Source organism: Pseudochaenichthys georgianus, chromosome 7 (genome assembly GCF_902827115.2).
Source record: "Pseudochaenichthys georgianus chromosome 7, fPseGeo1.2, whole genome shotgun sequence".
NCBI classification, from domain to species: domain Eukaryota; kingdom Metazoa; phylum Chordata; class Actinopteri; order Perciformes; family Channichthyidae; genus Pseudochaenichthys; species Pseudochaenichthys georgianus.
Window position 1 is genome coordinate 8818127 of NC_047509.1, and position 256356 is coordinate 9074482.

At 42.2% G+C, this 256356-nt stretch overlaps 3 protein-coding genes, 1 long non-coding RNA gene and 1 other non-coding gene across 6 annotated transcripts; 1 reads left to right on the forward strand and 4 right to left on the reverse strand.

The window, feature by feature from the left end:
• Window positions 1-22857: 22857 nt before the first annotated feature.
• On the reverse strand, window positions 22858-46444 carry ptk6b (PTK6 protein tyrosine kinase 6b). Its single transcript, XM_034087095.2, has 9 exons — window positions 46134-46444; window positions 45842-46102; window positions 44202-44323; window positions 41069-41232; window positions 39949-40114; window positions 35261-35422; window positions 34512-34693; window positions 34280-34433; window positions 22858-23791 (listed from the first exon to the last, which is right to left on the reverse strand). The coding sequence occupies exons 1-9, from the start codon at window positions 46271-46273 to the stop codon at window positions 23610-23612; spliced, it is 1533 nt and encodes a 510-aa protein (XP_033942986.1). The 5' UTR covers window positions 46274-46444; the 3' UTR covers window positions 22858-23609.
• A 1815-nt stretch (window positions 46445-48259) lies between these two features.
• On the reverse strand, window positions 48260-73199 carry srms (src-related kinase lacking C-terminal regulatory tyrosine and N-terminal myristylation sites). Its single transcript, XM_034087094.1, has 8 exons — window positions 72225-73199; window positions 68054-68175; window positions 63726-63892; window positions 58071-58218; window positions 56356-56514; window positions 54171-54352; window positions 52466-52622; window positions 48260-50095 (listed from the first exon to the last, which is right to left on the reverse strand). Exons 1-8 carry the CDS (start codon window positions 72605-72607, stop codon window positions 49896-49898), a joined length of 1518 nt encoding a protein of 505 aa, XP_033942985.1. The 5' UTR covers window positions 72608-73199; the 3' UTR covers window positions 48260-49895.
• Window positions 57773-63192, forward strand: LOC117449420 (uncharacterized). Its single transcript, XR_004552483.1, has 3 exons — window positions 57773-57844; window positions 58110-58236; window positions 61067-63192. It is a non-coding gene; the product is annotated as an uncharacterized lncRNA (long non-coding RNA).
• A 1328-nt stretch (window positions 73200-74527) lies between the features above and the next one.
• LOC117449620 (nucleolar protein 4-like) lies at window positions 74528-223351 on the reverse strand. 2 transcript variants are annotated; one of them, XM_034087400.2, is made up of 11 exons: window positions 222252-223351; window positions 192995-193147; window positions 190501-190612; window positions 182834-182940; window positions 141650-141803; window positions 88612-89078; window positions 87731-87913; window positions 86221-86409; window positions 84948-85061; window positions 83718-83949; window positions 74528-81547 (listed from the first exon to the last, which is right to left on the reverse strand). In XM_034087400.2, exons 1-11 carry the CDS (start codon window positions 222681-222683, stop codon window positions 81303-81305), a joined length of 2388 nt encoding a protein of 795 aa, XP_033943291.1. In that variant the 5' UTR covers window positions 222684-223351; the 3' UTR covers window positions 74528-81302. The 2 variants fall into 2 exon arrangements, with proteins under 2 accessions (XP_033943291.1, XP_071059832.1); XM_071203731.1 differs by lacking the exons at window positions 182834-182940; window positions 190501-190612; window positions 192995-193147; window positions 222252-223351 and adding an exon at window positions 169605-169765.
• A 9894-nt stretch (window positions 223352-233245) lies between these two features.
• trnaf-gaa (transfer RNA phenylalanine (anticodon GAA)) lies at window positions 233246-233318 on the reverse strand. The gene has a single exon. It is a non-coding gene; the product is annotated as a tRNA-Phe (tRNA).
• Window positions 233319-256356: the final 23038 nt, after the last annotated feature.

Consider the following 256356-nt stretch of genomic DNA (forward strand, 5'->3'; position numbering starts at 1 on the left):
AAAGACATTAAGCATTAAAAAAGAAAAGTTAATAAAATAAACATTAAAAGACAAAATACATGGATAAAAGTTACAGTGCAGTTTAAGATATGAATAGTTTAATTAAAAGCAGCGACAAAAAGAAAAGTCTTCAGCCTGGATTTAAAAGTAGTCAGAGTTGCAGCGGACCTGCAGGTTTCTGGGAGTTTGTTCCAGATATTTGGAGCATAATAACTGAACGCTGCTTTACCATTTTTAGTTCTGACTCTGGGGACAGAAAGCTGACCAGTCCCTGAAGACCTGAGAGATCTGGATGGTTCATAATTTAGCAGGAGGTCAGAAATGTATTTTGGGCCTAAACCATTCAGTGCTTTATAAACCAGCTGCAGTATTTTGAAATATATTCTTTGACACACAGGAAGCCAGTGTAAAGACTTCAGAACAGGAGTGATGTGATCCACTTTCTTAGTGTTAGTGAGGACTCGAGCAGCGGCGTTCTGAATCAGCTGCAGCTTTCTAATAGATTTTTTAGTGAGACCTGTGAAGACACCATTGCAGTAGTCGAGTCTACTGAAGATAAAGGCATGGACAAAGTAAATCAGTGTAGTCTTTTTTAATGGATTCTAATCTGAACAATGAACATACACACATCACACGACTATTGTCAGAAACAGTGGGACCTATTGTCCAAATATCATGAGTACCCATTGTGTATAAACATCAATACATCTACTCAGAAATATAAAGACATGTATGTTTTTGCTACTTTTGACGTTAGTTCTTATGAATGTAATGTTTACCCTTTTTCTTCATAGTGACTTTTTGCAGTGAGGGTGCTTATTCTCAGAATCAGTTTGTAGTAAAAAGTTTGGACAGTATTACAACTGATGCTATCTGCTTTAATGTACTGTACATTTAGTGTGTGTGTGTGTGTGTGTGTGTGTGTGTGTGTGTGTGTGACTGTGTGTGACTGTGTGTGTGTGTGTGTGTGTGTGTGTGTGTGTGTGTGTGTGTGTGTGTGTGTGTGTGTGTGTGTGTGTGTGTTTTGTTTGAATGGCATTCTGCTGTGGGGCCTGCCAGGCGCTCAGGGTGAGCAGGTTCAAGGCAGCTGTCTGATGAGGGGAAACACTACTGGAGGAACTGGATGATAATAAAAAAAAGAAAAAAAGGAATCTTGGCAGTTTGCCCATTCGGGGCGGGACACTTATGATCACAAAGCTGAATGGGGATCAAACTTTTTGTGTGTATGGGATCTGATCCTGAGAAATATTCTGTATTCTGAAACCAACATTTTAAAAACAGAAGCAAGAAAAACTGTGATGAAAGTTTTATATCTTGAGAAAGTACTGTTTTTCTGTGCTTCATTACACTTTACAATCATAGACACTTATGCCCCGGCCACACGAGGACGACAACGGTCGTTTACATTACTGTTTAGTGCATGTCATATAGACCAGTGCTTCTCAAAGTGTGGCCCACCTAGTGGTCCGCGAGTATATTGGTAACATTTGAAATAAATAAATAAATTTAAGTTTTCCACACTCTCGCGGGAATATCTCCGCAATGAAGTGAGCTAAAGTTTCACTTTTGATGTCATGATATGGACCAGTACAACACCTTCGTCACACATGTTGCCACGTGTTTGTACCATTTTCAGGCCATTTGTAATCTGTTCTAGAAAAACGATGTGATTTTGGATATTTGTGGAGTTAGGTGGTATGCGAGTGTGTTTTTATTGGTTAAGTGGTCCTTGGTATGAAAAAGTTTGAGAAACACTGATATAGACCATTCGGCCACACGAGGACGACCGAATACGGCACTAAACGACTGCGGAAACGATAACGGGTCCCAAGGTGGATAGAACGGCATACGCAACGCTCTGGGGGGTTCAACGGCTCCGTGTGTACGCCCGTGTAAGAGAGGCTCCGTGTATTTTATTATTATATTATATAGAGTCGTTATTCATTTGTTTAAAAGCTCAATAAATAACAAAGAATACCTTTGACCGACACTTTTATAATTTTGTCCGGAAGATTTAAACTTTAATACACGTTGACTGGCGAAAAACTCTGCCCGGTTCCCTCGACCCCCACCGCGGAGAATAAACAGAAGGGCAACCATGACAACCATGCTTTTGTGGAGGAAGTTACAGTGCCACGTACAGGCATATGTACATATGTACTGCAGCTTCTCCAGCGGTTGGAGCTAAACGGAGCTGTCTCGTGTGGACATACTATCCGGATGACTATTGCGTGTGGACGGAAGCTTTTTTGCGATTGCGTTTGCGTTAATCCTATGCGTTTAGCCGTTTTTGTCCTCGTGTGGCCGGGGCATTAAATACATTAATTGACTGTAGCTGTTTGTTTAGTCAGCTTTGTTGCTTGAAAGTTTGAGCTCCTGAAATGCCCCCAAAAAGCTTTTTTTAGAGGTTAATTTATTGCAATGCATTATGATTATGATTTCCTCATTAAGGCTTTGACGATTTGTGTTTAGTGTTGAGGTCACTCGGTTCACCTAAGATGAATCTGAGGCTCTGATCCTATTTCAGAACGTACTCCATTCATAGAGACCTCAGTTAACCTGACACACACACACACACACACACACACACACACACACACACACACACACACACACACACACACACACACACACACACACACACACACACACACACACACACACACACACACACACACACACACACACACACACACACACACACACACACACACACACACACACACACACACACACACACATTGATAAGACTGTATTATATGGCTGGGGGATCACTTTCCTTAAGAGAAGAAACTGGTGAACATTGGAGAGAGGCTTTTATAAAGGGTATTTATAAAAAAATATCAATATTGCCATCTTTTTAGAAATAATATGTCCTATAAATCAGACTATGAATGATGTATGCATCACCCTCTCTGAATAACCTCCTGGATATAAATATGAAGGAAACTGGAAGGAGTATGTACGTGCTGCTGAAGTGGAGACTTCTGGCTCAGAGTTTGAGAAGAAAACTTCCATCGTGTTGTGCAACACACTACAGGGGAATAGGGTAAAGAGGATATAACAATTTAGTTTCACAATATTTCGTACATTATCTTAACAGTTCCCTGAAATGTTATGTTTAAAATGTCAATAAGTCTTGTCTTATACTAACTTTTGGTCAATTTAGGATACATCTACAGACTCAATTTGGCAAAGTTAGTTAAAGGTCATCTATTATGCAAAATCCACTTTTTCATGTATTTTATACATAAACATGTGTGCCCGCTGTGTAAAGAGATTCTGAACGTTTCAGGAACGAAGACCCCCTCTCTTTTGTCCTGATCCATTTATATAAAAACCTGTCTGAAAATGAGCTGATCAGATTTTGGCCACTTTATGATGCCATAACGATTTTTTGGCTTGTGTGACCATTAGCCAATGACTAACCAAGGTAACCCCCCCCCCCCACCTTATCACCTGAATCTCCTCCAAGAGCACCATTGAGTTCTTTTTAACCAAATATCTCTCAGAGGGGCGTGGGGAGGGGCTCCTTATTTTCATCTAAAGGCCCTGACACACCAAGCAGTCACCAGAGAACTCGCTGACGCCGACTGTTGCGTCGCCGTGTTCTCCTGCGTCTTGGCCATGTGTCGCACTGGAACACACCGCAAAGACTTCTGCCGAGTACGTACGAACTGCGCATGCGTGAGCGGCAATAACTCTCCTTACCAGCAGGCGGCGGTAGTGTGTATTCGTCATTCAAAAGAGGCAACAACCGGAAGACAGAGAAGAAGAACAGACCGCGTGATATAAACAAACAACAAATAGCGTGTGCGTTCCATTTTCACTCTCGTCCAGGGGCGGACTGGGAGGAAAAAGTGGCCCGGGGATTAATTGACAGACAGGCCCACTTAATGTGCGGCATGTATTGGCCGGCCGGCGACGAAAGTATGTTACTTAACAAAAAAACCTATGCATTTAAAGTTATTTTGGACCATTATTCATATAGTAATCACATTACCTGAGCCCTTGAGTTGCCTAGAGCAAAAATAGTTACAGCATATACACTGAACAAAAATATAAATGCAACACTTTTATTTTTGCTCCCATTTTTCATGATGAACTCAAAGATCTAAAACATTTTCTATATACACAAAATAACCATTTCTCTCAAATATTGTTCACAAATCTGAAAAAATCTGTGATAGTGAGCACTTCTCCTTTGCCGAGATAATCCATCCCACCTCACAGGTGTGGCATATCAAGATGCTGATTAGACAGCATGATTATTGCACAGGTGTGCCTTAGGCTGGCCACAATAAAAGGCCACTCTGAAACGTGCAGTTTTGCTTTATTGGGGGGGTCTGGGGGGGTCCGAAAACCAGTCAGTATCTGGTGTGCCCACCATTTGCCTCACGCAGTGCAACACATCTCCTTCGCATAGAGTTGATCAGGTTGTTGACTGTGGCCTGTGGAATGTGGGTCCACTCCTCTTCAATGGCTGTGCCAAGTTGCTGGATATTGGCAGGAACTGGAACACGCTGTCGTATACGCCGATCCAGAGCATCCCAAACATGCTCAATGGGTGACATGTCCGGTGAGTATGCTGGCCATGCAAGAACTGGGATGTTTTCAGCCTCCAGGAATTGTGTACAGATCCTTGCAACATGGGGCCGTGCATTATCATGCTGCAACATGAGGTGATGGTCGTGGATGCATGGCACAACAATGGGCCTCAGGATCTCGTCACGGTATCTCTGTGCATTCACAATGCCATCAATAAAATGCACCTGTGTTCGTCGTCCCTAACATACGCCTGCCCATACCATAACCCCACCACCACGGGCCACTCGATTCACAATATTGACATCAGAAAACCGCTCACCCACACGACGCCTCACACGCTGTCTGCCATCTGCCCTGAACAGTGAAAACTGTATACTGTATACACAAACTATACAAAAACGCCTTTACGCTTTGGAGCTTATTTATCCATCTGTAAGCAACTGCCAGGTCTCTCATACCTCATTCACACCAACGGTGTTTCAGGGCCGGTTCGGAGCTGGAGCTTGAAAAGCACCAGATTTTCCTGTTCACACCGCAGCGGAGCAGCCTCTTAGCTCCGGAATCCGGTTTGTTTCAAGCACCAAAAAATTGTCCGGCTAGAGCAAAAGCACAGCATACGTCACGCTTACGTCAACATAGATGATAAAACACTCTGACAATTTAAAAGAACTGGTTACAAAATGGGACAATAAATCAAAAATATGTTCAAATATAGTTGATAAAGTAGTTTATTATTGGTAGTTGTTTTTACCTGGAGATCAGGAACCCTATAAGCCTTCCTAAGATTAAGGAAGAAGAAATCATCATCATCGGCGGTCACTCGTAGTCGAGTATGACTGTCCTCCTTCTTGGTCCTCGTGGGTCTTCAGGTGGGCATAGAGGCCGATTCTGGACCCGATTATTCTTGTGCAATGTGGACATGGGAATGCATTGGTGGAGGGTTTGGGTTGGACCTGTTTGGGGGTTGATCTCTCCTTCCTGAGTCTGCGCTTGTCTTGTGCAGCATGGCAGATCATCATTGTATAGTGCGGCACCCTCACGGACAAGGTTTCTCCAGGTCGCCCCGTCTGTTGCCATGTCTTCCCAAGCTTTTAGGTCTATGGCACTTCTTTAGGTTTGTGTTTATGTTATCTTTGTACCTCTTCTTTTGGCCTCCAGGGGCCCGTTTCCCTTTAGCAAGTTGGGAATAAAGGACTTGTTTTGGGAGGCGAGAGTCAGGCATGCGGATAACATGGCCAGTCCATCTGAGCTGGTTTTGGGCAATGGTGGCAGTGATGCTGGGAATGTCAGCCTCCTCCAGGACGCTGGTGTTAGTGCGCCGATCCTCCCAGCTAATCCTAAGGATTTTTCGGAGGGATCTCTGCTGGTATGCCTCAAGTGCCTTTAAGTGCCTGCTGTATGTGGTCCAGGCTTCTGATCCATACAGAAGAGTGGGGAGCACCACAGCTTTATAGATCAAGATGTTGGTCTTTGCTTGGAGGTCACGGTTCTCAAAGACTCTCTTCCAAGCCTTGAGAAAGTCCCACTGGCACAGCTGTATTTCATCATCAATTAAAACTGCGGTCACAGACGTGCACGCAGTTGTGGGCGGGCCTTCGTGTCCGAGCGCCTGTAGGGGAGGGTCGCTGGTCGTCCCGGCGTCAAGCAGATGCGCGAGTGTCCTCCGAAATGAGCCGTTCGTAATTTCTCAAACGTTCGTGTCCCGGACTGCATCTTCCCCATAATACTCGGGCATGCATGTGAGTGGTGGAGGAGGGGGTGGTGGAGATGCAGGGCCTTCAGCAGGGCTGTTACGTTCCCTTGTAGAGCTAGGGGTACCAAGGGAAGTAGCGACACACCAGATAGCCGGACGAGAGAAAAAGGAGAGGAAACGGAAGGCTGAAGGAGTTTAAGTGAGGTTTTAATCCGTCAATACGTAAGGCGGCTCACCAGCCAAATTACAACACAAACGTACAATAAACAACACAACTAGGCTGGGTTGTACACAGAGACAGGCTGCACACATGCAGCCAGACGAGAAGGAGAGAAAGAAGGGGGGCCCTCACTGCCGTCCTCCTCTGGTCCTATATGGAATCCTTGATTGTAAAGTAGGAGCACCTGGGAAGAGGCTGCACCTGGGAAGAGGCTGCACCTGGGGACAATCAGAGGGAGAGAGAGGAAAACACACACACACAGCCACACACACTACGGCACGTAACACTTCCCCCCATAAAACCAAACCAGTGTTTGGCCACAGTTACCAACAACACTCCAACGGTTGGACAGATCGTGAAGTCTCACCCGCGGGACAGTACATCGGCCACAACATTATCTGCTCCTTTCTTGTAGTTGATGACGATGTTGAAGTCTTGTGCCAACAGGGCCCAGCGCATCAACCGCTGGTTGTGGTTGAACATCTGGGACAAAAATACGAGTGGGTTGTGGTCGGTGTACACCACCACTGGCGTTGAACTGGACCCAACATACACTTGAAAATGCTGCAGGGCAAGGAGCATGGCCAGAGTTTCCTTCTCAATGGTGGAATAATTCAGCTGATGTCGCTTGAACTTGGTCGAGAAGTAGCATACAGGATGGCTCACACCCCCATCACCCTCCTGCAGCAGAACAGCACCAGCCCCAGAACCACTAGCATCCACCTCTGATTCCCGAAACACAGGGACCAAATTAATATGCCTGCTCACATCAAATGAGGCAGCAGGACCAGAAGGTGTAACTGCAGAATCACCCACCACAGCTGCTTGGAGCTCTAGCTGACGCATCCGGACAGCAGTGTCTGCCTCCAGCTTCCTGATCTCCAGCTCATGCTTCCTGATCTCCAGCTTCCTGCTCTCCAGCTCCCTCCTGAGCTGAAACTCTCGCTCACGCTCCTCCCTCTCACACTGGAGACGAGCCATACGTACTTTTACCCTGGCATCTACTTTAGACCCCGTAGGTGAGGATCCTGCCGAAGACGAGTCAAACTGAGGTGTGGTGAAAATGTTTGCCTGTTTCGTAGCACTCTGAACCACCGTGCCAGGAGATTCCACTAAAACAGGCCGCCTCAAAACCCCCTGTTCAACTAGTCCAGTTATCAAAGTAGCCTTGAGTTCACTTTTTACCAGAGCCGAGGAGACAGAAACATGATAATGGTCAGCAACTAACCGCAAATCAACCTTCCTGCACCCGTCTAGCTGACCCACAGTAGGACTGGCCACAAACTGCTCCAACACAAAAGCCATCTTTAGCAACGGCTACTTACAAATATTATTATTTATTTATTTACAAACTTCCCGAGATCCTGCCTACCAAACTTTACCTAACTATCTTCTGGAGCGTGCCGGGCTCGAGGCGACTTTAAAGGCAAACATCAGCGGCCGAAACCCTGAATCGCCTGCCCCCAACAGGGAATAAATCCCCACCCAGGATTACCCCGAAAATAAAAAAGGCAAAATAAAAAATGAGTACCCGAAGGAAGGACTGATTCAGTCCAGCTAGACACTCCCCTGTCTAAACTGAGAAAGCTGTTCAACAGTAAATAATATCACAGCCAATTCTACACCTATATACACTACTGCTCACCACCAAACCCAATAACACTAACCAACAACCACATACTCACTCTTTGTCTCAAAGATCCCGGACGAGCCCCCATGTTACATTCCCTTGTAGAGCTAGGGGTACCAAGGGAAGTAGCGACACACCAGATAGCCAGACGAGAGAAAAAGGAGAGGAAACGGAAGGCTGAAGGAGTTTAAGTGAGGTTTTAATCCGTCAATACGTAAGGCGGCTCACCAGCCAAATTACAACACAAACGTACAATAAACAACACAACTAGGCTGGGTTGTACACAGAGACAGGCTGCACACATGCAGCCAGCCGAGAAGGAGAGAAAGAAGGGGGGCCCTCACTGCCGTCCTCCTCTGGTCCTATATGGAATCCTTGATTGTAAAGTAGGAGCACCTGGGAAGAGGCTGCACCTGGGAAGAGGCTGCACCTGGGGACAATCAGAGGGAGAGAGAGGAAAACATACACACACCCACACACACTACGGCACGTAACAACTTCAGCAAACTCCAACAATTCTGCAGCAAGCTGCTCCCTGACAGTCTTCTGGGTGTGTGGCTTTGTCCTGCTGCATCTAACAAATGTGGAAAAACAAAGAGATTAGATTAATTCACTGGTTTATACTTATAGGATAATATTGGATTATAAATGAATAATATTACACCAAATAAATAAGTAAACACATGTATATTCATTCACTGGCCATTCATTTAGAAAATGTAACTCCAAAAAGACAAGTAACACTATTTAGCATTTTGGCTAATCATTCCTGTTCTGGATAGGGGTTGGACTCTCTTCTTCCGGAGTTGCTCAAGGTGTGAGGCGCCGGGCGGGTGTGGGGATACTCACAAGTCCCCGGTTAGGTGCTTCGTTGTTGGAGTTTACCCCAGTGGACGAGAGGGTCGCCTCCCTACGCCTGCGGGTTATGGGGGGGAAAACTCTGACTGTTGTGTGTGCTTATGCACCCAACAGCAGTTCAGAGTATTCGGCCTTCTTGGAGACCCTGGAAAGAGTCCTGTATGGGGCTCCTGAAGGGGACTCCTTAGTCTTGCTGGGAGACTTCAACGCACATGTGGGCAATGATGGAGACACTTGGAGGGGCGTGATTGGGAGGAACGGCCCCCCTGATCTGAACCGGAGTGGTGGTTTGTTACTGGACTTCTGTGCTAGTCATGGATTGGCCATAACAAACACCATGTTCGAACATAAGGATGCTCATAAGTGTACGTGGTACCAGAGCACCCTAGGCAGAAGGTCCATGATCGATTTCGTTATCGTATCATCGGACCTGAGGCCGTATGTTTTGGACACTCGGGTAAAGAGAGGGGCGGAGTTGTCAACTGATCACCATCTGGTGGTGAGTTGGGTCGAGTGGCGGGGGAAGCCTCTGGATAGACCTGGTAAGCCCAAACGTGTAGTTCGGGTGAACTGGGAACGTCTGGAGGAGGCCCAAGTTCAGGAGGCCTTCAACTCACACCTCCGGCGGAGCTTTTCGGGCATTCCTGTGGAGGTTGGGGACATTGAACCAGAGTGGTCGGTGTTCAAAGCCTCTATTGCCGAAGCCGCGGTGGGGAGCTGTGGTCTCAAGGTCCTAGGTGCCTCAAGGGGCGGTAACCCTCGAACCTCCTGGTGGACACCGGTGGTCAGGGAAGCCGTCCGACTGAAGAAGGAGGCCTTCAGGGATTTGTTATCCGGGGGACTCCCGAGGCAGTTGCAAGGTACCGACAGGCCCGAAGGGCAGCAGCCTCATCCGTGGCCGAGGCAAAGCAGCGGGTGTGGGAGAAGTTTGGAGAAGACATGGAGAAGGACTTTCGGGCGGCACCAAAGTTGTTCTGGAAAACTGTCCGACACCTCAGGAGGGGGAAGCAGGGAACCATCCAAGCTGTGTACAGTAAGGATGGGACGTTGTTGACCTCAACTGATGGAGTGTTGGGGCATTGGAAGGAACACTTTGAGGAACTCCTGAACCCGACAACTCCGCCCTCTATGTTAGAGGCAGAGCTGGAGTATGACGGGGGATCAACACCAATCTCCCGGGGGGAGGTCACTGAGGTCGTCAAACAACTCCACAGTGGCAAAGCCCCGGGGGTGGATGAGATCACCCCGGAAATGCTGAAGGCTCTGGGTGTTGAGGGACTGTCATGGTTGACACGTCTCATCAACGTTGCGTGGAAGTCGGAAACAGTACCGAAGGAGTGGCAGACCGGGGTGGTGGTCCCCCTTTTCAAAAAGGGGGATCAGAGGGTGTGTGCCAATTACAGAGGCATCACACTACTCAGCCTCCCCGGGAAAGTTTACTCCAAGGTACTCGAAAGGAGGGTCAGGCCGATTGTCGAACCTCAGATTGAGGAGGAACAATGCGGATTCCGTCCTGGTCGTGGAACGACGGATCAGCTTTTTACTCTCGCAAGGATCCTGGAGGGGGCCTGGGAGTACGCTTATCCGGTCTACATGTGTTTTGTAGACTTGGAGAAGGCGTATGACCGAGTTCCCAGGGAGTTACTGTGGGAGGTGCTGCGGGAGTATGGGGTGAGGGGGTCTCTACTCAGGGCCATCCAATCTCTGTACTCCCAAAGCGAGAGCTGTGTCCGGGTCCTCGGCAGTAAGTCGGACCCTTTTCCGGTGAGGGTTGGCCTCCGCCAGGGCTGCGCTTTGTCACCAATCCTGTTTGTAATATACATGGATCGGATTTCGAGGCGTAGTCGTGGGGGGGGGGGGGGGGGGGGGTCTGCAGTTCGGTGGACTAAGGATTGCACCACTGCTTTTTGCAGATGATGTGGTTCTGATGGCTTCATCGGTCTGCGACCTTCAGCACTCACTGGATCGGTTGGCAACCGAGTGTGAAGCGGCTGGGATGAGGATCAGCACCTCCAAATCTGAGGCCATGGTTCTCAGCAGGAAACCGATGGACTGTCCACTCCAAGTAGGGAATGAGTCCTTACCCCAAGTGAAGGAGTTCAAGTATCTCGGGGTCTTGTTCTCGAGTGAGGGAACAATGGAGCGTGAGATGGGCCGGAGAATCGGAGCAGCGGGAGCGGTATTGCAGTCGCTTTACCGCACCGTTGTGACGAAAAGGGAGCTGAGCCAGAAGGCAAAGCTCTCTGTCTACCGGGCCATCTTCGTTCCTACCCTCACCTATGGTCATGAAGGATGGGTCATGACCGAAAGAACGAGATCGCGGATACAAGCGGCCGAGATGAGTTTCCTCCGCCGGGTGGCTGGTGTCTCCCTTAGAGATAAGGTGAGAAGTTCGGTCATCAGGGAGGGACTCGGAGTTGAGCCGCTCCTCCTTCGCGTCGAAAGAAGCCAGTTGAGGTGGTTCGGGCACCTAGTTAGGATGCCACCTGGGCGCCTCCCTAGGGAGGTGTTCCAGGCACGTCCAGCTGGGAAGAGACCAAGGGGTAGACCTAGGACCAGGTGGAGGGATTATATCTCTTCGCTGGCCTGGGAGCGCCTTGGGATCCCCCAGTCAGAGCTGGTTGATGTCGCCAGGGAAAAGAAAGTTTGGGGCTCTCTGCTGGAACTGCTACCCCCGCGACCCGACCACGGATAAGCGGGAGAAGATGGATGGATTCCTGTTGGCTAAGCTAACACTGTGATGCAGTTCCACCAAACACAAAAGTAATATATAAAAATGATAATATTGGACTATAAATAAATAATATTACACCAAATAAATAAGTAAACACATGTATATATTCATTCACTGGCCATTCATTTAGAAAATGTAACTCCAAAAAGACAAGTAAAACTATTTAGCATTTTGCCTAATCATTCCTGTAGCTTCTTGGCTAAGCTAGCACTGTGACGCAGTTCCACCAAACACATAAGTAATATATAAAAACAGAGAGATTACATACCTTTCCCGTGGTGGAAGTTCAACATCCGAGTCACTACTGCCCGGATCCAGGTCTGGCTGGAGGAGATCTTCATCATCCGACGAAGAGTCATCTGGTATGATCATAGCCCCGCTATCGTCAGCTAGCATCTCTAGCACCTGCTCGCCTCGGTGGTGAAGCTCTCCCTTCTGGCTGCGTAATGCGTAATGGAGCCGGAGCGTGCGTAGTTTATACTACGCAGGATCATATCTTTGGAACCCATTGGTCGATTTGGGTGAATGACACTTTTTCTGAACCGTTAGAGCCAATAGAATCGAGTGACAGTTAGTAAGTCCCGCTAAACACTTGTCTCACGTAAACAGCACGTGAGACAGCATTAGCTCGGGACTGCAAAACTTTATACCTACTCTGCTGCCATGAATGTAATGATAGATTATCAGGAACAATTCTAAAGTGACTAAGCGACATTGGATTAACCTTAAGCAGCGTTTTTATTCCCTTGAACAAGAGCTTTGATCACAAAACAGCAACGGTAAGACATACTTATTGTTTGGTTTTTCTTCTCTGTTCTGGCTGATAGCTCAGTGAGTTTGTGTCCTACAGTGATGATACTTATAACAAAAATAATCTGTGGAGTATCAGCTTTCAGATGATATGTAGTTTGTGCAGAAAACATTAAGTTTTAAAGGTCGTGTTTGCTAGTTAGCACCGGAAGTAGCATCTGCCCGTTTTAGCTAAGGGCTAATGCTAACGCTTCTTGTGAGACTTTTGTTTTGTTTCGGTAAAAATAGTTCTTATCGTCAGTTAGCTGAGATTCTTCTCGTTAATCTGGTATAACACATTGATAGGTTTTTAAATATTAAGATGCTCTGAGACACAGTGTCGTGGAAAAAAAAAACAGGGTCCCCGCCGGCTTAACAGGTTAACCGTGGCGTGCGGTGCAGTGGGTTGTGCAGACGTTCTGCCCTTGACTGTTTGTTTACTCAATAAACGCATCTCCTCTTGATATTAGGCCATGTATGTTCCATACCAGTGGAGTTTGCTTTTTGTTGTTGTGTTTATTGATCAAAAAGCAAACCTTAAATACAGCTGTTATGTGGTCAAGGTAAGTAAAGTAATAATTGAAGCTGTGTATTGGTTAATATTAGCGTATGACTTAAAATGAAAACACAACAGCATTTCACAAAATGCTACAGCATTTCATAAAACGCCGCAGCATTTCAGAAAACACCACAGCATTTCACATTGGACGGAAAGGGTATTCCTTAGGGAGAACACTTCTTCTTTATGATTGGACAGAGCCAGCCAGACAGCACTGCTGTGATTGGTTGTTTTTGCTGCCAGTGAAGAAATGACGCTTCGTGATTGGTCAACGTCCGACAGCGCAATATGTCCCAACCGGTCCCTCCCAACACATCAGCCGTTAGCACACACTCAGAGCTCACAGCTCCTCATATCTGTTCAGAAACTGGACAAAAGTTAAATATGTACAAACCACAGACTGTCTATGTCATGGCGAATACAGTCGCTGCTTTATTTATGTCTGTATGACGTTGTTGTGTGTGTGGACGGAGCAGCTACAGGTTAGCTTAGCCTGATGGATCCGATTCCATTCTGAAAACACGCATTTTAAAAGCTTTTCGCCTGCCGTCTTGTCTGCAGACTTGTCAAAGCATTAATTCATGGTTTTTACTCACCGTTATCAGTATTAGTTACTTCGGCATCACTTTGAAACGTGTATTACAATTAAATCACTGTCAAATATGTTCATTTTGTTGTAGTTGGTATCTCCTATAGGATTTACATGGAGATACTTCCCGCCCCCTCTCCAGCGCGTCTTTTAGGAATCGGATCGATCAGGCTAAACTAACCTGTAGCTGCTCCGTCCACACTCACAACAACATCATACAGACATAAATAAAGCAGCGATTGTATTCGCCATGACATAGACAGTCTGTGTTTTGCATATCTTTAACTTTTGTCCAGTTTCTGAACAGATATGAGGAGCTGTGAGCTCTGAGTGTGTGCTAACAGCTAACGGCTGATGTGTTGGTCCAATCACGAAGTCATTTCTTGATTGGCAGGAAAAACAACCAATCACAGCAGTGCTTCTCTGGCTGGCTCTGTCCACAAACAGTAGGCTTGTTTGAGACACATTGCGGCTCGCCTCGAAAGTAGACGAGAGTAGCCGATCGCAGCCGGGGGAGGTGTCAAAAAGCTCGTCTTAAGTCGGACAGCTCGGACTCGGAGTCGGCTTGACTGGCTGGGTTTGCAATGGCGGAAATTGCGTTGGCGTTTTTCGTTGCAGATGAAGTGGATGCAATAGAAATGCTCCTCCCTCTTAATGTTTGCAAAACTGATAGGTGGACAGGCTACAAATGATCAGTCCCTTCAGATCCGCACACATGAAGCTTCATGAGCATGAATGGAACAGACCTGCTGCTGTGTTAATTCTTTAGCTGCCACTTTAAGCTTTATGATGTGTACAAAATTGATGTAATTTGATTTAATCTTGCCATTTTAAATGATGTATTCAATAAATAAGGTTAAACCAAATCATTACATTACAATAGATTTTATTTTAATGATTTGGTTTAACTTAAAGAGAAACTTTATTGTTATTGCACATATTACAGACACTGAGACAACTAAATGCAGTTTAGCTTCTAACCAGGTGCAACACGCAGTGAAGTGGAAAGTAATGTACACAATCTACAGAATAAAATATAGAATGAATTGAATGATGAATAAACAGTGGGGTATGAATACACTAGATATCAGCCTGTGAGCAGTATGAACAGTGTATGAATATGCTAAGATATATAAAGTATGAAAACAGTAAGCAGTATAGTATAACATATATAGATATTAATTTCATGATGATAAACATTGTGGAACAATGATGAAAAATGGGAATGGATGTGGCGACGTAAAACTGACACAAAACAACAACAAACTTTTGCCGAGCCAATGGGAGAGCTTCATCAGCAGCACGTGGTAAAAACCACCAATGAGCGCTCAGCTCGAGATACCAGCGAGCCGTTTCCCATCAAGCATTTCGCTTCCGCAGCTCGTGGAGAGCAACTGCGCCAACTCACCTCGCCTCGCTCTCAAGGCTGCGGGCGTCTTTATCCCGCGAGATTTCAAAGTCTCATGTGGGCGAGCCTCCAGAGCAAGTCGGACAAAATGACTAACCATCATGCAACGCACTAGCAAGACGTTGATCGCAACTGCGCAGGTCTGGGCAGGTCTTGCTTGTCTCAAACAAGCCTAGTATCACAAACAATAAGTGTTCTCCCTAAGGAATACCCTTTCCGTCCAATGTGAAATGCTGCAGTGTTTTGTGAAATGCTGCGGTGTTTTGTGAAATGCTGTGGCGTTTTGTGAAATGCTGTGGTGTTTTGTGAAATGCTGCGGCGTTTTGTGAAATGCTGTTGTGTTTTCTGAAATGCTGTGGCGATTTGTGAAATGCTGTGGCGTTTTGTGAAATGCTGTTGTGTTTTGTGAAATTCTGTTGTGTTTTGTGAAATGCTGTGGTTTCTTGCACTTCAGGGCCACCGTACGATAGAGATGTTTTTATTTTAAAGTAAATTCAGATGGAACATAGTAAAAACATGTAAATTCTAATGTCCGCCTAAAAAAAAAACATTACTTATAGTGAAAACCACCCTTGAATGATGAGTTTAGTAGACTAAAAGCTTTAGGAATCCAAACTATAACATATAATAAGTACCCTGTATCAAGATCAACCTGATCTCACCAGAATGCGTGACTCCACCACGACTCCTTAACACCACAATGCGTGGTGGAGTCACGAACTTTGTTACATTTGCGTGTCGGCACCACGCAAACAACCCCAATGTAAAGTGAATGAGGCTCCTTTGTCGTGGTGCACACACGCATTTCTACAACGTGCATTGTGTGTAATGCAACTGTTATTTTTATTAAATTAGTTAGTTTTTAAGGAAGGCCAGAGCTTCAGCTGTGTCAAATAGATTGTTCCCTTCAGTTAACGTTATTTAAAAGATAATGATCATGTCCCCTGTATTGTATTACGAGCGTCCATTCCCATTGGATAACGGAGAATTTTACACCCGGAAGTAAGTAGCCTATTCTCCTTACTGTCGATTGATTTTACAGTGATATCTGCACTACTCATCGACTAAAAAACACCAGATTATCCTTGTTAATTACACAACATTGATAGGTTTGAATTGTGTACAATGCTTTTGTATTTTCCCCCTTCGATTCGGAGAAACAAATATATTTTCGGAGTTTTTGGACGGCAGAAGACACTACACTACCCAGAATCCTCAGCTATCGTTTGGGACTACACCATGTGCTTAGCTTGACAAACCCCGTGATCAGTCCTCAACCTCTGTGATTGGATGCGCGACGTTTACACAGAGCGTCCAAAAGGACTTTGAAATGGAATGAAACCCATCTACGGCACACTATTCAAAACAGGAATCGAACGTGTCCTACCCCCTCCCCCCCCTTAGGTCACAGGCTCCTCCAACAGTGCTACGCAATAAAACAGATGCACAGAAAAAATAGTGAAATAGTGCAATAAGAGTCTATATACAAGTGATTGGAATATGATATATTAGATAAATAATTTCTAAGTAGCAGCCAGATGAATGTTATTTCTAAGTTCAGGTGTTTAATAATCCTATAGCCTGTGGGATGAAGCTGTCTCTGTGTCTGGTGGTTTTAGTCCGAATGCTGTGGTACCGCCTGCCAGACTGCAGCAGACAGAACCGTTTGTGGCTGGGGTGATGGTGGTCTTTTATAATCCTGAGGGCTTTCTTTAAGGTTAACCTGGTATTTTTAATCCACTACATTTATTTTAGTTACTTTACAGATTTGGATTAATGATGTGAAATATAAACAACCCTTAAATCAGACTTTAGTTACACCTGAATGAAATTCAGTGAAGGTGATTGTCAAGTGCCAACAATCAGGCGAGATATTTGATAGTTGGTTGCTTGAGAAGACTAAATATTTATCTGCAGATCCGTTTAAAGCATATTCATTACTCGTTATTCTCTAATAGTTCATTAAAGACTGTATATAATTGCTATTTTGCACATCCCTTTCAAGATTTCAAGATTTTCTAAGGTTTATTCACATATCATATACACAACAGTGTAGTTATGCAATGAATGAACAACTTGGGTCACAGGTTCATCAACAGTGCATTACAAGACATCTATCAATGTGTGTATACTTCCACCATTACACTGTCGTATTCTGCACATTTCTTTAAATAAAGCCTTATTAGTTAGCACATCCTCCTATCAGGCACTAAACTGTTTTACTCTAGATATCATTTGAGTATCTTCTTGATATTTTCTATTCTATATTTATATAATTGACCTTCTACTTTCCCACTATTTTGTATGTACTCTTAATATTTGAATGTTTTCATAAAATATAACACATTCAAAAGTGCGTTACAAAAATGAAAGACATTAAGAAAAAGGCATTTTAAACAGTCATTAAAAAGCAACACAATCTTCCTGCATTGCAATTACTCTAAACGTGCAATAACGTGCTTTAACCAGTAGGTGGTTTGGGTTAAAAGGCTGTCAAGTTTACAGTGTTAACAAAATAAAATATACTGCTGTTTCCGGTTTAGTTTACGACGAATATTATTTTGTTATTGTTTTGATATTTGTAACACAAAAGCGATGGAAAAAAACCATAGCAACCAAAAAAAGATGGTCTTAACATGACCCAGTCGTCTAGTAGTTAATAAAAAACAATAATATCAAAACAAAATATTACTACTAACTTTATTGTGAAATTAAAACAGAACGGTAAAAGAATAGTTTCCGGTGTATTCTGATGCCCGATCTCTGTAGATAAATAAAGAACTAAGACAGATGTGTAATATTTAATGCAGCCAAACCATTTATTACAATGCATTCATGTGATGACTATCAAAGAGTAAAGCAAGCACTGCTGAATAAAGTATGATTTTCTCTTTTACGAAACGTTTTTTTTCATATGGAATGCAGTTGGAGGTCAACCAATCAAAGAACTTGAGGACTGATCACGGGGTTCATGGTGTAGTCCCAAACGATAGCTGAGGATTCTGGGTAGTGTAGTGTCTTCTGCCGTCCAAAAACTCCGAAAAAATATTTGTTTCTCCGAATCGAAGGGGGAAAATACAAAAGCATTGCACACAATTCAAACCAATCAATGTTGTGTAATTAACAAGGACAATTTGGCGTTTTTTAGTCGATGAGTAGTGCAGATATCACTGTAAAATCAATCGACAGTAAGGAGAATAGGCTACTTACTTCCGGGTGTAAAATTCTCCGTTATCCAATGGGAATGGACGCTCGTAATACAAGACATGATCATTATCTTTTAAATAACGTTAACTAAAGGGAACAATCTATTTGACACAGCTGAAGCTCTGGCCTTCCTTAAAAACAAACTAATTTAATAAAATTAACAGTTGCATTACACACAATGCACGTTGTAGAAATGCGTGTGTGCACCACGACAAAGGAGCCTCATTCACTTTACATTGGGGTTGTTTGCGTGGTGCCGACACGCAAATGTAACAAAGTTCGTGACTCCACCATGCATTGTGGTGTTAAGGAGTCGTGGTGGAGTCACGCATTCTGGTGAGATCAAGTTGATCAAGATTGATGCAAAACAAGTGAAATTTGACCTTTTTAAGAGAAGTTTAGAAAAATAAAGTCCACCTCACCTCTGGGTAATTTGGGAACCATCAGTTCCATTTGAACGTTTTCACTGTAAAAATCATTTTATTACTTTGTATTATCACTATAGGTATTCATTCCATCCAAATACAACTGTTGTGAAAAAATAAATAAAATAAAAATAAAACATACTCTGTTATCGTCTTAGGCCCCACGGACCCGAAATCGCGTCATTTTCAGGAAACAACGTCTAAGGAAGCATAATATTTAATAAACTATGAATATTTTATATCCATAGAACGGGAAAAAAACTAATTTAACTGATCTTTTTCATTTATTTTTTCACAAAAAACACACAATGCTAACAGTGAGCCTCTGAATTAGCCCCGAGCAAAAAATGCTAACCTATTACTGCACCGAAAATCACTCCTAGCTCCCTTATTACTTATCCAAGCTCCACATCAAACACATTGTTTATGACCGCAAGGAGACACAGAATCTAACGGTGCCCACCTCAACACTAAAAGATACAAACTAGCGAGGTTACCAACAAAAACGTACATCAAAACAAGTGGCGCTAGGTATTAGCATTAGCACTGCACCGCGTGTTCCAATGAAAAGCATACATATATATAAATAAAGTATAAAGTATAGGTCAACACATTTCAGTATAACACACCAATTGCGATATTACTCACGTTTGACACCGTGGAGCAGGGTTTCTATGTACCGAGAAGTGGGTAGTTTAATGAGTCTGTTGACGACAAAACCTCCGCGCACACAGACAGCCAAGGCAAGCTACCTGAATTAAGTCTCTCCCTAAACCGGCAATACCGGAAATGTGACATCCGGTTTGTCCTTCACAATAAAGTTTTTCAAAATAAAGGTACATTTAATATTGACGTATCAAATTGATTCAAATGTCTTACACAACACATGTATCGAGACAATAAATGAACTGTTTATATAGTCGATCAACACTGTGTATGTTACTCATTACAGGATAATCACATGGCACTAAATCAGACCGGCTGTTCTCCTCTGTTTACATCCTGCTGGTTTAAATTATGTGTTCTATAGGCTCTGTGCACAAGATTGAGTTGAGTAGTGAGCCATTCGTTTTTTTTTCGTGGTGAGATGTCTGCTGAGAGGTCCTTGTATACCTCGCTGACTTTGAGGACATCTGGGTCTGGCAGCTCCCCCCGCACGGCCTTGTAACGTGTACTCCTTTGAACACAGCTACATACAATTACTTAGGACAATATATATTACCTTACACCGTCAGCAACTGTAAACTGCTTTGGCATAGTGGAAATTAACACCATGTCACTCACTCTGCCTGGTTTCACACACTATTAATTACACAAAAGAATTGTCAATTTAATTGAAAAGGTCGTTGATGCAATATACTAAATCAGCTCTTGGCACAAAGGAAATACTCATTAAATCATGGATTGGCTGTGAACACATACTGTTCTATTGTATTGCATAGAAAGATGTGTTACTGTTCTGCTTGTAGTGGAAATACTGTTTGTAGTCGTAGATAGAAAAACAAAGATGGAAAACATTTCACCATACATTGTTTAGGAGTTTTATATGTATTGGGTGTTTATGGTTAATGTGGGAAATTAATAAGCAGAGCTGTTGCTGGTAAATTTGTGTGCCATCATAATAGTAATGTGTATACAGCGTTTCGTGAATATCTGGACAAATATGCGAGTAGTTTGGAGTCATTTGAGACTGGTACAGAAATGGTACATTCTCTGTTAGCCTACGTTCGCCCCGATTGAGCTAGCAACTATTTTATTCGCAATTTAACATCATATTGGATATGGGCTTAACTTGTCCTGGACTGGAATTTTTCCGATCTTTTCCCGAGGAGGTGTTTGCGAAAAAGCGCTTAAAATGCATGAATAACACCGATATTTCAAAATGGCCGACTTTCTGGGGGGCGGGGCTAATGGAAGCTATTTTGAAATATGTCCGAAATTCCATCAGTAATGTCTGTGGCAAAATTGGGGTAGTTTGGAGAAACTATATGTGACTATCGCACAATAGGGGGCGCTACTGAGCTGGTGTACAAAAATGTACATTTTTTTTGTACAGTCTGGAAAAAGACGTGGGTTGTGACGTGTGTTCCAAGTTTTGCGTCCAAAAGTCATTTTAGCGATTTTGTGGCATTTAAATCCTCAAAATTGGTACATGTTCCGTTAGCTTACGAGCTCCCCGTTTGAGCAGTCAACTATTCATTCGCAATTTAGCATCACATTGGATATGGGCTGATCTTGTCCTGGTTTGAAATTTTTCCGATCATTTTCCTAGGAGAAGTATGCGAAAATGCGCTTTAAATGGACATATTTCAAAATGGCCGACTTCATGGGGGGCGGAGATAATGGAAGCCATTTTGAAATATGTCCGCATTTCCATGAGGAATCTCTGTGCCAAGTTTTGGGTAGTTCGAAGAAACTATATTTGACTACCGCACAATAGGGGGCGCTACTGAGCCATATTTGCTAAAACGTCCGATTTTTTTCTACAGTCTGGAGAAGGTTGTGGGCTGTGACATGCGTTCCAAATTTAAAGGCCGTAACTCCTTTTTTCCCCTACTTATGGCTCGGTACATTTTTTAACCCTTCGATTTCGAGAAAAAACTGAATAGGACACGCCCACATTTTTCATTGGTTGCGACCCTTTAAATCTCAGTTTATACTCACCCTGCCAGTATGTCTATGACAATATATATTTTTTTAGTCCATCGGTTCTTGAGATATAAATTAGTTGTGTTTTTGGCGCCCCCTATTGTCCGAAATGAACTTTGTTTGTTGTGCCTATTCCCCAAGACACACTGAACCTATCCACCGAAATCTGTGATATTTGGATATATTTTGGATGAATTGTGAGCATTTATGTGTTGGCCACACCCTTTTGCTAATACGTTTTGATTGATATCGGCCACATTTGTCCACACCTCGTGCTCATTTTGTACGGTAATGTGTCTGCCCCTCCATTGATGCTGTGCACTAAGTTTGGTTTGGAAAATCAAGAAATTGGAATTTAAGTTAATATTTCAATGTTTTTCACATTATGCTAATTAAAAAAAAATCAAAGTAGGCGGAGCTTCGGGATATGAGAGGATAATATGTAGAGCTGCTCCACCCGGATAAGTGTGCAAAATGTCAGGTCCGTCAGACTTACGCTGCGACTTTGTAAATTTTTCGAAACACTGAATTTACACAGGTGGCGCTAGAGAGCAAGTTGAAAAATGTTCACCCATCGAATCCAGAATGTTAACATTTTCACCGGTCCTGGCGGCGTTGCCAAATGTCGCTACATGAATAGTGTCGTAACCCCCTCAAAAACAGGTCGAAAGTGCAGAACCGGTAAAAGAAGAATAATACTGACGATTTCAATAGGTCTTTGCACTACGTGCTCAGGCCCTAATAACAGCTTTTGATGATAGGAGGCTGCCAAGGTATGGGAAGTGGTCCACATTTTCCAGTCTGATGTTGTCAATGGAGATGTTTGGGGGTAGGACAGGCGTACTGCTGTTTGGTGGTGGTTGGTGGAGGATTTGGGTCTTTTTTATGTTGATGGCTAGACCAAGCTGTTTGTATGCTTTTGCAAAGGCTGATAGGATACCCTGTAGGTCCTCTTCCGAGAGGGCTACAAGAGCGTTGTCGTCCGCATACTGCAGCTCCATGATCGATATGGTGGTGGTTTGACCTTTAGCCCTGAAACGGTTGATGTTGAGGAGTTGACCGTCAGTTCTGTACAAGATGTTGACTCCCTGGGGCAGATGCTTGCTTGTGAGATGTGGGATAGCAGCAACAAAGATGGAGAATAGTGTTGGAGCGATGACACATCCCTGTTTTACTCCTGTGTCGACCCGGCAGGGTTCAGTTTCGTCTCCACTGCCACTGACTACTGTGGCTGACATATTGTCATGCAGCAGTCTCAGTACCCGGACGTATTTTTCTGGGCAGCCAATCTTTGCCAGTACCAGCCAGAGGGCCTGACGGCTCACTGAGTCGAAGGCTTTGGTGCGGTCTATGAAGGCCATGTATAATGGTTGATTTTGTTCTCAGCATTTTTCTTGCAGTTGGCGAGTAGTGAAAATCATGTCTGTAGTGCCTCTGTTTGGGTGTTGCAGTGCGTTTCATCAGCAACATAGATGATAAAACACTGACAAGAGAACTGGTTACAAAATGGGACAATACATCAAAAATATGTTCAAATATAGTTGATAAAGTAGTTTATTATTGGTAGTTGTTTTTACCTGGAGATCAGGAACCCTATAAGCCTTCCTAAGATTAAGGAAGAAGAAATACAATCATATAACACAACTTTAAGCAACTTTTTTGAATAAAATCATGACTCGTTGGTCTCATTGCTTGTTTCAAGGAGTGCTGATTTGTTACTGATGCAAGAAGTGACTTTAAGACGGCAAAGGTAGATTAATGTGACTTCTTATCCAATTCCAGTTTATAGCAGCATAGATTTGGTTATTTTTTAGTGAAATTGTTGAAATACTGGATGGGTTTGTTCTGTAGGAAAGCAATTGTGAGTCATTTGTGCATCACTTATTAGAAAAGAATGCAAGACAATCTTCAGATGTGACTGCGCTGCCCCTTGCTGGCCAAAGGTTTATATTGCAGACAGCTACAGAGTGAGACATTTGATCTTGCAAAATTATTTTTCTGAAGGCTGCTGCTTTTGAGGTTGTCATGACTCAAAATATTAGTTGAAGACATTTTTTCTACTTTCATTTCCTCCGGCACCAATTAATGGAAACTGTTGGCAACACAGTCTGAGTTTAGAGTTCCTTTAGAGCCCAAATGAACACATTGAATGTATTTTTTATCCTACAAGTAGACCATAACCTAAAGATATTCCAATATATTGTTACATACAACTAGATAAAACTTCAAATGCTCACACTGTACAAGCTGAAGAGATTTACAATCTCAATCAATGTCCTTTCATGCAAAAGCCTGAAGAATCACTCCAGCTCGTAGAAGCTGCTGTCCAGTTTGGTTTTGACGGTCTTGAAGTCCGGCCGGTCATCAGGCTCGAAGCTCCAACATTGCAGCATGATTTGATAGAGCAAGTTGGGGCAGTTGGACGGCTCCGACATCCTGTAGCCGTTTGACACCTGCTCGTAAACTTCCTGGTTGTTAAAGGCTGAGGGAGAGGAGAAATGGTGATGAGAGGTCATTTATATTCATTTAAAAGACCAGATTCACCTGGAGGCTTCCTAAATGTACTCTTCTGCAAGCTTTAGTTGGTAGTGGAACTTTCCAAACCAAGTACTGCAGACGTATCTCCATCATTCGTGTGAATGATGGAGATACGTCTGCAGTACTTGCTTACAATAAATGAGGTTAAAATGTTAACATAGGTTCAGGAGCATGGCCACGCCTAAAACTCCGCCTCGAACCACAACCACCCCTATTTATATCCGGCAAAACTTCCGGCCACTGCTCGTCTCCATCCTTTCAAGGACTGACAGCCAGACCGTGATTCACGCCGCGCTTCATCACGGTTCAAACAAGCTACACTCTACCACCAGAACATTCAACTTACCATGGATCCCGAACTGCTGATCAACTCACCAGAGTCAGACGAAGATCTCTTCGACATCGGCTACCCGCCATCCACGTTTCAGCAGTTGGATCTAAGCCAAGCATCCGAACGGAGCCGTGTGCGCTCGGCAATCAGTGTTCCACACACCAGCCGCCACAGCTCCCACTCAAGCTCCCCCAACGAGACACCTCCAACTCCAGACAGGTCCCAGGCTTCGTCTACTCCGCCAGCGAGGGCAAACAACCGGGGCCACAACAGGCACAGCCAGCTCCAATCTCCCCACCACCGGCAGCCTGCCTCATTAGCAGCCACTCGCGGCGGCGCACGCGACACGCCTCTCGGACGGAGCCGCGCTCCGAAACGGAGCCTGAACTACGGAGGTGGACATTCACTCAACTCCAACGTTTCCTGAGAGAAAACGGCATCCACTTTCGCCGAAACGACAACAAGGCTAGACTGTTCAATCTCTACAAAGCCTACAGCAGCACAACGGCAAGAGCAACGACACACACAGCTCTTCCTGCTCCAGAGCCAACCACCGTGCGGCGCGCGCACCACGGGTCGTGACGTCACAGGCCGCCGTCCTCCTCCACGGACACAGCCCGACTCACCAGCACCCCCTGGTGGGGGCCAGGTCGTATTGCCCTCTGTACCTGCTCACAGGCTTCACAAAAATCCCCTTGCACATACATCCCTTCATCCCTCCATCCCTTCTTCTTTCCTACCTTCAGCAATCCACAGCAACCCAGCTTCCGCTTACCTTCCTCCTCTAGCAGCTAACCCCGTAGCAACAGCGCCTCACCCAGTGAGCAGACGCTCCGGTCTCCCTCTCTCTGACCCTCGCAGTGAGCAGACGCTCCGGTCTCTCTCTCTCGACCCTCGCAGTGAGCAAACGCTCCGGTCTCTCTCTCTCGACCCTCACAGAGAGCAGACGCTCCGCTCTCTCTCTCTCTCGACCCTCGCAGTGAGTAGACGTTCCGGTCTCTCTCTCTCTCGACCCTCGCAGTGAGTAGACGTTCCGGTCTCTCTCTCTCTCGACCCTCGCAGTGAGTAGACGTTCCGGTCTCTCTCTCTCTCGACCCCCGCAGTGAGCAGAGGCTCCTGTCTCTCTCTCTCGACCCTCGCAGTGAGTAGACGTTCCGGTCTCTCTCTCTCTCGACCCTCGCAGTGAGCAGCGGCTCCGGTCTCTCTCTCGACCCCCGCAGTGAGCAGAGGCTCCGGTCTCTCTCTCTCGACCCCCGCAGTGAGCAGACGCTCCGGTCTCTCTCTCTCTCTCGACCCTCGCAGTGAGTAGAGGCTCCGGTCTCTCTCTCTCGACCCTCGCAGTGAGTAGAGGCTCCGGTCTCTCTCACTCGACCCTCGCAGTGAGCCAACGCTCCGGTCTCTCTCTCGACCCTCGCAGTGAGCAGAGGCTCCGGTCTCTCTCTCTCGACCCTCGCAGTGAGCAGAGGCTCCGGTCTCTCTCTCTCGACCCTCGCAGTGAGCAGAGGCTCCGGTCTCTCTCTCTCGACCCTCGCAGTGAGCAGAGGCTCCGGTCTCTCTCTCTGACCCTCGCAGTGAGCAGAGGCTCCGGTCTCTCTCTCTCTCGACCCTCGCAGTGAGCAGAGGCTCCGGTCTCTCTCTCTCTCGACCCTCGCAGTGAGCAGACGTTCCGGTCTCTCTCTCTCGACCCTCGCAGTGAGCAGAGGCTCCGGTCTCTCTCTCTCTCGACCCTCGCAGTGAGCAGAGGCTCCGGTCTCTCTCTCTCGATCCTCGCAGTGAGCAGAGGCTCCGGTCTCTCTCTCTCTCGACCCTCGCAGTGAGCAGACGTTCCGGTCTCTCTCTCTCGACCCTCGCAGTGAGCAGAGGCTCCGGTCTCTCTCTCTCTCGACCCCCGCAGTGAGCAGAGGCTCCGGTCTCTCTCTCTGACCCTCGCAGTGAGCAGAGGCTCCGGTCTCTCTCTCTCTCGACCCTCGCAGTGAGCAGACGCTCCGGTCTCTCTCTCGACCCTCGCAGTGAGCAGAGGCTCCGGTCTCTCTCTCTGACCCTCGCAGTGAGCAGACGCTCCGGTCTCTCTCTCTCGACCCTCGCAGTGAGCAGAAGCTCCGGTCTCTCTCTCTGACCCTCGCAGTGAGCAGATGCTCCGGTCTCTCTCTCTGACCCTCTCAGTGAGCAGAGGCGCCGGTCTCTCTCTCTCTCGACCCTCGCAGTGAGTAGACGTTCCGGTCTCTCTCTCTCGACCCTCGCAGTGAGTAGACGTTCCGGTCTCTCTCTCTCTCGACCCTCGCAGTGAGTAGACGTTCCGGTCTCTCTCTCTCTCGACCCCCGCAGTGAGCAGAGGCTCCTGTCTCTCTCTCTCGACCCTCGCAGTGAGTAGACGTTCCGGTCTCTCTCTCTCTCGACCCTCGCAGTGAGCAGAGGCTCCGGTCTCTCTCTCGACCCCCGCAGTGAGCAGAGGCTCCGGTCTCTCTCTCTCGACCCCCGCAGTGAGCAGACGCTCCGGTCTCTCTCTCTCTCTCTCGACCCTCGCAGTGAGTAGAGGCTCCGGTCTCTCTCTCTCGACCCTCGCAGTGAGTAGAGGCTCCGGTCTCTCTCACTCGACCCTCGCAGTGAGCCAACGCTCCGGTCTCTCTCTCGACCCTCGCAGTGAGCAGAGGCTCCGGTCTCTCTCTCTCGACCCTCGCAGTGAGCAGAGGCTCCGGTCTCTCTCTCTCGACCCTCGCAGTGAGCAGAGGCTCCGGTCTCTCTCTCTCGACCCTCGCAGTGAGCAGAGGCTCCGGTCTCTCTCTCTGACCCTCGCAGTGAGCAGAGGCTCCGGTCTCTCTCTCTCTCGACCCTCGCAGTGAGCAGAGGCTCCGGTCTCTCTCTCTCTCGACCCTCGCAGTGAGCAGACGTTCCGGTCTCTCTCTCTCGACCCTCGCAGTGAGCAGAGGCTCCGGTCTCTCTCTCTCTCGACCCTCGCAGTGAGCAGAGGCTCCGGTCTCTCTCTCTCGATCCTCGCAGTGAGCAGAGGCTCCGGTCTCTCTCTCTCTCTCGACCCTCGCAGTGAGCAGACGTTCCGGTCTCTCTCTCTCGACCCTCGCAGTGAGCAGAGGCTCCGGTCTCTCTCTCTCGACCCCCGCAGTGAGCAGAGGCTCCGGTCTCTCTCTCTGACCCTCGCAGTGAGCAGAGGCTCCGGTCTCTCTCTCTCTCGACCCTCGCAGTGAGCAGACGCTCCGGTCTCTCTCTCGACCCTCGCAGTGAGCAGAGGCTCCGGTTTCTCTCTCTGACCCTCGCAGTGAGCAGACGCTCCGGTCTCTCTCTCTCGACCCTCGCAGTGAGCAGAAGCTCCGGTCTCTCTCTCTGACCCTCGCAGTGAGCAAACGCTCCGGTCTCTCTCTCTCGACCCTCACAGAGAGCAGACGCTCCGCTCTCTCTCTCTCTCGACCCTCGCAGTGAGTAGACGTTCCGGTCTCTCTCTCTCTCGACCCTCGCAGTGAGTAGACGTTCCGGTCTCTCTCTCTCTCGCCCCTCGCAGTGAGTAGACGTTCCGGTCTCTCTCTCTCTCGACCCCCGCAGTGAGCAGAGGCTCCTGTCTCTCTCTCTCGACCCTCGCAGTGAGTAGACGTTCCGGTCTCTCTCTCTCTCGACCCTCGCAGTGAGCAGCGGCTCCGGTCTCTCCCTCGACCCCCGCAGTGAGCAGAGGCTCCGGTCTCTCTCTCTCGACCCCCGCAGTGAGCAGACGCTCCGGTCTCTCTCTCTCTCTCGACCCTCGCAGTGAGCAGAGGCTCCGGTCTCTCTCTCTCGACCCTCGCAGTGAGTAGAGGCTCCGGTCTCTCTCACTCGACCCTCGCAGTGAGCCAACGCTCCGGTCTCTCTCTCGACCCTCGCAGTGAGCAGAGGCTCCGGTCTCTCTCTCTCGACCCTCGCAGTGAGCAGAGGCTCCGGTCTCTCTCTCTCGACCCTCGCAGTGAGCAGAGGCTCCGGTCTCTCTGTCTCGACCCTCGCAGTGAGCAGAGGCTCCGGTCTCTCTCTCTGACCCTCGCAGTGAGCAGAGGCTCCGGTCTCTCTCTCTCTCGACCCTCGCAGTGAGCAGAGGCTCCGGTCTCTCTCTCTCTCGACCCTCGCAGTGAGCAGACGTTCCGGTCTCTCTCTCTCGACCCTCGCAGTGAGCAGAGGCTCCGGTCTCTCTCTCTCTCGACCCGCGCAGTGAGCAGAGGCTCCGGTCTCTCTCTCTCGATCCTCGCAGTGAGCAGAGGCTCCGGTCTCTCTCTCTCTCGACCCTCGCAGTGAGCAGACGTTCCGGTCTCTCTCTCTCGACCCTCGCAGTGAGCAGAGGCTCCGGTCTCTCTCTCTCGACCCCCGCAGTGAGCAGAGGCTCCGGTCTCTCTCTCTGACCCTCGCAGTGAGCAGAGGCTCCGGTCTCTCTCTCTCTCGACCCTCGCAGTGAGCAGACGCTCCGGTCTCTCTCTCGACCCTCGCAGTGAGCAGAGGCTCCGGTCTCTCTCTCTGACCCTCGCAGTGAGCAGACGCTCCGGTCTCTCTCTCTCGACCCTCGCAGTGAGCAGAAGCTCCGGTCTCTCTCTCTGACCCTCGCAGTGAGCAGATGCTCCGGTCTCTCTCTCTGACCCTCTCAGTGAGCAGAGGCGCCGGTCTCTCTCTCTCTCGACCCTCGCAGTGAGTAGACGTTCCGGTCTCTCTCTCTCGACCCTCGCAGTGAGTAGACGTTCCGGTCTCTCTCTCTCTCGACCCTCGCAGTGAGTAGACGTTCCGGTCTCTCTCTCTCTCGACCCCCGCAGTGAGCAGAGGCTCCTGTCTCTCTCTCTCGACCCTCGCAGTGAGTAGACGTTCCGGTCTCTCTCTCTCTCGACCCTCGCAGTGAGCAGAGGCTCCGGTCTCTCTCTCGACCCCCGCAGTGAGCAGAGGCTCCGGTCTCTCTCTCTCGACCCCCGCAGTGAGCAGACGCTCCGGTCTCTCTCTCTCTCTCTCGACCCTCGCAGTGAGTAGAGGCTCCGGTCTCTCTCTCTCGCCCCTCGCAGTGAGTAGAGGCTCCGGTCTCTCTCACTCGACCCTCGCAGTGAGCCAACGCTCCGGTCTCTCTCTCGACCCTCGCAGTGAGCAGAGGCTCCGGTCTCTCTCTCTCGACCCTCGCAGTGAGCAGAGGCTCCGGTCTCTCTCTCTCGACCCTCGCAGTGAGCAGAGGCTCCGGTCTCTCTCTCTCGACCCTCGCAGTGAGCAGAGGCTCCGGTCTCTCTCTCTGACCCTCGCAGTGAGCAGAGGCTCCGGTCTCTCTCTCTCTCGACCCTCGCAGTGAGCAGAGGCTCCGGTCTCTCTCTCTCTCTACCCTCGCAGTGAGCAGACGTTCCGGTCTCTCTCTCTCGACCCTCGCAGTGAGCAGAGGCTCCGGTCTCTCTCTCTCTCGACCCTCGCAGTGAGCAGAGGCTCCGGTCTCTCTCTCTCGCTCCTCGCAGTGAGCAGAGGCTCCGGTCTCTCTCTCTCTCTCGACCCTCGCAGTGAGCAGACGTTCCGGTCTCTCTCTCTCGACCCTCGCAGTGAGCAGAGGCTCCGGTCTCTCTCTCTCGACCCCCGCAGTGAGCAGAGGCTCCGGTCTCTCTCTCTGACCCTCGCAGTGAGCAGAGGCTCCGGTCTCTCTCTCTCTCGACCCTCGCAGTGAGCAGACGCTCCGGTCTCTCTCTCGACCCTCGCAGTGAGCAGAGGCTCCGGTTTCTCTCTCTGACCCTCGCAGTGAGCAGACGCTCCGGTCTCTCTCTCTCGACCCTCGCAGTGAGCAGAAGCTCCGGTCTCTCTCTCTGACCCTCGCAGTGAGCAGATGCTCCGGTCTCTCTCTCTGACCCTCGCAGTGAGTAGACGTTCCGGTCTCTCTCTCTCGACCCTCGCAGTGAGTAGACGTTCCGGTCTCTCTCTCTCAACCCTCGCAGTGAGCAGAGGCTCCGGTCTCTCTCTCTCGACCCTCGCAGTGAGCAGAGGCTCCGGTCTCTCTCTCGACCCTCGCAGTGAGCAGAGGCTCCGGTCTCTCTCTCTGACCCTCGCAGTGAGCAGAGGCGCCGGTCTCTCTCTCTCTCGACCCTCGCAGTGAGTAGACGTTCCGGTCTCTCTCTCTCGACCCTCGCAGTGAGCAGAGGCTCCGGTCTCTCTCTCGACCCTCGCAGTGAGCAGATGTTCCGGTCTCTCTCTCTCTCGACCCTCGCAGTGAGCAGAGGCTCCGGTCTCTCTCTCTCTCGACCCTCGCAGTGAGCAGACGCTCCGGTCTCTCTCTCGACCCTCGCAGTGAGCAGAGGCTCCGGTCTCTCTTTCTCTCTGACCCTCGCAGTGAGCAGACGCTCCGGTCTCTCTCTCGACCCTCGCAGTGAGCAGAGGCTCCGGTCTCTCTCTCTCTCTGACCCTCGCAGTGAGCAGACGCTCCTGTCTCTCTCTCTCGACCCTCGCAGTGAGCAGACGCTCCGGTCTCTCTCTCGACCCTCGCAGTGAGCAGACGCTCCGGTCTCTCTCTCTCGACCCTCGCAGTGAGCAGACGCTCCGGTCTCTCTCTCTCGACCCTCGCAGCGAGCAGAGGCTCCGGTCTCTCGACCCTCGCAGTGAGCAGACGCTCCGGTCTCTCTCTCTCGACCCTCGCAGCGAGCAGACACTCCGGTCTCTCTCGCTTTGACCCTCGCAGTGAGTAGACGTTCCTGTCTCTCTCTCTCTGACCCTCGCAGTGAGCAGAAGCTCCGGTCTCTCTCTCTGACCCTCGCAGTGAACAGACGCTCCGGTCTCTCTCTCTGACCCTCGCAGTGAGCAGATGCTCCGGTCTCTCTCTGACCCTCGCAGTGAGCAGATGCTCCGGTCTCGCTCTGACCCTCGCAGTGAGCAGAGGCTCCGGTCTCTCTCTCTCTCGACCCTCGCAGCGAGCAGACGTTCCGGTCTCTCTCTCTCGACCCTCGCAGTGAGCAGAGGCTCCGGTCTCTCTCTCGACCCCCGCAGTGAGCAGAGGCTCCGGTCTCTCTCTCTCGACCCTCGCAGTGAGCAGACGTTCCGGTCTCTCTCGACCCTCGCAGTGAGCAGAGGCTCCGGTCTCTCTCTCTCTCGACCCTCGCAGTGAGCAGACGCTCCGGTCTCTCTCTCGACCCTCGCAGTGAGCAGAGGCTCCAGTCTCTCTCTGACCCTCGCAGTGAGCAGACGCTCCTGTCTCTCTCTCTCGACCCTCGCAGTGAGCAGACGCTCCTGTCTCTCTCTCTCGACCCTCGCAGTGAGCAGACGCTCCGGTCTCTCTCTCGACCCTCGCAGCGAGCAGACGCTCCGGTCTCTCTCTCTCGACCCTCGCAGTGAGCAGACGCTCCGGTCTCTCTCTCTCGACCCTCGCAGCGAGCAGACGCTCCGGTCTCTCTCGCTCTGACCCTCGCAGTGAGTAGACGTTCCTGTCTCTCTCTCTCTGACCCTCGCAGTGAGCAGAAGCTCCGGTCTCTCTCTCTGACCCTCGCAGTGAACAGACGCTCCGGTCTCTCTCTCTGACCCTCGCAGTGAGCTGATGCTCCGGTCTCTCTCTGACCCTCGCAGTGAGCAGATGCTCCGGTCTCTCTCTCTGACCCTCGCAGTGAGCAGACGCTCCGGTCTATCTCTCTGACCCTCGCAGTGAGTAGACGCTCCGGTCTCTCTCTCTGACCCTCGCAGCGAGCAGATGCTCCGGTCTCTCTCTCTGACCCTCGCAGTGAGCAGAGGCTCCGGTCTCTCCCTCTCTGACCCTCGCAGCGAGCAGACACTCCGGTCTCTCTCTCTCTGACCCTCGCAGTGAGCAGATGCTCCGGTCTCTCTCACTCCGACTCTCGCCGTGAGCAGACGCTCCGGTCTCTCTCTCAGAAAAATAAATAAATAATACAAATAATAAAATAAACTTCGCTAGCCAAGCCGCCGGCCGCATCAGATGACCATTACATGTATGTATGATCTGTACGTGCAGTGTATTTGTAAAGCGCTTTGAGAGTCGTTGATAAAGCGCTATAATAAATATAAGGATTATTATTATTATTTATTATCAACCCGCTCAACCAGGGAACATACCGGGGTGCTCCAGACTCCGAGCGTTACTGCAGCATCTTCGCAGCACGCGCATCCCTCCCTTGCCAATTATGCGGAGCCCCCTGCCCACCCAGCCTTAGCATGCTTAGGCTCAGGGCCTACAACCTCCATTGAGTTTCTAGGCATCACCCTGGACTCAATGTCTTTCCGGGCTTCTCTATCCTCAGAGAAAGTACAGCGCATCACTCTCCTCTTGTCAAACTACTTACAGGCAGACAGATGCATGAAACGGCAGCCGTTAGCCCTCCACGGCAAACGACTCTCATATTCACACTCCGGAATAAAACGGATCAGCTGGGAATTTCTTTCCCCATCCACATCTTCCGCCTGAACTCGTATCCCAGCCATACGAGCCACTAACCAAATACTTCAGCGCAAGATACGATGCATACGCAACGCCTCAACACCCACTCTCTCTCACCGAAACAGGGAAAACGGCCACACGTTTCTGGTTCCAGAAACACTTCCACAAACGTGTCGCTCACTTTGGGGATATGCTCAGAATATTATTCGAGCCATTCCTCCCGCATTGGCGCAGCGTCCACAGCAGCTAGACCGGGCATCCCGTATACAACCATCCAGGCCCTCGGCCGCTCGTCATCCCAAGCGTATCACGCTTACATCCACAACAATCTTAATGATCTCAGACACGCACACGCTTAAGTCAGCTGCTTTAATCCGACTCTTTTGGGGGCCCGTAATCAGCCCACGCAGATCATGCCGGAGACGGAACCCCCACTCTGAGTCTCCCACTGCACGGACCACAGCTCGTCCTCCCAGATCATCTCTTCACCCCCCTCATATCATTCACATGTTACTTCAATAAACTTACAAACATCACCTTGTTGTGGCGTGGTTCCTGCTAGTGAAATGAGGTTAAAATGTTAACATAGGTTCAGGAGCATGGCCACGCCTAAAACTCCGCCTCGAACCACAACCACCCCTATTTATATCCGGCAAAACTTCCGGCCACTGCTCGTCTCCATCCTTTCAACCCACCCTCCCTCTCCCTTTCTACCCATACAGTTCCCCTTCCGACTCACACCGAGCGATACATCCACCCATCCCTTCTTCCCTCCCTCAACATCCCTACATCCCTCATCCCAACATCCCTACATCCCCTCATCCCTACATCCCAACATCCCTCATCCCAACATCCCTACATCCAAACATCCCTCATCCCTACATCCCAACATCCCTCATCCCTACATCCCCTCATCCCAACATCCCTACATCCCAACATCCCTCATCCCAACATCCCTACATCCCAACATCCCTCATCCCTACATCCCTACATCCCTCCCTCCCTCATCCCTTCATCCCTACATCCCAACATCCCTCATCCCAACATCCTCTGCCCGTCACCATCTATATTCAAACGGTGCATGTTTATATACTGCGTATACTAACACCTTAAATCCCAGGTATCGTCTGGGGGGCCCGTAATCAGCCCACGCAGATCATGCCGGAGACGGAACCCCCACTCTGAGTCTCCCACTGCACGGACCACAGCTCGTCCTCCCAGATCATCTCTTCACCCCCCTCATATCATTCACATGTTACTTCAATAAACTTACAAACATCACCTTGTTGTGGCGTGGTTCCTGCTAGTGAACAGTAACAGTAACTATACAATACACGTCACTGCTAAACCACAAACGTATATAAATATAAATGCTAAAAATGGTTGTTTACTTTCAGTTCCCCAAAATGGTTCATCTTTGTAGGGAAATTCTTACTTTATGTCATCATCTTTAATTATATTCAAGCACTGTGAAGTGAACCTTAAAATGAGCAAAATGTGTTGAGAGAGTTACTAAATTATTTATAAATTATAATATTTTCTGTAAGGTTAGTAATGGTATTAGGGCTGCGGGGTTAATACTTGTTAAGACTAAATTCTGGATTTGGTCTGTGTAATTTCATGCCACGTTTGCAGTAGATAGACCCGCTGCACCCCCCTAAGCTGCATCAACAAATGTGAGCATTAGGGTTGTGACAGACACAGGGGCAATGGCTTTAAAGGATAGTTTTGCAACATTTTATTACACCAACCTGGGTAAGGAGTGCCTCCATATGTGATAATCTCATAAAGCAGGACACCGAAAGACCAGACGTCCGACTTGTTGGAGAACTTCCCGTGGCTGATGGCCTCTGGAGCGCTCCACTTGTAGGGAATCTTTTTGTCTTCTGTGATGTAGAAAGGCTCCTGGAGGACAAATGCTTTGTCTTAAACAAACTGCCCGCTTGATTTGACTTCAGAAAAGACTCTTTATAACCTCCTTACCTTGATCACTCTGGCCAGTCCAAAGTCGGCCACCTTACAGATGTAGTCCTCCCCCACCAGGACATTTCGAGCTGCTAAATCTCTGTGGATGCTGTTCTTTTTCTCCAGGTACGACATCCCATCAGCCACCTGGGCTCCCATGTCAATGAGGGCCGCAAGGTCTTGATTATGCCCCTCTGGACCTGAAACAATAAAAAGAACAAATATAGTTTAAAACTAGGGCTGCACAATATTGAAAACATTTTATTATTTTTCACCATAAATGTTGTATATTTAACATTAAATGCATCGATCTGGTGCACTTTGTTGGCACAGTTAAGATGCTACATCTAAATGCTAGATGCTAAAGCTAGATCTTGGCACATTGTGTTTTTTCCTTTTGAATCAAGTAGCAAATCACCGATATGCAGACAGGCATGACGGGTTTTAGGTAATTTGTTCTTATTTGCATATAAGCAAATAACAATGTCAATGCTGAAACACTTTCTAGTGCAGTGCGATAAAAATTTAGAAGCAATATGTCTTATAGAGTTAAAATAACCTTAAGGTGCATGTGCATTTTTTAAATCATATATTTATATAGTTATAGTTATACATTTAAATTTGAAATACTAAACATGTAGTTTACACCTACAACAACTTTCGAACTAGAAGAACAATCTTTAACCCCTTGACCTACTAACCCTGTGGTATAAAGCTCAGTTTTTCTTCTGTAAAGACAGAAGTATGTGCCACAGTGAGAGGTTTACCTCTGAGGAAGTTGAGCAGGCTGCCTTTCTCCATCAGCTCAGTGATGATGTAGTACGGAGCCGAGGCCGTGCAGGTGGCAAACAGAGAGATGAGGTGACGATGGCGGAGGCTTTTCAGGATCTGCACTTCCCTATGAAACTCACGGTGGTTCATCTCAGAGTCTGGAGAGAGAAACAGGCCGACAGATGGAGAGAGCATGTGAAACAGAAAAGAGGAAGAAAGAGAAAAGAGGAAGAGAAGGAAACCATGTTAACCGTTGGACAAATATACCACACTTAAACCAACCTATGTTTGATGGTTTCCTGATTTTATAGTCTTTCAAAAAAGATTATCATGAAGCACTGCTCTATTTGTATATCTTTGTATCTTCATCAAACCGAGTCCGACCCTTGTCAATTAACTACAGGGGTCCCTCAGGGCTCTGTTCTTGGTCCCCTCCTCTTCTCTCTGTACACAAACTCGCTCGGATCAGTCATTAGCCCGCATAGTTTTTCATACCACTGCTACGCTGACGACACCCAATTAATTCTGTCCTTTCCCCGCTCAGAGACCCAGGTCGTCGCACGCATCTCTGCTTGTCTAGCAGACATCTCTCAGTGGATGTCTGCTCCCTACCTCAAGCTCAACCTTGACAAGACTGAACCCGATTTTCTTTCCCGGAAAAGATTGTCCCACTCTTGACCTAACAATCAACATCGGCCCCTCTGTTGTTTCCCCGACTCAGACTGCAAGGAATCTGGGTGTGACCCTAGATAACAAACTGTCCTTCACTGCAAACATCGCTGCTACAACCCGCTGTGAATGGATCTGGCCCTTCCTACATCCAGGACATGGTTAAACTGTACACCCCAGCATGTGCACTCCGCTCTGCATCAGGCAAACGGCTCGCTGCACCCGCACTGCGAAGGGGACCCAAGTTCCCATCAGCAAAAACACGTCGTTTTGCTATCCTGGCTCCAAAATGGTGGAATGAGCTCCCCATTGAAATCAGGACAGCAGAAAGCTTACACATCTTCCAGCGCAGACCGAAAACTCATCTCTTTCGACTCCACTTCGAGCGATACATTTGCTAACAAAGCACTTATATTAAAGGGCTGGCTTATCTAAAGCCAGTTGAGTAGCACTTGAAATGTTTTGGCTCTATGAAACCTGATGTACTTATATGATTCTGTTTTCTTCAAGTTTGTATCTTCTTGGTCGAATGCATGTAAGTCGCTTTGGATAAAAGCGTCAGCTAAATGCAATGTAATGTAATGTAATAACCATGTTAGCTGGTAATTAAACAATGTATTGAACTGTAGATATATATATTGATTTCCTTGTGTTAAAAGAGCGGCAAAAATAATCTAAATCTTCTCAGCTAATTGCATATTTATTATTCTTGTATGTTATAGTAACTTTTCTTGATTTTGCTTGTTTTAAGAAAAGGCCAGAAACTCTAAAAGCCAAACCGAATAGTTTCAAACAGCGCACACCAGTTTCCCAATCGGTGTAGTCACTATAATAAATTCGACCATCCCTATGAAAAACAATTGTGAAAATCTACTAGCAACACAGAATGGTTTAGAAACAGACAGTTAGAATAAAAGAAAGTCAAAATATGGAGCCACTGAAGAAGATGTAGACAGCTGTTATTTAAAATGCAAGTCAACACAACAACATGAAAAATACTTCTCCAGTAAAAGCTCACTGTACTTTATGACAGATAAATATTAGAATAAATCCAACTGTTTTGCATAAATATTGTGGCAGCGGTGTGGTTAAAAGAAACACTTTCATGACTCAATCTGCCCTAAAATGATTGCAAGAGCAAAAGACGCTCATCCATATTTCATCAGCTGTTTCACTCTGTAAAGCTGTTTTTACATCTGCCTCAAGCCTCAAGATTATTGCAACAACCATATAAAAACATATCAGCCGCTGCTAGTTCACATATTCCTTCTTTCTATTATCTAACGTTGTGTTAAAGTGGTTAGTAGATTAATCAATGACTTCAGGGGTTCTCCACTTTTGGTAAGCAGCATCTTCTGATTAAAAGATTTCTGAGGAAAATGTTCCCAATTTCCCAAACGAGTGGAAATAACAAAACAGTCCAAAAAAGGCAAAATAATAAAGTGGGCTGTAAATATGTGTTTTGTCACGGAAATGGCCAAAATGTGATGTATTCAGGGTCAGATTTCCTCACAACAACAGGGCTCAATTCAATTAAAAACTGACAGAAAACAGGACATATTCGGCATTCATTCATGATTGCGTCGCGTGAAGACGCAGCGGCTTGGCTCTCTCTCTATTACTATTTAGTCATACTTATGGCTACTTTACTAATATACATTTAGACTGTAAGTGTAAAAATGCACATTGAGTTTTATCTCGTTGCACTGTCATCGCAACTACCTCTGCTTTTACCACTCTTATTTATTTATTGTGTCTATTTTATTACTGCAGTGAGAGTTGCCAAAGGAATTTCGTTTGTACTTTGTATGATGACAATAAAGATATATTTTATTCTATATACACAAAGAAGCTTTTTAAGACTTTGTTGATGTGATGATATTCAAACAAAAAGGTAATCGAAACAATACATTATAATTTAAAGTGTTCTTATTTTTATAAACTATTGAGCACATTTAGATATAAAAATACATAGCTTTGTTAATTACCAAAACAGTTATATTTGTATTTAACAATTAGTGGACCACCACTGTGTTGGCAAGAAAGACATTTATCAAGTAAAAATGTCTAAAATCTACTTTTTTTTGTAAAGCCTCTACTTCATTTTAATGGTAATTCAGCCATGTTACAACTTGTTACAACTTGTTGTTGACCTTACATTCTCTTCACTAAAATGAGGCGTAACAATGATTAGTAAATATTACGTTTTATTACATTAGTTATCTGTGTCATAAACAATTGATCGGAAATATGATCTAGAATCATTTAACATAAACTGGCCTGGGTTTCAGTCTAAAGGTATGTTTAGACAGTGATTCATGGAAATAAGAAGATAGTTTAGTCTCTACTTCCTGTTTGGAGGAGTGTTTTACGGTATTGCTGAACAATGAGTCATCAGGTCAACCAATGAGAGAGCTGCCTGACAGACTGAAGTATGAGTGGCTTTGCTTCACGCCTCATAATGGTCTCATTGACTTCTCTAACAGCAGAGTAGGACGTTTTGAGATCCTTCCCTTAGTAGAAGTAGGCTACTAATATCACACTTAAAAAAGTGCATTCACAATGTTATTTATGTAAAAGTATGTAAGTATAATCAGGAAATCGTACCTAAGGCATTAAACGTAAGAGTTCTTAATGCAGAAAAAGGTGTGGCTATTCCAGACCAGTATATAAATGGATTACTAATTACACCATAAATAAATCAGATTCACCATGTTGACAAGAAGAAATTGAAACCATTGAAACCATTTTTCTTTCATGACAACTCTGCTCTAGTCAAACTCCTCATATGTATTTAACATCCTTTTAACTATCAGATACATGTAGTGGAGTAAAAAGTAAAATATTCCCCTCTGAAATGTGGTAGAGTAGAGATAAAAAGAAGCATGAAAAGAAAATACTCAAGTAAAGTACAAGAACATAACCAATAGTACGTGAATACAGTACTTGAGTAAATGGAATTAGTTTAATTCCACCTCAGCTTTCTACAGGTGTTTGTTTCAACGACGTGTATTGTGACTATTTAAACAATAGTGATACGTTGGTGGTACATACTTTGAGACAAAAGATGATGAAAATCTACTCAACCAGGAAACATAATGTTACTCATCGTTGCACAACAAAGCAGCAGTCATATGTTCAGTAAATCAGAGTGTCACTTTAGCTTGAAGAGCCAGTTGCAATTTACAGCAGAGGCGTCCGAGGATTACCGTGAAGATCTAACTACATACTTCTTATGTCTATCATCAGCTTCTCTCAAATGTGGTCCAACATGTTATCCAAAATGTATACTTTTATTTTTGCACAACACTGTATTTACTCAAGAACTATATTTAGGTTCAATCTTGAGGACGATTTTTTCAAATGTTCTGCTCCTTTGTACTTCTAGTCCATTACATTCAAGAGCGAAATATTGTACTGCATTTTATTTGATATCTTTACTTTGCAGATTTAAATGTTATAAAAGAAGGAAAAGCACAAATAATTTCACATTTGAGAAGCTAGAAACCACGAGGAAATGCCACTTTTGTGTCAAAGTTACTGAAATGAATCATCAATATGAATCAATGTGACTTATTGTTCCGATTTACTCAGATTACTTTGATTCAAGAGAATTTAAAGAAGTCAAATGTATTGTGTCCGTATTTCTTTAAAGCCTCTAATTCTTTCTTTAGGATTAAGCCTTTACATACCCATAACATCTGAATGTATCAAAACATTTAAATAACTATACAAATAAATAATGACAGGGGCAACACACTATTTAATTGTGAACAGTCACATTAAAGTGCTTTCACCATATATCCGATTCTTTCTAACCCATTTTTAGACAGTTTCCACTTTTTTCTCAGCCTAGATTTGCACAATATTGCATGTAAAAGGAGCTCAAATAAACATTTCTGTATTTAAAACTTTTTCAAGCCGTTCCGTTTGGTTTTTGAAGAGCTTAGAACCTAAACAACTCCTCATGTTCATACATATATTAAATCGAGCTTTAAGAGAGAGGAACAAATACCGCTTTTGAGGATCTTGATGGCGACATTGATGTGGTTTTTCCAGCGCCCCCGGTAGACGTCAGCGAAGTATCCGCTGCCCAGCTCCTCCAACAGCGTGAACTCGTCTTTCGGGAGCTCCCACTCATCCACCGTAAAGTGACTCAGATCTGTGGTAGGAGGCTTTTTCTGATGAGGGAAACACACATGCACGCAATTGTTGGTCATAAAGGGGACATCAATACAGATTAGAAATGCTAGACAATGCATGAAAGCTAAAGTTTAAAGTATATTAGATCTGTTTCAATCTATCATTCAATAATGGAAATGTGAAATATGTAAAGTACGGTTTATCTCTAACGTTTGGAGCGGCTGTGTTTTCTTTTTGGACAATCACTTTCTGTACTAATTGTTTGGTCTTTAAAATGTAATAAAATAGTGAAATATGATCCAATTAATTTCTGTTATCCCCTCAGAAACCAACATTTATTTAGTTTATTATCATGTTGGACAAAAGCAACAAGTAAATCCTCCGACTCATAGCTTCTGATACACAATGTGTTAACAATGCACCTTCATGGCAGGATAGGTCTATTTTTCCAAGTCTGTTTTAAAACAGGACAGGTCTTTATTTTTACATTATGAATGTAAACAAAGAGTGATTCTGTGCTGAGAATATCCATCACTAAGATTCCTATAGAGCTTTAATCGATTTGAAAATTCCTGCTGAGGGGTCGCGAGTTATTAACTAAAGCATTATTCAAGGTCCTCTTGATTATGAGTATTTCCATTCACTGCTACTTATACCCTTTACTTGCATTTGTCATGATTACTTTGACTTTTGTTAATTTAGTTGTATTTTGATGCTTATATGTTTGTTCTTTCACGTCCTTATAACAGTGCATTTCTAACTGGGTTTGACATATCTCTGGGATTATAGTTGGCTTCCTGCCAACTTCTGCATATTTGTTGCATGATTTCCTTTTGTGAATTGCGCATTGAGGCTCGATTGCAACAACATAACACACCTCCACTCAAAAGAAGTACAACAGCTGTACTTAAGTTTGAACTGTGTCCACACTTCTTGTTTTCTCATATGCAGAAGAAAAAAGGAACAATAAAGATAGAGAGATAGCCTCCTACCCTCTTGCAGGGGTTTCCCAGCGTGCCGGTGTTGGTCAGGTCGTTGGCGCAGTAGTGCTCCACCAAGTCGATCAGAGAGGTGACCTGGTGGTTGTGCTCGATGTAGAAATTATTCTCATTTTCTGTGTGCACCTTGAAATGCTTCACCCGAAAGCTCACTTTCACTGCAGAAAGATTCACAGACATACAGACAGTCAGAGAAAAGCAGAGGTCATTAGAAAAGTACAACACAAAGTCCTTAGCCTCACTTACATTTTCCTCACTTGGATTTATCTTAATATTGGTTAATAGATCTATAAGCAAGCCCGCCTTAACCTGCTTTTGTAGGCCCCCTATATAAACAACAAATCAAAGTCATGTATACAGTAGCCTCGGCAGGCTCTGTGATCGCACTTCTCCACTCTGCTCTACGCGCGCCTGGTCCTCTCCTCCAGATGAGTGACGTATCGGGCCTCCCTCATGTATCTGTCCGGTTGCCGTTGGCTCCCTCACGTAGCAAGTCCTCGTCGTCCTCTCATCTCCTCCAACAGATAACGTCCCTCCTGTCTGTTTTTCCTCTCCCGCTACTCGATCGCTATCAGAACCAGACGGCCTACTTGGCTCCGAGGCCCCGCGGCCGCCACCGCTGCCGCTCGGTACAGAACTCATGCCTTCCTCCTCATCCTGACCTACAGCTTTAAAATAACCTGGAAGCTTCGGCATTTTTTGTAATAGCTGCTTGTCTCGAAACTCCTTTTCCCTCAACAATTTCCTTTTCCGAGCGCCACTCTCAAACTTTTTCTTCTCCGACATTTTCTCCTAAACAACCTTCATCTGTCACTCAATCACTTGCAATTTTGTCAAAAAGTCAGATGTGAAACATATTCTCATTCTGATTGGCTGTTAAGTGGTGTCGTCATTTTTGAGAAAAATCTCTGGAATCCATCGATCTGATTGATTAGCGGAGCAAATGATCAAAATGGAGGGAAGATATTTTCGTTTGGATTACTGGTCTGGGGGAAGCTCACGAGTGTGTGTGTGTGTGTGTGTGTGTGTGTGTGTGTGTGTGTGTGTGTGTGTGTGTGTGTGTGTGTGTGTGTGTGTGTGTGCGCATACGCGTGTGTGTTTGTGTATTTTTGCGTTTGTGTGTAGGCCTATTGTGTTTGTTTCCCGGGGAAAACACTCAAGAGAAACACCGGCTGTTGTTATGCCGAAGCTTCAAAGTTGTATTTATCATCTGAATTTGCCGAAACAAGTTTAATATCCTGAAAGCCAAGACTTTGTTTATTTGAAACCAGATGAAAACAAACTGTAACGGACCCTGCCGTGTTATCTATGATTACTATACGCCTTACATTCATAATGTCAGCGGAGGGAGGGGAACAGCAGAACAGCAGAGTGGTGAGTGAGAGCTGTCTTCTTCCCTTTACAAGCTTCAAAAATGTATTTATCGTGTGATTTTGGAAATAAAAGTTTCATATTCTGAAAGCCAAGACTTTGTTTATTTAACATTTAAAAAAAACATCCGAAACAAAAAAAAATTTTTTTTTATTTGAAATGTTGTATTTGTTTTGGCTGATGATAGGCCCCTGATCTCCGCAGGCCCCTGGGCTTCAGCCCAGGTCAGCCCGTGCATTAAGGCGGCCCTGTCTATACGTACTAAGCTGCTTCAAAAAAAGCACCAAAACAGCATCTGAGATGTCCCACAGACATGTATCACAGAACATCCTGGGAACTATTTTAGATGTTCAATGATTGGTCAGGGCATATACACATGCTGAAATGCTTCATAACAGATACAAAAACAGAGTTTCCGCAAAAGATTTCAAAGAAATGTAAAATAGAAAGCAAGCTGATATTGTATTGCAGTTTCATTCCGAGTTGTGTGTTACAGGTTTGGCTGTTGTAGCTCTGGTATACGCGTTGTAGGTCATGTTGAAAGGTATGAATTAGTACCCTGCATGATATGAAGGAAACAAATAAATACTGACATTTTCTGTGGTTACGGTTGTGCTGTTGCTCTTTGAAAGGTAATCAGTGAAGGTATATACGGACGGGCATTTAGCAGGAAGGAAGAACATACAGTCAGAGGTATAATGTGACTGAGCTTTGTCAATTCTGGCAGGGTTCACATTTATTTTACATACTTGTATGTACGTGTTCGTGTACAAGGGCATACTGGTGCACTTGAGATTAGTGTTTTTTCATTCATGTGTTGCTAGTGTCACGTCTAATTTTTCCGGAATATATATTTATTTATCTATAAACATAGACAGTATTTGATTCAGTATGTGTAAAACTCTTATCTTAGGTTGCTAGTTCTTTCCTTCACAAACTACCACATCCTAAGGCAGAGTGCTATCATTATGCTTTACACATTTCAGAATCTTTACAGCAATCCAACAGCAAAGTGACACTGAAGATGAAAGACAACAATAAAATAAGTAGGCTTGGGTATTAAATCATAAAGGCAAACACACTTGTAATACAATAAAATAAGTAGCAGCAAAATAAAGTAAGTGAACAAGAGGCCAGTAACAATATTAAATAGTAAGTGATATTGCACAAAAGCAGTTTGTATCTCACTCTCGTTTTTCTAAACTGAAGCGAAACTCTCTCCTTCCTCACTCGATTTTAAAGGTCCCATGTCATGCTTTTCCGGTTATTACCCGTCCCCTTGTGTGTTATGAAGGTTTTTATGCAGGAGCTCCAACAAGCCGTTTAGGACAGGGAGTGAATACACATAGAGATGCTGTATGAGAAACCAATGTGAGTTTGGAAAATTGCTCAATATAAATCTATTCTAGTCGACCTCAACAATGGAATTATGATCAGTAGCAATGGCCATGACATGGGACCTTTAACACATTACCTCTATCAATATTATAACAACATTTTAGGGTTGACTATTGGCACTTCCATTAAATATTAACACAATACCATTTTGGAGAAACAATTAGTAATGTTGATATGATCAGCCTTTAAAAACCAAGAAAACACAACACTTATATTACAATATCCATAATCTACCATGATATCTAATCTCATATCACGATATCCATATATATATATATAAGGTTGTTATATTGCCTAGCCCTAGTGGCACGACACACGACATCTCGTTCCCATTTCGCCACTCTCCTTCTTGTCTCACCTGACAGAACATATCCCACGTGGTCTTTCTCGCTGTGCCGGATGAGGAAAGCTCCCGAGTCATTTCCTGTTCCCATCAGGTGGCTCTGAGCCTCAATGCGGTTCATTGTCCCGAAAAACCACCTGGATCGTGACAGAGAGCCATGAATACAAGTCAAAAATAGGAAGTGGTCATCAAATGGTAACTCTTTGATTATCATAAATAAAATAATGGTTGCATGTCCATCCATACAAAGAGATTTAAAAATGAAATAAATTCGACATGAAATGATAATAAATACATAATCATAGTTTTTAACATATTAAAACCAGCAACTCTGTAATTTAGTTTGAGGCCACAGCAGCTGTGGACATGTGGGAAAAACTCAAAGTACTCACAACTCAAAGTACACACTTCCACTTTGAAGCAATAAACAGAGAGATAGAGACAAAACAAGAAGTGGTGCGGCTTCACTGCTTAGACTAGACACTGACATTATGAAAGGTGTTATTGACATGCTCACAGTGTGACTCACAACACAGGGTACAGAGGTATGTGTGAAACTTCTCCTGATACTCCTTATATTAAGTTGTCATTCTATAAAAGCTCACTTGGTGTTCATGATGGCATGATTATGGAAAAGTAGCCGATTTTAATCATTTACGCCAAACCAAAAATAGGAATTGTGATGACAAACTATTTTTGTGAATGAAGTTTAATGAAGCTTTCGCTCTTTTAACATATCTTCTGTGAATAAATAAAGAAGTGTTTTACATTTCAATTATAATAAAGGTGGTAACTAAAATGCCATGTAAAAATGTATCTTTTCATGGTGCATTCAAAACCTTATTAAAAAAAAAGAAGTTTCCCCCTTGTGAGGTTGTGATTGAGAACAGGTTATATCGCTCACGGTATTGCTCAACGATTATCGTCATTGTGACTGCGTCATCACTGCACCTCTAATAGGCCAAAGTACCTTTCTTAATAATATGTTGGATTCATGTAACTGTAATGTATTTAATATCAAATATTAATAAGGGATACAAAATTAATTCCAAAAATGATTTAGCTCGCCTCTCTGACTCCAAAGACTTGAAAGCCTCGTGTTCAGGTCCCATGATTTAGATTTTAGGAGGTAAAAAATCTATGTACAAGTATAGTCAACCTAATTTTATGATCAAGATCAAGCAAGAGTATTTTGCAGTGATTTTAATTCATAAAATGAAAGTGTAGAGAAGATTGAAGCCACACTCACTTGATAATGTAATAATTGATAATACCTTATATCTATTAAGAAAATGCTCAATCATTTATTATTGATTGGTTTATACAGGGTCACACCTGTACACCTTGTAGAGAACTACATTAAAAACTACAGTCAAGATACCCTGAACTCTATTTGGTATTGTTAATATCACAGATTTATTTGTGCTACTATAGGTCAGATTATTTTATCAGTGCAGTATGCTGATGGTGTGAAGAACTTGATGCATTTATACGATGTGCATCTTGTGATTTACTTGTCAACACCTTGTGCAGCGTGTTAATAACTTGTCAGCACCTCAAAACTCAAAACCTTTGACCCAGTTTATTTATGTGTATTCAAATGACCTAGATAAATAGTTGATGGTCCGTTTCTGTATTTTGCCACCACCACTCACGGTTGCGTTTGCAGAGACTCGGCCCGGTCCAGGTAGTTTTTGGGCACGACCCCGGTGTCGAGCACGCGCCCGTTCTTATCGATCCTGCGCGCGGTCCACCAGTCCCCCGTGCGGCTGATGACGCTGAACAGATCCCCCTCCTGGAAGGACAGCTCGTCCGGGTGCCGAGACTCAAACGACCACAGCGCTCGAAACATAGAGCCGCTCCCATACCCCGGGGCCGGGCTCGGTGGGCTTGACCCTCCGGTACCGTCACTGCTGCTGCCCCCCACCCCTCCGGTACCGTCCATACTGCTCCCCCCCCCCTCCTCCTTCCCCACCACTACTCCCTCCTCCTCCTCCTTCTGCTCCAGGAGGAGGCTTCTTGTCGCGGAAAATCCTCTGCCATAGTGTTTCCAGACATGGGCAAGCTTTCCGTAGACACTCACCCATAGATGACCATGAATGCTCCCGCACCCCCCCTCCTAGAGTGGCCTCCCCGCTCGGTTTTTGGAGCCTTCTCCCTCTGCTGCGCGTGAGCTGGCCTCACCTGTTGGACAGGTAGAGCGTGATGCCGCGTGACGAATCCTACAGTGAAACCGCTGCCTGTGGGCTTATCCTCGGAGACTGATTCTAAACTGAACGCTACTTCCTTATGCCAGGCAATAATAAAAACACGAGAACTCCGCCTATAAAACGACACGCGTCAAAACCTCACACTGGCTAATATCAGATATAGACTTAGTTCTGATTGTTTACAACCAGTGGTGGAAAAAAGGTAATCCGATGTCATACTTTAATTTAATTGAAAATACTTGTAAAAGTCCAAAATAAAAGTAGTTTAATAATAATTAGTACTACTAATAATTAATGACCCACTTCAAAATAATGTATATTGAATTACTTTATTATGATTATTGATGCATTCATTAGAATTACTCATGCTGCTGATTATTTTAACCCAAATGTCAATCTTTATTTATTATACAATAGGCCATTCTGCTTAGTGAGCACTAAGTAAAAGTACAAAGTAACATCATTAAAATAAACTTGATGTATGCTTAAAGTTTAAACTTAAACTTTAAGTTTTTAAGTTTAAGTTTCAACTTAAAGTTTGAATGCATGAATATTTTACTTGTATAGCTATCAATCAATCAATGTTTATTTATATAGCCCAATATCACAAATGTTACATTTGTCTCAGTGGACTTCACAGTTTGTACAGAATATCAATCAATTAATCTTGCTACAAATGCAAATCACTGGTTTGTGCAAATAACGCAAGCTGGGAATTCGCTTTTTCTTTCTGTCTGAGCTCACCTCAATGTGGAGCCAAAGTTACTATAGTGACGCAGAAATTCCAGCTTTTAAACAGCACAATTACTTTCATACTTTGCCCTCAGTAACGTACGTCATCTTTTCACATAGCTCCTCCCAGTCAGAAAGGTTTTCTTCTGTGAGTTCAGAGAAGATGTCATAAAATGTGTCTCTCACTCTTGGTTTCTCTGAAGCAGTTCATTCAAACCCTTTTTCAGTTATGTTATTAATCTTGCTTGGCCGGATCAGAACAATGTCAGCGAAAACAACTTGAAGAAACTAAAAATGACAAAGACATTCCTTGAATACACGGCATCACTTTTTTATTGTGCATTATTTTTACTCCTAACTGTATCTGCTGCAAATATATCTTACCCACAGTAATATCATTTGAGGTTAAAGGTTCTCTTTTGAACTTTGCTGGGACTGAGCCACATTTATGTTGGTACAAGCCACAGTTTCTGCATCATGTAGACTTTATCTAGCTGTGACTCAGACCTTTTGTTTGAGGACTTTTCAACAGGGCCACATGTTTTTCTCTTCTTACCATTTGCTTGAGTTGGAGGATAATTTAATGAACTTCAATTGTAAACTACATATTTCACATGAATGTAACATTACTGATATGCATTGTGTGTCTTAAAAAAATATACATAGTGATTGTTAAAAGTGGGAATTAAAATATTGAATATGATGCCCATTACTGCTGCAATGCTTCATACTTCACAGTACAACTGGGTTGATGAAGATGATTAGTCGTAATGTATTTAGAGGCTGATATACATGTACTCTTAGAGGAATAATGTGGTCTTTTTTTTAAATCCAAATGCAATTTCTTTAGAGATAAACATAGTAAGACACTTTGTAATTTCTGCTTAAAATCCTGGCATTCATTGGGTACTTTTTTGGAAGACTGGAAGCACCTACACTGAAACAGAGACGCACATTAGACTAATGTCTGTGTTGGCTTAAATAAAAAGCCATGGCTGTTAAGTTTATAAGAAATGAAATCAATGTAAAATCTTACAGGGTGCTTAAAAGTGTGAGTGATAAAACCTGCAAAATAGAAGCATAAAAAGCACAGGCACATTTCAAACAATACTTAAAATATTTTATTCTTCATACTACTAGTGTTTGGTACCCAATGGCATTCAGCCTAAAACACACAACTCAATCTTGTGATTTGATGATTATGGCTAAAGTTTCCTGAACGTGGCTTTGTCTGTAGATTATGTTCATGCATAAAAGACAAAAGTTGCATTGGTCTCAATTCCCCTTTGGATATTGTTAATTCACTGTGCAGGTCTTTAAGCCTCATACATTATTCCATATTTGTCGTTTTTACAGTCCAGTTAGAAGTGTAGTGCGTGGACAGTGTGTGGTGTAAACATAGGCACTCAAGTTGTTACCGGCCATTACGGTGGACCTCTTCAAAGTTTAATAACTTAAAACCTGTACACATGGCTCTATGGCCCTCTGACTGTTAAAGCACCGGGTCAGACCCCAAAACATTGAAAGATAAACAATTCCCCATATTATTCAAGAAAAACATTTATCCAGGTGCAACATGTAGCCAAAACCTTCTCAAATTCCTGAAACAGAAAGTTGGCAGATTAAAATACTTTATTTTTGTGGTTAAAAACAAGACGAACAACGGTCAGCCACGCTAGAGGACCCATGAAGCTGATGGAGAGGAAGTTGATTTGGATCATTAAAGTCTAATGGTGTTAAAAAAATTCTCCCTGAGCTATTTTGTCACGCAAATATAAACGGTTAAACTCTGAATAGTGTCCATCTCAAGTCATCTCAGACTCAAAGAACTGTATTTTGGCTCATCGCTTTGAGTTTAATTAGGAAATTAATACGTTTTCTATATGTATCCAGTTGAGTATGCTAGCGAGTTTAGCATGAATGCTATCTGTCGAGCTAACAAGTTAACATGCATCCATCTTTTTATTCTAAGCATTAAAGTACCATAATAGAGTATTGGTTTATTATTTAGAGAGACCTTTAATCCAATGTAATTAAGTACAGCTGAAGCTGGAGGGAGTCTGTTCATAGTGTTGTAAAAAGAAAATTGTTATTTGTTGCTGATGCTAGAAAAAGTCATCAAAGTGAGTTTCATCCTTGAGGATCACAAAGGTCTTAACAAAATATCATGGCATCAGTTAAATGCCAACACATCTCTAGCACAGGGCCGCTAGCGTGGTCAAAAACCCCAACACCTCGTAACTATTGCACATAACCTCCATCTTAGCTTTGCAGCCCAAAGGCAGGTGATTAAATAAAGTCCTTACCTGTGATTTCATAACATTTCAAAATGTGTGCATTCACAAACATGGCACATCCAGAAGTTACAAAATATCATTTAGAAAACACAAAACGGGTATAAAATTAAAAACAGTTGGTTCTGTGAATGTGCCGAGGGTTAAGTGTTCAATTGTTTTTAGGGGTAGGAGTGTAGACAAACCTTTATAAGGTGATAGTCTTTCGATTATCTACCTTGCTTTCTTGGACCCTAAGATCTTAGGTATTCCTAATTCCTTTCCTTGATTTGGCGAGCATCTTCTCCAAATGTCCAGTTCTGATGCTCTTCCCTCTGTCTTCTCACACCGTGGTGTTTTTAAAGTACAGTTACCCTGTAGTGGAATGCATCCCCGTTTTCTTTCTCTCTGCATATTTTCAGTCCATCCAGCAGTTGATAGTCCGTTGCAGATCTGCTCCTGCTGTCCCCTTCTTCCTCCATGTTTCACTTCTTCTACACCTCTATAGTCTTGAAGTATATCCTGGCGTATATGGAGTCCAGCTGGCTGTGCAGGGCGTGGAACGAGGGTCTCTTGGAGGGCTCTGCGCCCCAGCAGTCCATCATTATTCTGTAAATATTCTGCGGACAGCGGCTGGGACAGGGCAACCGAAATCCAGATGAGAGCAGATCCAATACTTCTTTGTTGTTTTTTCCTAATGAGAAATATAAAGTTGAGTTTGGGAGCTGACCAGTTTCTCAATCGTTTTCTTTTGCAGGCAGGGATATTTCACCACTACTAGGAAACATCAACTATGAAGTCAACATTACTTATTCAATATCTTGAAAGTACATGTTATGATAAAACTTGTTTTTATATAATAAGACTTGTGTTCCTCAATCTATATATTTCCAACATATGAAAATACCTAAACCAACAACGTGTGGATCCGCCTACGAGTAATTTTCTGACTTTCCGTTTGTGGTACTTAGCCCTAACTCTATTAAATCATACTGAGGACATACGTTTTTAAAAATAGTAAAACATATAACAGACACATGCATTTCCTAACATTCGGTCTATATGCTGTAAAATGTATTATCTCTTCGATTTACACACGGCATCTATTGCACGTCTGTCCGTCCTGGGAGAGGGATCCCTCCTCCGTTGCTCTCCCTGAGGTTTCTCCCATGTTCCCTTAAACTGTGGGTTTTCTCCGGAAGTTTTTCCTTGTACGATGTGAGGGTCTAAGGACAGAGGAGGGTCTAAGGACAGAGGGTGTCGTATTGTCATACTGATATTCTGAACAATCTGTGCTGTTGCATTTGCTGTAAAGTGTCTTTACTGTTGGCTATTTTTATTATATGTGCAGCACTTTGGCTCGACCAAACATCGTTTATAAATGTGCTATATAAATAAAACTTGATTTGATATAAAGATCTATTTTTTTTTTTAAAGTATCAGTTATTTCCTAAAATAGCTGGACACTGTAGTCTTTATCAAACAGGAGGAAATGGTGCATTTGTTGTAGACTATTTTGAGCTGAGGATTAATCGGCGTGTGGTTCGAGTGCTTGTGACAGCAGGACATGCGGGACTGAGTCAAAATAACGTGTGCGTGCGCGTGTGTGTGTGTGTGATGATTCAGGAACAAGTCACCCAGTAAAACAGTGTGGCCATTATAAAATAACCCCAAGAAAATATACCAACAAATATGAAAGCTCTTTTTAGGGTAATGTTTAAACCCTTTTGTAAAATAAAATGGTTTAATAGTGCATGGTATTTAGCGATTTAGAACAATGTTACATCTTCTCCCAACACTTTTCAATTTGTCCAAACAATGTTGTCTGTGTGTTTCAGCCCAAGCACATTCACTCTTATTTCTACCTTTTTTCCATACGATTTGTTGACAATGAGTAAGACACAGAATCAGCTTTTTGGATAACGTAAACTGCATTATCCAATGACATTATTCCATTGTATTAACTTGACAGAGTAATACTGGGAAGGGTGTAACCACCATTAGAAACAATAAATTGCACACTCACCATCACCCATTGTATAACAGGAAGTTGGGTATACTCTAAACCAGTGGTACTCAACTGGTGGGTCGCGACCCGTTTCGAGATGGGTGAGTCTTTTTGGGGGAAAAAGTCAAACTTTTATTTTGAAGGCCCGATTTTCTAGCGCTGTGCATGCAGTCGGCGTTGGACTGAAAGCACCGGAGACCATAAACGGTTTTGAAAACTTCTGTCACATAGTGATCATCTTCTCAATAAAATATCTTTGCTGATGTTTTTTCGAGTCTTCTGGCCAATCAGAATCAAGATTGTTGCCGGAAGTCCCCACGGAGAATAACTTAGCGGTAGAACTCTTCTTTATACATCCATGGTTACAACTTCAGATAGAAATCAACACATAATGAAATATGACCCCTGGTCTGATGACTGACAGGTCACAGAACAATGGGAGCTATCGACCCTTACCCACAATTTAAAGTAATTCACACAGACTATCTCCTCTTTACTCTTCTCGCAGCAAGATGTCAGAACAAAGTGAAAAACAAACAATGGCATAACATATTATTAATATGTCGGGTAGCTAGTAATAGATTTATTTATTTTCTTCTCAGAGTGTACCAGAATGCATAGTTTATGTTAGTATTTCTTAAAATCTCCTGGGGGAGAATCCCCCCAGACCCCCCTGCTGGGGTTGGGTTTTCAGCATGTGTGCCTTTTTATATAGTTCAGCTTTGATTCCATCATCTCATTAAACCTTTTTTAAAAGCATACTTTAGTTCTGTGAAGGGATATAAGGGATATATGCATTGTACTTCACTTTTATTAATATTGTATGCTGAAAAGCGTATATTACAGCACGTTTTTTTGTTGAATAGATTTGAGTGCTTCAAAATGTTGGGTCGCGATGTATTGACCAAGTAAAAAGTGGGTCCCGAGGCCTGACCAGTTGAGAACCACTGGTCTAAACTACTGAGCCCAGTGTGTTAACCTCATTATTAACCAGTGGGAAGTAATTAAATAGCTGCAGTTCTCCATCAAATAATAAGACCGTACACTTCAGTATACCTTCATAGGGCATCTTCCCGCGGGACAGCATCTCGTACAGCAGCACCCCGAACGACCAGACATCTGATTTTACAGAGAACCGTTGGTAAATTGCCGCTTCAGGAGCCGTCCACCTCACCGGGATCTTTGTGTTTCGACTGGCTGTATACACACTGTCCTGTAGAGAGGAAGAGACAGTGAAAGGGTTACAGAATATATGAACTTGGACTTTAAATCCGCACCGTAGAGCCATTTCTGTTTTTTAAAGTCAAGACTTTCTTCATTCTCCATGAACAGTGGTTTGACTTGACTGAAAAACAGGAGACCATCAATTATCTGAGGACAAACTTCTTCTTGCATAAAAGATGCATTGTCTTTGTGTAACATGTTGGTTGAATAATTCACATTTCAAAACATCCGTATAGTCCCTATGTTTCCAAACAACCCAAGTAATGTTAACTCAAAACCTCTACCCGGCAAAAACATCCACACTGATGAATGAGGCAAAATAGGAAGATTGAGAGTAATACACAAATATTTCCCTCTTAGCCAGATCATAAAGTAACAAAACCTGTCTCATGATTCTACAGGGTGTCTTACTCTTTACCAGAGCACTGAGACCAGGGTTTCTTGTTTTTTGGGATTATTTCTGTTGTTTCTTGTTTTGTACGGTAACATTACCCAGCTGCTAGCAGAAGCCATGTTGCTAACAAAATATGAACAAGTACATCGATCTTCTTGTTAACATAAAAATCAAACAAACAGAAAATATGTTATTATTTTTGGAAACAAATGCAGAAAAATTAGAGTGGCACCGACATTAACACCGCTTGTTAAAGCCCCTGTCACACTGTCCCGAAATGGACACCCGATGGACACACGATAAGGGAAATGTTGGCCCGATGTTGCTACGATCACAGCCGAATTTGAACATTTCCTTTATCGTGTGTCCATCGGGTTGTTTTATTGCACAACAAAATCATGTAAACATATTATGTAAATAACCCAATTTGTGTTCTGTGAAACTAAAAAGGATATAATATATTATTTTGAAGGAGAGTTGACAGGAAGTTGTTGTTGCTATGGAAACAACATCATATCATTGAAAGTATATCTTCTACATATAAAGACGGATAAAGTAAAGAACAAAGTCTGAAGATAGTACTGTAACATAATTGTTTTTGGTACTTTCATTGCAGTTGTATGTCTTAAATGTAATGTAAATGTTGCCTTCGTGTGTGGTTCGGGGCCATCTTCGTGCGAAATTCACAATTCCATATTCGTGTGTCCATCGGGTGTCAATTTCGGGACAGTGTGACAGGGGCTTAAAGGAAGGGAAATAATGTTATATTTCTGCTCTAAAAAGTTATTTCTTCGCTGATTTGAAGTATTTCCATGTCCTGGAAGCTCTGTATGAATAAAACATCTTTGTCTTATTACACAGACACAGGGGGAATTATGCAGACTTGAGTGCTGTTTCATTAAACTGGACAGATGGAAGGAGGAAGGAGTTTTGCATGAAGTATAAATGAGTTTGTACGGAAACAACAAAGCACATTATACATATTTAAAAAAAGAACACGGATAAAGAATTATTCTAAGCGTTATTCTAAAATAAGAAACCGTTCTTGACCATTGAAACAACCAGATAACCTATTTCTATCATACTATGTGTTCATGCTATGTCTTCCTCTCTTAATGTCAAACACACACACTCCCTGCTCACCTTAATGATCCGAGCTAGTCCGAAGTCGGCCACCTTGCAGACCAGGTCGTCTCCCACCAGGACGTTTCTGGCAGCGAGGTCTCTGTGGACGATGTTCCTGTCCTCCAGGTACGCCATGCCCTCTGCGATCTGACTGCCCATGTAGATCAGGTGAGCTGATGTCAGCACCTGGCCTTCAGCAGCTACACACACACACACACACACACACACAGTCAGCTGAACTATTGAACAGGATGGATTGACAATGAAATGGCAGTAAAATTAGATATGATTGGCATTGATATTTGTTCCCTATTGAACTCGATTTCATAGTCAACTTTTCTGAAAAAAAATCTACTTAAAGTCTTAAAAGATAAGTTAAAATGTATTAATACATATTATTGTCTCAATGTATATAGTAATGACGTACTGTTATGTATGTAGTACACAAAGTCAAAGTGACAAGACAACTACATTTGCTTTAACGTATCATAAAGTACATTATTGCACTATGGCTGTAGAATAAGGACTTCATTGGCATTGCCCTGTTAAATTTGATGTTATAGGGACACACACAATCAAACTTGGATTCTCGGTTCGAATGCACACACACACACACACACACACACACACACACACACACACACACACACACACACACACACACACACACACACACACACACACACACACACACACACACACACACACACACACACACACACACACACACACACACACACACACACACACACACACACACACACACACACACACACACACACACACACACAACCACACACACACACACACACACACACACACACACACACACACACACACACACACACACACACACACACACACACACACACAGCTATGAAGGTACAATACCTTCCCCAGTTAGCAAGATATCCTGTAATCAAGTACCACATTCATGATACATTTGCTCCATGTTGTTTTGATGTGTGTGCAGAGAAGCAGAAGAGGAACTCCTGTTGGCAATGATCCGCTGCAGCGCTAAACTGTGTACCAAAGGATGTGATTTGAAACTGTTCGTTGCCGTTTACACACGTGACGATGGAAGATCCTCTTTTGCATGAATGGGGAGGAAATGTGATTACTGACAAACTGCTGATTTACGGCAGAGTAACGACTTTACGGCAGCATGTTAAACACATTGTACTAGATTTTTAATGAAGCATTCATTTGTCTATTGTTGTGTGGCAGGTTTTATAGAAGCATGAAGTGTTACTGCCGCAGCCATGACCCTCCGCCTGAAGAAGACAACTGGAATGAGTGATATCCGAGTCAAACCGCTCACACTTTGCTCACCAAGACTCCCTTCGATTAAAGCCTTTTGTAAAACGTCAGAACAATATTTCTGCTGAGCGGAGCTGCCAGCCGACAGACTAGAAGTCCATTTTCTTTGGATTCAAGGGGAGAGATTCATCCGTCACTTGGCCTAGATACCGCTTCAGAGAGCATTTCAAAAAGTGTCTGAGGTAAGGGCTAAATTAGCTTCCCATTTGAAACCTCTTTACGTAATAAAGCAGCTGTGGGGCCTCCTCTCGTAGGAAGCAGTTGTGTGGCCTGAGTTAGAAACAGGAAATAAAGCAATCTCAACTTACTGGAAAAGCTCAGGTATGGGTGTGGATATTCTTCATGGTGGAAAAGTGCATTCACTCTGGTATTCTACTTAGTACCTCAGAATTGTACTCAAATCTTTAGCTACTTTAAACTTCTCTCTTCGTCTTAGAGGAAAACATATTTTTACTAGACTATATTTATATGACCGCTTTAGTTTCTTGGAAGATTTGTTAATGAATAAAAACTACAAATCAACTAAGGAATTATGAACCATTACCAATCATTACAAAACATTTGTATAATTTTAGATGTACTTACTAAGCAGTATTTCAATGACTTGTCTTGCAACAGCAGCAACATTGAAGCAATTAATAATTATCCTCGATTATATAATAAATATATATATTCTGAAATAAGTACTTTATTCTTTTGGTATTTTAAGTACATTTTGATCCCAATATTTTGAACACATGACTTTTCCATTCTACAGTACATTACTACACTGTGGTTCGAGTACTTTTCCTTAAGTAACAGATTGGATTACTTCTTTCAGCACTGGATATGCATCTGCTTGTTTGTTTGTTTGTTTGTTTGTTTGTTTGTTTGTGTGACTTACAGGCGAGGTAGGACTTGAGGCTCCCCTTGTTCATGAGCTCGGTCACGATGTAGACGGGCTCTCCTCTGGAGCACATGGCCAGCAGCTGGATCAGCTTCGGGTGGTGCAGGCTCTTCAGCGCCTGGACCTCCTTCACAAACTCGTCCTGCTTCGTGTCCTCTGGAGGAGGGGAAACACAATTATTGGTAAATGAACTTTATATGATTATCAAATCAAGTTTTATTTATAAAGCACATTTAAAAGCGAGTTTTGGTCGAGCCAAAGTGCTGTACATGTAATAAAAACACATTACTACAATCACAATAAAAGACAATAAATTACAACAGATATATAAAAACACAGGGAAAAGTCAGGTGTCGTGCTCCGCTCTGACTAGAAGGCCAGAGAGAAGTGTGTCCTTAGTGAGGATTTAAAAGCCCCTAGGGTCTGGGCCGACCTCACATGGAGGGGCAGAGTGTTCTAGAGCCTGGGGCCAGCAGCTGCGAAGGCTCGGTGCCCTCGGGTTTTGAGCCTGGTCTTGGGCCCCATCAGCAGCAGCTGGTCAGCCGACCTTAAAGCTCTGGCTGGGGTGTAGCGATGGAGGAGTTCGGCTATAGGCAGGAGCCAGCCCATTTAGTGCTTTAAATACAAATAAAAGGATTTTAAAATCAATTCTGAACCGGACTGGAAGCCAGTGCAGTGAGGTTGTCATTTTGTTAACTGGTGTCCATGATTGACTCATTTCAGTTTTTAAAATGTTGTTAAGATCTCCAACTAACCTTTTATTATTCCTACAAAAACTATTTTAAGCAGCTTTGCTTTTACTCTTCAAGTAACCTTTACCTCCCAATATCTCTTTCTGCCATTTGTTATCAACATTGCTCTCCGTCACACGTTTGTGTGCATCCTGTTTATCCCTTCATCCGTCTATATTTATCTCTAGCCTACTAATATACAATTTCCATAGATGACCAACCAGGTAGAGTGATTGTGTTGCGCTAATTGCTCTGTTATTTAAGACAGAAAAGGATAAATGCTCCCATAAAACCCACAAACGATCAAATATCAAGGTCCATTGTGTTGTTTGTTCAGCCCGACACGGCGTTGTAGCGTGAGCCAACACCAGGAGGAAACGCTGGTGTGTCACTGCCCTCTCTGGTGCAGTTAGGCAAGGTGTTAAGGATTGAAAGAAAGGACAGAAGCCATTCTTCGTTTTCAGTATCAATTTCCTTTCTGCAGGTGGGGTGTTCAGGAGTGGGTAAACAGGAGGCCAGCAAACACACACTTTTCAGGAGGTGTTTGATAACTCTTTAATGGCTGCCATCTGCAAGTAGCACCCTGTACGTTTTCGACCTCTACTTATGGAGCCGATTTGTTACGATTCTGTTCCCCTTTTGTTTTTAACTGTACACATTTCTGCCCACGGTGTTCCACTGATGTCCAAGTGGCCGGTGTTACTTTGTGTACGGTTTGATGCATAAAGGAAGATTGCAGGATGGCAGACATCGATGTAAGTAATGCTGTTGGCATCATCTTCCTCATAAAACAATTGCAAAGCAGTTCAAATTGTCTTCGATCATCAGAGATATGTATAGGTATATACATATTTGCTTTTGTATTTGGGATTGTGGGAAACGGTATTACGATGTCTCCGTCTGTACACACAAACTGAAAGATTGACAATAAAGTTGACTTTGACTAAAGTGATCGTCAGTCACATGCTTCCTTATTCCTACCTTGTTTCAGCGTCTTGATGGCCACCTTCTTGTTCTCAGTGGTCCACAGAGCCTCCCACACCTCTCCAAAGTGCCCCTCTCCCAGCTTCTTGTGCAGCCTGAACTCCTCTCGAGGCCTCTCCCACGGCTCCATGTCGAACAGCTCGCGCTGCACAGAGACCACAGGGTGAGTCCAGACCACTTACACTCAGAACTGTCTACAGCAAGGATGCTCTGTGCATTTTAAATATCGTTTGATTCATCCGTTTTGAAAGAAGTGCCCACTCTGCACATTACAAGGTGCTGAGACACAGACCTGGACTGTGAATGATGAGCTGCTTGGTCACATAACGTACATGATCCCTGGTGACATGAGCCCTGATGCTGCCGAGTAATGAAACCAGCGTTGAAATGTGATAATGGGTCAGAGCGGAAATATGCTTTTGATTCATTAAATGACATCTGGGCACGTTGCCGTTAACTTTCATTGATGTTGTGATATCTGATGTACTTTCCTGAATGCTGGTCTCTATAAATCAACATGGCTGGAAACACGAGAGCCTGGGTTTATCTTTTCCTGATGCAAACATATTTTATTGCCTGTCAAAATGTCCTTATTTTCTTTCAATCAACTTTTGTTTGTTTTTATTATGCCTCCTGTAGCACCTTGGGATTGCTGTGAGAAATGAAAGGTGCTTTATAAATCGAATTTATTATTATTTGAAAAAGATTTTTTTTTAAAAGCCAGACGAAAAAAACCGTTTCATATTTGCTAATATTGTCTTCCATTTATTTTTTCTTACCTTGTTAAAAGTCTCAAGTTTCTTCATTCTTTTCAGACCAATTTAAATATTGACGATGATATTAGAGATAAGTAGCACGATGCAAGGCAAGTGAACAAATAAATGGGCGGAAAAAAAGGCGATTTTATGACAAATGTATTGTCAGTAAAAATCAGGTGCGACAAAACATTATGCTCTTAATATCAAGTGCTTTGATCAAAATGAAATGAACAAATCAATGAAATGATTGATAGACAAAAAAATAAATGGAACAATATTAAGCATTATAAATCAAAGTGTTAATCAGGTGATACAAAGGCTTGATTAGAACCAGTCAAACAAGTTAGTAGCCGTTGAATACTCTGACACACAAAACACACACACACAAAACAAACACTCAACATAAAATTATTCTGACTTATTCTTCCATTTTCAAATCTGACATGAGTGTGTCATAAATCATGTTAACTAATAACAAAAACCAAATTGCTATACTTTCGTTTCATCCCACTTCATTTAGCATGGTGACATAATCTCAGTAATGGCTTCAGGTTTGAGAAATCTACCCACTTGTTCTCTCGCAGTGAGTCAGACAGTTTATTGGGCGTTTTAAACGGCAGGATAAATCTGCTTTTAGCCAGACGTCTCCTTAAAACAAGCCGGGCCACAAACCACGCTTTATCAGTTGTTATTGACCAAGTCTCTTAGCCATGTAATTAACAAAAACAAAAGGCGTGCCAAATCAATAACAAGTGATTGAAAGCCCCATTAGCGTCTCTTTTTACTGGGAAAACTTCTAACTGATGGAGCGGGGAGTCTCATCTTCTAAAGCAGATTGTTCTTGTGTTTGAAGCCTAAATGATGAGTGGAGCACGGCGGCTGTCTGTGACACTGACTTAATATAAATGAGGATATTTTTGGATATTGTTACTATGCAAGGACAAGTACTTGAAGTGGTTACCCTACTTACTCATCACTGTACCCTGTATGCCAAGGCAGGTTTGCCATCACTTACTGTAAAGAGGCTCAGTCATTGGTACACGTTTATTTATAAAGCTTTGTTGGGTAAACTCCCGTATTACATCTGTTCCCTGATAACACAGAGAGTTGCAAGCAGCTATTGTCTGAGGTCACATGATGTAGTCTTGTTAGATGTGCCAAGAGCAAGGACTGTCTTAGGTAAGACAGCTTTTATGTGCGCAGCTCCACTTGCTTGGAACAATCTTCAGCAAGAATTGAAACTGAGCAATCTCATTCCTCTGCATGTTTTTAAAGCTAGGCTAAATGAAATGCTCGTTGATACTATGGGCACTTGTAAATGTCTATAACTATGTATCCTGTAAATATAATGTATAATGTCCTTTATTGTTTTATGTTTCATGTGGAACCTATATGCTGCAGGTCTCCCTTGAAAAAGAGATCTATGATCTCAATGGGACCAATCTGGTTAAATAAAGGTTTGAAATGAAATGAAAAATTAGGAAATACTTCAAAAAGCTCTTTGGAAAAAACAAACAACTGAGTCTATTTATAATTACATACTCAAGATTCAAATCTTAACAAAAACATGAAAGCTGGGAACCTCAGGCTGCCAGATAAGTTAGGAAGAGCTGTTGTGTTCTCAATGTATTTCCTGCTCACAGTTTGAAACCCCATTGTGAATGTGTTTAATTAAAAAAAGATTACTTGTATTAAAATGTTAAAAATATAATAGCTTGATTAGCTGCATCCATGTCTTGAAAGGCCAATGGGACGCTTACAAATCAAAAGATACATTCACTAGTAGATGATTACAACTTTTACTGATTATAAAATATAATTAAGCGTATAAAACGTTATGAAAAAGGCAAAATAAAAACTATTAGAGTAGTAGTATGTCAGTAGACGATCACAACTTTTACTGGTAATAAGGTATGAAATGAAAAGGCAAAAGAAAAACTACGAGTAGTTTTGTCAATGTCAGTGTTTTACTCTGCATTAATGAAAGCAAATAGTTGAATCTGTGTGTGTGTGTGTGTGTGTGTGTGTGTGTGTGTGTGTGTGTGTGTGTGTGTGTGTGTGTGTGTGTTGTGTTTGAGGTTTCTGATCCCGAGGAAATACTGAATCAACGTCCCGAACACTACGTGACGCTCGTCTGTAAAACGGGACGCAGCCTTCCTTAATCCTTCAGCGTCATTCTATATTTGTAATTTGATGACTTGCTGTTTTAAAAACGGATGGTTCCTCTGTTTGCAGTGAAACATCTCCAGATACTGAGACCTCGTCTGCTCCCGCCGGGCTGAAACTGATGAGCCATGGATAAAGAATTCATCTCTCTGGGGGTTTCATGTAAGCTGCTGTGCAGAGATAGCTTGCATAATTACAGCCTGCCACGTGATTCTATTTCTAAAACTGTTCCAAATATGTTTGCCTCTTGGTATTAATTCATGCACACAAAGACAGCACTCCTCAAATCCCTGCTGCAGAGCAACAATAGCACGATGAGTTCAGGGTCTTTGTTGCACTTTGGTTCAGATTCCTACTTGCAGAATTAGAAGAGATACTGGAAATTAAAACTGGAGGTTTAGCTGCCGGAAATTTGACTTTTATCTTTTGAATTATCACTGGAAACTGTTATGAGCCATGAGTGGCTGCTGGCTTTGAGAAATACTACAAAAGCAGTTCTACGAGAGCTAATCCAGTTTAGTTTTAGGCTAAATGTCTCCTACCCAAGAAATAATCATCGACTTCAGGCGAAAGCCACAGCCCAAATCACCTCTATCTATCTCCGGCAAACTCATTTCCACCACAGAATCACTCAAATGTCTTGGGCACTCACATAAGCAATATCCTCAAATGGAAGACCAACACAGACCACATCTACAAAAAAGCCAACCAAAGGCTATTCTTTCTGCGGCAGCTCAAGAAATACAGAGTGAGGAAACATCTCCTAATCCAGTTCTACACAGCCATCATCCAAAGCATCCTCACTTCATCCATCACCGTCTGGTACAGCAGTTCAGACAACCTCTCCCGGAATAAACTTCAACGTATCATCAATAAAGCATCAAAAATCACCGGCAGTCCCCTTCCATCACTCGAATCACTTCACCACCAACGAACTGTCACAAGGGCAAAGAAAATCATTTCTGACCCCTCCCACCCAGGTCACCATGTCTTCCAACTTCTGCCCTCAGGGAGGCGCTACATGTCACTGTCCGCCAAAACCGCTCGCTTCAAAAACAGCTTCTTCCCCTTTGCAATACGGACACTAATTGGACTCTAAATAACCCCAATGAACAATAACAATCCACCACACCTTGAACTTTATGTCATGATATGTCTTTGCCCTGTGCTGCGTGTTGCACTTTTTATTGTCTGTTTATTGTATGGAACAAGCTGTAATACTCTGCACTGAACACGAATTCCACCAGCCTGGCTGTGTGGTCATTAAAGATTCTAATCTAATCTAACATATAATGTGAGGTGCAGAAGAAAATTAAGGCAATGAACTATTATGTTTTTCACTGGTGTTCTTTGACATACGCCTCATTTCGACAAACTATGATATACTATGGTTTTTTTTCCTGATATGTTCGACATACTTTACCTTAATTTTTTTATTGGATTCTACTCTGCAATAACCGTGTCTGTTTATTGTATTTACATTCTGTACAATGTCGTTTTTCCTGAAAATATATGTTTTTTGACAAATTCAACTTTTTTTACCACACTGTCGGGATTTTCGGGATTACTATACTAATAGTTTTTCTGATATTTTTCTACGAACAATACTATGACTTCCTTTGGACATACTAGACGAGGCAGTTTTTTCTGATATTTTTGACACTATTTAATGTGTTGTTTTTTCTTTGCATATTTTCGACAGACTACACCATGTTGTTTCCTCTAATGTGGTTTTTTCCCCAACATACTATACTACTGTATGACTTACTGTACCTTTAGAGAATATTTCTTCTCTCTTCCTAAGTGTCAAATAATAATTCTTCCGTACTCCTAAGATATTTAACCTTAATTGCCTGCTGACGTTTTACGACCAAACCCTGGCTCCGTTATCTCTCTTAAGGAATGGGAGGCTCCAGCGATCGCGATACACCAGTTCAACTCTCGGTCACAAAATGGTTTATCGCTGTGGGAACGCTGGCTTTTAAACACCACTGACAAGTGATTGAGTATTTCTAGTCGGGGGATAATCTCGTCAAGCTCCACAGATGTTTACGCCTCCCCCAATATGCTGATTAGCTCTCTGTAAACTAGTTAAAAGGTCTATCGAGAGATAGGCTGATCAGAATCGACATGACAACCCGTCCGTGCAGTCAGAACCTTTTGATGTGAATTCTCCGGCCGTTTGACTTGTAATAAACTACCAGTGTTTGACATCAAAGCTCCAACTCTCCTCGTGTCTCTGAGTCCTGACTCTCCATTGTTCCCTTACAGTACCTACCATGACTTTACCAAAGCTTCTTTCCCTTACAAAAGTCTGCATTTCTTTTAGCTTTATAAACTTGGTAGCCGAATACTTATCCTACGTTACCACAATTTCAAGTCTTTTTTTTATTTACATATTTAACTTCCGTGACATTTTAACGATTGAGCGGTGGCCTTATACCATCCCTAAATGGTCCTCGATGTGAAGAGTGTTTGGTGAAAACTGCTGCTGCTGGAAATGAGGTGGTTAATGAAAACATTTAACCAGATCCTTCTGTGGAGCTGAGGAGAACTGCGGAGTCTGGAGAGGATGGTGTGTGTGTGTGTGTGTGTGTGTTGCTCACTACATATACACATCATTAGTGTTAGTATTGATTAGTGCGGCTTTAAGGTTACGGCCTGCTGAATGCATTATGTAAACGAGGGTCCTGACAGGAATAGAAAACAGTGTTTCTTTATGTCCTACCTGCTGTGCACACGGATCCTCGAGCGGCACTCCGAGGCTGCGAGGGTTCTTCTGGTAGTACGAGATGAGCTCTCCCAGAGTGCCGAAGGAAACTTTATCTGAGACGAAGTACGCCCCGATGAGGGAGCGCTGGATCCTGAAGTGGTACACCTTCCCCTCGCTGCGGGCTGCGAGAGGGAGGAGAGTTAGTGTGCACATGTAGTCAATGTTTTTATTGAACATAATTGCACTGAATTCCAAACGTACATACTGTCATTGAACTTTCACATTCAAAAATACAATTTCAATTCGCATCCACATGTTGAGGCGCAACGGGCAACTCAAAAATGTGTAGTCAATGTTTTAACACTCAAAGAATCACACTCAATCGTTTCAGTCTCTCACAACCAGAACATGTGTCTGGAAAGGACAGCAGGGATCAAGCAGAGCAGTTTCATCATCAGACAAACATTGATATTCAAATAGTTACCGCTTTAAAATGTGAATACATTTGTTTGGATTGATCTAGTTTACAAACATGACACCCATTGTTTTAAAGAACATTTCAGTTAAAGTATTACGGCTGTACTTCTGAACTGTTCCACATTGAAATTATACATAATCTCATGATTTGTTTTACTCCCCCTGGTTTATCTCACAATGCATGTGCAATCTTCTACATACTGTGTGTGTGTGTGTGTGTGTGTGTGTGTGTGTGTGTGTGTGTGTGTGTGTGTGTGTATATTTTACTGTGTTGTTTATCATACGGTTTTCAGTTGATTGGAAGCATTACAGTATTGCCCATGAAAACATTCCCTTGCAGAAAATCAAGTGTATCTCATCTTAAATATGTGAAACACATCTTTTATAGAACGGAGAGATCTGATAAAGACCAAATTATCTGTTATCTTGCCTCCGTTGCAAACACACAATTTATTATCCAAGATGACAAAGGTCTTTTTAAAACAAAAGGAAGGACGCTAAAGGGCGGCAGGGGGATTAATAAAGTATGTCTTCTTCTTTCCTCTTCTAAAGTCCAGATACACAGACATACAATATAAAGAATAGAAACACTTTGAGAGTAGTCCTCACAGAAAGCACAACCATTATTATTATTATACCCTCAAAGAAGAAGATGGCCGTGTTTATACGTTTGAGGTGGAGACAGTAAATCATACAGGAGTGTTTGCATCCGTGCAATGAAACAGAATTATTGAAGGTGTGGTGTTCTGCCTCCTCTCACACACAGACTACTGATGATGCATATTTCAGCAGGACTAGCACAGTGAACGTCTAACTGCAGCGTTTTCCCCCTGGGACCTGAAGGACCTTGAAAAAAGGAGAGGAAGGGGGAGAGGGGGGACGGTATAGAAGGAAGGAAGTGGACGGAGGGATGGGGAGGAAAGGGTGCAGAAACCAAAGGGAGAAATAGAAAAAGAGAGGAGAGGAATGAGCTGGAGGTGGTGCAGAGGACAGAGAGCGGTAACAGAGGCGTACAGTCGCAACTCTCTGGAGGTCCATTAGGGAATCTGCTGTGAGCTCATTCATAAAAAGTGGCGTTTGTTCCAAATGTAGGTCACTACAACTGAACAAAGACAGTAAATACTGCGGGCTAAATATACCAGCCAACACTTCACTTCACTATCTTCCCGAAGACACGGTCGTTTTTTTCTCCCAAAAATAAAAACTGCTCAAATTACTAACGAAAGAGTTCAACCTTTTGGTAATAACTCTTAGGGTAACTCTGGGATTACAAATAGTAACTACAATTTCAGAAATGTTACCAATATCGAGTGAGGACGCTGCAGATTAAAGTGCTTCAATTCATCTCTTGAAGGAAGATGAACAATCACTACAATTGCTGGGTCTTGGCAGGCTTTGATTGTCGAGTGTCTGACAGCATTGTGGAAAGGACTGAGACGGGGCGAAAAGGAAAAAGCATGGAGACAAGGCTGATTGTTATTCTTTGAGAAGTCTCGTTCACAAATCTAGGGTCCCATCTATATTGTTGAAGAAAGCCAAATATTCAAACATGACGGGGAAAATACTTTAGATATATTACGCTTTCGTTTAACACAAACCCTGACAACGCTGGCTCTCGTCTCTCCAACTCTCAATCACGTATTCAGCAAACGTGCCCATCAAGCTGGAGCCAGGTGATATGCTTAGCTTAGCATGAAGCGCTAATTCAGTGGGAAACATCAACTCCGTCTAAATCCAGAAAGATAAAGAAATACACTACAATGCTTTTAAAAAGGTGTCTAATTTCATTTTTAGGGTACTGTTATTCCCAACTGTCCAAACATAGCACTGGTCAGTCGCTGGCAAAGATAACCAGCAACAAATCCTCAAAACAGAGATGAGTGATTTGTTTTCAACACCAAATCCTCCAAGTTCAAACTGCAATCAGACGCTTTAGCGCCCATCGACCTCCAACACGGCGTCCTGATGCGAGATGTGACACCTCGCGCCCTCTATAGTGGGAGCAGAGGGAGGAAATCGAAGGGAGGGAGATTGACGCTGGCTGGAGACCTTGAGAGACAGAAGGGCGGTGGAGCTACAGTAGGGGGGTGATGGATGGAAGAGAGAAACAGAGGAGGCAGGAGGAGAGGAAATGCAGCGAGTGGAATCACACCAAAGCATGATACAGTGGCCGAGAGCTCAGAGCACTGCAGAAAACACACAGAAACACACACTTGGAAAGAACCCTGGAACCAAAGTAAGCCGACTCACGAAGGACAAACTTACAGAGGTATAGAAAGCAAACATCACTTTTCTGATAACGCGTTTCTGATATCACTGGCGGTTTTTCTGGGACCCGAGGAAAAAAGGTGTCTTCCAATTTCCTTATTTTTTTGTGATTTCCTATTTAGGGTTAAAAAAACATCTTGCAATTTAGACTTTTTTTATTTTATTTTATTTTAAAATGTCACAGTATGTCCACTGTAGAGGACCTCGGGACCACATTAGTTTGAAAAGACAGCCAAAATTAACAGATAGACTATGTGACGTATTATGGTTATAGAGTGATATGAATACAATAATACTTTCACCTTTGTTTAAAACATGAATAAGTAATTGGTCTGAACATTGCTGTTTATTTGGTCACTAAAAAAACTAGCTTGTTTTTTGGTGAATCTTTCCAGAACTTCAAAGACTTTGTAGTCAATGTACTGGAAAGCACCTCATTGACTCCAGTCGGCACGGGCTGTAGGGTCATCTCGACTAGTTTTATGGATGGATTTTATCCATTTGACCTGCTCACAGAAACAAACATTCCTGAGGCAACTCTCATTTGTCATGGCTCCACTTAAAATAAAAACAACAATAAGACATACGTGCTACTCTTGGCCCACAGGGGGCCATGTCTTTCCAGCTCGTCCCTATCTGTCTCTATGTATCTATCTGTGTGCTCATGGAGCCTCCTGCATCTTTCCCCCCCTTCTTCTCTTCTATCCCAGGTGTGAAAGCCTCGTCTCTCTCGTCATCTGAGAGCTCAAAATCTGAATCTCCCTGAACTATCTGGTACAGAAAATGTCTGCTTCAGTTCCGTCTCCTGCAACTATATTGAGTCATAAAGTCCATGAAGACGGTCCTGACGTCCACTAGGATGGACATTTATAAAAGGGCTGTTATTTGAGAACTTGAATTATTTAATTGCTTTCAGAACTAATTATATAGTTCCTCACATGTTATTAAACAAGAATATATATGATTTTCATGGTAAAAATTACAATAATTCAACAATATTTGACTTCTCCTCCTGCTTCTATAACATTTTGTTTTTGGTATGCCAGCCATTTTGGATGAAAAGAAAGAGGAACTTCCCAGCATGCAATTTTAACCAATGACATATCACTGGAAATACCAGGATGTCCTCTGTACAGCACACCAGAGACTGGTAGGGTAGCTCAAAAGAGTAAAAGGAGATGCATGTTGGGCTGGGTCCCAGGAGGCTAATTTAGCTTAATCTGATATCAGCTAACTAATGGTGACCATTGTTAGCTACTTCAGCTAAATGTTGCTCTTTAACAGACATAATACCTCTGCTATACAATTGCTATGCTAAATCATTAATATCTCAGACAGCGTGACATAAAGCTTCTGAGATATCTTACATTTCATGGAGTAAAATACAGAGTTTGATGTTTGCTTAATCAAAAACCTTTGTAATTGTGGTTTTCGACACTGAATTACTTTCACAGCAAGCTACACTACAGCTACAACAAACAACAAGGAATATGAATAATTGTGAGTATGAAGTCTGTTTTGAGTGTAACAAATACAAGAAGGAGAGCCAGAGTATGACAGAAAGAGGGAAAGGTCGGGTTTGTGGATGTGCCTCTTACCAGAGATGGTGTACTCGTCACTGTGACTCTCACTGATGCGAACCAGGAAGGAGCCATCTTTGTTTTGGGAAGCCAGCAGCAGCTTCTCAGCTTTCCCACGGTTTATGTTCCCGTAGTACCACCTGCACAGAGAAGACACAGAGGATGATGAGGGGGGGGAGGAAGAAAGATCGTGAGATGAATGTGTGATCGGATGTTTAACACGATGAAAAACACATCAATCGTGATGAATGGAAACAGAGTAACATGTGATCAAATCAATGAAGGAATATATGAATGAATTAAAAGGACCAAAGAAAAGAAGAACATGCACAACACACAAAAGCATAATGTGTGTGTGTGTGTGTCACACGCATTCTGTATATCACATTTTGAACATTGCAATCTGAAGATCACAGAGAAGAAGGTAAACATTACAGTCACACAGTTGAACCAACGGGCCGGGTCACTTATATTCAGCACAGTGTGGATGATAAGACATTTGTCCCAGAATAAATAACATAATACATGTTAGGCAGTTGAGTTTTACCTTAGTTGGCCTATTTTTAAATATAGTTATACATTGTGAAAGGTAACATAATTTGAAGGAATATTTATTTGCTTAAAAACATTCAAAAAGTAGTTTTGTTGTCTTGAGCACAGAGAACACATCAACAACAAATCAGCAGATTAATCCATTGGGAAATAATGAATTATTACAACCATTTAAAAGAACTAGCAACAATAAATAAATACTAGTTAATCATTATGGAGGATTAATAATGGTCTAACTCCAATATGATTGTACAAATATGAATGATAACTATATCCCATTAGAATGACTACAGGGTATATACACTCAAGGGACTATTTAAAGTACATTTCGCTGATAGAATATCATCAGTTTTACATGCAGGAGTTTTACTTGTACTAGAGTATTATTACTTTGTGGTACTAGTACTTTTAGTCAAGGATCAGAACACGTTCACCGATTAAACCCATCATACATGAAGTTAATATTTATTAGAAGGATTTAGTCAGAGTGTTTGAACGTGTTGTTTCAGTACGTGCACAGAAACCGACCTGTATTTACTCTAAGTTATCAGGAGGGCGTGTCCGACTTCATGCTCAAGTTTCACCGACAGTAACTACAAGCAGCAACTTCAGAAACAAAGAGATCCTTGAATAAAACACTACAGAAATATTGTTCTCGATGCTATGGATTAAAATGGAAAAGGTGAAAATTACTGTGAAGATAAACTCAAGCAGCAGCTGTGCACCGTGATAAGATGTATTGTCATGAAATCATGTCATATTTAATTGTATGATCATTAGGGAGGGTGGCTTTTGTGCCGTTGTTTGAAATTGCATGATACCAGGAGAGTGGCTTGTAATTCCATAAATAAATAGGGTGGAGATATTATTACGAGAAGCTCGGAGTACATTAGGTGTGACTAGAAACTGAGCTTATCTTCTTAAAGGAATCTTACAGTGATAAAACATGACTACTAAAAAGGTGCTTTGATCTTTAGATTCTATAGAGTGGCGAAGTCACGCCCATCTACTTCCGCCCCATGGGACCTTATTTCTGAAAAATAATGTATTGAAGTCAATGGAGAGAAAACGTATCTTTCGATCCCGTTTGAATTGTGCCATGAATTACACATATGATGTTTGTCAATCTTAAAAAATTATTTCCATGTCAAAAAAGTCACAGTTTGTCTTAAAACTGTTGAAATATAAGACTATGAAAAATACGCAACTGGAAAGACTACAAATCCCAGAGTCGCGTACATTAACGTTACACTCGTGTTACTCACTGAAACCTTGTACCTTGGTCCCGCATGCTGGCTCTTACGGAACCGACTAACTCCCCTTGTGTGTACAGCTCTCAACATCTCCAGACTTGTAGTGATTTTCACCTCTTTTAATACTTTTCACTTCATTCTGAAAGAAAGAGGTGAAATGTGCCAACGTGACGGCCATCTTGGTATTGGTGACGTGTGCAAGACCAGAGATGTAGTTCATTGAGAGCTTCACACAAAAAAATGTGTTACTTCACAGTTTTATGACACATTTTAATTGTTTTGACTTGCAAAATTATCTTTTAAATTGACAAACATCATATGTGTAATTCGTTGCACAATTCAAACGGGATCAAAAGATCATCGTTCTCTCTCCATCGACTTCAATACATGATTTTTCCTAAATAAGGTCCCATGGAGGTCCACCGGAAGGGGAGGGACTTCGCCACTCTATTAAAAGAAACTAGCACACCTTTGTCTTATTTATAGTTTCCGTCAGGCTCAGATGTTCCTCATTGTGTCAGTTTGAAGCTTCATTATGAAGGAATACATTATGTTATGCTTTGGTGTTGTGTTGTGTTCAAAGGCGGCCTACAGTATTAAGCACATTTTCAGGGTCAAATTTGTATTTAGTGCCTCTACTGTGACATGTATGAACGTTCAAAAAGCTCTTTATTTTCCTCATACTGCCTCTTTTCACCCTCTGTCTGAAACCAGAGACCAGTCTGCTGTGATTGGCTAGCTGGCCTTTAGCGGGACATCACCTACGATGTGTTAAAGTGATAGCCAATTGAAGTGTGGGTGTTACGTAATGATGTCATCATGTCACGTAAATAAACAAAGGACTCCAATGTAGGTGTTCAGGCACGGGAGAGTGTGGAGAGAAACTTTGGGATGTTAGCCTTTGCAGACATGCACAGAAACTTATAAAACACACTACTAACTCTTACTACTTTTAAATCCAGGCTGAAGACTTTTCTTTTTGTCGCTGCTTTTAATTGAACTATTCACATCTTAAACTGCACTGTAACTTTTATCCATGTATTTTTTCTTTTAATGTTTATTTTATTAGCTTTTCTTTTTAATGACTGATTTTAAATGCCATTTTCTTAATGTCTTTAATTTTTTGTAAAGCACTTTGAATTGCCTTGTGTTGAAAAGTAATATATAAATAAACTTGCCTTGCCTTGCCTAACTGGAAAGGGAAAACCCCCAAAAGCATAATAGGGCCCCTTTGGGGACAGTGGGACATGTGAGGATCACTGAGGGATCTGCAGCATGAAAACAGACAGGGGGTAAAACTTGGAGGTCGGCTCTGTGAAACATGAAGAGTCTCTGAATAATGGACGACCTGCAGCCTCTCAGCTGCTGGCTCATCACATGGTTTTACCTCCAGAGATCTGGTGATGCCAGGAGGCTTCAAGAAAGACTGGGCGATGTGACTCAAATCTAATATTGCAATATTTTTGACCAAATGCCTGCCTTGATTGCGATGGTAGTGTAGAATTGACCGCTGGGGCCTTCACAAACAGTTTTACACAACGAGAACTAAGATAGTAAATCATCATTATTTTGAATATTATTAATAAGTAGGTTAAGGCAAATAATAAAAACAGCATTGTAACTTAAGAAAATGCATTAAAAGTTTTTTGTTTGGTATAAAACCAGCCGTTTGAATAAGTTAACTTGGGCTTTGGGAAAATTGGTTTTAAACTCATGAATCAAATAATTTATCAAGAAATTAATTAACAGAGTAGTTGCTAATACAATAGCTCAATTGGTTTCCTTCCAATTGCTGTTTTTGTCCATATAAAAAACTAACAAAAAGAGATGGTGAACCAGTGGATTCTTCCCATTTTTGTAAAAAACAAAACAACGATTAAATCAGTGGAGTATTGTTGCATATTAATATATTGATCCTCTACTAAACAGTAAAGAAAATGAGCCAAATGGAGATTGGTTGATTGACCATTTAAGATATAGTTTCAGCTATAAATATATTTTAATATAACAATTGGACTATTAGAAAAAGGCCTTTATAAGTAAAATCAAGTCCAATAACAGAACGTTTGCCACAATAGATCAGGTGTAATCGAACCCTGACATTACATTGATCATTTTTGTGACTGAACCAGTTCATGACTACATTTCCTGCATGGAAGCAGGAGGGCAACCCTCGGTCAGCAGGGTGACTCAGTTATCAGAATAAAAACAGGTGTACAGTATATGGTCATTTTGAATATTTGAACCTTCTGTGCCTTTAAATGTATATCAAACACATGCGAATTTGACAGATCCTGACACATTCAGAAATGCCACATAAACATCAGTTCTCAGCGAGATCAGATGAGACTGAAGAACATTAGAGGATTATTTGTCAGACTCACTTGTGTTTGGCGAACTCGTCCTGCAGCAGAGCCACGTAGTTGGCTGGGATCAGTCCGGACTCCAGAGACCCGGTCAGCTTCTTAGCCAGCACGTACTCCCCCCGCTTCTCGATCACCGACAGCTTGTCACCCTCCTTCACCGTCAGCTCGTCGTCGCTGCGGGCCACGAAGTCGAAGAGCGCCGCGTAAAGCTGCACCTGCCGCTTCTTGGGCGACGGGACGCGGATGTCCCCGGACACGGTGCGGATCTCCGCCGTCTGCGCGGCCGGGTTGGCGATGACATGGTTGTTGTTGTTGGGGACGTTCGGGTAGCGGAAGTCCGGCCAAATGTAGTTCCAGAGCCGGCTACAACACGGCATGCAGGAGCGACAGCAGCCCTCCATCCCGGGACATGAAGCGGCGGCGGTTAGTCCAGGTTCTTCCGCTTGATGAGACGCTTCAGGCTTCCTCAGTCCTCTGAAACGACGTCCAGCCCGCCAGTCCTCCGGTTTCTCTCTCTTCCTCTGGCTCTAAACATAATGCCCCGCCAGCAATACTTGGGTAGACTGGCCGGAGGAACCGGTTTTTTCAGTTGAGATCATGGATCTGAGCTCCGCGCCTGCAGTGCGCACGGTGGCTGCGAGAATGCGGAAACGGCAATGGAGGGCATCCAAGTCGGATTGGTTCCCCGCGAGGAGTCGGCGGTGTGAGCAGAGAGCACCCGAGAATGAGAGCATGGCTCCCAAAACAAATATGTTAATCCATCTTAATCTTGTGGAAAAGATGAAACGGCTGCAGCAGCTGGTGCTCGGTGCAGGTGTTTAATCCACGAGAGGAGGAGAGGTGAATCAGCGGCAAGGTGCGTACAAAAAGTTTGGGTTTGGCGCTGCGCACACCTCCTGCTGCTCACACACCTGCGTACTGAGGGAGGAGGCTGCTGACAAACTGTGTGTGTGTGTGTGTGTGTGTGTGTGTGCGCGCGCTTTAGTGGGAGAGAATGTCATTTTGGTTGAGTAAACGTTGGAGTCTGTGTTTGCTAAACAATTGTTCTTGCAGTATTAAATCTTTGGTCTATTATTAAAACACTTTCTGACATGTAAAACTCCATGACGGTATATTATTACTTGATGAAATAAATATATTTGCAACAATTCTGACAGTCACTTAATCCTTTTTAATGCTTTTCAAAATGATTTTCTTAGCTTTTTATGATGTTGTTTATTGAACGTTTATTTGGTTGCAGTTGGTTGGACAGATCAAGAGCAAACAAGAAGACAGCAGCTCTGTCACTTGTGATCCACATGCTGTTGTTTGACATTTTATAGACTAAACAGTCAATTGATATGCTCACCTGTAAACAGTATTTTTATTTCGAATACAAGTCTGTGATGATCAGTAAAACTAAAGGCTTCTATAAATAACTATAATGTTGATTCAGCGTCAAACGATTTGATGAAACACAAACCAGTTATTTAATGTTGCCTAAGACTTGAAGAAGTAACCATGTGCTACATGTGTTTGAGCACAGCCTGCAGGAGGAGTTTTGGGACACAGCAGGCTTTAGGTCCAACTGATGACCTCAGCAGGCGATTAACTGATGAGTTGTTTCCTGTGATTATCAGTGGGTGAAGTGTTTTTGTTTGATTGGCTCTCCGGTGCTCAGTTAGACACCCAGCATGCTGAGGATCTCTGGAAAAAGGTTGGCGGTTTCTTTAAGTTGTGTTGAGGGTTAGCGTTGACTTTTTCATGTATTTTCTAAACATGTAGACACACAAACAAACAACAGACATGTAAGAAATGTGTTTAGCATTTAGAGAGTTCGGAACCATTTTGAGTTATTTTTCAATGGATGTGTATGTGTTTCATTTATAGTAAACGTTAATGCAAAGTAATAATAGATTTATTTTGTTAGCGCTTTTACAGGTGGTCAAAGTCGCTTTACAAAGATAGTGAAAATAAAAGAACAATAAATAAATATATATTAAAATCAAACAATATAAAAACAATCACACATTAAAAGCCAGATTGAAGAGGTGAGTTTTTGTGAAGGTGGTGAGGTCAGTGCAGTCTCTGATGGGTTGGGGGTAAGCTGTATACATAAAGTAAGCTGTATATAAAGTAAGCTGTGTACATAAAGTAAGCTGTATACATAAAGTAAGCTGTATACATAAAGTAAGCTGTATAAATGTCCCTATAGGACAATAGAGTGAAAGTAGAAAGCAACATTAACAGAAAGTATTCAGGTAACTCCAAAAAGTATTTGTGTAAATGTATTCTGCTACTCATGAACCTTGAGTGTGGAATAGGAAATAAAGACACAGCTCTGTTTCATAGCACACCGTTTTATTAGTATATTTAGCTTTGTGACGTACAGCTCGGGAGAAAACAAAAAAACAAAACGAAATGGTCACAATTTTTTCAAAATCCAGAAACATTGTAGCCTTAGCAGAGACATCACACAAAAGAAAGCTCAGTTTTTCAATCATTGGTTTCTTTGTCATGGACCAGAGTGATATGTTCTCGTTGTTGGGCTCACGCCCGTACCGCTTCAACAAACAGAAAAAAATAACCGTAGATTTCATTTATTTTTTCTCGATCATTTAAGTTGCTTCACATATATTATCAACACTTTTCTAAAGAATCAAAATATTCAGCCACAGGTACTGGAAAAAAGATATCCACTGTTATATATGATAATAAACACAATAAATATAAAAAGAATTTTGATATAATTTATATGGTATCAAAGAGAGAGGGAAATGGGCTTCCAGATAGACTTGTTTTTACAAAAGTGATGTCCTTTTTTTTTTCTTCCTGAGGTTGAGTTTTGTGTTTAAAGTTTTGCTAAATATACTAATAGACTAAGAGACCCGACACACAGGGTCTGTAATGGCTTATCATTCACTGAGGAATCATCTCCACCCGATCGTGGTCACACCAGCCGAGGTCATGCTGTGATTTTGTGTGCTGTGGAGTTAGCCGAGAGGTCAAAGGTCAGCCCCCTCTGAGCCAACAAACACAGCTCGACTCCCCCCCCCCTCCCAAACAATCGGTTTTGTACGGGAACGCTTTCAATTTCAGATGCGCAACGTTTCTTCACCAAAACACAACAATTAATCAAGCACAGACTAGCTGTTAGCATTCCTCAATGAAACATAGGGGCACCTTTAGCACAAATGCTAACTGAACGCTAACAAGGCATTTCTAAAAGGATGCTTAAAAAAACAAGAGTCTGGTGAAGAAAAGTGCTCTGACTGAAATGAAAAATGTCAACGTGTCCCCGCATGCGATAGGCTTATGTGTGAAATGGTGATACTTGTGTTTTAACGCAGTCCCATTTCCCTTCAGTGTGTAGTCAGATGAACTGAAAACAGGGATGAGGGTGGAGAGAGAGAGAGAGATGAGAGGAAACAAAAATAAAATCAAACCAGAAAGAATCGCAAAAATCTGTACATGTAAACATCACACTTCCACTGAGTCAAATCATGAGGGGAATACAGGTTTTACATATTACTGTAGGTATACAGCCCCGACGCAGGAAATCAAGACAATCAAGAGTCCGGTACAAAGTCAGGTGAAGACAGAAAGAGAACAGAATCAAGTATCGCTAACAATTAGAAAATAAAATAATCTCAAGCACCACCGAAAAGGAACAAACAAAACGGTAAGACAAACGGCTCAGAAAGCCATTGTTTGATTCAGACAGTAGCTGTACACCCTGCCCCGATAGAAAAATAAAAAAGGCCCATTACTTTTTCTCCTTTGAGTTTTTTGTATGTGTGTTTTACATCTGACCAGACTGGCTCAAGAAGTTTGGGAGCTGACCGGCATCACAGGTTTTCATTTTTAATAAAGTCCCTGAAGCAGTTTCTGATTCTCCTGAATGGGTTCAATAACTCTGCACAATGAGGTCTGAGTTTTAAAAAGAGATCTGTCTGCAGCTACCACGAAGCACTCGGACTTTTAAAGGAACAGTTTGACATGTTAGTTAATAGGCTTTTTGCTTTCTTGCAGAGAGTTATATGAATAGGTCAATATTGAGAGTGGTATCGATTTTCTCATCCAATCACGGCAAGAAAGCAAAGAAGCGTATTCATCCCTTAAATGAGGTTAAATTAAGGTTATTGGACAAATAGAAACAAATTATACTTGTTTTTTTCAAGGTCTAATTCTGATGTTGTTTTCACACTAAATACATCGTATATTTATATGCAGATAAATAAAACAAAAAGTTAAATTTAAGTGGATTTCTTCTACAAAAATTAAAGGAATGCAAAGAAGCACATTGTGTAGGGTGGAACAATTGTTAAATCAAATCAAATGTAAAAATGTTAAATAAATAAATATGTTGTAAAAACTAAAAAGAACAAGGGGAAAGTTACGACGAAGCTCAGTGTTTTGAGATTTTCAGTTGTTATGCTTGAATTGGTTAAAATATGTTTAAACTTTGTTTCTTCGTAGGAAGCCATAACATGTGCAACACAAGAAACGTCTATGTGGAGGTAACTTTGTGTAGAAACAATTAATTTAAATAAGGTGCTTCACTTGAAAAGCAAGCCCATATTTAGGACTGTTTTTGAAAGCTGACTAACCCTCCACAGTCAAAGCTGCATGTGTTCACAGGAGCTGTAACTTGGACCTGTAAATTATGGATAATGTATGACATTAATACTGTTCCTCCGCAAGGCGAGGAAGTCGCTGTGACCTTTTCCCTCAACATATTTCATCCTTTTTACTGTGGATCAATGCTGGATCGTGATCCTACCGTCACGTCTCTGTGCAAACCTTTGAGAGACATCACACCCACTGAGGAGAGCAGTTATTGAACGGTCAACATGCAGCTTGAATTCTTATATCCTTCACAGAGCCGTTTGACTTTGGTGGTAGAATAACGCTTGATAGCTGAACGAGCAGATACATGCTTGTGATGCCGGTCAGGCCCCGCGTTGTTGACATCCACGTTGGAATGTGCAGTATAGGCAAACAGAGTGAAGCTGTTGAAGTATTGTACAAAATATCTCAAAAAAGACCACTTCACTTGCACTACAAAGGATATCTATATAAATAATAATATTGAAAGGAACATTGATAATCATAATGCAAAATGAAGATGTGTTGGCCGTTAGGAGGAGAACGGACGCTCTGATTACGGCTGAAACACAACAACAGGCCGTCGCAAATCAAACTGCAAATTACACCTTTCTAAAGATTGTCATTTGCCTATTTCTCTTTTTTTGTACAGTTTTTTTTGTGGTGCGGTTCTGCAACTTTCTGACTTATAAGTAAACTGACCCGGGCTCAGAAACACGTACAGTAGAAAACACTATGGTTGACACTTAGGAACCGGTGAGATAAAAGTCCCCAACGTGACCCTCTGGCTCTTCTGACCGACTACTTGATTATCACTTCAAATACTTCAACTCGGGCACTTTGTTTTGATTCCTTTTGGGCGGTCTCAGGGGTCCAGTCGTGTGTGCTAAAGTAGTTCTCTTGGAAATGTTAAAGAAGCTGTTTAGCTGAGGAGAGAAACAGCGGGGTTAAGAGCCTCTTTACAGGGAGACTAAAATAATAACACTTGCGTCCTCCTTACCAGATCTCATTAGTACAAAAAGAAAGAAAGAAACGTTTAATTTTAGTTTTCAAGCTGCAGTTTAAGAAATACAGCCTGAGGATAATTCAATCTTAAAGACTGGGGAGGTTACGTTGTACTGAATCATTTACTCCAACTGTGGCTGTGTTCCTTTCTTTTTGATCTAATATTTGAGAATATATGTTTGCTGATTTCCTCCATTTCTTAAAAAACACTTTAGTTGAATGGATGCTAAGTTAGGGAGAAATTAGAGGAACATTTGATTGTACCTCAGTGGGTCTCACAACATGTTACATTGTGGGATTTCCTCTAATTCAAATCATATGTTTTCAGGGATGACCTAAATGTACTGGAGTGACTCATCTTTAAGAGCATCTTTAAAGGTTGTCTGGGTCGTTGTATTTTTGCATATTTCTCTCATGTCCTTCGATGATCAGTACACTTTTGAACAGACAAACAAAACAACTTTTACAATTCTATATCTAATCAGCCAATAATTTACATTTTGAACAGATCTGGAGTTGATGTGTTGGTTTGGACATCAAATGTAGATCAGTGAGAGTTTGGATGGAGGTTTGTTCAGATATGAGAGCCACGCTCCAACATGTCCTCCGCTCTGCAGCCTGACATGAAACACAATCAAACACCAGTGAATGCTATGATTATCAACTGCATTGCAAAAAAACCACACCGCTCCTCTTTCACGGCTCTTGTCTGACTTCAGCAGTGCAAGTCAGGGAGGGGGGGGTACACACAGAGAGGACCCCCCCGCCCCTTCAAATCACAGATGACTGCTGCTTCGCTCGGTGTGCAAAAAAGGGAGCAAATCACGGTGACATGACAGTAGAGCTGAGTAGAAACCACAGGACAAGCACACAGAGCGATGGCTCGGAGGATTTAAGTCACGCTTTTGTTCAAATGCAAACCTCTGATACTTCAGGAGTTAATGGATAAACCAGAAGTTAGGAGAAACTCCATAATGTGGTTTCTTTTTACCAAGAGACTAAACTAAGTGGTGGTTGAAAAAAGTAAAGTAGCTTCTTTCCAACGTCACAGCTAAATACGAAACTGGAGCCAGCTAGATTAGCACAGAGAATATAAAACAAGGGAACAGTTATAACAACATCTGCTAACCGGCACCTTAAAATCATATTAATTAGAATGGTATATCCCACTTGTTTAATCTTTAAAAAGAAAGTCAATACATGTGTTTTGTTTTATAAGATGTAACGTCTTTTTCAGCCAGGTGCGGTGCGGTAGGATCATTTTCAAAGCTTCGTACAGAGCGTAGTTTCCCGTAGTTTTCAGTCTTTATGCTAAGCTAACTGGCTGCTATCTCAAAATCAATCTGTCATCTCACTATTAAATACATAACTATTATTTTAACAGGATTTACTTGATTTTTCTGTATCTGTGGTATTTTTTTCTTTCTTTCTGGATTAAATTAACCAACAAAATGTCCCATCGTAAAAAAACAAACAGTTAATCAGGATTAGAAAGTGGACTGTTTTGCTTCCTTGAGAGGTTTAAGTGTGTACTTGTTGGCCTGATGTGGAGTACCACAGTGAAGGTGCAAGACTCCACTAATACATCCCTCCAGAGGATGAAATACGGCAATTCAAAATAAAAGGTTGAAGGTATTCACAGTTAGAAAGTCACACAACACAACATGAATCAAGCCCTATGAAGCAAACAAAACACAAAGAAACCAACCAACCGGTCAGAGACGGGGGGGGCGGGGGGTGAAGGCAGGAGTGTTTTCAATGAGTCCTGCTGTTTTTGCTTCGTTGGTTGGTCGGTCGGTCAGGTTTTCACGGGCACTGCGGCTAGCTAACGCCCGGCTTTGTTGAGGTTTCAGGTCTATGGCAGAAGGTCCGGCTTTTGTATAGCAGCAGCAGCAACATGAGAGTTCATCATTATAATCATAATAATAATAACAACAACAATAATGGCCATCTCAGAGTTTAACAGACAAACACAGTAAGACTCCTCCTCTTCCTCTTAAACCTGGACCAAACCAGGGCGGAGGAAGAGGGGGACGTTTAGGTCCATGAAGAAGAGTAGGTCCAATGAGAGAAGAAGAAGAGAGGGAGGGGAGGTAAACAGAACGATGCCTTGGTTTCGTTGGCGTTACGTCTACATTTGTAAAAAGTAGAAGCGGGAGGTAAAATTGGCCACCAGTGATCAATATTTAACCCCTCCCTTCCACACACCCTCCTCTCCCTCCCATTAAAGGGGAGAGTCACACTCCTCTCCCATCTGATTTCTCTCAAGTATTCAAGATGAACTGATTATATACAGCAGCACACAAAGTAAACCCGCACAGATGAGAGAAAAAAGTTCTAAGATGTCAGTGTTCAATCATCAGTTCTTTGAAATGCTTCATCGTTTCCACATTACAGGTCTTTTTGCGCAATAAAGTTTGATTCTCCCACCCATGATATATAAACCTTGAAGACATCAGGTGGTAGAGAAGAAGTAAACTGGCTTCCGGTGGGAATGTTACCATTCACTTGCAGTGTGTGTGTGTGTGTGTGTGTGGAACAGAAATTGGCAGGTCTGATCTGAGGTATTTCCTGGCGGTCAACATGGCGTCTTGGATGCATAAGTATCAAGTTGCTCCCTGGGTAAAAGGGTTGAGGAGGAGGTGAGGTTTCAGGTGAGGGGAAAGTGCTATAGGACACAGAGCTTATTTACAAGCGAGCACACAAAAAGTTTCTCTCCTCCTCTTTTTTCTTTTTTTAAACAAACATTTTCTTTTTTTTCTTTTCCAGTTTCCATCCTCTAACCCCTCCGGACTCAGAGTCAGTGCTTTCTGTCAAGATAGCTCAAACCGCTCCTTTCTTTCAGTCACGTGGGAAAAGTACAAACAAACAAGAGCTCACTGGACTCCCAAAAAAACAAATGAATTCTTCCATTAAATCAAAAACACTGGTCATTTAACAAAGAGCTTCAGTAGTACTAACTCAGGGTGTCGTTATTTATTTTAAATTGTTATCATCGTTCGACGGCGTTGGCCCGGGCTCCCATCAAAACTGTTGGAGCTCAAAAACGTCACTTCACCCACGAGGAGTCTTTTTATCTGAAACCGCAGCAGCAGCAGAATCATCAGTCCTTTACTCTTCTTCCTCTCCTCCACACTCCTTCTCTCAGAGAGTGGTGCTGATTATGAGGTGCTTCCAGAGAGGAGAGGAAGAGTATCCTTCAGAGTCCCAATGCTCCTTTTTTCTTCATTAGTTCCCTCCCCGGGCAGATAAGATGGGTTGAGGATGTGGGGGCTCGTTTGGTGGGATTTGTCTCCCTCCCTCCCCGTCTCCCACTTTTTCCTCCAACAAATGCAAAGTGGCCACAGTGTCCGAAGAGAAGGCAGATTTAAGGAGGGAGGAGTAAAACAGGAGGAGGTCTGGTTGATTAGGAGAGGCGGGGGACGCAGACATTCACAGACATGAAGGGAGATGTGCGCGTGTGTGTGTGTGTGTTTGTGTGTGTTCTCCCACGTTTTCCACAAATCAGTTCTGCTGCAGGATGAGGTTCTCCAGCTCGTCGGCCGAGCGGAGCAGGAAGGCGGCCGACTCCCGGTAGCCGGCGATCAGCTGACGCACGGCGGTGATCTCTGGTTGGCTGAGCTGGGTCGAAGCCCCGCCCCCTCCTCCACCCCCGCTGCCCCGCCCACCCAGGCTGTTGTTGGTGGAGGCAGAGGAGGAGTTACTGATGTTGGCGGAGGACAGAGACTTCATGCTGAGGTCTGTGGGACCTGAATGTGAGGGGAGAGGGGGGAGATATACATGAGAGATGGATCGATGAGAAAAAAGGAGGGAGGAGTGAAGTGAAAGGAAACCATAATATAAGGTGAAAGGAAGAAAAGGAGAGGAGTCACAGGGAGAGAAAAGAGAAAGATCAGTCAGTTCAAAATGACAGTTAAACACTTAAACTGGACTTATAGTTGTGTGTTGAGAGTGAAAAGCAACTGCGTGCAACTCTCCAAGTGTTATAATGCCAAGAGATGAGGGTTGAATAATGGCCTGAAAGAGAACATTAAGCTATAGAGGCTTCTCAATACTCAAATTTCCCCTCCTCGACTCCTCGGTCCTCCGGTAGTGACCCGGAAATGAATTTCAGCGCGCCATTTTGAAGGACATCTCATTTCTCTAAATGCACACCGAGGATCGAGCGTCGAGGAGGCTCTCTGGAGGAGCTATAACCGAGGATACACTGATGGTTCCTCCACGGATGCATTTCCGGGAACGGTGGAGGCGTGACGCACGGCCGGACTTATCTCAGCCAATGACAGCTCTGCATGCAACCCCTGGATATTATTTTAGAAACTGCTTTCATCGCCGTCGCGATGTTTCCAGTGAGAACAGCTGTGAGGTCCGTGCAGAAAGTAGAGCAGTGTGTATAATATATATCACTCAGTATAACAGGCCTACTCTCTTTATTTGCAAACAAAGAGTCGATATTTTTCTAAAACCATTTAGTGCTTCACATAATAAAATACACAGCGGCTGTAGCCTGATTATGCTTTAGGAGCTGTAGGTGTGTGTGTGTGTGTGTGTGTGTGTGTGTGTGTGTGTGTGTGTGTGTGTGTGTGTGTGTGTGTGTGTGTGTGGTACAGTGTGTAGATGCGGCGAACAGACGGGTCTCAGTTGATTTGGTGTCCTCCACTTACTTTTAATACTTGCAAATACAACTTTTGGCCCGTAATTTCAATTCTCCATTTCAGCGACCAGAGAGAGAGGGGGGGGATATATCCAGTCTCTGATTGTGTTACGTTATTATGAGAGTGCTCTCATACTTTAAATTGTATATATTTATATAAATATATTTGTGTGTGTCCCCGCATCTGCAGCCTGTTATTGTCTCATTATACCGCACTCTCAATGAATTAAAAGTACATATGTGGGGGAACAATGTTCAGCTGATCTAACAGAGATTATAAAATATGACAAAACACTCGACAGCTGATGCAGCTGTTGCCACGTAATAATGAACGGACGTCGCTTTAAAATGACCGCTCAGAGGAGAGGAGTTCTCATTTCTTTAAACGTCTGCTGCTTCCCCTCCTCTCTCCTCGGTTCCCCTTTAATTTAAGAATTGAGAAGCCTCTTTTGACTAGCTAACCTGTTTGCTGAAGCTCTAGCTGATCATGTCTGTATGCATTTATGACACTTTGTCATCTCTTTATTCATTTCAGTCATGTACGTGTGTCATGGCAATATGTGTAACCTTGTAATCACGGCTGGGTGTGGTTACAGGTGACTCACAGCACTCTGACCACACCCAGCCGTGACACTGGGTGTGTTCAGGAGTGAAGCTTTCTAACTTGCAACCCTCTTTAAACTTTATAGACTATATTTCAACAAGGTCTTGAGATCTATGAGAGATATGAAGATACCAAAATGGCTGTAACTTAAAACTATTGGGAAATAACGGATCTGTAGTTGACCGGCTAGCAAAAATATTGAGTTTTACTTTTGAATTTCTAAGTTATCTGTGACTTGCTTATCAAACCCTGATTTGAGAGTAAGTCTGCTGAGCATGTACGCTGTTTTGAGGAGCACTTCTTCCTGGAACAGTTACAGAAACTGATGGGACACTAAAGCCCCTTAAGAGGAACATGTACATCAGTTTGAGTATTTTAGCTCCACATTTAAGGAATGCTGACGTCAGTATCGTGTGTGTGTGTGTGTGTGTGTGTGTGTGTTAGCTGTTTCAAACTGCCATCTGCTGCTCCTTCTCCTTTCACTGATCTCTTTTCTTCTGCAACTCCTTCTCCATCTCCTCCTTATTCATCTACAAATTACCCACTAATGCTGCTTCCCTCCCCCCCCCTAACTTCCTCTCTTTAATTCATTTTTCCCTCTCACTATGACATGTGGTCCACTTCCTCTCCATCTCTTCCTCCGCCCCACTATCATCCTCACCGTTGCTCTGACTAGCAGCTCCGGTCGTCTGGGAAACGGGGTGTTGCATGGTAGCGCCCAGGCCCGGGTATCCACGGTAACCGTAGCTGAGGCCGGCCCCGTTGATGTAGAGCTGGGAGTCCTGGGAGGAGAAGGCGGAGGCGGCCAGGGAGTAGGCCGAGTGAGCGAGGGACGCCGGCTCCCGCAGACCCCCCCCCCCACCGGACGCTTTGTCCAGGGAGACGGGCTCGTCCTGGGGAGAAGACAGGGAGCCACGGGGGGTTAGTTTCAAAACTAAAAACAGCAATCTTGGAGGATAAAACATGTCTTTACTTAAGTAAAAGTAGAAACACTATGATCAGTAAAAACTCCATTACAAGTAAAAGTCCTACATTAAAATGTTAATTGATGTAAATGTACAAAAGTATTTGCATCAATTGGAACTTTAAGTCAAAGTACTCATTCTTTACAAAGGCCCCTTCCAGAATAATATAATGTAAAAAGTATGATAGATAAATGAGGATAATTAAAATGTAAAATAAAATGCAGTTACTAAGTCCTAGATAATTCCAATAAAAGGTAGATCATTTTTTATTGATACATTTATAAACAACATGACATACAGTTATGTATAACGATTGGAAGGTTTAAGATCACATTTCTAAAATGTCCTAAAGATACAAGTGAAAAGGTTGTTGTGCAGTCGACCTAGTTTGTGAAGCAGGACGCGTGACTTTAAAGAGTGATGGAGCAATTCTGAGCGGTGATATAGTTATTTTCCAGTAAATTGCTTTATAGATATAAAGAAAACAGTGAGTATCATATCTCTCTCGGAGAGAAATCCACCCAACCCTTTCATATCAAATATAATGATGTATTCCATAGACATCAGCGGTGATAAATCGTTCGGCAGAGAGGGCAATAGACTGAGTCCACAAGTTTGAGAGTTGAAGAGGAATCCTATAAATCACATCACTGACTGACAGGAAAACTGCCTCCACAACATTTGGGGAATATGTTTGTGTTTCTGTATTTAAAAAACAACCTTTGCCTAAAGCGGCACACATTATTATTTGTGTGACATTTGAATGAGAGTTTCTAATCAATCAAAATGGAGAGATATTTATATTGCATGACCCTCTTGATTATGAGTGTGATTATAGTCCTTAGGTCTATAGTGCTGCCTCTTTAAAAACATTATTTGAGCATGAAATACAAGACTTGAAGATCATCACACAAACGCTATCTTACGTGATAGGTGTCGAGGCGCATCCTCTTGGCGGCGTTGCGTGTTTCACTTTCGCAGGCGGCAGCCAGGATGTTCTCAGCCATGGCCGAGGTGAGGTGAGGCGGAGTGGGGCGGGTCTGCAGACACAACCGTATTATGGAATTTAATTACAGAAGGAAAAAGAGAAAGTGATTATAATATATTTCCGTTAACAGACAGAACATCAACAAAGCGATGAAGGAAATGAGGCAGAGAGGTGTTATACTACACTGGAATGATGTTGATTATTTACTTAATTTCTTCTGTTAAATGGTTTGGATTTGCATTATATGTGTTCATTTTATTTTACTTGAATTGTCTTATTTCATTGTAGTCCTGAAATATTTTGTTCCTGGTTAAACCATGTTAGGCACTTTGTACATTTCCGTTGTAAAGTTCTGTATAAATAAAATAATGTTTTCCATTTGTAACTCTTGTTTGCATATTAGATTCTGAAATCTTAAATGTTACGTAAGCTTTGGAATACAATGTATTAAAGCTATTACATCCCAGAAAACATGCTTTGCTATTATATGCAGACTGATGCAAATGGTATTTGAAGGCAATGTTGTCACAATAAAAATGAAGAACACCTTCCTGTGTCTCACATGGTGCAATATGATGATTCACCACTGGGGGGCAGCAGAGACTTTTCAGCGACTGACACATTGTGACATATCTGTTACTACCTGGTAATAATGTTCAAAGCATACACCCTCCTGCATTCGTACAAACACATCCAATCACACTGCCTTTGCATTATAACAGTACTGCAGCAAATACTGTTGATTAATTAAACATGTATCCTGGGATTTACTGATGTTAAGAACATATGATGCAATATGTATATATGCTCATTTTAATTCATTTCTTATTTCATAGTTTTTATTTTCATCTTTGATTTTATTAATCTGTGTGAATCTGTGTTGTCCTGTTTTTCATCCTTACCCTGTTGCTGTTGGAACTACTGAATTTCCCCACGGGATTAATAAAGGTCCATCTTATCTTATTTTATCTTAAAAGTACACTAAAGAAGGAAAACCCATAGTCAACGTCATGAATTAAAAACAGACCTTAGCTAATGTTAAACTAATGAAAATCATACAAAACTAATAGTTTTTTGAGAGAGTTATTGGTTTGTTTTAGTCATTGGTGAATGTTAGCGTTATAAAATCACACACAAAACAGGGTTATTCCTTAACAATAAAAAGATATTGGGCTTTTGCTTCAAAGACAGACATTCAGACATTCACGTACCTCCATGCCGCTCTTCTTCATGCGTCGGCAGGATTTGAGGTAGGTGCGGATGCGCTTGCGGGCGCGCTCCTGGAACTCTGGGAACTGTCTGCTGCACGACTCGATGATGGCCTGGATCTTCTCCTTGGGCTGTTTGGAGATGGGAACCATTCGATCCAAGTTCTCGTCCACAAACAGACGCACAAACATCTGCAGACAGAAAACACAGCAGTTAATGAAATGTTTTTTTAATGGGTTATTGTTTTCTTAGCTAATTTGTCTATAACTTGGTCCTTTAAGTTGTCTTATCAATTTGTTTGTACATTAAGTGGTATAATGTTACCAAGTACAAGAAGTAAATATTGTAATTTTTACTAGTATACTTAGGGTTGCAAAATTCCGGGAATTTTCAAAGATGGAAATTTCCATGGGAATTAACGGGAATTTATGGGAGTAAATGGGACATTTTCAAAATTGAAGGTTGACTCTTCATAGGGAACTTAAATATAGTTGGGGAAAGTATATTTTAGCTTAATCTTGACTAAAGCAAACAGATGCCATTCAAGTACACTTCAATCACATGCACATCGCACACTGCTTACTGCATGGCTATTGAGACCACACCCCTACAGGCACTGAGCATTCATCCATCACATGCACAGATGATTTCTTGTGGGGATCTTTGGATGGGGGGTGCATTTTTGTTCATTTTTGAATGAGTGGTGTGGGGGGGGATGAGTAATATTTAACTCAACATTCATGTTTTTGTTCTTCAATGAAACAAATGATTATTCAATCAAATAATTAAAACTGGTTCTGTTCTACTTACAAATAAATCCCATAAATAGTTCTCATAAATTCTCATAATTCCCATGGAAAGTTTCCAATATGGAATATTTCCAAAATTCCCCAGTTTAACTTCCCATGGAAATTTACCGGAAATGTACTGGAAATGTTCCGCCCCTTTGCAACCCTAAGTATACTACTATTAGCTGTTACTTTGCAGATTTAGATTAATCATACAATATAAAGTAAATCAAATGTGCTCTGCCTTTACCAGCAGCAACATATAATAAACATTTGAATTGCATAATGAGAACTTTAAGTCTGTTTTTATGCAAGTCATTTATCTTTAAAAGTATCACTACTACATTTGAGTATATATTATTCTGGTGTACACATTTATATTATGGTTACTTTTTTCGTAGCTTCTTTCTTATCTTTATTTCCTGTTGTATAGATCATTCTTGTTTAGTTTTTACCCTTATTCTAGTTGTAAGTCCTTATTTTAATCTTATTTTTAACCCATCTATTCTGTACTTATTTCTGTATTTGTGTTGCTGCATCAGCAGAATTTCCCCTGTAAGGATCAATAATAGCTTATCTTGTTATATTTTTAGGGTCTGTGCCATGGAGTGTGCTTGTGATTAATGACACTGACATGTTTTACAGGATGAACAGTGTTTTTAATTAATGAATATAAGGAGCCACCTTATTGATCCCATAATGTAACACCCTCTCTCTGACTTACATTGAAGGCCTTTAGTCGCTCGGGATCAACTCCCTCTGCTTCGTTGATTTTGTCGCTGTCGTCATGGTCGTCATGGTCGTCATCGTCGTCGTCGGGGCCGACCTGGCGTCCTGTGGTCAGATCCTCGGCTCCCAACTCCATCTTCACACTGTCGTAGCTGCCGCCAGAACTGTACTGAGGGGACTGAACACACACATGATGAAGGGTTACGTTAGAGTTGGTCATACATTCAGTGTCTCTATCTATGTACTGTCTAACTGATTTGATCATCATGGGTTTGAGTGGTTCATTGTGTCCATCGACTTTCCTTAATAAAACCTGAAGTAAAAGTTTAATCGGGTGTTTTGTTGGGACACTCGAGAGACATCAAAGAGGCAAATATCAGCTTAAAAAACTAAAACATTTTATCAGTGTTTTGAAAGGTGATACAACAATAATTTGGAAAGAATATAAACCGGCAAGTTTTTCAAAAAAATGCAACATTTCTGTGGATCCAGCTTCTTCAATGTACTTATCTCTGTATCATTGACTTCTTGTTGTTCAAAGGGGTTGGACTCTGGGACACTGGGCAAGCCACTTTTCTGTTGTCGTTTTTAAAATGTATAGTCTACATGGTGGTAAGTAGAAATTGAATTTATTCAATTGTAAATGTTTCTGTCTGCCTATTCCCCAAATAGGGAAGCAAGTACAAGAGTGCTGCAGGGGGTCATTAAGATTTAAAATCTCCGTCTTTATATAATAATAATTAAAGCTATATAATATACTTTTTGAAATCCTTTCTTACATAATCTTATTGTAAACAATCACTTGTGTGTGTATGGATTTACAGTTTGTGTGTGTGTTTGTTAGTGCTTGTGTGTGTGTCTGCTGTGTTGTCTCACCTTGCCCCCGTAATCCCTTCCGTCTCGTTCCAGTCGCAGCTCGGCAGTGTGTGAGTGGGACTGCGAGTGTGTGTTGGGAGTGTGTGCATTATGTGTGTGAGGTGTGTGTGTGTGTGGCAGAGGCAGGGCAGGGTGTGGGGTCAGCGAGGGTTTGGGAGCCAGCGGGTACTTCCTGCGGAGCTCCTCGGGGTGCAGAGCGCCGAGCAGCGCCGCCGCCGCCGCCGACACGGTGACGGGCAAGTGAGAGGAGGACAGGCGCTGAGGGGGGGGGTCGCTCAGGTTCATGGGCTGCTGGTCCTCAGACGATGAGGAGGAGGACGTAGGCGTGCTGAAGTCCAGCGGGGCGGGGCCGCCGTTGCCATTGACGATCCCGGTCTCCCTGACTATAGCAGCGTCCGTAGCAGCGGAGGAGGGGGGGGTCAGAGCCGGCAGCCCGCTCCCACTGCCGCTCTCTGACGAGGAATCCTCTGGAAGCAGAAGAGAGGTTCGTTTAACAGATGGACTAACATGTCTTTGTTGCGTCTTCATGTTTATTTCCCACTCAGGTTCAAGCAGTTCAGAGCGTTACTTCACATTATTCATTGTTTTGTCCTTTCAATGACCCTGAACAATCTGCACACATTGTCCTCACACTCCACCTGATTTCACTTGAAATGTTAGTAAAAATACAATTTTTTCACACTTGTATTACTGCTTGTGCTAGTGTTTACCGGTATATGTTTTATAGTAGTAGGTTGGTTTATTATATTGTAACCTAACCTCTAGTATTTTAATCTTGTATTCTACACAAACTGTATACAGTAGATGTTTTTTACACATAACATTACGTGAATATGAGAGAAGAAAAACGTAGTAAAAAGGTAATTCTCACAATGACTAAAGGGGCAACTAGAAGGTGAGTTATGTCATTCAAAACCGCCTATTATCTACACACATTATGCACAATATCATGTTTCTATTTTCATCATTATCATTCTTGTATGTGTCTTGTTGCAGGGAGTATAGGTGACTAATGGATCCTAACATAAACAAAATCTAAAACCTAATTGCAGATAGGTCAGAACCTGAGTAAATCAGTCATTATCATTGCGATGTTACGTGATTGCCGTTATGTGTGCATGTTCTGAATAGACACATAAATACAAGGCATATTCATATATCATTCTATGGCTCCTTCTGAATGCCCAGCAGATGGCAGGCTTCCTTCGTGAAGAACTATGAGATTCTTAGAAACAGTTTCTGCTTCTGTTCTGCTCTTCAATGGTTCATAACATATTATTTCTGTATGCTTTACCCTTGAATTGCAATTGCATGTTTCTTACATACAGCGGGCACACAATATTACGTTTAGCAAACTACAGCTCGAAAGTTATTCTCAGCTTCAGAGAGATATTATGTGTTGCAGAACCCTTGCTCTCCATTTCAAATGAAGATGTTGTATTTTTATTATAATTTTCATGAAAGGAAATTACAAAATGATTACAAAATGATTCACTTTGCAGAAAAATAGGAAATGTCTTCATTACAGCCAGAGCTGTCTCACAGCTGGAGTGAAATTGGGGGACGGTTACTGACTTCCTGTAGCCAGCGGGGCTGTGACAGCAAGAACACGAGAACATTATCTCCAAAGTGTCTGCTGGTGGGAGGAAAATAATGAGTCCTCAAATTATTTGAATTCTCTAAAAGCCATGGGCTGTGCAGTGACTGCTAACGCCTTCCTTGGTGCCGGCAACAACGACGAGGGTGTGAGAGATAACATTGTAGGCCAAACATGGTCATTGGAGCTCGTGTAGTTTCAGAGATGAGGTCTCCTGTTCTGAGAGGGATGCAGAGAGAGGGACTGCGTGCAGCTGCTGCCAGGCCATTGTTGCGGGTCGAGTGGACTTTGATTAAACCCATCACGTCTGCAGCCTGACCAGACAATAACACAGTGCACACCCTGCATTATGACAGAGGCCCCTCCCCCACCTTAACACACCACCACCGCCGCCTCATCATCATCTTCATTACCAACATTGTATTCCTCCCACTTTGTCTGAATCACCCTCACATCCTCTTCCTCACATCAACATTGTTAATGCCATGTTCACGGTTCAAATAGTGCAAGTGAGTACAAACGTCCCTTTAGAGCTACAACCAGAACCAGAGTGAACGCGTGGTTCGCTCCGTGTCTCCTGTCCAATAGAGCTGCCATTAACAATCATTTTCCTTATTGATTAGCCTTTAACTGAATTGTTTGGTCTATAAAATGCAAGAACACTTCCTTAACCATCATACAGTAGTTAACCGGTAATTGGGGGGTCAGTATTAGTGGAAGAAGTATTCAGATCCTTTACCGAAGTACATTATCAATATAACAATACAAAAATACTGCTAAAGACAAACAAATCCCAGAACATACAAAAATATTATCAGCAATATGTAGTAGTATACAAATATTTGTTCTGCAGAAAGTGTGTACCTGAATGACATATCAATACATATCACAGTAACACAATTACAATTTGGACACCAATAAGCAAGTTCAGTGTTGCAGCTGTTTCCCTATTTAATTATGTCATAAGAAAGTCTCCAAATGTCTCTAAAAGGACTCATGAAACACACGAGAGAATGGGGTTCAAGGGAGGAAAATGCTTTAGTAGTTATTGTTGGAGCAGGTTCAGGATCTCTGGATCTCTTTTCAGACAGACGGGCTTCTAAATAAGTGGCTGTGGAATAAATGGTGTGTGCCGTGCGTGCAGGCTGGCAGGCAGGATGGATGTCTGCACGCCTGATAGTTTCATAGTTCAGGATAGACTTCTGCTCCATAGTCCTCAACACATACCACAATGAAGCTTTTCTACTATAACCAGAGGGTGAGGATGGATATACAGAGACACACTAACATTCACATTAGCCGACACGTGACTTCCGATTTTACCCAAATGTATGGTTCAATGTTTAATTAGTGCAGCACATGCACTGCAATATTCCCAGCATCACAAACAGATGGAAAGAGACGGGGAGATTTCCGCTGATGAACATCGAGAGAAGCTAAATGAGACGGAGCAGAAAGACTGAATGAATGATTTGAAACAGAAAGCGGCTGATTGGAGAAACAGGGAAAAGAGAGGAGGAAAAAGAGGAAGAGGAGTCAACCGCCCTAAAACGCAGCAACTGGATAGTGAGGAAAAGTGATGCATAGAAAGAGAGGGGCCGGGGATGGTATCGACTGTGTCATTCTTTCGGTGGGGGAGGGAGGGAGGGAGGGGTGGAGCCCAAACCGCTGCATGGAGAGAGGGAGAGATGGGTAGGGGAGGCACTGGGGTAAAGAGAGAGAGGGCGATGCACTATGGAGGGAGGCACAGCCAGGCAGAAGGAAAGAGGTCAGGAGGGGGGTGGGAGGAGGAGGAGGAGGTGCAGGAGAGGGTCATTGCTCGGGGGTGGGGGCAGCAGCAGGAGGAGAGAGGAGAGGATGAGGGAGGATTGAGACAGGGGATGGGATGGGAGGGGGAAGGGTGGAGAGAGATTGAGTCAAAGGGACAGGCACGTGGGGGAGATCTTTAGAATTGTATTGCATCTCTTTTCTTCCTTGGCTCTCATTGTTATATGAACTGTACCAAACATTCGATTGGATAAACACACAGTGTCGTCTCGGGTTGAGTGTGAAGATGATGTGTTGTCTGACACTTAGATGTCAAACATGGCTTGATATTGTACTTATGTTAATAAAGCATGCATTTGGATTTGAGAGCAAGAGAATGGGACGGGGGGGGAGTTACAATTAAAGGGAGATAAGAGGGAGTGAGCGAGAGGGAAGCCATGGGACCTGGAGGTCGAAAAGCATGGCAGTGTGTGTGTGAGTGTGTAAGGAGTATGCATGCGTAGAGGCGAAGGCCAACCTAATTCCTGCCGCCTTGACACAAATCCCGCCTCAGCAGCGAGACCTCCATCTCGGCATCCCTCCATCCCCGCCCGGACACACACCGAGGGACCCCTGCTCTCCCCCTCAGCCTCCCTCACGCCTATTCTTTGGATTCTTCTCATTTCTCTGTCCACGCCTGCCTCTATCTATTTTTGATTTTCTGTCTTCCAGAAGTCAAATGCCTCCTCTACCTCTATTCCCTGCGGTAATGCGTCCTCTCTTGTTCTCTATCCCCACATAACATGTCGCTATCGCACTACATGGTGCTGTAACAGGGAAACCTCGTCTGATAGGAACACAAGGCAGTGGGTTATTGTCGAAGGCCACTTGCAGGTCGTGCAAATTGTGGACGAGGTTCAACATGTGTATCGTGCCAAGTCACTGCATGTGTTTTATTTCACAATGCCGTGCATCTGGCATTGGGACCATCTTCAAATACCCGGATATCCAAATAACATGTCAGCCTTCTAGATCCTTCTTCACCCCACATGTTCGTGCCTGATCTTGGAGACTGAAGGTGACTTCTTTTTGCGTTTCTCTCATCCTGTTTCTTCTCTCTCTTTGTGTATCTCAGAACAACAAAGCCTGTAGCCTCTCTCCTGTAGGAACTCATGCAGTCCGGATCATCCTTTGTGCGCACAGTAAGCTTGTGTTTGTTCATGACCTTTGCTAAACGCTGCCGACAACAACAGTACGCATTTGTTCCTCAGCAGAGTAACTGTGCTCGGTGAGGATTAACCACTTCAAAGGCAGACTGTAAAACAGCACATGAAACATTATGGTTCGCTTAAATCATTTTCTCCACATGAGAGTCGTGACACCCAGAGTTTAGGAGTCATGATGCGTGCTCAAAGATGAGTGCCGCACAATAGACTCATTCATGGATGTGGCCCTGTACTCAGTTACACATTATATGATGAACACATGTGCTGACATGCACAGCAGTCGTGGAAGCAATCAGCACAGGGCATTTTAGGATATTCTTACAAAACTAAGTGTTTCAAAGAACTCGGATTAGTTATTTATCAATGTCTGCATTGTAGGTTGGGTGCTCTGAGTTATGTTATTGCCAAGTCAACTTAATGTTTCAGATTCAGGATTACAATTAAAAATTAGCTCTCCTGGAAGTAATCATTTACAGTATGCATGCAGCCGGCTGATTTGACTTTGTATCAAGTGGAGAAAAGGTGCACATCCTAACAGTTGAGAAGTTGAAACTACGTGAAGCTTAGAAAGCATACTTATACATATCTTAAAATGTTGACTACAAAGATATGTTTTAATTAATAACATAATTGTTTCAGTTCTAGATATAGGATTTGTTTCAAACAGCTTCTCTTAACATGCTCCATATCCTCCATGGTGATCGTATTGGATCGGCAACCATGGAGTGAAATACTCTGATCACATGGAGGTGGACTGGAAACACAGGTGCACGCAACATGTCGATCCTTTGCCTTCACTTTTCCCCGACTCAGCACTTACTGAGAGACACAGCAGGGGTCGTTTCTCAAGAACTCACCAAGGTAAGTGCTAAAGAGTGACCTTTCACCCTCTACCTCCAAAACATGACCGACTGCAGCCACATGTCTTTCCCCTTATCTCGCTCCACCTTTCCATGATATGTTTTTGTCCTCCTCCACCTCCTTGTCAAAGTCCTCCCTAACTCCCTCCCTCTCTCTCTCTCACTTGTCTTCCCTCCTGTCCCCCAGATCCTGTCCCTGGGGGGTGCAGAGACTGTGATGCATGGCAGTATTTATTGTTCCCAGCAGCCCGAGGGGCACCAGGTGTGTTTAAGGGGTTCAAATGTCTCCTCGTGTCAAGGACAAACATACATTGAGCTAAAAGCATGTGCGTCCCCAAAGAGAGTCAGGACAAGTGGACCGAGACTTTGACAGTCAATCATTGTTCAACGCACAATCCACTGGGAGGAGGAGGAGGAGGAGGAGGAGGAGGAGGAGGAGGAGGAGGAGGAGGAGGAGGAGGAGGAGGAGGAGGAAGATGCTGCCTCAGCTAACCTGGCAGGACACATCTCCATCAACGTGAGTGTGTGTCTGAGAAAAGGTCGTTGTGTGTGTTGTGTTTCTGTGTTTACGGCACGCTAACTGTCGCATTAACTGTCAATCTGTTTGCTCGCAGCATCACAGTGGGGGGGGGGGGGGGGGGGGTTGGAAACGCATGGGGCTTCTCTCGCGCCGTAAATAATCAGCCTGCCGGTTTTTAGTTAATCATGTGAAGAAGAGGAGGAAGAGATGCAAAGAGAGACTTATTAAATGCGTCTTATAGAGCTGCTCTGAAACACGAGTCATCATTCTCCCGTTGTTATATCAGTGACAGCAGAGTTCAGATAATCACGAAGGTACATCAGAAGCAAGGTTTCAAGTTATGAGGCGTCATCCTAGAGTTACATCACAGAGCAGTCTCCCCACATAGTCAACAAACCTAATCATCTGTTTTCTACAACTTCTGCGGTTAAAGATAGTGTGGTACTTTATATGCTCTTCATTCATGTGTTTAAATCAGGACTCAACCTGATCAAGAACTACATGAGAAGGTTTAATAGTTCACCCTCTACATCCGTCATGACATATCCTTTCACTGATTACATCCAATCAGTTCAACCTATCTTAACGTTCCATGTTGACCAGGACATAAATGTAGAAAATGAATAAAAAAGAGAAAGAATCCATCAAAAAGTGGGTAAGAGTACTTAAACACCTATATTTAATGTAGTTCTCCTTATCTACTCATAGCACTGCGAATAGTTTTTAGTTTAGTCAATTTATTGAACATGTCAGAAACAAAAACATATAACAATAATATATATATATATATTCTCCTTTTTTCTTTTTTTTCACTCAGATGAATAATTATAACAAAGTACCAAAAAAAAAATAATAATAACAAAAAAAAAAAAATATTTTTCAGATAGTCTCTGTTGATGTTCAACAGGGGCAAGAAGAAGCTTAAAAAAACTTTTCTGGTCCTACCCCCTCTAACATATATTTTTCTTATAAAACATTAGGTCATCGTCATCAGCGATATGTTTGTCTTGTTAATCTTTTTTTTTAAATTTTTTTTTTTACAAAACAATCAGAAAGAAATTACTTTTTACAATTACAAGAAATAACAACAAATGGGATTTTACAGGTCCTGTTCATAACCATTAATGATTTGACTCATAAATAATACTTTCATTTTAGATAGACTTGTATAATATTTGCGAATAAGTTGAACAACTCAATGATGTAAAGGATTATCAGAAACAATAAACTTATCAAATGCTTTATCACAAATGTAAGCAAATATGAAACAAGGGAATGGATAATGGAGGAGACAATGTGACAACCCGATAAAGCTCATCATGGTGCTGCTGTGGAGCTCAGGACTCTGACACTAGCTTCTGTCACACCAGAGAAATATCCAATATGTCCTGATGATATTTGTGGCCCTGGAGATGTTAAGTCAACTCGCAGTCATTTCTAATTAGACAGAGGACACGAGTCTTTGTGAACTTGAGAGCAACCAGCCTTTAATTAGAAAACGAGACATACATCACCTGAGTGCAGCTCTGAGCAAGTTTCAATCAAAATGATTTAATAATCGTCACACGATATTTTATATTTCAGCCGGGTGAGAATGCAACAAATCAATGTCTCTATTGTAGCAATGGGGGCATTTGTGCATTGATTTAAATATGGCAGATTAAAAACCCTGGCATTAATTAGGCAGATTGTTTCTCTAATGCGGTGGCCGTACACACAGCAGCCAGGGGGGGGCGTACCCCCGCTTACACTGGCAGACACTCTCCCTGCTGAGCTGGAAGTAAACTCCCCTCCTCCGGGTTCTCTCCATTTATTTCCCCTGATGTCAGTTCTCCTCTGCCGGCTCACAACTCTCCATTTGCTCCAATCCCATCCCTCGCTAATGTCTTCCTCGATCTCACTTCTTTACGCTCAAACTCCAACAGGCTTTCTTTATCTCCTCTGCGAAGCGACCCAAAGGTATCACATGAGAGAAGATATGTGTTCAACTCGTACAAGACTGACTTCAATAATAACACAGACCCTATTTGACTCAACACGGAGCAGCAGGTACCCGAGCACACATGTTATTCACTAGCTTTATGTTTGGTTGCATCATGATTTATTATTGTAAATGCAAAGAATGACCTTGTGTGTGTGTGTACGCGCTGATATTGTGTATGTGAATGAAAGCTTTGTGTGATTGTGTGTCCGTCACACAGGCCACATTATGCGACCCCTCCTCTCGCTCTGTGCTTCTGTGTGTGCATGTGGGTGAATTGTGCGTCATGCAGTCACATGGTCACATGACATAGGATGCATCAATGACCCCTGGCTCGCTCTGACCTTTGTCGGGCAGCAGCAGAACTGAACTTGTGTCCTGAGTGAACCTTCGCCTTTACAGTAGTTTACAAGTGGAATGTGTTTTAAACCAATGTCTCTTTGCGAACATTGCTGCACTGAAAAATAATCATTTTCATGGTTTTTAACGTGTCAAAATAGCTATTCATATAAAGTCCTTCTTCACACAAGGCTGAAGATAGAGGGTTTTATTTTCACTCTGTACTGAGAGGCAAACAAGGTAACTAAAGCTCTCAGAAAGCCACGGTTAAAAGTTTATAATGGTTTTAATACTACCTAAAACTGCTTCAAAACTTCAAAAATATATTAGATGCCAAGGCAATTTGTGTTCATTCTTCAACCAAAGAACATCTTGGTCGGCTGAAATACTCTAAGTAATATCGTACTCTTCAACCAATCAAATAGTTGATGGGGGAAGAAGTCTGCATGTTATTAACCAGACTCTAAACTAAACGTGATTAACCAAAGCGGCCACTCTACCTGGTGGTCTACATGAATGATGAACCAACATAAAAAGCTATTTGTCAGTGTCAGCTTTAATATGAAGAGCAGTAAATTACAGAACAGGTTCCAGGTGAGCGGTGTGCAGGCGGGGCAGAGAACAGTGACCGAACACCGCCAGCCATAATGAAAGGGTGCGTTTGATATATGCTTCATGCAGAAGACTTTGTCATGTCAGAGTAGACTTATCTGCCTGAACAAGATCACAGGCTTCACTTTGTTTAACTAAGTGATGCCCTGGAGTCCTGTTCGGGGTTCCCAGTAAAGCCCCGGACAGGCTCCAGTATGTGCAGAACTCGGCTGCCAGGGTGCTCACTCACACCAAGCCCTGGCAGCACATCACCCCCACCCTGATCCACCTCCACTGGCTCCCAGTCAAGCACCGTATCACCTATAAACTCCTTCTTCTGACGTTCAAATCCCTCCATGCCCTCGCCCCCCAATACCTGTCTGACCTTCTCCGCTACCACACTCCATCCCGGAAGCTAAGATCATCTGGACAGGATCTCCTCTCCACCCCCCGCACCAGGTTGCGGACTTTTGGTGACAGAGCCTTCAGTGTGGCATCCCCCACCCTCTGGAACTCTCTCCCCCCCGAAATCCGCAGCGCCCCAACCCTGGACATTTTCAAAAAAGCCCTCAAAACGCACCTTTTTACCGAGGCTTTCCCCACTAGTTAGTTTAATAGGTTTATTTTTCCGCTACTTCCCCCCCCCCCACCCCCTTAACCTGTCTGCCTTTTTCCCCCTACTCCCCCCCCCCTACCCGACTTGTAAAGCGACCTTGGGTTTCCTGAAAGGCGCTATAAAAATATTATATATTATTATTATTATTATTATTATTATTATTATTATGCCTTGTCTGAACAAAATGCTGGCACTGCTGGAGTCTACAGGAAACAACCTTCATAAATAACTTTCAATTCATTAGTGGCTTGTGTCAAGTTGGTCATAAGTAAAGGCTTTCCAGCTAGTCACCAGTCTACATCTCTGAACAGGTTTATTAACTATTGATAACTGACTTAGTGAGTTGATTGTGGGAGGGGCCGTTATGCACCAAGGGTGTGAAAACAAAACAACACACTTATGTGTAATACTCCCTGAGGATATTCCCATCCAAAAACTGCTCATACCAGCAGCAATGTGCATTTGCAGAAGCTTTGCGGGTCCTCTCCACCCAGAGCGTGCTGTTAATCGCACATTTCGCAGTGCCCGGGTGAAAGACTGCACAATGCAGCCTCTGGAGGATTACCCTTTCAGCTCAAGCCCCCCCTGGGTTGCATCGAATAACACTCCTCCATGACATGACTCGATAAGGAACCAGGAAGAAAGTTCTCAGTGTTTTGCCCGAGATGCACGACATAACATGATATGACCCTAGAAGGAACCAGGAGAACATTCCTCCTGTTGGCCGAGATGCGCGGCACCACACAGCGACATGGTTTATCCGTGTCCTTTGAGATGTTCATTTTGAAGGCTCTGTTATGTATAGCCTTGTTGTTAATGTATCATTAAAACACCACAAGTTAGAATAACTCGGCTGCTTTAAAGTACTAAAAACTATTTTTCGCTATGTCAAATGTATAGTATGTACAAATCAGTGGTACTGATGAGGTAAATGCCGAAAATGATAAATTCACATCCGAGTAAACAATGTGTTGTTCTTGTGTTGAGATGTCCGAGGAGCTGGAGCAGTCAGGTTACTGACTCTGTTTCCGATATGTTAAGATTTAGCTTTTATCAATAATCTTTTCATTGCACACACACACACACACACACACACACACACACACACACACACACACACACACACACACACACACACACACACACACACACACACACACACACACACACACACACACACACACACACACACACACACACACACACACACACACACACACACACACACACACACACACACACACACACACACACACACACACACACACACACACACACACACACGCCCAAAACAACATTTTTACAATGATCTGTCGGCTTGTGATTAAGAGCACACCATCGATGTCCGTGTCATTAGCAGGCTGGGCGTTGTTGAGTGGACTGCAGAGGAGGAGGAGAACGGGACGGAGAGAAAGATTAGTACAACTAAGATGAAGAGGAGAAAAGCACTGCAGGAAGAAGAAGAAGATGGAAAAAGAGGAGAGGTGGAAACTTGAGGAGGAATAAAAGGAGGAAGAGAATCCAGCAGAAACTAATGTTAGGAGGAGGAGAGTAAGAGGGAGCGAGAATATACGTTAAAGAATCAACAGAGAAAGAGAAGAGACGAGAATGGATTCAGAGGGAGAAGGAAGCAGAGAAGTGTGCGGACCGGAGGGTGAGAGGGAAGTCAAAAGGAGCAGGGAGGAGTAGAGAGGGATGGATGGAGGGAGAAAGAGAGAAAGGGTGGAGGCTCCAACGGGTCGTCCCCTGTCGTTTTTCATTTGCGGCTTCACTACGCAGTGACAGCTAGCGGCTCCCCCCCCCTGCTCAGAGGAGCTAACCTGAGCGAGAGTGGTAACAGATGCTAATTCCTTCACTCCCCCTCCTCTTCCTCAGCCTCCTATCCCAAGGGAGGTTGGAGGGTTGCCAAAGGGAGGCTGTGGGAGAAAAGGGGGGGAGAAGGAGGGGAGTAGGAGTAGGTGATGGGGCGAATGAGCCGACGACTCCCCCGCGTGGGATTACAATGGATTATCCCGCTAAGACGCGGCACGAGCTGCTTGCTAGCTCTGACAGTGACTGCATGCCGCACCCCGCAACGCACCGTATGGCCCTGCCCTGCCTGGCATCGTCATAGCAACAACCCCCCAACACACACCTTGTCTCTCCGAAATAGGCAAGCTTTATTTTCTCCTCCCCCCCTCCTGAGGTGACAGCGACCCCCTCTCTGACGGGACCAGCTGGCACTCACATGAACGCACAACCTGGTTCATAGTCACAACGTTTCGGTGCAAATTATGATTTTCCAAGATTTGGTTGGTGACTTCGTACTTTATTCTAAAACAATTCATTAAGTTCACTTTTCTCACAGAACAACCATAAGTGTGCCCAACTGCCCCACAACGATGACTGGAGATTCAATTCATGTTTGAACAAAAACACCAAACGTCTTTTTATTCCTCTGGTTTGCTTTTGGTGCTTTCAGAAATACTTTATATCCTGAATATATATTTGGGTCCTGGACTGTTATTTATATAAACGCAGATGCATTTATCAGGGTCAGTTGAGTCTCCATTCGACACCATCACAGAATAGGGTTTACATTAAGTGAGCTACCAGGAGTGAATGCATGCTTGACAAAGCCGTTCTGAAAGCAGCCTTCTTCAGACAAAACACGCTTTTGAAAGACGTCACCTCGGGCTCTGGAATGGTGTAATGGTGGGCATGCGTTCATGTTTTAAAATGGCGAGATTTAAAGACGATAAACAGAAAATGATTATATATGTGAGAGTGAGAGGAGAAACAGGACATAAGAAGTAAAGAGAAGTCAGAAGATGTGTGAAGTTGATCTATATGCGGTACATGAATATTCCTCCTGGACCTGTACAGTATACAGTATGCAGACACGCTGTATAAATCCCCTAAACATCCGCACAGAACAAAGAAGCGGAGGAGGACGAGAGAGAATAAGAGAGGGAGAGTTAAGGAGTGCCTCCTGCAGTGTGAATGTCCTCTAACGTCTTTGAAGTGTCCTGCTATCTCCAAAGAGTCTGTGTGTTGGTACCTGGACACCTGCACGGAGGCTACTGAGGGCCACCTGGACACCACACACAGACACACACATTATGCATGCATTCAAAAGCACAAGCATTCAATACATCGAACGACCTACACACACCCGACCCACGGCCAGATTTCGCTGGAGGCGTCAGTAGCTTGGACAGATAATCACTCCTTAGTGAGTTATAAAATCAAACCGAGAAGCACAGACACAACTAAAACTGCATCATGACACAAAACTGCTCCTCTAAAAGCTCCGGCAGTAGAAACCTGATGGTGATGGATGATATGTCCGAGGGAGAGAAAGAGCGGAGTATTTGCAAAGTGATAGCTAAAAGCCGGATCAATTTGAGAGAGTGAGACAGATAGTGAGAGATAAAGAAAAGGCCGTTCTGTTTCCAAAGGGCTAGAAACAGCACGAGAACCAGATCTTCTCTGCACTTAATCCACTCTGTGTTCTCTTTTATTGTTCGACGATTTATGATTTTATATGAGCTTTAATGTGCCCTTATTTAATCTGTCCCTCAGCGCTTTGTCCTCTTACAATCTATATCCGCCTCTCTGATCTTTTTCTGCTTTTGTTTTCAAACTCTGCCTTTTTTGTTCAAAGTTGAGACTCCATTACTGATGTCCCCTCATATGCAAAAAGATGAGCACAAGATATGACAGGAAGAGTAAACGTAAGATATGTCTGGATTCTGGAATGAGGCGAGCGGGTTTACAAAAAAACAAAATCACTATTTTTAAAGAAGAATTAACTGTGTGTTACTGCTTAACTGCCTGTCACTGACTCACCATTTTAAAGCATAACGTTTCAGCAGCATGTCCACGGACTCAAAAGCAGAAGGATCTATAGGTGAAGATATACTGTATATAGATAGCATATAGATATATGTCCTGTGATTCAGCAGAGAGAGTGAGTCAACATACTGCCTGGATTTACTGAATACAAAAATCACAAAAAGTATCACGGACACTTCTGTGTGAGTCTGTGTGCTGTTAGAAGTTTTGGTGTGTGTGTGTGTGTGTGTGTGTGTGTGTGTGTGTGTGTGTGTGTGTGTGTGTGTGTGTGTGTGTGTGTGTGTGTGTGTGTGTGTGTGTGTGTGTATTGATGGAGACAGGCTCCTCAGTATTAAGGGGGTATAGAAGGTCATCAGGGCAGAATAGGAGGATGGTACTGTCAGCAGAGAAGCAACAAAGACACTGCTGTCACAGCCTAGCACTGATCACACACACCCTTAAACTACACCCCTCATCTCTGTCTGCCTTTGCTAAGTCAAGTGGAGACACTAAGATGTCTGTATTCGTTTATTTTTCTCTTTTTGAATTGGATTGTTATTGTGCTTTCAGGATAGACGAGCCTCTGAATCCAAATAAACTGTAGAGGAAACATTCATTTTGATATAAGATGGGTTATCACTTTACCTAATGTAGAATAAAAACTTAAATAAACCAGAACATTCCATATTTGTTTATGGGATATTGTCTGATATAGTTTAATATTGGAAAACAGTGTTATGTAAAGTATTCATTGCAGATATATGGCACAGCCCTGTTGTTTCTATTGTTATTAAATGTAAACCGGTATAGACAGTACATAGTACTTTCTATTCAAACATGTCTTGGCAGCCACCCAAATTGGCGTTAAAACATGTGGAAGTTCCATCACTGCGCTGAGTCCAATTACACAAACCCAGTGAGCCAAAGGCTACGCTTCACATCGGGCAGGGGAAGCCCACGGCAGTTTTCTTTTTTTTTATAACCGATGATGGAATGCATCATCTCAGGTGAGCAGGATAATGAGATGAGATAATATCTGTGATGCTGTAATCCAGAGTCAGAGCCGTGTGCAGCAGAGTAATGCGGGATCCAGCCGGCAGTCAGTCAACGGGCTAATGGGACGGGAGCCAGCCGCGATGCCAACAACACGCACACACACGCACACGCACACGCACACACACCGTTTGGTTTATCCTCTGTCCTCCCTCTCTCTCACACACACACACTCTCCATCGCTCCACGCCCTTTCACTCACTTCTCTCTCTCTAATTCTCTGCTGTCCATCATCTCTGTGGCGCGGCTCCAGAGAGATGATGGGAGAGGCAGCGGCTCGGTGGCGATCCGGCCTGGAGCCTCTCTCCCAGGACAGAGAGGACAGTGTTTCCCTGTAATCTAAAATATCTCCAGCTGAATGTGTTTTTCCTGACTGTAACAGACAGCTGACATACTCTCCAGGCTGGGAAACTACCACGAGCCACGTGCTGCCAAATACTGGCTCATTTGTCAGCCTTTCTAAAGATTAAGGCAGATACAAACAAAGCATATCAGGAAGAACATAAATATAACTTTCAAATAATTGAATTTCTCAGCAAACCCTGCCGGGGATCGTGATATCCGTTGTGTGTGTGTGTTTCTGTCTGCAGCTGATCTGGCAAACCACTGACCTCATTCGGATAATATTTGTTTTGCACATTGTTGACTTTATTTTGAAGGGTTTCATCTGGTTGCGCTGATCCACAATTTAAGATAAACAGCTAAATATTTGATTGACGTGGCCGCATTTTACACTGTTTAGGTTTGAACTGGTCCATACTGTATGAAAGGCACTGTATGAGAAAAACACAATTTGCCAAATCAGCATTTTCCTTTGACTCTTTTTTCCCTGACCATAATGAACTCCACAATCTTCTGTTATTAATTTATCTTAAGGTTTTCGATGACCAAAGATGTTTGACTCTTACCTCTCAGGTCTTGCTGGTTTGTAAACATGAGAGTGATGATACGAGTTAATGCCTCTACTTCTATGTGTTTTTTTCAATCTATATATAACTAATTGTCACTAGTCTGACATGCCTCTAATAAGACAGAAAAACACCTCTGGAGAGCATTTTCCACCACCAGCATCATGACTTTTGTTTTTTCTTTGAATGTGTCACCCATCTTTGCTGACACGTCCTTGTTGTAAATGGGCAGTGAGGTCTGGCACTCAGTGCTGACAGGCACAACATGCCTTCTGGACTCATGACGAGATGAATTAAAGAGTATTATTATTATTATGAAGACAGTAGAGCGCTATCTTCATTTACTACATTTAAAAGAAAATGTACAAGGAAGGGGCGCATGAGTAAAGACAGATGAGGAGAAAAGAGCTTTACCCGTCTTAAATGGACATTATTGTTGAAGCTTTAACAGGCAGAGACAAAAAGGCTATTTAATGGTCTGATGAGATGCATAATGAATAGACGGGAAGGAGGAGAGGAGAGAGAGAAGTCCAGCCTTAGGAACAGTTAACAAGAGGAGGGACGACACCAGCAGCACAAAGAGAGGAGAAGGAGCGAGGGATAAGGAAGTGAAGAGGAGGGAGGGAAGGAGGGAGAGAGTGAACTGTACGGCTTGTTTCCTCTCATTTGCTCTAAAATCACTCCGCAGATTTCAGCCTCGTCAACAAAACACATATATGTAAATGTGCAAAGTGCAAAGACTGTAATTATCTACATTAACGGAATACATTTTCAGCAAGTATGATGATTAGCATACACATTCACAGCTCAATGTTATTTAAATGTCGCCCTGCGGTTCTCAACGCTTTCCTGATTTCTCCATCACTTACCGCTGTGGAGTCCGGATGGAAATGCGCAGCGATTGGCTCGGGGGAAAAAAGGAAAGAACGATGAGTTCTTCTTACACAATGTGTCTTTAAAATATGCAATTAATAGTTTGCATTTAATGTTTTCTTTAGAAGAAATTTGACTAATATTGACTAGAATGGATATTTATTTATGATACCAATGTACTGTATCACATGACAGTGAGAAACAATTTGATGATATAAAGTGTCTCCAAATCAATGATCAAGTTGCTGTTTAACGGAGCGTCCACACTACAGCTTCAAAAAAAGCTTGGAGCTGGGCGTGTCTGGAGCTTGGGGATTTTAAGCAACACGACCAACAACCAATCACATGAATCTCCCGCCCCCGACATACAGAGCAAAAACCCCGGGGATTTTATGGGAGCAATATATATATATAAACTCTCCAAACAGGCGAACACCTACCAGTTTCCCCCACTGTCTCTGCCACCTCCCTCCATGCCTGGTTCCTCCGGTTTGTATCCCGGTAGGTGAAGAGGGTCTGGTCATACAAAACCGGGTGATTTGCTACGGCGATAATTAGTTTCTCCTCCAACTTTTTTTTAAATATAGAAATGAACGGCGGGATATCTCTCCCAGCTTAGACGCGGTTTGATTGGCTACGGCTTGAGCTGTCAGATTTTCCGAAACGGGATTTGATTGGCTGGCGCTGGCTACTCCGACTTACCTATGGTTTATGCGGTGTTCACAACTTGTTGATGTTGCCTGTACCGATTTCTTGTTGAAGCCCCTGCCAACAGCCAAAGCTCACATTCTTCTATGCTTCGTCACACATTACATATCGTCATTCATTTCAAATAGACATTAAAGATGCCCGTGCCCCAACGAGCTGATCAGAAAATTAAATCAGAGCGTGCTGCTTTCAGACAAAAATAATATTGAGAGAATAAAATGCCACAGTTGGATGTTTCTCTGAACGCCTCGGGGGCAGATTCATTATGTCACTCATTATCAGCAGCAGAGTTAATCCTTCTGATGGCAATCTCAAGCTGAACAGATCAATCTCACTGTTTAATGAGATGTAATCCTCTCTGCCAATTCCCTCCCGTCGCTCATAGAAACTGAAACACACACACACACACACACACACACACACACACACACACACACACACACACACACACACACACACACACACACACACACACACACACACACACACACACACACACACACACACACACACACACACACACACACACACACACACACACACACACACACACACACACACACACACACACACACACACACACACACAAAAAAAAAGAGGAAAGATTTACTGTACTGTAAAGCAGTTTTCTCAAACACGGAGACATCGTTTGGAATTAATTTACATTCACAAACGTAAGATTCAGATTTTCCACAACTTTTAAGTCCAGCTCATCTCATCAGGCCTATTTCAAAAACATCAATTAAAAGGTTATTTTTTTGAGCATGTCAAAAGTTCTAAACACATGCATGGCAACACAAATTGAATTTCTTTAGGGTGTAATCTTCAGACACAGAGAGCAGATAAATACTTATTTATTTGGACTATGCATTTAACTATAAGTGTTTAATTTCCCTATCTTTCCCTTTCACTTTCAAGATCCACTCTTCCTTAGGATTTAAAGTTCATTATATAGCTGGGAAAAGTCCAAATGGCCACTTGAGTATCGCTGAACTATTTAGATGACAATACACCGAATATTCTCTGCTCGACTGTACCGAGGATAGAGCTGTACTGTCTCCCAGGAGAGAAGGAGGAAGTAAGAGACCGAATAGAAGATGGATTGGATATGAGCAGTCACTTTCTCTTTCACACACACACAAAGCCACTTTCCCTCCTCTGATCGGAGTAAATTAATATTTCATCATGTGGGCAGCAGAGGGGGAAGACAGTGAGCCAACACAGCGATACAGCTGCTGTTCACCTGGAGGATGTTGTTACCAAGCACTGGATCTACTGTATATCGTTTGGTTTGGAGCCTTCAGGTGTCACATATTTAAATGTGAGAATATGGACATGTTGCACAAACAAAACTCAGGTTAGTTTTAATTACTAGGAGACATTAGGAGGTAGTGTGAGAGGAATGATTTAGAAAATCCATTCAAAAAAAATCCACAAACAGCAAAGTCTTTCTAGTTATTCATGTAACAGCAAACCACGACATCCAACATGAATCAGCACATATCTGGCCGTACAGCGTACAGCACAGAATGAATTATTATGATTTCATTTTCTAAGATAATGGGGGTTCAGCTTTTCTAACTCAAAATATCATAAATACAGCATTTGGAAATATGTTAAAATACCTCAGGCCAGAAACAGACTAGCATACAGAACAGAACAAAAACACACACAGGGTGACAGTGAAGCTGAGCTCTGGGATATGAGGAGGGGAGGAGGGGAACAATGGGCCACTCCTCCCCTCCTGGTCTGCATCAAAGGGAGGGAGAGAGAAGAGGGGAGGCAGAGCAGATTGAGGAGAAGAAGCTATCATGTCTGATTCCCACGCTGCAGAAGTGAAAGAATGGAAGAAAGAATACGAAATAAGAAATGTGAGAGACGAGGGGGAGAAGGAGAGAAGGACAGAGAGCATGAATGTGTGGGTGAGAAGAGGAAGATGCTGGACAAAGAAGGAATGTACAATTTAGGACGTGTATAGCACAATATTATAGGGTTAGGGACTAAGTACGCTTAAGACAGTGGGTTATAAAAAGCAAGAATACAACATTTCGTTTCCTGCATTAAAGAAAGATATTCAACACGACCCTCCACCTTTATGACCTCCATTTCCTTTACATCTCTCGACGAATACACAATACCTGCAATATACCTTCAACCTTCAATATGTACAACAGGCCTGTAACTTGAACCACGAACTCAGGGTCTTTACTAAAAGAAAAGACTTCGGTTAATAAGCCATGAACACGCCCCAGAAACAAAGAGCTGAAACTTCATAACCCCCTTACTCGGCGACAATCAGCTACAAGAAATCTGCAAGTTATCTTCCACTCTGCACACATGCACACATGCGCGCGCACACACACACACACACACACACACACACACACACACACACACACACACACACAACACACACACACACACACACACACACACACACACACACACACACACACACACACACACACACACACACACACACACACACACACACACACACACACACACACACACACACACACACACACACACACACACACACACACACACACACGTCTGAGTGGGAAAGGACACACAAACACATTCATACACTTTTATCTGTATGAACACACCCACAGATGCATTGTGTTGAATTACAGACGCACACACAGTCACACCGTGCCGTTGCAGACGGAAAACAGACAAGAAATATTATAAAACTATCTGAGCTGTATGAACATTTGCAGGCCTTCAGTAACACACCGGGGTGCATCACATGTCAGTCATACACTGGGGTGCATCACATGTCAGTAACACACTGGGGTGCATCACATGTCAGTCACACACTGGGGTGCATCACATGTCAGTCATACACTGGGGTGCATCACATGTCAGTAACACACTGGGGTGCATCACATGTCAGTCACACACTGGGGTGCATCACATGTCAGTCACACACTGGGGTGCATCACATGTCAGTCACACACTGGGGTGCATCACATGTCAGTAACACACTGGGGTGCATCACATGTCAGTAACACACTGGGGTGCATCACATGTCAGTAACACACTGGGGTGCATCACATGTCAGTCACACACTGGGGTGCATCACATGTCAGTAACACACTGGGGTGCATCACATGTCAGTAACACACTGGGGTGCATCACATGTCAGTCACACACTGGGGTGCATCACATGTGGATGTGGAGAAAAATCTACATTTTGACCAAATATATTGATATCAAATTTGGTGCTTTATTCCAAATATCTACACAATCTGATTTTTGATAAATAATCATCAGTCATTTGGACGTAATAACTTAACTTGAAACAAATATGAAAACATTTGATTATTACATCTTTCTACCGTAATGCAGACTTATAAACCAGAAAAAGACAACATTTATGTCAAATGATAATATTACAATTTTCATAAAATGCTTAAAACTCTAGTTTTGTAAAGAGACAAAGCCATGTCTGCACAAAGATAAATATAATAATAGGAGTACTTCATCAGATTTATAAAGGCATTCTTATGCTTGGTTCAGTTTTCCAGTCTAAATCATTGTGGAGCTGAATGCACGAGCGTCACTTCCACTCAGACCGATGTGAACTTACTTCAACAGCTCTTTGCATATCCGTTCTTGTGTCTGCTCCACTCAATACACCTCAATGAGGAAAAACAGCAAAGAAGAAATGCCGATGTGTTGCATCATTGAGGTTCCCCAACATCAGCTGGGGCGATTCATAACTGTTGTATCTTGTCCCTGTATATCCATATCCCTTATTTAAATCATGGTGTCATTGATAGGTATGCTGTTTATTAATCAAATCACATCAGGAGGATATATCAATGATTCGTTTTTAGAGCTTGTGTTTGAAATATCAGAGACTGTGTAGAAAAGTAATAAAACCCTTCAGTGATATTGGCAAACTATTCAAACAAAGACTGTTATCAGTGGAAACATTATAACACCTCTTCATTTTGAGGAAGCACACGGTTTTTTATACCTGAATAACATAATATGTAAAAGTAGAAAATAAAAACTTCAAGCTGAATTACCTTTCTCTCATATCTTGATTACAAATATTTAATTAAACGTGATACATTGAACTTTAACTACTGTGACAGCATTAATTGAAATGGTGCTTTTTCTAATTTTATCATTATAATACTGTGTGGCATTCACTGCTTAACTTTCTATTGGTTAAAAAAAAACCTTAGTAATAAACCACGACAAATATTTTTTTTTATTTCCGAAGCACTTTTCGTAACCATGGTTACAAAGTGACCATAAAAGATAATAAACCTGGGGTGTTTTTATAAGCAACTGTACAGAGGAATTTTTAATATAGATGAGTTGACTGCTTTTTGGTTCGAACTAGAACCTTGTCAGCTGTGTCTCACAACCTTCAAATAGACACAACATCACTGAGCACCACCCATTTGATGAATGAAATATTAAAACTTTATATTGTGAGAATTTTAGTTCAAAATCATAGAAATGACCGTATTGGACAGAAAACTGTTCACAATGAGACCCTGATTTGTTTAAATTTGAGTTGAATGACAGATGTTAAATAGAGAAAGTGGATGAAAAATACTCAAACCCACAATTTGGAAGACACTCAGTGTATGTACATTTAAACAAAACAAAACACTATAACACTCTAAATCAGGGGTGTCAAACTCAAGGCCCGGGGGCCAAATCCGGCCCGCGACTTCATTTTATGTGGCCCCGCAAGAGCTTGCAAAGAATATAATACGTTTATTATACGGTTACATGCTACAGAAGCACGTTGCCCATAAACTACATGTCCCACAATGCATCTCGTTTTGTGGCACTGAAGAGACTTGCAATTATTTGCCCTGGACTTCTGCTTTCAGACGTAGTTAATTACTAAGTTATTACCCTATCCGATAATAATCCAATTCAGAGGCAATAATGTAATATAATACATTATTTAATATATATTATATATTTATATAGTTACAACCGGCCCTTTGAGTGCAACCATTATGCGAATGTGGCCCGCGATGAAATTGAGTTTGACACCCCTGTAATGCGGTATGCAGAAAGAATGTGACCGTAACGGAGCAGTTTGGGGGTTTTCCTGACAGATTTAGGGTGGGAGGGAGCACATGATTCCGCAGAAGCGTGGACACACCCTTCCTCCTGCATGCAGCCTTCTGATTTTGTATATGCTTCTGCTTCTCCCTCTGCCTTCTGGCTCTGTTCCTCATTTCTTCCTCTCTTTCTCCCACTCTCCCATTAACTCTCCCTCTTGTTTGCTCTGCCTCGCCCTCCCTCTCTCCACCCCCCCTTTAGTGTTTACAGCCTCTTCCCTCATTTCTACTTCAGCTCTGCCCTCCATCTGTGTGATTCTCATTTCCCACCTCTCCTCTTCCCGCTCCATCTCTCTCATCATTTTTTGGCTTCCTTTCAGCTCTGCTCTTTTCACTCCCAATACCCTCTCTCACCCAACCTCCTCTTTTCTCCCTCCTCTCACTCCGGTTCTCTCTTATTCTTCTGCTGCTCATGTGCAACCTTGAAGACAATGGATTATAGATGGAGAAGGAGGGAGGGAGGGTGTAGCTGAATGTAGCTTTTGTGTTGGGAACTAAACACATGCACTCTCTCTTTGTAGGACCCCCTCTCCACTTTCCTTAAGATGTCCAACATAGTAGTATGAGATAGTTTGGAAGAATTAATTCAATTCAAATAATAGGTCATATTCATTTCCTCCAATGATTGACAGTTAATATAAACTAAATAGCTTTCATTGGATTAATAATAGCAGCTCACACTCTGATAGAAGAATACACCAGGATAGAACTTTGCAAAACAAGTTGTTGCATTTATGTTACTCGTACAAATTAAATTAAATAGTCAACATTGTTCTTGGTTTTTGTTATTAACAACAAGGATGTAAGGTCGGATAAATAATTCACCTTTGCTCACTTTCTCCTAAAGTGTGCATTATGTACATTACATCGGTTATCTCCTTGGTAGACACATTATATTGTGCATCCTTTAATAGGTTTTACATGCAATCAACCTTGTTTATGCATGACATCGCTATAAGACTGGAGCATTGTGTGCATAACCGTTTTGTGGTTGAGGCGGTGGATGAGAGCAGACAGCTGTTGCTGATCGGAGGAGAGACACAAGTTGAGTTCCAGTGTCTTGTCTCTTACGACACACATACTGTATGTCAGCAATAATGCTACATTAAGTTATACATCCCCCAATGATCTCCTGCCTGTTTGACATGGTGTGTGTGTGTTGTGTGTGTGTGTGTGTGTGTGTGTGTGTGTGTGTGTGTGTGTGTGTGTGTGTGTGTGTGTGTGTGTGTGTGTGTGTGTGTGTGACTATTAATAGAGAGTGAGGTAAGCTGCTTGCCTCAGTCAGAGGCTGTAATGGTCAGCACTGCCCTCATGACCTACTTAAAACAAATTGCAGCGATCCACACACCAGGAATCATGTTGTGTGTGTGTGTGTGTGTGTGTGTGTGTGTGTGTGTGTGTGTGTGTGTGTGTGTGTGTGTGTGTGTGTGTGTGTGTGTGTGTGTGTGTGTGTGTGTGTGTGTTAGAGGGTACAGGATGTTAAGAGAAAGTATACCATCTGCACATCTCACTCTCTGTTGAGACTTGTTTAAGACTGATGTGTAATAATACCTTTTTGCCGCCTCGTTTTTATTTTCAGATTTGTATCACGTCTGACATGACAAGTTTTCTGTATGCCTCTGAGACATGTCGGGCTTTGTGACACTGAGAGAGTATAACACTAACTACAAGGTGCTACTTGAACTTGACTTTTAAGAAACATATCAAGAAAGTATCCAATACCGTTAAATCCAATTTTAAACAAATTAGACCTTTCTTAACTGTCAGTGTCAATGCTGCAAAGTCATACCTCCACTGTATGATTCTATCCCACATTGAATACTGTTTGACAAACTGGTCGTTAGCTTGTGCCACAAACCTGAAACCCACAGAACAGCTGTACAAGAGAGCTATCCAGGTGTTTGACAGAAAGCCACATTCATACCACCAAAAAAAAAATCACAATTTCTCGAGTTTTGACAATTGTAAGTCTTTTAAAAGTATGTGTTTTTTTAATAAATGTTTACATGGACTGCCCCCCCCCCCCCCTTAGGGACGCTGCACCAGGTCAGAAACCAGAGGAGACTGTGAGGTCCACCGCAGACGGGCCACTTTTGGACAAAATGTCCTCTCCATTAAAGGCAGCTCGTTGTGGAACAGCCTCCCAACTGAGATACGGATTGTCCCTCTCTCAACAGCTTCAAAGGTCAACTCAAAGAATGGTTGAGAAACAAACAGACATGCAATCACCGCTAAATGCACTTTAATACAGGGGCAATCTGCTCTTGCACTTTATGTAGCTTTTTCTGTTGCACTTTATGTAGCTCTTTTATCTCCGACTGCACTTTATATGTCGGAGCTGCTACATTGTACTGCCTTGTGATAGATGCTTGTATGCTGCTCATGCTCTTTCTGCATATCATGTATTTATGTTTGCCACGTATATAAATGTTATGTTCATAAATGTTATGTTCATAAATGTGACCGGACTACGGATGGAAATTAGCTCAAAGCTAAAATCCGGCTCATTCACATTTGAAAGCATTATTTTATTTAAAATGTTCATTCATGTGCATTGTCCCGGTTCAAATAAACGATTCAATGAAAAATGAAAAGACACATGTTAACAAATGCTAGAGTTACAATTCCATTTCACAGACGCTCTCCTGCTGAATGTACAGACGAAGATAAGGAAAAGGAGAACCACTGTTACAGTGACAGCAGGTGGAGGACTTCTCTGCTAAACTTAAAGGAGAATTATGATGCTTTTCGAGAGCTAATTTTAAACTAATAAAATAAAATACAGTGCATGCCCATTGTGCAGGCCTGGCCCGGCTCAGAATAACAACATGAACATGTACCTTAAAGTCCTCCACTAAATACAAAGCATTCAACAACCTCTCATTAAATCACCAGTAGGGGTAATAACCTATACACACAAGGGTTTAATGGGCAAAATAAATGAAGCAGCAAAGAGTAATAATACTGGAAGGATAATAATTTACAAGTTGGAACTCTTTTGAATCAAATAGGCATAAAGGTTTTCTGTTCTGCTGTTCAAGAGATAAAATTTAAAAAAGTAAAAAATTAGGCTGTAAATATTAACGGTTTCATGTCATGCTTTTCCGGTTATTACCCGTCCCCTTGTGTGTTACAGTATGTAGCTTTTTCTGCTAGTGGAGCCTCTCAGATGGGGGTGCTGCAGCCCCCTCAGCACCCCCCTCCTGCGTCCACGGTGCTCAGGCTGAGTTCAGGCTGAGTTTCGCGATGTCTCGCAGACCCCACCACGCAGCAATCAGCAAACGACACCAGTAACCCAGCTCACACTGTCCGCTCCTCACAGCAGCGAGCCGCACAACGTCCCGCCAACACGGCACCCAGACCCCGCGCAGCGTTCTCATCCGTTTGTCCTTACTGGTGTCATGTTCTGGTTGCTAACAAATGCCATTGTAACACATAATCACTGATGTTCCGCTGTAACGGTGGAGGACTCATCAGAACAGAGTGGGCGAGCTGACCAATCAGAGCACAGTGGGCTCACAGGGAGGCGGGGGGCTGGAGCTCCAACAAGCCGTTTAGGACAGAGAGTGAATACACATACTATACAGAGATGCTGTATGAGAAACCAATGTGAGTTTGGAAATTGCACAAAATAAATCTATTCTAGTAGACCTCAACAATGGAATTATGATCAGTAGAAATGGCCATGACATGGGTCCTTTAATGCTGTGAAGGTCTTTATATCATTCGTTCACAGCCTGATCACACCACAACAGTGCAGGGACACAAACACACTGTATCGCCTCAAGGTCAAGAACTACCAGCATTTAACGCGTATACATGTGAAATGTCCAACCAACATTATTCAACATTAAATATTTACCGTTTCATAAGAACATGACATCCACAGTCTGTTTATCTGTGTTCACAGACAAAACACACACTACTAGACCCACAGCCCTTTGTTGAAAGGGAGCAAATAACCCACCGCATAATATGGAGAGCAGTGATTCTCCCCCTGGCGATATTTCCACGCTTTAATTCACTGTTAATGTGTCTGTGTGTGCAAAGTAAATAGTTCCATGTTCATTGCCTCAGGACGCAACACATGACATTAGTGCTGTGCGTCACTTTCTTGTTATCATTCACACTAACCGATCAGCAACATGAGTGAATGTGTAGTCGGCCCTGATAGAAACAGGAAGTAGTTTGACATTTCATTATCCCACTCGTTTTGAGGTGCAGGGAGGTCGAGAGCAAGCCTCAGCGAACACATTGGGAGAACAAGACCTTTGGAAATACTCTTAACAGTGTTTTTACTCTGCTTACATCAGTTTGTAGTGCCTTCAAATGTGGTTGATTTTTCGATAGAAACAGTGTCATTAACAACCTGTTCTCACTGACTCTTGGTGCGGGAATGTGTCTAGCCGTCTTAGAAGATATTATCACGAGCATTTACTGGCTGCAACACCAACACAATGGGTTTATAGTTCAGTCAGGGGGATGACAAAATGATGCTTTGCTTTGCTCTTTCTTGCTCTGCTAGTGACTATCTCCATGAGACTAACTAGGGTTGGGTTCACAATTGAAACTTTACAGGTACCTTGAACTTGTCAGTACTTTGCGTAATAAGAAAACATTTCATTTCTCTGGGGAACACGAAGTCAAGCCTTCTAAATTCCCACTCTCCTATTATTTTAACAATAAACACACACAAAACAAACCCCGTCCCTACTACTTCCAGCCTGTCAGTCTGTCATCAGGGCTTAGTGCGACACACAAACCAGATGCATTTTGCATTACAGATAATGCAGAAGGCATATTTTGCATCCAGTTTTGAAAAAGTGTAAATTCACTTACAACCATTGTAAGCTCACCAGCTGCAGTTGTCTCACTTTTTCTCTGACAGCATTCCACACGCATGGCTTTGTGACAGATAATACTCCCTCCCAAAAAGCGCTCCGAGGTACCAAATCTGGCACAGATTAATAAAACCTGAATCTTCATGTTGTTTAACAATGTGATTCTGTCTGTACCAGTAAAAGCTCGGTACCCAAACCTGCAACAAACTAACTGTGCTATTTGCTCAATTTAGATTGCAGTTTACATCTTGTACATAAACCTTACAAAAACACTGGCAGAGAAAACGTTTTGTTTTTTAACTGGGGAGCAACATACTACATTTTAAATGCCCTCACAAGCTTGTTTGGTACAGAAATTCACAAAAACATGGAAACACACCAGCACCACTGCTGCACCCAGGGAGGGTGTGTGTGTGTGTGTGTGTGTGTGTGTGTGTGTGTGTGTGTGTGTGTGTGTGTGTGTGTGTGTGTGTGTGTGTGTGTGTGTGTGTGTGTGTGTGTGTGTGTGTGTGTGTGTGCGTGTTGACTCACGGTAAATTAGGTTTGCTCTATATTTTTGGGGTTAGCCTTAAAAGATTGATGTGCAGGTGAGGTGTTTGTGGGCCAGAGAGGGAGAGTGGCAGCGTTAACCCTTTAATTGCCAGACCAAGAAAACATCTATGGAAAAAATTTTTTTTTTACTGATCAGACAGTTGTGTTTTTATGAGCCTCTACCAATTGATCGAGCTGACCTTTTATGGTAAAAGTGCATTTTCGACAATCATCGTCTACAGTACAGTGCACATTTGTATGCATCAAACTCAAATAAAACACAAACTGAAATACATTTTTTTCTTTTATGGAAAATGAGCAATATATACAACCAGATATATTCATAAAAGATGATGAATTATAATTGTAAAACATGGAAAAAAGTAATGTTAAAGGTGGGGTAGGTAATTTTGGAGAAACCAGCTCAAGTGCGCTAGAATTTGAAAATACACAGCCGGAACAAATCTGCCACTTCCTCACAGAGCCCCTCCTCCAACACACACGCACGCGCACATGACCAATGAGGGCAGAGATAAGTTTGTGCACAGATGGGAGGCTGACAGGCAGGTAGGCCATCCAGTTATTTTAGCTGGGCCGGCTCAGATGATTGGTCGTGCTTTTTACAGCGCCACGGCTTCCACAGATGACATTTTGTTATGGATTTGTTGTCAAAGCACTTAATGTATTGCTCTCAATAATATATAATCATTGCTATCAGGATGTTAAGAGCATTCCATGGAATATAACAAAAAGTGTATCTGTATTTTCAAATTCTAGCGCACTCGATCTGGTTTCTCCGAAATGACCTACCCCACCTTTAAGTGTTTTTCATAATAAAAAAAAGACTTGCTCATCTTACGGTATATGCTGAATTGGCCTAACAAGAAACCACTGGCCTAACAGCACATGTCTATATCCTGTGTTGGTCTAACTTGCTCATCTGTGTGCAACTTTGGGCTGTATGCATGAAAGATGCTATATAAATTAGTATCACTCTTTCACTCTGAGAATCATAAGGCAGTACTATATTTAGTAATATTACCTTGAATCTAGCCATTTATTTACCATATTTTATTGGAAAACATCTCCGAAACTCTGAAAAAGTCATATTGCTAGCTTACCAGAAAAGGCCAATTCGACCGGTTGGTTGAGCATATTTTCAAAAAGATTATTACACCATTGTTAAAACTTTTCTTTTGCATCAAGTTATCTAATTATGTTCAGTAAGTGCTCTGACACTACAATATGGTAGAGCTGGCTGAATCAGATGGAGTTCAACTTTTTATTTATTTTTTCAACAAGATATCAAGACACAAAGTGTGCCGAGGGACCGCAGGGATCCTACCAGGGAATGGCTTGGGAGTCTTTGTTTTCTCTGCTCTCTCTTACCCCCTCTCTAATTGGCATAATGTAGCTCAATAATTCACTTGTTTTTAGAGGAGGAGCAGAGATCTGCTCTGCCAATTATTTTGTTCTACTTTGATATTTTCCCTCCGGCTTCACTTGTCTTTATGTTTTACTTTCTGTTTGCTCCTCTGATGTACATGTACCCTCTCCCTTGATATCCCTTACATCAGGCTGTGAAGTGAGTTTACATCAATGCTTTATGAAACTTCTGTAATGCTTCTTTACTAAGATAACATTGAGTATAACGTTGATTTTCTTAACAAAGCAGAAGTTTTGTTTAAGTATGCGGTTACATAGCAAACAAATTGATGGATCCCAATACATAAAACCTGTTATTGCAGCAAACATAATATTACTTTTCAGTGGGGCTTTAGTTTTTTCCCTGATATATTATGTCTAAGTCTATTCCTGTTTTTCCTAAATTCCAACCTCAACATTTTATATATAATAATCAACATTTGTAAGCGATGGAACATCTATCACATTATGTTCTGCGCATGCATACCAGTAACCTTCCTGCTATTCGTTAGGAAACGGCTTGCAACATCTAAAAAATATTGCAGGTAATTATTGACCCCTGGAGTTTGGTTTACCATCGAGGTTGAAGGTGGCACTTTGGACGATTTGTGTCTTTAAAGCTTTTGCAGCCTTCTGGGCGCTGACCTGGAGATACAAACATTGATGAGCTCATCTGTCTCGACTTTGCTTTGATTTAATTAACCTGGAAAGGGAAGTTAACATCCCTTCGAAGGTCTACATTAATCATCATCATCATCATCATCATCATCATCATCATCATCATCATCATCATCATCATCATCATCATCATCATCATCATCATCATCATCTCGCCCCTAATTCACACACGTGTGCAACCATGTGAGGGCAGTGAGCTGCACAATGGATGTACACATACGCATGAACACACACCCCAACTCTGTAGTATATAAAACCACACACACAAATGAGTGAGTGGGTCATATTTATATTTGTATATATATATATACATTTATGTAGGAGCACACACACAGTAATTAAGCATGAGTGTGAATCCAACCAAATCAAAGCCTCCCTGCTATCCTCTGGCAGCGTTCTGTAGCTCCACAGCTTAAAGGGAAAAGCTGACATTTAACAAATCATCTCTTCAATGAACAAGGAACCATTGTGACGCAGAAATACTCTGAACAGAGGCTCCCCATAGTCGTATTTATGTTTTCTTGGATTCACAGCCGATTTAAAGCACATTTCCTACTTGGTGCACGTGTTTCTGGCACATTTGGTGCTTATACTGTATTTATACCAGAATGGTCCCTACTACAGTTCATTTAGTTCTGCCATCACTTTCCCATTATCCGCTGATTTACAGACGTCTCTTTCAACATGCAAGTATACAAAAACTGTTTGTTTTTTTGCCCAAAGGCATCATGTGTTGGACATCAAGACCCGCCTGCCAAACATATTAGTCTGGCCTGCATTTTTTGTTCATAACATAGTGTCTGTCACCAATTGATTATTAATTAGCAAACATTCTCAATCACACGTCAAGGGGTTACCTGCAAACTGCGTGTTTTGTCTGATTGGAAGCACAAACTAAAGATATTGAATTCAAGATAACGACACTGAGTAAAGCAGAACATCTACATGTTAAAGAAGAAGAAAAAAGCGAGTTAACTGATACCCCCAATCTTAAAGGTGTCTGTTTATTGACCAAACAATAAGTCAACTTCCTTATTTCAGCACTACAACCCAACTTAGAGTGAGAGATCCAAGCGAGTCAATCACCTTGGGGGAAAAAGAGCAAAACACGTAAACAAAATGCTGAAGTAAAGGACCAACTGTCGCCCAGCTCAAACCACAGGCTTCGCACAGCATGACGCAGCAGAGCAGGGTCTTTTCATCACACTGCACGCTGACACCTTGCCATGTGATTTTTCTTCAGTACAGGATTTGTTCACATCATCGCATCAGAAAAAAAGAGTTGAACTGCGACTTCCTATTTGACATCAGTATGTAAGTCAAAGGTTTGCCAGCGACGGGTGTATCCCTTTGACACCCCCCCCTTTCCTCCTGCGTTCATCGTCTCATCGTGATTCTGTTTCCAGTCTCAAACCTCTGCTGCTTTTTCACTCCCAGAATCCCACTTTCTTTCTCTCATCTTGACAGGCTGTCTGCTGTGAACAAAAACTGACAATGACATGACAACTGGGGGTGGGGTTAGTAAGTAATCTGTAACTTCATCTCCTAGGGAGGTTGTTTTAGTGCTGAGTGAGGATCTCTTGGTCATACCACTGATAATCTGCTGTGCAAAGAGGATGGAGGACTTTTATCCATGTATTTTTCCTTAATGTTTATTTTATTAGCTTTTCTTTTTTAATGCTTAATGTCTGTTTTGTAAAGCACTTTGAATTGCCTTGCGTTGAAAAGTGCTATATAAATAAACTTGCCTTGCCTTGCCTTTTGTTAATTCATTCATCTTTCGTCCTACAGTTGCTCCTTATACGGCAGCAGAAGTGAAAACAACATTCGGACTTACTACATCTGAAACTGTCCTTCAATGCAGTACAAAAGCTGCAACCATTTTGATTAATGATTTGTCTTCAAAGACATTTTTCATGAACAAATAGCAGTACATGCCGATTTGTAATCCTCACAATATGGAGATCTCCTTTTTTTCTCTATATTATATTAAACGTAACACTTTTATCTGCTTTCATACCATTTTTAGCCACACTAACTTTATTTGGGCACAGTGGCCTGGAGTAGATCCTGAGTTTAGAACCTTTTGTACTGAATTGAGAATGAATTTAAATAGATTTGTGACACCAGGAATCAAAGCGTATCAAATGGTGACATTATGACCACATGGAACCAGACCTAGACAAAGTCAATGATAACCACAATAAAGCTCTCCGTCTATTTAACCCACAATGCTTTGCTTTGTGTATTTCTTTATCTACAATCTTTCTCATGTTTCTTTTCACTCACCCCATTGTGTTTCTCTGTACAACATTTGATCTCTCGACTCCTCATTCATGCCCGTCGTGTATTCTTTCCTTCACACACTCTTTTAGAAACGTATTCATCACTCCTCAGACTCTGCATGACATTATTTTAAATGCCTCAAATGTCCCCCCTACCATCCATCTTTCCCATTGTCTCACACCTCTTCTTCCTCTGCATCCATCGACTAACTTTCCTCCGCGTCTCTCACTTATCTCTTTTCAGTCACTTGCTACAGTGAAGTGTGTGTGTGTTTGTTTGTGTGTTTGTTCGTTTGTGTGTGTTTGTTTGTGTGTTTGTTCGTTTGTGTGTGTGTGTGTGGAGCTTGCGGCTGCATCTGTGGCCTTGAGAGGTGAAAGACAATGCTGGGAGCCCCCCACCTCCCCCTCTGCTTGCCTCCCACACACACACACACACACACACACACACACACACACACACACACACACACACACACACACACACACACACACACACACACACAATGTACATGAGGAACACAAAGACCCAGACTATAGAGCGGCTCTCCTCCTCGACCTCACTCTCTGCTCTCCTCCCACACACCCACACACACACACACACACACACACACACACACACACACACACACACACACACACACACACACACACACACACACACACACACACACACACACACACACCACACACACACACACACACACACACACACACACACACACACACACACACACACACACACACACACACACACACACACACACACACACACTATACCAGCTACAGAAACACACACATTCTTAGTGTAAGCAATAACTGTCTCTGTATCACTTGCACCTCCCCACAGAAATCCACATGTCTCCTCCAAGGAGTCCTGTATCTACTCCCAACACCCCCCAGTAGCCCTGACTCCACGATCACTCATGCTACGTCCATCTTCTGAAAATCTCTAAATCAACTCTAATGTTTCCTCAAGGGGGCTGTATCTTCAGTTAACCACCCCCCTAAGACCATAGTATGCCCGGCCTCCTCTCCACAGCTCGAGATTAGCTGATGGATTTGATGTATTTATAATCCAAACTCCACCACGTTTTATTCCTTCCCCAAGAGCTCGTATCAATGTCTTATAACGCTGTGTGATAATCGTCCTCGACAACAGAGCACCATGTCTTCCATACATAACCTCAAGGTGCTATATCTACCCATGACACCCCTACGTAACCGGCGTATATCGATAATGATTTCCACTTCCACCGACCAATATCTATCAATTTCTCTGAATGTTTACATGAATGCTACAGTTATCTTTCCCAAAGAAGAAGTCTGAACAATACATCTAGAAAATCCCCCCAAAACAAGCTCATTTCCCAAATTGATTAATCATTTCAATGATTTTTCATTGATTACAAAATAAAAAAAACATCTGATATTCGGATTTTGAACTTTATTGTATGCATTTTTATTTTATATCCAGATAATAAATGTAAAAACGTTTTTTATTCACAGGCTCATTTTCCTGTTCTTCCTGGTGAGATGAAGACGGGTCATTTTGATCTCTAATTGAACATGCTAAAGGGACATTTCCACAGTGTCCTACCTTCGATTTCTCACTTGTGTTTACTGCGTGTGACATAGTGATTGACAAATACATTAAAACAGAGAGAAAATCTGTAGTCCCCAGTTCTGAACAGATCTCAAATCATTATCACGGCAAATCAAATATGTTTTCATCTTCTTAAAGTTATACTGATATGCTGCAGATGATGCACAAATCAGACATACTTCTGATTTGTTTTATTATTAAAAATTCAGATTAATTATATATTTACCATTTACCAAATCTGTACAAGCAGCGATGTAAAACCTTTCATGCAAAAATGAATGGAAATGCATTTGAATGATTTATTAATACACTAGCCTGTGAATAATAAAATCTTTGCATGAATTAAAAATACAGATTCTCGAGATAAAATATAATTATCAGCATGATGTTTTAAAAAACAGAAATTATCCGAATCTGCACATCATCACATGGTCACAGTGCTCTCACCTGATAGAGTCACACAGTGGAGAGTGAAGGAGACGTTTCCTTGACGACCATATACAGTAGAGCAGGGCTATTCAATTGGCGGGCCGCGGGCCAAATTTTTTTTTTGGGCCAGAGTGCCTTTATTCCTGAGAGGGTGTTACATTGAGAGATAGAGGGGAAGACATTGCCTGAAAACTAAACTTTGGCGGGCTCGGATTTCAAACCCACCAACTAGCAACTCCTGTCTCTGCGCGCGTCCTCGTGGCTCGCGCTGCCCTTCACTACAAGCTCGAGCACCTTCAATGGTTTCGCGCCAATGGTACGATTAATCAAACCTGGTCAGCATAGTTGGATATCAAAATGTCTCTTTCTACGTTAAAAAAACGAAAGGTTGACACAGAAAACCGGCAATTCAACAGCGAGTGGAAAGAGAAGTACTTGTGTATAAATGTCAGTGGGAGGCTCGTGTGTTTTATCTGCAATGAGTGTTTATCGGTGTGTAAAGAGTACAACTTGAGAAGGCATTTTAAGACAGCTCACGCCAACTTTGACACCACTTTTTCAGCGGGCTCTGATGCTCGCCGCCAGAAGATTTTGGGGCTAACTTCGTGCTATGACCAAAGACGTAGCTCCCTGTTTCGGGCTTGCACTGACCAAGAGAGAGCTACCACAGCGTCCCTACGAAAAAAAGAAAAGGCCTTTTACGGACGCAGAGACAGTCAAAGAGTGTATGCTTGCATCAATTGAGGAAGTGGTTGCAGATGAGAAAATCAGAAAAAGCGTTATCGACTCAATTAAGAACATTCCGATTTCTGACACGTCAACATCAAGGAGAGTGGAGACCCTTGCATCGGACGTTTTTGAGATTCTCTTGGACAAACTGAAAAAGGCGGATTATGTCGCTAGCTATTGATGAATCCACTGACAGCAGCGATGTGGCACAGCTGTGCCTCGATGTTAGGCTGCGGCCACACGAGGACGAAAACGGCTAAACGCATAGGATTAACGCAAACGCAAACAAGCTTCCGTCCACACGCAATAGTTATCCGGATAGTGTCTGTCCACGCGAGACAGCTCCGTTTAGCTCCAACCGCTGGAGAAGCTGCAGTACATATGCAGGAGCCTGTACTGTACGTGGCGCTGTAACTTCCTCCACAAAAGCAGCGAAGAAGCATGGTTGTCATGGTTGCCCTTCTGTTTATTCTCCGCGGTGGGGGCCGAGGGAACCGGGCAGAGTTTTTCGCCAGTCAACGTGTATTAAAGTTTAAATCTTCCGGACAAAATTATAAAAGTGACGGTCAAAGGTCTTCTTTGTTATTTATTGAGCTTTTAAACAAATGAATAACGACTCTATATAATATAATAATAAAATACACGGAGCCTCTCTTTTTCCTCCCTCTCTTCGAACAGCGTCAGTGTCTGTCTCATGCAGCAGCTGATCCAGTAATGAGTGACCCGGCCGACAGTAAAAATAAACATATTTATAACTAGTTTAGGGAGTTTGAGAGGTAATTAAAATAGCTAAGGGTGATGATCTGACTTGAAGTGTGTGTTTTGCTGCAGCGGGAGGAGCTGCAGGTGAGCAGAGCTGCGTGTCTCCGTCCTGTCAGATTAGACTTCACTCGCGTTTAGGTCCATATCGAGAGAAAGATAAATAATCTGAATTCAGGGTGCAGTTTACTTTGACGCGGGGGTGAGCAGCAGAGGTGGGGAGAGGCGGGGCTATTGCCTCATCATTATTGCTGTAGATGTTGCACAAACAACTGTAGCATGGTCAATAGCGTCCGGAGCACGATAGCAACTCTGCGATCCGCCATTGTTGTTGTTGTTGGTGGCGAAACACTTCAGCAATGGCGCGGGGTAAGCGGAGGTGAGCAGAAGAGGTGGGGAGAGGCTATTGCGCAATCACTATCAGTGATCTGAAAATGTTCGGATAGGGCATACTAGGGGTGGGCGATATGACGATATATATCGTCGTGACGATATTAGGTCTCCACGATATGCTTTTTCAGAGATATCGTCCTATCGTGATAAAAAAAAAAAAAAAAAATTGAAATAAAAAATTGAAAAAAAAATTGGAAAACAAAAAATAACGTGAGGGGAAGAGGCTCTCCGTGCGCGGCGCAGGGACTGTCCGCTAGGCTGGCAGATGTGGCTCCACAGCTGAGATCGCTTCATTGCCTCATCCACCAAAGCCTCCTGTGCGCAAAACTGAGTGGTGAGTTAAAAAACACAATGGACTCGGCGATTATTAACTTTATTCGTTGTAACTCCAGTTTACAGCACCGCCTTTTCCGCCAGATGTTGTCAGACATGTCAGCTCAATATAATATAATGATTTGAACTTAAGGAGGAGATCATGGAGTTTCTCCGCAATTCAAAACATAAAAAAGCCAACGCCTTTCTGTGTCTGATAGAGATTTAGAGAATGATGAGTTTTATGCTGCGGTTTGCTTTTTGAGCGACATTTTCCAACATCTGAACAAACTCAATTTGGAGCTGCAGGGCAGAGACAAAATGGTTACACAACTTGTGGAGAGACTCCATGCGTTTAAAAAAAAGCTCACACTTTTTTTTGCAGATTTATGTCCAGGGAAAATTCTCCATTTTCCAACACTGCGCACTGCAGGTTTACAAATCACCGAGGTGATGACTGGATTTATGGACGCATTGAAAACCAACTTTGCCGCGAGGTTTGAACATTTCTCCCGACTGAAGTGATGAGATTTGTGAAGGACCCTTTCTCTGTGAATGTAGAGGGGGAGTTTGCACTGAAAGCAAAGGAGCTGATTGTGACATTAAATGAGGCGTCTTTACATCTAGAACTCATTGACATTCAGTCATCAGATGACCTGCGACAGTCATTCCAGCAGGTTCTGAAAAGTTCTGGACTCATGAAGTCAGCCACGAGAAATTCCCTCATTCAAGGGGTCTTGCACTTTTTGTCCTCACAATGTTCTGCTCGACTTACACGTGCGAGTCGGCATTCTCACACATGAATGCCATACAAACTAATAATCGAGCATCCCTCACTGACCAGCATCTGCATCACTGTATGCGTATTGCCATGACGTATACTCCCGACTTCCCTGCTCTTGCTAAATCAAAAAAATGCCATTTCTCTCATTAGATGGCACATATCTGCCAGGTTGGTTGCATACTGTTATCACTATGTTAATCAAAAAAGGTTTGAGTTTTAAAAGGCTGTGTGTTGTGGTTTGATAATTAATACAAGTCTTTTGATAATTGTTTTTGCTTTTAATTATGCAATTGATGTGGTTTGGCTCACTTGTCTTTATTGTTATTATACCATAATATGCACTGTTGTTTGTGTATGGCCCTACATTTCTATTTTGTGTGAATTAATAGATCATTTAATCTAAATCTAATTATGTTGATGGTTATATTAGCTTCACATGTACTGAGTTCTGAACTTGCCATTTATAAAGGCAAAATATATGCACTCCACTATGCTGTTGTAGTCATTTCATTTAAAACCTTTATTTTTGCAGGTGAATCTCATTGAGATCATTGATCTCTTTTTCAAGGGTGACCTGCTGTAGTATTTACTGTATCTGAAGCTCTTAATATGATTGCTCATATTTCGAGCCATTTTTTTCCAGGCCCCTTGCTTTGGAACATTTTCATCAACCGGCCCCCATTCCAAACTAATTGAATAGCCCTGCAGTAGAGGTTAGAGAGTACAATGTACAGAATATTTAACTGTCGTGGTGCTGGATCAATACGGGTGGTTTATTTTGTCAAAGCTGGAGATTGATCAGAAATACTTGATTTTCTTTCCCTTTTTTTGCAAGGCGAAATATAAATAACTAACCAAGAAAGGAGAAATACCACTCTAGAAGGACTTCGGACCGAAGTTCGCTCTGTTCAAGTTGAAAAGGAGCAATAAAAACAGTAGAGTTTTGAAATATGAAACCAAGAAAAAGGTAAGGCTGGAACTGGTTTTTGTTTTCTACAGCAGCAAACAGTTCAACAGTTCAACAGTCCACACACACACACACACACACACACACACACACACACACACACACACACACACACACACACACACACACACACACACACACACACACACACACACACACACACACACACACACACACACACACACACACACACACACACACACACACACACACACACACACACACACACACACACACACACACACACACACACACACACACACACACACACACACACACACACACACACACACACACACACACACACACACACACACACACACACCTGCTGTCTTAAACCATATTTTGAGCAACTTTATGACCTCGCAGTTAAACCAGACTGGCAATCACAACTCACCTCAGGTCTTTATTAACCAGTTAAAGCCCTCCCTCTTTATGTCCCCCTGTCTATTGCCTTTTTTATAGTGAGACATAAAATATAAAAAAATCAAATCTTGATGTATTTAAGGCCACAAAGACATTTCCCACTGCTGTTCTAAAATGCAATACTTAAAAAACATAAATGATAAATGTTTAGTAGGTATACCAAAATGACTTTTGCCACACTTAAGGCAATTTGTGTTGATTAATGCAGTATCTTCACGAGATAATTACCTGTGCTTTAAACACATGATTTAAAAATATCACTCCTCTATACTAATATTCAAGCATCAGCTAAGGAGTAGATGATATTGTGATAGATATCTTAAAGTATGCGGTGTAATTCATAACTACAAAGCGAATACTAAATCATATGTCCAACATGTTGAGGAAAGAAAGATGAAATGCAAGTTTGAATCCAGAATGAATTCCTGTCCCTAGACGTGCTTTTGATCTTTATTGCTGATACGTTTTGTTCTTAAAAAGGGCTGCAATCTCTCTCTCTCTCTTGCTTTTCTCTCACACACACATAAGCACACTCACACAGGACCAAGGTTATGGGTTGCTGGCACCTCTGTATGATCTGCTTTCAACAGACAACTCCAAGGACTGCCGTTTATAAAAGACACTGCAAAACCTTCCTGTGTGTGTGTGTGTGTGTGTGTGTGTGTGTGTGTGTGTGTGTGTGTGTGTGTGTGTGTGTGTGTGTGTGTGTGTGTGTGTGTGTGTGTGTGTGTGTGTGTGTGTGTGTGTGTGTGTGTGTGTGTGTGTGTGTGTGTGTGTGTGTGTGTGTGTGTGTGTGTGTGTGTGTGTGTGTGTGTGGACGACAACGCCCTTGTAGCCCTCTCGGAAGAGGATCTACAGGGTATCCTATCAGCCTTTGCAAAAGCATACAAACAGCTTGGTCTAGCCATCAACATAAAAAAGACCCAAATCCTCCACCAACCACCACCAAACAGCAGTACGCCTGTCCTACCCCCAAACATCTCCATTGACAACATCAGACTGGAAAATGTGGACCACTTCCCATACCTTGGCAGCATCCTATCATCAAAAGCTGTTATTGATGATGAAATACACCATCGCCTCAGCTGTGCCATTGGGGCTTTCTCAAGGCTAAGGAAGAGAGTCTTTGAGAACCGTGACCTCCAAGCAAAGACCAACATCTTGATCTATAAAGCTGTGGTGCTCCCCACTCTTCTGTATGGATCAGAAGCCTGGACCACATACAGCAGGCACTTAAAGGCACTTGAGGCATACCAGCAGAGATCCCTCCGAAAAATCCTTAGGATTAGCTGGGAGGATCGGCGCACTAACACCAGCGTCCTGGAGGAGGCTGACATTCCCAGCATCACTGCCACCATTGCCCAAAACCAGCTCAGATGGACTGGCCATGTTATCCGCATGCCTGACTCTCGCCTCCCAAAACAAGTCCTTTATTCCCAACTTGCTAAAGGGAAACGGGCCCCTGGAGGCCAAAAGAAGAGGTACAAAGATAACATAAACACAAACCTAAAGAAGTGCCATAGACCTAAAAGCTTGGGAAGACATGGCAACAGACGGGGCGACCTGGAGAAACCTTGTCCGTGAGGGTGCCGCACTATACAATGATGATCTGCCATGCTGCACAAGACAAGCGCAGACTCAGGAAGGAGAGATCAACCCCCAAACAGGTCCAACCCAAACCCTCCACCACTGCATTCCCATGTCCACATTGCACAAGAATAATCGGGTCCAGAATCGGCCTCTATGCCCACCTGAAGACCCACGAGGACCAAGAAGGAGGACGGTCATACTCGACTACGAGTGACCGCCGATGATGATGGTGTTTGTATCAAGGTTAAACTGAGAATCATCGCCATGCGTTCAGCCTTTGAGCAGTAATTCATCCCAAATGATTAAGTAGAGTTCAAACTGTTTTAGCTAATTTGGTAAATACATGTTGAAGTAACAACACTATCAAATGTGACATGCTGATGAAAGCTCTAGAAAAAATAGCAAATTGACTTTGAGATAGTATATATATCTAAAACGTTTGCATAATTTAGGCATTCTTCAGACAACGGTCCAAAACATCTTGATAACCGATTGGATTGGGAAGTAAAAAATGTAAAAAAAAACGTGGTTTCCTCTCTTCTCTCTCAAGATGTGATGGCTCGATAGCTATAGAACAACTCTTAACGAAGTTTGAATGGGAAGAGCAATTCTCTGAAGGACTTGTTCTTATTCATTATTGATAATGAATCAAAATCAGGACAGAAACATATCCAAGAGAAATGTGGAAACAAACCAGTGCCATAAAGAAAGAAGGGAAGAAGCTGCAAGCAGGGAGGGGCTGAACACATACACTAACAAGAGAAAGGGAAATTCCCCAAAGCTCTGATTTAATCAGGGTGGAGACCCCCAACAGGAGACTCATTAAAACATAAGCATCTGTTTATTAGTGCAAACATTTTTAAGGCTAAGAACAAGATGCTTCAGACGGTGATGTCAGAGAAGAAATCTCATCATTACAAAGCTGAAGTGTTTATTATTTGTAGACATCTATTTAACCTGGCTCTCAGTCGGTGTTCAACTGCTGATTCTTTTTCTCACTTACAATTCACCGGCACAATCTTCATTTTGCTCTCAATATAAATTATTTTAGTCATTTCTGCTTATGATTTTAGCGGAAAATGTACATTTTATCGACCATTATTACCCATATTTGAAGATTAAGCGTATTGGTGAAAATCTACCAACTTGCAAAAATAGTAACAGCCAAAGGTATTTCTCTCCTGACTCGATTTGAAATTCAGTTTTAGAAATGGAATCATTTAATTGTGAAAATCACATATTGCACCTTCATGCACAAAGACTGACATCGACATGCTTAAGTCTGAATAACTGCAGCAGCGCTGAGTTGATTCTGACGGCAGACGCTTCCTTCTTTCCAAGGTCTACTCATGTGCTCACGGTTATTGACAGCCGCCATACTCGAAGACCAGTGAAAGACAAGATTCCTAACCCTGAGGCCAGGCTGCACCGCAGAAATAACTGACCTTTAACGTACAGAAAAAAATGATTACCATTTGCTTTTTTGAATTTGAAAAGTACGTTTCAAGGAGGTGAGAACTTCCTGCTGGCGAGAGCCGCAACATTAAAAGAATCGCACTGCGGCACACAGGCTAGATATACTCTAGATATTAAAGGTCAGCTGTCATGCTATTTCTAGGCAATAGCATGGGTCTCAGATATATACAAAATATAAAAAACACGTCGATGAAGTGTTTTGGTCAAAAAACCAAACGGATCACCCATTCTAGCCATGCCTCATATCCCTCTATTTCTCTTCCTGTGACAGCAGTGCTGATTCTGGGTATAGGTCTCTCTTGAGAATGAGACTCTGTGTCTCAATGAGATTTTCCCACATATTAATATAAAGACATAAAAAAGTGCATTTTGCAGGATAGGTCCTCTTTGAGCTAATACTGTAAGGAGAGGATTCATCAATGAATAGTGTGTGTGTGTGTGTGTGTGTGTGTGTGTGTGTGTGTGTGTGTGTGTGTGTGTGTGTGTGTGTGTGTGTGTGTGTGTGTGTGTGTGTGTGAGTGAGAGAGAGAGATGGAGGGGTAGACACGGTTTAAACTGAAGCATGTGGGGATGGTAATCCTTTTGTAAATCTGCATGTGTGTGTAAATATTTGTGCGTCTGTGTTTTACGTCAACATGTGTAAAGTATAAAGCGAATACATGTATCATTAGATCTGCAGCCGTGTGTGTGTGTGTGTGTGTGTGTGTGTGTGTGTGTGTGTGTGTGTGTGTGTGTGTGTGTGTGTGTGTGTGTGTGTGTGTGTGTGTGTGTGTGTGTGTGTGTGTGTGTGTGTGTGTGTGTGCAAAGGCGGATGATAAAGATGATGATGATTTTCAGAGCTGGATTGGTTTAGGGTGTGTGTGTACGTTTACACGCTGCATGTTTTTAGCTGTTGTCCGGCTCATATGCAGGATTGAGGAGGAGAGAAAGAGGTGGAGGGGGAGGAAAAGAAAGGAGGGAATACAGAGGGAAAAGAGGAGGAGAGAAAGAGGGATAAGTTGAGGGTGGTGAAAGCTGTGACCGATGGAGGGAAAGATGTTCAGCGGGTCACAGAAGCTTAAACATATGTGTGGTTGGGAAAGCCCCTCCACCCCTCTTGTCTCTGTAACATCTGTCTCATCTCCCCACCTCAGGGCAAGCCTCTACTGTTAGCCTCTACAGCTACTCTTATTCTCTGCGTTTTCTTTAGGTTCATATCTTTTTTCCCCATCAGTCTTATCTCTGTGCATCTATGTTACCTTCTCTTTGCATGTCTCTAACCTCCACAGCTGTCACAGACACCTCTACTTACTTACATGCTCTATTTTCAGCAATATAACGTATATGGCATCTCTGATTGATTCACTTAGTCGAGTGATGGGGCGCAGTGGTAAGTCCCAGTGATCCTGCATTAGCCGTCCTTGGACTCTTTGCATTCAACATTAGAAGCTACTTGTATTGCTTTTAAGTAAAAGTGTACACATGTCACAAAGAAGAGCACCATCAGATAGAAAACAGTTCTAAGGGACAGCAATGTTGCATGTATGTCATGTCGGAGTTATTTCAAAGTCAAATGCTAAATAGTTGTGTTATTGTTACTGGGATTCTTCGATATGTCTTACATGGGATTTGACAACATTCACAACAATCAGTGTTCATCAAGGAATGGAATGAAATCCAGATTTAATAGATACGATTGTGTTTTAATGTCAATGTATTTCTAATCCCTTCCTGGGCTAATTCTGTATTCGTACAACTTTCTTGATATAAACTCTGAGTTTATTCTTTTATCGTTAATCAATAGTATTGATCTACGTCCGAATGAAAGCCCAGATGCTCTTTGTCTGCGCTGGAGTGTGTATTGGACCATGCTGTGTTAGAAGTGTGCATGTACGCTTGTTAGAGTCCTGGTACGGCCAGGTTTCCTCTTATATTAAGTTATTTGTTTCCCCCATGACAACATTGCTCATGTTATCAGCTCTAAGTTGGTTAGGTCGCACAGTCGTCCTGCTGCTGGGGAACGAGGAGGTCCCTCAGGTGAGTATCCCTTCTTAAAAAGGCACTAGGTGTGTGTGTGTGTGTGTGTGTGTGTGTGTGTGTGTGTGTGTGTGTGTGTGTGTGTGTGTGTGTGTGTGTGTGTGTGTGTGTGTGTGTGTGTGTGTGTCTGAGCGTATGTGTGTGTGTCTGAGCGTGAGTATGTGTGTCTGTGAGCATGTGTGTCTGAGCGTGTGTGCGTGTGTGTGTGTCTGTGTCTGAGCGTGTGTGGTGTTTTATGTTCCCGAGGAGGGGGCCAGCTGATAACAACGGGTACAAATGTCAGATTGGGACACATTTTATTGAGCGTACCTTTGGCCATCCTCAATCCTCCAAACCATAAAACAATAAGAGAATGCACACCGACACTCCCAAGGTCTTAAAACACACACACACACACACACACACACACACACACACACACACACACACACACACACACACACACACACACACACACACACACACACACACACACACACACACACACACACACACACACACACACACACACACACACACACACACACACACACACACACACACACACACACACACACACACACACACACAGTTTGTTGAACTGGGTGAGGGGGGAAGGCGGAGGCAGGAAAAGGGTGGAGAGTGAAGGATGTTTGGTGTGTGACTCTGAAACTGAAAAACAAGAAACAAGAAGAGGGACACATCGTTCAGCTAAGTAGATCCTAGTTGAAGAAAATAATCCAAACAGTTTGGACTTTAAAAATGTATCGGGACCGACAACATTTTCTCAGGGATTTTGGTGGCGCATCTGATTCACTTAAATGTGTATAAATGTCTCGATACATACATAATAATGCTTCTGTATTTCACAACAGGACGTAAACTTGATGCAGCCATACATCATATAAATGCCTACTTTCTAAAACATCTCGCTCTACCACAGTTAAGAATAGGTCACGAATAAGTCCTCAGATTCATGTCCCAGGTAAACCAGTAAACATTGTATTTGTTGTCTTAAACAAGACATAATGTGCCCTTTACCGACAAAGTTGCTGAAGATTGAAGATAAGGAATTTTAGAGACATTTTTTATATTGTAACAAATATACATCGGGTCATATCCACAAAATACAACAACATGTTGGACCCGGTTATATGACAAATTGACTGATGTAGACAGATATCTTCTTGATTCTTGCCCTATATAAATGTGCATCTGATATGCAGGGAAAGGCAGCGTCCATGCTGATTTGAGAGCTTATCGAGTTCAGTCAGACACTTGTGTAAAAGGCTGTCGAGATTTTAGTCTCTCACAGCTCCAGACCTCATTACAGCCATGCGGGAGGCAACTGCACTCTGCTCCAAGTCAACCGGCTAATTGCACTTACCAGAGGGACACACACACGCACGCACGCACACACACACACACACACACACACACACACACACACACACACACACACACACACACACACACACACACACACACACACACACACACACACACACACACACACACACACACACACACACACACACACACACACACACACACACACACACACACACACACACACACACACACCACACACACACACACACACACACACACACACACACACACACACACACACACACACACACACACACACACACACACACACACACACACACACACACACACACACACACACACACACACACACACACTGTTAAATATACATAACTATAGTGCATAAGGTGTATAAAAGCGTCTAACAAGTAACATCTAATGTGTAGACAAACACATGCAGAGTACACAAAACCCCAGGATAGAAGGGCAAAGGTGTGTGCATGTTTGTATGTACAGATACAGTATACACACGCACACTAAAACACACGCACAAACAACATAAATATGTCAACAGGTTGTGCTCAGTCACAGCTGGTGGATACTCCTATAAGCAAAACTAATTGTGATGCTATGTACTCCCCCAGTGTGTGTGTGTGTGTGTGTGTGTGTGTGTGTGTGTGTGTGTGTGTGTGTGTGTGTGTGTGTGTGTGTGTGTGTGTGCGCGTGTGTGTGTGTGTGTTGCCGAGCAGTATGGTGGGTTTTTAATATTAATTGCATAGCTTCTTATTTGAGTTTGAGTCTTAGAGGGGGGTTGTAAATAATTTAGCAGCTACTGTATCCCGCTCAGTGGAGAGCATTCCTCACCAACAAAACACACACACAAACGAGAGACTTAGGAGCATACATAAACATACAATGGTCATTTATATGCAACCAGATGAGATGCAGCCTCGTGTTTCAACATAATTCTTCACATGCAGCCGTGCACAAATGAATGAATGTGCATATATGCAAAACACACAAATAACTAACATACACCAACATGTGACACACACACACATAACACTACATACAATTGGTACAAAAACCCCAAATCAAAGAGAAATAACACATGTTAATGCTTGTGTGCATTTTTAATGGTATTACCATCAAGTTAGCCTCCAGGCTGAGACCACAATGATCTAAAACTGTGTGTGTGTGTGTGTGTGTGTGTGTGTGTGTGTGTGTGTGTGTGTGTGTGTGTGTGTGTGGGTGTGTGTGTGTGTGTGTGTGTGTGTGTGTGTGTGTGTGTGTGTGTGTGTGTGTGTGTGTGTGTGTGTGTGTGTGTGTGTGCGTGCGTGCGTGCGTGCGTGCGTGCGTGCGTGCGTGCGTGCGTGCGTGCGTGCGTGCGTGCGTGCGTGCGTGCGTGCGTGCGTGCGTGCGTGCGTGCGTGCGTGTGTGTGTGTGTGTGTGTGTGGAGGGGGGGTTGTATTTATTGGAGAGAAATAATGTGTTGGGCACTTACATGAGGAATATTCATAAGACACTGTGTGAGTTAAAGTTCAGTGGATTGCAGATGTGTTTTTTTTTCAGAGGAGTGTACTGTAGTAGTGTTTCTCCGTTTCGGTTGAGAACAAAAGCCTCTACGGATTATAACACCCCAAGGGAGCTCTGTTAACCAGGACTATGATCATTTTGTAAATGTTGATACGTTGGTCATGATTCTCGCAGAATATAAGTCATGCCCGGGGGCAACACATATCAAAGTGCAGCAGACCTTCTAATGAGATACCATTGGTGGTACAAGGTGGTGTGTAGAGGAAATGTTACACTTCTGCAGCACAAACTGTTGACTTTTCACTTTTTGTATCTTTCCCAAAGGGGGAAACAACGATAAAAATGAGGGAGAGAGGGAGAATCACTTTTTGCTCACAATTCAAAAAAGTGGTTGTGATCCCGAATCTATAAAGTTCTGGGATCTGAAAGACTGTGAAACTGGAAGACTATGGTGTTTTTTGAATGAAAAAACTGACACTTTACTAAAGTATAAACAAGTTGGTTGTCTCATTCAAGTTGAGGTCACCCTAGACCAAACACTAATGCTGAAAAACCTTGGCTAACATGTTAGGGAAATATTGTGGTGTATTGCAATTAAGCTATTGTACAGACTTAGGGTCTGACATTAATAATTATAATAATAATAAGGTTCTCAACAACAACATCGATGGTTGGATTCCATCATCTCAACCCCCTTTATTTCTTACCCCTCTAAATAAAGGGCTGATTCCTGCATGGCACTGAACTTTGATAAGCAACACAATTGTTTATTCTAAACATATTCTTTACAGATAATAAGCTGCCTACAAACAATACAAACACATATTTCCCATCCATCCTGGTAATACTGCCAAGGAAAAGCTTTGATCAGATTGAAATGATCCTAGCCTCGGTCTGCTGGCCTCCATTTACTTTACTAGTGACATAGAGCAAGAGAGGATGATTTAATCCAATGCTCCCTCCTCTCTTTCTAATTCAGCCTGACCTTCATTCCTACATCCATCCTGCAGTTCAGACCCTCTCCCTCCTCGCTGCCCCTCTTCACTTCATCCCATCCCTTCCTCAACCCCCCACTCAGCTTTGGGTAGCAGGGTAGAGGGGCGTTGGGGGAGGATGAGGAGGGGGATCAAAGTCATCCTGTCGTTTGTGTCCCTTTGCCCTACTTTCCTCTGCTGCACCGCTGTAACACATTAGACCATGTGGGCCACTAGCCTACAGCACTAAGGTGTGTGTGTGAGTATGTTTACAGTGTAAACACGCTGTATATACACACAGTACTATACATGCACATGTGCGTTTATGGGACTGAGAAATTCAGTATTTCTAGAAGTGCAGCTCCATAGTGTGGGTATGTGGTTGTACACCAACATTATTGGGTGCATGGATATGTGTGTATGTGTGTGCGTGCGTGCGTGCGGTGGCTCTGTCCCTGATGGGAGAGTGATGCATGCAGGAAGGTAAACTCTGCTCTCTCTGTCTGAATTTCTGCCTGTTTGGCTGAATGTTTACCTGACAGTGTCTCCGCCTGACTGCTGCCTACTGTCTACAGTATATTTCCCGACTGTTTATCTGATATAGCAGCATATGCCTGTCTATGTGAATACGTCTCCCCGCTTTTGACTCTGAAAAATAAGCATCTCAAGTGCAGAGGAAAAAAAAGGAAAAATATAAACAGACCACAATATATAAGAAAATTGGATCCTAACAGTTTATGCGTAAAGAGTCAAAATCTGATACTGCAAATGTATGGTCATCGGCTGCATTTACTGTAATGAACATTGATATTACATGTGTAAAATGATGCTTGAAAGAGTATTTGTTTAGAAAATCAGAGGCCCCAGAATTGAACCTTGAGGAACACCTCACAATGCATCTTCACAAACTGCTGGCTTGTCTTTTTTATAGAGATTTATTCTAGATGATATCCTCCCAATGGAATATAAAAGTAGCTCCTTATAAAAGTCCTTGTTTGAGATTAGCTGTGTGCATCTTATTATTCCAGATAACACTGCCAAATCCAGCACATTTTATTCATTATTTTGGATGATCCGGTTTATTGTAAATGGGAAACAATTTACACATCTGCTAAATGAAGAATTCTAAATATGACCATGATAATGATGTTAATCTAAGAGGGGAATTAACAAGTGATGAAAGGATGGAAACTACCTGGAGTTTAAGACAAGTACATTTCTGAATCAGCTTGCACACTGGGATTTTTAAAGACTTGTCTCTAATCTGTACACACATTCAGAAGACAGAGAGAAGTGTTGAAGCCTATCTTTTTAAACGATGGCTGGATAGAGATGGAGGGAGAAGTCAGAAGAACAGAGGGGATCTGGTGTGGATGGCTCTCTGGAGCCTCGAGGGTGGGGGTGATGCTGGCTACCCAGGATGGAGAGGCACTTCTACAGAGCAGAGAATGATGTGGAGAGGCGTGGAGTGCACACTCACACACACTTCCTCACACATGCACACGTAGCCCTCTCGGAAAGCTAAAGAATATAAGTGTTGTGAAATGAGACGATTGGAAGTGGAAGCAGAATTGGTGACCCGGCCTTCCTTCCGGCCAGTATGACTTCTGTCCAAGGTTGGACACTATAGCATTGGTTTGATAAATTCAGAGTGACAGCCTGTGTCAAGGTTAGCCTTGCTGCAGTGCACTGGTTTGCCACTAGCACTTAATTGTGCAGCTGTTGGATGAAACCACATGTCTTCCAGAGGAAAGGCAACAGTCATGTTCTCATTGATGCTTCATGATGGATTGTTTTGACCATTGGTGTTTACAACCAGGGCGCCACAGAACTGGCTCATGAATCAACATGCAGCTAGAACAACTCTAAATCTAATTTTAGTCATTTACAAGTTGAGCTGCCTGTGTGTTTGTGATTCCCGTTTGCCTTGTTGATGAAAACATTTCTGATTTGGATTGTTTGCACAGATTTTCCCTCTTTCTCATAAGACCATCAGGCCTCTGGCTCTTTCATGCAACTTTCCAGTTTGCAGTTGTCCCTGGACTCATCAGTCAGCCATAAGCCACAGGTTTTCCAACTGCAAGTCTGGACCATAGTACAGTCAGAGCTTTTCATGTCAGCCGTCACTCTTAAGATGAGTGGAGCAGAGAAGAAGAAAGCAAGGTGGCGGTCAGGAGCTCTTAAAAGTGATACTAGCTGCATCTGAGCAGGACATTGGGTGAATGTGTGTGTGCGGACCATCTGCTCTGCTGAAATTAGCTGCCTACTCCAGTTAAATGCCGTGACAGCTTGCTGGTTAGGGAAACACCAACCTGATATTAACTCTTGGAGATGTATCAACCACAAGCTCTTTGGCTGCGTGTTCAAACCGTAGCAGCTCCTCGCGGGAAAGATCTGCTGCAGGTTCCCCACAGTGCTCAGAGTTAAGTGGGCTTTTAGTGCTGGGAGAACTACAAAATTATATATATTGTTGACTTTAAAGCACTTCAAACAGGTTTAATAACCATTACAAACTGTGAAGTCCACTGAGACAAATGTAACATTTGTGATATTGGGCTATATAAATAAACATTGATTGATTGATTGATTGATTGATTGATTGATTGATTGATTGATTGATTGAATATAGCAACAGCAGAAGCCATGACTAGCAAAGCTCTCAAGCACCTTTTCAGACTTAAAAGAAAAAAGTTAATATGGCAGAGGTAATTGCAAAGCACTACTGAAAAGGATTAAACTGGGACCACAGGAGTTCTCACAGTTATCCAAAGACAAAAGAATAAAAATAAGAATGGCTCATTTGTTTCCGGATAACGTGTTTTGCATTGTTCCGTGTTACACGGTATCAGGCATACATCGAAGACCTAACTTGCCCACAATGTCGTTTTTCTTTTAAAAAGAAAAACAAGGGGGGGACATTTCTTTTGATTCCTTTTCACGTAGGCAGCTTGCATGTCATCAAATTCAGTTCAACTCATGTTTTAATCTACACGGAAAGGAACTGAGGCTGGGCTTTCCGTGTGAGCTACTTCCAAGGACATGATTTCATTTTTTTTTTTTTTGTAAAAGGATGGCCTTGTTTTATTTTTCAAGAATCCACAAACACAATTCCAGACACGTGGAAACGATGAACATTTCCCTTAGAATCAAACATCTGGCCCGGCAACCCAGCCCAAGTGTTTCAGATATTACTAACACTGCTGTACATGAGAGAAATAAGAGGATGCTGTGCTGCCGGCCGGTTTCCTTGGATTGGAGTATAATTGATCAGGAAAGGCACTTCAACTGTGCCTCTCAGCTCCTCTGAGTGTTGTGGCATTTGGACGCCTAGAAACCTCCTCTGGCTTCTATATGAGGTGTAGGGAGTGACCTTTTTAATGACAGGACCTTATACACTGTGCAATCCCTCCATCAGTTACACATCATGCCGTCCTTTCCAACCATCTCATCTTGTGGCACTTTTCTTCAACCTCTTTTATATATATTTTTACTTCTTTTAACAAACCCCTTTCCCTTACCTTTCTGTTATTGTTTCCCATAGCATATTGTTTCCCATATAGCATTACAAACCTAAAATTACGTGGTGCCCTAACTAGTAACAATTATAATATATAAAACAACTCACTGACTCCATGCATTCATGGCATGTTGTTTTCACTCTTTTATATCATTGCCATCTTTTTTATCTTTGTTTGAGTGACGAATAAAGAAATACGTCACTTCATGGAATCTGAAGTGGGAACTGATTGAGAAAACTATCAGTGGATTAATTGTAATTAAAAAATAATAGCTAGCTGCAGCCATGTTTAAAAAATACTTTAAAGAACAAAACAAACACCACATGCTCAGTGTAAAGCCATTTAACCCTATCACGTATGTTTTAAGTCCCTCTAGAGATGTTATGGAATATCTAAGGTAAATACATTGATACATTTCTACTGTTATTCTTGTGTGGGATTATAACTGCATTCTCTTGTGTAAATAAACAACCTTGAGTGTGTCCTGTTTTTTCATTTAATCCTCTCTTGCTCAGAAAGGGATGTGTTCTGTGTTTTTCAAAACACTACAGTATTTAATGCTGAGCACTAAACAATGTTGACAAACTAAAAATATAATCTTCAGAGGATTTCCTTACTCCTCCGACTCTACCCCTTTACCTATCCCCTTATTCCCCCTCTCCTTATTTCCTCGTTCCTCATCCTGCAGAGAAAGAAAGTTCTTGATGGAGATTGGTTGCAACACTTTCCTCCGCCTGACACTGAACCGTCAAACCCACTCACATCAACACACACTCACATCAACACACACACACACACACACACACACACACACACACACACACACACACACACACACACACACCTGACTTTTCACTTTGCACAGTAGCAGCTTAAGAGTGGCATAAAACACAGCCACATAGACTCTGGCTACAGTGCATTACAGTACCATTCGATGCTTGGACAAGGACAAGGACACACACACACACACACACACACACACACACACACACACACACACACACACACACACACACACACACACACACACACACACACACACACACACACACACACACACACACACACACACACACACACACACACACACACACACACACACACACACACACACACACACACACACACACACACACCACACACACACACACACACACACACACACACACACACACACACACACACACACACACACACACACACACACACACACACACACACACACACACGTAAGCAGGTGTATCCTTGCTGTATCCTTGCAGCATTATGAAACAATACGGCTGTCTTCAAAGTGAGCACTCCTCACCACAGGAAGCCTTTCAGTGCAGAGAGAAAGAGATGAGGGTAAGATAAATAGTGTGTGTGTGTGTGTGTGTGTGTGTGTGTGTGTGTGTGTGTGTGTGTGTGTGTGTGTGTGTGTGTGTGTGTGTGTGTGTGTGTGTGTGGGGGGGGGGGGGAGAGAAATGGAGGAGAGTAACAGGCAGGTAAGAAAGCAATAAGGTGGGAGGAGAGGGAATAAAAGGAACGGAGTGAGGCAGAAGGAAGAAGAGAGAGCACTATGAGAGGAACATAGTCTCCGTCCCAACCTTCCTGATCCAGAATCTTCCATTACATGACCGTTTCAAACCCTTCGTGCATGTTCTTTTTGTTTCCTCAAGGATCATACTGTTGTATTTCCTTTGCAAAAAGGTTGAAATATGATCAAAGTGCCTTTTAAAAAATCACTCTCGTCATCTTATACTCGAATCCCTCTTCACTTTGTTTATTTTCCCACACTCTGCTAAAGCCGATGTTGTCAACAAATATCACTGATGGTGTTAAAGTGCAACATGTTTCATTCAATGTTTAAATTAACAGCAACACGTAAGTTTGATTATTGTTAACAATACAATCGTTGTGTCTTTCACAAACAAGTGGGAGCTGATCATTTAATAAATTATGCCTATGGCAGCTACACAGTTGCCACGTGGAAACAACAAGAGCTGTGATTGGTTGGATTGGGCTGCGTTTTCAGGGTCAGTAATCTGCTGCTTCTCAGGAACACACAACAAGCAAAGCCGAACTACCTTCAGCTCTCCACAATCACTGCAACTGATGAAAGAACAGAAGCATGGTGGCTGCACAAAGCAAAGGATGTAACTTCAGATATATTATATTAAAATCACTCTATATCACAAAGTGACAGAATGTAAAAGCATGACAACATCACTTAAACATCTATTCACAGTGAACTCTACATTATAAATATTGTTGTGTCTTTCATTCAGGTTTGTCCAGGTTTCCCACCACTTCACAAAAATCTGATTCAAGGACTTTTCAACGACTCACCAGGCTGAATAACCTCAAATGCAAAGACCGCACACAGACATGCAATACATGTAAATGATTGTTAAAAGAGGCTCACAGTCAATAAAGAGCGGCACACCGGGGTAGTAGCTATTCCTTGAATAAGTTAGCGGGAGAGCTTAGTATGAAATAAAGAGCAGTGTGTTTAACTTCCTGCCGGTCCTTACCGTCGTCCTCCTTGCTGTGGGTGTTCTGCGGACTGTGGCGCATCCTCTCCCCTCGGCTGACCGGGCTCAGGTCAGACGCTGCTCCCAGATCAGCTGCTAACCATGTGGGCTCGCTCATCTCTGCCTCCTCCTCGCTGCTCAGTGAACTGTCATCCTGCAAAAGGAAAGAACAAACAGGAAAATGAGATATCTATATTTGCATAGTAATCAACAAGTATTTGTATAGATCCAGACAAAGGGAATATACAATCTAATAAGACCACAACATTTCATTTTTCAGGCTTTGATCCTCAGAGAAATCCAAGAATCTTTAATAACCAGAAAACACATTTGATCTATTAAAAGGGAAAGTGGTAAACACTGTACGAATTCAAAGTCTGCAGATTGCTTTACTGATCATATTACAAAAGCGTCTGTCTTACAAAAGATTACCTTGACGTTGATGTGGTCTGCACTTTACACAGGTGATTGGCAAAGTGATTTACTGACAGTAAGTATTTCAAGAATGTTATTTCCAAACATTTCACTAAAATAATTCTTGCTTCAACCTGAGATGTTTTATACAACATGTAATGGCAGATGTACGCATGTATGACATTGTAAGCAAAGTTGACTTCAAACCAAGGACGACTTGGGGAGTAACTTGACTGACAACACTGTGACACTTTAAGATCTTTTGTAAGAAAAAAGCAACATTGAACCTTTGTGTATGCTTTTGTCGGAGACAACGCCAAGCGCAGATAGCATCTCACAACGCACTTATCTTCTCTTGCACTTTATATGTCGTTGCTGCTATATTGTATATATAGCAGCAACTTGTATCATGTTCTTAAATGTTTTATGTGAGGGACTGCGGATGGAAATTAGCGCCGAGCTAAAATCCGGCATATTTCCACTATTTGCATTTTCTTGTTTTAAGTGTTCATTAATGTGCATTGTCCCTGCTAAATAAATGATGGAATTAAAAACAAGGACACATTTATCGCCTTTCCTTTGTGCCTAAAAGGCTCCTCTTAGCATTCTGCTACTCTTTTTACCCTTCAAGTGCCAAGAAGACGTGTCAAAAAAGTAAAGCAATATGAACTATAAGGAAGAAAATAAGTCAATCGTAGTAGAAGAACTCGCAGAAAAAGGAAGGAAAGACTAAATCAACAAAACTGTTTTCTCATGAAAGTTATCTTTTGTAAATCCATCCGATTATCCACCTGAATGAAAATGTTTCGAGCCCTTTTTAATCTTTCTATTCAGCATCCAGGCATGACAGCTGCTCCGCCGGTTTAACCCAAACATCAGAGGAAACAAGAAGCACGAGGCAGGGGAACAGCAGGCAGGCAAATCAAACACAACATGCGTCTCAGTGTGCAGCACCTGCAGGCCTCGCAGCAGCACACAGACGCTTTCCTCATAACTCTGAGCGCCTGCCTTTCACCTCACACACTTTCCCTCGGTTCAAAACATGAAACACTCCCAATGGAAACCGTTTGCCAGTCAAGAGTTTCCAAAAGCTGAGCATGAACGTTTTTATGAAATAGATTTAACGGCTGTTCGATAAAACTGGGACTGACAAAAGCACAACAAGATGTACAGACTGAACATAAAGTGAAGTTGAGAGACGATTCAAGACAAAAGAAAGACACACGACATGGGAACAAACATTTTGAATAATCTTCATTCAAGTTAAGAAGTCACAAATGTAAGCTCAGCTTGAAGCTAAAATACTTCATTTCCTATGTCAAGGTGACACATGGAGGAAAATAAAATATAATTGAAAAAAGGTAAAACTGTGAGCCAGGTAACGGCAAGAGCCACTGGCTGTTTGTAGCAAATACTCATGAACAGATAAAACACTAATCACTGATATTTGTACAATTTAGGACGTGTATAGCACAATATTATAGGGTTAGGGACTAAGTACGCTTAAGACAGTGGGTTATAAAAAGCAAGAATACAACATTTCGTTTCCTGCATTAAAGAAAGATATTCAACACGACCCTCCACCTTTATGACCTCCATTTCCTTTACATCTCTCGACGAATACACAATACCTGCAATATACCTTCAACCTTCAATATGTACAACAGGCCTGTAACTTGAACCACGAACTCAGGGTCTTTACTAAAAGAAAAGACTTCGGTTAATAAGCCATGAACACGCCCCAGAAACAAAGAGCTGAAACTTCATAACCCCCTTACTCGGCGACAATCAGCTACAAGAAATCTGCAAGTTATCTTCCACTCTGCGCACACGCACACGCACACGCACACACACACACACACACACACACACACACACACACACACACACACACACACACACACACACACAACACACACACACACACACACACACACACACACACACACACACACACACACACACACACACACACACACACACACACACACACACACACACACACACACCTCTATAGCTGTTATCAGCATCTAAAGGAGACCTGCACTCTCAGTAATGAGGCCCTAAGTGGTACAACTGCCTTTTACTACACACACATGTTCTCACACACAAACACACACATGCAAAAAGATTAATGAATGAGCAAAGACCTCGACGACACTGGAGTTAAGTAGCAGTAAACTGGTCCTTTCATCACTGTAGTGGCCCTAAAACGGCTGAAATACAAGGTGGACTGGCAGCGCAGAGCAGCAGCCTCATGGCACCGAAGTCACATGTATGTTCTGGTTATTATACATCCGTGTCACCCTTCACTCTGAGCAGGGTACGATGCATAATTCAGCAGTTTACATGTGACAGTGAAACAAATGTTGCAGCTGATAATGAGAGCTGCTCTGCAACAGGATTGGCTGATAACAAAAAGGTGAAGAAAACCGACGCAGATACAAAATCACAACATAAGTGTTCCACCTGTGTACAGTAGCTGTTTGCATATGCAATTAAACAGAAAGTTCATTCATTCCTGGGGAAACCTACGTAACTGTGGATCTGTTTTTGTAAAGAGTTGGAGCTGGGGTAGGTAAGTTTCAGAAACCGGCTCGAGTGCACTAAAATTTGAAAGTACACAGCCGAAAAGAATCCGCCCCTTCCTTCAGACTTCCTTACAGAGCACCTCCTCCAACACACATGAACGCGCACATGGCGTCAGCAGACTGGTGAAAGTGGCCGCCTGTTGCTGGCGAGTCATTGAAGTACTTCTGCAATGCACGCCCAATGAGGGCACGACCAATGAGGGCACGCCCAATGAGGGCACGAGATACATTTGTGCGTGCACGAGATGGAAGGCTGACAGACAGGCCGGCTAAACGGATTGGTTGTACTTTTTACAGTACCACGGCTTCCACAGATGACATTTTTTTATGGATTTGTTGTCAAAGCACTTCAGATATTCATTGCTATCGGGATGTTAAGAGCATTCCATGGAATATAACAAAAAGTGTATCTCGAGCCGGTTTCTGAAACTTACCTACCCCACCTTTAAGGTAGTTTAACATATTGTGAATGTATCATTATTTTTGCTAAAACGTATGGTTATCAAAACCTACACCGCCTAAATTAAAGTTAAATTAAAGTGGAATAGTTCATCATTACATTTAAAACAGTGCATTATTGGTGCTGTTTTGTCTCGGTTTTGTTCAGGGCGCATATTCGATTAATAGTCGACGGTGAAAAACCCACTAAATGATAGTTTTCCTAATACCGGTGGTGTTTCTATCCTTTGATAAAGAGATTATTTTCATTGGGTGGATCACCGCAGGGCATACTTCAGATACAAAACCGTGTGGAAACCAGGCGATGGACTGCATGGAAATATGTACGTTTACTAATTTAGTCTATAAAGTTTTTACCCATTGACTATTTTACATAAAAAGGGATTTGTGATGGTCTTTCTTCTACGAGTTTACATTACTTGATTGTTTCCTCTTGATTAATTGCACATAAAAGTACCTCTGCTCATGTAGCAGAGGGAGCAGAGTGTGGATGGGGGGCGCCTGGAGGTCATCAGGTTCACGAGGAGGTTTGGGGGTAGGGTAGATAAAGCCTAATCTCTTCCCCTGAGCACATCAAGCTTTAAAATAAGAAGCTTTCTTGTACATGTCAAGTAACCAAAGTGAGTTGCATTATTTCAGCACAGAAACTGTTCTTTTCCATTCAGTTGGTAATTTGCAGCCTCAAAGATAATTTTTCGACACCTTTTCCTCCCATGTCATCAACTCCCAACACGTAGTAAGAGTAACGACATCCATGTTATATATATTATCTCTTATATCTATCCAAATATAATGTGCTGTTTCAATCTGAAAACGTAAAAAGCGTTCACAAACTGTCAATCTTAGAGGTAAAAACCATCCTACGTTTTAATAATTAGTTGATGTTCTGTCTTCTCTTCAAATACCCTAACCAGCCAGAGGGAGTGTTCAAACTACAGCAGGGGATTCCACGGCTCCCACTGACAGAGAAAAAGACAGTTGTATATAAACAGCTCCTGCAGTGAGTCCATGTGGCAGCACTGACCCATATCTGTCCATTAAAGAGGTTTCTGAGGACGAGCTTCCCCGGCTCGTCACACTGGATTAACTTCCTCGCTGCAGCCAGACAGAACGACTACACCCACCAACAAAAAGTGGACTCATCCACGTAGGTCTGAAACCAGCGAAGCTTTCCAGAGAGCTGTGTCATTAACTCTCAAAGCCTTCAATCCAGGGAAAGTCACGGCGTCAGACACCTCGTCCTGCAACATCGCATTATATTTATAATGTGTCTACAACAGGCAGATGGTGTTTGAAATTCATTTTCAAGCACCTAAAGCACGTCTCATTTATTCTTCGTGTTGCGGGGTTCTGTGATCATCTATTCCAGGATGTGAAAAAACATATGCCGTGAGTGTAAACCGAAGAAAAACAAGAAGAAGAAGTATACAATAATGTTTATGCAGGTTTCTCATATTTTAAAAGTTGAATCCAATTAAAAGTTAGCATGTTGACTGACAGTAACCGTTCAAACTGTTTCTTTGATTCATTAATTGATTCAAAAACCACTTTTAAGCAAAGTAAAAACTGCCCTCCAGAGAACAAGGGTCCATTTCTTTTCCAGATATCAGGAACAAACTCCCAGAAAACTGCAAGAAGAAGACTTTTCTGTCTGTTAATTGCATTTAATGCACTATTTTACTCAACCGTATTTTTTTGGCTTCTTTTATTTTGGTCTACTTTTTAAATGACTGTTGTTACTGTGTTTCACTGTCCTATTGCACTTTGTCTTCATTCTTTTGAAGTTGTATGCCAACTGCTTTGAAGTGCCATTGCTGATGAAATGTGCTATGTAAAGGAACTTGCCTCACTTGGAGTCAATACGTTTTTCTTCCTTTACCTTTCAAGTTTCTTCCAAATAATCATGTTATTTTAGCCGTGCATCATGTTTGTGCTGATAATCGAAGCTCAGACAAGCCAACTGACATGCCTCAGGGTCAAATTGTATTAAACACTTTGATGTGGAGCGCATCAGAAATAAAACGCTGAGTCGCTGTGGGGCTTTAGGTTGTCAACACCAAATATGATTCAGCAGGAAAATGTGAGAGCTGGACAAAAGTCAACTGCAGGTTTGAATGCCTAATAAAAAGGGTAAATATTATTAATGATAAATCGATTCAAACAATGTTTAAAGGCAACTGAAATCCCCCACACTTCCCAGTACTCTTCTCTGAACATGTTTTAAAGAGCTAATATGCAGAGGAAAGAAAGAAAGCGGCTCCAGGCATTAGCTCTGTGGGATAATACCGCCTCATCGCTAAATGTAATTCCAGGAGGGGAGAAAAGGGAAAACCCACGATTTCCAGGGCTCACATTCCAGGCCGGATACAGATATGCAAGTTTGAGAGCGATTTTGTGAATTAAGGGCTCGGCGTGTTAATCAGCTCGGAGACTATTCTTAGGCTGGTAATTCACCACAGCCCGGCACGTGAATCAACTCTGACAAGTGATCAAATGAGACCTTATTGTAATCTACTCTTAATTCCTTTTCAATTACTATCATCGCCCGCCCACATTACCTCATTTTCAATTACCATATCATCTCAATGCTATAATAACTGGTTAGTGTACATCTCTTTGTCGTGGTGCTGGAGGACTGAAGAACAGAGGGTTCGTATTAGACTCGGGAAGCTATCTAATGGTAAATCTGTCCGACTTCACTTTACATAAAGGCTCTTGGAAGAAGAGCGCTGATGAGGACACAAGGAGGCTCTTCTCCTGTGGTGCCGTGAAACCGAACAGCTCTTTTCTTTCGCTCTGACCAGAAACCAGTTTCACATGTCTCGGTATTGTGAAGTTCTCTTGTCACATTGAAGGTAAGTCACCTGATCGAAACTAAATAACAAGAACGTATTTGTCAAATAGGAGCAATAGCTGGAATCAAAGTAAAATAACAACAATGTGTTTTTAATGTGTATGTGTGTGTAACAAAGACATGTTTAGAATTGGCATTCCAGAAGGGTAACAAGTGGGATTAGGGTTAGGGTGTGAAGGTGGATAGCAAATGGATAAGAAGTGGAGGATTTTAATGGTGGGAATGTTTAGACAGTTCCTGTTTAGACGGAGAATGTATGGTAGGATTGGTTGGCTGCTTGCTTTGTCTATATGATGATGGGACTGTTGGCTGCAGAACTTCTTTATCCCCTGAGGACGAAGTTGCTCTGTTTCTACAATTTGAGATCAATTTCAATTTCATTTTGACTTTCTTTATTACTTTAAATATAACAAAAATCAAACATGTTTATAAATGATTAATTTGTTTGTCTAAAGGGAATTACATTTTCTTTTTTATGAAAACATGTCGAACAAATAAGGAACAAATCATTCTATTATTTATCATCGACATAGGACAAGGCTGTTGATGAGAAATCTTCTTAAAAAACCCAAAACAACCAATGAATGAAACCGCTCGGGTATCTACTCCTCTGCGCCATAGAGCTCCATTGTTGTCCAAAATCTGTTAAATCAATCGACATCCATAAGAACACGACATGTTACTTCATGAACACACACACTGTAGATTATTTTGACTCTCACATACAGCGTCATGCTGACACAAAATACTCACTAAAGTACCAAATGTGGATTAAATATTCCCCAACGAATACACTATGTCTTTAGTGTACATTAATACCAATACATTTGTGAGTTGTGAGTCCCAGATGGATCGGATGTTCGTGAGATTTACTGACGATAAGAAAAATGTGGAATAGCAAATCTAAAAATATCACAGGCTGGATATCAAATGTTCCTTCTTGAGCCAAAAAGCCAACAATAAATCAGTGTTACAACTAAAATATTGAGCATGGTGAAATATCACCTGTTCAATAAATCTTATCTGTAGGAATGTGCTCTCCGAGGAAGACTTTCCCCTCTTCTGTTTCTCCTCCTCATCTCCATTTTCACCCAGTCAGCTTGTGTCTGTGTGAGTGTGTGTGCGTGCGTGCGCGTGCTATTTATTAATGCTCTCAGTAATGACCTGTGCTAATCTGCATACGGATGAACAGCAGCCCGCCTCAGATTAACACATACACGGGGCTTGGAGCAATCAGATAACACTCAATATCACTTTTGTCTCTCTTTGTCTATATCTTAAGAGAATCAATTACAGAACATACAGTATGCAGAGAAACACTCAAACCGATGCAGTAAAAAAGTTTGGAGACAAGTGGTTACTTAGTTTCCTTTTATCTATCTCAGACATGCAGTGTCCACTTGTTATAAGCAGATAATTAGTGAATAAAATATTACCAAATCATCACCTTTTAAGTTAAAAATAGTGACGTTTTTAGCAAAATAACTTATTGACACGTACTGCAGTAGCATAATCATTCATTTGGAATACATTTTTGGGCCGAATGCCGAATATCTGACCAATATTAACTCTCTATAAGCTCTGTTTTTGGTCTCCACCCACTCCAGAGGGAATTAGCAGTCTCTTCGGCTGCTAGAGTAGATGCTCCACCGTGTTCACCAGGTAGCCTTAAACTATGTCAGTCTGCTGTCTGCAGCTAAGCAGGTACTACACAGAAGCTTTTCACAGCTGTTTCTCTGAATACGACGGTATGAGAGTGCACCAGAACTCACTATGAAACCTTGTAAAGCTGCGAAGTCAGGTGATATTTCTCTGTAAGTTCATCCCTTTAAGTGTTAAACCTACACTGTTAAATGATTTGTCGCTGACTTTTAATATATTTCCCCACAAATATCTATTCCTACTGCATTTTGACTAGATTTAATGATGTTTGAAAGTGGGCATACAATGAAACATGGATGAAAAACTTTAAACATTATTACTTTGGTAGTCATGAGTGGTTTTTCAAAAGTATTCAATATTAAAGATTTCCAAGTGACGTGGTAAATGAAGTTCTCCTCCTGAAACTCTATAGAAACTCAGCTGTTTTCAGTCCGTTGCCCTCGGCTATAGGAGCCACAGCTCACAGACAGTGATGATGAGGATGATGAGGATGATGACTGCTCTGAGGATTACGAGCGGTGCAAAGCAGTAAAGTGCAGCAGAGATAAATAATTAACAGACTCTCTCCTTGATTTTCTATATTTTAACAGAGTGGAGGTGAGAGGAGTCGCTTGTGTTTCTATTTTCCTCAAAATAACAAAGCAAGAGGCGTGAATCAGAAGAGGAGGAGGAGGAGGAGGAGGAGGAGGAGGAGGAGGAGGAGCATTGTAAATCATGTTTAAGTTGTGATTTGGGACAAACCCCTACATGTTGTACATGGTATTTTCTCTCAGGAGGGAAAGAAGATGAGGGAGACAAGGGAGGAGCATCAGGGAGGAGAAGAGGAGGACAAGAGGTGAGACTCTTTGGAGAAGTGAAGAGTGCGACAACAGATGGAGAAAACTGCAAATGAAGAAACAAGTGGGACAAGCCGAAGATGATGGGAAATGTCAGCTCTGGTTATGAGAGGGAACAGCTGAAGTTGTGTACACTGGAGCAGAAGAGGGAAACAAAAGATTAGGAGAAGAAATAGAATATGGGATGCAGAGCAGCTGTTGGAGAAATAAATGAAGGGAATGAGTACAGAGTGATTCAGACTGAAGCTTTGTATACAAACGGGCTCAGCACCGTGTCCCGGCGCTTCAATTCACCTCAGATTTCAACAGATTTCAACACTAAAATGAAAAGGCTTCATGTTTTTCTACACCCGTCACAAAGTTATTGTCACAAAGATATTTAACACTACACATTATATAAGGGGAAATACATATTTTATACAAGACATCCTGACACATGTACTCTACAACACTACCACTAAAACTCGGATGGCAGTGGATGGACTCCTCAACCCTTTTGGGCCGATTATGACTTTATTTTCATACATGTTGACTCGTTTGTTTGCCCTCTCAAACAAAGCATGTATTGTTCAGGTTAGTGGGGAGAGGGTTAAACATTATATTTATAGGTCATGGTGAAATTACATTCCTAAAATGTGTTTTTTCTTCTTCCTTGAAACAGTAATGAGGCCATATGTCTTCCTTTTTACCCATTCATATAACATGTCTTCATTTAGGAGAGTTACTTTTCTCTTTCTTGACAGTTGCAGAAGTACAATCGGTTGGAAATCCTTGCAGTGTATTTGCTATAATTATTTGTATGACTATAAGGCAGTGCGTTAGCATTTGTAATATCTGTAACTGAGTGTAGAAGTGTATTGATTATTGTTTGTGTTTCCAGAGCAGCACAGCCGGATCTGGTCGTATGGTGATGCTAAGCTAATCAGGTTAGCCACCGGACAGACGGAAGGAAATCTTTTTTTTTTTCTTCGAGCTCCTCTCTTTTCCATTCACACCTTTCCTTCTCCCATCTCCTTCCTTCCCAATCACCTCCTCCCTGATAGCTCTTCTTCTTTCTAAACTCCAATCCTCTCTTTGTTCATGCATTTCTCTTCGGCTCTCCTCCCCCATCACATCCACTCTGATGTCATCCACACGTCCACACTAAAGACAATGAGAGGGGAGGGGTGCACTATAGAAATAAAACCTTAACGAAAATAAAAGGTTTGGAAAAGAACTGAGATCAAGGTGAGAAGCATCTAGCAAATAAAGTAATTTTCCTTTAAAGAAACAACCTCTATATCCCAACGTTCAGTCGTGCAGCCTCAAAAGTTATCCTTGTTTAGGCAAGTTGATTTATACAGCACCTTTCAGCAGCAGGCAATTCAAGGTGCTTTACAAAAATGAAAGACAAAGGCATTTAAAAACAGTAAAAGATAATAAAAGAAACATTAAAAGAAAAACAAAAAATGAAAGACATTAAGAAAATGGCATTTATAATCAGTCATTAAAATAAACATTAAAAGATAAAAGTTACTGTGCAGTCTAAGATATGAATAGTTCATTATTATATTATTATTTCAGTTCTTGATTTTTAATTTATTCACAGAACCTCCCTCTGGAAATCCGAACATTTCCATCCCGATTGTTAATTTAGACTGATTGTTTTCACCATGTTATGCTCGCATGACATCCACAATCGGACCCTCGGGAGGGTGTACTACAGTAGCCCCCTACTCTGCTTTACCTTTTGTAGTAACTTTAAGAAAGTCAAAGCAGCCATATAACTTAATATTTCTCCATGAATGTAATCATGTGTTGATGGGATACATTTCAGGTTATTTGTAGATTTCTCCAGAGTTAAACATTACCCTTTTCCCCTATAGTCATACAAACTTATGTGAAGATTAGTTCTGTGAAAAGTAATAAGCTTTCTAACTTGTTCCACCCACACGTTAACTTCTGCATCCCCACAGACGGAGCCACCGGAGGGCCGTGGATTCTCTTTGCCAACACAAATGAAACACAGAGAGACGGTGTTGTACCAGAGGCTCCTCAGAGCGGCAGAGAGTCACTGAGCAGTAACAAATGGGCCAACAGTGATTACTGTGGGCCCACGCAATAACGCAATGAAGGCACAGATTAAATACAGTAAATCATTTCATTTGTAAACTTGAAATAACTTCACTTTATCCTCCGGGGTCAGATAAAGGTGTATTGATTCATTTAATGTAATGAAAGGATTTCTTTGATCATTTGTATCATCGATAAAATGTGCTAAATAAATGTAAATAAAATGCAATAGCAGTTTCCAGGAGCTTCAGGTGATGTCTCGTGTCTTGTTTTGTCAGAACAAACAAGAAGTACATCTCAAATTTGGGAAGATGGAACAGAAGATAACCAACCGTAACCTTGACCATTTAACGAGTTGACATATACATTGTATATGGATTGATAATCAGTTTAGTATATTATATACTAAACTGAATGCTCAGACTGATGAAGAGAATGGTGTCAATTGGATTTATTTTGGACTAAACCAGATATTCAACATGTTGCTTTTGTCTTAATGCAACATTTTTGGTTTTACTATTTTTAAATAGCATAGCATGTTCGACTTTTAATGCACATCATCTGTTTTCAAAGATTATCATAATAAAATAATAATTTGGACGAACTTCTCTCCAGTTTTTCCCGCATGTCGGACTAAAGGAAATGCATCCCATATGTTTGAGTGATGTTTGCTATTCAAACTCTCAACCTGATCCCAGTCTGTCCTCAGTGCAGCATTGTCAAATGAATATCATTAAGAAAATCAATTAAGGTGGACAGTTCTCCCCCCACATAAATGAGTGTGTGTGTGTGTGTGTGTGTGTGTGTGTGTGTGTGTGTGTGTGTGTGTGTGTGTGTGTGTGTGTGTGTGTGTGTGTGCCTCTTTGTTCTCTTTGTTTTAGAAGGAGTAGTGGTGCAGAGCTGGACCCTGAAGCCTCCCTTTTGCTGTCAAATTGGCATCCTTCCACCTCCCTACCTCCCCCCACCCATCACTCCTCCACTTCCTCATTTATCTCGCTTTATTACTGCCTCCCTTCCCCCTCGTCTACCCCCATCCCTTTACCCTACCAACTCCATCCCAATCTTCTGCTGCCCTCTCCTCACTCCACATCATCCTGCCACCTCCTCCCCCTCAAGCTCTCCCTCCTCTCAGCTCCTCCCCCACCTACACCTTCTCCCAACTACACCCTCACAGCTCTCTCGCGCGTGCAGCACTCTGATGTTTTTATTCCGCACGCATCAGAAGTACGAAACATTCCTGCTCTCCACCTTTCTTTGACTCTCCTGCAATCATGTTTGTTGGTTTCCATGGAAACTGCTCCAGGTTGACTGTCAATCATAATGAATTGTAATCAGTGGGAATCTGATTCATTTAAATGGCGAAGGAGAAAAAGAAACTGGGACTCGTGGTCACCATGATCAACAAGATCAATGCTGTCACAGGGATCACTGCACTCTTCACCTTCACCAGCATCACACCTGAAAGCTGCTGTGATTGGTTGTTGGGACAAATTGGCAGCAGGGCTGGGTGTGGGTGTGTGTGTGTGTGTGTGTGTGTGTGTGTGTGTGTGTGTGTGTGTGTGTGTGTGTGTGTGTGTGTGTGTGTGTGTGTGTGTGTGTGTGTGTGTGTGTGTGTGTGTGTGTGTGTGTGTGTGTGTGTTTTCCATATCTATTGCTGCTCAAGGCTCAAGCCACTCTCAAAGCTAACTCGCATGCAGATTGAACTTGACATGTGAATATAATTACATAATGTTAGGGAATAATTTGCTTAGGTATTCAACTTTTGACCCAGTTCATCATTTTCTCTCGTCTCCTTTCCCACGGCATAGGTCTACGGCCTTGGGTATTGCTGCTATCTCTCTTAAGGAGGAGCAGCTTGGGCGCATTGCTGTTGCCAGTCTATGACAGAGCACAAGCCGCCATGAGGTAGTTCACTGATCAGGGACGAAGGTTCCCTGGCGCATTCTTTTTTATGGACGAGAGCTCTAGTTAGATTCAGGGTCCAGTCCATATTGCTTTAGTCTCACTGATGAAGAATGTTGATTATTACACTCAGAACTAATTAAAACCTCGAGCTGCAGAAGAGGTCTTCAGAATTGGTTTGGCAACCGCTGTGTCAACTCGTGACGCTACACCTGTCTCGTCAATTCTCCGGCCGTAACTCCAAATAAACCACCAGTGTTTGCCATCAAAGCTCCAGCTCTCCTCGTGCCTCTCTGAGTCCTGTCTCCAATTGCTTCAGAAGTTTCCCCCACACATAAAACAATTACAGCATATGCAAATATATCAACATCCACATATACTGTATAGTGTTCTAATGTTTCTGTATCCATAATTAGTGTCTCCCAATCCTGCTTGTCACCACTTAAAATTGTATTTATGACCGTTAATCACAATGGTATATCAAAAACAAAACATTCCTTCCTATCCTTTTTGACCCAAATATTTATCTTCGTCTAAATGATATCAGTATAAATACAAGAAACAGTATAAGGATAAGGAAGACTTAGCGCAGCTTACCAAAAAAAAACAGAGTCAAAATATTCAAAGCCATAGTGATTTGAATACCCATACATCCAGGAAGGACTTCAAACATGGATCCTTTATCAGAGATAAGATAGTAGCCCTCAATAGTACATGTGATAATGGTTGAGGACATCCAGAGTCAAAGGGACGACAATATTCAGCACCACGACATCATCAACCACCATGTGATGTCTGTATGCGCAGTGACAATGAAAAGAAAATGTCAATATTGTGGGAAAACCACTTATTTGCCTTCTGGAAAACTGTGTTACTTTCCTTAAAGCTAGTAGCTGGTTAGCATGTCTTAGCCTAAATTAGCTCTGTCCGAAGGTGACAAAATCTACATATAAGCATCTCTAAAGCTGACTAACAGCAACAGTCATATCTTGCTTCTATAATCAGAACAAAAACTAAAGTGTGAAAGCAACCCTTTGCCTTATTACAGTTGGTTGTGTGCCACATTATGTGTTGGCTCTGAGCAGGAAACATTCAGGAGGTTACTGCTCCGAGCCAAGTCCTGCACAACCCTTGACAAATGATGAATTGAACTTTTTTACACAACGTTCTGGTGACGTTCTAAGCCCTGTATTTGACAGACTGACATGCGAGCTGGATCCATCTTCTCATCCAATTCTCTACCAGAGAGTGAACACGCATTTCCATAAATGTCAAATAATCCCTTTATTAACCAGAACCTTAACATGGTAAAGAACTTCATCACAGCTCCAACAACAGAACGCCCAGGAAACCAGCAAAGCAATGCATATTATTTATGGGATGTATGGACGTGTGCAGACAGACAAGGCTGGGCGATACATTGCAAGCCCATAAAAATCCCTGTCAGAGATTTAGTGATACAGTTTTATGCTATGTTATTTATATCTTTACTATCTCTCTCTCTCTCTCTGTGTGTATTGTGAGCAATATTGCAAATCAATGATCTGAAGTGCTGAAGGCATATTTTTAATTCATACATCAACAGTTTTTCAACTGATTGCTCTAAAACTTTACAATATCACAATAAAGTGAGTTACATTTCGCCCACTCCAAACGCACAACCATTCACACTCACACCTATGTGGAGGAAGCCGACGCCCACACATGGAGAACATGGAATACCACAAGCACATTGATTTGGATTTCAATCAGGTACACAAGTCTTTAAAAAAAATGCTTTCTAGTGAGTCATCTGCACTCAGGTCAGCACAGTTATCACCTGCTGTAAGGCAGCAATGCATATGAGCGTGCCACAATATAACAGCTACAGCTGCAACACACAGCCATGACATGCTTAAAAACACACCTTCCCACTTCAATGTGACCTATACTTTTTTTAAATGCGGGAAAATGTAAGACGCTAACTGCCATTCAGTCGGCATGACAGCCGCTCGGTATTCAGTCCAACGACAACGTCTTCCTTCTGATTGCATCCGTCTCTCACAGAGATCGATGAGGGCTGGAGGGAAGAGGAGAGGATCATTTCTGAATGGAGGGAGAGGTGAAGATATTGATAAGAGGGAAGCGGCCCGGGGACAAACACACACAGGCACACACACACACACACACTTCCATGCTGCAAGGATTAACAGGGAGCAGGCCGAGGAGCTCCACTGCAGAATATTGATCGCTGAGATGACCAGCCATGAGGAGGAGGTGTGTGTCTGTGAAAGGGTGGGGGGTATCACCACTGAAACACACACATACACGAAGAATACACGATGCAGCACCATTGGTAACGTGCAGACAAAGGTAATGAAGCGGACGGTGATTCGACAAGACGGTTTGATAAACAGTGAGAGGGCAAAACAGTGAGCAGATCTGAAGAACGAAAGGCTGTGAAGGCAGACCGCTATAAAGACTGCCTGTCAGCATCAGCCTGCTGGGGTCTGTCTGTCTGTCTGTCTGTGTCTCTCTGTCTCTCTGTCTGTCTGTCTGTCTGTCTGTGTCTCTCTGTCTCTCTGTCTGTCTGTCTGTCTGTGTTTCAGGTTATAAAAAGCTGTGTCCAGTATGCAGAGGAGATGGCCGCCCACAACCAATAAGCTGCCACTGACCTTCATTGAACAGAGACAGGGAGGAAGAGGGTTCAGGAGGATGACCATGACTGGTCACATGACTGGAAGAGTTTTAGAAACACTGATGGTTCCACAAGATTTCAATAATATGTAGATCTACAGTACAAGTTTAAGTATTACTGACTTAAGCTTATTTTGGTCTCAAACTCACAAAAACAGTGTTGCTTTAACAACATTAAGAAAAGCAAGGCTATGACTATTAAGATTTTATATAATCATTTGCCTTCAGACAGTGGGGGCAGAAGTTGTTTTGGATTTCCCACACTGGATGGTTCTTCTCACACTTCTCCACTTCCTGTTTTGACTGATCTCCAGTGAAGAAAAGAGAGAAACAGAACTGATATATAATCAGTTATCTCGCCTGCTGTTGACTGAGTGTTATCCTGTGTACACACACACACACACACACACACACACACACACACACACACACACACACACACACACACACACACACACACACACACACACACACACACACACACACACACACACACACACACACACACACACACACACACACACACACCACACACACACACACACACACACACACACACACACACACACACACACACACACACACACTGTGCTTATCTAATATCAAGACAAGGTCAGTAGGTCTGTGTGGAAATGAATCGAACAGCGATTCTCTATCTCTTCCTCTTTCTTTTTTCTCCCTCTCCTCGTCTCACGCACGCACACACACACACACACACACACACACACACACACACACACACACACACACAGTGCATAGGTTGTGTGTGTGTGTGTGTGTGCGTGTGTGTGTGTGTGTGTGTGCGTGCGTGAGACGAGGAGAGGGAGAAAAAAGAAAGAGGAAGAGATAGAGAATCGCTGTTCGATTCATTTCCACACAGACCTACTGACCTTGTCTTGATATTAGATAAGCACAGTGTGTGTGTGTGTGTGTGTGTGTGTGTGTGTGTGTGTGTGTGTGTGTGTGTGTGTGTGTGTGTGTGTGTGTGTGTGTGTGTGTGTGTGTGTGTGTGTGTGTGTGTGTGTGTGTGTGTGTGTGTGTGTGTGTGTGTGTGTGTGAGTAGGTGTGTGTGTGTGAGTAGCAGTGGAATGCATGTACAAGTACGTACACTGACTGTAATATAAATCAATATTAACTGAAGGTTGAAGCCAGCAGCTCTTTCATGGTATACTTTCTCCTAACATTAGTCCATCATATTATAATAAATAAACGTATTATATTACTCAATTCGATAACATTTTAATATATATATATATATATATAAAAACACAATAATTGACATGATAAAATGTTTTCTATTTTACTTCTTTCATTGCTTGTGTATGTCTGAACTCTGCACATTTACACAATAATACGTTTTTTAAAAACTGTATATTTTAGGAATGCAACTTTCTCTATTTACTTTCAGTCAAGTTTTGGTAATAATTCATGTTAAAATCTCGAATTCCCTCATAATATTTGCAGTTCTGCACGACTACGGATATCTCAGCTTCGCTACCACTGTGCTGGTGAGTGACATTACATCGTTTGCACTTACGTGCAAAAAGGGGAATGAACAAACATGTTATTGCCAGTCTAATTAAGTTTAAGTTATCAGAAACCAATTTTAAAAAAGTAAACATGATTTGATATATTGAGAGGCATATGATCACCAATAAAAAAGTCCCAGATCCGGGGACAGAGTTATAAATATAGCCCTCCATCTTTCTGCTTATTACCGTGAAATCAAATCCACTTGAAGTAACCTAAATCTAATTTTACAGGTCAAAGAGTTTATCAGGATGTCAGAGGAGGAGCTCCCGACATCTCTTCAGCCGTGTTCAATGGTTCACTGTGTGATGCTTTAGATCCGTTTTGCTGCTGCATTAATGTATACAGTATGCTGCACTTTTCTTCCTTATACAATAACTCACATAATCAGACATTCATCATATGTACACTCTATCCAGAGCTTAAAAACAGCTCTGCTTGTGGCTTTTGGACGATGCATTTTTGAGCGTATCCAAGACGGTTTTAAATACATTATTTGTGTTTTTATTTTTCGTAAAAGCGAACAAAGCCACCAACTTTCTGAATTTCAAGAGTACAATATTTGCTTTGAGAGTGTGGTAGAAGTATAATGTAGTATAACATGGACATACTCAAGTTAAATACAAGTAACTCCAAATGGTTTGTACTTAATTGTATTAACCTGCAATCCTGCAACACATCTGAGAGGATGGTCATTCGTCTCCTAGCCTGGGGGTCTGTGTGTCTTCACGTGGATATAAAAGCCTCCTGGCCTCTGCGTGTACTGAAATGTGTGCTCGTGTGTGTTGGGTGTGTGTGTGTGAGTGAGTGAGTAGCTGCAGGCTATGAACATACCATCTCTCCACAGAGCTCATTTGGTCAGATTCTCAATGGTCTGTGACTGAACTCAGCTTTTAAAGATCTGATGGTTTCAAAGGTGCAACTCCCTCACTGTCCAGGAGCACAAGGCACACAACACACACAGATACAACAACAACAACATCTCCAACCACAAGATGCTGCTGATTATTTTCAGGCAGCGGTGACGTGCTGGGTGAAAAGAAGAACAGCAGCGCAGGCTTAAGATCTCTGTAGTGTCTAAAGCCAAATGTGGCAGTTATGCTACATACAGTATAAATAAGAGAATCTGCCAACTGATTGAATCTGGGGAATATCCAAAAGAAGACAAAGCAAACATATTGCTGGACCTATGGGCTATTTAAAAAATGGCCATTGTTTAGAAAATATCTGTGGTTGATTCTCGTATTTAATGAATTCTGGCGGAGATAGATACATTATGCAATACATTAAGAATTAAGAATCTCTGGTTTTAGCTTGTGAAATCTGTTTCTCTGACTTTTATATCATTATATATTTAATAGAGTGGGCTCTGGGTACTTGTGGTGGGCCTTCTTCACTACTTTAAGACACCGTAAAGACTAAATAGTTAATCTCCTTACAAGAAATTGAGGAACAGTGCTTGTGTTGGGTGACTGGCTTTTAGTCTGCATCTCTGGCGGCTCAAATGCCGGTGTTTCCATCTGGTTGAAGGGCTGACACATGCTGAAGTGTGAAATTGCACAGAGAGTGAAAAGCAGGAGTGAATGACAATTTCACAATTGTATGCTCAGACAGACGAGCAGCACTAAAACAACTGATGTGAGGCTGCAGGCAACATGGACAGAGGCAGTACGGTTACATATTGCATGTCTCTACCTGGATCGACAGCATATTCTGAATTATCACCATGGTAACTGACTGACCAGACGATGTATAGTAACAAAGTATAATCCATACAGTGGCCAGGGTGTTATCATTGTGTTACTTCTCCGTATTGTGAAGAGGTTACTGTGTATTTTGAATCAACTCAAAACCCATAAACTGCCATTTTCAAAACAGCTTCTGAATGGACATAAAAACATGGGTTGATTCCTGTTTGCAGACATATCAAATATATACTATCATCTAATTTCTGTTGGTACTATTTCAGATATCTGTGCTCATTTTCCTTCTGAAGAAAAACATGGAATGTGAACATGTTAGGAAATACTTTTTACATAATCCAACATGGAAGCCTTTGCCTCAGTTTGTGATTTTACATCTCTGAGTTGTGGTTTTTGGATCAGTGCTGTAATATGATAAACTGTACTTCCTGTCAGAAACAAACATGTTGCCTTCTACAACCTTTTAATGTATCCTGTTTATGCTTCTATGCTCGGTAGCAGGTAAAAGAAAGCTAATTATTATATCATATTGCCATTCTTGTAATCTAAAAAGGGTTACTAGAACAGCCAATAATACAGAGAACTAAACAACTTTGCACCCGCCAGTTGCTTTTGGCTCAAGCAGTGATTAATAAGTGCAGAGAGAGCAACATGTGTGACAATGAATTCAACACACACCTTCAGCACTTCAATAATACCCAATGACTAATGACATACAACTAAGGAGGTCGTGGAGCTGCATCGCCACACAAGAAGTCAGGTTCATTCCTGCACTGGGGGCTTGCATCACTGAGCGCTCGCAGCTAATCATTGACTCACAAAGTGGGAAAAGGGAACTGTTGTAAAGGGTTAAATCAACACTGACACTAAAAATAGTTCTTCATAAAAAGGCCAATGCGGAGTACAGAGTGCATCAGGCTCGACCTAAGGACAAAACAAAGTGCATATTCTTGCAGCGGTTCTCATTGGTCAGCTGTCCAAAACTCAACCGCTCCATCATTGTTGCATCAGTCGTTGACTTGGGGAATCAGGAAATATGTCAGTCAGCCAGCCATCTCATCAGTGGGCCAGAGAAGTCAGCCAGGCACTCAGCCCCTCCCCAGAAGCCAGCAGGGGCATGGATACCAGAGATTAGTGGAGTGTCCGACACTCTGAGCCCCACTTAATCCAGTCAGTCACAAATCTGCCCCAAGCATGACGATTAACCCCTTTCCCCTGCAGGAAGCAATCCTAGGGAAACATAGCGTGGATTAGTCCAGGCAAAGGTCACTGCTGGACCAGGCTAGTTTCACCCTGCAACACATATGCAACACCGCAGAGCTGCTGCCAGTCATCACAACCTGACATATTACTTTAACCCAGGGACCCCCAACCAACAACAGAGGCCAACATGTGCACTATGCATACTAGCACTGCCAAATACCATGGGAACTGACACAAAATGATACTTTAACCTGCATCCATTGAGTTCCTGCAGTTCTTTTAACACTTCTCATTTGCTCTCTTCACAAAGTCTTGTTTAACATTGTGTTTCATGTTGACAGCTGGGAAGGATCAGGAAGTGATATACTAAACTAATTTGGCCATGTGTGTGGCTGGATCCATTTATCTTTAAGAGCTTTAGACTTATTAAGAGCTGTAGTGGGCAACACTCAACTGACTCTGAAACAGTTGTTAATGTATCATCTCTTCAATCTAAGGATTCAGATTTATTGTTTTAATTGCCGAACCACAAAACACCCTAACAAATTGACCCACATCTCTCTGTGACTGAAATTATAGCAATCATTTTCCCTATGTATCATTTATTTCAAAGCAACTAAATTGCTTCGAGACTTCCAGACTGGAAAGATCAGCAGTTGCCATATTGAGCTGTCCGTCTTTACTACAGCCAGGCTCCCTCATGTACAAATCCGGCTATCAGTTCATATTATTACAAGTCGTAGAGGAGAGATACTCGTCTGGCGGAAGAGGACGAGAGTTGGAGGGTGTGTAGGCTTCGGGGAGCAGTAGAGGAGACGGGTTCAGCTCCAGCTGTATTATAAAGCTGATCTCTGGGACTCTCTGGTTCCAGTGGTTGAGCACTGAGCACACACAGCAGCATGGCCGCCAGGCAGCAGTAGTCTGCGACAAAAACAGCCGAGGTAATTACATGGGAACGTTTCCTGTGTTACCCACTATAGAATAACATCGAAATAATTTATAATTGACCATTTTCTCCTGAGGATGCTATTATACGACAACTTGGGTTATCTGCTGGAAGCTGATCACGGTCTGTTTTGAAGGCGCTGTTTTCACAACTGAATGATGGTTTGTATACAATGATGAACAATTTGATGAATCAGTCAGAACAGCTTTAGTATTGCAGTGTGTTTGCTCCTCACACTGGTCTAAAATGGGCGAGGCTTAGCTGGAAACGATGTCATATCAAGAAAGACTATGCTCCATTTAGGATTTAAAGTTTCCATATCGTGAAAAGTGAGATTTCCATTTCTTTTTTCATTTTCAATCAGGTTTATAAATACAGTAAAGGTATCAAAACGCTCATTCCACAAGAAATGCCAACAGCCGGTTTTCAGTAAACCGTGAACTTTAACAAGCCGTCAGGGCTTCAGCAAGGTTGTGATGTCACAGTTATAAAAATAGACGGAGAAAGAGAGAAAGTGCATTGCAGTCATTCCCGACCGAACACTTAAACCAAACAGACCAAAATATCAGTTTTTTTCACACAGAAAGTGTAAACAGGTATGAACCTGAAAATGATAGCAATATTTCTCCTTAAAACATTCAAGTAAGAAGTTGTTGGACTGTTTGTTCATGTTTCCGGGTAAATGAATGAATTGAAACCACAAACAACACTAATATAAGAAGCATTTAGGATTCGAAAGCAAGTTTCCAGGGGCTTTAGAGACTTGCTTTACCTACTCAAATATGCACAGTTAATGACGTTACATAATCTTAGGCACTGCTCCCTGATTAGGCAAGTGACTAACACCACAAATGATATTCCAACTTTGTGATGGTGCTCCAACCAAAGGCAACATATATTACATAATGAGATGCGTGTATCAGTGTGTATGTCAAATTCAAAACCACAGTCATATCAGGAAGATCCGAACTGAAACATGTTCAAACTAAACTGTGAAGTGACTTGAGCAAAACAATATTTTCACTTTTTCTTAACACAGAGCTACTGAATGGTTTTATCCTCTGAGACTTTGCTGTGAACTCTAAAATACTTTAAACCTGTGAACAGTTGAACAAAACCCCACCTCTTTCAACATTAACGCCCACGTGTGCCTGAAGGTTTAGGTTTTGTTCAGCTTTTGTTAAAGGTCCCATGTCATGCTTTTCTGGTTATTCCCCGTCCCCTTGTGTGTTCTGCATGTCAACGGTCTGCAGAGTCACAAACCCTCAAAGTACAGCCTGTAGCGAGTAAAACTCTAACGCAGAAAAGACCTGTCTGTGCTGCCCCAGAACGCCTCGTTGGACATTTATCTTTTTCCATCGTTTACTTCTTCGGTATAATGACGTATTTGGGTATAGTGATGTAACGTAACGGCTGCGCGTATTGGTCCATTTGGACCAATCTGCGGAGCCGCTACGTTACGTCCGCGGAGCCGTTACGTTTGGACCAATCCACGCACACACACACACACACACACACACACACACACACACACACACACACACACACACACACACACACACACACACACACACACACACACACACACACACACACACACACACACACACACACACACACACACACACACACACACACACACACACACACACACACACACACACACACACACACACACACACACACACACACACACCACACACACACACACACACACACACACACACACACACACGGCGGGACGTTGCGAGGCTCTAATGGCATATCAGCGGAGGCTCCACAACCTGTCAGCGCCAGATCGTTGTTTAAACCCCGGTGGTAAAACTCTCAGCCTTCTTAGCATTAGTTAGCTATTTCCTCTACACCTGAATGTTCTTCCTACCTGTTCTTCTTGTGCTCCAGGATCACTCTCCAGCCGGATTACTCTCCACGCTCCTCCACCTCAAAATAAACCTTTTTAACACTCTGCCGTGTCCTGCGTTTGGGTCCTCTCAGATAACCGTAACAGACCTTTAATCAAATTAAATGAATTATCGAGAGGAAGAAAGGAAATCAAACTGCGATGGCCAAAACAAAGAAACTACAGGGCGCTTTGAACACTTTAAATACGACGGTGGAAAGAGAAAATACATAATAAACAACAGAGAGGAACACATTTGTCTTTTCATCCTTCAAAATGTTTCCATACTACATCATTGTACAGGTGAGACTACTCCATGCTGATGTGGGAGGAAGTAGATCCAAATGTCAAGAAAACTCAACAAATATTCAGAACTTCAGAAAGTTTCCTGACTGTGCCTTCATATGTCACGCAACTGACATGGTTAAAAACATGTAACTTAAATCCAACCTGCAATGGATTTACATTCACAAGTGTTTCGCTCGACTTCTCCTTGTTGTATGGTTCCACTATAAGGGCATGGAGCTACACTCTGCCCCAGGCATTACAAATCAAACACTGAGTTAGCACACAATGGGCTGAGCAGGTGTGCCGAGCAGACGAAGAGACTTTCACAGCATAAAGCTGCCAAATGTCCCACCTTTAACCCCACCACATATCAAACAAACTAAAAGTACAGAACTAGATCTAAACCGGTACAGAACTAACGCAAAAAAGAAAAATATTGTTTTTGTAAACACTCTGAAACAGATAGCACCCCAAAGAGTTTGAAAGCCATGTTTTTGTCAGATAAAAATCACATAATTAATGATGGCCAGAGACTTTAAAACGGAAATTATTGAACGTTTTCTCCCTTCAGCGAACAATGTCTGAAGAAGGAAACATTACCAAAGTAATCTCTACAGAGGCATCAAGTCCAGCAGGTTCAAATGTGTTCTATGCTCTGCTCCTGCTTCCTTTGCCGCTGACACTTGCTGTATAATAACACCTTAAAGCAGGGGTGTCAAACTAAATGTCATCACGGGCCACATCAGCATTATGGTTGCACTCAAAGGGCCGGTTGTAACTTTAACACTATATAAATATACATGTAGATAATATATATAAAATAATGTATTATATTACATGATTGCCTCTGCATTGGATTATTATCGGATAGGGTAATAACTTCACAATTAACTACGTCTGAAAGCAGAAGTCGAGGGCAAAAAATTGCAAGTCTCTTCAGTGCTCATGTCACAAAATGAGATGCATTGTGGGACATGTAGTTTATGGGCAACCTGCTTCTGTAAAGCAGCATGTAACCGTACAATAAACGTATTATATTCTTTGCAAGCTCTTGCGGGGCCACATAAAATGAAGTCGGGGGCCGGATTTGGCCCACGGGCCTTGAGTTTGACACCCCTGCCTTAAAGGGTCTCAGCTTAAATGAGGCGTGTTGCTTGGGACTCATCTGCAGAGGAGTACAAAATATCAACTTTTGATCTCAAGTCTTCATTGGTCTCTCACAAAATAGCGAAGACTTTGGTAACATGTCTTTGGTCTTTGTGATAAAAGATAATAATGTTTAAACCCAGAGCAGTTTCATTGGTAATGGTATGATGATATTGCTATTTGCTACTCGAGCATGCATTCATCTATCTAAAATGCATCAATGCACCAAAGACTATTTTCCAACCATATAAAGACATAGAAAAAAGATCTATCTTTGTGTCTGTCTGAAGGCGGATCAAAAGTGTTACAGGACATATACAGTATATATATATTTATTAAGAATGATAAGTATAGTCGACCATGCATATAATGTATGACAGTACCACTAATGTATCCCTCTCTGACGTGCATCAGCGTGGACTAATGTCATCACATTAGTCATGAATGTCCCTCTGACAATTTCACTCCAAATTCCTCCACACATAATGGTCTTGTAGAGTGATGCTGCTTGTGACCACTGTATACTTCACATCATCACGTGGACATGTTGACAGGGTGGATTTAGAATGGTTATCATACAAATGTCTTGAGTTAAAATGCAACAATGCACAGTGCTCAATGCAGCCGTCTACTCTCGACAAAGACATTTCACAAAAGCTACAGCCGAAGACACGCTGCCTCCTTCTCTGTGAGCCGCCGCCGCAGGAGGAGCTCGACGGGGTTATTGTTAAAAGCAAATTGAAGTGCTTTCTCATGCTAGAACTGAATCGAGACAACATGAATGGTGGTTTAGCAGAAAACACTTAGAAATCCACTTTGGAAGAAATACAGTTTTCTTGTAGAAAGACATGTATGAACATACAAATATATAAGTGACAGAAAGAAAAAAAACGTAGAGATAGTCGAAGATAAAAAAAAACTGATGGGTTTATCCAGAAAGAGGTTGACAGGGAGGATAGGCATGCACATAGAGGAAGACATTCCTAGAAAGTCAGTAAGGCATTCCTAACAGTAACAACCAGCTATAGCTAATTAGCTAACACTGAAACTATGGAGACATAAGGACAAGGAGCTTTATGTGAGAATGCAATTGTTAGAATCATTTGAACTGGACATTAAAAAGACTTTACCCTGCCAGCGACAAAATAGCATACAGCGTGTTTATTAGAACATGCGACTGTCCTAAAATTGTAATTTGAAAATATCCAAAGAATAACAAGAAGGGTCATTTACACAAAATGTTACACAAAAACTGTAGAGACAACGACAATTGGTAATATCTGCTGTAAGGTACCCACGCCAACACATCAGACAAATTCAAGGAATGGCAAGAGACTTGGTGGTTTATGAGCAAATCACAAAATATTGATGCATCCATGGTGTACTCAGCTTAATGTCCTGCCTCTGTGTCCATCTATGTCAAATCTCACTAAAGTAAGAAGGAGACTAAACAAAGGCAGGTGTCTGACCCTCATGACCTCTAAAGAACACAGCAAGAAACCAGGCAGGCATCTCCCAAATGGAAACGAACAATAAAGGGTAAGGACACAAATCTGGAGCCTTCCCAAGGTGCAAGACTCCAGAAATAAAGGGACCCAACTCATCCAGAAGGCAGAGGGAGAGGATGAGGGGGAAGAGGGGATTAGTGGACAGGCTATCCTTCCTCCCCTACCCTCCTGCCCAGCACATGCAGGTCAGGTCAGAAAACTGGAGTTATTTTGGAGCAGAGAGGGAGCTAAGCAGGCCCTCCCAGAAGGATTTATCCTGGAAGAGGCTCTAGTCCTAACATCCCCTGGCAGAAGGGGAGGGGGTAAGATCTGAGATAACCTTAACCCCTTAGACTGCAACCAATATGCTACATATAATATACATGTAACCTCAATGCACAATACTACCTTTTTTTTATTTCCACGTATCCCCCATAAAAGCCCCAAGATATGTTAATTACAATAATAAAAAAGGTTATAGGTTACAGATTTCTGACGATTAAGTTATTGATTGATCAAATGTAAAATACACAAATTCAACTGAAAATATCAATGTTCGTGAGTTAAATGTCTTGATTTGTCATTCCAAAACAAAGATATTCACTATAATAAGAAATAGAACAGAGAGAAGTACATATTCGAGAAGCTGAAAACAGCATGGTGTGCATGCAAAAGTTGATTAGTCGTTTATCAAATTATTCCCAATAATTCTTTGGGTCAATAGACCAATCATTTTGTCAACTAATTGTTGCAGCTCCTCTGGATATTTGATAAGGTATGAGCATATTTCAATCTCAGTGTAGGCCCCTCCTCACAGAAAGTAGACCCTACAGCTTTATTCAGTTCCTTGTGTTCATACCCATTGAAGAGAAATATCTGAACATTAAACCAATTCATAACTTTAAAACGCTGCCACCAGAACACTTATTTTCTTCTTGCAGTGACAAAGTTGAAAACTAGGTTTTCAAACAACATATGGTAACTTTGGACAGCTGAAAAACTGTTTCCTGTAAGACGTTGCCATGGAAACCTGCACTGTGTACAGTATACTTCAACTTGCTGTAAGCACATCTGTGCAAAGAGTCCGTCCTTCAGCTGGATGATGTCTACTCGAGCCTCTCAGTTAGAAAACCCCTGCCCCTTCTGAGGGCCCTTATGCAAGGCACTGAATTATAATCAGCACCTGTGCTGCTGCTCCATCCCTGACCTCTGACCTGCCTGCGGAGGGTCTCTCATTGACAGTAGCAGTGGATCATGAAACACCTTCAGCTATGTGGACTTTATGACGCAGTGCTATTGAAATTGCTGTAGTTATCACACAGTGAAAGAAAAGAGACTGTATTCACAATCTTTACATGAACCAGGAGCAGCAAGGTGTCAGGTGGTGTGTGATAAATGAATACAACTAGAAATAGTTACACATGTTTCACAATCCCCTATGCAATACAATCTGACAGAAACATGTGTCATCCTGTTCACAAGCATTCCCCTAATGTTTCTGCCCATTCAAGTTGGCATATATTATTTTTCAACTGGGAATAACGGACAGACAGATACAACTAAACCTCTGTTTAACATTGTTTTTGTTTCTCATATGCTGCCCAACCAGCACACGTCACAATGGTCCATTCAATTGAGAGGACACTGTTTCAATGCTTGGCACGCGCCACCGATTGTTCCTCACAGTGTGCGTGTGCTTGGTCATTCCGCATCACCCACACACACACGACACTCAGATATATGTAAACACACGCGCACGGTCACCACTTACTCACGCACAGACAGACGTTCAAGGCGCGCGCGCGCACGTGCAGCCCCAGAACAATGTGCGGCTGTCAGGAGCACGCTGGCCTCCTGCACTCCGCATTACAGCAGAAACACGGCCATGAATGATAATGATAATCATACTGTCGCAGGACGGAGCGGCCTGCTGTAGCCGCACAATGACCCACACACGGGGAGCAGCGTCGGGGCTTTAACGAGCAGCAGGCGGTGAGGCACGGAGCCGGTGCAGGGGGAGCAATGACAACAACACAATATAACTTAGTGAGGGGCTCCAGTCGGCAACTTAACCACATTCAAAGCGTGTCACGGTGGCGAAAACCTGTGCAATATTACTTATATTTAGCTCGGTTCGATAATTGACAGCCTGTCAGTAGAGGGTCCAGCGGCACCAGCGGCAGCACGGTGTCTCCTCCACTGCGGGCACTCAGCACCAGCATGCAGCGACACAGAGTGGAGCAGCACTGACGGTATACACAGACATAATAAATAATAAAAAACACAATCAGAAAACGCCTTCTTACCTTCACTTGTGCAAGATTTCAAACATTAAAGTCGACCACCAGCACCCGCGTTTTTTCCACAGTCTTGTGTTTTCTTGCTGTCGCTGTTTGGTTTAATTGTTTATTCATTCGCCCTCCGGTTTTTTTTGTAGTGTTTATTTGAAACGGACATTATAACCTGCTGTATGTGTGAAGGGAGGGAGTGAGAGCACACAACAGGACCCTCAAGACTCTCTGTGGCAACCCGAGGGGGCGGGGCCACGACTGCTGACATCACAGAGGGAGAGGGAGAGAGATAGAGAGGGAGAAAGATGGACCGTACTGCACACCCAGATGTCAGTTTCCATTAGAAAGGAGAGAAATAAATGTATTTCTGAAAATATAACTAAGATCAATAATGCTTTTAAAGTAAAAACGATTAAATCCTTAGTTAGAAGACCACACAGTTTTCTCACAAATGGCTTCCACACATATGTGTTCCCCAAACTAGACACATATTTGTTTCTTATTAAAGCATAAGGTAGACCTGTTCAATAGATGTTAATATTTGAAAAGTATACACAGAAGAGAAAAAGAGAGGAACAATGAGGTCACTATTAGACGTAATGTAGTTTATAAATAAGATAAGATAAGATAAAATAAGATGAACCTTTATTAATCCCCGAGGGGAAATTCAGTTGTACAAAGCAGCAACAGGATCAGCGTGAAAAAAAAAACAGTACAGCAAAGATTCACACAGATCAATAACATCTAAAATAAATAATAAATAACATAAAATCAAGGAAATAATGATAATAATAATAATAAAAGACTATGAAAATAGGAGATGAATAAAAATAAGAGTAAAATAACTGTCAGCATATATACATATTTGGTCATCATCTAAGTTAGAAAGGATCCTACGTTTTATCATTGTCAAAAAGCACAATTAGATGTTCGAATACAACACTTGCTGTGGGTATACTTATTGCATTGGAGTTTTAAGTTAAATTACTCTTTCACGTGGTTATTTATATTTAAATAATTTTAATTTGGAGCTGTACTGATAAGTCGACTCATCGATTAGTTGATCAACAGAAAGATATCTGCCAACTCTGGGAATTATCGGATGGAGTGTTTTTTTTTAGCCCACACTATTATTCGAGAAAAAAGTAGGTAGAATAATTGATAATGAAAATACTTGTTGGACGCAGCCCTATTAAAATTATTTATTTCATTTTTACATTTCTATGTGCTTGCACGTATTTCTGTCCTTGAGCTGCTGCAACACCATTGGGGGATCAATAGAGGCTGATCTGCTCTTACTACACTCTGCAATATCTCTGCTGTTTTGTCCAAACCATATCTATCAATGACGGTAACATAAATAACTAGACACCTCTATAACACACAATTATCAGAGTTGGATTAAAAAACTTTCTGAAATAGTTTTAACAGAAACTGAATATAAAAACCTTTATGATAGAGGATTTACTGCCGGGATATTGTATTAGACGGCTTTGGTGTTAAGGACGAATTCTATTTAAAACAATACAAATGTTATTTTAGCCCACTATCTTTTATTGTCTGTCATCAGAGCAGATTTCATTATCACCACCATACAAGTCAGTCCACTGGATCATTTAAATTCAAACACTTAATTGCTAATGATGTATCAGCAGTACTTAGTAATTAGAATAATCCCTTTAATTTATAGTTTCCTCTCATACATTTTCAGTGACCCTGCAGAGAATTATCAAACATTATTTTCATAAATATATCTCCCATGGTTGGTGACAAGTCAAAGCAGAGCAGAAAATGCCTCATCACAGATGCTGATGAATTCATTCAAATGTATTATTCTTTCAATTCAAAACAACAACAAAAAAACATATTTGGACACAACTTGGACCAACTGTCCAAAAGCAGCATCTCTTTCACTCGATAAAGAGAAAAGGGAGTTTGGATGAATCATGATAAAAAAAAGTCCTGAGAATATGCTGTCCTATGGTATTTATAAACTTTAGGTCGGAAGAATAATACGCTCTGAAGGATGTGGACAAAAATGTGTGGCAATTGCACTAAAGTTTTAATAAAAACTTCACTGACATAAACCAACTCCTTTAAACACACAAGCTGCCATGGCGTCAAAATAAATTATTATTTCAGTGCATCTTAAATATGGATTCAGTATATTAAAAAGCGCAGTTTCACATCTCCTGGTGCTGTAGATTTGGTTTGAATATATTTCTTGGACAAACATAGAGCCCTCAGGGAGAGAGAGTTTCATTTCTGTTGCACTTTGACCTTTAAACTAGAACACGTATATAATAAAAGGGTTTAAATGCACACCTGCCACTATACATACTCATGAATGTGCAGGTGTGTGTGTGCGTCCTCATACATTTCCATGACAAACCTGCCACCTATAGGCAGAGGGTGACACTGCGCTGTAATTGGCCATGCAGAGTGCAGAGGGAATTGCAGCAGTGTGTGTTCATAATGATGCTTATCGCTTCCTGTAACACAGAACATACAGAATATTCTGCATAGCTTGAGAGATGTTAGTTGTTTGTTTATTTGGATCTCTCTTTTAGCAAAAGACAAGGGTTGAATGCATTTAAAGCTTTCTCTAAATAGGCCTTATTTATTGATGTAATTATGTTTTAATATTTACATACGCTTATGAGGTTATGTTTTTGGTTAGGTTTGTTTGTTCTTCTAATTGTAGTTAATATTGTGAGATAGGACATAGGCCCTTTCTCATTTCTCGAACTCCCCTCCTCGACTCCCCTCCTCGACTCCTATCCTCGATACTTAGTCCCGCCCACAGGAGATGCGAGCGGAGGAGCCGAGGAGGGGAACCGAGGAGAGAGGAGGGGAAGCAGCAGGCGGTTAGAGAAATGAGAACTCCTCTCCTCTGAGCGGTCATTTTAAAGAGACGTCCATTAATGATGACAGAAGGCACAGCAGCCTCTGTCTGATGGACAGATGTGTTCATGATGACTTATATATTTACTTTGATTCATTCACAGTGCGGTATAATGAGACAATAACAGGCTACAGATGCGGACACGCACACACACACACATATATATGTGTATATATTTATATAAATAAATACAATTTCAGAATCAAACAGAGCACTCTCATAACTCGTAACACTATCAGAGACTGGATATATCCCCCCCTCTCCCCTTTGGTCGCTACAATGAGGAAAATAAATTACGGGCCAAAAGTTGTATTTACAAGTATTAAAAGTAAGCAGAGGACACCAAACCAACAGACCTGTCTGTCCGCTGCATCTACGCACACACTGTACCACACACACCTACACACTGTACCACACACACCTACACACTGTACCACACACACACACACACACACAACACACCACACACACACACACACACACACAACACACACACACACACACACACACACACACACACACACACACACACACACACACACACACACACACACACACACACACACACACACACACACACACACACACACACACACACACACACACACACACACACACACACACACACACAGCTCCTAAAACAGGCTACAGCCGTTGTGTATTTTATTGTGAAGCACTGAATGGTTTTAGAAAAATATCGACTCTTTGTTTGTAGATATCTACTACTAAACTAAAGCAAATAAAGAGAGTAGGCCTGTTATACTGAGCGATATATATTATACACACTGCTCTGCTTTCTGCAAGGACCTCACAGCTGTTCTCTCTGTAAACATCGCGTCGCGATGAAAGCAGTTTCTAAAATAATATCCAGGGGATGCATGCAGAGCTGTCATTGGCTGAGATAAGTCCGGCCGTGCGTCACGACTCTTTGAAACATCTCTGTTCCCGGAAATGCATCCGCGAAGGAGCCGTGGAGGACCATGGAGGACCCATCAGTGTATCCTCGGTTAGAGCTCCTCCAGAGAGCCTCCTCGATGCTCGATGCTCGGTCCTCGACGTGCATTTAGAGAAATGGGATGTCCTTCAACATGGCGCGCTAAAATTCATTTCCGGGTCACTACCGGAGGACAGAGGAGTCGAGGAGGGGGATTTGATGAAATGAGAAAGGGCCATGGTCTCTCTGTGTCCAAGTGTTATTTAACAATTTCAAATATACAAAATTAATTGAAATACTTACTGCAACATTTAGCTGAAGTTGTTCAAATCCGTATTTTCGATATATTATCTTCCAACATTAAAACCAGTTTATAAAGAGAGAAGTCTACGTCTTACGTAAAGGGAGATTTTACAGGTTTTTATTTATGTCTAGATTATGTCTGATTTCTTGGGAGTTTATGTAATGTAGTTCACGATGTAAGGGTCTTCCTTGCATTCTCTGTGTGCACTTTAGTGTTGGTTTTGGTGCAGTTGTACTCTCATCTCACAGCAGTTTCAGGGGAGGATTCGGGTCTTCACCTAGTACTCAGGAGGGTGCATGGAAAAGGGTCTCATGGAAACAGTGAGTGTCCGAGGCTTTCACTGTACTTACATGTTATGTGCTGTGCACTTAAAAGCCATCAAGGGGATTTTTCTTTCAGGGCAGTTTCCATGGTGTTTCTCTGTTATTGGTCAGTATACACTGGAGAGTTTGGGGGCAGATGGTGAGAGGATAAGACGTGATAAAGGTCGTGCCCCTGGTGCAAACCCACACCGAGGGCTTAAAGACCGACGGGCACTTCATGTGTGATCTTTGTATCATCTTAGCTCTGTATAAGATGTTTCTCGTGTTTTCATTTTCAGTTTTTCATCAAACAAGCTGTAAAATATTGAAAGTGACCACTAATAGTAGCTGTGATTTAAATGGAAGTTAATTGTTCTCAAACTTTCTTTGATGTGCATAAAGTAGAGGAACAATGCACTTGTACAAAGAGAGGATTGCATATCTTGTCAGGTGAATCATGGGGTTGGATTAACTTGATGCATGGGAGATCAACTTTGGGTTATAAAAAGCTCATCTGGCTCGATGATACCGTTAAAGACTCCCTGATAACTGTCACATTGGTTCACATGTTACTATGGCAACTATCTGCCATGTGGATTTGTTAGTGTGTGAGGCCTTGAGATCAGTTGATTATTTCCCATTTTTCTCCATTTGTAAAGAACCGCCTTAACATCCTGATACTGGGCTTAATTTATTTCACGATTAATGAAGTTCAGATGCTTAGCACGGAAGACTGCGTTCATTTAAGAATGAGGCTAAATCACTATTTTGTTTCACTTATTAATAATACATCACTTATTACCTTACTACTCGAAAGATTCTCCTGAAGATCAGCTTTTTATTTTCCGCCTGGACAAAAGGTCACTACTTCATCCTTTCATATCCAAATGTATGATTGTTCCTTCTTTCTTCTCAAAAGTATGTTAGGAATTATAATAGACCAACCCCCAATCCCCCCTTTGCGCACACACACACTCACACACCCCTCCTCCCAAAAATAATGAAATGTCTTTCCTCCTGAGGTAGCTTCTGAAATAATGGGCAGTGAGAGGGAGAGGGGGAGACCATAAACGATAATGAACCACCTCATTCTGCTTTTTTAATTCCCTCTGATTCCTCCCCCGACCCCCTCCTCCCCTTTTCATCCCGCTGTCACCTACACATTTTCTCATTTTTATTTTCACCCTGTCCAAGCACATCCACCCCCTCCTCACCCTCTCCTCCTCTCCATCTTCCTCCAGACAGAGCCACCGCCCTGCCATCTCTATCACCTCCTCTTGTCTCCTCTCCTCTCACTCCTCACCCGTTTGTCTGCACCCCCCCAGCCCTGCCAGGAAGCATCCTGGGTAATTTCCTCCTCTTATTGAATTGGGACGGGGGGCTGATGGAGGGAAAGATAAAGGGATGGGCAGATGAGCGGAGGCTTGGGATGAGTGCTAATGGAGCCAGTGGACGATTCGCACATCTCAAATATGCAGCACATCATCCTCTCCTCCTCTTCTTCTTCTTCTGCTGTCTTCCTGTGGCTCATGTTCTCTCTCTGGAGTAAAGTACAGATGCCCTTCTCTCCCTCCTCTCCTCTCCTCTCCTCTCACTCATAACCACAACAACCCAGACAAAAGACTCAGACCTTCTTTTCACAGAATGCTTTGCTATTGAACTTTCTCACACACACACACACACACACACACACACACACACACACACACACACACACACACACACACACACACACACACACACACACACACACACACACACACACACACACACACACACACACACACACACACACACACACACACACACACACACACACACACACACACACACACATATTGACGGACGGTCAGGGCCCCTCCCCGTCGCTATATTAGTACAGGGTACCCCTTTCCCGTCATTTTCTACGGGCAGGGCGTTCCATAGACCTTCATTGCGGACACAGCGGACCCCTTGCCCGTCAGGCTTCTACGGGCAGGGCGTCCCATGGACCTTCATAATGCCTATTTTAAGGTTCATTTGGCTTTAAAATGCGTTTTGATCTCATTTTATGTGAGTAATGAGTTTTTATTTCTGATTATTTGTGCAGTACATGTACATGATGTTTAGTTTGCTAGTTATGACGAAGATTACTTCATGAATGTGTACACATTCATGGTTGCTAAGGTGGTTGCTATGGACGCTGCAACAGCTCCCAGACCACGTGATCAACAACAATGGCTGTCCTTCGTGTTATTCTCGGTGAAAATGCCTATTTTAAGGTTCATTTGGCCATTAAAATGCGTTTTGATGTCATTGTATGCGAGTAATGAGTTTTTATTTCTGATTATTTGTGCAGTACATGTACATGATGTTTAGTTTGCTAGTTATGACGAAGATTACCTTACGTCTGTGAGGAAAATACACGGGGCTCAGAGCCTCGTATTTTTAAAATATTTTTTTCCTTCTAATTTATTATTCTTTTCAAAATAACACACTGTTATTTACTCACCAATAACACACAATTATCCTTGCTTTTATTTATTGGTTTAATTCCATAATCTCGGTCTTTTTTGGTGTCCGTCAGGAACTGAATTTCAAAAATAAAAATAACCGGAAACAGACGTAGGCCTATAAGGGACATTTCGAGCATCATTGCGATTGTCAAAATGTTTGAGTTTAGGATGGCCAAAGACACTACCCAGAATCCCCAGCTATCGTTTAGGACTACAGTCCCCGTGATTACTCTTCAAGGTCTGGGATTGGATGTTGGAGTGGCAGTGCGCCAAGGTTACAGCGTCAAACAGCTGTTTGAAATGTAACGAAACCACGCCAGACTATCCAAAACTGGAATCGAACGCCCCCCCAGAACTACACACTACACTATTGTGTTTCGCAAAATGTTCTATGGGACGTCTCTACTGAACGTTTTCGTTTTTCCCACAATTAGAAGTTGCCAGTATTAAACACATTGGTGTTATCAAATGTAAAACATATAATTTATAAATGGGTGAAAATCGCTGTCCATAATGCGCAGCATCAATATATAGCATTAATATACCCACATGACCGCTCATTGATACTTTGTAATTCTACTCCACTACAATTCAGAGGGTAACCTGGTATTTTTACTCCACTACACTTATTTGAGTTACTTTGCAGATTCTGATTAATGATGTGAAATATAAACAACCCTTAAATCAGACTTTAGTTACACCTGAGTGACATTCAGGTAAGGTGATTGTCAAGTGCCAACAATCAGGAGAGATATTTGATAGTTGGTGCTTGAGAAGACTAAACATGTATCTGCAATTGACATTAATGGAAACGAGTAATAAAGTATATTAATTACTCGTTATTCTCTACTAATAGTTAATTAAAGACTATATATTATGGCTATTTTGCACATCCCTTTCAAGATTTCAAGATTTTAAAGGTGTATTGACATATCATACACAACTTACGGTGTAGTTATGAAATGAATGAAAAACTTGGGTCACAGGTCCCTCAACAGTGCATTACAAGACATCTATCAATATGTGTGTACCTCCACCATTAAACTGTCATATTCTGTACATTTCTTATTCTATCTACATACATAAGAGTATAATCCATATGTATAATATCAGTTAAAATAAGTGCTTCAACATAATTAACATTGCAGGAAAGCAATATATTAGACGTTAAGTACTTTGTATTTATCTGTAGATAGATACCCCCAACGTTTTTTTCTTATTTAAAAGAAGACCGTAATCTGTTATTTAATGTTTAAATAAAGGTTAATTCGTTTTTCTGTTTTGCACCTCCTCCTATTAATATCTTTGTACATCCTGCACTAAACTGTTTTATTGAAGAGATCACTTATAGTATCTTCTTGATTTTTTATATTCTATATTTCTATCACAGACCTTCGACTTTCCCCCTATGAAAGTATATGTACTCTTAATATTTTTTTAATCAAATATAACACATAAAAACAATAATTCAATAACGTGCTTTAACCACTAGGCACACAAGGTACACACAGACACTTATGTACAACATCTGAAGATGTGTAGTTTTATTCATGCTTTCACATAATTTTACAGCATATTGCTATACTATTTCAGAATCAGTATTTACATTCTTACATTCAAAATGCAATCCAATTCAAATCAGTAATATCTTTAAAAACTACAAGTCCTTTTTTATCAGCTGTGCACCGTTATGGTGTAAATATAACCTATCTATGAATTACATCAAATGTAAAAGTCAGCCGAATTAGTGTTGATACTGCAAGGAGACGTATTGTGTGAAGAGAAATTGAGAAGTTTTTTAATTGTTGATATATTTATGATCCACGTCAAGTATTCAGTTTCGGCGGCATTTCTTCAGTTTTTCCATAGGTCTTCTCATCAGGGCGCTCTAAATAAAGAACTACGGCAGATCTGTAATATTTAATGCAGCCGAACCGTGTATTACAATGCCGTTATGTGATGACTTTCAAAGAGAAAAGCAAGAGCACTCGGAATTAAGTATTATTTTAGTCTTTTCAAATGTTTTCCGGATTTCATATAATATAAACACCAAATCCCAGCATGCATTGCGGCTAAAACATCCAATCAGCGTAGCTGAGAATCTTGGGTAATCGCTCGAAATGCCTACGTTTATTGTTAAATTCAGTTCCTGACGAACGCCAAAAAAGACCGAGATTATGGAATTAAACCAATAAATAAAAGCAAGGATAATTGTATGTTATTGGTGAGTAAATAACAGTGTGTTATTTTGAAAAGAATAACAAATTAGAAGGAAAAAAAGATTTTAAAAATACGAGGCTCTGAGCCCCGTGTATTTTCCTCACAGACGTAAGGTGATCTTCGTCATAACTAGCAAACTAAACATCATGTACATGTACTGCACAAATAATCAGAAATAAAAACTCATTACTCGCATACAATGACATCAAAACGCATTTTAATGGCCAAATGAACCATAAAATAGGCATTTTTCCACCGAGAATAACACGAAGGACAGCCATTGTTGTTGATCACGTGGTCTGGGAGCTGTTGCAGCGTCCATAGCAACCACCTTAGCAACCATGAATGTGTACACATTCATGAAGTAATCTTCGTCATAACTAGCAAACTAAACATCATGTACATGTACTGCACAAATAATCAGAAATAAAAACTCATTACTCGTATAAAATGACATCAAAACGCATTTTAATGGCCAAATGAACCTTAAAATAGGCATTATGAAGGTCTATGGGACGCCCTTCCCGTAGAAACCTGACGGTCAAGGGGTCCGCTGTGTCCGCAATGAAGGTCTATGGGACGCCCTGCCCGTAGAAAATGACGGGAAAGGGGTACCCTGTACGTAATATAGCGACGGGGAGGGGACCTGACCGTCCGTCAATATGTGACGGGATGGGAGTGAGAACGTGTTGCGCGCGCGCGCGCACCACACACACACACACACACACACACACACACACACACACACACACACACACACACACACACACACACACACACACACACACACACACACACACACACACACACACACACACACACACACACACACACACACGCTCCCCATGTCCCATGTTATTTCTATAGGTGAGTGAGTCATTGTTCCTCTATTGTTGTCTGTACGTTTGCTCCTATGGGCCGCACACTGTAATCTTTCTGCAGCACAGTCTCATCCACACACACACACACACACACACACACACACACACACACACACACACACACACACACACACACACACACACACACACACACACACACACACACACACACACACACACACACACACACACACACACACACACACACACACACACACACACACACACACACACACACACACACACACACACACACACACACACACACACACACACACACACACACACACACACACACACACACACACACACTATACATTCTGCCAAACACAACACCTATATTTTAACTTGAGCTACTAGCTTGAAGAACTTCAAATATGAGTGTTTTGTTAGAGGTAGGTGAATAGCACATACTTTGCAGCTTTTCAAGATTAACTAGCGCTAAAACGTTATAAGGGAACAAGAACTGTAGGGTTAAATAAAGTAAACATTTCCCTCGGGGGACATTTTATCTCTATTACTTTGTTTTTGAGAGGTTTTTTTATTAAACATTCACCAGTTATGCTGCTTCTGTTGGATAATAAGGTTTCTGGAGGACAACTGTAAACCTTGTGGATCTTCCATTTTATTAATAAAATCTACTGTAGATTGTTATTTTCGCTTATTTTGTTGGATTTAATGTCTTGGTTATTGAACTTCTCCTTGCATGCATTGTACATTGAACTTTACGATAGGCTCCCCTTCAGCAGGAGATATATCTGGCCCGTCCTGCCCTCCCATCTGTGGTGAAGTTGATTGTCTTTGCACGATCGTATGACTGACATGAGTCCTCATAAATCTCATAATGAAAGTTGCTGAATATTGGCACACAGCCTCGACTATTGATCGAGATCCCACATCAGTGGAACCTTCACCGCTGTACGCAACAACATATTTTATTCATCGCTCACAGTCTGCTTGTGATGCAGATCATTACACTGACAGATGTAATAATAATAATATATTTTATTTCTATAGCGCTTTTCTTGAACCCAAAGACGCTTCACATTTGGGAGGGAAGGTAGCCAAAAAAAAAAAAGAAAAAAAAAAAAAGGATGTAGAGGAATTATGGTTATCTTACAACATTTGAGAAACTTGATTCTGTGTCTTTTGATAATTGGTACGGAACAGTCTTCAGGACTTTCATCATTAAACTACAAGCAGTGATTATCAGTGAGTTAAAGGATAAAGCTGCAACAGTTGGACAAACAATTACTGTTTTCCCCCGCGATGATAAGGTCACACAGAGAAATGTATGGTGGAGACATAAATAGAGAAAAACGTGTTTTTTCTTTGCAGGATTCTAACATGGAAGTGATAATGAGAAGCGTGTCAATATGTCAATGTGATCTAATTGAGGGGCTTTGACATTGTGTGACCAAACAGACTGATAGCACTGTTTCATAACAACACCGCTGCAGATGTGAAGCCGTGTGTGAGTGTGAGTGTGAGTGTGTGTGTGTGTGTGTGTGTGTGTGTGTGTGTGTGTGTGTGTGTGTGTGTGTGTGTGTGTGTGTGTGTGTGTGTGTGTGTGTGTGTGTGTGTGTGTGTGTGTGTGTGTGTGTGTGTGTGTGTGTGTGTGTGTGTGTGTGTGTGTGTGTGTGTGAAGGATTAGTTGCCAAAAAAATAGATAGTGTGGGGAAAGGTGTGGAAGTATTGAACTGCATGTGGGTTTTTTAACGTCTCTGAGTGTGTGTACGTGTGTTTGCGTGCGTGCGAATGTGTGTGGGTGTCTGTATATATCTTTGACAGACAGATATATTGGCATTCCAGTGTAAATTGGCACTTCAGTGTGTCTTTCTCTCTCTCCTCAGCTAATTAACTCAACGCCAGGGGCCTGGCTTAATTGGAACGAGTGTAACCCGCCCACCCGTTATCTAGACACACAAACACAGACACTCCCTTATTCACATGCACACAGGGAATATGATTGACAGCGAGTGTGTGGCACTGATAGTGGCAGAGGGTGAAGTGGTGTGGGGACAATACGGAATATACCAATCATTATCACACACACACACACACACACACACACACACACACACACACACACACACACACACACACACACACACACACACACACACACACACACACACACACACACACACACACACACACACACACACACACACACACACACACACACACACACACACACACACACACACACACACACACACACACACACACACACACACACACACACACACACACACACACACACACACACACACACACACTTTTTCTAATGAAGATATACGATCTACTCGACTATTTATTCAGATGTGTCTCTTCCTATACTACCTGGCAGTCTGTTCTTTTGATGGATGATTGAGAGCGATGTTGCAAACCAACAGGTCTGATTTGTCTACGTTCAAAGGCAGCCCTCGAGAAGCCACGGTACATGTTGTGGCTCTAGTTATTGTTTAGATTAATTACACTTTGCCTATTGAATATTTTTGGGTTTTTGCCCAGACAACACAAGCCATTTAAATAGTTGAACCTGGGCGCTGGGAACTTGTGCTTGACATTTTTACTTTTTCTTGCATTTGATATTCTACGTTACTCTGAAACAATGTCAAATGCATTGATAGTAAACTAGTTCAAAGTGATTAAATGCAAAACCAGCTCTTCTGGGTATATTTTCTATCGAAACCTTTTTTCTTCTGAGAAATGGAAAAAATATTGTTTTCTGTTAATCAATCTACTTGTCTAACCATTCATTGTTCACATCTTTGTAGGCTAGCATTAATTAGTCATTGGATAAATATGCATTCAGTGCAGAGAAAACACAAACAACACTGTCTCGTACCTAATGAGAAGAAGTGGTTTTGGTCCACTGACCTCCAGGACTGACAGACTGAAACATTGTGAAAACACAATGTTTTAATTGCAAGTCGATGTGTGGGAGTTATATTTTCCAGCAAGGCGTTAGTGGGCCTCCTACACGTCTTTGCTCAACACTCCAGTGTAAAAAACAACCTGCTGGTTTGTCAAGATTTACTCTATGGTTCACTCTCAGGGAAATACTCGAGCTCTCAGGGTGCTCAGAAACACACACAACACATATTCTGTCTGACAGCACAGGCAGAAGCGTAAATTAAAAACAATGTGGCACTGCAGCCTCATACGGAGAGCTCGGCCTCCGTGACTTCACCTACCTTGTTGTTGCTCATGCACTGCAGCTTCATGTGTTTCATGTAGGTGGTGGTGAGAGGCATGTTGTAGTCTATCACCTCCAACACCAGAGAGCTTGGCCTGTCGTTCTCTGGAGACGAGAGGAGAAGAGACAGATGTCAGGCACTGATAACAATCCGTCCCTTTTTTTTGCTTTAATGTTGTAGTTACAATACGATGGGAAAATAACAGATTATTCTGGGGTGAGAAAAATTATGCAGCAACAAGCATTCACATACACAGTGCTGTAGGCAGTGGGTGTTGTGGAGTTTGAAACAATTGTGTATCATCATTAAAATATGTATCTTTAACTACAATGTTAAGCAGGTAATGCTGTATGGATGAATCAGAGAAAAGGAAAACAACTCATAAACATCTGCCCCAGAAGAATAATAAACGTCTGGTAGAGGGATAGGAAATCGAAGAATGTCAAAACAGGATCCCATCAAATATTTGGTGGAAAACATTTTGCTTTTAGAAATAAAGTTACTAACAATGTCTGAAAGGTTGCTATATCTAGGAGGAAAGTGGACAGTGCATCTCTTATTTAGACGTCACTATTTCACTGTGATATCATTTAGAATCAATCACTTTAAGAAGATATTTTACTAAATACGATTTAAAATTAAGTAAATAAGAGAGAATGGGAACAAAGAGAAAATCCCAGTTTACTGTTTATTCACATTGTATTTTTTACTCCAAAAATAATATGAATATCGCTTTGGCCAGTCTTCTTATTACCTCTAAAATACATTATATGTATAAGAATTGAAACAAATTAGTCATGTGGATTCAGTGTGATTAAAGGAAAGGTTATTAAAACACTGTTGTGTATGTGCAAAATCACCAAAAATGATTGAAAGACACTCAAAAGAACATAATTGAGCTAAATCAAAGCTAAAAAAAACCTGCTATTAACGGCATTCTGCTATAATGTAATATTTTAAAGTTTCACGAGGACACTAAATGTATAATCTTATCCCCTCTACTAACTGACAGCTAGTTGCTATCCTCCTAAACCAACTCCTAAATGCTGAGTCTCACATCGTGCCTTTCCAGCGAGCCGCCACTAGAGGCCGCTCTAGAGCTGGAGAGCAGCTCAGACAAAGAGCAGCAGGCTGACCTGCTGATGCCTTTAAATCCAAACTGAAAAACTCAATTTAACTTTGAGTTAGCCGTTTCCTCATTGATTACATTGAAAAGCAAATAGCTAACTTTATTATTCCAGGCATGTCCTCTGTACTTTCTCTACATTGTTATTATCCATCCTCAATTGCTCTTTACAGTTTTTCCTGTAGATTTTTGGAAAATGTTGTAAAACACCTTGAGGCTAATTTGTGATTGTATTATTGGGCGGGAAAAATAAAGTTGAAGAGAGGTTGAGATGTAACAGAAACAAAAAATACGAGTCTATCTTTGTCCAAATATGGTCAGGACAAAAGCTTTTTTCTCTGCTTTAGCAGGAAATAAAAGCACATAACACACCACACTATCTCTCAATCTCCACCCACACGTCTCTCCTTTTTAGTCATTTATCTAACTGACCTGTTAAAGGACGGGTCGAGCGTCTGGAGCGTCCGCAAAATGGACAATACAGGCCACCAGATCAATACGGCTTAGCAGAATAGACATCATTGATTGGTGATTGATAGCCATGTATGAGGACGGGAGAAAGAGAGTGTGTGTGTATTCTCCAGAGAAGGACACACTGTGATAACTGAGTGATGATGTGACAGCTGCAACACGCCTGCTCGCTCAGGACAAAGATGATCTCAGACCTGAGATGGTGTTTGAAATGTGTAAAACCAAAGAAAGAAAGAAAATAACGTTTTAGAATATTTTTGCTGTGTAAATGGATGTAATAGTGAGCATGAAATGCAGGTTTAAATGTCCATATGATAAGAAAGGTCTACTAAAAGGCTGTAATTGTATAAGAACATAGGAGGTTCCCATCAAGTGTGTATGAAGAAGTTTACAAATAATCCAAACTGAACCTCACAAATCAGAAATGCCCGCAGGTGTTGATTGGATAGCTGTTGTTAGCAACTCCTCCAAAATGTAAGGTTGAGCAATTTTAAATAAATGGCAAACATAAGGTCAAGATATATATATATATAGAGCCGCTTTAAAAATTCATTTTTTGTATCTGATCTCTAAGCGTAGGTGCGCTTCTCACACAACAACAACAAGTTATTTTTTCTGGAAACCTGTTGTTCACTTGTTAATATTCCATACCCGACGACACACAAATAAAACCATAAGTAAGTAGACTGTTGGTTTTGACAATGCGACAGGTCTGTTTGCTGTGAGGTAGTGTGGTCGTCTACCAATCAGAAGGTTGGATCTAGGCCCATGCATGTCAGCGCAAGACATTTACGGGGTATGGGTTGGAAGACTATATCAATTCAGTCCATTTAGTTTTCTGCAATAGTCAAGTCAAATTTATTTATGAAAGTCCAAGATCGCAAATTTGGCTCAAAGGACTTTTGTAATAGACACTACACTGTCTGTCCTGAGACGCTTAACTTTTAATAGACTTTATTATTTTTTAAATGTTCCTGAAAGATCAACAGAGGAGTGTTCACTCTTATAGGAATGTGATACACTGTGCTGGTTTAGCGGCAACTTTGTAATAAAAAGGTGTTCATTTTTCTACATTAATAATATCTTCCACTACACACTAACACACATGCCTACACACACAAACACCGACACACACAGCCTGTGTCAATTAAACATGGTCCTGGTCCATACTGATTAATTGCATTTAATAATTCACAGCTGAACTTTAGTGGGAGTCACTTCAGTGTAGCGATAGAGGTTGTGTGTGTGTGTGTGTGTGTGTGTGTGTGTGTGTGTGTGTGTGTGTGTGTGTGTGTGTGTGTGTGTGTGTGTGTGTGTGTGTGTGTGTGTGTGTGTGTGTGTGTGTGTGTGTGTGTGTGTGTGTGTGTGTGTGTGTGTGTGTGTGTGTGTGTGTGTGTGTCAGGGAGAGGTTGAACCCCCACAGGGTAGGAAGGCAATTAGCTGCTGTCTCTCTCCAAGTGCTATCCAATGATGGTGAAATGTACACACACATGTACACACACACACTTTTACACACACACAGCCCAAGTATCACCGCTGTGGCTGTTACTCTATGTGCGTCTGTGTTTAAACGTTTGCTTTTTTTTATCTTTCAATTTAATTATTAATATTTTGTCCAATTGAACATTATTTTACCATTTTAATTTCCTTTTTTTTCTGATCCATGATCAGCTTGTCCAAGCAAACAGGCAAATCAAATTGTGTTTTTTAATTCACATTAAATCTTACATAAACAAAAGTGTCACTGTGTAATATACGGCAGCAAGTTCTTTTTTCTGAACTTGGTTATGGATAATTGCAAAAAGAAATCAATTTGTGTCACTGAAAGCAACTTTTCCGAGTCAGTACTACCCTCTCACGCCTTCTCTTCAAATCTCCTTTCTCTTCCCCCTTTTTTTTCCACATCTCAGTTTCTCTTCTTAACACCCCCCCCCCCCCCCCAACAGTGCCGGTTCTTTCTCCCTCTCTCCCCCGACTCTGTGGCAAATGAGCTCGTTTCCTGAGCCATTTTCTTTGTTAAAGCCATTAATTAGGCTAATTGAGGAGAGAGACAGGACATTCCAATAACTCCTCCGTTTAATGAGGGACGAGGAGGAACATCCAGGGGTGGGTGGGGGATGTGGGAAGAGAAGGATGGACGGAGGGTATGGGGAACGGGTAGAGGAGAAAGAAAGGAGGATGGGGGAAGCGATGGTTTCAGGGATGGGACAGGAAACCCGGAGCAGTGTGGAGGGGGGGGGAGATGATGGGAGGAGGGAACAGAAGAAGAGCTGGAAGCGGGGATGGTTGGTGGGAAGCTTGGAAGAGAGGAGAAAGGAGGAGAGAAAAGGGAGGGATGGACGAGCTGGAGGGGGGATGGAAGGATGGGCAGGCAGAGGGGGAGGCATGGGAGAGGGAAGGGGGTGGAAAAAGATGTGGAGGGGGCCTTCAGGGTGCCAGCAGTAATAGAAAATATATAATGGGGGGTTGGCACAGTGGAGCGGATGGTGAAGAATGTCAAATGAATCATCTTGTCTTTCAGCTGGCAGCTAAAACGTCCAGACTGAGACTTTGACAATTATTTTATGTAGATCCTCATTTTGTTTCACATTTTCACACATTTCATGTTCCCGTTATTACAAAATATGTGTGTAAAAGTCTAAAGCCTGGAAGCTCTTAAAGGATAAATTCACCTTCTTCTGAAGTTCGAAACAATACTCACATGCTTTATGTACATTGTACCAGTTATCATTCCTGCTGCTAACAACACATTCATTCTCCTTCCTTAGCTGATGCTGCTATAACAGAAGGTCTCTGCAGGGTTGTGTGTCCCTGGTTGCCTCGCTTACGGCAGGAGAGGGATAGAAAAACTGAAAGGAACATTTTTTTTTTCAAGACGATTGATTTGGACGTGCCCTTCTTGGTTTGGATCATTCGGCTTTGAAATGTATTTCTGCGGAAAATGAGGACTGTGAAAATTACCAAGAATTATTGACAAGGGGACCCCATCTTTTAAAGGGGAAGTACTCCGATTGTACACATTAAAGTCTGTTTAATGGTCTGCCTAATTGAAGATTAATGTCCTCAAGTTATGATCGTACAGTTTTTGGTTAGATTAGATTTTAAAGACTTATTTAATGTCAATTGGAATACAATGTAAGATCCAATTACAATATCTAAAACTGTTATTAAGAATTATTTGGCTTCTTTAGCTACCACACTTATACATGTAGTGTGTGTAACCATTTCTTGACAGGAGAAAATCATAATTGGCAGCTCTGCCACTATTTACACATTCACAGGGAACTACAAATAGAGCGTATTTTCCACGTCTACTCATCAGATGCGTATGCCTCCTTTACATCTCCCATTTTACATTCAATTTCATTTTGAGTGATGTTGATCCGCTTTTGTTGGAATGGAGGAAAGGCGGGAAAAAGAAAACCCAGTGAGGCTAAACATCTAAACGCAGCGCCCATTAGTTTTATCTTTAATTGTCTCCGTGTTCAGATCCTGGTGATTGACAGCTGTGGTGGCAGGGACTCAGCCAACTGAGCACGAGGAAGGCGGTGCTAACAAAATGCCTTTCTTCTCAAAGAGAAACAAAGCATATTTTCTGCTTTAAAAGAGTTACAAAACATGTTTATTCTATAGTTCAATTATCCATGAACATCCATACCTACCTCTTCCAGGCTTTTACATCCTCTAAGGAAATATAAATCTGGGTAAAACAATCACTATTCATTTCAAGTGCAAAAAGATTATGCCACTAATTATTATTGTCAATTTTAGAAAACTTCTCCCTGATTGTCGTTTAAACTGCCTGATTTTATTTGTGTGTCTTTTCTTTTCAGATATAGGATGTGTTGATGATTTTTCCAAGGGGAGAGAGGGCATATATGTGAGAGAGAAAGGCGAGGGGAAGGATGAAAGAGGGGGAGACGGACTCTAATTGAAAGACATTGTGGAGAAAGAAGGCAAATGAGTGATGACAAAGAGAACGAGCAGAAAGCAGAGGAAGAGTGAGAGACGGGCTGATTCCTTTGAGCCTTCAAAACTCGCATGCAGAGAAAGAAAAACAGCGCCGGGAGAGGGGATTTATACTTTCCTTCGCTAGTAATGGATTTCAATTTCATGCCAATACAGCGCATTATAATTCATTTAAGTGAATGTGGAAAAAACGAGCATAATATTACAATAGATTACACTAACTAAATGTACCCGTTTAAACGTTGACATGTGTTATCCTTTATCTACTCATGTTTACTTTAACTATTCAATTTTACAATAATAGAGATTATTTTCGCTCCTTACTGAAATGAGGCGGCGCCAGAGGTTTTCTTTTGGGGGTGCTGTGGGGTAGCTTAACGTTTCATAGAGGGTGCTCAAACATTTAGGGTTTCCCATTAATGTCCCGGGCGCTACAGTTGAATCTTCTACTGCAACACTCCCCACACGCACACACAGTGTACCTGTGACTGCTACAATGAAGGCTCGATAATCAGCTCACGGCATATAGGTGTAAGCAGGGGTAAAGTGCTAAGTGGGGAGTGGACCCAACATCCTCTAGGGGGGTCCGGGGGCATGCTCCCCCGGGAAGATTTTTTTTTTTTTTTTTTTTTTAAATATTGAAATGAAAAGCATCAAACTGGTGCACTTTGAGAGCAACATTGAGAGATCTATGGATAGCCTACATCGCTCAACAGATATGAAACAGAACTGTAAACCGATTTTCTATTTCTTTATGGATATTTTACAAATCACTGTACAAATTACTGTCATGTAGTATTTCATACCCATTTTTCATTTATGCTCTTATTTCTTGATACCTATAATGATCATATAAACGTGTACCTCAGAAATACTTGTTTACATTAATCGTGACCAAACCGTTTTGAGACCCACTGAGATAACTTAAAGTTAGCCATGTAAACACTGAGAGAGTCCTTTACTTCACCTGAGCTGAGGTTATCTGACACTCTCAGTCTGACAGGAGAGAGTTCTCCCTCCACCTTGTTGTTGAAAAAGCTCCTTATATCCGTTAGCATAGCTAGCACCAGATGCTAACCACAACAATCTCCGGTACCGGTGCGCGCTCTCTCTCTCTGCTCGCTCGCGCACGCACACAAAATGGCTCGTGCCACACACACACAGAGCAGAGCTTGAATGAAACACAGAGACCCAGAAGTAGGCTACTTGTACTGTAGCATATTATTTTCGAATCAATCCTTTTTCAAATTATGAATTTCACACGTAAAAAAAAGACATACATTTCTTGGGGGTGCTTAGGGGGTGCTATGGCTATCCTGGGTGGTTAGCGCCCCTAGCGGCCCCCCTGGAGCCGCCACTGAAATGAAGTAGCATTAGATAGAACTAAAAGGTTATTGTGTACTCAGAGAACAAAACAAGCAACGCAAAATTATCAAAATTGTATGTAAAAAAGTGGCAAATGTCACCCAGAATGCAACTCAACTCCCTGAAAGTTTTTTTTTTAGGTGGCTTCTAGTCCCCAGCAGGAATGACACTTTCTAACTCCAGATCTCATGATAGCCTATAGCCTCACTTTTATGCCCACAAAAGGCTTTATACAACTTCTCTCTCAAAACGTTAATAGGTAATCATGTCTAAAATCAATGGCTTTCCCTCTTTATATTCATTCAAGGTAGTGGTTGTCAAAATCAGCCCCTCAGTCACTACTTCCTATACTGCAGGATAAACTTTTAGTAGTTCACTCTATGTTAGCTAAACTGAGAGTTTGGACATTTACTGTATAAAGAGATCCCGTTTCGTTTTATCACTACATCTATAAAAAAAGTTCTGAGGGCAATATAAATAACACTTTTTCAGAAACTCAAACGATTCGTAGAGTGTTAAAAAACTGCTCCATGCCTAAAAAATAAAATCATATTGAGAACTATCCCTCTGGCAGGGAGATGTTTGCCATTTGTGCGGCGTAAGAAGTCTCCTCAGGCTCATACTGAGCAGAGACGACTTACACACTGTGACGTTTGCAGCAGCCTGTGTGTGTGTGTGTGTGTGTGTGTGTGTGTGTGTGTGTGTGTGTGTGCGTGCGTGCGTGCGTGCATACCTTTGTAGTCCTGTCCTGCGGTGCTGATGTGCATCCTCTTCTGACACTCTCCACAGCTCATCAGGAAGTGAGTCACCGCCTCTCTGGGCAGGAAGGCGTACGTCTCGGCTATCTGAGGGAGAGACGGGTTTGTAAACTCCGGTTTATACATTGCTGTGTTGACAGTTTTATAAATGCAGGTTTTAAGTTTGTAATTTCTTACGTTTCCGATAATGACCCTTTAACAGCCCTAAGTAGCGCGGGCATGGACTGAGTGAGAGCAAGAAAGGAAGTTTAATTTGACTTATGCAAAACCCTAATCCTAAGCCTTGACGATGTTTTAAGTTTTAATTTGACTTATTTAACGATGCATGCTGAAACCAAATCAAACCTGAAATCTCCATACCAAAATACTATGAACAAAAAACACTTTAGTCTGCGGGACTGACACTAAGATCTAAAATGGTTAGACCAAATATTTAAAATATAAATATATATTATTAAACCACTAAAAAAATGTAAGTTATGAATCTTTATCATTCATATATTGTTGTCATCAAAAAAAGGGCCAGAATGACATGACAGCCTGCCATTACCTGTCAAGCCATTACTTGTCTCAAAGCGTTTAAAGATGGATTTTTCGGATGTGACTGCACTCTGTATTGTTGATCATATGATTCTATGAATTAGTGGGTGTGTTTGAATGTGCGTATGCATAAATCAAACATTTATTCGGGAAGGGAGGCACAAAGACACAAAAGAGGAGAGGAGGAAGGGTGGAAAATCGCCAGCGTGGGTGAGTGGGGGTTGCTGTGCAGCACCCGTGTGTGTGTGTGTGTGTGTGTGTGTGTGTGTGTGTGTGTGTGTGTGTGTGTGTGTGTGTGTGTGTGTGTGTGTGTGTGTGTGTGTGTGTGTGTGTGTGTGTGTGTGTGTGTGTGTGTGTGTGTGTGTGTGTGTGTGTGTGTGTGTGTGTGAGTGTGTGGGTGTGTGTGTGGGGGGTAAAGCAAAGGCAAATGTCACTCACAGCCCTCTGTGGCACTCAGACCTGCAGCTATGTGGCATGGAAAGCTAGCTCCCGGCTTTAAGGATACTATGTGCTGTATATAGAGCAGAGGACACGGAGGACAATCTGACAGATCAATCCTCATCTGTTTTATTCTATTTTATCTATCTTTTTCAAACAAAAAGAAAGAAGATGTAAATATCTCTAAAAAATAAAGAAAGGAGGAAAAGTAATGTGAGCAAAGTGAAACATGAGAACAATGAAAGCTGGCTGATAGACAGTTGTGACAGCTTCCCTCTGCAGGGAGATAAATCTGTTGAAGCTGCACTTCCCCCGTTTAACCAGAAGAGGGCAGTGTCATCAGATGAACAGCACAGGATGCTCTTTTCAACTCCAACAGCACAGGTGCATTCATTTCAGCCTATTTCAAAACTCATAACCTTACCAAAGATTAAAAAATAAAATCAATTTCTACATCTGCCCTGATCCCTAGTTAAATGTCTCCACATGTTTACGACTTTTTGGTTTAAGGTTATATATTACATTATGTGTAAGGTAAAGTCCATGTTAAAGGTTGTTGAAGTCCCATCAGTGACAGTAAGATGAAACAAAAGGATTGGTGTAAAATAAATTGACAAAGAAAAAAGGAAAATAATGGGAATGGAAAAAATAGTCCTGCTGATAATGAGAGTAGGCCACTTTCACTCTCTGTCAGATGCATTCAGTGACCTATAAAATAGCAGTGTGAATTTCATTTACCATTTTGTTCTCCCTGATATTGATATTTTAAATACAACTGCAAGAACAGGGGTTTCTTTCAGTCATTAGGGCAAATCGTTATGTTGTATCTCAGGCAGCAGCTAACTATTATTTCCAATACCAATGAATCTATCAATTATTTTAACAATTCATTGTTTCATTTGCTTTTTTCTCTTGAATTCAATTTATTCTCACGCAATATATAGAAATGCAGATAAACTCCCAGAAAAAAGAAGCTGGAAATACTAATTATGTCTAACAAATAACTTGGAAATACTTATTTTTGTGAAGATTGGATTAATCTACTAACCCAGCACCAACATAGCCTGGCTCCCGCTATTTAACATGATCAAAACTCCCTAAGTAGAAATTGACTGGCTGTGGCTGCTAGTTTAGTTTCACAGAAATTCAGACTGAAATCCATCTGATCAAATACTGAAACCTGTTTCTTTTCTCTCTTTTTTACAATGGACTCTAAAAGAGGAATGAAGAGCAGAAGAAGAGGAAGAGAGATAAAGGGAGGACAGCGTGTGTTGAGCAACACAAGTTATGAAAGAGAGAACACGCTCAGCAGGGGAGAGGATGCCGTGAGACAGAGGAGTGAAACTGAAAGAAAGAGAGGCAATCACTAACAAAAGAAAACAGACACAAACACCAAGAAGAATCAGATATTGCACATGTGTTTACAATAAACACATGACATCCTGGTATTTTACACACGTAGTATGAATGCTAGCATGACAGGATTCTTACAGCTTTGTAGGTCTTCTTCTGGCCGGCATGTTTCGGGGCTTTGCCGGGGTCCGTGCTCATCTCCACGTGCATGGCATAGATGATGTCGAAGAAATCTTCCACCACCGCCACGCGCTTCAGGGACGAGTCCACCCCGGACACTCCGTCCACACACTGGAAACACAGGGAGACACTTTGAATTTCCTCAAGTTTGTCTGCTTGTGTTTTACAATTCACAACAATGACAATAACGATAGAGGAGGACAGAGTTGAATGCAACAAAGACTTTCAACCAGAATCAAACCAGGAACGACTCCAAGTGACAGGAAAAAGATCGTCTAAATGCGACCAGAGGTATCTCACAAAGTGTTTAAATCTGCTTCTAAGAATCAATCCATCCTGACAGAAACATGATTTAAGACATAGGGATAACATAGGGAGAGTTAAGACTGTATGACTTGTTGCATCTCGAAACTCCCAAACTCAAATTTAAAATAGGTGTTAAAGACATAAAAAAGTATAGCAAATGTCCTCCTTAGCTTGCTTTAGAAACTTTTCTTGGTAGATTAGATAACGCCATAGAAAATCCTCCATGTTTCTAAAGTTTGATTATCAGAATTGATTAATCACAGCCCAGAAAGTATTCCTTCTGTCTAGCAGGAACAAATAAATATGAAATATTTTTTTAAAAGGTTGTTTCAGTCATGTAGCCCACATTGTTTTTCTTTTACAACAATGTGTTATCATTTTTTACTTAATACAAAAATAATCTGCAAAAGAAAAAGCATCTGTATAATACAAGGCAATATTTTGAAAAACATAACGCAGAAAAGAAAAGACACATTTACACAATCTCGCGAACTGCAATGCATCTATTGATCCTCTTGAACATTACAAACATTTAGATCCTAAACATCAATGAAGGGCCTCCATACATTCTCAAATACATGCTGTCTAGCTCTTAATATATAGGATATATTCTCCAATGGGAGGCCTGACAGCTTCCGTCACAACCAATGAGTGATGCTCGGGCTGTGAGCCTCGTTCCCAAACAATGCAATACAGGTTTTGGCTTAGATAGAGTCAACATACTACAGACATTACAATTATGCATCTGAAGCCGTTTTCACATACTGACAAAGTAATGTGTCTGGTTTCAGTGCACATTTTAACATTTACTCTTCGCTTCCCCAAAAATAGGTGCAGCCATATTGGTTATTTTAAAAGTTATTTGTATTATATTATAACTTTTGTATTGTTTTATAGGTTTAAAATGTGTATTTGTTGTCAACATGTAAAATAAGAACATTTAAGGAGTTAAATGAATACCATAAAGCAGCCTTAACACACACACACTGCCAGGTGTGTAGCTGCTGTAGATATTTAAAGCGTAATGAAATGTTTCCAACATGCTAATTTCCTCTGATGTGTAATGGTGTGAAATAAATGTATGACTTATAATTATACTTAAATGACTGAGCAGGCCTGAATTAGACAAAGACTCCTACACCTGCTGCATGTTAACCACAGATCCCAGAGGACGGAGCGCTCTCCCTCTCTGCCTCTCACAAACATGGGAATACCAGGAAGTCTGGACAGGAACCACCCTTTTCCCCACAAGGCAGTGGGAGTGGGAGATGTACCTCGGTGGAATTAAGGACTCAGAAGGTTGGGAAAAAGGGTTCCTGCAGGTTTCACTCAAATGTAAGACTTTCTAAGACCACTTTGAATAGAATAAGACCTATTTCACGGCAAGAAAGTATGAAGGAAAATTGCTATGAAAGAAGAAATACGTCCCATAATTAATTACAAAGTAAATGTATTCATGTTCAACATAAGAACGATGACTGAACATAACAGTACACAGAACAGTGTTAGCGTGTGTGTGTGTGTGTGTGTGTGTGTGTGTGTGTGTGTGTGTGTGTGTGTGTGTGTGTGTGTGTGTGTGTGTGTGTGTGTGTGTGTGTGTGTGTGTGTGTGTGTGTGTGTGTGTGTGTGTGTGTGTGTGTGTGTGACTAGAGCTATATTCTGAGCTCTGCTGCCTTCATGCTGTTGTATGATTGTTGTTTAGCAACAGTATTTACGGCGTCCACAGCACCTCCGCTTTTAGGGTTGACGCAGACCCAAACGTCACCCGGAGGTCCCCCGATGTTGTTGCGGGAGCTGCTTCAAACACGTTCCCCTCCACTGGTTTCAACCAAGCACTACATTCGATGTTTTTCTACCAAATACGGTTGAACTTACACTTCCCCATATTTATTTGTAAGTAGAAACAAAGTTAGTGATTACTGGTTCCATGTTGATTTATTTCAATACAAATTGTTGTTGGGGGAAACTGAAAGGCTATTACCGTACTGGTTACTTTGCAGCCCGGACATTTCCCCCAAAACACATTTCCACGCGATCGCAACACAGAAGTACCTTTCAAATCCGATCATTTTTAAGACCTTCTAAATCATATTTAAGACCTTTCTTATTTTTTTGATCATATTTAAGACTTTTTAAGGCCTTAAATTCTGATTATCAAATATAAGACCCCGCGTGAACCCTGAGTGTGTATGTTTGTTTTTTAGGTAAAGAAACAGAGGGATAGAGAGGATAGACAGGGGAGAAAACTAAGCGGGGGAGAAAGAGATGGAGGAAAGAGAAAGGGGGGGGGGCTTCTTATACCTGCCTAGACAACTAAATATGTGTCAGTAGCAAACAACACACAAACACTTTTCCAGCTGCAAACAAGTAGCACACAATAACGCACTGCCATGGTAACCAATGAAAGCTGAGGGGGGTGTGTGTGTGTGTGTGTGTGTGTGTGCGCGTGCGTGCGTGTGTGTTTCTACATGTGAAATAATATATATGTGTGTCTGCATCATATTTTCTGCAACATGCTGTGTGTTGAAGGGCTTCTAACAATAACCGTGTCACTAGTGACACACACACACACACACACGCTCACACACAGACCAGAGTTCATGGTTACTGAAAATAAAATAGTCTGCAGTACAATTAGGAGGTAAAAGCTTGTGTACTGCACATGCACTTTGATCAAATCTTTGCTTGCAGCAGTCCAGAGAAGCAACAGTGCGAACAGAGAAATAAATGTTATACAAATAACTTCATGGTCATTTTGGAGGTAGTAGTGTTGTTTTTATTTCAAAGGTAAAAATAAGTAAAAACCTTGGATAAATACGCCAAAATTGGATCTTACCGTGTTAATTTTGTGAGACAGGTGGCCCAGGATTTCTAGGCCAAAATAAGAATAACGTTGGCGATGAAATACAAAGTATAAGGGAAACATACATTGATACACGGAGACGAAAACGCTGGAGACGCTGTAGTACATATGCCGGGCCTGTAAGTGGCGCTGTACTTCCGCCACAAAATACACCAAAAGCAGCGAATAAGACAGATGATGATTGTTATTATTATTATTATATTATATTAATTATTGTTGCTGATGGTTGTGGTAGAGGAGCTGTAGATTTTGCATTAAAATCTGTATGAAGCACGAACGCAACCCTGTGATCCGCCATTGTTGTTGGCGAAACGCATCAGCAGTGACACGGGGGTGAGCAGGAAAGGTGTGGAGAGACGGGGCTATGGCGTCATCGTTTTCAGGAAATGATCGTACCTACCCACTTTGGGAGCCGTTATCAAAGTGTATCGGATTCGTGCTCCGAATCCGCGGCTCCGTTTCGGCCTCGTGTGGACGAACCCTCTCTACGATAGAGACCGTTTGCGGATTCAACTGATATCGTCTCCGTGTGGACGGGGCCTTAGATGCCAAGACTTGAGTCAACAAAAAATTCCAGAAAAGGAAACAGAAGGAAGTTGATTAGATTTGATAAAAACTCCCAAAGACATTTCAGACAGGACTTGCAAAAATACTCAATGTGAAAAGCTGGCTAAATGAACTGTATCTCATCCATATGTAGACGCAGAGCTGATATTAGAGTTTGTGGAGACACCGGGAGTTCACGGCTGCCTCTAGGATTTTTCATTTCCACGTCACAACCTGTTGTGTGTGAAATATCCAGCTATCAGGGAGCGGGACGCCTGTCTAACTGTATGTATGTGTGTGTGTGTGTGTGTGTGTGTGTGTGTGTGTGTGTGTGTGTGTGTGTGTGTGTGTGTGTGTGTGTGTGTGTGTGTGTGTGTGTGTGTGTGTGTGTGTGTGTGTGTGTGTGTGTGTGTGTGTGTGTGTGTGTGTGTGTGTGTGTGTGTGTGTGTGTGTGTGTGTGCGTGGCCCAGGTAACAGGTGTGTGTAAGTGTAAGGGGTTTGGATCGTGGGGGGTTGGGGTTGTTAGTGAGCGTAGGTATGGGCAGCAGATGGAGGAAAGTGCGTGTGTGTGTGTGTCCCATCATTATTCTGAAGCAGTGTTCCCAGCACGGCCTTTACCAGATGTAGAGCATCTAATGCAGAGTCAATGAACTAAAGCCTTTATGTAGTACACACGCTGAAGACACACACACCGAACACACACAAACTCTTTCACATCCCTACATTCACACAATCAGAAGACACATTTTTGACCCATTACCTCCCTCTCTCTCTCTTTCTGTGTGTCTCTCCCCACCCTCCTCCCTGTCACGGGACGCAGTTACTGTAATAGGTGTTGCCATGGTAACCAGCTGCAGCTTATCACAGAGGGGATGTTTCTAATGTTCGCCCTCTCCACCTCCACCCCCCCACCCATCCCTGATGCCATCACAACTGCCAGGCAGAGAGTAGGAGGAAAAGAAAGTACAGACAGTAGGAGAGGAGACCCCCCTCAGAGGAGACAAAGCAAGGGAACATGAGAGATAAGGTTGCTGGAGACATGGTTGGAGGTGGGTTGCCGGAAAACCCCCTCTTACTCATCTTGAATGATTAAAGGCAACACAAACTATAACTATACAAAGAGTTTGTTTATAAAGTAAATATATAATAATCGGTTGCTTACGAGAGTGTAGGTTTTGTCGTTTGTAAAAGTGTGGGGGACAAAGTTAAGTCGCTCAAAAAAACATCTGAATGGCAATATCACAAAGAAGAAGAAATTCCATGTGAATTGCTGCTTCATTCATTTAATAACCCACTTAAATAATGTGTGTTAGTTAATTTGATAGAGACCTTATACTTAATAATGAACAATTAAGTATTTTCATGTACAATAAAAATAAACCTATATATTGCCGCATTACCTTTGAGTGATATATATAATATTAGGAATAGGAATATTCCTCCTACGACCAATCGGCTCCTGAGAGGTGATACCCAGTGCAAACAGGTTCACAAAAGGTGCGCACAGCTACTCTCTCGCAGTGAGAATTGGCATCTTCACAGCAAGACACAGAAATGGTTGAAAAATGTAAACTGAAAAGGCAAAATGTCATTTTTTTGTCTCTATAAGAAATAGAAGAACAAATAATGAACTGGTTGTAAAGCATGTAACATGAAGTTATCTACTATATGCTGCCCCTTTTTTTACGTGTAAATAAACTAATACATAACTTCCTCAAAGTTCATGCACCATTACAGCGATGGGCCAGACTTGTTTAAGTTGAGTTGCAGGAATCCATAGTCAGTGTATTGCCTCCAGTAGATGGAGGTGGGCGAGCAACAGTTGAGGCTGAGGCTCCCTGTTGAAGGCCGTCTCATTGGAAGGTAAAGCAGTGAAAATGATCTGATGCTAGCGTGTGCTTAAAATGGTATTGATATTGTCAGCAGATATGTTCTGTTGATGCCATCTATCTTTGTATTGAAATAAAAATGAATAATAAGCATCATATAATCCCAGCATTCAGTGTTTTATTTTCCCACTGTGACCCAGGACCTCGAACATGATACGGTTGTCTCTTTACTCTGATGTGTGTTAACAGCGTGCCAGGCCAGCGGTGCCCTTTCCCTCTGCCTGCACATCACAGGAGGCCAGGGCACGGTGCAACACAGCTCCAGGACACACACACACACACACACACACACACACACACACACACACACACACACACACACACACACACACACACACACACACACACACACACACACACACACACACACACACACACACACACACACACACACACACACACACACACACACACACACACACACACACACACACACACACACACACACACACACACACACACACACACACACACACACACACACACACACACACACACACACACACACACACACACACACACACACACACACACACACACACACACACACACGTAACCAAGAGGACATATTTGTCCTTCACTGTCGCCTTCCATGCTCGTTGTCTCTGATACTGGGACCAAATGTGACATAAAACCACCCCACAAAAAACACACACACACAACATATATCAAGAAATAAAACCTTCACATGCGCACAAAAATTGTGCACCAACATACATAGATTCAATTACACACATGCATAAGGATACAGAGCATAACACACACACACATTCACACACACACTGGACCTGAGGTTGTAGGGCACGTCACTGGCCCGGGACTGTAGCTTATGTGACAGCATGCGCACACACACCACATTATGTGGGCCATGGGGTGGGGATGTGTGTGTGTGTGTGTGTGTGTGTGTGTGTGTGTGTGTGTGTGTGTGTGTGTGTGTGTGTGTGTGTGTGTGTGTGTGTGTGTGTGTGTGTGTGTGTGTGTGTGTGTTGAGGGGACACCTTAAGGCACAGCAGACAGGACAGCACAGCATGCGACTGACACAAACACACAAATAGCAACCCCCCACATCCCACTGGCCGAGCAGAAGGGTCAAAGTCAGAGGGAGAGAAAAGAGAGGGGGGAGAGAGAAAGGTGCGAGGGCAGAGCTGCCGTCTGCAGGACACACTTGAGTGAACATACAAATAAACTGCATGTGTATCTCATGAGGCTGCAGGCTGTGTACACACATGTCCGTCCTGTGCAGCAGCCATGACAAAGACTCGTCCACTACATCACTGAAGACGGGACTAGATTTAGTTTCTTTTCTCCCAGAGACCCAGACACTCTCTCTCGGGGGGTCGGACTCATTAAAACATATTGGTGTCTCTGCTCACCAGCAGCACACCCATGACCCATTTCCAGGTTTCATGCACAGTTGGAAGAGGTATTCCCCCTGTTGTATTTCCTTCTGTCATGTCAGCTGGTTTTACAAAACACTTCAATACATAATAAATCCTTTGGGGTAATGAGCAACAGTTTATGAGAGCTGTTATTAATTTATTTGTGCAAAATAAAAATAAGGCTGGCAATATTGTATGTAAAATGTACATCGAGCACCAAATGTGGATCAATACGCTGCTGAAAATAGTCCTCCACTAAGGCACAATTTATTGTTAAAGTATGATTTGCTATAAACTACAGTGGCCAGCTGTTACAAGATATTAAATAGCTTATTTTTCTAATTCAATTATTATTATTATTATTATTTGTGTGGTTTCTTCTAAGGGAAGTAAACCATAAACACATTTTTTTTTTAGGTTTTTTCACCAGATTTGTTGACAAAAAATTACAATATAAAAAAATAATAGAAAGTAGCAATAGGTTTATCACTGAGCATATCATACAGTTATAAAGTCGCTTATCAAATACTCATTTGGTGTAATATCAGTGAGAATAGTATATAATAAGTGTATTTGATATAGATTATGATTCATACTTAAATACTACAGTATTCAGGAAGGTGAATTTACTTAACTTTTATATTTTAAGTTATTAATCTCTTTGTTAGGTTTGCCTGAATAAATGTTACGTTTGAGAGAAAACACTTAGTGGAGTTGTTAGATCATTTATCGCAACCATTTTTCACAAAGTCTATTTTTTGACAGGTGTTTCCTTCCCGTATAAATGTGTTACAAAAATATTACATTTCATGAATAAATAACATATTTGAAACGTTTATTTTGCTTCAACCTGGTGAATGAAAATATATTTATTTGTGGCATTTCAAAGCTTTGAGTAAAATGTTCTTAGTATTTATTTCACACGTATCGATTTTATTTCCACAACACCACCCTCACCTTTCTATCTGACCCTCCATCTCTCTCTGACCTGCTGCACCTCCACCGCCTCCGTCCACACATTATGAGCAGCTTCCCTTTCTCTCTCTTCCTCTCATTTCCTCAGTTTCTTTTTGTGGGCTCTCTCCCTCTGTTCATCTCTCCATCCCATTTCCAAACCAGCCTGTTGCTAGGATACACGTGGGGTCCATTCAGTGGAAGCCCCCTCCTCCTCCACCACCTCCACCACCACCACCACCCCTGCTCTACATCCGCCTCCACCCCTCTTCATCTGATGGACTGGGGCATACACACACAGCTCCAGCAGGATGAAGTGTGTGTTGAGCCGCGAGCGAGCAGCATCAGCCAACCTGCATCATGACACACACACACCTTGACAAACATACAGTACACACAGACATGCAGACATTGTAGAAACACATGCATGCACAGCAAATATGCACGCACACAAACCCACATTGTGACACAAACATTCGGACCACACACACAGACACACACACACACACACACACACACACACACACACACAGACTGGTATACTGCTACATGCAGACTAGGCCACATTTCACTGTGTGCTGTGTGCTCTGCATGTGTGACCATTAAAGAGGGTTTCACCCTCCGATTCTATTCTCTATGCACAAATGCTGACCAGCACAAACACACAAATGGACTCCAGAAACACACACCACTTCAGCCCTGAGGTACCATAATGCAATACAGCTCCAGTTCCCACTTCAACAACACAATCAGACAGTGGGAAGACGGACAGTCAGTCCAGTCTGCATTAATATTTCATAGGTTTGTCTATCTGCAACATTTTATGCAATAACACATGAAAAATGATGTTCAATGACGATGGAAAAAAACTGTTGGACTTTACAGAAATACAGAATAATGCACCGTTGGAAATTCACAGCACAGAGGAGACATCAACCACAATGTGTCTCAGTGGCAAGCAAGTAAAGCTGTCTGCAGATTTCCACTTACAAGATGGGGTTAGCATCAGAGAGGGATTTACACTTCATATCGTTCCCAACAGATTGCCGAATGAAAGTGCATTTTAAAATGTGGTTACATTTAGGTTCAGGAAACTATAACCAATACGTTACGGTGGTGTTAAGGAGTAACGGCCCCTACACACGGCGGCGTGCGTTGCCGCTTGGCGGTGGGCGTGTCTTGAGCTTGGGGAATCAACGCGAGCAGCCCGACCAACAACCAACCACATGAATGTCCCGCCCCGGACATACAAAGCAAAGCATTCATGCTACATCCATGCTGGCTAAATATACTGTCTCTGCTTGCTAGCTGTCCATTCAAACGAAGTACACTGGATATAAACTCCCCAAACAAGCGAAAACCTACCAGTTTCCCCCACTGTCTTTGCCACCTCCCCCCATGCCTGGCTCCTCCGGTTTGTATCCCTGTATGTTCCCTACCGCCACGATCATTTTCTCCTCCTTTTGTTGACATATGGGAAATAACTGCGGTCTGGCTCTCCCAACATACACCCGGTTTGATTGGCTACTGCTTGTACTGTCAGATTTACATACGAGGGATTTGATTGGCTGACGCCTCCGTCGAGGCGGCAAAAGTAGAACATTGCTCTACTTTTGCAGCGAGCACCTCGAGAGAAGCTACGCTTTACTACCAGAATGCAGTTCGGCGAATCGTGACGTCACCCCATTCAAAGTGAATGGGTAGAAGCGTTGAAGCGGCAACGCACGCCGCCGTGTGTAGGGGCCGTAAGACGCGTCTCATGTTAAACCAAAGGATTCTTCCTACTCGCAACTTTGTTATATTTCATTTGAACGCATATTGGCGGACTCTAAAAATGGTAAATGTCATCTTATAAAAAGCTTTTTTTCACCGCATCTGTCAAGCTGCTCTGCAAAGCAAAAGGTACACTGCCATTGTTAATTACCTCCAGCTCAAGCGGGAAACCTAATTACTTGTTGCTAAGCACGATAAAGTTTGTCTAGAGTGGGTGAAAATAGGTTTCTCTGGCTTTGGTTTGAAACTTACAGAACTTTGCACCTGCTGGCCATCATACTCTCTTATCACCTCCCGTCTCTGTTGCCAAGACGAAGGCATCGTTAACGCAACACGTGAGAACATGACACATTTGGAAATAAAGCTGAAGACAAAAGCAACATTGTGTTAATTAAAAGAACTAGTTTTAAATTAGATTACCTAATTGGTTAGATGGGAACTGTTTTTGTACGAAATTAGCAGTGTAAAAGTACAAGACAGAACGGAGAAACTCTTGACATTATACTTTTAGTCATCAAGCCCATTAGGAGGGAACAATGGAACTACTACACGTATATCAAATGTTCTTCTGATGAACAGCATTCAGAAGGGGAAGGTATGAGCTAAGGAGACACGGAAAAACTGCATCAACACATTAAGAAACACACATGACTGCATCGGTGCGTAAGAAACCAAGTTCAGGGAAGAAAATCCATCCGTGAGTCGTAAGGTTGCAACTCTTAGAGACAATAATATTACAGACTAAAAACGCATGTGTTTTCACTGCAGCTTGGCCAATGGAAACTCGTCAAATGTATCTTTGTTTAGTTTTTATTCCCATGGTTGATTGCACTTTTCCTAAAGAGGACATGTTGAGCTTATTTCCAGGTTCAAATGAGTATGTTGTGCTTATACTGTGACATGTCTCCATCATGCTTTAATGTTGAAAAAGCTCTTTGTTTCTCTCATACGGCCCGTGTGTGCAGCAGCACCAATGTTCAACCTCTGTCTGAGACCAGAGCCCAAGAGATGTCCCACCCCTGAGCCTCTCACTTACAATGTGTTGGAGCACTATAGCCAATAGAAACAAAGTGTTACGAAGCTAGGTCACAATGATAAAGAAGTAAACAAAGGAGTCCAATGGGGGAGTATGTGGGAGGCGTGTGGTGCAGTGGGTTGTGAGTTGGTATTCGGATCAGGAGGTCACAGGTTCAAACCCCACTGCAGTCAGCATGTCGTTGTGTCCCTGGGCAACACACTTCACCCCAAATTGCTCCTGTGGGGATTATCCACAGTATTGAGTATGTAAGTCACTTTGGATAAAAGCGTCTAACAAGTGACATGTCATTATTATACAGAGAGAAACTCCCTCTGAAGGGAACTTTGGGATTTGTTGGGATCATAGTGCCTCTATCAGTCACTTTGGATAAATTGTCTGCCTTAATGGTTGAAATAACATTATTGTTTCACTGACAACCTTCCAGTCATGACCGAAAGAACGAGATCGCGGATACAAGCGGCCGAGATGGGTTTCCTCCGCCGGGTGGCTGGTGTCTCCCTTAGGGATAAGGTGAGAAGTTCGGTCATCAGGGAGGGACTCGGAGTTGAGCCGCTCCTCCTTCGCGTCGAAAGGAGCCAGTTGAGGTGGTTCAGGCACCTAGTTAGGATGCCACCTGGGCGCCTCCCTAGGGAGGTGTTCCAGGCACGTCCAGCTGGGAGGAGACCAAGGGGTAGACCTAGGACCAGGTGGAGGGATTATATCTCTTCTCTGGCCTGGGAGCGCCTTGGGACCCCCCAGTCAGAGCTGGTTGATGTCGCCAGGGAAAAGGAAGTTTGGGGCTCTCTGCTGGAACTGCTACCCCCGCGACCCGACCACGGATAAGCGGGAGAAGATGGATGGATGGATGGATGGATGGATGACAACCTTCCACATTTACAACATTCAAATGCTATCCAATATTGTCCTAGGGATGTGTGCTTGCATGCATTTGATTGGAAAGTGCAGTTCCTTGCCGGCCGGGTGCGTTGGGTTCAAAGTGCTCTTATGGAAATGATTGAGGCACTTCCTAAACACGCTGCTGTGTGAGCAGGCAGCGTGATTCAAGGAAGAGACGACAGGCTGCTTCTACAAGCTGTAGAAAAGAAGAAAAGAAGCAACTGTCTGACAGTCGGTGATAATCCTGCTTACAGTCTTCACATTCGGCAGCAGCTAAATGGGCCATGACACAAACCCACACACCCCCCCCCCCCCATCCACCTCTCTTCCCTCCATCCATCCTGCTCACTGTGACCTGCTTCTATCCCTCTCTCTACCCACAGCAGCATCCCATCGCTCCGTCTCACTCCATCTATCCATCCATCATCTCCTTCTCTCTCCAGAGGACTTGATCCCACAATCCAAACACTTCTTCCCAGATGCTGTAAATCTTCTTTCCTTTTCTGCACGTATACTTCTTCATCCTTTCCTCCAATCTCACATCCTTTCATCCCAGTCCTCCTCCTCAGTGCAGTGCAAAAGTTAAGACAGATTTAAAGAGCGAGAATGAAAAAGGAGGCTTTTCCTTTCCTTCTGACATCGACTGTGTCGGCATGGACTACAATATTAACCTGATTAAAGAAATATAGCTAAGAAAAGAGCATTTGTTATGACTTCAGATTAATTAAAGTAAGTAGAAGGCATAAGTGAATTAAGACATAGCGTGAGGATGGGTGACGATTCAATATTATTGTTTACCTGCTTCCAGCAATATCATATTGTCTATCTATTAGTTAAGTTGAGCGCTTTTCTTACAGATCCAAATCAGTTTTAAACCTAAAACTTTCATTAAAATAAGTTCTTTGTCAAAGCGAAATCAGCTGCTCGGAGCAGAAACATAATAGTGATGATGATACTAATGAGGATTATTATTATGATAATAATGACAGTGATATGATTATGATTGCAATAAGGGTGACGTTGATGATGGTGTTGATGTTGATGACTAAAGCCACACACACACACACACACACACACACACACACACACACACACACACACACACACACACACACACACACACACACACACACACACACACACACACACACACACACACACACACACACACACACACACACACACACACACACACACACACACACACACACACACACACACACACACACACACACACACACACACACACACACACACACACACACACACACACACACACACACACACACACACACACACACCTAAGGAGCATCGAGCTAATTAACCAGCAGTGTTGGCAGCGGAGAAAGGGGCATTGTGGGAAAAGAGGAAGGGTTCTGGGGGGGTAGAGAAGCTGAACATGGAAGAGGGATAGGGGAGACGAGGAGAAACATGAGGAGAGTGGGGGTGTCAGAGGGGAGATAGTGAGAATGAAAGAGGAGGGATGCTTGAAGGGAGGTGGGGGTGGGGGGGGGGTGGGTTTAGGAGGGGGAGGAGGTACAGGAACGGAGAGGAGAGGGAGGGGGGGAAGACATGATAATGAGAAACCCATTGTCCCACAAGAACCTCCTCCTCCTCCTCCTCCTCCTCCTCCTCCTCCTCCTCCTCCTCCTCCTCCTCCTCCTCCTCCCAGCCTGGTCTACACCAAACCAGCAGTCAAATGTTCCCTTCCATCCATAAAGCTAAACAGGGGAGTCCTGATGAACTGAACTATTTTCACTCAGCTCCCTCCAGGTGAGATAACAAGACAGGGAAATAATCCATCCACTAGCTCTACCGACTTATCGATTAGAGGATCTCGATCCCATGACTAGACTCTGGAGCTGTCCATCACAGGGTGTTTGCCTGTTCCGACATGTGTCTTGTTGATCCGATCACTGTGTACAGACTTTAAGGCGATGGTTCACACATGGCTTCAGAATGCGTCTCACTAGTGATTGGATCTCACTTCCCAGCTATATTGTGTCTTTGTCTTTTGCCTTCGTGCCAGGGGGCCTACTTTTCTCCGTAAAACGGCTGTATGTGTAATATGATTGGATTTTTAAATAGATTAAATGATCCTTAAATATAAGAGTATTGTCAACCAATGTTTCTACCTTACTGCCACCAACACAGCGCACAGAGCTCCAGATAGCAGGGATGAGAGCAGGTGGCTAAGTGTCAAATCTATGGAGAGTACCAGGACACTCACCAAAAATGATGATGGCACCAAAAACACAAGTTTCTCTATCTATGGTGTCTGTGGGATGAGAAATCATTTCAAAAGACAATTCTTACTTGTGTTGAAAAGCAGCCTTGGACAAAACCAACGACTTGGTGCTTAGTTCTTACGCCTACAGAGGACGTCATGTGAGTAGGTGCTTTGTCCATGGAGCCACGGACGCATTTGCATACACATTGCTAAAATAATGTGGCCATATGAGACACAGACCAGCTCCAAATGTGGTCTGACTTCTTAATATTTGTGTTGTTGGACTTGGAGGCACAGCACAGAGAGAGACAGTCCATTCATCAACCAGACAATAAACACAGAAGCAGCAACACATCGCAGAGGCAACTCATTTCACTGCTCAAAACAAGTCATTTGTTTTCAGAGTCGACCTCAATACTTATTCTTCCAAGAATTCTACCAATGATGCGAGATGATTGTACTTTTCAAAAATGTCTTTATCCTGATTGTTAGACGAGCATCAAAACATTTGTCAATTCATGAAGAAGATTATTAAAATGATCAATCATTTAAAATTTGATTTGAGGGATTACATTATTGACAATAGTACCGACAAATAAGTGAACCACTTCTGTTGGTAAAAATCTGGCAGCTAATTCAATTTGCAGGCTGCTTTTTGAGGACGGAAATGCATGTTTATTAAGGAAAGTGTTACCTTGAGTGTTTCTGGTTTGTCAGGTCATTGGTTACTCTTAACACAACCTGGACTTTTAGAAAAAGTGAGAGCTGCTGGTTTTCTCCAGCTGCCGCTCATGTCTCTTCTTAGTCTGACTGCTCACTAATTCACAGGTGGCCGGATCAGATTTGGGTGATTAGGCGGTCTAATCATGTGTTGATATTCATAATCTGTGGTCACACAGGTGTGCACATTTTCTCTACAATACCCCTCACAGCAGCAGCAGGCTGATGACATAGAAGTTCATTTACATACACTATGTACTGTTACTCTTTATATGGCTTTTTGATGAGTAGAAAAAGCACTGATGTAATTAGGAGCATTAATAATGAATCCGTTCTATACAAGTTCAATGACCTATCAATCTTACTTTTTTCATAACTGTGCTTTCAGTTTAAAATACATTTTAAAAACCAAAAAATGTATTCAGAGCCAAACGCTGTTACTAAAATAATAATAAAACTGTGCAGATATCCATAAATTGCCACTGAACTACCAAACGTGCTGATTTTATGATAGCGCAGGTCAGAAGGAGCGATGCGACAGGACAGACAGTACAAATATGAAAAAACAAACAAGAAACTCTCCCCCTACACACATTAAAGGGCCCATGTCATGCTTTTCCGGTTATTCCCCGTCCCCTTGTGTTATGAAGGTTTTTCTGCATGTAAACGGTCTGCAGAGTCAAAAACCCTCAAAGTACACCCTGTAGCGAGTAAAACTCTAACACAGAAAAGACCTGTCTATGCTGCCCCAGAACGCCTCGTTGGAGATTTCTCATTTTCCATTGTTTACTTCCTGGGTACTGTGACGTGTGCATACCCAGAGGCCACACCCTCTGCCAGCATTTCACGAAACAAAGCTTCACAAACCTTTCAGCGATTCATGCCGGATATGTACAGCGTAGGGCACTGAAGAACGATGCTGTTCCTACTTTGTTTGGACCAGCGGGAGATTCGGGTACACAACCTGTAGGTATTCATTGTTGTTTGTGTATTTACGATATTTATGATGTTTAAAACAAACAAGGTATCTACCACGACTGTTTAAATGGGTAAACGTTTTTCGGACTGCTAAATTGGGATTGCGGAGAAATGCTCACAGCGTTATAAACCTTTTTCTTACTCAATATCAAGCCACACTTATTGTTTTTACTTCGGCTGTGAGTGTTTGTGTGTGCTCAGGATGGGTTTCGCTTGTTCTCGCTGTATCGCCGACCTGGAAACCTGTCCGCTCCTCGCAGCAGCAACGAGCTCGCAACGTCCCGACCAATCAGAGCACACTGGGCTCACAGGGAGGGGGGGGGGCAGGAGCTCCAACAAGCCGTTTAGGACAGAGAGTGAATACACATACTTTACAGAGATGCTGTTTGAGAAACCAATGTGAGTTTGGAAAATTCCACAGTATAAATCTATTTTAGTAGAACTCAACAATGGAATTATGATCAGTAGAAATGGCCATGACATGGGACCTTTAAGATGGCGTTCTCGTTTTAAAAAGTAAAGGATGACAGGCTGAATAATTAGTTTGAATCATTGCACTCTTTCATATTGAATACATGTCAGCAACAATGAGAACTATTGTTAGATAGGCTTCTGGAGATTTCACAATTTGTAAGGTCAATTAAGCAGCCTGACCTAAGGTCACAGGTCAAAGTAAAACAGCGCTTTAGGACTAACAATGCACCAAACATAAAAGTGTGGTTACACAGAGCTTCTAAAATACAATAGCTGTCCAAATACGTATTATGGGATTTTTATGTTTTTCAATTATTCAGAAATGGACTATGCTAAAGCCAACATGCTGCTCAGACGATATGTGAGCATAATTGTCCCTTCACTATCTCAGTTTGTTTTGCCTCAGATGAATCATGATCCTGTTAACCCCTTACACACACACTTTGATAAATCAGCATCAACACATAATAAACATAGACCACCTCCACTATCTCCAGTCATTGAGTAGACATGTGACTTTGAGTAACGGCCCGTCCACACTACAGCTTCGACAGCTTCAAAAACGGTTTCCAACGCGTCTGCCCATTCACTTTGAATGGGGTGACGTCACTTTTCGCCGAACTGCATTGTGGGAAGCAGAGCGGAGCTTTCCTGGCGTTTCAGGCTGCAAAAGTTGAGCAATGTTCAACTTTTGAAGCTTCTGAAGCTTTCGGTGGAAGCGTCAGCCAATCAAATCATATGCCAGTACAAGCTCTTGCCAATCAAACCGCTGCTAGTGTGTCAGGGGCGGGAGATCCATGTGATTGGTTGTTGGTCGAGCTTCAGACACGCCCAGCTCCAAGCTTTTTTTGAAGCTGTAGTGTGGACGGGCTGTTAGACTCAAAATTAGACTGCATGTAGAAGAGTCTGAAAGGACACTTTTCTCCGTACTTTTTATCAGACTGTTTCCCAAAAAAGAAAAAAAAAGAAAAGTGTTTTAAATAAGTGCAAATGAGATATAGTATGGGAGTTACAGTCGGACTCAGAGCTCTTAAAGCTGTTGAAGTGCCAGCTGACGTTGAGCGCTAAAAGGTTTTGAAGTATCTGTTGAACTGGAGCTGTTGGAATCAGTGTAAGTGAAATTAGTGAAAGTGTCCGTTGGTATTTTAGCAGTGACAGCAGTTAAAATGTCAATTGAAGAGTAACAAATGTTTAAGTGTATGTCTAGAAGCTAATACAGTTGAAGTGTAACAGTTAAAAGTACTTGAAGTGCAGTCATTACAGCTGTTAAAGCTGTCGTATAGTTGAAGTGTTGTATGAAGAGTAAATAAAATACATTCATCTGTAGTCTGACTCTTAGAAAATGAAAAGACAACTTTTTAAAAAGAGATGAATCTCCAGAAGACCACATTTGTCATACTCTCAGCCTGCGCACTCTCCCCAAACAAAGCAGTGAGTGTATCATTTAGCGTGTTTAAGCCGTTGTTAATCTCAGAGGGCCGCCTGTGACTGGCTGCTCTCATTAATTATGCCTGGTGGCTGCTGTTAATATGCCAGGCTGCCTTTCAGGTGGAAGAGGGGAGTGATGAGAGGGAGGAGAAGGTCAGGGGGAGGCAGGCGGAGGCAGGAGGGACCAAGGTGGAAATTGAAACTCTGCAAGTCTAATTAAGACTGGTGTTAATTTCTTTTCACCATCACTGCGGCCGAAAGGAGCCATTCACCATGGCAACGGAGAACACCGAGGGGGAGGTGAGCCTGGTTTGGTCTGAAAAAATACTGCGAGTGAATGTGTTTCAAAAAATACCAGCACTGTTACAAATTCAGTGTGTGTGGCTCCAGATAAATTGTTTTTTTTTCCAGCAGCGCTCCACTACAAATGAAGCCGTCCTTATCAGTCATATTTCAACATATTTCAAATCTTTGACCCAAATTCAATTTGCCAGCAGCAAAATGTTCCAGTTTGTCCCTCTCACAGCTGGAGTCCTTTGCCAATTAGCAGCTGCTTTTATCTTTGTTCAAAGAAATAACTCCTTTCTTAAGAACAAAAAGAACGATTCATTTCAAAATGTATTTTGAAATTATCATGTGCAGTTTCATAAATAACCAGCCAAAAATTATAATAAGGCACATTTTCTTTCAATTAAACTTGATTCCCCAACAGAAAAGTATGGCAAATACTCACTTAAATGTGAAGGTGTTGAATTAAATTAAAGCTGTATTAACTTTATCAACTCTTGACAGCTTTGACAGAGTTTTTACACTCAATGTTTCTGTTATAGGATCCTTTCAAATCTGTATTAGTTGATAATGTATCCTTTAACCTTTAATGTTCATGCCGGTTTATCACATATAAATACATTTCACTCCACCCATCTAATAAATGCAAAACTACGACACAAAGCTTTGACAAAGGAACGTGTAAAGGTGAAATGTGTATTTATATGGAAATGTCAACCTTTTCACTTTTTAATTAGTTCAGGGTACACAAAGTGTCACTGTATATTGTGTTGAACACGTAGGAGCTCAGAAGGCATGGCAACCATCTAAATACAGCCTCACCAATTAAGACATTGAGCATGATCTGCACAAGTGATCAAGTTCTGTTTTCTTCTCATCCAACCAATTAAAAGAGAAAACTTATTCTCTTTTGACAAACCTTTTTGCGACGGTTCGAGAAGGACAGAAATGTTTGTATGGAGGTGTCAGAGGCTGATGTCTAAACTTTAATGTCACAGTACAGTGGATGTGTGTGTCACATTGAACGTTAACTTTGTTTGAAAATGAGAGACAGCACCCGCTCATTATCAGACATCGCTCGCTTGTCTTTGGCGTACCTGTGGTATTTAACTCTATAATAAACCCTTGATGTGATAGGGGTGTGATTTTATAGATTTTCTTTCATGCATACAAAGAGGAATAGTTACCGTACATTTTTATATGGCAATTATAGTAATATGTTTCAAAAACAAGACCATCAACATCAACAGTGGTATATGATTTTGATTTGAAAAAATCACTTCAAACATGTTTATCCTAATCAGTAGAGACAAAGAAATCAGGATGAAAACAGGAGAAATATAATCTTATATTACTATCAGGCAAACTGATGCAACGGTCTTCAACAATCATTATTATTTTCAGCTAAAACAATGTTTTTTTAGCATTACAGACATTTTTATTTATTTAAAATCAAATCAAAGTTATCTTAAAATAGACGCATCTGGTCCAAAATATTTCAATATATTTAATTAAACCCCTAAAATATCATTATTATAGTCTTGGTAGCTAAATGACACCCACAACACCCTTAGCTGATTTTCTTGCATTCTGCAAGTTGTTTTCTGCTGGTCTCTTTACTTGGAGCCGTCTAATGAAGGCACAGGTGCCAAACATATTTACAATTGTAATACATTCATGTAGGTGAGCAGTCGGCCTTGCTCATCTCAAAAGGCCTTAATGGACATGAGGGTTATTGATACAGAAATAAGAAGATATAATATATTTTTATTTATGTATGAACTGGGTGAGCAGATTTAAAAGAATTAATGGGTGTCAATTATAAATACTTTATCCTGCATGTAATGTCAACTGAAGGATACAATTACCGGAGACATCTGCATTTCCCTTTATACCCAACTACTGTTAGAAATGTCCTATTATTTTGAAGTTCGACCCTTTAATGGAGTTTCCAGCTTCATCTTATCCCTATCTAACAACCACCCCACAGACACACACTTTCTATGGACGCTCAGTAACATAATTACACAACCAAACAACAACATACAGCTGCTCAGCAAGAGGTTTAGCTGTGTGCGTGCACACACACGCACACACTCGTTCACCCCTTCTGTCTTTGAGCAGCCTCACACACGCTCAAACAGAGGGGGGGTTGCTTCCATTGTGCTCCAAGACATCTGACACTTGCACTGATCCACGAAACAAAGACAACGGCTAGGTGTGTGTGTGTGTGTGTGTGTGTGTGTGTGTGTGTGTGTGTGTGTGTGTGTGTGTGTGTGTGTGTGTGTGTGTGTGTGTGTGTGTGTGTGTGTGTGTGTGTGTGTGTGTGTGTGTGTGTGTGTGTGTGTGTGTGTGTGTGTGTGCGCCTGATTCTGTATGAGTTGCTGTAGCCCCACACACACACACTCAGAAGTGCAAACAAATCAACAGCAGTCACTTTGCAGGAAGTCACTGCAGCTGACACAAAGAGGGAATCATCATCTCCGAACACTAAATGTCCTGAGGCTAACAAGTTTCTAGCTACTGTAGTAAATTGTCCCTACAGCCGGCTTACGTTTTAAATGTTTCAGTACAACCCGGGAAATAAAGTCTAGTAGATACAAGAGGAACGTGCAGAAATGGACTGGACATAATTAAAAGTCAATCAAAAGTCAAAGAAATACAGCTGTAAAAAGATTAAATTTAATAACAGTCATAACAAATCTGTCCATTTTTGGGTGAATTACCTGGAAGTGAACGACGCCTAGAATGAAAGTACATTAAAAAATTCAGCCGCCCCCTTGTTGGGTTTATAGTAGTCATTCGTCATTCAGGGTTGTAACGATTATTTATATTATCGATGAATCCGATGAATCAATAAATCGTCCATCCCAGTTTTTTCTATATCCAAGTTGATGTCTTCAAACGCCTTGTTTTGTCAGTCCAATCCACAATCATATTCACTTGTGTAAAGATAAGAACAGAGAAAAGCAGGATATATCAATGTTTTAAAAAAGGCAAGAAATTGCATTTACTGCCATTTCATGAACTAAAATATACTTTCACGATTAAATGATAACCAAAAATAATGGTTGATTGGTAGTCTTATTGTGGAAGCACGATATTTAGAATATTAATCACAATTGAAAAATTATTTCCATAATGGATAATCTGCTGCTTATTTTTGTTATTAGAAAGATTCATCAATTCCTCTACAAAATGTCAGCAAAATTCCCTGAAGCCTAGTTTGCTTGTTTAGTCAGACCAACACTCCAAACATAAAACAAATAATATGGTATTTTAGCTTTTAAATGGACTTAATTACAAAGACAATTAGTCACGGTACCTATTTCCATCTTGCATTTAAGACACATCTTTGAAAGAGCAATGCTGAAATTATGTCTACAGTTGGGGGAAATTGATTTAGCTTGTCTTCATGCGGTCTCCTGATATCTCATCTCTCTTATGAGGAGACATGTTGAATAAGTTTAATGTCAGATTAAGAAATCAGCAAAGAGGAGACACTTCAACAGTGCAGTTTCTTTTCTAAATCCTATGTTGAGAGACTCACACCCAGGTCACAGGGAGGTTGACAAGCATTACCCACAAGGCACTGGTGTTTAAAGCTATTCTGGGGCGCTATTCTGGCAAAGCCTGCGGAGTAGTCTGGGCAACTTTAAGTTCCTTGAAGTCGTCACAGAGTTGATTTTGGTGTCTCTTTTGTTTCCCAGCACTGTGCCCGCTGCTTCACCCAGAGCTCGGCCCTGTCATAACCTCTGGCACAGATGAACAGTTGCTTACTCACACATACGGACTATGGCGTACGATAGGGTCAACGGGAGGGTAGGACACACACACACGGACCAGAGTCATACCAATTCCTGTCAATTTAGAGTTTTTATAATGACGGAATAAGGGGCTCTTTGAGATAGCCGAGATCTCCGAGGCCTGATAGAAGGGGCCAGCCCAATTAAGCTGTCCCTCCTTCAGCAGACACACACAGACTGTCAGACCCCCATCTGCACAGGACAGCACTCTCATAGAGTCCCTCCTCCTCCTTTCACGGTACTACATTGGGACAAATTGTCTCTGCTAATAGAGGACACACACACACACACACACACACACACACACACACACACACACACACACACACACACACACACACACACACACACACACACACACACACACACACACACACACACACACACACACACACACACACACACACACACACACACACACACACACACACAGGTTTCATTCATCCATCTGTTTACCTAAACATACCATTTTCCCATCCCACTACGGTGCTGATAAGAGCGCAGACAAGCCTGGTTAATCGGAGTCAATTCCAAGTCAAGACAGCTCTGTGTATCTGATTTATACTGAATGTGACAGCCACCCTCATCGGAGGATATCACAGTTTAAATTTCAGCCATTTGGGCATTGTTCTCATGCGGCAAAACTAATCATGGAGGCAGAAGGGGAATACATTAAGCACCAGTTTGTGGTACAAGCGAGTACAGTAGTGAGGGAATGAGTAACATCAAAACAAACAATATTATTTACAGCAATTGCATATTGTATAGAAAGTATTACTCAGCTCCTCGCTGTAGATGATGGCACCTGCCTCTACCCTATATGACCTTAAATGTGAAGGCATTGAATGCATATTTGACATATTTTTACAATGTCTTGTTTTAAACTAGTCAGCTTGGGACAGTTTTAACAACCACCGCATGGAATTCACTTTTTTCTGTCCGCAAATAACTAGCACTGATACAGGAAAAATGACGTCCCTATTCATATTTATGTCTAGAAAGCTTCAATTGTATACGTTGTATTTACAGGTGGGAAACAACTGTATTTGAGAACATCAGACATATTTGAATTATAAAAAGATTCAGAAATGTGAGCGGTTACACAAAGGTCTGGGACTGAGCTAGGTGGATTTGTCCTGTCCACTTGTTATATCAGAGTCAAAGTATGTCTAAGTATAAGCAGTGTTATTTCACTAGAAGAACTGTGTCTGTTAGGTGTCTTGATGTTCACACACACACACACACGCACACACACACACGCACACACTAAACACAGTTATACACCCGTGATCCATGGAGCCACATAAACAACTCGTTGTACATAGGGCTCTGCTTCAAACTGGCCAACCCTCCTCTCTCTACCGTTCTGGTTGTGGACAGTGAAGGGAAGGGGAAGCAGTCATCACATGTACTTGACACCACTGTCTAGATAGCAACTATTATTAGTCCCAACTAACCACTCAGTGCTTCCTTCTTTAGCTGAAGCTTCAGACTCTGTTAGCACGAGAGAAACTGATGCCTTCACTTTCCAGTGCATCATACAAAGAGGTGACCCAGAGATGGTACGAGTCAACATTTATTTAAATTGTATGTGAAATATATTTTAATTAATGCTACTATGCATAACCCTAATGCAACTATGGTTGCCTTGAGGTAACGTAAAAAAAGTGAAAGCTAGAGCCAACCTTATGTTTGTCCATTCCGGGAGGATTATTCTAAGGTAAAGAAAAAATAAACATTTCAGTTTCCGCTTATTATGCTCCAATGAAAACATACTTATGGTTTCATAGATCCTACATTTAACATGCCGGCAGTGTTCAACATACTAAACGTACAAAGAAATAGCTGAAGTCATAACGTGTTTAATCTGCTTTGTACATTTGTATTTTGTGGGACATAAAAACGAGCTAAATGTATAGACAGAACTTTTTCCAGCAACATTTTCTCACAGAAAGCCAAAACCATAATAGGTCATGATTATAAAGACATGGATAGTCTTAAGACACACACCACATATATACACGTTTCTGATGGTGTATGTGTTACAATATTTTACATTAAAAGGGCTGTACATGTTCCTTCTGGCCAGATTCTCTTCCGAGTCTTAAACCAAAACCCCCACAGGCAAAATGGGCGGTTTCACTACTAATTATGCTAATTAAAAAGTGCCCTCCTGAATTAACTGAAGGGTAGCTTCCCCACCAGCAGCCATTTTAGTGAACTTGTGTTACATACCCTCATTTTTAATAACTTGCCATATTTACTTAGTGGTAGTGAACTGAAGAGGATGATGAAATGTAGCACATGACCCTGGCTGAATTTGAAAAAAACTAAAAACACAACAGCACCTTGAGGCAGCCGAACACACAGCATCATGTTAGAGTCCATAACGCTTCGGTCCTGTTCTGAAACAGTGTGTTACCTCTCTTAATTTCATGGCGAGTTATCAAAGGAAGAAGACAAGCTGTGTTCAAATAGTCATGTTTATAGTTAACTGTTAACATAGCATGAATTCAAAGTATTGTTGCTATGGATACCTGGCAGTTTAATATACCTTGTGGTCTGATTTAGAAATCTAATTCAACTGTGGAGGAGAAATGGTTGAGATGTCTCATAAAACTGTAACAGGTACCTGAAGGCCAATAAAAAACAAGAATTTAGATGTATTCGTGGGTTTTTAAAGCACCCAGTTCCCTCTGTCACTGAAGTAAAAATCCACTTCGCCATTTCTCGATGCCAACTAGATACCAAAAAACATACAGAGAAAACAATGCATCCCCATTCAGCACAACAGCACTATAAAGGTTGGAATACTGTCGCACCAGCAGCAGATATCTGACCGAAAGCAGAGAGGAAATCCAGCAGTAGGGCCGGCCAACTTGTGTGCTTTAGGTATAAGCAGAATCAAATTAAAATGTCTTATTTCCTCTTGAATGTTAACGCATCAACGCCACGTCATTAGTCCCGATCCCCCGGGTACCCACAGTACCTGCAGTGCTGTTCAAAACAAGCGTTGTAACATTTTCACAGTTTTGTCATCAAATTGGTACAGAACTATGGGTTCTCCGGACAAAAAAAATGTATAAGAAAGGAAAACACTCGTGGTAACTTTCAGAATCAAATAATCAGCCAGTATTTTTCAAACCTAAATACTTAGATTGTCAATAAATTGTCAAAAAAAGCATAACATCCAAATCCTAAGTTCCTAAAACTCACAATGCTTTTCAGTTAAAAACTCAAATCAATTAAATTAAATTGTACTATTTCCATAGACAATAATTTTCCGATATGTTTGTAAGAATGTTCAGAATACTTAACTGGTAAAAGCACATTTTAAATGGCTGAAGCAGGAATAAGCACTGTGTAACTGAATTACAAAATAAGATAAATCCCATGGATAATACATATTTGTATCTCTTGGTACAGAACACAATCTAATCCTCCAAACATAAGATGCATCTTTGGCACACTTTCACATCTATGATGCATATACTAGTTCTTGAGCTTATCATTTTCAAAAGGTCGAGGCTGCTGTGTAGACATTAATTCAGTACTTAACATGAAACTGGAAATAAAGCCAAAACGATAAAGCTGCAGCGCAAATCCATTCAAAAGGCCAATATATGGGTTAAGAGCGTGTGTATAACAGACAGGGAGTAACGAATGCAAACAAAGGGGAGGAATCAGTGTCAGTTCTTTGTCACTTTACCTGATTAATATTCTTCATCAGTCTTCTGATATGCCTCCTGTGTCTGTTCTGATTTCTTCCAAGCTGTCATGAGTGTCACCTGTGTGTTTTACATGTGTTAAGAGCTGGCTCCAACGTAAATCTCAAGTCCCTCAGGTAGAGTAATGATACTGTTGTGTCCTCAACCTTTTTGTCTCCAATTTAAACATCCCTACATTGTTTTATACCTCAGCTGAGTGATATCATCTCTTTGTCTCCCACACACACGCTGTTTGTGTACCAGTGTGTAAACAGTGTCTGATCAGCTGTTGCTGCAGTCAGGTCATACCCCTCTCAGCAGGGCGCAGACAGCAAGAAAGCAGGATGCTGATTTGAGCCATAAACAGCATTAGGACCCCGTGTGGTTCAACAGTTTGGCATGTATCTCTCAACAGGTAGGAGATGAGAGGACTTGAGCTTCAATCTGCACAACGGATTGTTCTTGAAACCAACTTGCAGACAGTTTTGAAACACAAAATGACACACTGTCGCTACCATTTACCGTCATCTGATGTTTACTTCCTGTATTGCTAAAGACATAATGCCTTGACTGTTGTGTTTTGCATGTACAGGGAAAGCTGATGAGCATGACAAGTTGCTCATTGTGTAACTGTGCAGATACACTGGTCATATGGGACTCTCAAGAAATGACTAGTGATAGTATTTATTCGTCTTATTGTTAAGCCCAAAACCAACATCTAATGTGTACTAACAACAAGTGCTGTCTGTGCATCGAAACCTCATCAATATTCTTCCTCTGTACCATAGAGCTCCATTGTTTGATTGTTTTAAGTAGAAACTGATCAGACAATAACGACTCATCATCAAATGATAACCAGGCGTTCAGTCTGGATACACAAAGCACCTTTACACGGGACAACCCCAACACCCCTCTGTGTCACAGTGATGTTTATGGTTCATTTGAACTATGCACTGAAAAAACGGTCCTTATGACACAATGACATTTTGAATTTCTCTGGATTTTCAAGACTAACCACATCCATTGTTATTGAGGTGGGCAGCAAAGACAAATGTTTCAAACTAAATGTGACTAAAACAATCTGCACTGCTAGATACCACTAGAGGGGAAGTGAGAAAATATGTTTGTTTTTTGTGTCTGGGGGATCCTTACAATAGCCTAATTTAAAAGAGGACTAGCTTAAACATCCATGCTCTGGAGATTTCTTTACAACATCGGTACAGTTTTGTTTAGGAGCAGAACACACACGCATACTCAGTTTAAGTTCAAGAGAAAACACACGGGATTTCTTTCTTTCTGCAGTCTCAACAGCCCAATCCTCAGATACTGAACAGACTCAACAAAACTGCTGCTGCCAAGGATGAGAAACACACACATACAGACACACACACACACACTCAGAGGGATTAGCAGAAGATAAACTGTGCAAAAGGATTCCCAGTCCCGGCTGCGATGCTCCCGATATTAATCTGAATATGAAATGATATGGGACAGGGTGAAATTAGCCAAGCGGTAACCATGCCAACCAGCACCTCAAACATTTCTCATCTCCACAGCAATCCTGCATCACATCGACCGACCTACCTACGTGTGTGTGTGTGTGTGTGTGTGTGTGTGTGTGTGTGTGTGTGTGTGTGTGTGTGTGTGTGTGTGTGTGTGTGTGTGTGTGTGTGTGTGTGTGTGTGTGTGTGTGTGTGTGTGTGTGTGTGTGGTGTGTGTGTGTGTGTGTGTGTGTGTGTGTGTGTGTGTGTGTGTGTGTGTGTGTGTGTGTGCGTGTGCGTGTGTGTGCGTGTGCATCTGACCAACCCCTGATTCCAGTCTGCAGATACAAAACTAAATCATTTTGACCCAGCTCTCCAGACTCACTATCTGTTTGAAAACACAGACAGACTGAATCACTTCTATATATAAATAGCGTTTTGCAATTTCAGAAATAAGAACATTTTCTTTCCTTTCATTCATATATTTGTGTGTCATCCCACTCAAACTGCTCTCCGCTGTCAACAAGTGCTCTCTGCTTTTGAAAACACCAACAATGCGTGGGCCACAAGAGAAAAATAAAGAGTAAAGCAATAAATGCGCTCCTGCAACACCTTTTTTTCAATAGCTACATACAATTACCAACTTATGGCTGGAAATAGAGAGGATTCTGCTTAGAATCACGGCAAAAGTCATGATGTTGGAACAGACAACACACATTTTCATTAAAAAAAAGACAAATATACAGTAGATGAAATGGTTGATGATGAGAGTCATGGGCAGCAAAGACTGTCATTGAAATTGAAAGATGCAACAATGTATTTGTTTATTAATATTTCCATGTGTAAAATGTCAGAATACGATCATCACAAATTGGCTTGTTTTCTGAAACAACCAATCCAGAACATAAGAAACCTAAAAGATATAAAAGTAAGTACATTCTCACATTCGAGGGATTGAAACAGTGAATATTTGGATTTGTTGCCCTCATGAATGAATGCATCAACCAATTATTTAAGCACTAACCAGATCATGTTGATAATCAGCCCAACAATTGTCCTTTTCATAAGATTTTGACTGTAACAATCATTCATAATTTGCTTATGATTACGAGTAGGTGTTTTTAACGGCGGCATCATTTGTGCACATCCTTAACAAATATATTTCAATGATAAACCACAAAATGTTCACATTGTTCTGCTGCAGTGAATAACTTACTGATTGTAAATCATAATGATGAAGTCTATATCAACTTCATGAAACATTTAGCAGCAAGAAAACGGCACCTTTGTGCAGACACAACAAACGTCATTATTGAAGAAGGCAAAAACAGGTTCATTTGTAAAATACCTGTCTAAATATGTGACTTTACCCTGCGTGGTCACAAACAGCATACCGAGATTGCTAATACGCAGCCACTCTTAATTTAATGGGGAAGCATTCAACCTTTAAAATAAATTAAAGCAAGAAAGGTGAGTATTAAGTAGCTCAAAATGGGTCACTTGGGAAACTCTGGGGTCAAATGTCAATACTAGAGTGAAAAGAGGGCAGAAGTAAAGATGAGACAGATAATCATGATATCATCCCTTTTAGTGATGGGCGAGATTGACAGATCATTCATCAACTTCAGTTGGGACACCCAGCAGTGCTAAAGCAAACTCTACTACAGACACATAACAAGCTGCAAGCTTTTTTGAAGACTTCTGTCTTTACAATTTTCCTTTTCATAACAGAATAAATAAGTTTAGTGATGTGTAGATATTTATAGAATGAGGGGTGGAAGCCTGTTAAATGTCAATAGTTGTTTCCCTTCCTTGGTTTCATCTCATTAAAATTAACATAAGCTGGCAGTCACAAAACGACTGACAAAGTATATTTTTAACGGATTGATTACCAGATGAATAAATGTGCATTGTTAGTACAACGTTGTCTGTAGCTTAACCAGTATATTGTCTCTCAGTCAACTGGGACAGGCTCATAACAAAAAAATGTGGGTTTTAAAATAAAAAGTAGGCTAGCAATGCAAAACCACTAACAGGCTCAGCTCTGTATTGGAACAGGTGTCTGCTGTAGCCATGGCAATGAGCCAGGAAAAGTTATGTTGTTCATGCGAGAACACACACACACACACACACACACACACACACACACACACACACACACACACACACACACACACACACCACACACACACACACACACACACACACACACACACACACACACACACACACACACACACACACACACACACACACACACACACACACACACACACACACACACACACACACACACACACACACACACACACACACACACACACACACACACACACACACACACACACACACACACACACACACGACCTTTTTTCTCTAGGCAAATAAGGGTAGCCTCTTCTGGATGGACACGCACGCAACGTGGAACAGGACACACACACACACATCGCTCAGAGTGAAAGAGGAAGATGCACTAACCGTCGCCTTGATGGGCACGTACAGCACCGGTCTGTCCGATGACCCGTTCTTCTCGTCCCGCAGCGTCCCGACCTGGAAGCCCTTGGACTTGACCCAGAATTTAAATTTGGCGTTGATGTGGTTGTTGCCTTTCTCGTGCAGGAACACCCCATTGCTGTTCTCCTCGTCCCCCTGGACCAGAGTCTGGAGGATTTTGTTGTATTTACGCCGGGTCACGGTCTTGGTCTTGCCGGTGTCCCCGTACGTCCGCAGGCACCAGTCCTGAAATGCACCGAACATCTCCGCCCCTCCGCCCGCAGCCTCGGCACCGGGAACCCCGCTGCTGGGACTCCGGCTCCTCGGCTGGTTCTGGTGGTTGGTGGTGCTGCTGCTGCTGCTGGTGGAGGAGGTAGTCACCGTGTCCGCCACACTGTTGGCTTTCCTCGTTGTCATGATAAAACGAGGTGCACTTTGTTTTAACAAGATAGTCTGTTAAAAGGCCCACTTTGTTCGTCCGGTAAAAATATCTCAGGGTTCGGTTTGGCTAGCGAACGTCGCCGAAACCACAGTACCAACGGTGCCTTTTCACCAGGGGGCAAAATCAGTACAAACCTTCCAATTATGGTGAAACAAATTCAACAAAATCTTCAAATCTTCCCTTTAGCTCGACTAGTTAAATTGTCTCTTTTCCTCAAAAAACACTTACACGCTGCAAAGTCCCATCCGGTTTTTTTATAAATTAACGTCTAAAAATTAGCCGTTTGGATATCCTGCTCAGCTGTTATACGCACCAACGGATAGCTGCGAAGAGACGGAAACAAGAAAAAGAATAAGCGCTCACTGGGGATGCCAAAAACGGCCGAATTAAAGTCCAAAACCGGCCCCTGTTCGGATGCAATTTCTGCAGGAACAATATGACACGAGAAGGGACCGGGAGGCAGGCAGGGAGGGGGCACGGAGCGGCAGGACGGGCGGTGCAGAGTGGAGCCCTCTTCAGACACACCTGTTAGAAGCGTGGGTCGCTCGGCCTGTCCCGTGGGGGACGTCACTCACCGCCTCCCCTCTTCAACCACCTCCTCTTCCTCCTCTTGAGAGCAACGCAGATGCACGCTTAGCTATATTTTTATTTTACCAAGATAATTCCAACATTAAAATCTAGGTTTCTTCTGGGTTCCATGTCGGGTCTCCATCACCGTTGGACCAAAGCGCAGGGTTTAAAAAAAAGAATTGACACGTCTTCAAATTAGCGGATTGATTTGCCTATTAACAGCACTATTTCTAGACAATTAATCCCAATATCCCTCCGGCGCCTTTTGTCACCTTTCTCTCTCTTCCTCCTGATGGGAGTCGACCGGACACCTGTTTGAATCCGGGGTTTCTTACCTCTCCCTTGCACCCTTAAAGCGGAACGCTACGCCTCATTTCCTCCTTGCTCAAATACACGATAAGGAGATGGTGATAATGACACAGGCTACTATATGTCCGTCCCAGCAGCAGCTGTAGTCCTAAATGCACACAAACACACTGCTGCGACAAACAACCACCCAGCCTGTTAGCCCGGGACACGCACGCTGCAGCTCGAGCTCAAAAAGCAGGAAGTGTCCAAAAAGGACGGTCCCGTAGCTGTCAAAAGGGGGTGTAACACAGCCATGTGCAAAACAGAAAATTACCACAAAAAATGAGCTAAACTCAGTCAAGTCAAAATCTAAATTGAACGTTAATAGTTCAGATGAGTGTTCATTATCATGCAGGATTTCTACTTTTTCAATTATATAGTATAACATATATAATATCTGATTAGTTTCTTTGTTTCACCTTAGATATTTGGTTGATAAAACATTTATTTATTTATTTAGATGACCTTAATCTGGTGCAATACTAATGACAAAAACAAAAAATTACATATGAAAACAAAAGTTGTATGTTTATTTATCCATTAGACTGTTTTGACAGTATTTTTCACACTATGACATCTCTCACTCTACATTCCACATGTTTAGTTAATTGTTTGATGTATTTATTAGTGTCTCTTTGTTGTACTTCTCCACATTTGTATATATGTAGTTTCTCCCCAAAATGTACAGAAAAAACAATCCAAACCCTCTGCAGCATGATTTTAGTATTGATTAATGATTGATTACGTTTTAGGGAAAGGTTTTGACCTTAACATGCCTCAAAGTAGCATGAGTTCATTTTAAGAACCTGACTTCTAATTTGTCTCCTGCTCAACCCCGAGTTATACGTACATGTTCCCCCTTGGTTGGTTGCAAATCATTTGAATTGAAAGACAACAACTCCAAATGTTATTCTCTAAGATCCAGACTGAGGAAAACATGTTCTGCAAGAACTGAGGCCTTTTCTTTTTTTGATGTCCAATATTTCTAGTTTCTTATAACCCCTGCAACACATATACTATAATAAAGCAGCAGTTGAAATCACCTCTTTTTTGTGGATTATTCCCAGTGTCTAATTCTAATCTATCCGACAGTCAGGTGTAACTTTGAAATCACTGGAGCAAGCAGAGATACAAACGGGCTAGTTACATCAAAATAAGGAAGCTGGTAGTAAACAAGTCTTCCAAAAACAGAGCATCCCCTACCAGCCTGAAAGAGGAACAGCACTCAGTTGAACAGTTCACATCATGTTCCTCTGGTTCATTTAGCTTGATACTTATTTATAGAAGTGTATTCTCTTCTGAACGCAGAGTAAATCCTGAAAAGCCTTGGGAGATGAATGGGAGTTCAAGAACAATCTATTGTTTGTAACTTTTTTAATTAATGTTGTTCAATTCTTGCTCCGGCGTCTTCAGTAACGCTGTCAGTTATGATTAAGATGATCTAACTGTGAATGCAGGCGAATCAGACCCCAACACGAGACTCTCCTGACATTAAACCTGGAGACATTCTGGCAGGAACAGAGAAAGGGTGGACCTATAATTGTTGTCACAAATTAAATTGTAAAAAGGAACTCTTGAAGTGTACACTCTCCTGAAATAAGCATTCTGGGGCATAAACCGTCATTTTGATTTAAAAACTTGATGGATTTATACAAAGGACGACATGATGGAGTTTGTTTCATTTCCGAATTCTTATGAAAAGAGGAATTTCAAAGGCTCGAGGCATTCAACAGATTCCTCTCTGTCTTCTGTACCGAGAGATGGAGCCTCTCCTGTCTTATCGGCACGCTTCATGTCTCATGCAATCAAACTATTGCATTCTCATAATGAGTCATCTGATGATGAATGAACACTGTGTTAAGTGCATCTAAATGTGTGTGTGTGTGTGTGTGTGTGTGTGTGTGTGTGTGTGTGTGTGTGTGTGTGTGTGTGTGTGTGTGTGTGTGTGTGTGTGTGTGTGTGTGTGTGTGTGTGTGTGTGTGTGTGTGTGTGTGTGTGTGTGTGTGTGTGTGTGTGTGTGTGTGTGTGTGTGTGTGTGTGTGTGTGTGTGTGTGTGTGTGTGTGTGTGTGTGTGTGTGTGTGTGTGTGTGTGTGTGTGTTCTCAGTTCTACATGTTGGAGAGAAAATCCCTCGGGAGGGAACTTCGGGATTTTAACCTTTGCCGACCATTGACATGCACAAAAACCTATAACACACTACAGGAAAGGGAAAACCCATTGTAGGTCTCCTTTCAACACAGCATATCAAGCAGACAAAAACAAAGCCATATTTGTCATACTACTACTTCTGCCACATGGAGGCCACCCAGAGTAAAGCGAGCTCCCTGACAAACAGCGCAGGGTATCAGCACCATAACAACACACAGTGACAAGCAGCTGAAACAGTCTGTTCCGTGTGTCTCCTCTTATCAGAGTGAGCGTTTAGCTGCTGAGAGATTCTCATCGTTGCTCCATCTGCAGCAACAGTTCAAAGAAAGAGACGCTGCAGATGTTGTAAAGGTAATAGAACCACATGGGAACAATGCTGATTTCAATAATAATGTCCAAGTTACTAGTCTTACTCTAGATCCTCTACAAATTGTAATCTCAGGATTCTCCATGACAAGCTTTCACAAATTGAGACAAGCAGTAATACATCATTATTGGGAATTACAGATGAAAATGTATCTTTCTTTAGCCTGGCATCATTTTAGAAAACTTCTCGGAGGTCGAGTTAAGAATTCAAAGTAAAGAGTCAGAATAAAGAAAAAGAAATAGATTTTTCAAAACTAAATGTATAAAAAGGTGTGTATATTCAAACTGCTTTATTGTCTATCTGAGATAGTGGCGGGAGAGAAATATAAAAATGTGAATATGGTATATATATATATATAAATGTATGTGTGTGTGTTTGTTTGTGTGTATGCATGCCTTTAAGCAGGATTGTGGCTCTTTGTTTGTAGCTAGTACTGTCTTTTATGGGAGTGTTTATGTGTACGCATTAACAAAGGTGGGTTGCTGTGTATGAGGGTTGATATAGTGGCTCCTCTGAGAACATGGTGTCAACACACACACACACACACACACACACACACACACACACACACACACACACACACACACACACACACACACACACACACACACACACACACACACACACACACACAACAGTCCCTGGTCTCTCGAGAAGAGCTATAGAGGGACCAAGAGAACAACCACAGAGCTGTCATGGTTAAAACATGGGGTGCATGAACACCTGTATAATATAATACATCGAACACAAGCTGCCTCAAGAAAGACTGAGAGATGAATACACATCTGACCGTCTCAAGAAAATCTCAAACTGAAGTTTCATCTTAACACAAGATCAAATAAGAAGGACTGACAGTTTGCTCGTTTGGGGCTCCGGTCCCAATCTTAGTGGAACTGTGTCTCTAGAGAATCCCGTCAGCTCAGCCTCTATCATCCTTCGCCAGGTGTTCCGATGTTGGCTTGGTTCCCATTTTAGAGAAGCAAAACAGCCTATAACTTCATCCTCAAAACAAACAAAGAGTTTTTTTACACAAACTAATCTCTGTTGGGAACTTTGTGTTAATTGTCTGTCACATTTAAAACTTAAATTGTACTATAAATGGACCCAAAGCTGAGCTTGGCAATTTCTGCCCAGAGAACGTTATGATACAACGATTTGGAGAAAGTTAAACTTCAGCAATAACTCTTTTTATTGTGAAATATGGTATACGTTTGGATATAAAGTACAGTTTGATACCCATCACGGCTTTTAAACTAATTTTAAAAAAGCTGGAGAAGTCATCTGTGGGACACACTGCTATATCTGACTACTGTATATGGATTTCAATGACTACTTTTTTACGATGTTGTATTTTAGTGTTGCCCCTGTGTTTAGTGTCCCGTCTGTCTGTAACTTTGTGTGGTAGTGTTACCACTGAACAGGTCTCTCTTGAAAATGAGACCTTGATTCTCAATGAGATTTTACACCTGTATAAATAAAGGCTAAATAAATAAAGCGTTTCCAGGTTAAAGCTGAGGCCTATTTCTTAAAAATATGTTAATCTAAATCTTATCTTGTTTACATTTTGTCCTGAAATACACACTTGAGGATAAACTAGATATAGACAGATATTTTCTAAGATCATACAGAGAGACCAAATAAACTGAAAAGCAACTGAAGTTGAGTTCGTTATGTTTGTGTCTGTGTCTTATCTGAAAGCCCCTGCTTTTCCCCGTAGGAATAGGACGATGGAGAGAAAAAAATAGAAACTCGTCGAAAGGATGAAAATAACCTTCCACCATGGGAAGTGAAAGTGTGTTTCAAAACACTCGAGTTTCTCCTCCCGCTCCCCCTTTTTTCTCTCTGTGCCATTGTTCGGAAGGCCAACGTTTACCCATGGAGGTCTGCTGGTAGGAAACCAACTGTTGTTTGAGAGGAATAACAGTGACTACAACTATTTGATAAGTTATTACATTATGAACAAAATAAGGAGTTAGGAGATATATATTTAAGAATGAAAAAATATATTATCAGCAAATTGTCCCATTATAAAAAATATTGCAACTGTATATGGTTTTTATGATTCATGTCTCAAAAAGACTACTTTATTCAACATACGGAACCTGTTCTCAACATTTAAGGGTAGCAGATAAGCTGGACCGAGTGTGCATCCTTTTTATATATGCATGTCATTATGGTGCAAATAGACTATTGAAGAAAAAGTGTATTATACAGTGTATTTAAAGCTATTTATTTTGGCAGCGCATGCCGCTACAGTCACACTGGCTAAAAGACTGTACATTTTAAATTCAAATATATACGAAAACATACATACAGTAGTGTGAATAACATATTTACAATAAGCAAAGCAGTGTTAATTCAAACTCTGTATTCTGCAATACAGGACATCAAAAGTCTCATATACGATATACGGTATAGTTATATATAATGTGTGGAGTTTACTGCACGTGCAATAAAAGGTTTGTAAAGTTGGTAAATCTCCAGGAGGTCCTGATGAAGCTTCACTAACACACTCTGCTCTTGTCTCCTCTAAAATCTGATGTAGATTTTCTTTGAATTCTTCTCAGGTTGGGAATGTGTCGTGCTTTCTGTCCTTCCAGTTTTAACTTCTCTTTCTCCTTTTTCTTTTCAGCCGTGTCCGAGCCCGTCCAGGGTCGGGCCTCTTGGATTTCCTTCTCTGTGAAACTGTCCTCTTCTCCTTTTTCTTCCTCTTTTTCTTCTACTGTTTGACACACACACAACCTTTACGTGTTGAAATCTCCACTGTCAGTTTGCGGAGGCCCTGCACAGGGCGGGAACTGTCCCAAACCAGGATCAAGCTGAAAAGCAGTTTGGAAACCTCATGACTTCGACTGTCGATGAGCTGCAGAGATCAAGATGTCTGTTTCCAGTTTTAATGTTCATATAATGTTTTTTTTTTAATAACACACAGAATTCTATTTGATACCAATAAAACTACCATAGCTGCCAAAGTATGACGTTGACAGATATTATGCCCTACAATTATTTATCATGATTGTCAGTCATTCCCAGCCATATATAAAAATCCTAATGATGTAATTTATTGATTTTGAGCAACTGTATCCAGATAAGCGGCATAAAGCAGATGGGATAAGAACAAATCACTTCAAGCGTTGCTATGCTGAAAAAGGTTTTTAGCATACAGAAATATTCACTAATTGTAAGTCGCATTGGATAAAACCGTCAGCTTAATGTAATGTTATGTAATATGATTATTAGTGAATCAATATTCTTTTCTTTTTTTAGGCAGGATAGCCAATAACCTTAATTTTTTCCTCCAACAATTGCTTTTACTTTTAGAGTTTAAGCCTTTCCTTTGATGTGTAGACATTCTTTTTTCTTTATTTCTTGTGTTTTGGGGGTTAAGATGGTTAAGCCTCACACTTCAAAATCGTGTTGACCGTTGCTTGTATGTTATCTGGTCTTTGGTACAGTCAGAGACAGTTGTGTTGCCCTCTGCTCTCAAAGAGACATGGCAGAAGTCTGAGGTGAGCAGAGTCTCTCAGCCCTAATCCATTTACTGCTGCATCCTTTGAAAGAAAAACTCCTCATTCTGACCCAGCAATGGCAGAACAACACCCCCATCCACACGAAGACACACATACACCCTCACATACAGGCCTCAAGACCCACACACACACACACACACACACACACACACACACACACACACACACACACACACACACACACACACACACACACACACACACACACACACACACACAGTGCCATACAGCCTGCATGCCTAAATGAACATTTACCATGCACACAACTGCATATGTGCTCCCTCTCATTCACATAATCACATGTATGTGTATGCATGAGCTCACATGTATAACATATGTGGGAATGAATGCAAGAGGTTATACAAACATATAGACGCTCCCCGTGCACACACAAAACACACAAACAATACCAGAAGAGACAAAACGGTGAGACACACCTCAACACAAAGATATGGACTTGAGAATGCAAACGCACACACACAATCACAAACAAACACACACACACACACACAGGGCCCTGGCTGCCTCGCCTGCTCGGCTGGCTGGATCTCTCGGTTGCCATGGTGCCAGTCAGCTGGAGGGAGTGTGAGTGGGCGTCGAGGACGAGGTCTGCTGCTGACTCCTGGCTGGGACACACACACACTCACACACACATACACACAAGTGCGGATGCACATACATGCAGATATTCAAGCACACACAAAGACAGCAACAGACAGACAAACACACACACACACACACACACACACACACACACAGAGTGCCACAGTAATGTATGCAGATGTATGAACAAACATTGATGCAAAACCATGCATACAAACACGGAGGGACTGCCACATAGGAACTCACACACACACACACACACACACACACACACGATGAACAAAGCCGCTGATGTGATGCTGTCAAAGCCACGAGATAAGTTCCAGTTTGATCCATCTGTATTTGTGAGGACTTTAACTGACTAAAGTCAATTTATAACCTCTACACCTGACCTAAACCTACATTTATATAATCATAATACAGAGTGAAAAGGTAGCCCTGTATTTGGTTGAAGAGACAAAAAAAATGACACACTGTTTTCAACCCATGTTTGTTTTGTCCCACTGCAGTTTAACATGTTTCCCACTCTTTTAGTGGATGGATTTGTCTCTCGCTGTTGTCCTGTCCTCTAGTAAGTGAGTAGAAAGGACCAAGTTTGACTGAACTACAATACAAGGTTACTCCTGTGCCTGAACAACAATGCTGTGAACATTTTAACTACACATTAACCAATTAATCATCTATAAAATGCCAGAAAATAGTGAAAGATGCCTGTGCCAACCAAGAGTCCTACACCCAAAGATATTCAATTGAATATATCGTAGAGGATTACAGTAAGAAAACCAGCAAATAATTATTCGTTTAAGAAGTCAGAATTGGTGGTACTTTACCTTAAAAAATGTCTTATTGATCATCTCAATAGCTGCGGATTAATTCTCCCTAACTTTCACATATTGTGATTTTATGTGATGTATATTATAAAGCACTCCTCATCTTTAGCTCATGACCAGGGGCGGACTGGCCATCGGGACGTTCGGGACGAATCCCGATGGGCCGGTACTGAAGTGGGCCGGTCGGACGATGTGGGCCGGCCGGTAACCGGCAGGGCTCGACATTAAATGGCCCGCTGGCCCGGAAGCACTATTTAGACACCCCGGGCCAGCATAACGTACTTTCCACTTGCCCGCTCGGGCCACTAAAAATATAAAAATGGTCCTGTGGTATTGGTATTTTGACTAGCAATTTAGTTAAATTGTTTCGTTTATCAACGCTACAACATAGCGTTCCGTGAGTCGGTTGTCGTTGTTGTTGGGTGAAAAGCAAACAGCTGTTTGCTACGGAGCACAGCGGGAGCAGGCTCCGGTGAGCGGGAGCGCGCTGCTTCACTACAGACTATCGCACCACCTAACCATTCGCCAAATGTTTTTAATACCAGCGGTAACCGGCCAAGCAAGCGCCGGGCAAAAAACAATCTTCAAATAAAAGAAAGTCACCGGAGGAGTTAAAGGAGAGTGACAGGGAGTATGAGAAGAAGAGGGAGAGAAAGTTTCAGCCAGCTTGATCGATGGAGTTGGCTGCAGTGACGCGTCCTAAACCCCTTTTATAATCTATCGATTAGATTTATGATTCGAAAATTATAAAAGTAGGGTAGACATGTGGAGATTATCCAGCTGAACAAAACGTGCATTTATCAAACGGGTTTGTTTTCCACAGACCTTATTTCCAGCTATTTTCCAAAACCCTTGTCGAGGGAACCAGCAGCTTACTTCCTGGTTTTAGGACGCATCACTGGCTGCACCTCTCAATATGATGCCAATATAAACAAGGTCTTCTGTCGGCTCTGTCCATCAATGCCGACCTATGCTGACAAGTAAGTGAAGAGTAGACAATATAAAGGTATTGGCAAAATGTCCCAGCAGTTTAGGATAATGAAGGTTCTAATCAAATCTATTACATAGCCATTACATGTCTAACTCCTAATGACAGGAAGGCAGAAAGTGCATTATACAAATAATAATAATAGCAGACATTTTTTAACAATGACCACAATATCATTATTTTAATAAACCAAATATGAACAATTGAGGAAAATGAGGAAGAACTGATGATTAAAATGTTGTAGTACAAGTAGTAATGTAGTTAGTGCATACATTACTATTGCAACAAATGTGTTAATTTTCTTCATTATTAGTCGATTTTTTTTTTGGACGAATGCTCCGGGCCAGTGGTTACAATGGTGGGGCCAGTGATAATACAAGTCCACCGGCCCGGAGGTAGACATTATTTACCCTTAATGTCTACCGCTAGTAAATTGTCTACCCCCCCCCAGTCCCCCCCGAAAATTTACTAGCGGTATTTACTTGCGGTACCGCGGTGGGCCGGCGGTACCGCAGTGGGCCGGTCGAGAGTCCCGGGCTGATTTGTAGTCCCAGTCCGCCCCTGCTCATGACTGAAGTTATGATTTTTTCATGTTGAGAAAATGTGCTGCAAGTTATTTGTGTTTATTTGTATATGGTTACTTTTTTAAAGAATAAACTGCTACTTGTTTTTTTTTTAACCATGGTGTACTTATCTGTTATTTGTTTTTACTTATTGTGTTTTTTATTATTAATAACATGTGCCTACTTATTTATATAGTATGTAAGTCTAGTCTTTTCACTTCATCTGCACTATACTTTTGCTGTTATAGCGTAGATTTCCCACTTGCGGTACTAATAAAGAAATTCTGCTTCAATGTTTTCATTCACTGGAGTCACAATTTTTGTGAATTTTGTTCATAAGCAGTAGCCATTTTGTTCCCCTTTTCTCAAATAAATATATTTTGTGGATTCAAGTTGTTCTTAATAAAGTAAATCACACGTGTACACATTTTGTAGTGTTTTGTCACACAGAGATGTGAGGATTTAGTAATTTGTTCTTATATATCTAACTGTTAAACTATGCATGAACAGCGCCCCTGAAATCTGTGGGTAGTATTTGATTGACAGACCGATATTTCCTTGAGTAGAAATTCATAAGCTCACCAAAACTGCTGCCGAAACCAGGGATCGAACCAGGGACCTTTAGATCTTCAGTCTAACGCTCTCCCAACTGAGCTATTTCGGCGCTCTGTGGAGGGAGGTCAAAGGTTAGGCTGATCAGATAGGAAATGACCTGTGACTTCACACAGATGACTGCTCTACACTGTCCCCTCAGTTCAGAAACAGGAGAGACACACTATTGTCAGTCAGCGGTTACACAGTTACACAAGACATTTATTATGTATCTGTATGTGAATATAAATATCCATAATAACTGGTGAAAGTTTGGTTAAAAAAAGCTATATATATTAAAACTTAAAAGGTAAATATCAGTTATTAAAAATAGCATCAGCAGTGCAAACTTTAATCATTTCTGTATTATTGCTTTTTCCTAAAAAAAACATGAGCTTTATTTTATTTATTGTTTAAGATAACATAAGATATGCTTCATTGTTGAGCTACAGTGCTACAATCAGCTACAATCAGCTTAAAAAAACACATGGCCACCAAAGACAGAGAAAAAAAAAAAACACATGGATCATATTTCACATGTCTTGAGGTTAACTATATAAATCTTTAGGCATTATAAAGTTGAGGTCAGAAATCATAACAAACAGGAACTTATAGTTACCAAAACCACAGAGACTCCTTGTCTATTAACTACTTTTATACATTTATACTTTATAGTAAATGCTTTTATTGTTTAATGCACCCTGACTTATGTCATGATGTTGTCTTTTATGTGTCTAAGGCAGGGGTGTCAAACTCAAGGCCCGGGGGCCAAATCCGGGCTTGCAAAGAATATAATATGTTTATTATACGGTTACAGAAGCACATTGCCAATAAACAACATGTCCCACAATGCATCTCATTTTGTGACATGCGCACTGAAGAGACTTGCAATTATTTGCCCTAGACTTCTGCATTCAGACCTAGTTAATTATGAAGTTATTACCCTATACGATAATAATCCAATGCAGAGGCAATAATGTAATATAATACATTATTTTATATATTCTTAAAGTTACAACCGGCCCTTTGATTGCAACCATAATGCTGATGTGGCCCGCGATGAAATTGAGTTTGACACCCCTGGTCTAAGGTGTGAATTATACTTTTTGCCTACCTTTTTGCTGCTTTCTCAGAAGAAGAAAAAAATATGCTTGGTCTTTTAAATGTTCTAGTATTTTGACCCTGTCTGAATATTTTATTATATTTTATGCAAGATATTGAATGCATAAAACAGGACCTGGACCTAAATGTATCGCCAACAGGTCTGCCGAGGCTTTACAGAGACGTGAAAAGATGAAAATATATAGAAACATATCATAAAACCACGCCTCATGATAGGAAATATGAAACACACACACATGGAGATCACTCTTACCTGCGCTCTGCAGCAGGTTGACCCTCCGCTCTGATGACCTGCATCATGGAGAGGAGGTAAGAGGGTCACACTGTATGGTCATCAATGAGAGACGAAAGAGAGATTCATGCAGTTTAATTAACATGACACACTTCAACAAGCAGAAGATATGCTAAGTGCTAGCAATACAAATAAATAGTACTCTACCACTCAACTGGAAAAAATATGAAAAAAATGGTTTCATAGGTATCGACAATCATGATAAAATAATACTAAATGAATATAAAAACAATCAGTTGGTAGAATGCAATGGACATTCAAAAGCAGAGAAAAACTAGGCTCAAGCTGCTCTTATTAAAAATGTTAAATATAGAAACTAAATGTTAAAACCTTGATTTATTTGAGGTTTTATGTGTACCTAAAGAAATGGAAACCAAAATGAACGTGTCACTAAAACCTTTTTTAAAAGTGTTTTTCAAGAAAGCTGGACTCGTGTTTGAAGGACAAACCATCCCCCAAGAAGAAACCCACAAACAAAAGAAAGATACAGCAAGTACACTGATGTTTTTTTAAACCCATAAAAGCACAGCATAGGAATGATTAACGATATATGAATGAGATTGATGATTTATGATGAATGTACTTATTTGCCAATTTCATTCAAATGTGAATGTGTTCAAAATAACCATTATTTAAATTCTTCTTTATATACAACAAAGCAGCAAATCCTTACAGTTGAGAAGTTGGAACTAATATCATTTGTTTATAATTCAGGAACGACTGAAGCAATTCATCGCTTATGAAAATTGTAAAAAGAAAAGTTATTCATCAACAATTGAACTCTAAATCAATACAAGACAGAAAAGCAAGTAGTTTGTTTGCATGCTTTGAGACCAATATAATGATCATAATATTTTGTTGAAAGTGCTGAAAAAGTGCTCATTATTTATTGGTCACTCCCCCAACAGTGTCATGTGACTGTGTTAATAAAGGTAGGATTCTCGCCGAGTCTTTTATCTCTTCCATTTATTTTATCTTCCGCCTCTTTCCGCTACATAAAAACATCCTGAGCGATGTATCTTCCCTCGGAGAGCAGAGAACCACAGCCATCTGGATGTGTTACACAGATCTCAGTAGGCACTCAAGCCTGCATTACAATAGGCAGGGCCTCTCAGCTGATTGCGTGAAGTATACAACAGCGTGAATTAGTCATCTTCCAGCTAAAAAAAAGCATTCAAATACCGCATTCAAAAACTGAAGAACTCAGCGTGCATCTAGACCGGGTGACGACAATACCTATTGACGCAGCAACCACTGTAAGTTATATTCTTGTTTAATTAGACTTCTCTGTTTCATTTATTCTACTCTGTATAATTGCTCTGTAGTTATTGTAGCTAAAACGGTGCTTTTGAGAGATTTTAAATCTCAGATCTGCTCACGTGAACCTGTTACACAGGTCTCAGTAGGCACTCAAGCCTGCATTACAATAGGCAGGGCCTCTCAGCTGTCGCCCATCAGCTGTAGAGAGTTAACTAATTAGAGGGGCGTGGCCCCACAGCTGTGAGAACTCAGCAATCAGGCGTCCATTTTAGGTAGCTCTTTCCTGGAGCGTCAGACAGCCGAAGACATTGGAGTCCTGCTGGAGTAAGACTGACAAAGACATTGGAGTCCTGCTGGAGTCACGAGGGTGGCAAAGAGGAGGCAAGTCCTACTCTGATTGAGCTAAGTATCGCTGGTGTCTTATTTTATTTTCTTTAGCTTTCTAGCCCCTCATGCAATAATCATGTGTATTTTCTCCATTCCTGTTCATGTGTCTTCTCGCAATTATCACTGGCCCCGTGTATCTCCTAATCGCTATAACCGGCTTGCTCTCGTCTATCCCACGTGCTCCACTAAGATCCAACATCTAGTTTCAGGTGGCCTGTGGAACTGGCAGTCAGCTGTTCCTAAGGCTGACTTCATCTCTGGCTATGCCTCCCTGCTGACCCTGGATTTTCTTGCTCTCACTGAGACCTGGATTACTCCATTCAACACATCCACCCCAGCAGCTCTCTCCACAGCATATTCCTTCTCCCATACACCCGGACCCACTGGCAGAGGAGGTGGCACTGGTCTCCTGCTCTCTCCCAAATGGAGCTTTTCCCTCTTCGAGCTACCTAACTGCACTCCTTCCACCTTTGAATTCCATGCCGTCACAGTAACCCATACCCTATACAATTAACCATTGTTGTTCTCTAAAAAAAAATCTCCTCTCACACATCCCTGAAACTGGCCCTCCCGCTGTACTTCTCGAAGACTTCAACCTCCAGACGGGGAAGATAGACGAACTAACATCTCTGTTAACCGCCTTTGCTTTCTCACTGTCTCCGTCCCCACCAACTCATAAAGCTGGCAATGTCCTTGATCTCATATTCTCAAGGAACTGCACTACTTCTAACCTCTATGTAAACCCGCTCCACACATCTGATCACTTCTTCATTTCATTCTCTCTACCCATTTCCAAACATAACAAACTAATCTCTTCTCATCCTGCACCTGTCCGCCGTAACCTCCGTTCCCTCTCCCCCTCTACCTTTGCCTCATCGGTACTCTCAGCCCTCCCTTCCTCTGACTCGTTCCAACTCCTGCCTCCAAACTCTGCTGCAGAAACTCTCCTCTCTACTCTCTCATCCTCTCTGGACTCTCTCTGTCCTCTCACATCTCGGCAGGCTCGTCAGTCCCCTCCTGCTCCCTGGCTAAATGACGCACTGCGTGCTAATAGAACCGTCCTTAGGGCAGCAGAGCGGAAACGGTGGAAATCCAAACACCGCGACGACCTCCTAACCTATCAGGCTCGCCTCTCCTCTTTCTCTGCTTCGATCTCTCAGGCAAAAAGCACTTTCTTTCAAGATAAGATCCAATCTTCCTATTCCAATCCTAAAAAACTATTTTCCATCTTCTCCACCCTCTTGGACCCTCCCAAAGCCCCTCCCCCCTCCTCACTTCTGTCAAGTGACTTTGTTAACCACTTTGAAAAAAAGGTTGATGATATTTGCTCTTCTTTTTCTGACTCACCTTTACTCACCGCTGGGTCACCAGACCCTCCTTCCACCCGCACACTAACCTCCTTTTCCCCTCTCTCGCCAAGTGAGGTTCTTACCCTCATTACCTCTGCCCGCCCTACCACCTGTCCTCTGGACCCTATCCCTTCAAACCTCCTTCAGACTATCGCTCCTGATATTCTACCGTTTCTCACCCATTTCATCAACACTTCTCTAACTTCTGGTCACTTTCCAAACAGTCTCAAGGAGGCAAGGGTAAACCCTCTCCTAAAGAAACCCACTCTCAACCCGTCTGATGTTATAAACTACAGGCCTGTCTCTCTCCTCCCGTTCCTGTCTAAAACACTTGAACGCGCTGTCTTTAAACAACTCTCCTGTTATCTCCATCAGAACAACCTTCTGGATCCGCACCAGTTGGTTTCAAGGCAGGTCACTCCACAGAAACTGCCCTCATTGCTGTCACTGAGGAACTGCACACTGCCAAAGCAGCATCCCTCTTCTCTGTCATCATCCTTTTGGACCTGTCTGCTGCATTTGACACGGTGAACCACCTCCTTCGCACTCTCCAAGAACTTGGAGTTTCAGGCTCTGCACTTTCCCTCCTCACCTCATACTTCAAAGACCGTACCTACAGGGTAACTTGGAGAGGGTCCGAGTCCGACCCTTGTCAATTAACTACAGGGGTCCCTCAGGGCTCTGTTCTTGGTCCCCTCCTCTTCTCCCTGTACACAAACTCGCTCGGATCTGTCATTAGCCCGCATGGTTTTTCATACCACTGCTACGCTGACGACACCCAATTAATTCTGTCCTTTCCCTGCTCAGAGACCCAGGTCATCGCACGCATCTCTGCTTGTCTAGCTGACATCTCTCAGTGGATGTCCGCTCATCACCTCAAGCTCAACCTTGACAAGACTGAACTGCTTTTCCTTCCTGGAAAAGATTGTCCCACTCTTGACCTGACTATCAACATCGGCACCTCTGTTGTTTCCCCGACCCAGACTGCAAGGAATCTGGGTGTGATCCTAGATAACAACCTGTCCTTCACTGCAAACAACGCTGCTCCAACCCGTTGCTGCAGATACACGCGTTACAACATCAGGAGGATACGTCCCCAGCTGACCCAGAAAGCGACGCAGCTTCTGGTCCAGGCTCTCGTCACCTCACGCCTAGACTACTGCAACTCCCTCCTGGCTGGTCTACCTGCATGTGCCATCCGACCTCTGCAGCTCATCCAGAATGCAGCGGCTCGTCTGGTCTTCAACCTTCCTAAATTTTCCCACGCTCCTCCGCTCCCTTCACTGGCTTCCGGTAACTGCTAGAATCCACTTCGAGACACTGGTACTTGCATACCATGCTGCGAATGGATCTGGCCCTTCCTACATCCAGGACATGGTTAAACTGTACACCCGAGCGCGTGCACTACGCTCTGCATCAGCCAAACGACTCGCTGCACCCTCGCTGCGAGTGGGACCCAAGTTCCCATCAGCAAAAACATGTGGGTTTGCTATCCTGGCTCCAAAATGGTGGAATGAGCTCCGCATTGACAGCAGAAAGCCTGCACATCTTCCGGCGCAGACTGAAAACTCATCTCTTTCGCCTCCACCTCGAGCGATAGAATTACTAACAAAGAACTGCTAACAGAGCACTTATATACTAATAAAGGACTGGCTTATCTATAGCCAGTTGAGTAGCACTTGAAATGCTTGGCTCTATGAAACCTGATGTACTTATATGATTCTGTTTTCTTCAAGGTTGTGTCTTCCTGGTCGAATGTACTTATTGTAAGACGCTTTGGATAAAAGCGTCAGCTAAATGCAATGTAATGTGTTCAGATAAGCCCTTTAGATGTGGAGTTGTGTCTTTATGTGCTTCACAGCTTAGACTACACACAACTCCAGTTTACATGCACTGCCTACACATCTCTTCAGAAAATGTAACAGCTTTCAAATAAAAAACAAAACCCCAAATCCCCAGCAGGAAGTCAGCCACCGAGGACTTCTGGGGAGAAATGTGATTATTTCTCACATCATACTTTTCTCACGTGAATTGTGGTGTACAGTAAACAAGCAATCTGTGCACCAAAAGAGCAGCTTTCCAATACTACTGCATCTCCTTTACTATAACCATTTCACACGTTTTCAAATGCATCACGAAGCCATCGCTTCCCTTTTATCTACCTTTCTAAAGTGTATGAAAGAAGAAGAATGAAAAGGTGCCGGTAGCTTGTGGATGGATTCACCTGTTGATCGATCACAGAGGACACATTCAGAATCCAATGAGAAAGGAAATTAACTAAATAAAAACTGACTAATTGTTTGATTACATCTCAATGTCTTGGAGGCAGAAATTATTTAATTGGTTGACTTGGATAGGAACCAGACTGCATGGATTAAACGAGGAAGCAAACGAATGCAACTCATTTGGCATCCACTACTTAGTGTTGTGGTTTAAGGGTTTGACAAGCTTAAAAGAAAAAACCTCAACGGTTTGTCATTACAGCTTATTAATTACTGAAGATATTTTAGCCTGAAACGTTGACTATGTATCGAAACACTTCGTTTCATCCCTCCTCTTTCTCTTCCCACCTACTTTGACAACAACTTAGCAACAAGATAGTGACGTCAATTTGAAAAATGTATCGATGATAATGTGTGGAGTTAAGATGGTAAATGTTGATTCAGGTACCTGAGACTGAAACACCCATGTACAGTTAAATAATATGTAAATGTGTTATTAGGCACCAAAGCATGATCAGTGTTTCCCATACATTGATTTATTTGTGGCGGGCTGCCACAATTAAATATCGTCCGCCACAAATGGATCTCATAAAAAAGGAAAAAATTATTATTATCCTTTTTTTCTTTTAATTCTTTTTTTTTTTTGGTGGTCTAATGGATAGTGAGGTGGGCTGATGATCGGAAGGCATTGTAAAATAGATTTTCCTGTAGATAAAGTCACAGGTTCAATTCCCCACAGTCTGCGGCCTGTTTTACGCTCCTGAGCAAAGCAGTAACCAAAGCAGCCTCACCTAAGTGTGTGTGGCCTTGTCCTGAAGAGAGTCTGTGTAGCTTTGACTGTAAATCGCTGCTTACACAATCGTTTTAATAGGCTCTGTACTGTATGCAGAGCATGTTTACTGCACTGCTGCAGAACACACACATTTTCTACATCGCTCCACAGCTAATAACATGGACAGCTCCAACCAGAACACAGTCCCAGTTACTTCCCCCCCCCACACACACACACACACAGATGAAAGAAACGGCATACGTGAATATGGTTCTCTGGGCAGTAATGAGCCGCTGTGTGTAAAGCATGTTCATTCATCCTGTGGAGGCGGTTTTCCGTCCACATACGCAGCTTGCTGTTGAAGCTTGACCCGCCTGCTGTCAACATACAAGCAGCACGATGAATCCACATATACAGGCGTTTAACCAGAACATACACTCTGACATATTGAACTCCTAAATCACCTGTTAGAGCAACTTTTCTTCAGTAAAAACCGAACTCTCTCCCTGCCGACATGCTGTCAAATCTGATTGCACACACTTCTTACAAATACCTCCACACAGATCCTCATACAGCACATACACACACAGTAATGAGCCACCGTATGTAAAGCATATTTATTTACCCTATGGAGACTGCTTTGCGTTCATGAATGCAGCCCGCTGGTGAAGCGTGACCCGCAACGATTCCCTGCCTGCTGTCAACACACACGTAACATACAGAAGCATATAAAAGCACATAAAAACAGCAAGAACATATCTACAGTACTGTGCACGGTTTGTGATGTCTTTTGTAGTTTGGGGATATTTTTGTTATTCAACTGATAATTCATATACATCTACTGTAGGGACTTCTCAGCCTTCAACTGGATACAATTAAGAGAAACGTGATTATTCCTAAGGGAGATTGCTGAGCAGAAGTTGCTTTTCCAAAGGGGAAGAGAGACAATATAAAGAGTGCAGATACAAAAGACTAAGAAAACAAAATAAATGGTGCAAATAGGGGTGCAACAGTGTACAACATTTTAGATTGAGTTGGTTTATTTCGTGGATCAGCAGGAAAAAAAACGGATATTTAAAAGTATTTAAACTAACCCACAATAAATGCTAAAAATATAAATATCATTTTGTTGTTATCTATAGTGGTTATTTGCATTAAACACACAATTTAAATGTTTATGAAATAAGTACTTTAAACTTTTTATTTATATATATCTGCTTTGATTTAAATGAATATTGGAATGAATAGCTTTTAATGATGTTATAAGCTGCAAGTGTTAGGAAGAAAAGGAGGGACCAGTTCATTTTGGCCATTACAAACTAGAAAGAAAACAACACAAATGATCTGTTCTTCTGTGAGTTATGTCTCAGTTTTCTGATAATCTTTGTTTGAGTTGCCCTGTCACAATATATAAATGTATCTCATTAATCAACAGCATCCTCTAGTGGCGTTATGTGTTTATATACAGTCTATGGTTTTAACTGTAAACCTGTTGAGATTTAAATCATGTGTAAATTATTCTTTCAGTTCTGGCTCTTCAGGCTCATCCCAGCACTCTAAGTAGATGTTTGTTCTTGAATGAATAATGATTTGCCTCTTTTTAATGACATAATCTAATTCCTCTCTGTTTGTCTCTCGCCGACGGGAGAGTGTTTACTTTCATATGAAAATGAACATGTCATTTTATTATTAAATATTCTGAGTTTGTATAAAACAGTGTGTGGTGCTGACTGAAAGAGTGTTCGTGTTTATGCTAGTGGGTTGCCTGTGAATACATTAGCACCATAGCTGACAGTAACACACACACACACACACACACACACACACACACACTTGAGGAATGCATGCAGTCATTCAGACACACACTCAGATCACAGCGGTGTTTCAGCTCCTGATTGCGCGTAGTCACAATTAACTGGGCCTTTTTTTTTTACAAATGAGGAACAGAATCAGAAAGGGAAAGAGAGAAAACGAGAAGACCGATTAAAACAAGCACCGTGGGTGGGATAGAAACAGGTTGGATTATTAATGAGGTATTAACCCCTTTCCCTCACACACACAAATATAAAGAGCAAGGTTTCACTGTCAAAAAACAACAACCTTGAGCCCACCTTAACCTGCCATCAGGCCCTGGGGCTGATAGGTTTTGTAGGCCCCCTATTTAAACAACAAATCAAAGTCATTTATAGCCAGGCTCTGTGATCGCACACACACACACCACTAATTCAGCACCATGAACAGCAACATATGGCCTCAATGCCAGGTATCAGATTAACACAAACCTAGTTATGTAAAACGATGCACACACATTTAAACCGACAGGCTACTGGGAATCAATGAATAGTGCAGCATTGCCTAACCTCTTTAGAAGTGCTTCCGTCTGGTTTTCTTTGAAGAAAAATGTTCTTAAAATCCATCTCACGAAGAATGTCATGTTCAATTGACATCAGTGTGAGGTTACTGACTCTGTTTTGCTGCATGCTTGAGCGCAGTCTGTTTTTCACCAAGGCCAGTTTTGAGAATGAACACTCTCCGCTCGCGTTGGTCACTGGCAAAGTTAGGAAGAGCCGTAGAGCTATGTCTGTGTTGGGAAACACCGTATGGAGTTTTCTCCTTCTTAACATTTTCTGTAACTCCACTGCATACGTGCTGCTCAACTTATCATTTCGTACCAACTTCCTGAAGTGTACAGCTTCCTCCACAAATTCCTCATCCAAGTCAATGGAGTATCTTTGTTGCAGGCTCCGCGCTGCTGAGCGCAGATCTTGGGGGGAAATCGAGTGAAATCGGTTTAAAAACCCAAAGTTTTCACACACGTCATTATATGACTGGTATCTTCGGGCCAGCTCTGACACTAGCCGGTCAATCACACGGATAAAGACTGATGTATGGAAGCGACTGCGGCCTGACAGCTCGCACACAGGCTCAGATGAATCATAAGCCTGGCTCTTTCTTTTTCTCTTTCGTTGAGTGTCTGCTCTGTACTCATCGGACACGGTGGGGGACATTATTTGCTGCTGTCTCAAAGTTGTCAAACTGATCCCGTAGGCCTGCTACATATTCACATAATGACCTAACTAGATCCACAGCATTGCAGAGGTCCAATTCCACTGCCTGTAGTGCAGCGCTCACGCCCTGGAAACGTTGGAGAATGGCATTCCACATGTTGCACATTAGTGCAATTTCCAGTTTGTTCATATTTTTATGCAATACCCTGGCCTCCTCTCTTGTGCTCAGATTATGGTGCTCATCATCCACAATGTTGAGCAGAGATGGCTGGATACAGGCGTAATTCAGACACAGGGCTTTGGTTTCAACAGCATGCGCTTGTATCGGATAGCGTTTTTAAAGTTTCAATTCTGTGATTTTCTTTAGGCTGCAAACCCGCCTTGATCCTCTGCCACCGTGAAGTGCTCTTTGATGCAAAGTTAATCAACGCTTGCACAAAACTGAAAAACTGTTCAGTCTCTCCACAACAGTTAACGCTGTTAATCCCCACCATATTTAAGGTGTGCGCTGTGCAGGGAACCCACTCTGTAAGTGGGTTAATCTGTTTGATGCGGGCCTGCACGCCTTTGTATGTGCCTGACATGTTGCTAGCATTGTCATAACACTGTCCTCTACAGTTATTGATGTCAATGCCCATATCTCCTAAAACACCAATTACTGGTGTGGCTGGAAATGGGGAGGATTTGACAAAACGCTCCTCTATACAGCCCTCTGGTGATACGTACCGCAGGATGAATGTCAGCTGGTCCACATGTGTGATATCTGGCGTGGAGTCCACACTGACAGATAATACTTAGGACTTAGGACATCCAGCAATCTCTGTCCCATCAGCTGTATGAATTCCTCACACACATTTAGTGAGAGGTAGGATGGATTTCCTCTGCCGGCATTTCCGTATTTCTGAATATGGGCTTTTAAAAAAGGATCAAACTGACTGATCAGCTCCATGCTACCCAAATAGTTACCATTGTTGGTGTCCCCAAACCTGTGGCTGTCACCCCTAAAAGCAAGTCCCCGCTCTGCCAGATACTTGACTACAGTGACAACCCTCTACAGCACCTGTGTCTAATACTCACACTCCTCTTTAAACTGTTTTTTTAGTTCTGAATCCACTGTTCCACGGTCAGCTGTCTGATTGATGAAAGATACCATGGCTTTCCTGTGCACAGCTTTCATCTTCGGCTATCCGTTCATTTGCGTGCTTCCAATTAGAGTATCCCACGGTGCCAAATGACGTGTCTCTCTTATCGCCAAATAGTTTGCATGCAAAGCAGAAGACACTACCTCGGGATGGTGAGTAACATAGCCACTCCCTGAGCATATACTCCCCGTTACCCAGCTTGCGCTTGAATAAGCTTCTGGAGAAGTATCTCTTCTGATGCTTGTACTGCCGCTCTGAGGCAGAGAGGTCAGCTTCTCTGTTTTGACACAATTCTGGACCCATTTTCGCCCAGTAGAGAAGCACCCGTTCGTCCATGCTGTTGCCCCAGAGACCTGGGTCAGTACTGTAGGGGTCGTCTAGTTCTCCTGTATCCTCGTTTTCCCGCTTTTTCCTCTCCTCCAGATGAGTGACGTATCGGGCCTCCCTCATGTATTTGTCCGGATGCCGTTGGCTCCCCTCCACGTAAGTCCTCCTCGTCCTCTCCATCTCCTCCAACAGATAACGTCCCTCCTGTCTGTTTTTCCTCTCCCGCTACTCCATCGCTATCAGAACCAGACTACTTGGCTCAGAGGCCCCGCGGCCGCCACCGCTGCCGCTCGGTACAGAACTAATCTGCCCTTCCTCCTCATCCTGGCCTACAGGTTTAAAATAACTTGTAAGCTTCGGCTTGTCTCGAAACTCCTTTTCCCTCAACAATTTCCTTTTCCGAGCGCCACTCTCAAACTTTTTCTTCTCCGACATTTTCTCCTAAACAACCTTCATCTGTCACTCAATCACTTGCAATTTTAATAAGTCACATGTGAAACATATTCTCATTCTGATTGGCTGTTAAGTGGTGTAGTCATTTTGGAGAAATCTCTGGAATCCATCGATCTGATTGATTAGCGGAGCAAATGATCAAAATAGTATGGAGGGAAGATATTTTTGTTTGGATTACTGATCTGGGGGAAGCTCGCGAGTCTGTGTGTGTGTGTGTGTGTGTGTGTGTGTGTGTGTGTGTGTGTGTGTGTGTGTGTGTGTGTGTGTGTGTGTGTGTGTGTGTGTGTGTGTGTGTGTGTGTGTGTGTGTGTGTGTGTGTGTGTGTGTGTGTGTGTATATATACGTGTGTGTGTTTGTATATTTTTGCGTTTGTGTGTATTGTGTTTGTTTCCCGGGGAAAACACTCACGAGAAACACCGGCTGTTGTTATGCCTGCTGTGACGTCAAGTTACTCCGTTCTCCGCTTGTAATCATGCCGTTACGAGCTTCAAAGTTGTATTTATCATCTGAATTTGCCGAAACAAGTTTAATATTCTGAAAGCCAAGACTTTGTTTATTTGAAATCAGATTAAAACAAACTGTAACGGACCCTGCCGTGTTATCTATGATTACTATACGCCTTACATTCATAATGTCAGCGGAGGGAGGAGAAGCGGCGCTGTGGAACAGCAGAGTGGCGAAGGAGAGCTGTCTTCTTCCCTTTACAAGCTTCAAAAATGTATTTATCATGTGATTTTGGAAATAAAAGTTTCATATTCTGAAAGCCAAGACTTTGTTTATTTAAAATAAAAAATAAACACCCGAAATAAAAAAAATAAAAATGTGACGATCTCCGTAGGCCCCTGGTCAGCCCGTGTATTAAGGCGGCCCTGTGTGTGTGTGTGTGTGTGTGTGTGTGTGTGTGTGTGTGTGTGTGTGTGTGTGTGTGTGTGTGTGTGTGTGTGTGTGTGTGTGTGTGTGTGTGTGTGTGTGTGTGTGTGTGTGTGTGTGTGTGTGTGTGTGTGTGTGTGTGTGTGTGTGTGTGTGTGTGTACCCTTGGGACAGGCCCACTGTGGCTGGATTGTCACACAATGGGATGGGTATGGTTGCCAGGGTAACCCCATCAGCCCAAGCAACCGTGGCAACTGGTAGCTAAGTAACAGGAGCTCAGCAACTAAATGGAGGAGGGAGGGTTAGATAGGTACCTCTGAAAGGGTGAAATTACACAGGCTGCTCTGTGTGTGTGTGTGTGTGTGTGTGTGTGTGTGTGTGTGTGTGTGTGTGTGTGTGTGTGTGTGTGTGTGTGTGTGTGTGTGTGTGTGTGTGTGTGTGTGTGTGTGTGTGTGTGTGTGTGTGTGTGTGTGTGTGTGTGTGTGTGTGTGTGTGTGTGTGTGTGTGTGTGTGTGTGTGTGTGTGTGTGTGTGTGTGTGTGTGTGTGTGTGTGTGTGTGTTTTTTTTAGGGAAGGGGGGGTTATTAAACCCAGGTCACATTCCCATTTTTGCTCAGAAATAAGGGAGAGGTTTTTCCACTTTAAAATACAATATATAACATTTACATTTATATTAATTTTGAAAAAGCTTCAGCCCAAAGCAGTGTACAAATTTGAACAAGCCCAAGTCACAGAAGCTTTCGATGAGATAGCCTCAACCGTTCCTAATTCCCTGTTTCATTTCACACAAGTGCCAAAATGCTGCAGGGAAGCATTGAACAATGTGAAAATTAAATATGCAATCCAATCCTATCCAATTCTATTTCGATAGCACATTTTAAAACAACAGAGTTGACCAAAGTGCTGTACATCAATGAATAGATATATATATATATATATATGAATCTCTCCAGGCAGAGGAATCAGTGCTAAATAATGAAAAAATAAGTGTTTTTTTACTTCTTTCTACTACAAACAGCATCTGTCTTGTTTTGCTTTCGTACAAAGCCTTTAAACTCTCATGTTTTGCACCTTTATCCACAAAGTATTCAGGATGGAGCCCCTTCCTCCAGGGCTGAGGCAGGATTACAGTGTGTCGGCCCAGATAACAACTTCTCTGTCTGGCCTGGAGGCCGTTTTCTCACAGTTTGGGGCAGGAAGACATTAATTACCATCCGACAGAGAGAGAAACCAGTTCCTCGGTAAATCCAAATGGGGAACAACTGTATGAGTAAAGACAAGGCTACGCTTATCGACTAAACACATGTATAGACACACACACACTTCCACAGCCCCCATGAATTTGACATTTCCTTCCTCTGACTATGTACAGGTATGTGTAGTTCCTCTCCTGTACAGCAGAGGGAGGCACTTCCAACCTCAGCCAATGCATGTCAAATACAAAATTGACTGGATATTCACTGTAAAAATATTTCTTAGAAAAATGTACTGCCAACAAGTGGTTGAAGAAGTATTCAAATGCTTTACTTATGTAAAAGTACTGATATCACACGGTTAAATTGATTCAATACATTCCTTCAGATTACATCAAAAACGTTCAAAATCACCACATTTAGAGATACATTATTTAGTTTACTGTACAGGAGGGTAATGAAACATTGTAATCTGAAAAAAATACTAAAGCTGTCAGATCAATTTAGTGCAGTACAATTATTTTCCCATGAGATTTTGTGGAGCAGAAGTTGTATAAATTGAAACACTCAAGAATAAGTACCTCAGTATTTGAGTAAGTGTAATTTAACCTTTAACCCACCACCACTGCATTTATCCCCTTTCAAATTACAGGTTGATTCATTACAGAATGTTCTACAACAACAAGATGGGAAATGTGTATCTACTTACAAGGAATCTCGTTATCTTGGAAGATGCTCCATTGGGTTTAACTGTTTGTCCATTTGTTTAGTTTTTCTTCTCAGTCGTTTTTTCAATCCACCAGATTTGGAAAGAGTTGTTCTTTGTAGACGTCTAAAAGGGGATACATGCCATCCATTTAAAAACAACGCCATAATGTGTTAAATTAGTCAAACTAACCTAGCATTGCCCAACTTGTTGCTATTTACACTTTAACAACAAGCAATATTTTAAACCTATTACCATCAACATCTAAACATATTATTTCAGAAGAGATTACATTAATCCCGCAATGATGCAATTATCTGCAGCAAACTTCTTTTATAATATCTGTAGTAACATAGCAGCTAAGCTACTTTGGCTAATGTTATGCTAACAGTATTAGCCATATTAAATTAACGTGGGCTAACTTGGCCCTTTACGCTAGCGCTAGCTTAGTTCATGTTTGCTATCAATAGTTCTTACATATTTTTAATTGAAGTGTTGATAGTATTAATACATTAAGCAGATTTTTAATGCACCTTTTTAATGGACCTACATTGATACCAAAGTGAAAAAATGTAAGAAAACAATCAACTTTTAAATCGTTAAATTATACCTTGATCATGTTACGTCACGTTTACGTCAGTTATCTGCGTGACTGCGCAGGAAGTGGTGCTCAGAGCAGATTGGTCCAGATGAAAGAAGGAAGTATTCTGAGCTCTTCCATTGGTTGGGGATTTTCAAATTCCTTTAGTTAAAGGAAGTATCATTAACGTTGTAAGCAGGGGCGGACTGGCCATCGGGACGTTCGGGACGAATCCCGATGGGCCGGTACTGAAGTGGGCCGGTCGGACGATGTGGGCCGGCCGGTAACCGGCAGGGCTCGACATTAAATGGCCCGCTGGCCCGGAAGCACTATTTAGACACCCCGGGCCAGCATAACGTACTTTCCACTTGCCCGCTCGGGCCACTAAAAATATAAAAATGGTCCTGTGGTATTGGTATTTTGACTAGCAATTTAGTTAAATTGTTTCGTTTATCAACTACAACATAGCGTTCCGTGAGTCGGTTGTCGTTGTTGTTGGGTGAAAAGCAAACAGCTGTTTGCTCCGGAGCGCAGCGGGAGCAGGCTCCGGTGAGCGGGAGCGCGCTGCTTCACTACAGACTATAACACCACCTAACCATTCGCCAAATGTTTTTAATACCAGCGGTAACCGGCCAAGCAAGCGCCGGGCAAAAAACAATCTTCAAATAAAAGAAAGTCACCGGAGGAGTTAAAGGAGAGTGACAGGGAGTATGAGAAGAAGAGGGAGAGAAAGTTTCAGCCAGCTTGATCGATGGAGTTGGCTGCAGTGACGCGTCCTAAAACCCTTTTATAATCTATCGATTAGATTTATGATTCGAAAATTATAAAAGTAGGGTAGACATGTGGAGATTATCCAGCTGAACAAAACGTGCATTTATCAAACGGGTTTGTTTTCCACAGACCTTATTTCCAGCTATTTTCCAAAACCCTTGTCGAGGGAACCAGCAGCTTACTTCCTGGTTTTAGGACGCGTCACTGGCTGCACCTCTCAATATGATGCCAATATAAACAAGGTCTTCTGTCGGCTCTGTACATCAATGCCGACCTATGCTGACAAGTAAGTGAAGAGTAGACAATATAAAGGTATTGGCAAAATGTCCCAGCAGTTTAGGATAATGAAGGTTCTAATCAAATCTATTACATAGCCATTACATGTCTAACTCCTAATGACAGGAAGGCAGAAAGTGCATTATACAAATAATAATAATAATAATAATAGCAGACATTTTTTAACAATGACCACAATATCATTATTTTAATAAACCAAATATGAACAATTGAGGAAAATGAGGAAGAACTGATGATTAAAATGTTGTAGTACAAGTAGTAATGTAGTTAGTGCATACATTACTATTGCAACAAATGTGTTAATTTTCTTCATTATTAGTCGTTTTTTTTTTTTTGGACGAATGCTCCGGGCCAGTGGTTACAATGGTGGGGCCAGTGATAATACAAGTCCACCGGCCCGGAGGTAGACATTATTTACCCTTAATGTCTACCGCTAGTAAATTGTCTACCCCCCCCCAGCCCCCCCGAAAATTTACTAGCGGTATTTACTTGCGGTACCGCGGTGGGCCGGCGGTACCGCAGTGGGCCGGTCGAGAGTCCCGGGCTGATTTGTAGTCCCAGTCCGCCCCTGGTTGTAAGGTAATATGTGCAATGTAATTAAATAAACACATAATAAAGTATTGTACAAATTAGATGTCCTTTTACTTTACTTAAATATTTCGATTTTACGCTATTTTATCAACATAACTAGGCCTACAACTCAGAGACAATTATAGCAGGCCTACATTTAATTTACTATTATGTAGTTGATACATTTAGTTACTTATCAAATTAATAATAACAAATATGTAAAGTGTTTTTCTAAATTGAGCTATCCCAAAAAAACAAGATCAATAAAGTATACATATCATCCCTGGATGTATACCTTATAATACTTAGTATGACATAAAACCAGGATTTTACATAAAACCCAAATCCATTTTGTCAAAACTTAAACTAAAGTCTATCCTGAGGTGTAGCTAGATTAAAAAATAATGCCCGTGGTGACATTATTCATTTGACATAAAAGCAACTTGCAGGTTTCAGAATGAACTTCTATAATTCAGATACTCATCATATACAGTGTTTGTGTTTAAAAAATAAATATGAAATACAAATACTTATTGTAAGTCGCTTTGGATAAAAGCGTCAGCTAAATGCAATGTAATGTAATGTAAATGTAAAAATACAACTAGTTAGCAGCATCTATCCCATGAAAATCAATGTTAAAGCTGCTCTTTCAAAAGCTGTCCAGTTTATCTTGAGTTAAAGGATGCATCTCAAACATTTCCCTCTGTTTCTCATGCACTTCAACCAGCACCTGAGTTTCACCGTGTGATGCTGATAGAGATTAGAGTCTCGTTCCTCTGGTTTCAACTGTGGGAAAACACATGCATGTAAAAAAAACAGTTTTATAATTTGGCTGAATGCCATAAAACCTGGCGATGTGCTTCAGGATGGGAACTTTTTGGGTAGCAGATTTCATAAGGCTTGGAATACAACTCAACATATTCTGTTTATGATTGAGCAACCCTTTAACTGCCGGACCAAGAAAAAAGATATGGAACACATTTTTTTTGCATTTTCTTATCAAATGGGCCACAAATAAGCACAAACATGTTTTATTTTTTTGACTGACAGTTCTGTTTTTTTGACTGACAGTTCTGTTCAGTTTTGTTTTTATGAGCCTCTACCAAATGGTCGAGCTGGCCTTCTATGGTAAAAGTACATTTTCAACAATCATCATATACAGTACAGTATTTGCATCAAACTCAAATACATTTGTTTCTTTTATGGAAAATGAGCAATATATACAACCAGATATATTCATAAAAGATAATAAATTATAATTGTAAAAAAAAAAAAAATGGAAAAAAGTCATGTAAAGTGTTTCATGATAAAAAAAATACTTGCTCATCTCACTCAAGCCCCCAGGAAGTGCGCCGGACTCAGATGAAAATATTCGTGCTGGCCAAACGGCGGTACTACACTTCCGTTTGGTTGCCAGGCCCGGAAACACTTTTTCCCATTGACTTACATGGGGAAAGAGTGGTCTGTAAATCGTTGGATAATTTTTTTTAAACTAAATAAACTACCCAGTATGAACACTTGTATAGCCCTTATTAAAAACATTCGTTCCTCAAGTTGTAATAATGTGCTAATAACGTTATTCTGAGAGTTATTTCCCTCTGCATTATGAATGCGCATCTCACCCACGGGACCACGCCGCCTGGCACGTTCATGTTACGTGTCCCGACCAACCTTATATATACAGTCTATGGTCCCGACCCGGCGCCTACTTCCGGGGTATGGACATCGAAATAGTTCAAAATATTGTCATTTGGGCGTTGGACCTCATTCACTTACATTACAGCGCGTCGATTAGTTCCAGAGGTAAGTTGCTGAAATATCGAACTCTTTTGAATTGTCAACTGTCTATATTGTATCAGAGGCCCTTTATGATGCTTATACTGGTCTTCATTTGTATATGCACAGCGTAATTATCTATATTTTATCTTGGTTGTTACAGCCAATTTTGCTTCGTCAGCTTTGAAGGTAAGATTTCAGTAATGAATCGCTAGCAGCTTATATATCAATGATGCTGGGTAACTAACAAGCAGGATTTAGATTGATTATGTGTTTTTATTGTTATTTTGGTTTTTATCTGCTGAACCTGACCGTGTCAGCCATCCTTAGTCGGCTTTTTCTGTATGATATGACTTAACTGCTAGCACTAGTAGAAATGAGGTGGCGTTTGTGATAAATATTTCATTGCATTTTGGGATATACTAACATTTCATTATGTGACATGTTGACTGTACTTAGTTTTTTTTTGTACTGTTCCGTGTTAACTCATCTGTACTGTACAACTAGCCTAGCGCTACTTTTTAATGCTTGATGGCATGCTAGGATAGATTCCTTTGTATTGTAATATACACACTAGTTTAATGATTGTTCTTCAAAGGTATTATTCAGTCTTAAACAAATAATAGCCTACTGAATAGGCTACTCTACAGCAGTGAATGAAGGATGAGCCTAAAACAAGGTCATGCATCCAAAATGTTTATTTTTAACAAAATAAACACTTTAAAAAAAATAATTAGCACTTTTTTTTATTCAGCCTCATATGTCAGCCTCATATGGCTGTTGCTGCTGCTGCTGCTGCTGCTGCTGCTGCTGCTGCTGCTGCTGCTGCTGCTGCTGCTGCTGCTGCTGCTGCTGCTGGCGGAGGCTGCTGCTGCTGAAGGAGGGGGCTGCTGCTGGAGGAGGGTACTGGTGCTGAAGGAAGAGGAGGCTGGAGGCTGCTGACGGAGGACCGGGAATGGAGATGCCAAGTACATCGATGGCAACGAGTAAGGTGTTTGGCAGTGGCCTAGATGTTATGACCTTCGGTGCAGAGGTCTGTTGGGTCTTCTTTGCCTTCTTACTCTGACTCTTGCTGCCAAGATACCCTTTATGTTTATCCTTCCTCTCAGCCCTGATGCACTTTGATGCAATCCTTAACCTCAGCCTGATGTATGTTGAGAGGATTTTTTTCTTCAGGTCATGGCATGAGGGCAGGTTGCTGTCCAGCAACATGGCTTCTTGTTCCAGCTGTGACACTGCATTTGAGGACTCCATGAGGGAATCGCTCGTCCTCACACGGAACAGCTGCTCCACGTTCTGAACAAGGGTGAAAACCTCATCTGATGGACGGTAAAGTGCACCCCTTTTAAATTATTTTAATACCAGCAGACCAGCTCTCTCATTTTCACCATCACTGACATTTTTCACAAAGTGAGAAGCTGATGACCCTTTTCACGATGTATCCTGCAAGGTGGTATAGCACACAGGACTCGGTTTTAGTGATGTCAGGTGGTGTTGTCAGGTCTACTAGCTGCTCCACTCTCAGAACGTCAGGAGGACTGCAGCTGCTGTTCTGCGTGTCCAGGAAGTCTGCCAAGTGGTCTGATCCATCCTCCACGTAACTGCCAGTATGCACTGGCGATAGGAACTGGCCCACGGTGACAGCGCGCAGTGCATATTGGAACTCTACAGGTGTTGGGGCAGAGTTCCTCAGACGAATGGATGAAAATGTGTTTTCCAGGCAGTCTTGAGTGAAGCGGCTTGTGAGAACAAATTTGTGCCCTCGTCTCAACAGGTCATGCTGGACCTCCAGGATTGTTGTTGTGGCCATCACCAGTCCTGTCTGGACTGGTTTCCAGCTGCCCTTGGGACCGATCTTCAGGCCCCGAAACAGATGGATGGAGTCCCGGAGGAAGCTGATGGCCTTATCATACTCCTCCATCTTGAAATGACTTAGGGCAGTAACAGTGTTGCCTGACGACATGAGGTCAAACCAGTAGTCCACCGTCTCCAAAAACCACGCAGTGGTAAGGTAGGACTCTGGTCTGTGCTCCTCCGCCACCATGTACCTCAGGGCAGCACTCGATGACTTGGAGAAGACGTGCATTGCTGAACTGACCTTCATTTTCTCAAAATGACTAGGCTCCAGGACGCCTCTAGACAGCTTAGGTGCCAGTTTTATGGCCATTCCCTCTTGGTATGACACCAGATCCTTCAGGGGGCCAACAGACACCACACTGGACGACAGCTTCTCTTTGTCCACCACATCCTGTGGTATGGTGATGACGTGACCATTCACCAAGGCACTCTTTAAATTCTTCACCACGTGTGGAACGTCAGGCATGAAGTACAGGTGCTGGTGTGGCTTCACAGGATGTGCTATCCACGGCTTGTCATAGGTCACCCCAAAGGACTTCCACATAGCCCTATTGGGGCTCCCCATATCAGTGGTGATGTTAACCACATGAAGCCCTATAGATGCCGCTGCTTCAACGATGGTGAGTATTATGGGCCGGTACACTGCACCGTCAGTAGAATTACCACTGTAGTGGTAAGCCACAACCTGTTTCCACCACGTAGTAGCACCAGCCAGCATGAACACTAATGGCGCATTTCCACTGCAGCGGGTAGCCCCGTTTAAGCGTCCTGGACCGTCCTCAAGCGGCCAGGCCAGTTTTTGGTGGCATTTCCATATAGCCTAGTACCGGCTAGCGGGTACTTTTTCTCTCTTTTTCCGGCCCCATAAAATCGTGGTTCTATCAGACCAGGCCAGGGCTGTGACGTCAACACTCGACTGCTGATTGGTCAGAGAGAATCGTCACAAGATCGCGCGCGAGATCATCCCTCGCGTCACATATATATCAAGAAGCAAGCTTGCAGCATTTTGTAAACGGAGGAGCTACAAAAATGGCAACGTCGAAGAAAAGCACACCGTGGTCGACCGAGGAGGTGACGACGTTCCTACATCTCATTGGGGATGATAAAATCCAGCGGGAGCTCGACGGAACAACGCGAAATGTGAAAGTGTTCCAGGATGTCTCTGCACAGATGTCCGAGCGCGGATTTTCGAGGACTTTCCTGCGATGTAGGGAAAACGGAACGGCTTTACTGGAGTCCCTGCAAGGTACGCTCACTTCTAACAAAGAAGTCTATTTTATCCTTACATTAATATTCGACAACCCGTGCTTTTATGGAGCCCCGAAGAGCTACATAGCTAGCTAAGGCAGATAGCCTAGGCAGATAGCCTTAGCTAGAGCTATTGTTTGCTAACACCATATGTGCCATTGTTTACGTTCAGTTTTTCTTTTCTATAGTTGTTGTTGCTATTTAGTATTGTGCTGCAGTAGTTTGTGGAATTAACAAGTCATTTTGCTGTTCTAGATGATTACATTGGGACTCGTGAGGAGGAACATTCCCGAACAACGGCAGTGTTCCGGCAGTGTTCCGTCCACATCGTCATCGAATCCAGAACGGACCCTAGCCGAAGAATCGACACCGACTCAACCACCAACACCGAGTGCCATCACGACACCGCAGCGTGTGGTTCTAGGTAAGAAATAGAAATGGCAAAACGACTGGAATTGTGTTTTTGTTTTTTTAAACCGTGGATCATCCATCGTCAGTAATTAAAATAAGCTATATCACTGTGTGGAAATGCTCTGTTACAAGTAAAGTCTTAGCTAGTAAGCAGCTAGTACAGTTGTGTGTGACATCCTATCATATACATATATTTATATTCATTATCAACAGGCTGGACATAATGTAATTCACTTTCACAATCATTGTAAACATCTAGGGCCAGAACTTTCTTTAGTTCACCTTACTGTTGTTCTGTTTATACATGTTATTCTTATATCCTTGTGTGAACTGTACCTGTCCTGTGTGTTTTCCTTATTGCTAATTATTATCTTATTGTCACCCAGGCAAGAGGAAACGAGGAGGAGAGGATCGGGCCCAGCAGGAACGGCACCATGACTGGGCAGCCGACGTGGCCCGTCTCCTCCCTGATACTTCAAAAAACCTTAATAGTTATTGT

Bases quoted from the DNA above. Each gene is read 5' to 3' on its own strand.
- ptk6b (XM_034087095.2), bottom strand. From the start codon at position 46,273: ATGGGTGAGTGTCTACGGAAAGCTTGCCCATGTCTGGAAACACTATGG. The intron at 44,324-45,841 runs GTGAGTGGTGGT...GTCACGATCCAG, and splicing joins GAGTCTCTGCAAACGCAACC to GTGGTTTTTCGGGACAATGA. The intron at 35,423-39,948 runs GTATTTGTTCCT...TTCTCTCTCCAG, and splicing joins CATCAAGATCCTCAAAAGCG to ACTCTGAGATGAACCACCGT.
- srms (XM_034087094.1), bottom strand. From the start codon at position 72,607: ATGGAGGGCTGCTGTCGCTCCTGCATGCCGTGTTGTAGCCGGCTCTGG. The intron at 58,219-63,725 runs GTAGGACATAAA...GTCTCTGTGCAG, and splicing joins AGGATCCGTGTGCACAGCAG to CGCGAGCTGTTCGACATGGA. The intron at 56,515-58,070 runs GTAGGAATAAGG...CCCCTCCTCCAG, and splicing joins CATCAAGACGCTGAAACAAG to AGGACACGAAGCAGGACGAG.
- LOC117449620 (XM_034087400.2), bottom strand. From the start codon at position 222,683: ATGACAACGAGGAAAGCCAACAGTGTGGCGGACACGGTGACTACCTCC. The intron at 141,804-182,833 runs GTAGGTGAAGTC...TTCCTTTTGCAG, and splicing joins AGTGCATGAGCAACAACAAG to GATGACAGTTCACTGAGCAG. The intron at 85,062-86,220 runs GTACGTGAATGT...TTGTGTCTGCAG, and splicing joins TGAAGAAGAGCGGCATGGAG to ACCCGCCCCACTCCGCCTCA.